Raw genomic sequence first — 288,358 nt, 5'->3', positions numbered from 1 at the left:
AATGGAAAACGGTACCACTACTTGCTTATGCACTCTCACCTCCGAACTTTCATTAAACCATTGCAATTTATATGGTTGAGGATGCTTTATAGTAGGCAAACTCAAATTCTCCACAATCTCATAACTCGCTACATTAGTACAACTCCCCCGTGAATAATGACACTACACACTTTTTTTTTCACAAAGCATCTAGTATGAAATAAATTTTCTCTTTGATTTTCCTCATCCTCTTTTTGTTGAACATTCAAAACTCTCTTATTCACCAACAATTCCCCAATAACCGCATTGTATCCCTCATCATCGGGATCCTCCAATGAAGGCATAACACCATAATCCTCCTCCTCACTTTCAGACTCAAACTCACAACAAGCATTCACAATCATAATTTTTTTATTAGAACACTGACTATCAATATGACCAACCCCTTGACATCTAAAGCATTTGATATCTCTAGAAAGATTAATAGGAGTTTCAGGTTTACCTTACACCCCTTGATTTGATGACTCTTTCTTGTTGTCAGTTTTTGGCTTGGACCATGGTTTGACATCCTCTTGTTTTGCAACGTTTGGAGGCCAAGAATTGGATGGAACTCCAGATGTAGGATTTCGTCCTATGCCTCTCCTCTTGAATTGTTGTTCCACTTTCATGGAAATTTGCACCATCTCTTCAAGATTCATGCAATGTCTAAGCTTCACCTGGTCTTGAATCTCCCTATTCAACCCACATGAGAAATGAGCCATGGTTGCTTCACGATCCTCCTTAATGTTAGCTCAAATCATAGTGAATTCCAATTCTTTGAAATAATCTTCAACACTCTTGGAGCCTTGTGTCAAATTCCGCAGCCGCCTAAACATATCACGATGGTAATAATTCGGCACAAATCTCTTCCGCAAAATTTGCCTCATCTCATCCCATGTCTCGATAGGACTCTCTTGATTCCTTCTCCTAGAAGTAACAAATTGATCCCACCAAATGAGAGCATAATCCACAAACTCAACAACCGCCAATTTTACTTTGTTCGCATCATTGTAATTGTGGCAATCAAACAAAGATTCTACTCTCATCTCCCACTCTAAATAAGCCTCCGGATCAGATTTCCCTATTAGAGTAGGTGCCCGTCGAGCCAAGTGTTGGCCGATGGTCCTTGAAAGAACTCTTGTATGACAATCTTTATTTTAATAATATTTGAAATTATTTAATTTGGCAAAACATTATCTGTTTACCTATGCAAGCTGCATAAATAAAGCCCTTGAATATACAAATAGTAGAAAGAATATGAGATGGCCATGGGATGACTATCATGAAACTCATATTTGGAATACTGTATATTCTAAACCGTTCCTAGTCGATTTAGCCGCCTCAAAGAAGGATAAAGGCCGCTCGAGATTGAAACTATTATTTGCGATGTGAGTACCATGTTTCATTGGTAGGGGACATGGTGATGTCCAAGCATGCAAATAGGTGCTCCTTGTAGAGTGCACTGAACAACCCTCCCTAAAGGATTTTACAAGTGGTTATCACTTATCGAGTGGAATAGTCCTAATTTTTGGTTGTACAACATTAGTCCTTATGACCCGGGACAACATGGAGACTTTATATGCTAGAGCTTCACTTTGACTTGTTTACCGACTCAACTGGGGTCATCAGGTGGCAATGTTGGGTGTTGTGTCGAAACATATAGGAGTCGATGCATTGTAGTCGGGGATTCACCGCTTACCTATGGGTTTGGATATCCTATGTGTTCTCATGCATATGTAGCTTGAAATCTCTGATCAGAGTAGGTGGTAATTAAGAAAGGGTTTCTTGAATTACACCTTCGATGCAACTACGGCATGACACATAGTTATCAATTTATTGACAACTCTCGATATACCAATGGTTGTTGAATCGGTCGGGATATATGAGTTGAAGGAAACGTACTGTACGCTAACCATAATTGATTGGTTCTTGCCAAAACTATCATTTGATACCTAGGGAGTCATATAAGCGATGATGTTAGACGTTTAACATGACTGGTTGGATACTATCAGACTTGAGTTTTCTGACGTTTTTATTATCAAGTGGTTGATTAATAAAAATGGAGCTATATAAAGTATGCTCATATAAGGGACTTGTTGATACCGAATCACATGGAGATGTGAACTCACTGCTATTTGTATCATTGAACCATTGAGGGTCACACAAGTACTAGTTTCTAGATCCCGTTGAGATTAAGATTAGTTCAATGTGTTGAACAACTTATATAGGAGTTTTTAAGTAAAATAAATTAGAATTATGACTTCTAATGGAGAATAAATGGGAAATTAACTTTTAATTTGTGAATGTGTTCCAAGATTAAAAGTTCACTTGAATAAATAATCAGTTTTTGAAAATGGTAATTTTCAAAACTATTATTTTGAACTTAATTAAATTAATTCAAGGGTTGAATTAATTTTTCACTAGTAGACTTTGTGAAGTTAAAATAATTAAATTAATTCAAGTGTTGGATTAATTAAACACTATTGAGTCTAGTAGAGCTCAAAATAAAGTAATGTTGTATAATTATTTTACTAGTGGGCTTGAATGTGTTCAAGTTGGATTTAATTAGTTGATTAAACTTAAATGGGTTTGAGTTAATAAATAATTAAATATAAAGTTCAAGGGCCATGTATATATATATATATATATATATATATATATATATATATATATATGTATATATATATATATATATATATATGTTTGAAGAGTTCTTTTATAGTGCCCAACACTATTGCCCACTTCATGCCCATCATGTACAATAGATGACAGACTCTTTTTTCATTGTAAAAGAATTTCGATTTTTAAACCCATCATGTATCAGCCTCCTATCAAATTGCCACGATCTACCCAACAAAATATGACAAGCTTGCATAGGCACCACATCACACAACACTTCATCTACGTACTTACCAATGGAAAACGGTACCACTACTTGCTTATGCACTCTCACCTCCGAACTTTCATTAAACCATTGCAATTTATATGGTTGAGGATGCTTTATAGTAGGCAAACTCAAATTCTCCACAATCTCATAACTCGCTACATTAGTACAACTCCCCCGTGAATAATGACACTACACACTTTTTTTTTCACAAAGCATCTAGTATGAAATAAATTTTCTCTTTGATTTTCCTCATCCTCTTTTTGTTGAACATTCAAAACTCTCTTATTCACCAACAATTCCCCAATAACCGCATTGTATCCCTCATCATCGGGATCCTCCAATGAAGGCATAACACCATAATCCTCCTCCTCACTTTCAGACTCAAACTCACAACAAGCATTCACAATCATAATTTTTTTATTAGAACACTGACTATCAATATGACCAACCCCTTGACATCTAAAGCATTTGATATCTCTAGAGCGATTAATAGGAGTTTCAGGTTTACCTTACACCCCTTGATTTGATGCCTCTTTCTTGTTGTCAGTTTTTGGCTTGGACCATGGTTTGACATCCTCTTGTTTTGCAACGTTTGGAGGCCAAGAATTGGATGGAACTCCAGATGTAGGATTTCGTCCTATGCCTCTCCTCTTGAATTGTTGTTCCACTTTCATGGAAATTTGCACCATTTCTTCAAGATCCATGCAATGTCTAAGCTTTACCTGGTCTTGAATCTCCCTATTCAACCCACATGAGAAACGAGCCATGGTTGCTTCACGATCCTCCTTAATGTTAGCTCAAATCATAGTGACTTCCAATTCTTTGAAATAATCTTCAACACTCTTGGAGCCTTGTGTCAAATTCCGCAGCCGCCTAAACATATCACGATGGTAATAATTCGGCACAAATCTCTTCCGCAAAATTTGCCTCATCTCATCCCATGTCTCGATAGGACTCTCTTGATTCCTTCTCCTAGAAGTAACAAATTGATCCCACCAAATGAGAGCATAATCCACAAACTCAACAACCGCCAATTTTATTTTGTTCGCATCATTGTAATTGTGGCAATCAAACAAAGATTCTACTCTCATCTCCCACTCTAAATAAGCCTCCGTATCAGATTTCCCTATTAGAGTAGGTGCCCGTCGAGCCAAGTGTTGGCCGATGGTCCTTGACAGAACTCTTGTATGACAATCTTTATTTTAATAATATTTGAAATTATTTAATTTGGCAAAACTTTATCTGTTTACCTATGCAAGCTGCATAGATAAAGCCCTTGAATATACAAATAGTAGAAAGAATATGAGATGGTCATGGGATGACTATCATGAAACTCATATTTGGAATATTGTATATTCTAAACCGTTCCTAGTCGATTTAGCCGCCTCAAAGAAGGATAAAGGCCGCTTGAGATTGAAACTATTATTTGCGATGTGAGTACCACGTTTCATTGGTAGGGGACATGGTGATGTCCAAGCATGCAAATAGGTGCTCCTTGTAGAGTGCACTGAACAACCCTCCCTAAAGGATTTTCCAAGTGGTTATCACTTATCGAGTGGAATAGTCCTAATTTTTGGTTGTACAACATTAGTCCTTATGACCCGGGACAACATGGAGACTTTATATGCTAGAGATTCACTTTGACTTGTTTACCGACTCAACTGGGGTCATCAGGTGGCAATGTTGGGTGTTGTATCGAAACATATAGGAGTCGATGCATTGTAGTCGGGGATTCACCGCTTACCTACGGGTTTGGATATCCTATGTGTTCTCATGCATATGTAGCTTGAAATCTCTGATCAGAGTAGGTGGTAATTAAGAAAGGGTTTCTTGAATTACACCTTCGATGCAACTACGGCATGACACATAGTTATCGATTCATTGACAACTCTCGATATACCAATGGTTGTTGAATCGGTCGGGATATATGAGTTGAAGGGAACGTACTGTACGCTAACCATAATTGATTGGTTCTTGCCAGAACTATCATTTGATACCTATGGAGTCATGTAAGCGATGATGTTAGATGTTTAACATGACTGGTTGGATACTATCAGACTTGAGTTTTCTGACGTTTTTATTATCAAGTGGTTGATTAATATAAATGGAGCTATATAGAGTATGCTCATATAAGGGACTTGTTGATACCGAATCACATGGAGATGTGAACCCACTGCTATTTGTATCATTGAACCATTGAGGGTCACACAAGTACTAGTTTCTAGATCCCGTTGAGATTAAGATTAGTTCAATGTGTTGAACAACTTATAAAGGAGTTTATAAGTAAAATAAATTAGAAGTATGACTTCTAATGGATAATAAATGGGAAAGTAACTTTTAATTTGTGAATGTGTTCCAAGATTAAAAGTTCACTTGAATAAATAATCAGTTTTTAAAAATGGTGATTTTCAAAACTATTATTTTGAACTTAATTAAATTAATTCAAGGGTTGAATTAATTTTTCACTAGTAGACTTTGTGAAGTTTAAATAATTAAATGAATTCAAGTGTTGGATTAATTAAACACTATTGAGTCTAGTAGAGCTCAAAATAAAGTAGTATTGTATAATTATTTTACTAGTGGGCTTGAATGTGTTCAAGTTGGATTTAATTAGTTGATTAAACTTAAATTGGTTTGAGTTTAATAAATAATTAAATATTAAGTTCAAGGGCCATGTACATATATAGTGTTATATATATATATATATATATATATATATATATATATATACATATATATATATATATATATATATATATATATATATATAACACTATTGCCCACATCATGTCCATCATGTACAATAGATGACTTGACCGGTACAATAGATGAGTTGACTTGTACATGGTGGGTATGAAGTGGGCATGTAGTGTTGGGCATCATAAAAGAACTCTATGTTTGAAATATATATATTTATATATTATATGTGAGAGGGAATGTGAAGGGTTAAAAAAATGGACACAATTTACCATGCATGCTTTTAATCTTTTCATGCATGACTAATTGTGTATCTTTGACCACAACATTATTATATTATATATTCCTCCATAATTTTTAAGAGACATGACCGTGCACTTCCATCCAAGAATTATCCAAATTTGTATTTTGATTTCTGGGAGAAAAGGCAAGAAATATCTCAATAAAAAAATGCTCTAAATATTCTTGTGCATATTTAGAGTGGATCTAGATTGTCTATTCGTGGACCTATTTCAAAGAGGAACTATTTTCAAACGAGGTTCATTCTTGAAGAGTTGAATCCATTTTGAGCAAGGTGTGCTCTTGGAAGCTTGTAGATTGTGTCTACCATTTCAAGAGCTAAGTTGTTCATAACTTAGTTGGAGCCATAAATCAATCTTTTGAGATTGATAGGTAAAATCTTCTAAAACACCCTATGGATGTTTGATGATTTTGAATGCTACACAACTGCTTGGTGTTTACTATAAAAGTTTGAAATTCCTCTCCATTTCCGAGCATGAGTTAACCGATCCCTAACATTCCCATGTAATGGAGGAATTTTCATCTTTCTGAACAACGTCAACAAATCTATTACCATTGGTGTATCAACCAGATCGGTTTACAATTCAGGACATCAATTTCAAACATGAAGAATTCCTCCGCACATTTTTGTAACAAACAGTCATTCGATAGAACAAAAATCAAAGAACTCCTAGAATCAAGATTTCTTACCGAAGGATTCCCACTCGTCTATCACCTCATATCTAATTCTGAGAACTTTCTGAAAATCATTCACGGTTTCCCTGTACTGATTAAAGAAACGAAACAAACAATACAAAACAAGATATGATACTGTAGTACCAACTGCCCAGTACAATCACATCCCTATCAAATAGACGTTCAAAATTTTGGACTAACCTTGCAGCAACTCGATTCCTCTTTTCAAACAAAGGATTTCAACTGCAGTAATCAAGAGCTCAACAAGCAGAGACGAATCATAAAAAATTCCCTAGATAAAAAGGTAGGGAAAGCACCAATATCTATCATTAAAATGCAAAAACAAAAACAAAATCAACAGTTACCTGCGGTATCATCGGGTGCAGCCTGAGTCTGATCTCTGATAAGAGCAAAGACTGAGGCCTGTTGCCTCGGATGTTGATTCAAGTTCTGATTACCTCCCATCAGATTCTGTTGTTGCGGTGGCTGAAAAGAGTGAACCACAGAAGTTTGTCGTTCCTGCTGAACTATCGGTATTAAAGAACTCCCAGTCCGAGATCCAACGACAATAAGCTGAGAACATCTCCTAGCATAGTGTATTGTCTGATGACATATATTGCAACTCCCATAAATTCCAAGACAATGTTCACTGAGGTGTCGACCTCCACAATTGCTGCAAGATATATCGGAAGATCCAGAACTCTGTCCTGAACCAAGCTGTTTCGATCCGCTGGAGCTAGAAGAACTGCTCCCAGGCTTCTTGATTTTTTTACCCATTGGTTGAATGTGTTCTCTAAAGTTACTCCCTCTATATCCAGTCGAATGTTAAAACGGAATCTGTCAAAGAAATTCGGATCTAAACAAACTCCACTAAATGACCGAACCTTGATTCTCTAAAGCTTTCTTCTTCAATATCCACTAACTTTTCGCAATACCTTGCAGTTGGTACACAACTAACCAAATTCGTCGGTCATCGTTGTATCCTAGAGAATCAAACAACTGATCAATTTCTTCTAACCAGCCTTCACAACCATTAGCATTCTCAATGCTCCTCAGAGTCGGCGGGTTAAACGACTAAAACCTCATAAGTAAAGCTTCCATCGGTATCATAGTGACATCCATTCATTCCATCGCAGAACAATTCTTTTCGATCGCGGTTCTCTACTGAATGTTTCCAGTTCAAAATTCATCGAGGAAACATATCTCATATTCAAGAGAATTATGGTACAAATATCTCAATTCAACAATCTCGTATTGCTAAACTCTGTTCAAAATTTTTTTTCCATATCAGGAATAATTAAATCCGCAATTCTAATATATCATGCTTTAATATTTAAATCACATAATCATGTTACTAAAATAATTCATGAAATAATAAAGCATGCTCGCATGAAATTAAAAATAATCATTTAAATAATTCAATCACATGGGAGAATTCAATTCATGCGGACTCGATCTACCCCACTCACTTCTAATTCAATCCAAGATCTTATCTCTCTGATACCACTTAATGTGAGGACCTTGATTCTAATCATCTAACTAAAATAAATCATTTAAAAATCACAAAGAGTCTGGAAAAAAGGTAAGAAATATTTTTTTTTAAAAACGCATGCACGGACCCCGTGCACCCTCCGTGCCCGGTTCGTGCATTAATCTGTAGCCAAGGGTTCGAAGGCCACAAAATACGCGGACCCTGTGCACACCTCCGTGCCTGGGTCCGTGCATCCAAAATGCACTAAAAGTCCAATTCTCTGTTTGGACATGGACTCCGTGCACTCTCCGTGCCTAGCTTTTCTTTGAGGAACTCGGGTGCTAATCTCGATTCTCATTGGGCAATTAATCATAACTAGGATCAAACAAGAAGTAAGCAATCAACAACACAAATTTTTTTATCTAGGTGGCTCGCTCAAGCGAGCACTAGGTATGCTCGAGCGAGCAGGGCTCGGGTCCAGCCCCTCCTAGCTCGCTCGAGCGAGCCCAAGTATCGCTCGAGAAAGCTGAGCTTTGTCCGAACTTCTGAAATTCCGCTTTTTCTGTCAAAGATGGATAAATTCTGATGTACTTCATCTACAATAACTTCAAAAGCATACAAATGATGTTAACATAAACCAATCTCATTCTGAACATGCATTTCAACATCTCTATTCGATCTCGTTCAACAAAAGTAGCTACAACAAGTTAAAAACTCAAAGTCACTAAAAGAACAAGTTGAGATCTTCCGTTTCAATACCAACTAAGTTCTATACATGTTTTTTACAGCAAAATCTACATCTAAAACCCGAAGCCACCACATGCTAAGACTCTCTCCCAAGCTAACCATATCGACTTTGACCAGCTCTTGCCACACCTGTTTCCATGCACACATACAAACAAAACAACAGCCGGATAACTCCGTTGAGAATATAATTCTCATTATAAAAGACACATACATGCAAGATCATATATATCAATTTCCAGATATGTAGTGACCCGTATCCAGAATTAGCGATTAATGAGTACATTAAACGTGTAATCATGTTTAGGTTAAGTAAAACATGATTAAGAAAACTCCAAAAGAGTTAACGGAGTCCAGAAATGGATTCAGGACACTCGAAAGTAGCCGGGAAGGTCCCGAAGGTCCGGAGGGTTCGGAAGCTCCGAACCAAGTCAGGAGGCTCCGAACTCCGTCTATAAATAGGGGGCCGAGATTTCATTTCAAAGTGCACATTTTCCTCTCTTCTCTCTGATTCCTAAGCCTTCTAACTCAGATGTAGGGAGTTCTAGGCATCCTATTGGGAATCCGGAAGTGGCATAGCGATCCAGGCGTCGAGGCGGAGCTGTGGCCTAGTTTTGAGGCAATCGTCATCAGCGGGCTGACAACGGACGCAGGTATAGCTATGGTCTCCTTAAATTATTTAGGAGTATGTAATAGCTTAGCTAAGGCTTTTAGAGCTTAATTATTGATGTATGGGTATTTGCATTGTAGAGTTGTTGATAAGCTTGGAACCTAGAGTGGGCTGCTAGGAACTGCCTGTAGTAAGGTACGCAAGTACAGACTGAGATTGCCAGCGGGTTTTGCATGCTTATATGTTGTATTTTGTATGTCATTTATTATGCAACATATACATATCATATTGTGTCTGTCCATCTTGTGAGATGAGCCACGTAGGGTCGCTCAGCCCTGTCTGGATGGTTGATGTCTAGGGCCTATTGACTGACGGGTCATGGGTGTCTAGCATCGGGGGACACGGTCCACGTCCTGTAGGAATGAGCAGTGTACGCAGGGTTTTCTCCCCGGGTTGTACCACTCATGTCCTAGGCGTCTTTACTGAGCAGTTATATACAGTTATCCCAAATATGGATACCCTATCATTTGCATGCATCATATTCGTATGTTTTACCCAGTGCTTTCGTATTGAGCTTAGAGCTCACGTCCAGTCTTTTCTGTGTATCTGGACACCCCATTCGACGGGGCAGGTGTAGGTGCAGGATTGAGCACCAGGAGCTTGGAGTAGCCAGTGACCAGTGAAGACAGCAGGATTAGCTGTAGGTTTTGCCTTTAGGCTATTTATTCGATTTGGTTGTATAAATCAAATTTATTTAACCGGTTGTATTCTGCCGGTCTGTTTTTATTTAAAGTCTTCCGCAGAGATTTATTTAATGCATGTTTAATTATGCTCTTAACTCTGATTAGGTAGCGGATCTGGGTAGGGTCGCTACATTTATTGGTATCAGAGCATATGCATGCAAGAGACTTAGGATATAGTAATAAGACTTTGGGTTATCCTTATAAGATGGATGAGACCTTGGAAGAGGTGATGATGCGGCAATTAGTTTGCCCAGAGATTATCATCATCGGCAGGATTTCTGAAGATTTGGCTTATGGGATTCCAGCAAGTGCGGACAAGAGTGATGGATCGTGTCCGAGTTTTCAAGACTTCTACTCATGTGGATCCTAGCTTTGGATCGATTACCGGATGCCAGAGGCAGTGGCAGAGCATTGGATGGGACGCACTTGATGCTTGCACCTGTACAGTCCATACCATGATGACACTACTCTGAAGATTCTCCAGTCATAGTTGGAGAGATTGTCAGATAGACCTTCACCAAAGAATGTCTCGAGTGCCTAAAGCATGATAGGTTTCGAGAGTGAGGTCTTTAACCTCATGCAGTACATGGTTTTGCCGGTATGCTGGTATCGATGCGTTCGATGGGCACACGGGAAACTTCATGTTCAAAAGCATGATATGAATACAAGAAGAATGCTGATGGTTGATCGTGAGCAGGAGGGGTCGACTGACATGCACTGACGCAGATCATAGCTGATTAGCTATCACGAGCCATTTCTCCGGAGTTCTTCGTAGGAGGACATGTAGAGAGACTTGGTCGAGAGTATGCTTGTATCGATGCGTGTGTCGATCAGAAGCTTCATGCTCAAGAAACGAAGACTAGTACGATGATTTAAATAATGTATTGATGTAGTTGTAAACAGTATTTCAGTTGTAAATGAATCATCATACTTTAGTTGTATCATTTCAAGTTCGATTGTACATTTCATTGTATTTTGAATATTGTATGTATTACATGAGATTGTAATAAAGAGAAATTATACATAACTTGAAATAAGTGATACATGTTTTATTTATCCAGCAATTCGTGGATGGTTGCATGATTTTGCTGAGGTTGGCTTGATTCTAGTTGATTAGTGTTCAACTGCTATAGCTCATGGGATTGGAGTGGGCCGACTATGACTGTATGACTTGCGGTTAGTCTAGGCTTTTTCCTAGGATTGACCTAGTTGGTCGATGGACTATGTTAGTGCCAGCAATGAGTGGACTCATCTAGAGGCATTAAGGGTATTGTTCGGTTTAGAACATTTGGGCTTTTTTTTAGGTTGTTTCTTGAAACAGTAGGCTATCTGACCTTTGCTAGGTTGAGGCTTGTGATGATGGGTTTTCATTAGGGATACCAGGTCCAGTATATGCCGAGAGTTGTTGACTATGACCATGACCAAACGTGATGGGGCGGGACCCTATGCCAGTGTTACTCTGGGAGCCCTTGTACTTGAGAGATTATCTGGGAGCCTTGGTGCTTCAGGATTGGCGGTGGGAAGGCTACTCAGTCTAGGGATTTGGTGACAGTCACGACAGGGTATGACCTTGGATTAGATATCAGGTTTGACATGGATGGTTCGATATCGTCTGGTGTGCCAGAGATATTGTTTATGTTCTGCTGTGGGAACCAGTCATGGAGGGATTTTCTTGACAAGTGTGTACTTTGAGCAGATAGGTTTTAACCTTTGAGTTACTGCTAGACGTGTGGATCTAGTAAGTGGACGGATTTTTACCAGCAATGACTAGGGGTTGTCACCAGAATTGTGGTTAGAATTTCCTTGTGATAGGAATTATCCAAGAACTTGGATAGGATGTTGTTCTAACACTTCAACTCGAGTAGGAGAATTACTTCATAATGATGGACTTCATCTGTGATGGTTTATACCGTATGCTAAGGATTGTATAAGAATTAATTGAGATGTGAGGGAAGCATGGCCTATGATTGTGAAACCTTGGTGGTTGTCCGGTGGGTTATTGAGGTAAGCTACTTTAGTCTTGAACTGTTGCACAATCTTAACGAGGGATATGATCAGGAGAGTGTCCGAATATTGTGGAAATCTTTGGGATTCTTTAGTTATTCTTCTTGGACTTGACGAGCCATGGTGTTCATTCTGAATGAACGAGGTAAGGACAGTGAGTCCAGTAGTTGCGCTAAGTACTATCTGATAATCAGAGGTTGAGCGTAAGATTTTCCATGGGATGGAAATGGGCTTAGTCTATCTTGATGTTTGCCTTGGGTGAACAAGACAACGATTAGTAGTGCTAAGATGGCACGGGATCTGTCCTAGTGATTACTAGTGGTTATTGGGTAACTCTGTCAGGGTTAGGATGATTATGTTCAGAATACGAAGCAGTGGTTAGTAGTGCTGAAAAGGCGCAGGACTTGTGCCAAGTAAACTACTTATGTATTGTGATCTGACACCATTTGGAAATGATTCTTTGTGGCAGCTGAGTCATAGTTATTGACCGAGCCATGTAAGTTGGATGATCAGTGGTGGTCTGATCTGATAAGTGCGAGCTTAAGTAGATCGACGAGTTCGATTGGTTGAGCCAATCAGGGTTGATCAGGATGTATCAATTAAGAAATACTTTGGGATAGTATTTTGTCGAGTAAATGCTTATAGGATGAGTACTGAATATCATCTCAGAGAAATCGGAGATTTGAGTTATTTGGTCTCAATGATCGTCAGAGATGAATCTTCTTGGATTGTTGTAATCGGAAACGATTGCAAGTGGACTTGTATGATCAAGTTAGGTGCTAATTTGACAGTGGAGACAAGCAAGGGAGTTGGTAGTTTCTAGTATAGTGCATTCTTGTTAAGAAGGGAGCTGATATTGATCCAATCAATTGCTTAGTGATAGCAATAGGTCAGGAAAGGATCATGTTATTGTTTCATGTGAGAGTTTTCCATTGAACAACAATAGTGAAGATTGTTGACCGGACATTTCGGTTTAGTGAGGGCATCTATGTATACCGTTGTGGTTGGATCCGACGAGTAGTTGGAAATGCTAATGGACATTAGCAAGGAAATATTAGTTGTCTGATCTGTGTGACATTAGCTAGGATCTGATCCTCGAGATCTAGCAGGATGTGTCACTAGTCTTCTAGCGTGAAGAATGATGCCTCTAAAATGACAGAAATAGTCAAGGATCGACTTAGTAGCCAACGAGGTTTGCCTTTGGGATAGAAGATTACGCAAGATAGCGATGAAGCAACTTTGTTCTTTCGAATCAGTGAGTCACATCTATGCGGATTGTTTTGTCAAGAATATTGCGCATTAGCAACAAATGACAATCAGAGACGCATTGTGTGGAAAGTTACTTCGAGCACAAGTATTTCCTAGGATTAACTAGGGAATCGACGAGTTAGATCGTTCAGTGCCGAGACTGATGTGTTAGGCAAGGGAGCGATTTGACTATTGAGAATCCGTTGAGATTTAGTTCCAGGATCAGTATGTTCAACCTTTGGAGGTTGGTATGAACTGATGGTATTATCAGAGACTCTGAGTTGAGTTATACCAGGTGCAATGACTGTCGAGTTTCGAGACGGAATAGGAAGCATTTCCATATGTCTGTGCACTGTGGAATGTCCCAGTCGAGCATATTGGTGGGAGCTTGCCTTAGTCTTGATGTGTGTACAGTGATTGCGAGTATGTATAACTATCAGGAGAACGTTTATCGATTGAATTCATGAGGTGAATAACCTATGATCGAGATGATGTAGATCATCAGAGGCGTGATGACTTCCATTGCAATGTATGTGTGATTTCGCAGGCCAATGGCTAGGAGATGACGTAGCGTCATGAATTGCAAGTGATGATAGTTATCATCAAGGCACAGTGTTGAGGTTATACTAAAAAACGTGGACAGCAGAATGTACTAGACATGATGGTTTAAGTTCCCAGTATTCCTTGGAAATCCGGTTGTGTTTCAGGGAAGTGGGGAGGGTAACCAGTCTAGGGAACATTGCGAGCAGTTACGTTGAAGTATAGACTTGAGTCAACTGGATTATCTTAAAGCGAGATTCATATTAGAATGTGTCAGCACAATGTTGGGGATTAGTGTTTTCCTAACTAGAGGTGTTGAGCACCGAGAACTTTTGGAACCATTAGATGGTTAGTTTTGATTAGTGATCGACGAATGCAGTAAAACCGGTCAGGTTATGACTTGGTCTTCGTCAGTATAAGATTTCCTTTGAGACGATGATCTTGATCAAGCGGGTATTGTATCCTTTGTGGTCAGGAAGATCGTGGTCCGAGTGAAAGAAGTGTCGGTGTTACGATACGCTAGCGCAAGGGAAGTTCGATTGTCGACCAGTAGCGCAGAAATTTTCAGCTGGGAAAATGTTAATGCAGTTCAGCATTAATGAAGCTTGCAGAGAATTCGACGGGAGTCTGAGTGCGTCGGAGGATATTTCGACCAGACACTCGAGCAAGGTTTTCTTGTACGTTCTCGAGGTTTTACCCTAGATTTCGAGGACGAAATCTTTTAAGGGGGGGAGAATGTAGTGACCCGTATCCAGAATTAGCGATTAATGAGTATATTAATCGTGTAATCATGTTTAGGTTAAGTAAAACATGATTAAAGAAACTCCAAAAGAGTTAATGGAGTCCAGAAATGGATTCAGGACACTCGAAAGTAGCCGGGAAGGTCCCGAAGGTCCGGAGGGTTCGGAAGCTCCGAACCAAGTCAGGAGGCTCCGAACTCCGTCTATAAATAGGGGGCCGAGATTTCATTTCAAAGTGCACCTTTTCCTCTCTTCTCTCTGATTCCTAAGCCTTCTAACTCAGATCTAGGGAGTTCTAGGCATCCTATTGGGAATCCGGAAGTGTCATAGCGATCCAGGCGTCGAGGCAGAGCTGTGGCCTAGTTTTGAGGCAATCGTCATCAGCGGGCTGACGACGGACGCAGGTATAGCTATGGTCTCCTTAAATTATTTAGGAGTATGTAATAGCTTAGCTAAGGCTTTTAGAGCTTAATTATTGATGCATGGGTATTTGCATTGTAGAGTTGTTGATAAGCTTGGAACCTAGAGTGGAACTGCTAGGAACTGCCTGTAGTAAGGTACGCAAGTACATACTGAGATTGCCAGCGGGTTTTGCATGCTTATATGTTGCATTTTGTATGTCATTTATTATACAGCATATGCATATCATATTGTGCCTGTCCATCTTGTGAGATGAGCCTTGTAGGGTCGCTCAGCCCTGTCTGGACGGTTGATGTCTAGGGCCTATTGACTGACGGGTCATGGGTGGCTAGCATCGGGGGACACGGTCCACGTCCTGTAGGAATGAGCAGTGTACGCAGGGTTTGCTCCCCGGGTTGTACCACTCATGTCCTAGGCGCCTTTACTGAGCAGTTATATACAGTTATCCCAGATATGGATACCTTATCATTTGCATGCATCATATTCGTATGTTTTACCCAGTGCTTTCGTATTGAGCTTAGAGCTCACGTCCAGTCTTTTCTGTGTATCTGGACACCCCATTCGACGGAGCAGGTGTAGGTGCAGGATTGAGCACCAGGAGCTTGGAGTAGCCAGTGACCAGTGAAGACAGCAGGATTAGCTGTAGGTTTTGCCTTTAGGCTATTTATTCGATTTGGTTGTATAAATCGAATTTATTTAACCGGTTGTATTCTGCCGGTCTGTTTTTATTTAAAGTCTTCCGCAGCGATTTATTTAATGAATGTTTAATTATGCTCTTAACTCTGATTAGGTAGCGGATCCGGGTAGGGTCGCTACAAGATATAAATAAATAACTTGCATAATTCGTAAACTAAATTCGTTTGTTGAGATTTAAAGCCGCTCCAGGCCTCAAGATTTGTGCACAATATTGGTTTTGAGATTTAAAGCCTCTCCAGGTGTGACGCCTAAAATCCAATTTACTAAATCACATGCATTAAATTTAACAAATATTATGATTATCATTTTAGGTTTTATTGATTTAAATTCTTTATGTGAATTATGTGTTAATAATATATTTGTATTATTTATTCAAATAATTTTTGTTGTACTAACTATATAATTAATGTTTTTAATTATTTAAGTTTATCTGTCAAAATGATTTTTATTGTGCAACTTAATTATTTTAATATTTTAAAGGTTTAATATTGCATACTGAAATGATTTTAATTAATTGTTTTGTTTATTCTTTTAAATTATTTTAACTGTTTAGCTTATTTGTTTAAATATTTTCAAGTGTCCAACTTATTTATTTTAAAAAATTTCTTAGTTTAGTAGTTAGTTATTTTAAACTATTTTAAATTATTTTAAATGTCTAGTTTATTTATTTAAATCTTTTTTTAATTGTTCAAATCATTTTAAAGACTTTTATTTTCGCTTGTGTATTTATTTAAATTGCTTTTAAACGTTAGTTTAGTTTGGTTAAATTATTTTAAATCGCTCTGCTTGATAGTTAAATATTTTACTCGTTGTCGTGACATCAAAATATTTAAAATGTTTAAATTCTTGGATTTTCAAGCTTGTGTTTTATTTAGTGCAATTTAATTTATGACCCTAGTTGTTAAATTGGAATAGCACTTTTTAAAAGTGTGTAACACTTTTTTCCCCTAACACTCACACACTCACATTTATATACATACATATATACCTACACACTCAAACCTTATCCATAACCCAAGATTTAACCCTAGCCCCTAAAATCTCACTCATTTCTCATGCAAGACACACACACACACACTTCACGACACATTTTTTCCTTTACTCCCCATCCTCACTATGAGACCCCGTTTCTAGTCGTCTAATCTCGAATAATTAATTACAATAGAACACTGAGAGCAGAGAACTTGAATAATTTTTTAATTTTTTTTTATAAAGCCTCGTGCCCGCGCGAGCCATCATCTCGCGCACAGTCCACTCAGACAGAAAGTGTAGGATTTCACACAAAGCTAATTCCAATCAAATTAAACCCAAGCACAAACACCAACCAACATTTAAAACATACAATATACTAAATTCTGCCCAAAATAAAACATATCAAGTTCGATGATAGGGTTCGATCGACTAATCAAAATAATATACAAGTTTAACAGACACAACCCTACGCCACAATGTCTCACTTCTATCATTTTCACCCCGAGCTAACCCAGGCGACTCGGTCCGGCTCCTGATCCTCCTATTGTCAAGTACACATACAAACAAAAACAACATCCGGATAACCCGGTTAGAAATATAATTTCCAAGTAAAAGAGACAGACATACCATAACAATTAAACATATCATATTGAAATGTAAAAATCATCAATAATTCAAAATGAGAGTGGATGTATGCATGACTTCAAAACTCGGGATTATCAAGTCAGATAATCGAAATATCAATCTATACTCGGTTGGGATCCCGGGGTCAAGTCATTACAAACAACCCACCTACACTCCCATTCGGGGTGGATGTCGCACAACTCAAACCCCTAGACTTCGGAGCAACTATAAGATGTATTCAAGCACTTGAAAAAACTCGAAATCCAAGGCCAATTCAATATAGCTCCCTAAATCGTCTAATTTCAAAACGAGTCGAATATTCGCCTCAATATGAATGCAAGTGCCAACAAAATAAATCAATCAAGTTCACACCAACAATTTAACATGTAGTATGTGATTTTTGGGACTCGAGAATCAATCGAAATCGAGTATTCAACCCCATTCGATTCAATGTCGTCTTTTACCTTTCCAAGTTCGTCCATGATTCAAATCTGTAAATGACAACGAACTCAATCAATATCAAATCAAATCAAAACAAGCCATTACAAGAAATTCAATACTATACCGTCTTCAACTCTCGAATCGGTTCAAACTCCCAAGTTCATTCCAAACCCGAATCTTTCAACCAAACTCTGAAAATATGAAGTACGAATTAGATATCAATCTACTAACTCAAATAAACCCGGAAACCAAACCGAATAATAAAATCGATAATCCAAAACTCGATTTCGACGGCATAACGGCTATAAACGATCAAACCAAAAATATCAAACTAATTATCATCATCAAGACAACTCAAACCCATCTTCCAATCCAACAAAACAACCAAATCCACCATAATCACAAAACCCATTTTTGAAAATTAAGCTCCAAAAATCATATAAAATCCAAACTTCGTCTTTTTTCCGAACCGACTTCGAATACACGGTCTATGCTAGCTCAAGAACAACATACTCAAAAATTATCAAATTCTGACAACCCAACAAAAATCAAAGTTCATAGATCGTAGCAAAATTTACGGCAAAACTACGCCCTCGTTGCGGTGATCGCTAATCTGCCTTCAGAATTAAATTCCAACGGTCGGATCGAGCTCGGATTGGAATCTCAAAGCTTGAAAAAGCTTGGTCTTGGCTTCAATGGAGGAGAGATCGCATGAGAGAGAGAGAGAATGAAGATGGAGAAAGTCAACCATACTAGATATTATATAAAATTCAAATTTAGCACTTTAGTCCCTAAATTCTCCAAAGTTTGCAAAATGACCCCTGGGAACTATCCCAACGGCCCTCAACTTCCGAAAACTCTGATTTACTCAATTAAAATAAAATCGGGGCATTACAATTCTCCTCCTCTAAGAATCAATTTCGTCCTCGAAATCTGACAGATCACACACTGAAACAAAGGAAGAATCATACTGAAGAAGGACTCACATCAATCAAATAACTCTTGAAATCGCTGCCTCATATCAGATTCGGTCTCCCAAGTCGCTTCTTCAACTCCGTGACAACTCCACTGAATTTTCACTAACGGAATCGACTTGTTTCTAAGCTGCTTCTCTTTCCTATCAAGAATCTGAATCGGTCTCTCGAAGTAACTCAGAGTCTCATCGAGTTCTGCCTGGTCTGGTTGAAGAACATGGGACGGATCCGGATGATATTTCCGCAACATTGAAACGTGAAAAACGTCATGAATGCCTGAAATAGACGGAGGAAGCGCCAATCTGTAGGCAAGATCGCCTATCTTTTCCGAAATCTCATACGGACCAATGAACCTTGGCGACAACTTTCCTCTCTTCCCGAATCTGACAGTGCCTCTGAACGGAGAAATCTTTAAAAACAATCGGTCTCCCTGATCAAAACACAGTGGTCTGCGTCTGATATTAGCGTACTTGGCCTGTCTGTCTTGGGCAGTCTTCATTCTGGTTCGAATCAACTTCCCCTGCTCTGCCATATCGCGAATCATATTTGGACCCAACTCAGGTGATTCTGAAATCTCATCCCAAAATAACGGAGATCTGCACTTCTTTCCGTACAAAGCTTCAAAAGGTGTCATTCCAATACTCGCTTGGAAGCTGTTATTGTACGAAAACTCCACTAGAGGCAAATAATTCTGCAAACCTGAGCCAAAATCAAGCACTACTACTCGAAGCATATCCTCCAAAGTCTGGATTGTACGTTCGGACTAACCGTCGGTCTGAGGGTGATACGTTGTGCTCAAGTGCAAACAAGTACCCAATGCCTCCTATAAACTGTGCCAAAAGTTAGAAGTGAATCTCGGATCTCTGTCTGATACTATCGACTTCGGCATGCCGTGCAATCTGAAAACCTCTCTGACATATAACTCGGCCATCTGATCATGACGGTATGTCATTCGGTATGGAATGAAACAAGAATATTTCGTCAGCCGGTTAATCACTACCCAAATTGCATCACAACCTCTGACTGAACGCGGTAGCTTCGTGATGAAATCCAAAGAGATGTGATCTCACATCCATTTCGGAACAGGCAAACTGTACAATAATCCACCTGGTTTCTTCCTCTTGGCTTTCACCTGTTGACAATTCAGACAATGAGACACAAACCTCGTGACGTCTCCCTTCAGCTGTTTCTACCAGAACTGAGTCTATAGGTCATTATACATCTTCCGGCCTCCGGATGAACACTAAACCGATTGCAATACGCCTCTCAAAGAATATGCTGTCTCAATTCAGAAACATCGGGCACCATAATACGGTTATTCATGAATAAAACATCATCCTTGACCTGAAAGTCTGATTGGTGACCTGATCTGACCCTCTCTATCAAACTTTGAATGTTCGGATCAGAACTCTGTGCCTCTCTGATCAACTGAAACAACTATGGCTCGGCCTGAATCGCAAAAACTCTTATGGATCTCCTATCGGTCTCAAACTCCAAACCAGAAGTACAACAGTCTTCAATCAACTGAGAGATCACACCAATCGTAGCGAGAGATAAGGAACAAAGTTTCCGACTAAGAGCGTCTGCAGCTGCATTCGACTTTTCGGGGTAATACTTGATCTCACAGTCGAAGTCCTTAAGCAAATCCATCCATCTTCTCTGTCTCATGTTAAGGTCGGACTGGGAAAACAAGTATTTCAGGCTCTTGTGGTCAAAAATATTTCAAAAGACTCACCATAACTTAATGTGAGACCTCGATTCTAAACATCTAATCTTGGGATTAAACAACACTAAGACAAACAATAACCAAAGGTTAAAGCAATTAATAGAATTTTTTTTTTTGAAAATAGTGCCTCGCTCGATCCGCATGATCTTGCGGATCGAGCGAGCAACTTTTGCCAAAACTACTGCCCGAAAAACCCAGCCCTCACTCAATCCGCAAGATCTTGCAGATCGAGCGAGCCACAAAAATTTGAAACAGAGGACTGCACATCTTGCCCTCGCTCGATCCGCAAGATCTTGCGAATCAAGCGGTGACAGAAACAGAGCAAAACAGCAGAAATTATGCTAGAACTTGAGTCCAAAACCAACAACATTTTATCATGCATTACAATCACAAGTTCCCCAACTAATACATGAAATTCTAGGGTTACACAACCGCTCAAAAGTATTGGATTTGTAACGACAAACTTTCAACACAGCTTGCATAAACAATATAATAACAAAACGAAGTTCGATATCTAAACATGTTCAAATACAACTAGGTAGACATGCCGACACGACTTCTAAACCGAGTCTCACTACTAGCTCTCCCTCTTCTTGCTAACCAGGCCTTCGCTGACTTGGTCCTGCCCCACCTGTTGCCAAGTACACATGCAAAACAAAGCAACAGCCGGATAAACCGGTGAGAATGACATTCCCAGTAAAAAAACAACATAACAAGTAACGAATATACAACATGCTATCAAAACAACATATTCAAGTCGAAGCTAATGATATGCATGTCTTTAAATCCAGGATATCAATTCTGATAAACAAGGGAGTGCTGCTCTGCTTTTGGGATCCCGAGGATGAGATCACGTAACGACTCACCGACTCTCCCAATCGAGGTGGTGCCACGTATCCCACTCCTCTAGACTTTGAGCAACCATAATGAGTATGCTAGCACTAGGCAAAATACTACAACCTAGGCCATTCAATCATAGTTCACAAACGTCTAACAAAAAGGGCGGTTCTGCCCACTGAAATCAAAGTAGGCTCAAGATGAATGCATAGCAGAAACATAAACATAAGCCACATAACAAAACTCAATCAATCAACAAAATACAAGTTCCACATGCTAGAACAAGTATCGATGCAATATGTGATTTAAAAAGGGAAACTCGAGAACCAACAGTCCGAGTATGCTATCCCGCTACGATGACTGCTTTTACCTTTCAAGGCAGTAGTTCCAATTCCGGACAAGTTACAACAAAAGATTGTATCAACAACTATACAACCTAAACAACAAACAACGGTTCAAGAAAATCTCTTTACCGTTCTTCGTCCAACTCTCGACGAACAATGCTACTAACACAGGGCTCGACAAACTCCAACGAATCTGTACGAATACAAGAGTTGATCAACAACCACGATCACTCACAAGCCAAGGCTTCAATCAATACAAAAACGATTCGAAAACCCAAAACTCAAACCGACGGCATAATGGCTATAAACTGAACAAACCGGAAATGCAGACAGCAGTTCAATACTGATATAACCTCATATCCATGCCCAAAACAACAATAACAAAGCAAACCCATCAATCTCAAAATCCACATTTTCGAAAATGGCTTCCAAAAATCATAACAAATCCGAACGTCGCTCTAATTCAAAACCGACAGATAATAAACGATCAGAACTCTGTCTAGAACAACATACTCGAATCTCGAACGATTTTAACAACATCCAAAAACTAGAATGTATCCGATCATGGAAGAACTTACAATATAACGGAGCTCTTACTGCAGTGATCGATAATCTGCCTTCAGAAATAAATTCCAACGGTCGGATCGAGCTCGGACTGAAATCTGGGAGCTTGGAAATGCTTGGAGGCGTCTTCAATGGTGGATCTCGGTTAGGGGGAGGAGAAGAAGACTTTCCCAATCCTTTCTAAGTGTAGATAATATATAAAAATCAATATTTGTGTTTTAGTCCCTGAAATTTCCAAAATTTGCAAAAAGGACCCTGATCAAAATCAAGTCGGCTCGTGAACTCTGCAATCTCCGATTAACTCAAATAAACTCATTTAAGATAAAAATGGGGCATTACAATTCTCCCCCATTAAGAAGAGATTTCATCCTCAAAATCAACGAGAACCACAACTCATAAGATAGAATAAAGAACTAAAGACAGTAAGAAGAACTCACGTCATCCGAATAACTCCGGAAATCGCTGTCTCATGTCAGATTATGTCTCCCAAGTCGCTTCCTCGACTCCGTGACGGCTGCACTGCACTTTCACCAACGAAATCAACTTGGTTCTGAGTTGCTTTTCTTTCCGATCAAGGATCTGAATCGGTCGTTCAAAATAGCTCAGAGTCTCGTCTAACTCGGCTTCATCAGGCTGAAGGATATTAGAAGGATCTGGATGATACTTTCGCAGCATAGAGACGTGAAAAACGTCGTGAATACCAGATAAAGATGGAGAAAGTGCAAGTCTGTAGGCAAGATCGCCTATCTTCTCGAGAATCTCGTACGGACCGATGAATCTCGGAGATAACTTTCCTCTCTTCCCAAATCTAACAGTGCCTCTGAAAGGTGAAATCTTCAGAAAGACTCGGTCTCCCTGATCAAAACTCAGAGGTCTACGCCTAACATTCGCATACTTCACCTGTCTATCCTGAGCTGACTTCATTCTAGACTGAATGACCTTAACTTGCTCTGCCATATCTCTAAGCAAATCCGGTCCCAAATCTGGTGACTCGGACAAGTCATCCCAAAACAACGGAGATCGGCATTTCTTACCGTACAAAGCCTCAAAAGGCGCCATACCGATACTCGCTTGGAAGCTATTGTTGTAAGAAAACTCGACAAGAGGCAAAGAATCCTGCCAACTAGTGCCAAAGTCTAGCACTACCGCTCGCAGCATATCCTCTAACGTCTGGATAGTCCGCTCTGACTGTCCATCCGTCTGAGGATGATAAGTTGTACTCAGATGCAATCGAGTACCAAGTGCCTCCTGAAGACTATGCCAGAAGTGCGAAGTGAATCTAGGATCTCTGTCTGAAACGATCGACTTCGGCACACCATGCAATCTCACAACATTGCTAACATACAACTCATCCATCTGATCATGACGATACGTCATCCTGTACGGAATAAAACAAGCAGACTTCGTCAATCGGTCGATCACTACCCAAATATCATCGCATCCTCGAACGGATCGTGGTAGCTTCGTGACGAAATCCATGGAAATGTGATCCCATTTCCATTCAGGAACAGATAGACTGTGCAACAGACCTCCGGGTTGCTTCCGCTCTGCTTTTACCTGCTGACAATTCAAACACCGAGATACAAACCTCGCTACATCGCTCTTCATTCTCTTCCACCAAAACTGAATCTTCAGATCGTTGTACATCTTACGACCTCCAAGATGAACGCTGAACCGACTGCAATGAGCCTCTCGGAGAATACGCTATCTCAACTCCGGAATATCAGGCACAACAATACGGTTATTCACCAACAAAACATCATCTCTAACCTAAAATTCAGACTGATGTCCCGATCTGACTTTCTCTACTGAAACCTGAATGCTCGGCTCAGACTTCTGTGCTTCTCTGATTGCAACAAACAACTCCGGCTCGACTTGAATAGCAAACACTCTGATACTATCTATTTCAATCTCTAAACCAGAAGTGCAACAATCACCGATCAACTGAGAAACACCGATAGTAGAAAGAGATAAAGAACATAGCTTTTGGCTCAAGGCATCTGCAACTGCATTTGACTTTCCCGGATAATACTTGATTTCACAGTCGAAATCCTTCAACAGATCTAACCATCTTCTTTGTCTCATATTCAGTTCTGCCTGTGAAAACAAGTACTTAAGGCTCTTATGGTCAGAAAAGATCTCGAAAGACTCACCATAAAGATAGTGACGCCAGATCTTCAGAGCAAAGACAATCGCAGCTAGTTCAAGATCATGAAACGGATAACGAGTCTCGTGCGGTTTCAGCTGCCTCGATGCATACGCTATCACATGCTTATGCTGCATAAGAAAACAACCCAAGCCTCGGTTAGAAGCATCACAATAGACTGTGAAACATCCAGTACCCTTTCGAATAGAAAGAATCGGAGCACTGGTCAGTCTCCTCTTCAGATCAACAAAACTAGCCTCACAATCTGCAGTCCAGACAAAAGGCGCATTCTTCTGAGTCTGCTGGGTAATAGGCTTGGCAATAGACGAGAAACCCTCGATGAAACGATGGTAATAACCAGCTAAACCCATGAAGCTTCGGATCTCCGGCACTGAAGTAGGTCTAGGCCAATTCATAACCGCTTCAATCTTGCTGGGATCGACAGAAATCCCATCTTCAGAAATAATGTGACCGAGAAGACAACTCGATCTAACCAGAATTCACACTTAGACAGCTTGGCAAACAACTGCTCAACTCGCAAAATCTGCAATACGGTCCTCAAGTGCTCTGCATGGTCAGTACGGTTCTTCGAGTAGATAAGAATATTATCAATAAAGATAATAACGAACTCATCTAAATAACGCTGAAAGATACGGTTCATCAAACCCATAAAAACCGCTGGAGTGTTAGTCAAACCGAACGGCATGACTATAAACTCAAAATGACCATACCTCGTCCTGAATGCGGTCTTAGGAACGTCTTCCTCTCGCACTCTCAACTGGTGATAACCTGACCTCAGATCAATCTTAGAGTAGACAGAAGAACCCTGCAGTTGATTAAAAAGGTCATCTATTCGGGGTAAAGGATACCTGTTCTTAACTGTAGCCTGATTCAATTGGCGGTAGTCGATACAGAGCCGCATAGAACCATCCTTCTTCCGAACAAAAAGCACAGGAGCACCCCAAGGCGATACACTAGGTCTGATGAACCCCTTGGACATCAAATCCTCAAGATGCTCCTTCAACTCTCTCAATTCAATAAGTGTCATACGATACGGAGCTTTTGAGATAGGTTGAGTACCTGGCACTAAGTCAATGCTGAATTCGATTTCTCGAATAGGTGGCAAACCTGGAACATCTTCTGGGAACACATCAGCAAATTCTCTAACCACCGGTAAATCTACCAAAGTTGGGCTAGATTTCAGTACGTCAATTGCATACACCAAAAATTCTTCTGCACCTTTCTGTAGCAAACGAGTCATAGATAACACTGAAATCAAAGGAATTCTAGATCGAGAACCCTTACCAAAGAATTTCCACTCGTCTGCCATTTCAGGTCTGAACCTAACAACTTTCAGAAAACAATCGACTGTTGCCCTGTACTTGGTTAAAGCATCTATACCGACAATACAATCAAAATCTGACAGTCCAAGTACAATACAGTCGAATTCTAACAAATTTCCTTCAAAACACAGTTCACAGTTCCTGACTAATCGAACAGAAACAATTCCTCCACCCAAAGGTGAAGTAACAGCTACTATTGTAGGCAACAACTCAGTAGGCAAAGCATGCAATAACACAAATTTCTCAGAGATAAAGGAATGGGAAGCACCTGTATCTATCAAGACATGAGCAGAATAACCGAAAATCGAACAGTTACCTGCTATAACATCATCAGGTGTTGCTTGAGCCTGATCCTCTGTCAGAGCAAAGACTCGTGCTTGATGTCTCGGAGGCTGATTTGCACTGGTATTACCTCCCTGTCTGTTCTGCTGCTGCTGAGGTTGGAAAGAGTGAACTGCAGAAGACTGCCTCTCAGGATGAGCTGCAGGTCTAGACGAACTCCCACTCTGAGCTCTATCTCTGTTACGCTGTGGGCACACTTTAGAGAAGTGTCCCGGTTGCTGACAGGTGATAAATTGCCAAAGACTCCCACACACTGATCCGGTGAGTGTCTTCATCCACACTTGCTGCAGTACAAGGATGATGATCCAGAGCTCTGTCCTGAACCAAATTGTCGGGAACCACTGGAACTAGACGAACTGTTCCCCTGCCTTTTGAACTGTTTACCTCTTGCCTTGTACTGATCCTTTCTGTTTCCCCCACTGTTTCCACCTTCATACCTTTGCTGCTGGTTCTGATGCTGCGGTGGCTGATTCTGATACTGAGATGGTTGGTTCTGATACTGCCTCTGCTGCTGAGGTGCCACCTGATTACCTCTTTGCCTCCACATGCCAGCTTCTGCTCCCTTTGCGTGATTCATGGCATCCGCAAAGTTGTTAGGCCTGTTGGTGTTTACCAACGTGAAGACGTCGGGGTTCAAACCATTGATGAACTGATCTGCCTTAGCTTCTTCATCTCCGGCAATTAGCGGCGCAAAACGCAACAGACTATCAAACTTAGCCACGTACTCTTCAATGTTCAGATTCCCTTGCCTCAGGTTGGCAAACTCTGCTCCCTTATCTTTGAGATACGAGATAGGAAAAAACCGCTTATAAAATTCAGATTTAAAAAGAGTCCAAGTAACTTCCGTACCTCTACTCTCAAATGCTTTCTTTGTCATGATCCACCAGCTCTTAGCACCACCACGCAGCTGATGAATTACTAACCTGATTCGGCGGTCATCGATGTAGTCAATGGAATCAAACAACTGATCCATATCACCCAACCAACTTTCGCAGTCAACTGGATTTTCTAAACCCATCAACAACGGCGGATTGAACGACTGAAACCTCTTCAGCAAGGTTTCCATAGGAGTCGCTGAAGCATCCAACTGATCAACTTCAGTGCTAGCTTGCTCAGTCGTAGGAATAACTGGCGGTGTGTTTCTGTTTATCACTTCGACGAGGACCCATCTGATAATCAAAGGTTAGGACACAAGATATCTCAATCGCTACTGTCAGTGCCCTTACAACCGCTTGGAATACCGGATACCAGTCGATAACAGAAACAGTTATATCTCAAGTAGATCATGCTTTATAAATTAAATCACATAACCATATAATTCAATAATTCTCAATAATAAAGCATGCTCGCATGGAATTAAGTACACAGTTAAAATAATTCAAACACATGCGAGGAGCCAATACACGCAGACTCGATCTACCCCGCTCACTCTAGTTCAACCAAGAATCTTAACTCTCTGATACCACTTAATGTGAGACCTCGATTCTAAACATCTAATCTTGGGATTAAACAACACTAAGACAAACAATAACCAAAGGTTAAAGCAATTAATAGAATTTTTTTTTTTTAAATAGTGCCTCGCTCGATCCGCATGATCTTGCGGATCGAGCGAGCAACTTTTTCCAAAACTACTGCCCGGAAAACCCAGCCCTCGCTCGATCCGCAGATCTTGCAGATCGAGCGAGCCACAAAAATTTGAAACAGAGGACTGCACAGCTTGCCCTCGCTCGATCCGCAAGATCTTGCGGATCGAGCGGTGACAGAAACAGAGCAAAACAGCAGAAATCATGCTAGAACTTGAGTCCAAAACCAACAACATTTTATCATGCATTACAATCACAAGTTCCCCAACTAATACATGAAATTCTAGGGTTACACAATCGCTCAAAAGTATTGGATTTGTAACGACAAACTTTCAACACAGCTCGCATAAACAATATAATAACATAACGAAGTTCGATATCTAAACATGTTCAAATACAACTAGGTAGACATGCCGACACGATTTCTAAACCGAGTCTCACTACTAACTCTCACTCTTGTTGCTAACCAGGCCTTCGCTGACTTGGTCCTGCCCCACCTGTTGCCAAGTACACATACAAAACAAAGCAACAGCCGGATAAACCGGTGAGAATGACATTCCTAGTAAAAAAAACAACATAACAAGTAACGAATATACAACATGCTATCAAAACAACATATTCAAGTCGAAGCTAATGATATGCATGTCTTTAAAACAAGGATATCAATTCTTATAAACAAGGGAGTGCTGCTATGCTTTTAGGATACCGAGGATGAGATCACGTAATGACTCACCGACTCTCCCAATCGAGGTGGTGCCACGTATCCCAATCCTCTAGACTTTGAGCAACCATAATGAGTATGCTAGCACTAGGCAAAATACTACAACCTAGGCCACTCAATCATAGTTCCCAAACGTCTAACAAAAAGGGCGGTTCTGCCAGCTGAAATCAAAGTAGGCTCAAGATGAATGCATAGCAAAAACATAAACATAAGCCACATAACAAAACTCAATCAATCAACAAAATACAAGTTCCACATGCTAGAACAAGTATCGATGCAATATGTGACTTAAAAAGGGAAACTCGAGAACCAACAGTCCGAGTATGCTATCCCGCTACGATGATTGCTTTTACCTTTCAAGGCAGTAGTTCCAATTCCGGACAAGTTACAACAAAAGATTGTATCAACAACTATACAACCTAAACAACAAACAACGGTTCAAGAAAATCTCTTTACCGTTCTTCGTCCAACTCTCGACGAACAATGCTACTAACACAGGGCTCGACAAACTCCAACGAATCTGTACGAATACAAGAGTTGATCAACAACCACGATCACTCACAAGCCAAGGCTTCAATCAATACAAAAACGATTCGAAAACCCAAAACTCAAACCGACGGCATAATGGCTATAAACTGAACAAACCGGAAACACAGACAGCAGTTCAATACTGATATAACCTCATATCCATGCCCAAAACAACAATAACAAAGCAAACCCATCAATCTCAAAATCCACATTTTCGAAAATGGCTTCCAAAAATCATAACAAATCCGAACGTCGCTCTAATTCAAAACCGACAGATAATAAACGATCAGAACTCTGTCTAGAACAACATACTCGAATCTCGAACGATTCTAACAACATCCAAAAACTAGAATGTATCCGATCGTAGAAGAACTTACAATATAACGGAGCTCTTACTGCAGTGATCGATAATCTGCCTTCAGAAATAAATTCCAACGGCCGGATCGAGCTCGGACTGAAATCTGGGAGCTTGGAAATGCTTGGAGGCGTCTTCAATGGTGGATCTTGGTTAGGGGGAGGAGAAGAAGACTTTCCCAATCCATTATAAGTGTAGATAATATATAAAAATCAATATTTGCGTTTTAGTCCTTGAAATTTCCAAAATTTGCAAAAAGGACCCTGATCAAAATCAAGTCGGCTCGTAAACTCTGCAATCTCTGATTAACTCAAATAAACTCATTTAATATAAAAATGGGGCATTACAATAAAGGTAATTGCGCCAGGTCTTCAAAGCAAAAACGATCGCAGCAAGCTCAAGATCATGGATCGGATAACGAGTCTTGTGCGGCTTCAGCTGCCTCGATGCATAAGCTATGACGTGCTTCCTCTGCATAAGAATGCATCCAAGACCATGGTGAGAAGCATCGCAGTAAATGGAAAAACCTCCCGTACCTGATGGAATAGATAAGATCGGTGCGCTGGTCAACCTCTTCTTCAGTTCAATAAAACTGGCCTCACACTCCTCGGACCAAACAAATGGTGCATTCTTCTGAGTCATCTGGGTAATTGGCATTGCAATGGAAGAGAAACCCTCGATAAATCGGCGATAATACCCCGCTAAACCCATAAAGCTTCAGGATTTCTGGCACTGATGTCGGTCTCGGCCAATTCATGACTGCTTCGATCTTACTGGGGTCCACAGAAATTTCATCTCCCAATACAATGTGTCCTAGAAAAACAACTCGGTCCAACCAGAACTCGCACTTTGATAGCTTAGCATACAACTGTTTGGCTCGCAAAATCTGCAATACAATTCTCAAATGCTCTGCATGATCTGAACGGTTCTTCGAATAGATTAGAATATCATCAATGAAGATAATGACAAACTCGTCTAAATACCGTTGAAAGATACGATTCATCAGATCCATAAAAACTGCTGGAGCATTGGTCAAACCAAACGGCATGACTATAAACTCGAAATGCCCATATCTAGTACTGAAGGCTGTCTTAGGCACATCCTCTTCGCGAACTCTCAGCTGATGATACCGTAATCTCAGATCTATATTCGAATACACTGAAGAACCCTGCAGTTGATCAAAAAGGTCATCAATTCTAGGTAGAGGATATCTGTTCTTGACCGTCGCTTGATTCAACTGGCGGTAGTCGATGCAGAGTCTCATAGAACCGTCTTTCTTTCTCACAAAAAGCACTGGAGCACCCCAAGGCGATACGCTAGGTCGGATGTATCACTTGGCAACCAAATCTTCTAACTGCTCCTTCAACTCTTTCAATTCTAACAGAGCCATTCGGTAAGGCGCTTTCGAAATAGGCTGAGTACCTGGTGTGTAGTGACCCGTATCCAGAATTAGCGATTAATGAGTATATTAATCGAGTAATCATGTTTAGATTAAGTAAAACATGATTAAGGAAATTCCAAAAGGGTTAACGGAGTCCAGAAATGGATTCAGGACACTCAAAATAGCCGGGAAGGTCCCAAGGATCCGGAGGGTTCGGAAGCTCCGAACCAAGTCAGGAGGCTCCGAACTGGATCGGAGGATCCGAACTCAGGATCGAAGGCTCCGAAGTGGATCGGAAGCTCCGTCGATGAGATCGGACGTTCCGATCGGGACCAGGGCACACGTCATCGCTTACGTCAGCAAGGTGACGTCATGGCTGACGTAATATTGGGGCGATTGGATACTCCGAAGATGGGATCGGAGGATCCGATCGTGTTCGGACTTTCCGAACCGGGTTCGGAGGCTCCGAACTCCGTCTATAAATAGGGGGCCGAGATTTCATTTCAAGTGCACCTTTCCCTCTCTTCTCTCTGATTCCTAAGCTTTCTAACTCAGATCTAGGGAGTTCTAGGCATCCTATTGGGAATCCGAAAGTGGCATAGCGATCCAGGCATCGAGGCGAAGATGTGCCTAAGTTTTGAGGCAAATGTCATCAGCGGGCTGACGACGGACGCAGGTATAGCTATGGTCTCCTTCAATTATTTAGGAGTATGCAATAGCTTAGTTAAGGCTTTTAGAGCTTAATTATTGATGCATGGGTATTTGCATTGTAGAGCTGATATAGGCTTGGAACCTAGAGTGGGACTGCTAGGAACTGCCTGTAGTAAGGTACGCAAGTACAGATTGAGATAGCCAGCGGGTTTTGCATGCTTATATGTTGCATTTGTGTGTCATATTATTATGCAGCATGTGCATATCATATTGTGCCTGTCCATCTTGTGAGATGAGCCATGTAGAGCCGCTCAGCCCTGTCTGGACGGTTGATGTCTAGCACTCAGTGACTGACGGGTCATGAGTGATTAGCATCGGGGAACACAGTCCACGTCCTGTAGGAATGAGCAGTGTACGCAGGGTTTGCTCCCCGGGTTGTACCACTCATGTCCTAGGTGCCATTACTGAGCAGTTATATACAGTTATCCCAGATATGGATACCCTATCATTTGCATGCATCATATTTGTATGTTTTACCCAGTGCTTTCGTATTGAGCTTAGAGCTCACGCGCAGTCTTTTCTATGTATTTGGACACCCCATTCGATGGGGCAGGTGTAGGTGCAGGATTGAGCACTCGGAGCTTGGAGTAGCCAGTGACCAGTGAAGACAGCAGGATTATCTGTAGGTTTTGCCTTTAGGCTATTTATTCGATTTGGTTGTATAAATCAAATTTATTTAACCGGTTGTATTCTGCCGGTCTATTTTTATTTAAGTCTTCCGCAGCGATTTATTTAATGCATGTTTAATTATGCTCTTAACTCTGATTAGCTAGCGGATCTGGGTAGGGTCGCTACATTTATTGGTATCAGAGCATATACATGCAAGAGAATTGGGATATAGTAATGGGACTTTGGGTTATCCTTATTGGATGGATGAGACCTTGGAAGAGGTGATGATGCGGCGATTAAGTTGCCCAGAGACTATCATCATCGACAGGATTTCTGAAGATTTGACTTATGGGATTCCAGCAAGTGCGGATAGGAGTGATGGATCGTGTCCGAGTTTTCAAGATTTCTACTCAGGTGGATCCTAGTTTTGGATCGAGTACCGGATGCCAGAGGCAGTGGCAGAACATTGGATGGGACGCACTTGATGCTTGCATCTGTATCGTCCATACCATGATAACACTACTCTGAAGGTTCTCCAGTCGTAGATGGAGAGATTGTCAGATAGACCTTCACCAGAGAATGCCTCGAGTGCCTAAAGCATGACAGGTTTCGATAGTGAGGTCTTTAACCTCATGCAGAACATGGTTTTGCCGGTATGCTGATATCGATACGTTCGGTAGGCACACGGGAAACTTAATGTTCAAAAGCATGATATGAATACAAGAAGAACGCTGATGGTAGATCGTGAGCAGAAGGGGTCGACTGACATGCACTGACGCAGAGCATAGCTGGTTAGCTATCACGAGCCATTTCTTTGGAGTTCTTCGTAGGAGGACATGTAGAGAGACTTGGTCGGGAGTATTCTTGTATCGATGCGTGTGTCGATTAGAAGCTTCATGATCAAGGAACAAGACTAGTACGATGATTTAAATACTGTATCGTTGTAGTTGTAAACAGTATTTCAGTTGTAAAGAATCATCATACTTTGGTTGTATAATTTCAAGTTCGATTGTAAATTTCATTGTATTTTGAATACTGTATGAATTACATGGGATTGTAATTGAGAAATTATACATAAATGGAAGTAATGATACATGTTTTATTTATCCAGCAATTCGTGAATGATTGCAAGTGATTTTGCTAAGGTTAGCATGGTTTTAGTTGATTAGTGTTCAACTGCTGTAGCTCATGGGATTTGAGTGAGCCAACTGTGACTGTTTTATTTGCGGTTAGTCTAGGCGTTTTCCTAGGATTGACCTAGTTAGTCAGTGGACTAAGTTAGTGCCAGCGATGAGTGGACTCATCTAGAGGCATTAAGGGTATTGTTCGGTTTAAAACATTTGGGCATTGTTAAAGGTTGTTTCCTTGTGAACAGTAGGCTGTCTGACCTTCGTTAGGTTGAGGCTTGTGATGATGGGTTTTCATCAGGATGCCAGGTCCAGTATATGCCAAGAGTTGTGGACTATGACCAGGACTAGACGTGATGGGGCGCGACCCTATGCTGGTGTTACTCTGGGAGTCTTTGTACTTCAGAGGTTATCTGGGAGCCTTTGTGCTTCAGGAGATGGTGGAGGGAAGGCAACTCAGTCTAGGGATTTGGTAGCAGTCACGAAGAGGTATGACCTTGGATTAGATATCAGGTTTGATATCGATGGTTTGATATCGTCTGGTGTGCCAGAGATATAGTTTGAGTATTCTGCTGTAGGAACCAGTCATGGAGGGATTTTCTTGACAAGTGTGTACTCTGAGCAGATAGGTTTTAACCTTTGGGATTACTGCTAGACGTGTGGATCTAGTAGGTGGATGGATTTCTACCAGCGATGGCTATGGGTTGTCATCAGAGTTGTGGTTAGAATTTCCTTGTGATAGGAATTATTCAAGAACTTGGATGGAATGTTATTTTTAAGACTTAGACTCGAATACGAGGACTACTCCTTGATGATTGGCTTCATCAGTATTGGATTATATCAGACGTTGAGGATTGTACATGACTATTTAAGATGTGAGGGAAGCATGGCCTATGACCGTGAAACCTTGGTGGTTGTCCAGGTGGGTTAACATGGTAAGCTACCTTAGTCTTGAATTGTTGCATAATCTTAACAAGGGATATGATCAGGAGAGTGTTCGAAGATTGTGGAAATCTTTGGGATTTTTTAGTTATTCTTCTTGGACTTGACGAGCCGTGATGTTCATTCTGAATGAACGAGGTAAGGACAGTGAGTCCAGTGGTTGCGCTAAGTACTGTCTGATATTTTCAGAGGATGAACGTAGGATTTTCCATGGGATGGAAATGGGCTTAGTTTATCTTGATGTTTGCCTGGGGTGAACAATACAATGATTAGTAGTGCTAAGGTGGCATGGGATCTGTGCTAGTGACTACTAGTGGTTATTGGGTAACTCTATTAGAGTTAGGATGATTAAGTTCAGAATACGAAGCAGCGGTTAGTAGTGCTGAAAAGGCGCAGGACTTGTGCCAAGTAAACTACTTATGTACCGTGATCTGACACCGTTTGGAAATGATTCTTTGTGGCAGCTGAGTCATGGTTATTGACCGAGCAATGTAGGTTGGATGATCAGTGGTGGTCTAATCTGATAAGTGCGAGCTTAAGTAGATCAACGAATTCGATTGGTTGAGCCAATCAGGGTTGATCAGGATGTAGCAATTAAGAAATACTTGAGATAGTATTTTGTCGAGTAATGCTTATGGGATGAGTATTGAATCTCAGAGAAATCGGAGATTTGAGTTATTTAGTCTCAATGATCGCCAGAGATGAATCTTCTGGGATTGCTGTAATCGGAAACGATTGCAAGTATACTTGTATGATCAAGTTAGGTGCTAAGTTGACAGTGGAGACAAACAAGGGAGTTGGTAGTTTCCAGTATAGTGCATTCTTGTTAAGAAGGAAGCTGATATTGATCCAATCAATTGCTTAGTGATAGAAATAGGTCAGGAAAGGATCATGTTGTTGTTTCATGTGAGAGTTTTCCATTGAACAACAATAGTTAAGATTGTTGACCGGACATTTCGGTTAAGTGAGGGCATCTATGTATACCGTTGTGGTTGGATCCGACGAGTAGTTAGAAATGCTAGTGGACATTAGCAAGGAAACATCAGTTGTCAGATCTGTGTGACATTAGCTAGGGTCTGATCCTCGAGATCTAGTAGGATGTGTCACTAATCTTCCAGCATGTGATGAACAATGTCTCTAAAATAACTGAGATAGTCAAGGATCGACTTAGTAGCCAACGAGGTTTGCCTTTGGGATCGAAGATTTTGCAAGATCGGGACGGATCGAAATTGTTCTTTTGAGTCAGTGAGTCACATCTATGCGGATTGTTTGTCAAGAATATTGCGCGTTAGCAATAATCGATATTCGGATGTGCGTCAGTTGGAAAGTTAATTCGAGCACAAGTATTTCCCAGGATTGACTAGGGAATCGACGAATTAGATTATTCAGTGCTGAGACTGATGCATTTGGCAAGGGAGCGATTTGAATATTGAGAATCTGTTGGGATTTAGTTCCAAGATCAGTATGTTCAACCTTGGGAGGTTGGTATGAACTGATGGTATTATCAGAGACTCTGAGTTGAGTTATACCAGGTGCAATGACTGTCGAGTTTCGAGATGGAATAGGAAGCGTTTCCATATGTCTGTGCACTGTGGAATGTCCCAGTCGAGCATATTGGTGAGAGCTTGCCTTAGTCTTGATGTGTGTACAGTGATTGCGAGTATGTATAACTATTAGGAGGACGTTTATCGATTAAATTCATGAGGTGAATAACCTATGGTTGAGATGATGCAGATCATCAGAGGTGTGATGACTTCTATTGCAATGTATGCGTGACTTCGCAGGTCAATGGCTGGGAGATGACATAGCGTCATAAATTTCAAGTGATGATAGTTATCATCAAGGCACAGTGTTGAGGTTATACTAAGAAACGTGGACAGCAGAATGTACTAGACATGATGGTTTAAGTTCCCAGTATTCCTTGGGAAGCCGGTTGTGCTTTAGGGAGAGTGGGGAGGATAACCAGTCTAGGGAACATTGTGAGCAGTTACGTTGAAGTATAGACTTGAACAACTAGATTCTCTTAGGGAGAAATTTGAGTTTTGTTGTGTCGGCACAGTGTTGGGAAAAGTATTTCCTAACTAGAGGTGTTGAGCACCGAGAACTTGTGGAACCATTAGATGGTTAATTTGATTAGTGATTCGACGATTGTCGTAATCCAGTCAAGTTATGACTTGGTACTCGTCAGTATAAGATTTCCTTTAAGGATAATCTTGATCAAGCGGGTATTGTATCCTTCGTGGTCAGGAAGATTGTGGTCCAAGGGAAAAAGGTATCAGTGTTACGATACGCTAGCGCAAGGGAAGTTCGATTGTCGACCAGTAGCGCAGTAATTTTCAGCTGGGAAAATGTTAATGCGGTTCAGCATTAATGGAGCTTGCAGAGAATTCGACGGGAGTCTGAGTGTGTCGAAGGATATTTCGACCAGACACTCGAACAAGAGTTTCTTGTACGTTCTCGAGGTATTACCTTAGATTTCGAGGACGAAATCTTTTAAGGGGGGGAGAATGTAGTGACCCGTATCCAGAATTAGCAATTAATGAGTATATTAATTGAGTAATCATGTTTAGATTAAGTAAAACATGATTAAGGAAATTCCAAAAGGGTTAACGGAGTCCAGAAATGGATTCAGGACACTCAAAATAGCCGGGAAGGTCCCAAGGATCCGGAGGGTTCGGAAGCTCCGAACCAAGTCAGGAGGCTCCGAACTGGATCGGAGGATTCGAACTCAGGATCGGAGGCTCCGAAGTGGATCGGAAGCTCCGTCGCTGAGATCGGACGTTCCGATCGGGACCAGGGCACACGTCATCGCTTACATCAGCAAGGTGACGTCATGGCTGACGTAATATTGGGGCGATCGGACGCTCCGAAGATGGGATCGGAGGATCCGATCGTGTTCGGACGTTCCGAACCGGGTTCGGAGGCTCCGAACTCCGTCTATAAATAGGGGGCCGAGATTTCATTTCAAGTGCACCTTTCCCTCTCTTCTCTTTGATTCCTAAGTCTTCTAACTCAGATCTAGGGAGTTCTAGGCATCCTATTGGGAATTCGAAAGTGGCATAGCGATCTAGGCTTCGAGGCAAAGATGTGCCTAAGTTTTGAGGCAAATGTCATCAGCGGGCTGACGACGGACGCAGGTATAGCTATGGTCTCCTTAAATTATTTAGGAGTATGCAATAGCTTAGTTAAGGCTTTTAGAGCTTAATTATTGATGCATGGGTATTTGCATTGTAGAGCTGATATAGGCTTGGAACCTAGAGTGGGACTGCTAGGAACTGTCTGTAGTAAGGTACGCAAGTACAGACTGAGATAGCCAGTGGGTTTTGCATGCTTATATGTTGCATTTGTGTGTCATATTATTATGCAGCATGTGCATATCATATTGTGTCTGTCCATCTTGTGAGATGAGCCATGTAAGGCCGCTCAGCCCTGTCTGGACGGTTGATGTCTAGCACTCAGTGACTGACGGGTCATGAGTGATTAGCATCGGGGGACACAGTCCACGTCCTGTAGGAATGAGCAGTGTATGCAGGGTTTGCTCCCCGGGTTGTACCACTCATGTCCTAGGCGCCATTACTGAGCAGTTATATACAGTTATCCCAGATATGGATACCCTATCATTTGCATGCATCATATTTGTATGTTTTACCCAGTGCTTTCGTATTGAGCTTAGAGCTCACGTCCAGTCTTTTCTATGTATTTGGACACCCCATTCGACGGGGCAGGTGTAGGTGCAGGATTGAGCACTCAGAGCTTGGAGTAGCCAGTGACCAGTGAAGACAGCAGGATTAGCTGTAGGTTTTGCCTTTAGGCTATTTATTCGATTTGGTTGTATAAATCGAATTTATTTAATCGGTTGTATTCTGCCGGCCTTTTTTTATTTATGTTTTCCGCAGCGATTTATTTAATGCATGTTTAATTATGCTCTTAACTCTGATTAGCTAGCAGATCTGGGTAGGGTCGCTACATGGTGCAAGTTCAATGTTAAATTTGATCTCTCGAATAGGCGGCAAACCAGGAATCTCGTCTGGAAATACATCAGGAAACTCGTTAACCACTGGTATCTCAGTAAACTCAGGGCTAGACCTCTGAACATCCACTGCATAAATCAGAAATCCCTCTGCTCCTCTCTGTAGAAAACAAGACATGGATAACATAGAAATCAAAGGAATTCTGGATCGAGAACCCTTAACGAAAAACTTCCATTCGTCTGCCATCTCAGGTCTGAATCGGACCACTTTCTGAAAGCAATCTATTGTCGACCTATACTTGGTCAGAGCATCAATCCCGAAAATACAGTAAAAATCAGATAGTCCAAGTACAATGCAGTTTATTTAAATCGAATTCCCCTCGGACTCTAACACACAATTTCGGACCAATCTCATCGAAATAGTTTCTCTACCCAATGGCAAAGTAATAGAAACAAAATCCGATAAAGGCTCAGCAAATAAATCATGCATCACGACAAATCTTTTAGAAATAAACAGTGAGAGGCACCCGTATCAATCAAAACATACGCAGGATAACCAAAAATCAAACAGATAACTGCTATCACATCATTCAGAGCTGCATTGGCCTGATCCTCTGTCAAAGCAAACACCCTCGCCTGCTGTCGAGGAGGTTGGTTCTGATTCTGATTACCTCCCTGACGAGACTGCTGTTGGGGCTGAAAAGAATGGACTGCAGAAGCTGATCTTTCGGGCTGAGCTGGCGGTCGAGAAGAACTGCCGCTCTGAGCTCTATCGGATCCCCGCTGAGGACAGACTATAGCAAAGTGACCCTGCTGTTGGCAGATATTACAACTACCAAACACGCCTCGACACTGATTGCTTGGGTGACGGCCCCCACACTTACTGCACGATGCTCCTGAAAACCCTGAATTCTGCCCAAAACTAAACTGTCTAGAGCCACTGGAACTCGATGAACTGCTCCCAGACTTCTTAAATTGCTTCCCTTTCGGTCGATACTGATCTCGTCTGTTTTTCCCTTTGTTACCTCCCTCAACCCTCTGAGACTGATTCGACTGCTGAGAAGGTTGGTACTAATACTGAGACTAATGCTGAGGCTGAAACTGAATAGGCTGATTCTGAAAAGATCTCTGTTGCTGCTGAGGAGCTATTTGATTTCCTCACTGCATCAATAGTCCAGCTTCGGCTCCCTTTGCCTGATCCATAATATCTGCGAAGTTATTGGGTCTCCCGATATTGACTAAGGTGAAAATCTCAGGATTCAAGCCGTTGATGAAATGATCGGCCTTGGCTTCTTTGTTATCTGCGATGTGAGGTGTGAACCTCAAGAGACTGTCAAATTTGCTCACATAATCCTCGATACTCAAGTTCCCTTGCTTCAAATTCGCAAATTCGGCACTCTTTTCCTTTCGGTACGACACAGGGAAGAATCTCTTATAGAACTTAGCTTGAATAAACTCCAAGTGACAGAGGTGCCTCGATTCTCATTTGCTCTCTTGGTTGTGGTCCACCAATTCTTAGCAACACCCTGTGGCTGGTGAATGACTAACCTGATTATGCGATTATCGGTATAGTCGAGGGAATCAAAGAGTTGATCATTGTCCTCTAGCCAACTTTCTCAATCAACGGAGTTCTTGGTACCTGTCAAGGTAGGCAGTCGGAACGATCAAAATCTCTTCAATAGAGTTTCCATAGGGGTCGCAGTAGCATAAATCTGATCTACTCCAGTACTACCCTGATCATTCGAAGGAGTTACTACTGGTGGCGGATTCTCATTAGAAGGAGGAACCAAGTGTGGTTGATTTCTTTTCACAGATCGTCGAGGTGCCATCTGATATCAAAGGGTTAAGACACAACATCTCAATCACAATCTCAATCTCATAACTTCGGTGTCCAAAACTCTTCTCCGAGTACTCATGAATCTCAAGGATATTCAAAAACAGATGATAGCACAAATATAATTATATATCACGCAATTCATGCTTTATAAATTAAATCACAAATCATGTAATTCAATTAATTCAAGAATCAATAAAGCATGCTCGCACGTATTTAAAATAATCATTTAAATAAATTAATCACATGCGAGAATTCAATTCATGTGGACTCGATCTACCCCGCCCACTCTAGTTCAATTCCAAGAATCTTATCGCTCTGATACCACTTAATGTGAGACCCCGTTCCTAATCGTCTAATCTCGAATAATTAATTACAATCGAAAACTGAGAGCAGAGAACTCGAATAATTTTTTTTAAATGAAAACTCGCACCCGCGCGAGCAATTGTCTCACGCGTGCGCAGGCAATGCGGCCAGAGGCCTCGAAAGAGGCTCGCGCGCGAGGTGATGTGCTCGTGCGCGCGCGGGTAAAACAAACCGAGCCCCTCCAGGCTCCTCGCGTGCGCGTGCGTGTGAGGCGCGCTCGCGCGCAGGCCACTCAGACAAAAAGTGCAGGATTTCACACAAAGCTAATTCCAATCAAATTAAACCCAAGCACAAACACCAACCAACATTTAAAGCATACAATATACTAAATTCTGTCCAAAATACAACATATCAAGTTCGACGATAGGGTTCGATCGACTAATCAAAATAATATACAAGTTCAACAGACACAACCCTACGACACGGTGTCTCACTTCTATCATTCTCACCCCGAGCTAACCCAGAGGACTCGGTCTGGCTCCTGATCCTCCTGTTGTCAAGTACACATACAAAAAAAAACAACAACCGGATAACCCGATTAGAAATATAATTTCCAAGTAAAAGAGACATGCATACAATAACAATTAAACATCTCATATTGAAATGTAAAAATCATCAATAATTCAAAATGAGAGTGTATGTATGCATGACTTCAAAACTCGGGATTATCAAGTCAGATAATCGAAATATAAATCGGTACTCGGTTGGGATCCCGGGGTCAAGTCATTACAAACAACCCACCTACACTCCCATTCGGGGTGGATGTCGCGCAACTCAAACCCCTAGACTTCAGACAAACTATAAGAAGTATTCTAGCACTTGAAAAAACTCGAAATCCAAGGTCACTTCAATATAGCTCCCTAAATCGTCTAATTTCAAAACGAATCGAATATTCGGCTCAATATGAATGCAAGTGCCAACAAAATAAATCAATCAAGTACACACCAAAAATTTAACATGCAGTATGTGATTTTTGGGACTCGAGAAGCAATCGAACTCGAGTATTCAACCCCATTCAATTCAATGTCGTTTTTTACCTTTCCAAGTTCATCGGTGATTCAAATCTTAAATGATAACGAACTCATTTAATATCGAATCAAATCAAAACAAACCATTACAATAAGTTCAATACTATACCGTCTTCAACTCTCAAATTGGTTCAAACTCCCAAGTTCGTTTCAAACCCGAATCTTTCAAACAAACTCTAAAAATATGAAATACGGATTCGATATCAATCTATAACTCAAATAAACCCGGAAACCAAACAGAATAATAAAACCAATAATCCAAAACTCGATTTCGACGGCATAACGTCTATAAACAGTCAAACCAAAAATCTCAAACCAATTATCATCATCAAGACAACTCAAACCCATCTTCCAATCCAACAAAACAACCAAATCCACCATAATCACAAAACCCATTTTCGAAAATAAAGCTTCAAAAATCATATAAAATCCAAACTTGGTTCTTTTTCCGAACCGACTTCGAATACACGGTCTATGCTAGCTCAAGAACAACATACTCAAAAATAATCAAATTCTGACAACCCAACAAAAATCAAAGTTCATAGATCGTAGCAAAACTTACGGCAAAACGACACCCTCGTTGCGGTGATCGCTAATCTGCCTTCAGAATTAAATTCCAACGGTCGGATCGAGCTAAGATTGGAATCTCAAAGCTTGAAAAAGCTTGGTCTCGGCTTCAAAGGAGGAGAGATTGCATGAGAGAGAGATAGAGAATGAAGATGGAGAAATTCAACCATACTAGATATTATATAAAATTCAAATTAAGCACTTTAGTCCCTCAATTCTCCAAATTTTTCAAAATGACCCCTGAGAACTATCACAACGGCCCTCAACTTCCGAAAACTCTGATTAACTCAATTAAACTCTTTTCCTTTCGGTACAACATAGGGAAGAATCGCTTATATACAAGTTTTGGTTCGAACACTTGGTGTTTGTTGTGTTGATTTGAATGGTGATTTAGAGCTACCATGGATGATATGTAGTTCACATGGTAGCACTTAGTTGTGTTGTATATAGCTAGCAAATTGGAGGTGAAGGGTCATCGATGATTGGGTCATGTTGTCTTTGGTTTTGGGGGCAGGGTAGGTGTTGTTGTATGAGCTGTGATAGGCTGAAGAGGGGACTGGTTTCAGTGGTTCAAGTGAGTATAAAATGTGGTCTTGGTCTGGTTTATCGGCTGGGATAAAGGGAGTCCAATGGTTAAGTTTTAGGAGGGAGAATGGGCTAGATTATGTGAGCAGAATTTTGTAAGGGTTGTGGCTGCCCGGAAACGAGTGTTAAAACAGAGTTAAAAATCAGAATTTGGATAAGGTCTCGAGTCAGGAATTAGGCCAAAATGTTAAGAGTATGTCGGTGAAAGCGAAAATTAATTCAGTTAAGTTTTGGTCGAGTTCTAGATTTTTAATTGATAAGGTGCAGAATTATGTTTTTTTTAGCCAAAGGGCTGCTGCCCGGAAATGGGAATTTTATAAAATGATCACTTACGAAATAAATTCCGAGGATGATTTCTTGGCTTAGTTCTAAATTTCATGGATTCGTGGTTTCAAGCGGAATCCTTTTTGATTAAGAATCAAGCAAGTTACATATTTTACGGGCGAATCGCTCCAATTTGCCTTAAGCGCTACATTATGGTTTAGTTTTTCCCATCCTTTGGTTTGTTTTCTAAATCACCATCCCGGTCATTCTTGTGTGAGTCATATGCATGATAATCGATCAACATTTACATGTACATTATATTTACATATGCATGTTAAGTCTCATATTTATGAATGAAAGAAATTATTTTACAAACGAAGTGAGATGATTGTGACTACAGTAAAATTCATGTGTTTGGATGGGCTGGGAGACGTCTTAGCTTTCCTTACCAAAATTCATGTGTCTGGACGGGCTAGGAGAAATCTTGGCTTCCTATACCAACCATAGGGCAAGAAGGGTTGGTTGTTATCCTGACTTTCTTGTGGCATAGTTTCAGTTCAAGTCATTTATATACATGTTCAGTACAGAATATTCAGTTTCATTGTCCATGTTTGACTTAGCCATGCATATGTTACATTCATATTCACGTCATTTATTTAGAAATCATTTATTTAAGTTAAGGGCACAAAACAAAAGTATTTTTAGTATATGCTACTTTAAATCTATGTATGCTTGTATTTACGTAGTACTCGTTATCCCCCCTCCCATATTCTCTCTGAGTCTTTTAGACTTACTACACTTATTGTTTTCAGGTGAGGAGTATTTCATTTAGATCGAGGGGCAAGACTATCAGGTGGATTGCGATGCGGGTACGACACATCCCTCCGACCTATGCTCGTCTTTCGCATAGTTACTAGAATTTATATGTTATGAAGCATTTATTTTGCTTAATTGTCAAATGTATATGTAATGTTTAGTTAGAATTGTTTTGGGCATGTGAACATTATATTTTTAAACACTTTTGGATAATTGTTATATCGAATCTCTTCCTTGATTTCTCGTTCTTTTCTCGATTTAGTTTACTTGTGTCGTCGATTGTTTATTTCTTTCATTTTATTTTGTTTGCTGTCTGAGATAGGTGGGTTTTCACTTAAACAAATAGGTCATGCCGAAATATTTATAAAAATTTTCTGAAAATTTCTCATTTTATTTAATTAATATTTAAAGTTAAGCCAGGGTCGTTTCAGTTGGTATCAGATCATGGTTTTGGTTTGGGTTGTGCCTATTGCCGATTGCAAGAAACTCGAGAAATCTCGCCTCAAAGTCTGTAAGTTTAAATTAATTTTATATGTTAGTCATACTTGGATTGATACTTTAAATGTTTTGATGTCATTGTTTTCTAAAACTATTTTCAAAACTAGATGTTTAATTTGTTTAAGTGTGTAGTTTAGTGTTTATTTTTATTTAAAACTTCTTTTATAAGTTAAATTGTATTATTTGACTGTTTATTTTTATAGCATGCGGTTTCAAGTTAAACAGAATTGGTGTACTAATATTCCTTCAAGTTTTGGACAGTACGTGGATGTTTTTTGTGTTATTAGGTGGTGTTAACAATATTTGGTGGATTGTAGGAATTTTTCGGAAATATTAAACTTGCTTATTAGGAGGTATTATTTGATCTGTCCTTGTTGTAATTTAATCTCTTAGGGATGAAATTTAGTCAGATAAAACTAAATAAATAGTTTGCTTAGAAATTGAATGATGTATGTTTTGTCAGTAATTTTATGAATCAAACTCGTGCGAAGACTTGGGATACGTACTGTAGTAACCCGTATCCAAAATTAAAGATTAATAAGTAACTAATCGTGTAATCATGTTAGATTAAGTAAAGCATGATTAAGAAAATTTCAAATGGGTTAACGGAGTCCAGAAATGGATCTAGGACACTCAAAAATGTTCGGGAAGGTTCCGAGGGTTCGGATGGCTCCGAACGGGTAAGGAGGATCTGAACTCGGATCGGAGGCTCCGAAGATAATGCATCATTGGTGACATCATTGATGGAACTTCGGGGGATCCAAAGTCAGGTTCGGAGGCTCCGAATAGGAACGGAGGCTCCGAAGTCAGGAACGGAGGATCCGAACCAGTTCGGAGGATACGAAGTCGAGTTCGGAGGCTCCGAACTTCGCCTATAAATAGAGGTCCAAAATTTCATTTTCAACTCGCACATCTCCTTTTTCTCTCTCAATTCCTTAGCCTTCTAACTCAGATCTAGGGAGATCTAGGCATCCTATGGAGAATCCGGAAGTGTCATAGCGATCCAGACGTCGTAGCGGAGCTGTGGCCTAGTTTTGAGGCAAGAGACAACAAAGGACTAACGACGGATGCAGGTATAGCTATGGTTTCCTAAAAATATTTAGAAGTATGCAATATTTTAGTTAAGGCTTTTAGAGCTTAATTAATGATGCATGGGTAATTGCATTGTAGAGTTGATGATAGGCTTGGAACCTATAGTGGGACTGCTAGGACTGCCTGTAATAAGGTACGTAAGTACTGACTGAGATAGCCAGCGGGTTTTGCATGCTTATATGTTGCAGTTGTGTGTCATATTATTATGCAGCATGTGCATATCATATTGTGCATGTCCATCTTTTGAGATGAGCCATGTAGGGCCGCTCAGCCCTATTTGGACGGTAGATGTCGAGCGCCCCGCCACAGATGGGTTATCCGGCACTGGCATCTGGAAGACACGGTCTACGTCCATTAGGAATGAGTAGTATACGCAGGGTTTGCTTCCCGGGTTGTACTACTCATGTCCTAGGCGCCATTACTGAGAAGTTGTATACAGTTATCCCAGATATGGAGACCCTGTCATTTGCATGCATCATATTTTTATGTTTTACCCGTGCTTTTGTATTGAGCTTAAAGCTCATGTCCAGTCTTTTCTGTGTATCTGAACACCCCATTCGACGGGGCAGGTGTAGGTACAGGATTGAGCACCAGGAGCTTGGAGTAGCAAGTGACCAGTGAATACAACAGGATTAGATGTAGGTTTTTGCCTTTTAGGCTCATTTATTCGATTGGGTTGTATAATCAAATTTGTTTAACCGATTGTATTCTGCCGGTCTGATTTTATTTAAGTCTTCCGCAACGATTTATTTAATGCATGCTTAATTATGCTTTTAACTCTGATTACGTAGTGGATCCGGGTAGGTTGCTACACGTACTTTGTTCTATATTATTTTGGATAGTTTGAGTTTTTTTTTTGTTATTTGGGCAAATATGATTTTTGGATAATAGGAAATTGGTTACTATGAGCCTTCCAATTATGTGAACTATTATTTCGATAACTATTTTCTTATTCTTCATTTGTGCTTGCATCTATTGCAAAAAATACTTTTAAGTATCCGAAATTTTTTTGCACCTCCTTTGTTCATTTATGGATTTGTATGACATCAGTCAACGTTGTATTCTGCTACTTTGACCTTGGTTAAACTTCTTAATAAAATATTGTTTATATTTCGCACGTTTTAAAATTTTCTTCAGTTCTAGAGCCACATGTTGATGTGAGTAAAATTCACTTTGTCTCCCTTCATGGTAATCTACTTATGTCGTGTGACTGACATCTGATTTTACCTTGAGACTGTTGGTTCCATTGATTATTGTATTGTGTGGACTTCTCTCGACTGAAGTCACACTGATTTCCTTGATTGTGCTTTGATTGTTTGAGCATGATTTCACTACCCATAGATGAATGATCATGAGATTTGTATCTTGTTGGCTCATATTCATTATTCATGGAGCCTCTATCATTATTCATTTATCCCTAGAATTGGACCATGCGTGAGTTGCTTTCACTAATCTAGATTTTTATTCTCAGCTTGTTTGTTTGTAATGCTTGCGTTATTTCATTTCATATTAAGCAAACATTAATTGTATGTTTGTTTCCTTTCATGCACTAGTAGAAAATCTGCATTTTACTTCACTATTTTTTACTTCGGCAATCACTATTATCGAAGTAATACATAGTTATTTACTGCGGTTATAAAACTAATGAAGTAAAATGAACTTTAGACTTCATCATTTAAATAAACGGGCTTTACTTAAATTTCTAAGTGACCTTTTACTTCGTCAAATTTAATTTGAGGAAGTAGAAAGCTGAAAATAAAATTTTTTATTTCTGTCTGGTGAAGTAATAGGTGTCTATTTTCTCTATTAACTTATGATATTTGTCTCTCACTTTCTCTCGATCTCCTCAGATTTCTAAAAATCTCAATTCTTTTTCTCGATGGTTCTGAGATCTAGAAGCCTCGAGCCTCAAGATCCCTTCCAAATTTGATGAGTTTGCCCATCTTTTCCCCTTCTTTTAAGCATCCCGATCTCTTGAAATTTTTCAGATCTAAAATTTTGTTTTGATTATTTCAACTCTGTCCCTGAAGGTACGTGAACCGCGTATGACATGACAAAGATCGGTGTTGGGGTGGCGTCAATGGGTGTGATGCGGCCAGAGTGCAAATCCATTTAGGGTTTCCTCATCCTCTCCCAAATACTAGTTTAGGGTTTCCGAAACGACCATGACAAGGCGACGTTTGTGTCCTCCTCTCGATGTGTTTTATGTGGTTCGTTTGTGGCCTCATCAATAGCAGATATAGATGTTTGGTCATTGATTAAATTGTAGTTGTAAGATTTAAAGTTCGTTTCTTTTTTAATATTATTTTCCAACATAAATATAATTATTAATTTTGACACTACATATACGGAATGGAAATTTTTCACAATTTCTTTTTCTCAAAAAAATCGAGCTAAGTTGTTTCAAATTTTAAAAAAAAAGTGTTGAGCACGTCTGTATGTTTTCTTAAAATTGTGAATTCTACGTCTTTGTTTTGAATTTTAGAGTTTCCCGAGTAATGTAATTCACACAAAATTATGGTCTTTTGAAACTTATGAAATGATTAGAATTGTCTTGAGTAATATATTTCTCTAGCTTCTAAGAATATTTAACTCTGTTAAATTTATTTGGATGTCAAATTTCCTACTTAAAAAACGTGTTTTTTGTCTTGTTCATCAGGGTCTTTTTCTAAAAGCTTCTAATCTTACCAATACTCTTGTCAACAAAAGATGGTGTTTTTTTTTCTTCCAGAGAAGCACTTATTGTACCATGCATTAATATATCCCCTTCTAATACCAAGTGATTTTTTGTACGAACTGCATAATATAATTTGATTGCGGCCTAACAAATGTTCATTTTTGTCTTCTTATTGACCGACATCATATTTTTTTTAGAAGTTTACTCAATCACCTCTACTCATGTTTTAAAATCATCTTAAATTACTAGAGTTTTAATTCAAGTTCATATCTCACTTACAACATAGAATTTCACATCAGTTTCTTATTAATTACTCGATGGTGTCAACTGAAATAGATTACTCGATGGTGTCAACTGAAATTAATCTATTTTTTGTTCTAATTTCCTGTTGAATAATATATTATAATCACGAAGTCCATGTAATGTACACCCTACATTGTTTGAGATTTTTTTATTGAGCCTACATAATCACTTTATTATTGATTTGAGGTTATTGAATCTCAACTCCATGATTAATTAGCGCAATTTGATCTCATAGATTTTGGTTGTTTGACATCTTGCCTTTTTTTTCCCAGATGGGTTTTACTCTAATTAATTTGTTTTTTATTTATTTGAAATGATTGAACGCATGACATTGGGAACCCTTGGATCAACTTGAACACTATAATATTTCAACTTATTTTTCTGTTATTTTATTTGAGTTTTACCCATTGTAGTTCTACCTTGTATGTGGAAGGGAATCTAGAGACAAAAATCTTCAATGAACCCATCAATGGTCTTGTTCGGCGAATACGAGAGACTGTTGTACGGAAAAATGATAAGTTGGCTTTCAATTCATATCCTTCATTGTGTTAATATTCCTTATTGTGATGGTTGTTTATAGTCAGTTGTTTTTTGATATGTGCTGTAGTAAATTGTGGGTGTCGCTGCCCGCTGGCTTTGCATAGACTGACAGAGGTTCTAAGATTTTTTGATAACGGTTGTAAATTTATTGGTTTTACTTAGACTCTAGTTCTGGTAAATCGTTGTTCTTGTTGTTATTGGATATATCTTGAATGTCTCACCCGTGGGTTTCTGATTCATATGTTTCTTGTACAGAGGCTGCAAGACTGTTTTGATAGGTGTGTGCACTTAGATATGTGTTGTAGTAAATTGTGGGTGTCATTGGATTTTCATAGATCTAAAAATCTTTGTTTGTGAATTTTCTGATTTCTTTAATGTTTGTCCGGTCAGTTGTAAGCGTTTTTGCTTGATTTTTCCTGTGTTGTGTCGTCTCTTCATGTTAGGTCTCTGCTGTTCACAATTTATTGGTCTCTTGATCGTTTTGCAAGGTGTTGCTTCTGCAAGGGATTGGAAAGCTTCGAGTGGGTACATTCACTTGTTATGTTTCATTTTTTATTCATATGTGCTGCCCAGATTCTTCTATGTGCTTTGCTGCACTCACTTGTGATGTGGTTGCTGTTGATTTTCTTTTATTTGTTACCATCATTGAATACCGAACATTGTACTGCTTCTTGGGGTTGCCTAAACGCTGTCGGTTTTTCGTTCAGATTTTTTGTTTTCCGTTGGTGAGTTTTTTGAGTTCTCCCTCTTTTTCACAGAGGCTATATAATATGTTCCATAAATTAAAGCAAAAAATGGAACAAAATCTGTATTTTTTGTAAATGCGGTACACAAGGATAAAAAATAGTATGTATTTATTATGTCTTAATAGACAATACCACATTAATAATAATATCTTCTGAAAGTGATACAATTACTAACAAAAAAAATTCCTTTCATAAAAATAAAATTTCATGATTATTTGTATAAATTGAATAAAGTTAATAACAATTTTCTTATAATTAAATGAGAAAATTTTGCAGCTCAAAATTTTGTGCATCATGTTATTTTCATGTATTTTTTTAAATAAATAAATTGGCTAATAATTTTTTTTAGCTCATACATATTGAAAAAGGTAAAATTGGGCATAAAATTTATTCGATAATATATTTAAATTTAAAATTTATTTTTTTTCCATCTCATAAAAAAGCCAGTAAATCACTGTTTCTTCCTTTAACTTTTATCCCAACACAACCTTTTCCTTTGCTATTTTTAGTTCCATAAGATGCTTACACAGTCGTCATTCTTTCCATGACACTTAACTTGAAATATCACGTGTTTATGTAGGTTGAACAACGAGCACGTGAAGAAAGTGAAAATTTGAGGCAGCAAGAGCGTGAGAAAATTGCAGAAAACCAGAAAATATACCTGGTTCGATGTTAATCTTGATATTATCTGTATGTATACTGAAAATTTATGTTATTCTTAAAAGTAGTAGCAATTTTATTTTCTCTGTTGCCTGTGTTATTTTAGAATCTAAGGGCACGTATTGCTGCGAAGGCAGAGGAAAAGAAATTAGAATTTTTGTTTCTTTGATCGAGTTGGCAGTTTATACCGACTTTGTTCAGTTTTGGAAATCATTCAACATGTCATTGCATTTTAAAATTTTCAAACCCCATATTTTTAGTTCTTGAACTTGCAACATTGATTTTCTTGATTTTACTATATACTTCATGGGAATCTACATCGTTTTGAATAATCTCAGCTTTGTGTAATTGTAGGTACATTTGGCATTGTCTAACTACATCAAAATTCCAACTGTGAGTAAAATTATTTTGCAAGAGTTGAATTTATGCGTACAAGTATGAAAAATTAGTGACAACCTGGTTTTTATTTCTCTTGCATAACAAATTTTATTTATGTTTCTAATATATGCAAGTTGGAGGCATTTACCTTTCAAATGTCATTTTTTAACATCAATTTTCTGTCGATCGGTCTTTTTTCAAATAGTGGCGAAAAAAGTTTCTAATCCTTTCAAAGAAAAAAAAAACAGAGTGGACACATGTGAATTGGAGTTATTTGTGGTTTTCCATCAGTTTCTCGGCTAATTTTGGTGTTTTATGGTTGTAACTATCTTGGGTTTGAGTTTTAGAGAAATTTACGCCACTTCCTAAGCTTTTCCGACTTGTTTTTGCCACTGCCTCGACGAGTTTTAGAGAAATTTACGCCATTTTCATAAAGATATTTTTTTAATTTTGAGACTGGAACAATGTTTTATGAATTATAGCTTGCTACCACTTTCAATTATTGTATGTGTGTGTTTTATTTTCTTCCCGGCGTTTCCACTTATTGACTTTGGTTTGGTACTGGTTTTAGTTAAATGATTTATAAATTGATCACATACATGATAACTTGTTAGAAGCTACCAGTCCAGCATGTCATAACTATCGTCTGCTTACTACACTTCCTGCAAATATGATAGATCCTATGTTGAAAGATGTATTAATGTATAGTTTTTTTTTCCCTAGTGTTTATAGAGTTAGAATTTGATTATTTTTTATAGATACACTTTTAGTTTTGCGGAAATACTTGTGGATACATGCATATTTTTGAGTTATTTTGGTGGATATACTTGTGAATTTATGGATTTTGTTGTTTTGAGATGAATAATTTATGAACCTTATTAGTATATTTTAAGTTTTAAAAATATATTTATATTGTGTAATTATTGTATCTAAATTTTAATATAGTGGAACGACAATTTCACTAATCGACGAAGCAAAATAAATTCTTTTACTTCGTCAATTAGTGAAATTGCCGAAGTATAAGACATTATTTTGCTTCGTCGATTAGTGAAATTGTCGAAGTAAAAGATTTTTTTCAAATTCGTCAATTACTATCATTGTCGAAGTATAAGCATATCTTTTACTTCGGAAATTTCATTAATCGACGAAGTACAAGTATATGTTTTACTTTGAAAATTAATGAAATTAACGAAGTAAACGATTTTCTTTTACTTCGTTAATTAATAAAATTTTTGAAGTAAAAGATATGTTTTTACTTCGGCATCGGCCCAATCTTGAACCGATTTTGGCTCCATGAACCAACCAAAGACTTCGGTAATTTCAGGGCTACGACTTTGGTTATAATGCGAAGTAAAACAGTACCTATTACTTCACGTGATACTAATTTGGTAATTATCTATCTACGACTTCAGTTAATAACTGAAGTGTTTTGCGACTTTTCTACTAGTGATGATCCATCATGATGTGGATTTGGTTGGATTATGGTTCCAATTGTCATTTTGACTTCTTGTGTAAAGAATTTGCTCGTAACCGCATATAAGTAAGTGTTTAGACTGTTGGAATTTAGTATTAGTGCTAGATAAAATCTTAAATTATTTTTGTGATCCTAGGAGTGACGACTATCAATTATATCTAGTTCTAGCAAGAAGACTGTCAGTTAGTGAGTTAGTGGAATGGGTTGTTTCATTCTAAACAGGATCGTTAAGAGTAAACAGACGACTTTGGTTAGCTAAATGATAATGTTAATGACCCGATTGGAAATTGGAGCATCTTTGAGAGTGAATATTCCCGTAGAGAATCGATAATTTGGTGGATCAGTCGCGAGGCAAGGAATTAGAGTTGTCCCTAGAGAATTTTGGGTACATTATATTAGTATTCTAAGATTTTATGAATGTCAACCGATAAGACTAATGAACCAAATATGGGTACAAAATGACGAATAGAATATTCAGGCAGTTTTCCAAATAAACTGTAGATTTATTTACTGGTGAAATGCTAAGGTACTTGAGTAACAATGAGAAAGAATTTTCAATCGAATTACAAACTCTTCAAGGTGCCTAATTGGGTACTAAGTTCTTGAAATATGAATTCAGGTTGTACCATATAATAATTTGGGAATTTTTGGATTTTCCAAACATGTTATCAAGTTGAACTAGAGATTTGAGATATGTCTTCAGGTGATATGTTAGAATTATTTGGTACTTAGAGACCGTCTAATCCAATAAGTGGACAATAACTCGTGGTATATTTTTACTTTAGGTGTAAATTATGGATTTTTTATTCGTTGTGTAAGGGATTGAACATAAGCCCAGGACCATTAAGTATAACACTACTAATAAGTGGCATAGACCTTTAGAATTTCAAAATGGATATTAAGTTGTTCTTGAAGATATCATTGTTCCGTAATATTACCGATTTGGGAATATAATGAAATTTACTCGTTTTGTTGGTTCTTATGCGGTTGTCGAGAAGATATGTAATTTGTTTTATATGTTGAGTTGACGCAGAGTTGTTAGGGACGCATGATGGGTTTCATGTGTCATTGTTGTGGAAGTACGAGTTAGAATCATCTTGTATCTTGAGGACAGTTGAGGTAGAATTGAATAGTTCCCTTAGCTATTCTATTTAGAAAAGTTTAGTGTTTTGTTGCTATGTATTTTAGGATCTTGTGAATTTCTTTAGAGCTCGAGCTTTATTTTATATGAGTTAAGTTTAGCTAGTGATTAGACATTAAGCATAGTTTCATTGTTAGGAAACTTTTAAGTTAGAATTAAGGTTGACATAAATTATTTATTGGTTTTACGGATATTTATTGATTTAAGTTGCGATCCAGGATTTAAGGTTATCAAACTAAGGCAGACATCATATATTTTAGGAGTTTAGGGGGCAAATTAATACTCTTACAGTCACATGCGAACAGTGATTAGAAATTTCTCTTGGGCTACCATCATTCGGGGATAAATAGGAATTTGCAATTTTATTTTGCAGTGGGAGTTAGTTAGCCCTTTCTTTGTAGGTGGTAATAAGCATCAGAGTGCACATCGAAAGCTGATTTGGGCCAACTCTTGCAGGTGCAAAGTTGGAAAACTTAGTGATCTGGTCTAAGGTACCCGGACATAGTTAGTGAGTCTTGAATTTTGAGAACGAAATTCCATTTAAGGGGGAAGGAATTATGACGCCTAAAATCCAATTTACTAAATCACATGCATTAAATTTAGTAAATATTATGATTATCATTTTAGGTTTTATTGATTTAAATTCTTTATGTGAATTATGTGTTAATAAAATATTTTTATTATTTTTTAAAATAATTTTTATTATACTAACTATTTAATTAATGTTTTTAATTGTTTAAGTTTATCTGTCAAAATGATTTTTATTGTGCAACTTAATTATTTTAATATTTTAAAGGTTTAATCTTGCATAATTAAATGATTTTAATTAATTGTTTAGTTTATTCTTTTAAATGATTTTAACTGTTTAGCTTATTTGTTTAAATATTTTCGAGTGTCCAACTTATTTATTTTAAATAGTCTTAGTTTAGCGGTTAGTTATTTTAAACTATTTTAAATTATTTTAAATGTCTAGCTTATTTATTTAAATATTTTTTTAATTGTCCAAATCATTTTTAAGACTTTTATTTTTGCTTGTGTATTTATTTAAATTGTTTTTAAACGTTAGTTTAGTTTGTTTAAATTATTTTAAATTGCTCTGCTTGATAGTTAAATATTTTACTCGTTGTCGTGACATCGAAATATTTAAAGTGTTTAAATTCTTCGATTTTCAAGCTTGTGTTTTATTTAGAGCAATTTCATTTATGACCCTAATTGCTAAATTGGAATAGCACTTTTTAAAAATGTGTTGCACTTTTTCCCCTAACACTCACACATTCACATTTATATACATACATCTATACCTTCACACTCAAACCTTATCCATAACCCAAAATTTAACCCTAGCCCCTAAAATCTCACTCATTTCTTATGCAAGACACACACACACTTCACGACACATTTTTTCCTTTACTCCCCATACCTCACCATCGACTTCACCTTCTACTTCATTAGTGCCGCCGGAGCTCCTCCATCTCCTTCCTCTCCGGCGAGCCTTCTTCCTAGGCGAGCTGTTCGACTGCTGCAGCTTCTCCCTTGAGCTCGGATTCCAGCTCGTTCCAGCTAGTTCATTTCGGCCCAGCTCACTCAAACTCTCAATTTTTTTGGTTTTTTGTAGCTTAGGCAAGGATATGGATTTCTTGCTACCCCTTTTGTAGATTAGCTCAACTTGTGTGTGTATTACATGTCATTTTTGAATTATATACATATATATATATGCCCTGTTTTTCCTTTCAAAAATTTTTAGAATCTTGCATAGCTTGGGTCGGTTTTTGCTGTTATGGCCTATAGAATGGGATGATGCATTTGATTGGTGTTGTCATGAAATCCTTCTGATGTTCAAAAATCTCATATTTCTGTTCTACGGCTTGGTGTTCGAATTCTTGGTTCAGAATTTACATGGCTTGGTTTGAATTTTTCTAGTTTTTCCCCTTGGCTTGTGGTGTTAGAAATTTTCAGAGTTTATATATATAGCATCTTGTTCGAACCATTTCCATATTTTTTCCTTCATGATATGTGATTGAGTTTTCAGATTTTTGTTGGCTTTTGGTTCGATTCAAATTTCCAGATTTTATATACAAGTTTTGGTTCGAACACTTGGTGTTTGTTGTGTTGATTTGGATGGTGATTTAGAGCTACCATGGATGATATGTAGTTCACATGGTAGCACTTAGGTGTGTTGGATATAGCTAGCAAATTGGAGGTGAAGGGCCATGGAAGATTGGGTCATGTTCGCTTCGATTTTGGGGGAAGGGTAGGTGTTGTTGTACGAGCTATGATAGGCTGAAGAGGGGACTGGTTTCAGTGGTTCAAGTGAGTCTAAAATGTGATCTTGGTCTGCTTTATAGGCTGGGATAAAGGGAGTCCAATGGTTAAGTCTTAGGAGGGAGAATGAGCTAGATTATGTGAGCAGAATTTTGTAAGGGTTGGGGCTGCCCGGAAACGAGTGTTAAAACAGAGTTAAAATCAGAATTTGGATAAGGTCTCGGGTCGGGAATTAGGCCAAGATGTTAAGAGTATGTCGGTGAAAGCGAAAATTAATTCGGTTAAATTTTGGTCGAGTTCGAGATTTTTAATTGATAAGGTGCAGAATTTGTTTTTTTTTAGCCAAAGGGCTGCTGCCCGGAAATGGGAATTTTATAAAATGATCAATTAGGAAATAAATCCCGAGAATGATTTCTTGGCATAGTTCTAAGTGTCATGGAGTCGTGGTTTCAAGCGGAATTTTTTTTGATTAAGAATCAAGCAAGTTATATATTTTAAGGGTGAACCGCTCCAATTTGCCTTAAACGCTGCATTATGGTTTAGTTTTTCCATCCTTTGGTTTGTTTCCTAAATCACCATCCCGGTCATTCTTGTATGAGTCATATGCATGATTATCGATCAATATTTACATGTACATCATATTTTCATATGCATGCTAAGTTTCATATTTATGAATGAAAGAAAGTATTTTACGAACGAAGTGAGATAACTGTGACTACAGTAAAATTCATGTGTTTGGACGGGCTGGGAGACGTCTTAGCTTCCCTTACCTAAATTCATATGTATGGACGGGCTAGGAGAAATCTTGGCTTTCCATACCAACCATAGGGCAAGACAGGTTGGGTGTTATCCTGACTTCCATGCGGCATAGTGCACTGCAGCCATGATCATGATCGAAACCCTCAGAGTCACAATCCAAAGATCTAAGTTCACATTTTCAATTCAAGTCGATTATATACATGTTCAGTTCAGTATATTCAGTTTCATTGTTCATGTTTGACTTAGTCATGCATATGTTACATTCATATTCACGTCATTTATTTAGAAATCATTTACTTAAGTTAAGGGCACAAAAAGAAAATATTTTTAGTATATGCTACTTTAAATTTACGTGTGCTTGTATTTACGTAGTACTCATTATCCCTCCCCCCCCCCCCTCCCATATTCTTGCTGAGTCTTTTAGACTCATTACACTTATTATTTTCAGGTGAGGAGTATTACATTTAGATCAAGGGGCAAGACTATCGGGTGGACTGCGATGCGGGCACGGCACATCCCTCCGACCTATGCTCATCTTCGGCATAGTTACTAGAATTTATATTTTATGAAGCATTTAATTTGCTTATTTGTCAAACGTATTTGTAATGTTTTGTTAGAATTGTTTTGGGCATGTGATCATTAGATTTTTAAACACTTTTGGATATTTGTTATGTCGAATCTCTTCCATGGGTTCTTGCTCTTTTCTCGGTTTAGTTTACTTGTGTCGTCGGTTGTTTATTTCTTTTATTTTAATTTTTTTACTGTCTGAGACAGGTGGGTTTTCACTTAAACAAATAGGTCATGCCGAAAGTTTTATAAAAATTTTCTGAAAAATTCGCATTTTATTTAATTATTATTTAAAGTTGAGTCAGGGTCGTTTCACTAGGCCTCAAGACACGTACCTGATCTTGGATAGAGGTTTAAAGCTGCTCAAGGCCTCAAGATTCACATCTGAACCTTGGATGGATCCATATTCGATAGTTCATCTCCGATACGACATCAATATAACTTCAGTTATAATTTAAAGATCCATTACCTTTGATGGATCAACAATTAAAATTCTAAAACAAGAACATACAAATAACAAGTATGTGGTTTCTTTGGGAATACTCAAGAACTTCCGTCTCGAGTATCAAATACCTTCTATCGATGTCATTTTATACTTGTCATTCTTGGTTCTTGATATGCTTCAATTTTGGACACTTGAGCTATTCGATCCCGGTTCAAAGAGGAATTCTCGAGTCTTCCAACATCAATACCAATCTTGATATTTCTTTCCCGATTAGAAATCTGGAATCTCGAGTTTGATCCAACTCTTATCAAATCTGAAATATAAGGTATACAACAACAAGAATATCAGCTTCCAAATCATATAATACACAGCTCACTCCACAAGCCGAAACTCAACTCTATCAAATTAAACAATCATATCCAATATATATTCAACATATCAGCAAAACATCATCACTAAACCGGAATATCAGAAGGTGTAAATCTTGAACACAAGCTTGAAAATTATATCAAATCAAAACGGCATTCGTTCTTCGATCTGATTTCAAGTATATAAACGCAACTAGTTCAAGAACATATATTCATAGTTCTAATCTGATTTCACCAACATATAACATCTCAAGACAGGCTGAATCATAAGAAATCTTAAATAAAAACGTAGTCCTTATTGCAAGGATCACAAGGCTATATTCGGAATTGAAATCGGATGGCCGGATCAAAAGATATCGGAGTTTGAAAATGAAATTTGGTTTTGGAAATTCTGTTCTCTTGAATTGGGCTGAAGCAATCTAATGAAAAAGATGGAATAAACGTTGAAACACAATTATACAACAAGTGTCGAAGGAAATTATGCCATATTTGCACTTTGGCCCCTCAACTATTCAATAAATGCGATTCAGTCCTCGGCCAATCATTTAATTCAATTTCAATCCTAAATAATTTAAAAATATCCTAAATAATTTAAGAATATTAGAATTTAAATCTAAAATCTAAATATTCCCAAATTAAATATTCTTGTATTAAAATTAACAAGGAAAATTGCACTCTAGCCCTTTAAATTTGGATTTTTGCAACTTAGTCTTTCATCGAGTTTCACCTTCTAATTCAATCCTCTATAACTCCTGAAACTCGGAATTTAAATCTTAAATCCCAAAAATATTCAATTAAAATATTTAATCTTTTAATTTAAGAATTCTCGGAATTTAAATCTCAAATTCGTAAATTCTCAAATTAAATATTTTCAACTCGGAAATTAAATCTCTAATTTCCACAAATTATCAAAGTAATATTTTCCCAAATTTCAAATTCCGTAAGTAATAACTTAATATTTTCGGGCCTTACAATTCCTCCCCTCTAAGGAATGATTTCGTCATCGAAATCGCATTCAATCTGAATGTCAAATCTGATAGACTGAATGATTATCTGAAGTAATTCTCATCTCAATCATATAACTCTTAATCTTTTATCTCACCTCGTACTTTCTTTTCAGTTTATCTCTTCCATTCGGTGTCTATTTTGTTGTACTTTGATTAGCTGAGAAGAATTCTCTCCGAGCTATTTCTCTACCCAATCAAGGATCTGTCGAATACTCGACTTAGCTCAGAATATTTTCATAATCTATCTCATCTGATTAAAGTACATAGGAAGAATCTAACGGATACTTCCTTAACTTAGACACATGGAACATATCTGATATATCTTGTCAAGCTGGAAAGTTATTGTTTTTCTAAATCAAATGATATTCTAGAAATAACTTCCTTGCTGACCACTAAGTTCCAGCTTTAAAAGTTATATCTATCATTCACTTGCTAACTCTATTTATTCTGGTCTGTTCTTATTCTGTACAGATCAATCTTCACATTAATTTTTTTTTATTTTTCTCAAATCACATCTGATCTGATAGCTGATACCTCAACAAATAATCCAAAATCAAGGGACTTTCTGATTCTCTGAGCATCCTATACTCCAAAATACTATTTTTATATCAATCACAAAGCTGTCACAAGAATCAAACAATCAAGTAGCAACACATCGAATCAACTAATATCGAATCAGGTACAAGAGTTCTGTGTATATCCTCGGAAATATACAGAGTCAATTCAGACAATCCATTGATCGGAAAATGGTATAATGCAATCATATATAACCAAACACTCAGAACATCAATCTATCAATGCCACAATCCATCAATAAATCCAAAGTCTCTATCTGAACAATAGATTTCAATTAATCCTATAATCTCATCATATCAGTAACTTCGTAACAATTATCTACTCATATATGCATCACATCTAATACAGCGCATTCTTGAAATCTGATTAGTCTGTTCCGATTATTCATCAATCTACGGATGACATACTGTATTCGCATATTGAAGAATACTCAAAGCGTTTTGATAATCTATATCACAATCCAATAGTAAACATAAAGTCTTAATCTGAAACAATAATTCTTGGCTTACTATGCATCTCCCAACAATTCTGACCCACATATCTGTGATCTGATCATAAATATTTGTCATCTTATTCCAGTAAATCAAATCAATCTGATCATATTATCACAGTTTTCATCACGCATTCTGTCTTATCTTGGTAGTTTAGTGACATAATCTTTCGAATTGTGATCTAATTCCAATTCTGGAGTTACTAAGCTGTCACCGAACCCATTTGGTGAATTCTTTTAAATGCACGTATTTTATCACATCTGTTTTTTTTTCTTTTCTAATAAAATCTTTTTAGATGGATATTGAACTTCTTGTGTTACGTCTCTTTCAGAATCTAATATCTCTTTTCTTAAACCTCTAACACAACCATACAAGCAGTCACAATAGAACCTTGATCTGAGGTTTCAATTCATATCTTAATCTGGCATTAACTGCTTTGATTTACTTTTTGTGTTTCTTAAGTCTTTTTAAGCAAATCTGGCTCACTTCCAATTAAAATCATTTTGATTTGTTATGCATTTGTTTGAAAATTCAAGCCATAAAAAAAAAAAGAAATTTGTAATCAATTGATTAAATGCATATCTCATTCTTTCGTTATGTTTCCCAAGTGATGATGAATCACCCAATCAACCCATAAATCCGGATAATACTCTAATTTCTCTATCAGTTACGAGCCAACAATTGTAAAATACGTTGAAATAATCATCAAATGATCAATAATTCTCTATAACAAAAGAAATGAGTCAAGATCGAGAAATCTCTCAATCAAGGTCATCCATAATCAAATCTTTTGGATAACAAACTCTGCTAAGTGAAAACAACTCACTTGCATCATATAACTCAAAGCGAGTGAATCAATTCTGGATCTATGAATAAAGAATGAGAGCCAATCAATATCGATTGAAGGGTGTATAACAATAACCCCAAAATTGATCTCAAACAATTATAGAATCATTTCTCCAGTCTGATGTAATAATTTCAGCATAATCAAAGAAAATACTCAATTGTAACTGATTTTCTCATCATTATCTGTTCCATAAACTCTCAATAACAATATTCACATCATACTCTTAGCAATTCTCTATCGAATTCCAGTTCAGAAATTAAACTAAAGTCAAAAATCCAACCTGAACTATATCTGCACATTCTAACCATTGGCATATCTAACAATTCTGGTTTAGTTCTTGAACATATCTAGTGCATAGAATATACCTATTTCAGAACTTTTCTGTAGTCAAACATAATATACATGGAACCAAAATAAAAAGAATCTAAGTTCTAGATCCCACACCATATCATCATATTCCTATGCACGTTCTACTCTTGTTGATCAAGCTTAATCTTTTTTAATAATCAATCTTCTGTTATTCTGTACTTGGTTAGTGCATTATCATCTATCATGCAACATAAACAGATATTTCAAGTACGAACAAAATCATGTTCAATTATATTTCATCAAAACTGTAGCTCAATTCTTTAAGTAAATTCACGGATTCTCTTTTCTGATACAGAGGTAAAGACATAACAAAGCGTTCAACTATCAATATATCTCTTGCACCAATAACATAAACAGGTTAAAACAAAATAAATCTATTACCTGCAATATAATTTTCAGGTGCAGCTTGAGTCTGATCCTCTGTAAGCTTCTAGGAATATTTCTTATTCTGATTTCCTCTGAATTTGTTTTGCTTAGAACATATTCTAGCACATCTGCCTGAAACTTCTCTACATTGGTTATTAGGATATCTCCCTCCATAATTAGTGTAATAATCACTAGTATACTCTGCATTTTGATCCAAACAAATCTGTCTCGGTACGCTCAAGCTAAAGAAACTATTCCCATATCTCTTGCCTCATATCTGCTCTGTAATAGGAATTGTAGCTGAAGTTGTGATTATCTCACATACTGTGGCATGTCTACAATTTCCTTCTACCTCATAAAACCAGCTTCAGCTCTCTTTGCCCTATCTATGGCTTTCAAAAAAAATTTCAGTCTCCAACAAAGGCATACATCTCCGAGTTCAAGCCCTTAATAAACAGCTCAACTTGAGCTTCTTTAGCATCCACAATTCAAAGAATCATATTAGGCTTGTAAATCTACTAATGTATTCCTCGATATTCAATTTTCTCTGATTCTAATTGGTACATTCTGCATTCTTGGTATATTCATCTTTCTTGATATATTATGCTTTCTCATCTTTTCTATCTTATGCGGAAAGGAACCGCTAATAAAACTCTATTCTAAACACTTGCCAAGAAATTTATATACTTATGCTCTCTAAGAATTTCTTCATAAACATCCACCAGTTGTCTGCTAGGTATTGAAGTTGATATACAAATAGTTTACTTCTACATTAATCTACATATTCTCAAGATTCGAATAACTTATCAAGCTCTTCAAGCCAACTTCTACAAACAATGGAATTTTCTGTACACTTCAAGGTGGGCGGATGATAATTCTAAATTCTCTCTAGTAATACCTTCACTAATGTGAGTGTAACATCCACTGATTCTATGGTATACTGTTCTATTCCATCAGAGATGCCTAATTCATCTGAGAAATACGATTTTGTTCAGTCTGGGGTGCTTACTTCACCCAAAGAACACTATTTTATTCAATCTGGTGTGCTTACGTCACCCGGGGAATCTTATAACAAAATCAATAAGAAACTTAGAAATTCATAAAACAATAAGACATGCATTTCTTTCAATAGTAGATCATACTCGCATACAATTCATCAAAGCAAGTAAAGCATTAGTCATGCAATAATATAAATGCATGCGACTCAATCTACCCCGCTAAACTTCTATCTCATTCCAAGAAACTTACGCTCTGATACCACCTGTTGTGAGGACCTCGGATGCTAATCTCGATTCTCATTGGACAATTAATCTTAACTATGATCAAACAAGAAGTAAGCAATCAACAACAAAATTATTTATTTATTTATTTTATCTAGGTGGCTCGCTCGAGAAAGCACTAGGTGCGCTCGAGCGAGCAGGGCTCGGGTCCAGCCCCTCCTGGCTCGCTCGAGCGAGCCCAAGTAGCGCTCAAGCGAGTTGAGCTCGGTCCGAACTTCCAAAATTCTGCATTTGCTGTCAAATGTGGATAAATTCTGATGTACTTCATCTACAATAACTTCAAAATCATACAAATGATGTTAACATAAACCAATCTCATTCTGAACATGCATTTCAACATCTCTATTAGATCTCGTTCAACAAAAGTAGCTACAACAAGTTAAAAACTCAAAGTTACTACACGAACAAGTTGAGATCTTCAATTTCAATACCAACTAAGTTCAATAAATGTTTTTGACAGCAAAATTTACATCTAAAACCCAAAGCCACCACATGCTAAGACTCTCTCCCAAGCTAACCATGTCGGCTCTGACTAGCTCTTGCCCCACCTGTTGCCATATACACATACAAACAAAAAAACAGTCGGATAACTCCGGTGAGAATATAATTCTTAGTATAAAAGACATATACATTCAAGATCACATATATCAATTTCTAGATATAAAGAAATAACTTTCATAATTTGTAAACTAACTTCGTTTGTTGAGATTTAAAGTCGCTCCAGGCCTCAAGATTTGTGTACAATCTTGGTTTTGAGATTTAAAGCCTCTCCAGGTCTCAATACTCGTACCTGATCTTGGATAGAGGTTTAAAGCCGCTCAAGGCCTCAAGATTCACATCTGAACCTTGGATGGATCCATATTCGATAGTTCATCTCCAATACGACATCAATATAACTTCAGTTATAATTTAAAGATCAACCACCTGTGATGGATCAACAATTCAAATTCAAAAACAAAAACATACAAATAACAAGAATGTGGTTTCTTCGGGAATACTAAAGAACCTTCGTCTCGAGTATCAAATCCCTTCTATCGATGTCATCTTATACCTGCCATTCTTGGTTCTTTTGATGCTCCAATTTTGGACACTTGAGCTATTCGATCCCGGTTTAAAGCGGAATTCTCGAGTCTTCCAACATCAATACCAATCATGATCTATCTTTCCCGGTTCGAAATCTGGAATCTCGAGTTCGATTCACCTCTTATCAAATCCAAAATATAAGGTTTACAACAACAAGAATATCAGCTTCCAACTCATATAATACGCAGCTCACTCCACAAGCCGAAAGTCTAGCAATTCAGAACCGACGGTGGAACGGTACAAAACCGGCAGCCGTAACTCAACTCTATCAAATCAAACAATCATATCCAATATATATATATATCTTCAACATATCAGCAAAACATCATCACTAAACCAGCATATCAGAAGGTGTAAATCTCGAACACAAGCTGGAAAATTATATCAAATCAAAACGGCGTTCGTTCTTCAATCCGGTTTCAAATATATAAACGCAACTAGTTCAAGAACATATATTCATAGTTCTAATATGACTTCCCCAACATATAAAAACTGAAGACAGGCTGAATCATAAGAAATCTTACATCAAATCGTAGTCCATCTTGCAAGGATCGCAACACTATATTCGGAATTAAAATCGAATGGCCGGATCAAAAGATATCGGAGTTTGAAAATGAAATTTGGCTTTTGAAATTCTGTTATCTCGAATTGGGCTGAAGCAATCTGATGAAGAAAATGGAATACACGTTGAAATAAAATTATACAACAAGTGTCCAAGGAAATTATGACATAATTGCACTTTGGCCCCTCAACTCTTCAATAAATAGGATTCAGTCCTCGACCAATCATTTAATTCAATTTCAATCCTAAATAATTTAAGAATATTAGAATTTAAATCTAAACTCTAAATATTCCCAAATTAAATATTCTTGGATTAAAAATAACAAGGAAAATTGCACTCTAGCCCCTGAAATTTGGATATTTGCAACTTAATCCTTCATCGAGTTTCACCTTACAATTCAATCCTCTATAACTCTTTAAACTCGGAATTTAAATCTTAAATCCCAAAAATATTCAATTCAAATATTTAATCTTTTAATTTAAGAATTCCCGAAATTTAAATCTCAAATCCGTAAATTCTCAAATTAAATATTTTCAACTCGGAAACTAAATCTCTAATTTCCACAAATTATCCAAGTAATATTTTCCCAAATTCGAAAATTAAATCTCAAATTACGTAAGTAATAACTTAATATTTTTGGGCCTTACATTTTCAAATACAAGATTTTGCAACCTCTGATCGAACCAATCCAAACCCATTCATGGACCAAGGCACGGGGTCTGTGCATGAACAAATATCGAACCATTGCAACATGAGAAAGTACACGGACCCCCACATGGACGTAGGCACGGGGTCCGTGCCTTGCAAAAACTCAGAAAAATAAAACTTCACGCTGCAAAACATGTAATCCAATTCAACCTCCAAATCCTCATTACTAACATGCATCAATACATAAATCCAGTATCGAACAATACATAAATTTCTAAGGTTGATCATAAACTCGGAAAGGTAGAACATGTTTCGATACAAACTAGTTCTGAAACGACCCTAACTCTATAATTAATAAATAAATATGCGGAAATTTTTTTTTTATATACTTACTAAATAAAATATGTACATATATGCCCATACATATATGCACAGAATAAAAAGATTTAAAAATAAATAAATAAATAAACAATTAAATACTTAAATAAAAAAAATGCATTCTTTAAAATAAAATAAATATTTGAGTCAAACATTTAATTAAAAAAAATACTGCATAAATAAAATGATTAAAATTTGCATGCACTGACAATATTCAATAAAATATTCAAAACTCACAACCGTTGAAAAATAATATAAAATGTGTAACATGCTGACATAATCAAAAACATGCATGTGACTCAGACATCTATCACGGTCACGGGGTCACTGCATGTCCGCTCATACATCCTCGCCTCCGGTGGGTACAACCTCATCCTCAACGTACTCACCTGCACCATACCAGTGTAGTGAGCCTAGAGGCCCAACATGCTAACATAACAAGGGTTTAAAATAATTTAAAACAATTAAATACTAATACATACATATACATGAATGAGCATGCTTGAAAATTTCATAACATAACATAACTTAACTTAAATAACATAATACATAAACATTGTTGAGCAATTTATTTTCTAACATCGCATGGTTGTATCCGTAGTGTAACCTTAAATCATACATTAAATACTGATCAGCGTGGGAACCAACGTACGTGGCGGTGACGAATCACCTCTTTACATATGGGGACGAATCCCCCTTAAATTATCACACTACTTCAACTTCCAACATAAAATATTTTCTTTTGTTCAACCTTAAACATTAAATCATGCATAAAAATTATTTCATGAATGCATGTACTTAAATAAAATGTGTGTCCTTCATATATATTTAATTTAATTTCATACTAACATATAGATATAAAAATAACTTCAATGCATAAAAATAATTAAATATATAATCAGGACACATGCAATTTTCTCATAGATTGTACTGGACTGCTGGCCCTAACACTCAAGCCCATTTACTTAAATCTGGCCCATTAACATACTTAAGCCCAATAAAAATTATTCTAAGCCCAATTAAATAATTAAAGCCCATTTAAAACATTCTAAGCCCAATAACAACTTAAACTGGCCCAATGGGCCCAAAAGCCCAAAGACTGGTCCAATAACTTTCATGGGCTCAAAAGACCATAAAATTAATGGACTAACTTAATTAAAATTAATTAATTGGCCCAAAAACAAATTAATTCCTAAAATATTTTAAAATTAAAAAGACTCGAGCCCGGCCCACCAAACCCGGACCCGAACCAACTTAAAAACCTACTGACCCGACCCACAACCCACAACCCGACCCGAACCCTTCGGAAAAAAACCCAACCCGAACCCAACTTCCCCCTCCCTAAACTGTACTGCCAAAGCGGGCAGCAACCAGAAAACCCGGCGGCCGCCCCGCTCCGGCCACCCACCGGACGGAGGGCCACCCCTAGGACCTAGCTCACATCCAGGCCTTTCTAACAAGCCAAGAACCAGCCCAAACCGTCGACTATGGAGTGAGAACGAAGCTCTGCCACCCAGCCCTTCTGCACTAGCGCGCAGACGCGAGCAGCTGCGGAAAATCCGTTCGTTCTCGAAGCTCCGACCACGAAAGACCATGAAACCTCTTGCAAAAACTTAGAAAACTTCAAGGGGGTTCTAACCCAACCAACCTTACCCTAAGCCGTGGTCTGAGGAAGGAGAACGAAGCTCCCTTCCCCGAAACCCTAACCTGTGCGATCTGCTGCACCAACAATGGAGCAGCTCGACGCCTGCCCTGTTCCAGCCTTAACCATCCAACCAAACCCAGCCTTAGATTTGATATTCTGGATGAATACGATTTCAAGGACGAAATCATTTCTTAGAAGGGAGGAATTGTAAAGCCCGAAAATATTAAATTATTAATTATGGAATTTGAGAATTAAATTTCATATTAAGGGCTAATATTGATGTGAAAAGTTATGGAAATGATAGATTTAATTTTCGAGCCGAAAATATTTAATTTGAGAATTTACGGATTTTGAGAATTAAATTCCGAGAATTCTTAAATTAAAAGAATAAATATTCGATTTGAATATTTATGGAATTTGAGATTAAATTCTATATTTCGGAAATTAAAGAAGATGTATTTTGAAGATGAAACCCGACCAGGGGTTGATTTGAAAATATCGAAGATTCGAGGCTAAAGTGCAAAAAGCCGGGATTATTGATTTAATCTGAATTTATTTAATTTTAATCCGAGTATATTTAATTTGGGAATATTTAGGGTTTCGATTTTAATTTTAATATTCTTAAATTATTTTGGATTGAAATTGAATTAAAACGAAGGCCGAGGACTGAATTGCAATTACTAAAGACTTGAGGGACTAAATTGCAAATAAGCTATACATATCTGATTTTTAATCAGATTATCAGCATGTTAACGTGTATGCTTCAGATTTTATTCAGAATTTAGAGTGCAGAAGCCGAAGCCTTTTTCTTTCCTTTGCTTTTCGATTTTCAAACGTCGATAACTTTTGTTCCGCTCGTCCGATTTCGATTCCGAAAGATGTTATGGAATCCTTGAGACGAGGGCTTCGATTTGATGTAAGTATTTTGTTATCTCGGCATGTTTTGAAGAACTAAATTTGGCAGAGATCAGATTATAACTTGATGTTTGTGTTATTGAATTCGTATGCCGTTATATATCGAAGCTGGATTGAAAATGAACTAAGGAATGAACTTGTTGTGATGTCCAGCTTACATTTGATATATTTAGCTGCTGATATGATGAATTGAATGATGAATTCAGCTGATATAAGTGCTACGAATGACTGAATTGATTAGAAATGAATTCGATACCGCGTCGGTTCCCGATTTTCAATCGCTATGCCGCCGGTTGATGTTTTGACTTCGTTTTGATAGCCTATAACTGAGTTGAGATAGTGGTTTAGATGTTATGAATGTTATAGCATTTTTATTTCTCGATTTCAGTTGAGTTTCGAAGGCTAACGATTCAAGACTCCGAGTTATATCGAATAAGAAGAAGTTGAAGTTTGAAATGATGTTGATTGAATCTATATTGATGATTTTGATTCAATTCTGAAATGATTGAATAGAATGAGGTTTGATATACATGTTTTGATGATATGTTTCAGAGTTTAATAGGAGACTATTGACTCAAGAACCTCAACTTGAAACCGAAGAAGAAGTGATCAAGATGGAAGCGAATGTGAGTGAAGATGATTGATGTTTGAATGATCAGATTCTTGTAGGCATTGTTGTTGTATTTCCTATTCAGATGTGGAACATCGTCAACTCAAGAATGAAAGGTATAATGACGACATCGCGAGTCAGGGACTGTGAAACTCAAGAACGACTATTCTTGAGTTATCCCGAACAAACCACATACTTGTTTAAGTATTTGTTCTTGAGGTAGAACTTATGTTATTGTCGATCCATCACAGGTAGTGGATCTGTATTTCTTTTGATATGATTGTATATTGAATTGATTCTATGCCAAGGTTGCGGTTAACCTTATTTTCTAGCTCGGAATGACTACGATAGATGGATATCCATGTCAAGATCGGATACGAATCTTGATGGCAACGAAGTGATAAGAATTAATTCTTGAGTTAGCGCGCTATATAAATTGAGTCTTGATTTGAAGTTGAGTCGATATATGCATTATTTTTACTCTATTCTTGAGTTGATATGTTTAGAGTTGATATGAATTTATTTAACGCATTTATATGATTTCTCACCGAAGTTTATCCGGCTGTTGCTTTGTTTTGTATGTGTGCATTGCAACAGGAGGGACAGGAGCTTTGTTGAGACGACATTGATAGCTCGGGAGAGAGATGTAGCAAGTGTGGACTCGGTTTTAAGTTGAAGAATGGTAGTTAGATAACATTGAAGTTAACATGAAACTTGTGATTTAGAAGCTCACTTTTGAGACTTAGTATAGCTTATCGTTTCATGTCTTTACACTATTCGATTGATGTATTGAATGCATGATACTTGAAACTTTATACATGTTGATATGCATGTTTTAGAATTTATAAACCATGATATGAGTTGATCGTGAAGGCATTTGGACTGATGTGCACGGTTTGACAGCAAAATAGTTTTGTTGTTATTTTCTGGAAATGGCTCCCGCTCGATCGGGTAAATGTTACCGATCGAGCGAGGCCCTTAAATTGAAGGCAGATAATCGAGCATTTTGGGCTCGCTCGATCGGTCAAAACCTACCGATCGAGCGAGACCAATTTTTGTGCAGACCCGAGAAGTTTGTTTTCTTGCTCGCTCGATCGGCTGATTTTGCCCGATCGAGCGAGGCTCTGAGATTTTTTTTAAAAAAAAAAATTTTCTGCTCTTGGTTTATTACTTTTAATTGTTTGATTAATTGTTTAATTAATCATTAGCTGCCCTAAAATGAGATTAGCAACCCGAGGTCCCCACAACTGCTGGATTAGTATTTGAAACAGATGTAAAGCCTATCCGTGTTTGTTCTATTCGAGCTGAGCCTGAGTTATTGATGAGAATCAAAGAAGCGTAGAAATAAGATTTGGGTATTCAAAAATCGATTGAGATGGTCAGATCAAGGCATCAATCCAAATATAAGGTCAGTGCTGATGATGTTTTATATGTGAATAACAGACTTGTTGTTCGAGATGTTTTTGGTTTGAGACAAAAGATATTGAAAGAAGCTCATTGTAGTAGATTCTGTATTCATCCTGGTGGCATAAAAATGTACAATGATTTGAAAATTCAGTATTGGTGGAAACAGATGAAGTCTGATGTCACCAACTTTGTATCTCGATTTTTGAATTACCAACAGGTGAAGGCTGAAAGAAAGAAACCAGATGGTTTATTACAGAGCTTATCTGTTCCATAATGGAAGTGGGATCACATTACCATGGATTTCGTTACGAAGTTACCGCGTTCATCCAGAGGTTGCGATTCCATTTGGGTGATTATTGACAGATTGACGAACTCAGCGTGCTTTATTCCATAAAAAATGACATATAGACATGATCAGATGGAAGATATCTACGTTAGAGATGTGGTAAGATTGCACGGTGTGCCTAAATATATCATTTCTGATAGAGACCCTAGATTTACATATCACTTTTGGCACAACCTGCAACAAGATCTAGGTACTTGATTGCATCTGAGTACTGCACATCATCCTCAGACTGACGGACAATCAAAACGAACTATTCAAACACTTGAGGATATTTTTAGAGATGCAGTGCTAGACTTTGGCACTAATTGGCAAGATTCGTTACCACTTGTTGAATTTTCATATAACAACAGCTATCAAATGAGCATTGAGATGGATCCTTTCGAAGCTCTGTATGGAAATAAGTGTAGATCACCTTTATACTGGGATGATATCTCGGAAGCACCTGATATTGGGCTTGATATGATTTGAGAGATGACAGAGAAGGTGTGGCTTATCTAGAAAATAATGAAAATGGCTCAAGATCAACAAGCTAAATATGTGAATATCAGACGTAGACCGTTGTGTTTTGATCTGGGAGACAGAGTATTTTTGAATATTTCTCTTTTCAGAGGTACAGTCAGATTTGGCAAGCGAGGGAAGTTGTCTCCACAATTCATAGGACCTTATGAGATTTTCGAGAAGATAGGCGACCTTGCCTATAGACTTGCATTACCTCCATCTTTATCTGGAATACATGATGTATTTCATGTATCTATACTGTGGAAGTATCAGCCTGATATTTCTCATATTCTTCAACCTGATGAAGCTGAACTTGATGAGACTCTGAGCTATTTTGAGAAGCCGGTTCAGATACTTGATCGGAAGGAAAAACAACTCCGTAACGAGACTATTCCTCTAGTGAAGATTCAATGGAGTCGGCATGGCATTGATGAAGCTACTTGGGAGACTGAATCAGACATGAGACAGAGATTTCCAGAGATATTTCACTGATGTAAGTCTTATTTAGTATTTTTATTATTTCATTATCTTATGTGTTTACAGATTGCATGAGATTTCGAGGACGAAATCAGTTCTTAGAAGGGGAGAATTGTAAAGTCCCGAAAATATTAAATTTTAATCCGAGAATATTTAATTTAAGAATTTTGAAGTTTAGATTTAAATTCTAATATTCTTACATTAATTATTGAAATTTAATTAAATTGATTGTCCGAGGACTAAATTGCAATTAGTGAAGATTTCAGGGGCTAAATTGCAAATACTTGAAATTGACTTGGACACTTGCCACCTTTATGTGATTTACGTGTATATACATGTTGAATCATCATATATCTTCAGAATTTCAGACCAAGAACCGTGCATATCAGCTTTCAAGCCAAATTTCATCTTTAAACTTTGATATCTCAAGATCCGGCCAACCGATTTTTAATTCGTGCATAGTTCTACGATCCTTGCAAGAAGATCTTTGAAGTAACATAAGTTTTATTGTGTTTCATCTAAATTATAAGTTATGAATGTTGGGAGAAATCAGAATCGAGCAAGAATATGTGTTCTTGAGCTTTTATGTATTGTTGTATCGAAATCGGATCGGAGATTTGATGTCGTTTAAAATTGTTATGATTTTCTAGCTTTAATTAGAACCCTTGTAACTCTGATATGCTGAGATTTTGATGTATTTTTTCTGGTATGAGGGTTATATGAAGTTGATATACTTGTTAGATTGATGGTTATGTGTTTCGATTGTCGATTTTCAGTCGTTACACCGTCGATCCTAGAATTGATTACATTTCTAGTCTTGTTGGAGTTGGATATTATTGAAATTTTGCTGATGTGTACAGATGGTGTATTCTTAATTTTCAGTGTTTTATCAAAGCTTGACGAGCTCGACATTGCAGCCTTCGAACCGAAGAAGAAGTGGAGCAAGGTTTGAAGTTATTTCTTTGAAGATTGAATGAGGATGTTGAGAACATTTTTGATATGTGTTCTTGATGATGTATTTTCAGATTTGAAGCATTCAAGAATCGATAAATAAGAAGGTATAAGATGACACCGATAGAAATGAATTTTGATACTCGAGATAGAGGATTCTTGAGTTGTCCCGTGAAATCACATACTTGTTTACTTATACGTTTTTGTTTTAGAATTTGAATTGTTGATCCATCACAGGTAGTGGATCTTTAAATTATAACAGAAGTTATATTGATGTCGTATCGAATAAGAACTATTGAAAATAGATCCATCCAGAATCAGATATGATTCTTGAGGTCTAGAGCGGCTTTAAATCTCAACCCAAGATTAGATACGAGTCTTGAGGCCGGGAGCGGCTTAAAATCTCAATACCAAGATTTTATTCAAATCTTGAGGCTTGGAGAAGATTTAAATCTCAATGAACGAAATTTGTTTACGAATTATGCAATTTATTCTTTATATCTTGAAGTTGATATGTGTTCATATTGCATGTATATGTCTTTTATACTGAGAATCTTATTCTCATCGAATGTTTTCGGCTGTTGTCTTGTTTTGTATGTGTGTATGGCGACAGATGGGGCAGGAGCTGAACAAAGTGAACATGGGTAGCTCATGAGAGAGGATTAAACGTGGACTCGGGTTGTTGTAGCTGAAATGATGTACTTTAGTCCTGCCAAGCATGTTAGAAAACACATGAGCTGTTTTAGTTGAACAACGCGTTGGACACCTTGTTTAGTTTAGGGCTTTTGTTGACTTTTAAGCTTCTAGTTTGATGTAATGAATGCTTGTAAACATGATTCGAACTTGTTATATATGTGCATGCAAGTTTTAGAGTTGAAATAACATGATTTAACATGAAATTGCAGATCCAACACACCAGCTGCAGAAAACAGAGCAGTTTTTGCACAGGGTAGCGTCCGATCTGCGTTTTATTACCAACCGAGCGCTGGATATTTGAGCGAAGGCAGTATAGCCTTGGTTTTGCTCGCGCTCGAGCGGTTGATTTAGAACGCTCGAGTGCACCCCTTATAAACAAAAATAAAAGTTTCTTGATTTATTTGGCTCTGATCCTTTGTTCATTATTCATGTTTACATATTAATGGCCCCAAGAATGAGATTAGAAACCCAAAGCCCCACAACATTTCTCGTTATCCCTATATTTTTTCTGTATCATTGAAGACTCCACTAATTAACCAAAGTAGAAATTTTAATTCATGCATACTTGCTAGCCGTCGAAGCAATTGCCAAGATTGAATGTGTAAAGAGGCCACAGGATTTCCGTATATGCCATTAAAGCGCCAATGTCCCGACCCATTATTGACAACACAGTCAGAATGCCCCATTGAATATGGTTTAATATGTAATTCAAAGGGTTCCTTCCAAATAATGATAAGGCCCCCGCTACGTCGAGTACATTCAAACACAAAAAGACCCTATACATGAAATTTACTCTTCCAACAACTACATTGAAATGCCACCATTTTTGTCTCACGTATAAAAAAAAATAAAGATGATTTCTTTTTTCAATTAGATGACGCAATTCATGGATTCATGTTGGTTTCTAAGTCCCCGTGTATTCCAGATGATGCAACTCATAATGATTGGTGGGGCTGCTGCGCAACCTCCGCCAAATTAAACTCCTCTTTGGTGCTTGTGTCCACTTGAACCCGTGGTCTTTTATGGCCTGATGAGGTCCTATCTGATCTGTAATGGGATGTTTGCCTTGTTCTGTAGAACCAACATCTGCTATATTTTCCAAAGATATATTCTGATTTGCACGAGCCACCCTCTTCCAATTTTTATTTTGAGTAGTATTGATTTTACTCATTTGTAAATCCATACTGATAGATTCAATCCTATGTAGCTCCACTTTAAAATTAGTAGCAATTCACCCAAGGGGATCTAACTACTTCTGAGACTTCATTTCTAGAATTAATTTATCATTAGATTCACTCTTGTGCCTCGACGAGGCAGCCTTCTCCATTTCCCGACGAGTTACCCAAAGGCTGTAAAACATGAAGTCCTTCTCGTTCTTGCGATGGCTCACTTGGTGAAAGTTCACTACTGTGTGAACTATTGGTTTTGGTGACATTGAATTTTCATTTCCCTGATACATATGAATCTCTTAGTCAATTACCATATTTAGCTTTAGCATCCTCTACCCTCTATGATTCACAATCTCTTCGAAAATGTCCCAATTTCCCTCAACAAAAGAAAAAAATTGGGTAGCCTTTCGTACAGTAGAACAATACATATTTATTAAAACGTATGCTCTGATTTAACCCATACCCCTTGTTTTAGTGGCTTAGAGATATCCAACATTACACGAACTCTATCATACCTTCCTTTACAATTTTTGTAGTGACCCGTATCCTGAATTAATGATTAAGTAAAAATTAATTAAGTAATCAGGTTTAAGAAAAGTAAAAAATGATTAAGGGATTTTTTATTGGGTTTAAGGAGTTGTGAAATGAAATCGGTATGATCAAAATTGGTCCGGTAAGAGCTTGATCATTGAGCAGATCGAAAGCTCCAAACAGGGTTTCGAAGATCCGAACAGATCGGAGCTATTGTTCCAGTTCTGAATCTTTGAGGAGTTCGGAAGCTCCGAAATATGATCGGAAGCTCCGATCGTCAACAATGTCAGTTGTTTGAAATATTACGTAAGCAATGACGTCTAAAGGATCGAAAGCTTCGAATATGATCGGAAGTTCCGATCTGACTGTCGGAATTCAGCTTCTAGAAGAAAAAAAGTGGTTGGTTAAGGGATTTCGGAAGCAAGGGATCAGACGTTCCTATCAGAAGATCAGTTGAGTTTGGAGGTTCCAAACTCAGAACGAAGGCTCCGATCATGTTCAAGGCCAGCTGTCCAAAATATTATGTAAGTTGTGACGTCAGGGATTGGATGCTACAAAGGGAGATCGGAGGCTCCGAACAGCTGTCGGTAGACATCCTCTAAAAGCTAGACACATGGTTGGCTGAGGGAGTTTGGATACTCTGATCATGATCGGAGGCTCCGAACGTGTGATCGGATGCTCCGATCTCCGTCTATATAAGGAGGTGCCGAGCTCATTTGTGAAGTGCACCAATTCCTCTCCTCTTCTCTTCTAGTTAGTCTTTTAGCTTTTAGGGACATCTGATCGAAACGTTAGATCCCTTGCTTTTGAACTCCCTCCGCCAACCATGTGTCTCCTTCTAGGTGATGGTTGCCGATAGTACGATCGGAGATTCCTATCCACTTCGGAGCTTTCGATCTCACTGACATCATTGCTTACATAATATTCTGGACAACTGAAATTGGGAATTTTGGAGATTTCGATCCTTTTTTGGAGCTTCCTAACCCAAAACTATGGCTCCGATCACTACAGATCTTCCGAACTCTGTTCGGAGATTTCAATCCTTCCGAAGCTCAAAGCACTATCTGACCATTTTTAATCGTTCTAGATCCATTTCTCAACTACTTAAACCCATTTGAGGATCTCTTAATCATGTTGTAGCCAATTAAACATAATTAAACACTTTATTAACTTAATTTGGTGACGGGTTACTACATTCTCCCGCGCTTAAGAGATTACATCCTTGATAACAGAAAAAAATAATATTGAAACAACTAGTATCACAATAACGTGTTTTTTTAAAATACCACTTAATTTCTGAAATATAATACAATCAAAATAATTTCGGATTCTCAGAACGTATACGGCTCTCCAACTCGCATGTTTCTTCCTCAGTGACTCGACGCTGCCATTGAACCATGACTAGAGGAATGCGCTTATTCCGAAGCACCTTGTCTTTCCTGTCAAGAATTCTGAGCGATCTCTCCATGTATGACAAATTAGGCTCCAGATTAACCTACATTGGTTGCAGAATTTGTGACTTATTTGCAACGTACTGACAAAGTAGAGACACGTGGAACACATTATGAATGCTGGAAAGATACGGCGGTAATGCCAGATGATAAGCAACATCTCCAACCTTTTCCAAGATCTTGAATGGACCAATGAACCTGGGCGCTCACTTACCCTTCAAACCAATTCTCATCACCTTCCAAAAAGTCGATACTCCTAAGAAAACATACTCTTCTGTTTCAAAATGCAGTGTTCTGGGCTTGGTATTGGCGTAACTGGCCTGCCTATCCTACGCTGTCCTGATACTCTTCTTGATCAACTCTACTTTGTCCACAATATGTTGGATCAATTCCGGTCATTCGACCTGTCTTTCTCTTACCTCATCCCAATACAAGGGGTGTACAACAACAACGACCATAAACAGCCTCGAATGATGCCATGCCAGTGCTATGATGATAACTATTGTTGTAGGAAAACTCTATCAAAAGAAAATGATCATTTCATAATAATCCAAAGTCCATTACAGAAGTTCTCAACATATCTTACAATTTTCGAATAGTCCTCTCAGACTGATCGTCTGTCTCTGGGTGATAAGCAGTACTATAACTCAGTGTAGTACCCAAAGCTCGTTGAAAGCTACCCAAAAACCGTGAGGTAAATCTCGGATCCCTATCACTGACTATGTGCTCAAAGGAACTCCATGTAATCGCACTATCTCCTGGATGTATAACCTCGTCATGCGATCAAAATTTAACTCGTGGTTATACAGAAGAAAATGCACAGAATTAGACAACATGTCCACCACAACCCAAATAGCATCACACTATCTCATTGGCAAATGGTTGACAAAATCCATCGTCACATGCTCCCACATCGATTCTGTGAGACCCTGATTCTAATCATCTAATCAAGAATTAATCATATCGATAAACATCCAAAGATCCAAGAGTTAAAGGAAAAAAAATATTTGTGAATAGTGCTCCGATCGATCGGTAAGATCTTACCGATCTATCGGGCAAGTTTTCAGAAAAACAAAAACTTGGCTAAAACTCACTCGCTCGATCGGTAACAGTTTTGAACTAAAAATACAACAGAAAACTTTTCCAAACTCAATCTAATTCATGCATAAACCAATACATAATTCATCCAAACATCATACATAGATCCAAACATGATAGTTCTAAAGTTATCCGTCCATTCCAAACGATTAGAACATGCTTTCAATCTAAGTTTACAATCCAAAATACAAATCGAGTTTGAATTATAATTCGACTTCTAAAACACCAAGGCCTCACTTCTATCCATTCGACCACCTACCCATGCGATATCTGACTTGATCCTGCCCCACCTGTTGCCAAGCACACATACAAACAAAGACAACAGTCGGATAAATCCGATAAGAATTGATATTCCCAGTAAAAGAGACTGACAAGTAATATCACGTAACAATTCAAAACATGATATAAATATAAAATTCCCTACCATATATCCAATACAGATATATATCAAATAATCCATTCAAGTGCGGAATTAAAATGATATGCATGACTTTAAATTCTCTGGATTATCAAACTCAGATAATCAATGCAATTCTTCTCTTCTTTTCTTCTATTTTGGGATCCCGAGGTTAAAATATGCAACAATCACACCGAACTCCCCTTTCGAGGTGGACGAGGTATATTTTAATCCTATAGACTCTAGAGCATTATAGTGAGTTAATCGACACTTGTAGTAATTCTCCTACCAAGGCCACTTAGCTATAATCTCCAGATTGTTTAATTCAAAATGAATAATTAATCATCTCAATATGAATGCATATGTAATCTCATGCATTCAAATATAAATTCAATCATAACTTCAATTAGGCATTTAAACATGCAAGTATGTGATTTTCTTCCAGGACACTCGAACCAATCCGGTTTCGAGTTAATCATCCTATTCCATTCCAAAGTCATCTTTTACCTTCCTCGGTTCGAAGTAGCTTCCAATCTCGATCAAGCTACAATATCAAGAATTCCAATCAAAATCCAATCGAATATCATTCGAACAAAACTATCTTCGAATAAAGAACCATACTATATCGTCTTCAATCCTCCAAAAATCTAAAGTCCAAAATCCTCTGAGCTTATCGGCCTTCAATCTATCTGTAAAGAAGTAGTCAAAGCTCGAGATTAACATACAACTCAATCGAAGACTCGGCTCAAACAATTCAAACCGATTGAAAATACAAAACTCAAACTGGCGGCATAACGGCTGTATTCTGATCAAACCGGAAACATAAACATCAATATATCGAACTAAACAACTCCAAACAACTATAATTCATCAATTTCCATCCAATTCCATCAAATCCCAAAACACCATTTTCGAAATATATTTCCAAAAATCATAACAAATTCAAACGACGCTCTTTTTCAATTCCGTCTGAGTATAAACGATCTATCTTATTTTAAGAACAACATATCCGAATTTCATTCGATTCTAACAACATCCAAAAATTGAATTATAACTGATCGAAGAAATACATACGATAAAACGAAGCCCTCGTCGTCGGGATCGTTAATCTACCTTCAAATTAAATTTCTACCGGACGGATCGAGCTCGAGATGAAATCTAGAAGCTCAAACTCACGTTTGGAGCTTCTTCAATGGAGGGAGGCGAGTGAGGGGAGAGGGATGAGAGGAAAATGAAGACCAAGTCAAAGCTATCAATATATAAAATCTCATTTTTGCACTTTGGTCCCTAAATTTTCCAAAAATTGCAAAATAGTCCCTGATAAATATCAAAAAGGTCCTCGAATTCTGAAAACTCTGATTATCTCAAATAAGTTTATTTAAGATAATTTCGGGGCGTTACAACTCTCCCCCTCCAAGAATTGATTTCGTCCTCGAAATCGAATACAGTTTAATCTCATAGGTAAGGGATAAAAACCCAAAACTGCAAGAGAATCCATCTCTTAGAAAAATTCCAGAAAATGTTGTTTCCAATCGAACTCTAATTCCTAAATCTCTTCTTCAAATTCGTTGCAACTTCACTGTACTAACACAAACTGAATCGGTTTGTCTCATAACTGCTTCTAATTCAGGTCGAAACTCCGAATCAGTTGTCTCAAGCAATTCATCATCTCAACAAAACCGGTCTCATCAGCTAAAGAGCAAGAAAATTTTTTTGATCTGGTAATCCAGCAACAAGGATTTGGCGATCATCCGCATCAAAAGACGGAAAAACACCTCGGGAAAACCAAAAAAGACGAAATAAAACAAGTCCATAGGCAAGATCGCCTATCATCTCCAAACTCTCGTGAGATTAAAACAATCTCAAAAAAAAAAAGATTCCCCTCTCTTCTCATATCTGACAATTCCTCTGAAAATAAAAATCTTCAGAAATATTCGATCTTTTCGATCAAAATATAAAGTCTGCATCGAAAATTCGTATTATTCGACTTTCTAGTTCAAGTCATCTTCCTTCTCGATAGACAATATTTATCTGTCCTAATAATCTCGAATCAAATCTGGTCTCAACTCAGGTGACTTAGATAATTCATCTTCTCAATTCAATGATATTTTCGATTCTACTAATACAACTCGTCGAAAGATTCCATCAAGATAATCATTTGATAGTTGTTGTTGTACAAAAACTTCATAGGATTAAGCGACACTCGTCAGCTAGTGCAAGGATCAAGCACCATACTCCAGATCTTCTCTTCCCGGAGACCGGGAGTTTCACATCTTCCCCTATTTCGAACCATGGACCTTCAGGACAAGTACCATGAATTATCAAGTCTGGTAATAATTTAGCTTAAGAGATGGCATGGACCGCTCACCCTCATCTAGCCCAAATTAAGCTATTCAAATATTGGGTCAGCCCAGCACTACATCTCAGCAAAGCCTTTAGATCCAATTCATCTACTCTGTCTGTGAGACCCCGTTTCTAATCTTCTATTCTCGAATAATTACACAAAATCGAATACGAATAATACTGTAGACGAGTTTCTCTTCAAACGGTATGACTATACTCCAAAGAAGTCATACCTCGATCCAAGTCCAGTCTTCAATATTACTTTCCATCAAACTCTCAGCTGATGATGTCTGATCTCAAGTCATTGCTGAATCTAACCTCATGACTCAGAGGTAATCCAGAAATCTCATTTGGATGATAACAGCAACTCTCTAACCACTGGTTTATCAACCAAATCAGGCTAGTTTCTAGGACATCAGTTGAACAAGAGAATTCCTCCGCAAAATTCTGAAATCAGAAGGTCATTCGGCAGATTAACTAAGAAGGAATCCTGGAATCGAGAATCCTTACCGGAGGATTTCCGTTCGTCTATTGACTCGGATCGGAATCTGTCGACTTCCTGAAACAAATCCACCGTAGTCTTGTACTGGATAAAGAAACTAACAACCAATCAAATCAAAATCTGATAACTGAAGTACGGTACTGCTCAGTTATAATCAAATCAAAATCTCAATCAAATCAGAATCTGAAGTACAATACTGTTCGGTTCCAACTTATCCCATCAATTCAAAGAATTGCGACTACGGATAATCAAAATTCAACAAACCGAGATGCATTAATAAATATCAATAAGAAGAAAGATGAGGTGTGTAACCGATCATATCAGAATAAGAATAGAAACCATACTCTACTGATTCCTGCAGTCGTCATCGGTGAAAACTAAGTCTGATCCTCGATAAGAGTGCAACTAGAATCTGTTGCCTCAAAGATTGATTCGTCATAAGGTTGAGTTCTCCAAGATTCTGTTATTGCGGCCGAAAGGAGCAACTGAAATGGCTTGCATCTCTGTCAGAGCTGACTATAAAAGGAATTCCTCTTCGAAGATCTCTCGATAATATTATGATGACGAACTCTGGCATAGTGTCCGGGCTGATGACAGAACTGACAGCGTCTTCCCATGACAAGGCACTGCTCAATGATTTCCCAAACTGCTTCCGCTTCGATTAAAGATGATTTCTAAGTCCCTCTAATTCTGATCAAACGGTGAAAAGGAATCTGTCAAAGAGATTCGGATGGAGGCGGATTCCAAAAAGTGATCGAACCTTGATTCCCTACATCTCTCTTCTCCAATTCTACCAACTTTTATCAATTCTCTAAGTTGGTACCACACTAACCGAATTCTCCGGTCATCTATGTAGTTCAGAGAATCACCCAACTTATCGATCTCTTCTATTCAACTTCTACATCAGATAACATTCTCGGTACTCTTCAAAATTGGTAATATAAACGACTAAAACCTCCTCGGTAGTACTCCCATCGGTGTAAGTGTGACATCTATCAGTGCAATAGTGGTACGATCTAGATCAGTCGAAGGAGTTATTGTTGGTTGTCGTCTGCTAAAGTTCTTCAGGAGAAAATTCTGATAAATCAGTAAGAAATGGACACAAAATCTCCATCTCAAAATTCGGTGTTCCACATCTCTTTTCGATAAGTTCGTTCAACTACAAATCACTGAATTTCGGTTCTCAATCAAATTCTAATTCTCATCGCAAACAATCTCTGATCTGCTAGCTCAAGCAGATGGTGGAACTCGGATCCGAAATTAAAATACAGTTCATATTTCAAGTAATTCATGCTTTAAATTTTAAATCACATAATCATGAAATTTCAAGTAATTTACAAATAATAAAGCATGCTTTCGATCAAATCAAGTAATCGTGATTCGAAAATTAAATCACAACTCATGTAATTCAATTAATTCAAGAATCAATAAATCATGCTCGCAAATATTTAAATAATCATTTAAATAAATCAATCACATGCAAGAATTCAATTCATGCGGACTCGATCTACCCCGCTCACTCTAGTTCAGTTCCAAGAATCTTAACGCTCTGATACCACTTAATGTGAGAACCCGTTTCTAATCTTCTATTCTCGAATAATTACACAAAATCGAACACGAAGAGCCGCGTAAAATCAAATCAATTTTTTTTTTTTTTAAGAGAGCCTCGCGCCCGCACGAGGTCATCACCTCGCGCGCGCGCAGGCTATGCGAGCAGAGGCTCACGGAAATGCTCGCGCGTGCGCGGGCAAAAACTCCCGAGCCTCACCAGGCTCCTCGCGCGCGCGTGAGGTGATGCCTCGCCCGCGCGCAGGCAAAATGGACAGAAAGGGAGGGAGAGCCTGGAAAAATCAACAAAGGAAATTCTAGATATTCCAAGACTCAAATACAATACAAATCCATATTTAGAACATACATCGGGTTCTAAGCTCTGCCCAACAATTACAACCAAAAGTCGAGTTCTAAAATAGAGTTCAAAAGACTCAGCAAAACTAATACAAGTTCAACAAACTCGACCCTACGACGCGGAGTTTCACTTCTATCAATCTCACCGCAAGCTAACCAAGACGACTCGGTCCAGCTCTTGATCCTCCTGTTGCCAAGTACACATACAAACAAAGACAATAGCCGGATAAACCGGTTAGAAATATAATTTCTAGGTAAAAGGGACAGGCATGCAATATCAGATACACACCTCAGATTGAATTGTAATAATCAATAACAAATCAAAATGAGAATGAATGAATGCATGACTTCAAAACTCGGGATTATCTAATCGGATAATCGAATATCAATCGGTACTCGGTTGGGATCCCGGGGCCAAGTCTTCACAACAACTCACCGACACACCCATTTGGGGTGGATGTCGTTCAACTCAACCCCTAGACTTCAGAGCAACTATAAGAAGTATTCTGGCACTTGGAAAAACTCGAAATCCAAAGCCACTTCAATATAGCTCCCTAAAACGTCTATCTTCAAAACGAATCGAATAATCGGCTCAATATGAATGCAAGTGTAAACAATTAATCAATCAAGTTCACACAAGCAATTAACATGAAGTATGTGATTTTCAGGGCTCGAGAGTCAATCGAACTCGAGTATTCAACCCCATTCGAATCAATGTCATCTTTTACCTTTCAAGTCCGTCGAGGATTCAAATCTGAAAATAACAACGAACTCAAAGAAATAATCAATCGAATCACAACAAATCGAAACAAAGAAATTCAATTAATATACCGTCTCCAACTCTCGATTCGATTCAACTTCCAAGTTCGATCCAAACCCGAAACTCCAATCCAAATATGAAAATGAAGAATATACGGATTTAGTGTCAATCCAACTACTCAAACAAACCCGGAATTGAACCAAACAAACAACCGATAACCCAAAACTCGATTTCGACGGCATAACGGCTATAACGGTCAAACCAAAAATCAACAACATCATCAACCATTCAAAACAACTCATATCATCTTCCAATCCATCAAAACACAACAAAATCCAACAAAATCCAAAGACCCATTTTCGAATTTAAGCCTAAAAATTCATATAAAATCCAAACTTTGTTTTTTTTCCAAACCGACTTCGAATACACGATCTATGCTAGCTCAAGCACAACATACCCGAAAATTATCAAATTCTGACAACCCAACAAAATTCAAAGTTCGTGGATCGTAGCAAAACTTACGTCAAATCGACGCCCTCGTTGCGGTGATCGTGAACCTCAACTCGAATCTGAAATCTAACGGTCGGATCGAGCGAATCGGACGGAAGAAAAGCTTGGAACCATTTCCATGGCTTTCTCTCGGCTCTAGGCGAGATGGAGGGGATGAGGAATGAGGGGAGAGAGAGGTGACAACAATAATAATAATAATCCCATTCTTTGACTAAGTCCAACCCTAAAATATTGCAATTTGGCCCCTGAAACTCCAAATAAATCAATTCAATCCCGGCTCAATTAATTTCCACTAATTCCAAAATAAATAATAATTCAACTCTGTTAATCTCGAAATAATTAATTTCGGGGCCTTACAATTCTCCCCCTCTAAGAATCGATTTCGTCCTCGAAATCAAAGTAGTTCCATCTCATAAAAAACAAGATAGAGTTCGAAGACTGCTAAAATAACTCTTCTCCCAAAACAACTCTGAAATCGCGGTTCTAATCAAACTCCGCTTTCTGCACCGTTTCTTTAAATTCGTATCGGCTTAACTGCACAAACTCATCTGAAACGGTTCCACTAAGAAGCTGCAACTATAATCGGTCAACTCTGAATCGGTTGTCTCAAACAAAACTGGCGACACATCAATTTTCGTCTCAACAACAAGAAAAATATGTGAATCGACAACAAAAGACGTGAAGCCCGTCGAGAATACCCAAATAATACGGAAGATTAAAGTAGTGGAAAACAAGGAGAACTGAAGGAGTAAAAGTCAGTAGGCGAGATCGCCTAAATCCTTTAGAATCTCAAAGGAGCTCGAGAGTTCATCGAGACAGTTCTCTCTCTTATTATTACTGTCACAACCTCTAAAAGAAGGAATCTTCTTAATTACTCGGCCTCCCTGAACATAAGTACAGAGATCTGTGTCGGAATCCGATTAATTCGTTTATTCTTCTTCTCAAGTAATCTTTATCTTAGACAGGAAATCTACATTCGTCTATCAAAACTCAAATCAAATCTGATCCCAAGTCAGGAAACTCAGAAAATCATCCCAATTCGATTGAGATTCTCATTGCTTCTCGTACAACTCATTTACAACAATTGATACAGATAAACTCGTCTGATGGCAGTTGTACAGAAACTTCGCAAAAGATGGAAAATCCATCCAGCTAGTGCCAAAATCAAGCACTACAGCTCAGCATATCCTCTTAAAGTCTATATCGCTTTTTCTTGGTTGTCCGTCATTCTGAGGACAATAAACTGAATTCAATTATAATCCAAAAACAAAAATTTCTCAAAGACTGAGTTCAAGATGAGAGTTAACTCAAAATCTCATTCCAAAAGGACAGACTTGACAAGTCAACTATCTGAAAATCCTCCTGACAACAATTCCAAACATATTGTCGTGTCTGAAATCCATTATGTACGGAAACAAAAGCCGACTATAGTCATATCTCGATTATAATCAGATAGCATCTCCAAATCAAACAGTTCTATACCTCCATGACCACATGTCGAATGCTCCCAATTCCATTCTACACGGATAAAACGGCGACAGAGTAAAACAATCTGAAACTCTTTCTGACCAACTTGTCAACATTGGGTCGAGTCTGGAGTTCATTCCATACGAAAAACAGTAGCAGATTCTGTAATCGGTCTAATAGTTCAGCTGACTACTAATTTCCCGACTGAACAATAGCTTCGGAAAGGTAATCGTCGAAAAATAATCTTCCTTACAATCTGACAATAGCTGTACCATAGACAGTCGGTTCTTTAATCCTCTGAACATCTTTCGGTCGTCTGAGAGAATAATGCATAAGTGAAAAGTGCAAATATCAAGGTACTCTGTCTCAATAAAAATCTCTGACATGACAAAACAATTACTCAAAACTGAGGTATTGTCACTGTCCTGAAACTCAGCTTGTGTCCAGTACTGACTCTTCTTTAATAAATTCTTCAATTCAAATCTGTTTTCTGCGCTATCTCCATCTTCTAAATCAATTCTGGTTCAGTTCGGATAAAAGAATTCTGATAGACTTCCTATTTGTTCCAGACTCTAAATCAGGAGTGCAACATTCATCGGTCGGTGAAGTCAAGGATAGTAGATAAAATAAGAACAGATCCATCGGCTCAAGAGAATAACGGTAGTAGATAAAATAATAATAGATCATTCTGTTCAAACTTCAGTCGCTGCACTGTTCTACTTCAGATCATACTGTAATTCACCATCAGATTCTTCATCATATCCAATCTGTACCTCAATCTCAAAATCAGTTTGGTTGCGAAACTCATACTCTGACTTCTCAGTTCAACAAAAAGACTTCGAAAATTTCACTGGAGATAAAGATGCCCGATCTAACAGCAATAAGATCACTGTCAATTCAATATCACGAAAAGGATGTTGATCCTCGAACTGCTCCATCCGCTACCATAACTGAGCTATTACAGATTTCTTCTGAATAAGAATACCTCCAGAATCTATATAAGAAAATTCAATGCACTAATGATCATCAGTACAGAGGAAATAAGAATTACTGGAGCTCGGGTCGATCTCTTATTCATGCCAAACAAACTGATCTCATAAGATTTGGTTCAGATACAAGTGCATTCTCTAGAGTTAGATGAGAAATCGGCTCCACGACGATATGAATCTCTCGAAAATCTGCTATAGAACTCAAAATCTTCAACTCTCAGGTACATATGTCGGTTTGGCTTCAATCAAAACAGTTTCGGTCTTGCAATGGTCACAAAAATTCCAGCTCTAGAATTAAATGATCGAGGAAAGGACATCTCGATACAATCAAAATTCAGACTTCAATAGTAAAGCATGCCTCGTCTCGGCACAAAATTCTGTAAGACCATTCTCCAATACTCTGTATGATCATCACTATTCTTCTAACAGAACCGAAAAGATTGATAAGAATTTCTAATTCCATCTAAATATCTTTGATATATTCAGTTCAAAAGATCTACAATACTGTAGACGAGTTTCTCTTCAAATGGTACGACTATACTCCAAAGAAGTCATACCTCGATCCAAGTCCAGTCTTCAATATTACTTTCCATCAAACTCTCAGCTGATGATGTCTGATCTCAAGTCATTGCTGAATCTAACCTCATGACTCAGAGGTAATCCAGAAATCTCATCTGGATGATAACAGCAACTCTTTAACCACTGGTTTATCAACCAAATTAGGCTAGTTTCTAGGACATCAGTTGAACGAGAGAATTCCTCCGCAAAATTCTAAAATCAGAAGGTCATTCGGCAGATTAACTAACAAGGAATCCTGGAATCGAGAATCCTTACCGGAGGATTTCCGTTCGTCTGTTGACTCGGATCGGAATCTGTCGACTTCCTGAAACAAATCCACCGTAGTCTTGTACTGGATAAAGCAACTAACAACCAATCAAATCAAAATCTGATAACTGAAGTACGGTACTGCTCAGTTATAATCAAATCAAAATCTCAATCAAATCAGAATCTGAAGTACAAAACTGTTCGGTTCCAACTTATCCCATCAATTCAAAGAATTGCGACTACGGATAATCAAAATTCAACAAACCGAGATGCATTAATAAATATCAATAAGAAGAAAGATAAGGTGTGTAACCGATCATATCAGAATAAGAAGAGAAACCATACTCTACAGATTCCTGCAGTCGTCATCGGTGAAAACTAAGTCTGATCCTCGATAAGAGTGCAACTAGAATCTGTTGCCTCAAAGATTGATTCGTCATAAGGTTGAGTTCTCCAAGATTCTGTTATTGCGGCCGAAAGGAGCAACTGAAACGGCTTGCATCTCTGTCAGAGCTGACTACAAAAGGAATTCCTCTTCGAAGATCTCTCGATAATATTATGACGACGAACTCTGGCATAGTGTCCGGGCTGATGACAGAACTGACAGCGTCTTCCCATGACAAGGCACTGCTCAATGATTTCCCAAACTGCTTCCGCTTCGATTAAAGATGATTTCTAAGTCCCTCTAATTTTGATCAAACGGTGAAAAGGAATCTGTCGAAGAGATTCGGATGGAGGCGGATTCCAAAAAGTGATCGAACCTTGATTCCCTAAATCTCTCTTCTCCAATTCTACCAACTTTTATCAATTCTCTAAGTTGGTACCACACTAACCGAAATCTCCGGTCATCTGTGTAGTTCAGAGAATCACCCAACTTATCAATCTCTTCTATTCAACTTCTACATCAGATAACATTCTCGGTACTCTTCAAAATTGGTAATATAAACGAGTAAAACCTCCTCGGTAGTACTCCCATCGGTGTAAGTGTGACATCTATCAGTGCAATAGTGGTACGATCTAGATCAGTCGAAGGAGTTATTGTTTGGTTGTCGTCTGCTAAAGTTCATCAGGAGAAAATTCCGATAATCAGTAAGAAATGGACACAAAATCTCCATCTCAAAATTCGGTGTTCCACATCTCTTTTCGATAAGTTCGTTCAACTACAAATCACTGAATTTTGGTTCTCAATCAAATTCTAATTCTCATCGCAAACAATCTCTGATCTGCTAGATCAAGCAGATGGTGGAACTCGGATCCGAAATTAAAATACAGTTCATATTTCAAGTAATTCATGCTTTAAATTTTAAATCACATAATCATGCAATTTCAAGTAATTTACAAATAATAAAGCATGCTTTTGATCAAATCAAGTAATCGTGATTTGAAAATTAAATCACGACTCATGTAATTCAATTAATTCAAGAATCAATAAATCATGCTCGCAAGTATTTAAATAATCATTTAAATAAATCAATCACATGCGAGAATTCAATTCATGCGGACTCGATCTACCCCGCTCACTCTAGTTCAATTCCAATAATCTTATCGCTCTGATACTACTTAATGTGAGACCCCGTTTCTAATCTTCTATTCTCGAATAATTACACAAAATCGAAAACAAAGAGCCGCGTAAAATCGAATCAAATTTTTTATTTATTATTATTATTTTTTAAAGAGAGCCTCGCGCCCGCGCGAGGTCATCACCTCGCGCCCGCGCGAGGTCATCACCTCGCGCCCGCGCAGGCTACGTGAGCAGAGGCTCGCGAAAATGCTCGCGCGCGCGCGGGCAAAAACTTTGGAGCCTCACCAGGCTCCTCGCGCACACGCGAGGCTATGCCTCGCCCGCGCGCAGGCAAAATGGACAGAAAGGGAGGGAGATCCTGGGAAAAATCAACAAAGGAAATTCTAGATATTCCAAGACTCAAATACAATACAAATCCATATTTAGAACATGCAATGGATTCTAAGCTCTTCCCAACAATTACAACCAAAAGTCGAGTTCTAAAATAGAGTTCAAAAGACTCAGCAAAACTAATACAAGTTCAACAAACTCGACCCTACGACGTGGAGTTTTACTTCTATCAATCTCACCCCAAACTAACCAAGACGACTCGGTCCAGCTCCTGATCCTCCTGTTGCCAAGTACACATACAAATAAAGACAACACCCGGATAAACCGGTTAGAAATATAATTTCTAAGTAAAAGGGATAGGCATGCAATATCAGATAAACACCTCAGATTGAATTGTAATAATCAAATAACAAATCAAAATGAGAATGAATGAATGCATGACTTCAAAACTCGGGATTATCTAATCGGATAATCGAATATCAATCGATACTCGGTTGGGATCCCGGGGCCAAGTCTTCACAACAACTCACCGACATACTCATTCGGGGTGGATGTCGTTCAACTCAACCACTAGACTTCAGAGCAACTATAAGAAGTATTCTGGCACTTGAAAAAACTCGAAATCCAAAGCCACTTCAATATAGCTCCTTAAAATGTCTATCTTCAAAACGAATCGAATAATCGGCTCAATATGAATGCAAGTGTAAACAATTAATCAATCAAGTTCACACAAGCAATTAACATGAAGTATGTGATTTTCGGGGCTCGAGAGTCAATCGAACTCGAGTATTCAACCCCATTCGAATCAATGTCATCTTTTACCTTTCAAGTCCGTCGAGGATTCAAATCTGAAAATAACAACGAACTCAAATAAATAATCAATCGAATCACAACAAATCGAAACAAAGAAATTCAATTAATATACCGTCTCCAACTCTCGATTCGATTCAACTTCCAAGTTCGATCCAAACCCGAAACTCCAATCCAAATCTAAAAATGAAGAATATACGGATTCGGTGTCAATCCAACTACTCAAACAAACCCGGAATTGAACCAAACAAACAACCGATAACCCAAAACTCGATTTCGACGGCATAACGGCTATAACGGTCAAATCAAAAATCAACAACATCATCAACCATTCAAAACAACTCATATCATCTTCCAATCCATCAAAACACAACAAAATCCAACAAAATCCAAAGACCCATTTTCGAATTTAAGCCTAAAAATTCATATAAAATCCAAACTTCGTTTTTTTTTCAAACCGACTTCGAATACACGATCTATGCTAGCTCAAGCACAACATACCCAAAAATTATCAAATTCTGACAACCTAACAAAATTCAAAGTTCGTGGATCGTAGCAAAACTTACGTCAAATCGACGCCCTCGTTGCGGTGATCGTGAACCTCAACTCGAATCTGAAATCTAACGGTCGGATCGAGCGAATCGGACGGAAGAAAAGCTTGGAACCATTTCCATGGATTTCTCTCGGCTCTAGGCGAGATGGAGGGGATGAGGAATGAGGGGAGAGAGAGGTGACAACAATAATAATAATAATCCCATTCTTTGACTAAGTCCAACCCTACAATATTGCAATTTGGCCCCTAAAACTCCAAATAAATCAATTCAATCCCGACTCAATTAATTTCCACTAATTCCAAAATAAATAATAATTCAACTCTGTTAATCTCGAAATAATTAATTTCGGGGCCTTACACTGTCTGTCCGTCGTTCTGAGGATATCAAACTGTACTCAAATGTACTCGAATAACAAAAGTCTCTTCAAAGACTATACCATAAGAAAGGGTGTAACACAGATATCTATCTGAAATGACTAAAATTCTGCAATCATACAATCTGACAAAAGTTATGCTAGAATATCTAACATCTGATCATGACTGAGAATCATTCTGTACAATAGCAGATTCATCAATCTGTCATTCATAACAGATCGTACTTCAAACTCATACTGATCAGTAGTTTCATGACAAAATAATCAAAACATTATCTTTAACTCATTCTGAACCAGAATAAACTGTACAACAAACCATCGTTTAGTTCTCTCTCTGCTATCAACTGCATACAGTTCAGAACATCGGGAAACAAACTTCGAACATCGTTCCTCATCTGTTTCTACCATAATTGACTCTTAAAACATCGTATATCTTTCGATCATCTGAAAGAATACTGAAAACACTATAATGTGCCAATATCAAGATATGTTGTCTCTAAATCAGAGACATCTGACACAACAATATGCTCAACCTCAAATAGAGCATCAAAACCGACCTGAATCTCAGGCTGGTTCAGTTCTAACTTTTCTTTATCGAACTCTGAAAAGTCGAATCAAATCTCCGAACGATCTTGATATTCTCAATAAATTGTGATCCGACTCGAAAAAAAATGCTGATAGAACTCCTATCTGCATCGAATTCTAAATCGAAAGTGTCTTATTCATCAATCAAGAAGAATGTCGATAGTAGATAAAATAAAAACAGATATTTCGGCTCAGAGCATCAGATGCTGCAACAATCTCTTCAGATGGGATCAGATTCCTAATCAAAAATTTCTCAGTATCTCTAATCATCTTCTCTTTCTCTTATTCAATCTGTACTGCAAAATCAATACTATGGCTTCCAAGATCAGGAAAGATTACGGAAATCTCCTCATAAGAAATAGAAAAATGATCCTCTATTCAATAAGATCTCTGCGAGTTCAAAGTCCAGATTTAGACATTGAGTCTCAAGCGTCTTCAGCTGTCTCGATGTTCAAGCAATAAGTGATCCTTCTGAACAAGAATATGCCTCAAATCTCAATAAGAATATGTGTAATGGACTGAAGATCATCAGTATAGAAAGAATAAAGAATGCTGAATTCTGATCAATTTCTTCTTCAAATCAATAAGATTAAGTTCAGCCAGAAGAACATATCTGCTGAGTAATCGGCTTTACAAACGATAAGAATTCCTCAAAGAATCTGTGATATAACTCAAAAATCTTCAAATACCTGGTAAGAACGCCGATCTAGATCAATACAAATCGGTTCTAGCTTTGAGGTGATCCACTAAAATTCCATCTTCAGATATAAAAGATCGAGGAAAGGCAACTCGATCATATCAGAAGTCGATAGAATAGCATAACTGCTCGGCATGCAGTCTGTAAACAACGCTCGAAGAGTCTGAAAGATCAGTACGACTCTTCGAATGGATAAGAATTTCATTATAAGAAGAATCACGAATTCATCTAAATATCTCTGGAATATTCGGCCCCTACATTCATAACACTGAAGGAAAGTTTCCAAATCAAACAGCAAGACAAAATTCATAGAGACAATACCTCGTTCTGAGTCCGGTCTGAAGAAGATGATATTCTAATCTCAATTCCAAACTGAAGTCAATCTGAATTCTGACGAATCAGAAATCAAATCTGGAAGCTCATTCTACTATAACATCATCTGAAAAATCTATAACCACTGGTGTATCAACCAGATCGGGTTAAATTCAGTACACCGAATGAAAACATCTAGAATTCTTCCGCAAATTCCTGTAATAAACGGTCATTCTACAGAACAATAATCAACAGAATCTTCGAATCAAGAATTATTACTGGAGGATTTCCACTGGTTTAACGATTCAGTTCCGAATCTGGAAACTTTTTAAAATATTCCTTAGTTGCACTGTACTTCGTTAAAGTAGCTCAACGGATAATAAACTCGATATCTGATAACCCCAAGTATCAAACTGTCCATTCTAATCTTAATCCCATTGAATCAAGAGTTGCTACTAAGGTAACCCAGAAGCTCAAAAATTAGGGAATGCATCAACTAGATTCCTCAAAAGAATTTAAGGGACCTCACCCAAATCAATCAGTCATATAAGCAGAAACCGAAATTCGAACGATTACTTGTACTATCATCTCCAGGTGCAGTCTGAATCTACTGATCCTCAAAAAGAGAAAAGACTAAAGTCTGTTGCATCGGAGGTTGATTCATATTCTAATTAAACAAACTCCAATAAATAGTTGTATCTTGATTCTCTAATTATTTCTTCTTCGAGAACCACCAACTTCTCGCAAAGCCTTGAAATTGAATACAACTAATCGAGTTCTAAGGTAATACCTGTAGTCCAAATAGTAAATTATCTGATCGATTTCTAATAACCAGCTTTCACATCCCGCGGTATTCTCTGACTCTCCCTAGTCGGCGGTTAAAACGACTGAGATCTCATCAATAATGCTTTCATCTATTATGGATAGATATTGTAGTGACCCGTATCCAGAATTAACGATTAATGAATAATTAATCGTGTAATAATGTTTAGATTAAGTGAAACATGATTAAGGAAATTTCAAATGGGTTAACGGAGTCCAGAAATGCATTCAAGACACTCGAAAATGGTCGGGAAGGTTCTGAGGGTTCGGATGGTTCGGAGGCTCCGAACCGGGTTAGGAGGATCCGAACTGGATCGGAGGATCCGAACCAAATATTGGAGGATCCGAACGGGTTCGGAGGATCCAAACTCGGATCGGAGGCTCCGAAGATAATGCGTCATGGGTGACATCATTGATGGGACTTCAGAGGATCCGAAGTCAGGATCGGAGGCTCCGAACAGGAACGGAGACTCCGAAGTCAGGAACGGGGGATCCGAACCAGTTCGAAGGATCCGAAGTGGAGTTCGGACGGCCCGAACTTCGCCTATAAATAGAGGTCCGAAATTTCATTTTCAACTCGCACCTCTCCTTTTCCTCTCTCAATTCCTAGGCCTTCTAACTCAGATCTAGGGAGTTCTAGGCATCGTATTGGGAATCCGGAAGTGGCATAGCGATCCCGACGTTGAGGCGAAGATGTGCATATGTTTTGAGGCAATTATCATCAGCGGGCTGACGACGGACGCAAGTATAGCTATGGTCTCCTTAAATTATTTAGGAGTATGCAATAGCTTAATTAAGTCTTTTAGAGCTTAAATAATGATGCATGGGTATTTGCATTGTAGAGTTGATGATAGGTTTGGAACCTAGAGTGGGACTGCTAGGAACTGCCTGTAGAAAGGTACGCAAGTACAGACTGAGATAGCCAGCGGGTTTTACATGCTTATATATTGCATTTGTGTGTCATATTATTATGCAGCATGTGCATATCATATTGTGCCTGTCCATCTTGTGAGATGAGCCATGTAGGGCCGCTCAGCCCCGTCTGGACGGTTGATGTCTAGGGCCCAGTGACTGACGGGTCATGGGTGATTAGCATCTGGGGACACAGTCCACGTCCTATAGGAATGAGCAGTGTCGACAGGGTTTGCTCCCCGGGTTGTACCACTCATGTCCTAGGCGCCATTACTGAGCAGTTGTATATAGTTATCCCAGATATGGATACCCTATCATTTGCATGCATCATATTTGTATGTTTTACCCAGTGCTTTCGTATTGAGCTTAGAGCTCACGTCCAGTATTTTCTGTGTATCTGGACACCTCATTCGACGGGGCAGGTGTAGGTGCAGGGTGGAGCATCAGGAGCTTGGAGTAGCCAGTGACCAGTGAAGACAACAGGATTAGTTGTAGGTTTTGCCTTTAGGTTATTTATTCGATTTGGTTGTATAAATCGAATTTATTTAACCGGTTGTATTCTTCCGGTCTGTTTTTACTTAAATCTTCCGCGGCGATTTATTTAATGCATGTTTAATTATGCTCTTAACTCAGATTAGGTAGCGGATCCGGGTAGGGTCGCTACATTTATTGGTATCAGAGCATATGCATGCAAGAGACTTGGGATATAGTAATAATACTATGGGTTATCCTTATAGGATGGATGAGACCTTGGAATAGGTGATGATGCGGCGATTAAGTTGCCCGAAGACTATTATCATCGGCAGGATTTCTGAAGATTTGGCTTATGGGATACCAGCAAGTGCGGACAGGAGTGATGGATCGTGTCCGAGTTTTCAAGATTTCTACTCATGTGGATCCTAGTTTTGGATCGAGTACCGGATGCCAGAGGATTGGTGGGGACTTACTTGATGCTTGCATCTGTACAGTCATTACCATGATGACACTACTCTGAAGATTCTCCACTAGTAGTTGGAGAGATTTTCAGATAGACCTTCACCAGAGAATGCCTCGAGTGCCTAAAGCATGAAAGGTTTCGAGCGTGAGGTCTTTAACCTCATGCAGAACATGGTTTTGCCGGTATGCTGGTATCGATGCTTTTGGTAGGCATACGGGAAACTTCATGTTCTAAAGCATGATTTGGTTACAGGAAGAACGCTGATGGTAGATCGTGAGCAGAAGAGGTCGACTGACATGAACTGACGCAGAGCATAGCTGGTTAGCTATCATCCATTTCTCTGGAGTTCTTCGTAGGAGGACATGTAGAGAGACTTGGTCGGGAGTATGCTTGTATCGATGCGTGTGTCGATTAAAAGCTTCATGCTCAAGAAACGAAGACTAGTACGATGATTTAAATACTGTATTGATATAGTTGTAAACAGTATTTCAGTTGTAATGAATCATCATACTTTGGTTGTATCATTTCAAGTTCGATTGTATATTTCATTATATTTTGAATACTGTATGTATTACATGAGATTGCAATAAAAAGAATTGTACATAACTTGAAATAAGTGATACATGTTTTATTTATCCAGCAATTCGTGGATTATTGCATGATTGTGTGGAGGTTTGGATTGGGTTTAGTTGATTAGTGTTCAACTGCTGTAGCTCATGGGATTTGAGTGGGCCGACTGTGACTGTTTGACTTGCGGTTAGTTTAGGCGTTTTCCTAGGTTTGACCTAGTTAGTCAGTGGACTATGTTAGTGCCAGCGATGAGTGGACTTATCTAGAGGCATTAGGCATATTGTTCGGTTTAAAACATTTGGGCTTTGTTCTAGGTTGTTTTCTTGGAACAGTTGGCTGTCTGACCTTCGTTAGGTTGAGACTTGAGATGATGGGTTTTCATCAGGGATACCAGGTCCAGTATATGCCGAGAGTTGTGGACTATGACCATGACTAGACGTGATGGGGCGCGACCCTACGCCAGTGTTACTCTGGGAGTCCTTGTACTTCAGAGGTTATCTGGGAGCCTTGGTGCTTCAGGATTGGCGGTGGGAAGGCTACTCAGTCTAGGGATTTGGTAATAGTCACGACGAGATATGACCTTGGATTAGATATCAGGTTTGATATCGATGGTTTGATATCATCTGGTGTGCCAGAGATATATTTTGAGTGTTCTGCTATGGGAACCAGTCATGGAGGGATTTCCTTGACAAGTGTATACTCTGAGCAGATAGGTTTTAACCTTTGGGTTACTGCTAGACGTGCGGATCTAGTAGGTGGATGGATTCTACCAGCGATGGCTATTTGTTGTCATCAGGTTTATGGTTAGAATTTTCCTATAATAGGAGTTATCCAAGAACTTGGATAGGATGTTGTTCTAAGACTTCGACTCGAATGTGAGGACTACTCCATGATGAATGACTTCATCTGCGAGGGATTATATCAGATGTTGAGGATTGTACATGACTATTTAAGATGGGGGGAAGCATGGCCTATGACCGTGAAACCTTGGTGGTTGTCCAGGTGGGTTATTGAGGTAAGCTACCTTAGTCTTGAACTGTTGCACAATCTTAACAAGGGATATGATCAGGAAAGTGTTCGAAGATTGTGGAAATCTTTGGGATTCTATAGTTATTCTTCTTAGACTTGACGAGCCGTGGTGTCCATTCTGAATGAACGAGGTAAGGATAGTGAGTCCAGTGGTTGCGCTAAGCACTGTCTGATATTTTCAGAGATTGAGCGTAGGATTTTCCATGGGATGAAAATGGGCTTAGTTTATCTTGATGTTTACCTTGGGTGAACAAGACAACGATTAGTAATGCTAAGGTGGCACGGGATCTGTGCTAGTGACTACTAGTGGTTATTGGGTAACTCTGTCAGAATTAGAATGATTAAGTTCAGAATACGAAACAACGGTTAGTAGTGCTGAAAAGGCGTAGAACTTGTGCCAAGTAAACTACCTATGTACCGTGATCTGACACCGTTTGGAAAGGGTTCTTTGTGGCAGCTGAGTCATGGTTATTGACCGAGCCATGTAGGTTGGATGATCAGTGGTGGATTGATATGATAAGTGCGAGCTTAAGTAGATCGACGAATTCGATTGGTTGAGCCAATCAGGGTTGATCAGGATGTAGCAATTAAGAAATACTTGGGATAGTATTTTGTCGAGTAATGCCTATGGGATGAGTACTGAATACCATCTCAGAGAAATCGGAGATTTGAGTTATTTAGTCTCAATGATCGCCAGAGAAGAATCTTCTGGGATTGCTGTAATCGGGAACGATTTCAAGTGGACTTGTATGATCATGTTAGGTGCTAACTTGACAGTGGAGACAAGCAAGGGAGTTGGTAGTTTCCAGTATAGTGCATTCTTGTTAAGAAGGAAGCTGATATTGGTCCAATCAATTGCTTAGTGATAGCAATAGGTCAGGAAAGGATCATGTTGTTGTTTCATGTGAGAGTTTTCCATTGAACAACAATAGTGAATATTGTTGACCGGACATTTTGGTTTAGTGAGGGCATCTATGTGTACCGTTGTGGTTGGATCCGACGAGTAGTTGAAAATGCTAATGGACATTAGCAAGGAAACATCAGTTGTCTGATCTGTGTGACATTAGCTAGGATCTGATCCTCGAGGTCTAGCAGGATGTGTCACTAGTCTTCTAGCGTGTGATGAACGATGTCTCTGAAATGACAGAGATAGTCAAAGATCGACTTAGTAGCCAACGAGGTTTGCCTTTGGGGTCGAAGATTTCGCAAGATCGTGACAGATCGAGTTTGTTCTTTCGAGTCAGTGAGTCACATCTATGCAGGCTGTTTGTCAAGAATATTGCATTGTAGCAATAAACGAAAATCAGAGACGCATTGTGTGGCAAGTTACTTCGAGCACAAGTGTTTTCTAGGATCGACTAGGGAATCGACGAATTAGTTAGTTCAGTGCTGAGACTGATGCGTTCAGCAAGGGAGCGGTTTGACTATTGAGAATCCATTGGAATTTAGTTTCCAGGATCTTTATGATTCGACCTTGTGAGGTTGGGACGAGCTATGATGATATCATCAGAAATTCCATGATGAGAAATACTAAGTGAAATTACTGTCGAGTTTCGAGACGAAATAGGAAGCGTTTCCATATTTCTGTGCACTGTGGAATGTCCCAGTCGAGCATATTGGTGGAAGATTGCCTTAGTCTTAATGTGTGAACAGTGGTTGCGAGTATGTATGACTATCAGGAGGACGTCCAACAATTGGGATTCATGGGTGAATAACCTATGGGTGAGGTGATGTAGATCATTAGAGGTGTAATAACTTCTATTGCAATGTATGCGTGACTTCGCAGGCCAATGGCTAGGAGATGACTTAGTGTCATTAGTGATCGATGATAGTTTTCATCAAGGCATAGTGTTGAGTTATACTGAGAAACGTGAACGGTGATTTGCACTGGACATGGTATTGAATTCCCCGTATTGCTTGGGAAGCTCTTTGCTTTGGTAAGGCATGGGAAGGATGACCAGTCTGGAAATCGTGTTAAGCAGTTATGTTGTAGTATGAACTTGTGTCAACTAGATTCTCTTGGGGAGAAATTTGAGTTTTGTTGTGTCGGCACAGTGTTGGGAAAAGTGTTTCCTAACTAGAGGTGTTGAGCACCGAGAACTTTTGGAACCATTAGATAGTTAATTTTGATTAGTGATTCGACGATTGTCGTAAGTCAATCAGGTTATGACTTGGTCTTCGTCAGTATAAGATTTCCTTTGAGACGATAATCTCGATCAAGTGGGTGTTGGTATCTTTCGTGACCAGAGAGATCGGGGTCAGTTTGGAAGACGTATCAATGTTGTGATATGCGAGTGCTAGAGGAGTTTGATTGTCGACCAGTAGCGCAGAAATTTTCAGCTGGGAAAATGTTAATGCGGTTCAGCATTAATGAGGCTTGCAGAGAATTCGACGGGAGTCTGAGTGTGTCGGAGGATATTTCGACCAGACACTCGAGCAAGGGTTTCTTGTACGTTCTCGAGGTTTTACCCTAGATTTCAAGGACGAAATCTTATAAGGGGGGGGGGGGGGGGGAAATGTAGTGACCCGTATCCAGAATTAACGATTAATGAATAATTAATCATGTAATCATGTTTATATTAAGTGAAACATGATTAAGGAAATTCCAAATGGGTTAACGGAGTCCAAAAATGGATTCAGGACACTCGAAAATGGTCGGGAAGGTTCCGAGGGTTCGGATGGTTCAGAGGCTCCGAACCGGGTTAGGAGGATCCGAACTGGATCGGAGGATCCGAACCAAAGATCGGAGGCTCCAAATGCGTCATGGGTGACATCATTGATGGGACTTCGGAGGATCCGAAGTCAGGATCGGAGGCTTCGAACAGGAACGGAGGCTCCGAAGTCAGGAACGGGGGATCCGAACCAGTTCGGAGGATCTGAAGTCGAGTTCGGACGGCCCGAACTTCGCCTATAAATAGAGGTCCGAAATTTCATTTTCAACTCGCACCTCTACTTTTCCTCTCTCAATTCCTAGGCCTTCTAACTCAGATCTAGGGAGTTCTAGGCATACTATTGGGATTCCGAAAGTGGCATAGCGATCCCGACGTCGAGGCGAAGATGTGCCTAAGTTTTGAGGCAATTGTCATCAGCGGGCTAACGACGGACGCAGGTATAGCTATTGTCTCCTTAAATTATTTAGAAGTATGCAATAGCTTAATTAAGGCTTTTAGAGCTTAAATAATGATGCATGGGTATTTGCATTGTAGAGTTGATGATAGGCTTGGAACCTAGAGTGGGACTGCTAGGAACTGCCTGTAGAAAGGTACGCAAGTACAGACTGAGATAGCCAGCGGGTTTTGCATGCTTATATGTTGCATTTGTGTGTCATATTATTATGCAGCATGTGCATATCATATTGTGCCTATCCATCTTGTGAGATGAGCCATGTAGGGCCGCTCAGCCCCGTCTGGACGGTTGATGTCTAGGGCCCTGTGACTGAAGGGTCATGGGTGATTAGCATCTGGGGACACAGTCCACGTCCTATAGGAATGAGCAGTGTCGACAGAGTTTGCTCCCAGGGTTGTATCACTCATGTCCTAAGCGCCATTACTGAGCAGTTGTATACAGTTATCCCAGATATGGATACCCTATCATTTGCATGTATCATATTTGTATGTTTTACCCAGTGCTTTCGTATTGAGCTTAGAGCTCACGTCCAGTATTTTATGTGTATCTGGACACCCCATTCGACGGGGCAGGTGTAGGTGCAGGGTGAAGCATCAGGAGCTTGGAGTAGCCAGTGACCAGTGAAGACAGCAGGATTAGCTGTAGGTTTTGCCTTTAGGTTATTTATTCGATTTGGTTGTATAAATCGAATTTATTTAACCGGTTGTATTCTGCCGGCTGTTTTTACTTAAGTCTTCCGCGGTGATTTATTTAATGCATGTTTAATTATGCTCTTAACTCTGATTAGGTAGCGGATCCGGGTAGGGTCGCTACAGATATCCATCTGATCAGTCGCAGTATCACTTTATCCAGTTCGGATTCTATGCAGTTCGATTCCTGTTCAATATACATCAAGAACGTATATCTCATCCTCAGGAGAGTTAGGACACAATTACCTCGATATTCCATCATTCGGTGTCCAAAACCTCTTTCTCGAATAATTCAACCATCTCGAGAAAATTCGAATTAGATACAGGAATCCATGCAATTGATATCTCAAGTAAATCATGCATTAGAATTTTAAATCACATAATCATGTAATTCAAATAATTTTCCAATAATAAAGCATTCTCTCATGGTATTTAATAAATCAATTAAATAAGTCAATCACATGCGAGAATTCAATTAATGCTGACTCGATCTACCCCGCTCGCTTCTAAATTCGGTTCAAGATCTTATCTCTCTGATACCATTTAATATGAGACCTCGTTCTAATCATCTAATCAAGAATTAATCCTATCAATAAACATCCAAAGATCCAAGAGATAAAGCAAAAAAAAAATATTTTTTTTGTGAATAGTGTTCCGATCGATTGGTAAGATCTTACCGATCGATCGAGCAAGTTTTCAGAAAAACAAAAACTTGGCAAAAACTCACTCGCTCGATCGGTAACATCTTACCGATCGATCGATGACAGTTCTGAACTAAAAAAACAGCATAAAACTTGTCCAAACTCAATCCAATTCATGCATAAACCAATACATAATTCATCCAAACATCATACATAGATCCAAACAAGATAGTTCTAAAGTTATCAGTCCATTCCAAACTATTAGAACATGCTTTCAATCTAAGTTTGCAATCCAAAATACAAATCGAGTTCAAATTACAATTCGACTTCTAAAACACCAAGGCCTCACTTCTATCCATTCGACCACCTAGCCATGTGATCTCTGACTTGGTCTTGCCCACCTGTTGCCAAGCACACATACAAACAAAGACAACAACCGGATAAATCCGGTGAGAATTGATATTCCCAGTAAAAGATACTAACAAGTAATATCACGTAACAATTCAAAACATGATATAAATATCAAATTCCCTACCATATATCCAATACATATATATCAAATAATCCATTCAAGTGCGGAATTAAAATGATATGCATGACTTTAAAATCTCTGGATTATCAAACTCAGATAATCAATGCAATTCTTCTCTTCTTTTCTTCTATTTTGAGATCCCGAGGTAAAAATATCCAACAATCACACCGAACTCCCCTTTCGAGGTGGATGAGGTATATTTTAATCCTCTAGACTCCAGAGCATTATAGTGAGTTAATCAACACTTGTAGTAATTCGCTTACCAAGGCCACTCAGCTATAATCTTCAAATCGTCTAATTTAAAACGAATAATCAATCGTCTCAATATGAATGCATATGTAATCTCATTCATTCAAATATAAATTCAATCATAACTTCAACTAAGCATTTAAACATGCAAGTATGTAATTTTTTTCAAGGACACTCGAACCAATCCGGATTCGAGTTAATCGTCATATTCCATTCCAAAGTCATCTTTTACCTTTCTCGGTTCGAAGTAGCTTCCAATCTCGATCAAGATAAAATATCATGAATTCCAATCAAAATGCAATCGAATATCATTCCAACAAAACTATTTTCGAATAAAGAACCATACTATACCGTCTTCAATCCTCCAAAAATCTAAACTCCAAAATCCTATGATCTTATCGGCCTTCAATCTATCTGTAAAGAAGTAGTCAAAGCTCGAGATTAACATACAACTCAATCGAAGACTCGGCTCAAACAATTCAAACCGATTGAAAATCCAAAACTCAAACTGGCGGCATAACGGTTGTATTTTGATCAAACCGAAAACACAAACAGCAATATATCGAACTAAGCAACTACAAACAACTATAATTCATCAATTTCCATCTAGTTCCATCAAATCCCAAAACACCATTTTCGAAATATATTTCCAAAATCATAAAAATTCAAACGACGCTCTTTTTCAATTCCGTCTGAGTATAAACGATCTATCTTAGCTCAAGAACAACATATCCGAATTTTATTTGATTCTAACAACATCCAAAAATTGAAGTATAACTGATCGAAGAAATACTTACGATAAAACGAAGCCCTCGTCGTCGAGATCGTTAATCTACCTTCAAATTAAATTTCTACCAGACGGATCGAGCTCGAGATGAAATCTAGAATCTCAAACTCACGTTTGGAGCTTCTTCAATGGAGGGAGGTGTGTGAGGGTAGAGGGATGAGAGGAAAATGAAGACCAAGTCAAAGCTATCAATATATAAAATCTCATTTTTGCATTTTGGTCCCTGAATTTTCCAAAAATTGCAAAATAGTCCCTGATAAATATCAAAAGGGTCCTCAAATTTTGAAAACTCTGTTTATCTGAAATAAGTTCATTTAAGATAATTTCGGGGAGTTACACATTCCTTAATAAATAAACTCTTCATCAGACCACCTGGTCGTCGATGCTCTGCCTTGACCTGCTGACAAACAAGAAGACGAGAGACAAACTGATACACACTATGATTCATAACTTTCCACCAGAATTTGGTACGTAGATCCTTATACATATTGGCACCGCTTGGGTGCACGGTGAATCTAATACGATGTGCCTGAGACAGAACTTATTCTCGTATGGTTGAGTCGTCAGGTAACACGACTCTAACGGACAAACACAACAATTATTCTGTCTGAAAGTGAAAACCAGACATGTTATCTCGCTGAGAAAGTCTTGCTAATTTCTGAGTGTTATCTTGGCACTTCCCGAGTGCACGGTCAATCTTACTTGGTTCATGAACTGATACTCCTTTTCGAGAGATAACATGACCAAGAAACACCACTCGGTCAATCTAAAACTTTAACTTTCTAAACTTGGCATATAACTGCTTCTCATGGAGAATCTACCATACGAGTCTCAAGTTTTATGCATGTTCATCAACACTGCGCGAGTAGACCCAAATGTCGTCAATTAAGACCACGGCAAACTTGTGTGGGGACCTCGGGTTCTAATACACTATTGTAGGCACTTAATAATTAAAAATAAACAATTATCAACAATAAGAAACGCAAACTAATCCCAATTTTTTTAACTTGGGCGGCGCACCCATGCCCTCCTCCCTTGGCAACCCTCGAGTGGTTTGGGCGCACCCGCGCCTTCCAGGGCGCAGCTGTGCTGCCTGCACCACCATGATGTCCCAAAAAATTTTATCTTGACGTCCTGTGCATTTTATGATGTATTTACAACATTCTAAACATTTCAAAACAATTCTGTAATGATGTAAATACATGATTAAAGGAAGAACATATAGTTCAAAACATAAAAACTTCATACATGTTTTCAAAAGTGTAAAACAATAAGTTCAAGTCAAGTTTTCAAATCTCGAACTAAGCTAACACTTTCTAAACGTGCATTTGACAACAACTCATACATCTTTAGCTCTTGACCCAAAACCCCAGGTCCACGACTCTCAATCTCGAGCTATCCAAATATCTTCTGACTCGCTCTTGCCCAACTTGATGCAATCCACACATACAAACAAAGCAACAGTCGGATAACTCCGGTGAGAATAAATCTCAGTATGAACGACATGCATACTAACATTTAGGCATATCAATAATTCTCATGCTTTGAATAACCTTAACTTCTACTAGCAACAACATTGTGTCAATACATTCAAATCTTTAAAGTACTTAAATATCTCAAGGTTACTCATTCAATTCCATAGAAATCTTAACAAACTCTTAAGTTTAATAGTAAATCATGTCATAGTAATCTCAACTGACAAGAGCAAATCATGCCTATCACGCCATAGATAAGCAAAAAGGCAATCACATTAATCATATAAGCATACTTATATCATAAATAACATATCATAACTGGCTAGCATTTATATATACATAATACAACACCATAGAAATCTCTAGGATACCACATAAATGAAATGCAGGATGAAAGAAAAGGGGTTCAAATATCTCATAATTGAATCTAAAATCATCTCTTTGGGATCTCGGGAAAAAGAGGCCAACAAATCTCCCACCTACTCTCCCGCTCGGGATGGCGTTGAGCTCTTATTCTTTAACTTTGGACACTATACTGGGGACTCTGGCAATAGGACTCAATCTGTGTCCTAGCCGCTCATATTTGAGGACCTTAATTCTAATCATCTAATCAAAATAAACCATTCAATAATCGACATAGAGTCCGAATAAAAATTTATAGAATTTTTTATTTAAAGCATGCACGAACCCCTTGCACCGTGCCCGGGTTCGTGCATTAAGCTGTTGCCAAATGTTCGAGACTAAAAAAATATACGAACCCCGTCAACACCTCCGTGCATTGGTCCGTGCACAAAAATTCATAAAATCCCAACTCTCTGTTTACTGCACGGACCCCGTGCACCTTCCGTGCTCGGGGCCGTGCCCATTATTTCAAAATCTTCATGTTTCTGCCTCGAACATTTTTCACACGGACCCATGCACGGATTCATGTCCGGGGTCCGTGCATAAACAAAAATCAGAATACTAAAAAATACGAAGGTACACGGACCCCTACACGGACGTAGACACGGGGTCTGTGCCCTACAAATTTTTAGAAAAATAAAACACAGACATCAGAACATGCAATCCAAATCCAACCTCAAAATCCTCATCTTTAACATGCATAAATCCATAAAACTCGTTTACAATAGTACATGAAGTTATACAGTTGATCAACTATCCTCGAGATTATCTAAAATGGATAATCAAATTGACATTCGTTTCTTCGATTGGGATCCCGAGGCCAAAATATCACCAAAACTCACCGACTCTCCCGATCGAGGTGAATGTGGTATATCTCTCTTCCTCTAGACTTTGGAGCAACTTATAAGGAGTATTCAGACTTTGGGAGACGTCAACAACCCATGCACTTGCTTATTGTCCCCAAAAAGTCTAATTCGTTGTGTAATCATGTAATTCGTCTCAAGATGAATGCATATGAAAATCGAAACGCATTCAAATAATCAGCTAATGCATGAAATGAAACAAAACAAGTAATCATGCATGTATGTGAAATAGGGACTCGAGAATCAATCTAAACTCGAGTATTCGTTCCTCTTTGTTTCGATATCTATGTGAAATAGGGACTCGAGAATCAATCTGAACTCGAGTAATCATTCCTCTTTGTTTCGATATCAAATTTTACCTTTTCTTCGATTCGATGTCGCTTCAATCTGGACAAGCAATTCTCGATCAATTCTTCGACGATTCGGATTCCACGAACTCTGAACTCAACAATATTCAACCAAATCTGTACGGAGATACAAAAGTGCTCAATATCAATCAATCCAAATCAAATCAAGCCCAAAAACTAAATAAAACTCCTAAATTCTGAAATCTCAAATTGACGGCATAACGGCTATAGAACGGCTATCCGAAAAACCACAGACATCAATATATCGATCCAATTCAACTTATAACACTAATAATCCATCAAAACAATTCAAAATCCAACAACAACTTAAACCCCATTTTCGAATAAACTTCAAAAATTCATAACAAATCCGAACGTTGTTCTTTTTCCGATCCGACTTCGAATATACGATCTATGCTAGCTAAAGAACAACATATCCATACGAAATCAAAATCTGAAAACACCTCAAAATCGAAACATGCTGGATTGTAATAAAACTTACCGTAGAACGGAGATCTCGCAGCAGTGATCGCAAATATACCTTCGGATTTAATTTCTATCGGATGTATCGTGCAAAACCGGGTGAAGAAAGGCTTAAAGGTTTTTCAATGGTGGATCATTGTGAAGGAGGAGAAGATAAGGTGATAATATGATGACTCACGCCTAAACACTCACTTAAATAGCAAATCTGGAAGCTCATTCTACTATAACATCATCTGAAAAATCTATAACCACTGGTGTATCAACCAGATCGGGTTAAATTCAGTACACCGAATGAAAACATCTAGAATTCTTCCGCAAATTCCTGTAATAAACGGTCATTCTACAGAACAATAATCAACAGAATCTTCGAATCAAGAATTATTACCGGAGGATTTCCACTTGTTTAACGATTCAGTTCCGAATCTGGAAACTTTTTAAAATATTCCTTAGTTGCACTGTACTTCGTTAAAGTAGCTCAACGGATAATAAACTCGATATCTGATAACCCCAAGTATCAAACTGTCCATTCTAATCTTAATCCCATTGAATCAAGAGTTGCTACTAAGGTAACCCAGAAGCTCAAAAATTAGGGAATGCATCAACTAGATTCCTCAAAAGAATTTAAGGGACCTCACCCAAATCAATCAGTCATATAAGCAGAAACCGAAATTCGAACGATTACTTGTACTATCATCTCCAGGTGCAGTCTGAATCTACTGATCCTCAAAAAGAGAAAAGACTAAAGTCTGTTGCATCGGAGGTTGATTCATATTCTAATTAAACAAACTCCAATAAATAGTTGTATCTTGATTCTCTAATTATTTCTTCTTCGAGAACCACCAACTTCTCGCAAAGCCTTGAAATTGAATACAACTAATCGAGTTCTAAGGTAATACCTGTAGTCCAAATAGTAAATTATCTGATCGATTTATAATAACCAGCTTTCACATCCCGCGGTATTCTCTGACTCTTCCTAGTCGGCGGTTAAAACGACTGAGATCTCATCAATAATGCTTTCATCTATTATGGATAGATATTGTAGTGACCCGTATCCAGAATTAACGATTAATGAATAATTAATCGTGTAATAATGTTTAGATTAAGTGAAACATGATTAAGGAAATTTCAAATGGGTTAACGGAGTCCAGAAATGCATTCAAGACACTCGAAAATGGTCGGGAAGGTTCTGAGGGTTCGGATGGTTCGGAGGCTCCGAACCGGGTTAGGAGGATCCGAACTGGATCGGAGGATCCGAACCAAATATTGGAGGATCCAAACGGGTTCGGAGGATCCAAACTCGGATCGGAGGCTCCGAAGATAATGCGTCATGGGTGACATCAATGATGGGACTTCAGAGGATCCGAAGTCAGGATCGGAGGCTCCGAACAGGAACGGAGACTCCGAAGTCAGGAACGGGGGATCCGAACCAGTTCGGAGGATCCGAAGTGGAGTTCGGACGGCCCGAACTTCGCCTATAAATAGAGGTCCGAAATTTCATTTTCAACTCGCACCTCTCCTTTTCCTCTCTCAATTCCTAGGCCTTCTAACTCAGATCTAGGGAGTTCTAGGCATCGTATTGGGAATCCGGAAGTGGCATAGCGATCCCGACGTTGAGGCGAAGATGTGCATATGTTTTGAGGCAATTATCATCAGCGGGCTGACGACGGACGCAAGTATAGCTATGGTCTCCTTAAATTATTTAGGAATATGCAATAGCTTAATTAAGACTTTTAGAGCTTAAATAATGATGCATGGGTATTTGCATTGTAGAGTTGATGATAGGTTTGGAACCTAGAGTGGGACTGCTAGGAACTGTCTGTAGAAAGGTACGCAAGTACAGACTGAGATAGCCAGCGGGTTTTACATGCTTATATATTGCATTTGTGTGTCATATTATTATGCAGCATGTGCATATCATATTGTGCCTGTCCATCTTGTGAGATGAGCCATGTAGGGCCGCTCAGCCCCGTCTGGACGGTTGATGTCTAGGGCCCAGTGACTGACGGGTCATGGGTGATTAGCATCTGGGGACACAGTCCACGTCCTATAGGAATGAGCAGTGTCGACAGGGTTTGCTCCCCGGGTTGTACCACTCATGTCCTAGGCGCCATTACTGAGCAGTTGTATATAGTTATCCCAGATATGGATACCCTATCATTTGCATGCATCATATTTGTATGTTTTACCCAGTGCTTTCGTATTGATCTTAGAGCTCACGTCCAGTATTTTCTGTGTATCTGGACACCTCATTCGACGGGGCAGGTGTAGGTGCAGGGTGAAGCATCAGGAGCTTGGAGTAGCCAGTGACCAGTGAAGACAACAGGATTAGTTGTAGGTTTTGCCTTTAGGTTATTTATTCGATTTGGTTGTATAAATCGAATTTATTTAACCGGTTGTATTCTTCCGGTCTGTTTTTACTTAAATCTTCCGCGGCGATTTATTTAATGCATGTTTAATTATGCTCTTAACTCTGATTAGGTAGCGGATCCGGGTAGGGTCGCTACATTTATTGGTATCAGAGCATATGCATGCAAGAGACTTGGGATATATTAATAATACTATGGGTTATCCTTATAGGATGGATGAGACCTTGGAATAGGTGATGATGCGGCGATTAAGTTGCCCGAAGACTATTATCATCGGCAGGATTTCTGAAGATTTGGCTTATGGGATACCAGCAAGTGCGGACAGGAGTGATGGATCGTGTCCGAGTTTTCAAGATTTCTACTCATGTGGATCCTAGTTTTGGATCGAGTACCGGATGCCAGATGATTGGTGGGGACTTACTTGATGCTTGCATCTGTACAGTCATTACCATGATGACACTACTCTGAAGATTCTCCACTAGTAGTTGGAGAGATTTTCAGATAGACCTTCACCAGAGAATGCCTCGAGTGCCTAAAGCATGAAAGGTTTCGAGCGTGAGGTCTTTAACCTCATGCAGAACATGGTTTTGCCGGTATGCTGGTATCGATGCTTTTGGTAGGCATACGGGAAACTTCATGTTCTAAAGCATGATTTGGTTACAGGAAGAACGCTGATGGTAGATCGTGAGCAGAAGAGGTCGACTGACATGAACTGACGCAGAGCATAGCTGGTTAGCTATCATCCATTTCTCTGGAGTTCTTCGTAGGAGGACATGTAGAGAGACTTGGTCGGGAGTATGCTTGTATCGATGCGTGTGTTGATTAAAAGCTTCATGCTCAAGAAACGAAGACTAGTACGATGATTTAAATACTGTATTGATATAGTTGTAAACAGTATTTCAGTTGTAATGAATCATCATACTTTGGTTGTATCATTTCAAGTTCGATTGTACATTTCATTGTATTTTGAATACTGTATGTATTACATGAGATTGTAATAAAAAGAATTGTACATAACTTGAAATAAGTGATACATGTTTTATTTATCCAGCAATTCGTGGATTATTGCATGATTGTGTGGAGGTTTGGATTGGGTTTAGTTGATTAGTGTTCAACTGCTGTAGCTCATGGGATTTGAGTGGGCCGACTGTGACTGTTTGACTTGCGGTTAGTTTAGGCGTTTTCCTAGGTTTGACCTAGTTAGTCAGTGGACTATGTTAGTGCCAGCGATGAGTGGACTTATCTAGAGGCATTAGGCATATTGTTCGGTTTAAAACATTTGGGCTTTGTTCTAGGTTGTTTTCTTGGAACAGTTGGCTGTCTGACCTTCGTTAGGTTGAGACTTGAGATGATGGGTTTTCATCAGGGATACCAGGTCCAGTATATGCCGAGAGTTGTGGACTATGACCATGACTAGACGTGATGGGGCGCGACCCTACGCCAGTGTTACTCTGGGAGTCCTTGTACTTCAGAGGTTATCTGGGAGCCTTGGTGCTTCAGGATTGGCGGTGGGAAGGCTACTCAGTCTAGGGATTTGGTAGTAGTCACGACGAGATATGACCTTGGATTAGATATCAGGTTTGATATCGATGGTTTGATATCATCTGGTGTGCCAGAGATATATTTTGAGTGTTCTGCTATGGGAACCAGTCATGGAGGGATTTCCTTGACAAGTGTATACTCTGAGCAGATAGGTTTTAACCTTTGGGTTACTGCTAGACGTGCGGATCTAGTAGGTGGATGGATTCTACCAGCGATGGCTATTTGTTGTCATCAGGTTTATGGTTAGAATTTTCCTATAATAGGAGTTATCCAAGAACTTGGATAGGATGTTGTTCTAAGACTTCGACTCGAATGTGAGGACTACTCCATGATGAATGACTTCATCTGCGAGGGATTATATCAGATGTTGAGGATTGTACATGACTATTTAAGATGGGGGGAAGCATGGCCTATGACCGTGAAACCTTGGTGGTTGTCCAGGTGGGTTATTGAGGTAAGCTACCTTAGTCTTGAACTGTTGCACAATCTTAACAAGGGATATGATCAGGAAAGTGTTCGAAGATTGTGGAAATCTTTGGGATTCTATAGTTATTCTTCTTAGACTTGACGAGCCGTGGTGTCCATTCTGAATGAACGAGGTAAGGATAGTGAGTCCAGTGGTTGCGCTAAGCACTGTCTGATATTTTCAGAGATTGAGCGTAGGATTTTCCATGGGATGAAAATGGGCTTAGTTTATCTTGATGTTTACCTTGGGTGAACAAGACAACGATTAGTAATGCTAAGGTGGCACGGGATCTGTGCTAGTGACTACTAGTGGTTATTGGGTAACTCTGTCAGAATTAGAATGATTAAGTTTAGAATACGAAACAACGGTTAGTAGTGCTGAAAAGGCGTAGAACTTGTGCCAAGTAAACTACCTATGTACCGTGATCTGACACCGTTTGGAAAGGGTTCTTTGTGGCAGCTGAGTCATGGTTATTGACCGAGCCATGTAGGTTGGATGATCAGTGGTGGATTGATATGATAAGTGCGAGCTTAAGTAGATCGACGAATTCGATTGGTTGAGCCAATCAGGGTTGATCAGGATGTAGCAATTAAGAAATACTTGGGATAGTATTTTGTCGAGTAATGCCTATGGGATGAGTACTGAATACCATCTCAGAGAAATCGGAGATTTGAGTTATTTAGTCTCAATGATCGCCAGAGAAGAATCTTCTGGGATTGCTGTAATCGGGAACGATTGCAAGTGGACTTGTATGATCATGTTAGGTGCTAACTTGACAGTGGAGACAAGCAAGGGAGTTGGTAGTTTCCAGTATAGTGCATTCTTGTTAAGAAGGAAGCTGATATTGGTCCAATCAATTACTTAGTGATAGCAATAGGTCAGGAAAGGATCATGTTGTTGTTTCATGTGAGAGTTTTCCATTGAACAACAATAGTGAATATTGTTGACCGGACATTTTGGTTTAGTGAGGGCATCTATGTGTACCGTTGTGGTTGGATCCGACGAGTAGTTGAAAATGCTAATGGACATTAGCAAGGAAACATCAGTTGTCTGATCTGTGTGACATTAGCTAGGATCTGATCCTCGAGGTCTAGCAGGATGTGTCACTAGTCTTCTAGCGTGTGATGAACGATGTCTCTGAAATGACAGAGATAGTCAAAGATCGACTTAGTAGCCAACGAGGTTTGCCTTTGGGGTCGAAGATTTCGCAAGATCGTGACAGATCGAGTTTGTTCTTTCGAGTCAGTGAGTCACATCTATGCAGGCTGTTTGTCAAGAATATTGCATTGTAGCAATAAACGAAAATCAGAGACGCATTGTGTGGCAAGTTACTTCGAGCACATTGTTTTCTAGGATCGACTAGGGAATCGACGAATTAGTTAGTTCAGTGCTGAGACTGATGCGTTCAGCAAGGGAGCGGTTTGACTATTGAGAATCCGGTGGAATTTAGTTTCCAGGATCTTTATGATTCGACCTTGTGAGGTTGGGACGAGCTATGATGGTATCATCAGAAATTCCATGATGAGAAATACTAAGTGAAATTACTGTCGAGTTTCGAGACGAAATAGGAAGCGTTTCCATATTTCTGTGCACTGTGGAATGTCCCAGTCGAGCATATTGGTGGGAGATTGCCTTAGTCTTAATGTGTGAACAGTGGTTGCGAGTATGTATGACTATCAGGAGGACGTCCAACAATTGGGATTCATGGGTGAATAACCTATGGGTGAGGTGATGTAGATCATTAGAGGTGTAATAACTTCTATTGCAATGTATGCGTGACTTCGCAGGCCAATGACTAGGAGATGACTTAGTGTCATTAGTGATCGATGATAGTTTTCATCAAGGCATAGTGTTGAGTTATACTGAGAAACGTGAACGGTGATTTGCACTGGACATGGTATTGAATTCCCCGTATTGCTTGGGAAGCTCTTTGCTTTGGTAAGGCATGGGAAGGATGACCAGTCTGGAAATCGTGTTAAGCAGTTATGTTGTAGTATGAACTTGTGTCAACTAGATTCTCTTGGGGAGAAATTTGAGTTTTGTTGTGTCGGCACAGTGTTGGGAAAAGTGTTTCCTAACTAGAGGTGTTGAGCACCGAGAACTTTTGGAACCATTAGATAGTTAATTTTGATTAGTGATTCGACGATTGTCGTAAGTCAATCAGGTTATGACTTGGTCTTCGTCAGTATAAGATTTCCTTTGAGACGATAATCTCGATCAAGTGGGTGTTGGTATCTTTCGTGACCAGAGAGATCGGGGTCAGTTTGGAAGACGTATCAATGTTGTGATATGCGAGTGCTAGAGGAGTTTGATTGTCGACCAGTAGCGCAGAAATTTTCAGCTGGGAAAATGTTAATGCGGTTCAGCATTAATGAGGCTTGCAGAGAATTCGACGGGAGTCTGAGTGTGTCGGAGGATATTTTGACCAGACACTCGAGCAAGGGTTTCTTGTACGTTCTCGAGGTTTTACCCTAGATTTCAAGGACGAAATCTTATAAGAGGGGGGGGGGGGGAAATGTAGTGACCCGTATCCAGAATTAACGATTAATGAATAATTAATCATGTAATCATGTTTATATTAAGTGAAACATGATTAAGGAAATTCCAAATGGGTTAACGGAGTCCAAAAATGGATTCAGGACACTCGAAAATGGTCGGGAAGGTTCCGAGGGTTCGGATGGTTCAGAGGCTCCGAACCGGGTTAGGAGGATCCGAACTGGATCGGAGGATCCGAACTGGATCGGAGGATCCGAACCAAAGATCGGAGGCTCCAAATGCGTCATGGGTGACATCATTGATGGGACTTCGGAGGATCCGAAGTCAGGATCGGAGGCTTCGAACAGGAACGGAGGCTCCGAAGTCAGGAACGGGGGATCCGAACCAGTTTGGAGGATCTGAAGTCGAGTTCGGACGGCCCGAACTTCGCCTATAAATAGAGGTCCGAAATTTCATTTTCAACTCGCACCTCTACTTTTCCTCTCTCAATTCCTAGGCCTTCTAACTCAGATCTAGGGAGTTCTAGGCATCCTATTGGGATTCCGGAAGTGGCATAGCGATCCCGATGTCGAGGCGAAGATGTGCCTAAGTTTTGAGGCAATTGTCATCAGCGGGCTAACGACGGACGCAGGTATAGCTATTGTCTCCTTAAATTATTTAGAAGTATGCAATAGCTTAATTAAGGCTTTTAGAGCTTAAATAATGATGCATGGGTATTTGCATTGTAGAGTTGATGATAGGCTTGGAACCTAGAGTGGGACTGCTAGGAACTGCCTGTAGAAAGGTACGCAAGTACAGACTGAGATAGCCAGCGGGTTTTGCATGCTTATATGTTGCATTTGTGTGTCATATTATTATGCAGCATGTGCATATCATATTGTGCCTATCCATCTTGTGAGATGAGCCATGTAGGGCCGCTCAGCCCCGTCTGGACGGTTGATGTCTAGGGCCCTGTGACTGAAGGGTCATGGGTGATTAGCATCTGGGGACACAGTCCACGTCCTATAGGAATGAGCAGTGTCGACAGAGTTTGCTCCCAGGGTTGTATCACTCATGTCCTAAGCGCCATTACTGAGCAGTTGTATACAGTTATCCCAGATATGGATACCCTATCATTTGCATGTATCATATTTGTATGTTTTACCCAGTGCTTTCGTATTGAGCTTAGAGCTCACGTCCAGTATTTTATGTGTATCTGGACACCCCATTCGACGGGGCAGGTGTAGGTGCAGGGTGAAGCATCAGGAGCTTGGAGTAGCCAGTGACCAGTGAAGACAGCAGGATTAGCTGTAGGTTTTGCCTTTAGGTTATTTATTCGATTTGGTTGTATAAATCGAATTTATTTAACCGGTTGTATTCTGCCGGCTGTTTTTACTTAAGTCTTCCGCGGTGATTTATTTAATGCATGTTTAATTATGCTCTTAACTCTGATTAGGTAGCGGATCCGGGTAGGGTCGCTACAGATATCCATCTGATCAGTCGCAGTATCACTTTATCCAGTTCGGATTCTATGCAGTTCGATTCCTGTTCAATATACATCAAGAACGTATATCTCATCCTCAGGAGAGTTAGGACACAATTACCTCGATATTCCATCATTCGGTGTCCAAAACCTCTTTCTCGAATAATTCAACCATCTCGAGAAAATTCGAATTAGATATAGGAATCCATGCAATTGATATCTCAAGTAAATCATGCTTTAGAATTTTAAATCACATAATCATGTAATTCAAATAATTTTCCAATAATAAAGCATTCTCTCATGGTATTTAATAAATCAATTAAATAAGTCAATCACATGCGAGAATTCAATTAATGCTGACTCGATCTACCCCGCTCGCTTCTAAATTCAGTTCAAGATCTTATCTCTCTGATACCATTTAATATGAGACCTCGTTCTAATCATCTAATCAAGAATTAATCCTATCAATAAACATCCAAAGATCCAAGAGATAAAGCAAAAAAAAAATATTTTTTTTGTGAATAGTGTTCCGATCGATTGGTAAGATCTTACCGATCGATCGAGCAAGTTTTCAGAAAAACAAAAACTTGGCAAAAACTCACTCGCTCGATCGGTAACATCTTACCGATCGATCGATGACAGTTCTGAACTAAAAAAACAGCATAAAACTTGTCCAAACTCAATCCAATTCATGCATAAACCAATACATAATTCATCCAAACATCATACATAGATCCAAACAAGATAGTTCTAAAGTTATCAGTCCATTCCAAACTATTAGAACATGCTTTCAATCTAAGTTTGCAATCCAAAATACAAATCGAGTTCAAATTACAATTCGACTTCTAAAACACCAAGGCCTCACTTCTATCCATTCGACCACCTAGCCATGTGATCTCTGACTTGGTCTTGCCCACCTGTTGCCAAGCACACATACAAACAAAGACAACAACCGGATAAATCCGGTGAGAATTGATATTCCCAGTAAAAGATACTAACAAGTAATATCACGTAACAATTCAAAACATGATATAAATATCAAATTCCCTACCATATATCCAATACATATATATCAAATAATCCATTCAAGTGCGGAATTAAAATGATATGCATGACTTTAAAATCTCTGGATTATCAAACTCAGATAATCAATGCAATTCTTCTCTTCTTTTCTTCTATTTTGAGATCCCGAGGTAAAAATATCCAACAATCACACCGAACTCCCCTTTCGAGGTGGATGAGGTATATTTTAATCCTCTAGACTCCAGAGCATTATAGTGAGTTAATCAACACTTGTAGTAATTCGCTTACCAAGGCCACTCAGCTATAATCTTCAAATCGTCTAATTTAAAATGAATAATCAATCGTCTCAATATGAATGCATATGTAATCTCATGGATTCAAATATAAATTCAATCATAACTTCAACTAAGCATTTAAACATGCAAGTATGTAATTTTTTTCAAGGACACTCGAACCAATCCGGATTCGAGTTAATCGTCATATTCCATTCCAAAGTCATCTTTTACCTTTCTCGGTTCGAAGTAGCTTCCAATCTCGATCAAGATAAAATATCATGAATTCCAATCAAAATGCAATCGAATATCATTCCAACAAAACTATTTTCGAATAAAGAACCATACTATACCGTCTTCAATCCTCCAAAAATCTAAACTCCAAAATCCTATGATCTTATCGGCCTTCAATCTATCTGTAAAGAAGTAGTCAAAGCTCGAGATTAACATACACCTCAATCGAAGACTCGGCTCAAACAATTCAAACCGATTGAAAATCCAAAACTCAAACTGGCGGCATAACGGTTGTATTTTGATCAAACCGAAAACACAAACAGCAATATATCGAACTAAGCAACTACAAACAACTATAATTCATCAATTTCCATCTATTTCCATCAAATCCCAAAACACCATTTTCGAAATATATTTCCAAAATCATAACAAATTCAAACGACGCTCTTTTTCAATTCCGTCTGAGTATAAACGATCTATCTTAGCTCAAGAACAACATATCCGAATTTTATTTGATTCTAACAACATCCAAAAATTGAAGTATAACTGATCGAAGAAATACTTACGATAAAACGAAGCCCTCGTCGTCGAGATCGTTAATCTACCTTCAAATTAAATTTCTACCAGACGGATCGAGCTCGAGATGAAATCTAGAATCTCAAACTCACGTTTGGAGCTTCTTCAATGGAGGGAGGTGTGTGAGGGTAGAGGGATGAGAGGAAAATGAAGACCAAGTCAAAGCTATCAATATATAAAATCTCATTTTTGCATTTTGGTCCCTGAATTTTCCAAAAATTGCAAAATAGTCCCTGATAAATATCAAAAGGGTCCTCAAATTTTGAAAACTCTGTTTATCTGAAATAAGTTCATTTAAGATAATTTCGGGGAGTTACACATTCCTTAATAAATAAACTCTTCATCAGACCACCTGGTCGTCGATGCTCTGCCTTGACCTGCTGACAAACAAGAAGACGAGAGACAAACTGATAAACACTATGATTCATAACTTTCCACCAGAATTTGGTACGTAGATCCTTATACATATTGGCACCGCTTGGGTGCACGGTGAATCTAATACGATGTGCCTGAGACAGAACTTATTCTCGTATGGTTGAGTCGTCAGGTAACACGACTCTAACGGACAAACACAACAATTATTCTGTCTGAAAGTGAAAACCAGACATGTTATCTCGCTGAGAAAGTCTTGCTAATTTCTGAGTGTTATCTTGGCACTTCCCGAGTGCACGGTCAATCTTACTTGGTTCATGAACTGATACTCCTTTTCGAGAGATAACATGACCAAGAAACACCACTCGGTCAATCTAAAACTCTAACTTTCTAAACTTGGCATATAACTGCTTCTCATGGAGAATCTACCATACGAGTCTCAAGTTTTACGCATGTTCATCAACACTGCGCGAGTAGACCCAAATGTCGTCAATTAAGACCACGGCAAACTTGTGTGGGGACCTCGGGTTCTAATACACTATTGTAGGCACTTAATAATTAAAAATAAACAATTATCAACAATAAGAAACGCAAACTAATCCCAATTTTTTTAACTTGGGCGGCGCACCCATGCCCTCCTCCCTTGGCAACCCTCGAGTGGTTTGGGCGCACCCGCGCCTTCCAGGGCGCAGCTGTGCTGCCTGCACCACCATGATGTCCCAAAAAATTTTATCTTGACGTCCTGTGCATTTTATGATGTATTTACAACATTCTAAACATTTCAAAACAATTCTGTAATGATGTAAATACATGATTAAAGGTAGAACATATAGTTCAAAACATAAAAACTTCATACATGTTTTCAAAAGTGTAAAACAATAAGTTCAAGTCAAGTTTTCAAATCTCGAACTAAGCTAACACTTTCTAAACGTGCATTTGACAACAACTCATACATCTTTAGCTCTTGACCCAAAACCCCAGGTCCACGACTCTCAATCTCGAGCTATCCAAATATCTTCTGACTCGCTCCTGCCCAACTTGATGCAATCCACACATACAAACAAAGCAACAGTCGGATAACTCCGGTGAGAATAAATCTCAGTATGAACGACATGCATACTAACATTTAGGCATATCAATAATTCTCATGCTTTGAATAACCTTAACTTCTACTAGCAACAACATTGTGTCAATACATTCAAATCTTTAAAGTACTTAAATATCTCAAGGTTACTCATTCAATTCCATAGAAATCTTAACAAACTCTTAAGTTTAATAGTAAATCATGTCATAGTAATCTCAACTGACAAGAGCAAATCATGCCTATCACGCCATAGATAAGCAAAAAGGCAATCACATTAATCATATAAGCATACTTATATCATAAATAACATATCATAACTGGCTAGCATTTATATATACATAATACAACACCATAGAAATCTCTAGGATACCACATAAATGAAATGCAGGATGAAAGAAAAGGGGTTCAAATATCTCATAATTGAATCTAAAATCATCTCTTTGGGATCTCGGGAAAAAGAGGCCAACAAATCTCCCACCTACTCTCCCGCTCGGGATGGCGTTGAGCTCTTATTCTTTAACTTTGGACACTATACTGGGGACTCTGGCAATAGGACTCAATCTGTGTCCTAGCCGCTCATATTTGAGGACCTTAATTCTAATCATCTAATCAAAATAAACCATTCAATAATCGACATAGAGTCCGAATAAAAATTTATAGAATTTTTTATTTAAAGCATGCACGGACCCCTTGCACCGTGCCCGGGTTCGTGCATTAAGCTGTTGCCAAATGTTCGAGACTAAAAAAATATACGAACCCCGTCAACACCTCCGTGCATTGGTCCGTGCACAAAAATTCATAAAATCCCAACTCTCTGTTTACTGCACGGACCCCGTGCACCTTCCGTGCTCGGGGCCGTGCCCATTATTTCAAAATCTTCATGTTTCTGCCTCGAACATTTTTCACACGGACCCATGCACGGATTCATGTCCGGGGTCCGTGCATAAACAAAAATCAGAATACTAAAAAATACGAAGGTACACGGACCCCTACACGGACGTAGACACGGGGTCTGTGCCCTACAAATTTTTAGAAAAATAAAACACAGACATCAGAACATCCAATCCAAATCCAACCTCAAAATCCTCATCTTTAACATGCATAAATCCATAAAACTCGTTTACAATAGTACATGAAGTTATACAGTTGATCAACTATCCTCGAGATTATCTAAAATGGATAATCAAATTGACATTCGTTTCTTCGATTGGGATCCCGAGGCCAAAATATCACCAAAACTCACCGACTCTCCCGATCGAGGTGAATGTGGTATATCTCTCTTCCTCTAGACTTTGGAGCAACTTATAAGGAGTATTCAGACTTTGGGAGACGTCAACAACCCATGCACTTGCTTATTGTCCCCAAAAAGTCTAATTCGTTGTGTAATCATGTAATTCGTCTCAAGATGAATGCATATGAAAATCGAAACGCATTCAAATAATCAGCTAATGCATGAAATGAAACAAAACAAGTAATCATGCATGTATGTGAAATAGGGACTCGAGAATCAATCTAAACTCGAGTATTCGTTCCTCTTTGTTTCGATATCTATGTGAAATAGGGACTCGAGAATCAATCTGAACTCGAGTAATCATTCCTCTTTGTTTCGATATCAAATTTTACCTTTTCTTCGATTCGATGTCGCTTCAATCTGGACAAGCAATTCTCGATCAATTCTTCGACGATTCGGATTCCACGAACTCTGAACTCAACAATATTCAACCAAATCTGTACGGAGATACAAAAGTGCTCAATATCAATCAATCCAAATCAAATCAAGCCCAAAAACTAAATAAAACTCCTAAATTCTGAAATCTCAAATTGACGGCATAACGGCTATAGAACGGCTATCCGAAAAACCACAGACATCAATATATCGATCCAATTCAACTTATAACACTAATAATCCATCAAAACAATTCAAAATCCAACAACAACTTAAACCCCATTTTCGAATAAACTTCAAAAATTCATAACAAATCCGAACGTTGTTCTTTTTCCGATCCGACTTCGAATATACGATCTATGCTAGCTAAAGAACAACATATCCATACGAAATCAAAATCTGAAAACACCTCTAAATCGAAACATGCTGGATTGTAATAAAACTTACCGTAGAACGGAGATCTCGCAGCAGTGATCGCAAATATACCTTCGGATTTAATTTCTATCGGATGTATCGTGCAAAACCGGGTGAAGAAAGGCTTAAAGGTTTTTCAATGGTGGATCATTGTGAAGGAGGAGAAGATAAGGTGATAATATGATGACTCACGCCTAAACACTCACTTAAATAGCAAATACTAAGTCAAATAGGGAAATTTGAACTTTGGTCCTTGAATTTTCCCAAATTTTCAATTCAGACCCTGATCGAATAACAATTCAGCCCTCAAAATTCATAATCTCTGAATATCCATATTAATCTCCTATAATCTTGATTAGGATAAATTTTGGGGTGTTACATATCTCCCCCTCTAACAACTGATTTCGTCCTCGAAATCGAATATGGATAAATCACATAAGAAAGAGATAGAATCAAAGACTGCAATAAGAATTCACCTCCTAGAAATAATTATGGAATCGATGCTTCATATCGGAATCCGTTCTCCAAGTCACTCCTTCAATTCCGTATTGAATCCACTGCACTCACAAACTGAAACGGTCTGTTTCGGAGTTACTTCTATTTTTGGTCAAGAATAGGAATCGGTCGTTTCAAGGCAACTTGGCGTCTCATCAAATTTGGTTTCATCGGCTAATGAACATAAGAAAAATTTGGGTTGTTATTTGAGCAACAAAGAGACAACAAAACATCGGGAATACTAAAAGAGAGACGGAACAAGAGAAAATCTATAGGCAAGACTGTCTATCTTTCCAACAACAAGAATCGATCAATCTCGGAGACGACTTCTCTCTTTTCTCATTTCTGTCAAAGACTCTGAAAGTAGAATTCTTCTGAATTACTCGGTCTCCCTGATCAAAATACAGAGGTATGCGTCTGAAATTTGTATACTACGTCTGTCTTTCAAGATTCGTCTTCATTCTCGTCAAAATAATCTTAATTTGCTCAGTCATAATTCGAAACATATCTAGTCCCAACTCAGGTTACTTAGAAAAATAATCCCAATTAAAAATAGATTTTCATCTCCTCGTACAACTCTTCGAAAGGTGCCATCAAGATACTCGTCTGATAGCTGTCATTGTACGAATTCTCCACCAGAATTATAATTCTGCCAACTAGTGCTAAAGTCAAGAACTACAGCTCATGGCATATCCTCTAATGTCTGAATCTCCCGCTATGGTTGTCCGTAGATATGAGGATTAAATCTGTACTCAGATGCAATCAAATATCAACAAACCTCTTAAAAACTGTATCAAAAAAGAATTGAATCGAGGATTTTGGTCTGAAACAATAGACTTCGACAGACCAAAAATCTGACAATCTTTTCATCAATAGGTCAATCATACTCAGATATCATCTCAATCTCAGACTGATCTTGGTAGCTTCGTGATGAAATCCATCGATATTTTGATCTCAATTCCACTCTGAACCAGATAAATTGTTCCATAGACAATCGATTCGCTCTCTCTCTGCTTTCAACTGCTGACAGTTCAAAAATATCGGAAGACATACTTCGAAACATTGCTCATCATCTGCTCCCACTAGATCTGACTCTTCAAATCATCGATTATCTTTCGGCCATCGGAATGAATACTGTATCGTACGCAATGTGCCTCTCGCAAAATACGCTGTCTCAACTCTGCAATATAGGGAACAACAATACAATTATTCACAAATAAAGCATCGTCACTGACCTGAAAATCAAACTGATATCCCAATCTAACTTTTCCTATCGAATTTTGAATAATCGGATCAGATTTCTGTGCTTATTTGATCTTCAAAACTCAACTCCGGTTCGGCTTGAAAAGCAAAATTCTGATAGACCTCCTATCTGCTTCAAACTCTAAATCATAAATTCAATAATCATCTATTAAAAGAGAAATACCGATAGTAGATAAAATAAAGGACAAATCTTTCGGCTCAGAGCATCAGCTGCTGCATTCAATTTCCCGGAATAGAACTAGATCCCACAGTCAAAGTCTTCCAACAGATCAAACCATCTCCTCTATTTCATATCCATTTCGGACTTCACAAACTATCACTTCAACTTCTAAAATTAGAAAATATTTTGGTCTAACAGAATCCGTATAGGTGTTTTAGCTTAAGAATATTAAGTTGGGAATCCAATGCTCTCTAATTGTTTTGAATAAACTAGTTATTAGTCCACAAGTCAATCAAAATCCGTATAGGTGTTTTAGCGTAATATTATCAAGTAGGGACTCTTATGGACTCTAATTGATTAGATTAAGACAATATGGTGTCTGCATCACTCTTTTACAATGTATAGATCATTGCAAATGCCAATATATGTTGTAATAAGCTTGTAAATGATGCACGAGTCTAACAGAATCCGTATAGGTGTTTTAGATTAAGAATATTAAGTTGGAAATCCAATGCACTCTAATTGGTTTGAATAAGATAGTTATTGGTCCACAAGTCAATCAAAATCCGTATATGTGTTTTAGCGTAATATTATAAAGTAGGGACTCCAATGGACTCTAATTGATTAGATTAAAACAATATGGTGTCTTCATCACTCTTTTAAAATGTATAGATCATTGCAAATGCCAATATATGTTGTAATAAGCTTGTAAATGATGCACGAGTCTAACAGAATCCGTATAGATGTTTTAGCTTAAGAATATTAAGTTGGGAATCCAATGCACTCTACTTGGTTTGAATAAGCTAGTTATTGGTCCACAAGTCAATCAAAATCCGTATCGGAGTTTTAGCGTAATATTATCAAGTAGGGACTCCAATGGACTCTAATTGATTAGATTAAGACAATATGGTGTCTTTATCACTCTTTTACAATTTATAGATTATTGCAAATGCCAATATATGTTGTAATAAGCTTGTAAATGATGCACGAGTCTAACAGAATCTGTATAGATGTTATAGTTTAAAAATATTAAGTTGAGAATCCAATGCACTCTAATTGGTTTGAATAAGCTAGTTATTGGTCTACAAGTCAATCAAAATCCGTATTGGTGTTTTAGCATAATATTATCAAGTAGGAACTCCAATGGACTCTAATTGATTAGATTAAGACAATATGGTGTCTTCATCACTCTTTTACAATGTATAGATCATTGAAAATGCCAATATATGTTGTAATAAGCTTGTAATTGATGCACAAGTCAAACAGAATCCGTATAAGTGTTTTAACTTAAGAATATTAAGTTGGGAATCCAATGCACTCTAATTGGTTTGAATAAGTAGTTATTGGTCCACAAGTCAATCAAAATCCGTATAGGCGTTTTAGCGTAATATTATTAAGTAGGGACTTCAATGGACTCTAATTGATTAGATTAAGAAAATATGGTGTCTTCATCACTCTTTTACAATGTATAGATCATTGCAAATGCCAATATATGTTGTAATAAGCTTGTAAATGATGCACGAGTCTAATAGAATCCGTATAGATGTTTTAGCTTAAGAATATTAAGTTGAGAATCCAATGCACTCTAATTGGTTTGAATAAGCTATTTATTGGTCCACAAGTCAATCAAAATCCGAATCGGAGTTTTAGCGTAATATTATCAAGTAGGGACTCCAATGGACTCTAATTGATTAGATTAAGACAATATGGTGTCTTTATCACTCTTTTACCATGTATAGATCATTGCAAATGCCAATATATGTTGTAATAAGCTTGTAAATGATGCACGAGTCTAACAGAATCTGTATAGATGTTTTAGTTTAAAAATATTAAGTTGAGAATCCAATGCACTCTAATTGATTTGAATAAGCTAGTTATTGGTCTACAAGTCAATTAAAATCCGTATTGGTGTTTTAGCATAATATTATCAAGTAGGGACTCCAATGGACTCTAATTGATTAGATTAAGACAATATATTGTCTTCATCACTCTTTTACAATGTACAGATCATTGCAAATGCCAATATATGTTGTAATAAGCTTGTAAATGATGCACAATTCTAACAGAATCCGTATAGATGTTTTAGTTTAAGAATATTAAGTTGGGAATCCAATGCACTCTAATTCGTTTGAATAAGCTATTTATTGGTCCACAAGTCAATCAAAATCCGTATAGGTGTTTTAGCATAATATTATCAAGTAGGGACTCCAATAGACTCTAATTGATTAGATTAAGACAATATGATGTCTTCATCACTCTTTTACAATTATAGATCATTGCAAATGCCAATATATGTTGTAATATGCTTGTAAATGATGCACGAGTCTAACAGAATCCGTATAGGAGTTTTAGCTTAAGAATATTAAATTGGGAATCCAATGCACTCTAATTGGTTTGAATAAGCTAGTTATTGGTCCACAAGTGAATCAAAATCCGTATAGGTGTTTTGGCGTAATATTATCAAGTAGGGACTCCAATGGACTCTAATTGATTAGATTAAGACAATATGGTGTCTTCATCACTTTTTTACAATGTATAGATCATTGCAAATGCCAATATATGTTGTAATAAGCTTGTAAATGATGCACGAGTCTAACAGAATCCGTATAGGTGTTTTAGCTTAAGAATATTAAGTTGGGAATCCAATGCACTCTAATTGTTTTGAATAAGCTAGTTATTGGTCCACAAGTCAGTCAAAATCTGTATAGGTGTTTTAGCATAATATTATCAAGTAGGGACTCAAATGGACTCTAATTGATTGGATTAAGACAATATGGTGTCTGCATCACTCTTTTAAAATATATAGATCATTGCAAATTCCAATATATGTTGTAATAAGCTTGTAAATGATGCACGAGTCTAACAGAATCCGTAAAGGTGTTTTATCTTAAGAATATTAAGTTGGGAATCCAATGCACTCTAATTGGTTTGAATAAGCTAGTTATTGGTCCACAAGTGAATCAAAATTCGTATAGGTGTTTTAGCGTAATATTATCAAGTAGGGACTCCAATGGACTCTAATTGATTAGATTAAGACAATATCGTGTCTTCATCACTCTTTTACAATGTATAGATAATTGCAAATGCTAATATATATTGTAATAAGCTTGTAAATGATGCACGAGTCTAACAGAATTAGTATAGGTGTTTTAGCATAAAATATTAAGTTGAGAATCCAATGCACTCTAATTGGTTTGAATAAGCTAGTTATTGGCGCACAAGTCAATCAAAATTAGTATAGGTGTTTTAGCGTAATATTATAAAGTAGGGACTCCAATGGACTCTAATTGATTAGATTAAGACAATATGGTGTCTTCATCACTCTTTTACAATGTATAGATCATTGCAAATGCCAATATATGTTGTAACAAGCTAGTAATTGATGCAAGAGTCTAACAGAATCCGTATAGGTGTTTTAGATTAAGAATATTAAGTTGGGAATCCAATGCACTCAAATTGGTTTGAATAAGCTAGTTATTGGTCCACAAGTCAATCAAAATCCGTATAAGTGTTTTAGCGTAATATTATTAAGTAAGGACTTCAATGGACTCTAATTGATTAGATTAAGACAATATGGTGTCTTCATCAATCTTTTACAATGTATAGATCATTGCAAATGCCAATATATGTTGTAATAAGCTTGTAAATGATGCACGAGTCTAACAGAATCTGTATAGATGTTTTAGCTTAAGAATATTAAGTTGGGAATCCAATGCACTCTAATTGGTTTGAATAAGCTATTTATTGGTCCACAAGTCAATCAAAATCCGTATCGGAGTTTTAGCGTAATATTATCAAGTAGGGACTCTAATGGACTCTAATTGAATAGATTAAGACAATATGGTGTCTTTATCACTCTTTTACAATGTACAGATTATTGCAAATGCCAATATATGTTGTAATAAGCTTGTAAATGATGCACGAGTCTAACAGAATCTGTATAGATATTTTAGTTTAAAAATATTAAGTTGAGAATCCAATGCACTCTAATTGGTTTGAATAAGCTAGTTATTGGTCCACAAGTCAATCAAAATCCGTATCGGAGTTTTTGCGTAATATTATCAAGTAGGGACTCTAATGGACTCTAATTGATTAGATTAAGACAATATGGTGTCTTTATCACTCTTTTACAATGTACAGATTATTGCAAATGCCAATATATGTTGTAATAAGCTTGTAAATGATGCACGAGTCTAACAGAATCTGTATAGAGATTTTAGTTTAAAAATATTAAGTTGAGAATCCAATGCACTCTAATTGGTTTGAATAAGCTAGTTATTGGTCCACAAGTCAATCAAAATCCGTATCGGAGTTTTAGCGTAATATTATCAAGTAGGGACTCTAATGGACTCTAATTGATTAGATTAAGACAATATGGTGTCTTTATCACTCTTTTACAATGTACAGATTATTGCAAATGCCATATATGTTGTAATAAGCTTGTAAATGATGCACGAGTCTAACAGAATCTGTATAGATGTTTTAGCTTAAGAATATTAAGTTGGGAATCCAATGCACTCTAATTGGTTTGAATAAGCTAGTTATTGGTCCACAAGTCAATCAAAATCCGTATTGGTGTTTTAGCATAATATTATCAAGTAGGGACTCCAATGAACTCTAATTGATTAGATTAAGACAATATGGTGTCTTCATCACTCTTTTACAATGTATAGATCATTGCAAATGCCAATATATGTTGTAATAAGCTTGTAATTGATGCACGAGTCAAACAGAATCCGTATAAGTCTTTTAACTTAAGAATATTAAATTGGGAATCCTATGCACTCTAATTGGTTTGAATAAGCTAGTTATTGGTCCACAAGTCAATCAAAATCCGTATAGGTGTTTTAGCGTAATATTAATAAGTAGGGACTTCAATGGACTCTAATTGATTAGATTAAGACAATATGGTGTCTTCATCACTCTTTTACAATGTATAGATCATTGCAAATGCCAATATATGTTGTAATAAGAGCGTAAATGATGCACGAGTCTAACAGAATCCGTATAGATGTTTTAGATTATGAATATTAAGTTGGGAATCCAATGCACTCTAATTGGTTTGAATAAGCTATTTATTGGTCCACAAGTCAATCAAAATCCGTATCGGAGTTTTAGCGTAATATTATCAAGTAGGGACTCCAATGGACTCTAATTGATTAGATTAAGACAATATGGTGTCTTTATCACTCTTTTACCATGTATAGATCATTGCAAATGCCAATATATGTTGTAATAAGCTTGTAAATGATGCACGAGTCTAACAGAATCTGTATAGATGTTTTAGTTTAAAAATATTATGTTGAGAATCCAATGCACTCTAATTGATTTGAATAAGCTAGTTATTGGTCTACAAGTCAATTAAAATCCGTATTGGTGTTTTAGCATAATATTATCAAGTAGGGACTCCAATGGACTCTAATTGATTAGATTAAGACAATATGTTGTCTTCATCACTCTTTTACAATGTACAGATCATTGCAAATGCCAATATATGTTGTAATAAGCTTGTAAATGATGCACAATTCTAACAGAATCCGTATAGATGTTTTAGCTTAAGAATATTAAGTTGGGAATCCAATACACTCTAATTCGTTTGAATAAGCTATTTATTGGTCCACAAGTCAATCAAAATCCGTATAGGTGTTTTATCTTAATATTATCAAGTAGGGACTCCAATGGACTCTAATTGATTACATTAAGACAATATGGTGTATTCATCACTCTTTTACAATGTATAGATCATTGCAAATGCTAATATATGTTGTAATAAGCTTGTAAATGATGCACGAGTCTAACAGAATCCATATAGGTGTTTTAGCTTAAGAATATTAAGTTGGGAATCCAATGCACTCTAATTGGTTTGAATAAGCTAGTTATTGGTCCACAAGTCAATCAAAATCCGTAAAGGTGTTATAGCGTAATATAATCAAGTAGGGACTCCAATGGACTCTAATTGATTTGATTAAGACAATATGGTGTCTTCATCACTCTTTTACAATTATAGATCATTGCAAATGCCAATATATGTTGTAATATGCTTGTAAATGATGCACGAGTCTAACAGAATCCGTATAGGAGTTTTAGCTTAAGAATATTAAATTGGGAATCCAATGCACTCTAATTGGTTTGAATAAGCTAGTTATTGGTCCACAAGTGAATCAAAATCCGTATAGGTGTTTTGGCGTAATATTATCAAGTAGGGACTCCAATGGACTCTAATTGATTGGATTAAGACAATATGGTGTCTGCATCACTCTTTTAAAATATATAGATCATTGCAAATTCCAATATATGTTGTAATAAGCTTGTAAATGATGCACGAGTCTAACAGAATCCGTAAAGGTGTTTTATCTTAAGAATATTAAGTTGGGAATCCAATGCACTCTAATTGGTTTGAATAAGCTAGTTATTGGTCCACAAGTCAATCAAAATTTGTATAGGTGTTTAAGCGTAATATTATCAAGTAGGGACTCCAATAGACTCTAATTGATTAGATTAAGACAATATCGTGTCTTCATCACTCTTTTACAATGTATATATAATTGCAAATGCTAATATATATTGTAATAAGCTTGTAAATGATGCACGAGTCTAACAGAATTAGTATAGGTGTTTTAGCATAAAATATTAAGTTGAGAATCCAATGCACTCTAATTGGTTTGAATAAGCTAGTTATTGGCGCACAAGTCAATCAAAATTAGTATAGGTGTTTTAGCGTAATATTATAAAGTAGGGACTCCAATGGACTCTAATTGATTAGATTAAGACAATATGATGTCTTCATCACTCTTTTACAATGTATAGATCATTGCAAATGCCAATATATGTTGTAATAAGCTTGTAATTGATGCACAAGTCTAACAGAATCCTTATAGGTGTTTTAGCTTAAGAATATTAAGTTGGGAATCCAATGCACTCAAATTGGTTTGAATAAGCTAGTTATTGGTCCACAAGTCAATCAAAATCCGTATAAGTGTTTTAGCGTAATATTATTAAGTAAGGACTTCAATGGACTCTAATTGATTAGATTAAGACAATATGGTGTCTTCATCACTCTTTTACAATGTATAGATCATTGCAAATGCCAATATATATTGTAATAAGCTTGTAAATGATGCACGAGTCTAACAGAATCTGTATAGATGTTTTAGCTTAAGAATATTAAGTTGGGAATCCAATGCACTCTAATTGGTTTGAATAAGCTATTAATTGGTTCACAAGTCAATCAAAATCCGTATCGGAGTTTTAGCGTAATATTATCAAGTAGGGACTCCAATGGACTCTAATTGATTAGATTAAGACAATATGGTGTCTTTATCACTCTTTTACAATGTACAGATTATTGCAAATGCCAATATATGTTGTAATAAGCTTGTAAATGATGCACGAGTCTAACAGAATCTGTATAGAGGTTTTAGCTTAAAAATATTAAGTTGAGAATCCAATGCACTCTAATTGGTTTGAATAAGCTATTTATTGGTCCACAAGTCAATCAAAATCCGTATAGGTGTTTTTGCGTAATTTTATCAAGTAGGGACTCCAATGGACTCTAATTTATTAGATTAAAACAATATGGTGTCTTCATTACACTTTTACAATGTATAGATCATTGCAAAAGCCAATATATGTTGAATTAAGCTTATAAATGATGCACGAGTCTAACAGAATCCGTAAAGGTGTTTTAGCTTAAGAATATTAAGATGGGAATCCAATGCACTCTAATTGGTTTGAATAAGCTAGTTATTTGTGACACCCGAAGCCAAAAAGTCCTAGGGCGGTACATGGTCCGCAATATGGGTGGTTAATACCTGAAAGATGGAAACTCCACCAAAGAATGGCCGACGGGTGACATGAATGAACCGATCCCACACCGGAATGAGAGGTACAAAAGATTTGATATGTACAACTCATATCAAGAAGGTGCATCTTCTTTTCGGGAGCTCATCACATAAGAACTCCAAAGTTAAGCGTGCTTGACTTGGGGAAATTATAGGATGGGTGACCCCCTGGGAAGTTTTCCAGGGTGCGTGTGAGTGAGGACATAAGCACGCTGAAAAGACTCGTCTTGATACAGTGGGTCGTTACAAATGGTATCAGAGCCTGACCTCTCCCAGTACGTTGTGGTTCGAGGACGAACCAAGCGGAAGCTGGTGGGCATGTGACACCCGAAGCCAAAAAGTCCTAGGGCGGTACATGGTCCGCAATATGGGTGGTTAATACCTGAAAGATGGAAACTCCACCAAAGAATGGGCGACGGGTGACATGAATGAACCGATCCCACACCGGAATGAGAGGTACAAAAGATTTGATATGTACAACTCATATCAAGAAGGTGCATCTTCTTTTCGGGAGCTCATCACATAAGAACTCCAAAGTTAAGCGTGCTTGACTTGGGGAAATTATAGGATGGGTGACCCCCTGGGAAGTTTTCCAGGGTGCGTGTGAGTGAGGACATAAGCACGCTGAAAAGACTCGTCTTGATACAGTGGGTCGTTACATTATTGGTCCACATGTCAATCAAAATCCGTATAGGTGTTTTAGCATAATATTATCAAGTAGAGTCTCCAATGGACTCTAATTGATTAGATTAAGACAATATGGTGTCTTCATCACTCTTTTACAATGTATAGATCATTGCAAATTCCAATATATTATGTAATAAGCTTGTAAATGATGCACGAGTCTAACAAAATCCGTATAAGTGTTTTAGCTTAAGAAAATTAAGTTGGGAATCCAATGCACTCAAATTGGTTTGAATAAGCTAGTTATTGGTCCACAAGTCAATCAAAATCCGTATAGATGTTTTATCGTAATATTATCAAGTAGGGACTCCAATGGACTCTAATTTATTAGATTAAGACAATATGGTTTCTTCATCACTCTTTTACAAAGTATAGATCATTGCAAATTCCAATATATGTTGTAATAAGCTTGTAAATGATGCACGAGTCTAACAGAATCCGTATATGTGTTTTAGCTTAAGAATATTAAGTTGGGAATCCAATGCACTCTAATTGGTTTGAATAAGCTAGTTATTGGTCCACAAGTCAATCAAAATCCGTATAGGTGTTTTAGCGTAATATTATCAAGTAGAGACTCCAATGGACTCTAATTGATTAGATTAAGACAATATGGTGTCTTCATCACTCTTTTACAATGTATAGATCATTGCAAATGCCAATATATGTTGTAATAAGCTTGTAAATGATGCACGAGTCTAACAAAATCCGTAAAGGTGTTTTAGCTTAAGAAAATTAAGTTGGGAATCCAATGCACTCTAATTGGTTTGAATAAGCTAGTTATTGGTCCACAAGTCAATCAAAATCCGTATAGGTGTTTTAGCGTAATATTATCAAGTAGAGACTCCAATGGACTCTAATTGATTAGATTAAGACAATATGGTGTCTTCATCACTCTTTTACAATGTATAGATCATTGCAAATGCCAATATATGTTGTAATAAGCTTGTAAATGATGCACGAGTCTAACAAAATCCGTAAAGGTGTTTTAGCTTAAGAAAATTAAGTTGGGAATCCAATGCACTCTAATTGGTTTGAATAAGCTAGTTATTGGTCCACAAGTCAATCAAAATCCGTATAGGTGTTTTAGCATAATATTATCAAGTAGGGACTCCAGTGGACTCTAATTGATTAGATTAAGACAATATGGTGTCTTCATCACTTTTTTACAATGTATACATTGCAAATGCCAATATATGTTGTAATAAGCTTGTAAATAATGCACGAGTCTAACAAAATCCGTATAGGTGTTTTAGGTTAAGAATATTAAGTTGGGAATCCAATGAACTCTAATTGGTTTGAATAAACTAGTTATTGGTCCACAAGTCAATCAAAATTTGTATAGGTGTTTTAGCGTAATATTATCAAGTAGGGACTCCAATAGACTCTAATTGATTAGATTAAGACAATATGGTGTCCATCATTCTATTACAATGTATAGATAATTGCAAATGCCAATATATGTTGTAATAAGCTTGTAAATGATGCACGAGTCTAACAGAATCCGTATAGGTGTTTTAGCTTAAGAATATTAAGTTTGGAATCCAATGCACTCTAATTGGTTTGAATAAGATAGTTATTGGTCCACAAGTCAATCAAAATCCGTATAGGTGTTTTAGCATAATATTATCAAGTAGGGACTCCAATGGACTCTAATTGATTAGATTAAGACAATATGGTGTCTTCATCACTCTTTTACAATGTATAGAACATTGCAAATGCCAATATATGTTGTAGTAAGCTTGTAAATGATGCACGAGTCTAACAAAATTCGTATAGGTGTTTTAGCTTAAGAATATTAAGTTGGGAATTCAATGTACTCTAATTGGTTTGAATAAGCTAGTTATTGGTCCACAAGTCAATCAAAATCCGTATAGGTGTTTTTGCGTAATATTATCAAGTAGGGACTCCAATGGACTCTAATTGATTAGATTAAGACAATATGGTGTCTGCATCACTGTTTTACAATGTATAGATCATTGCAAATGCCAATATATGTTGTAATAAGCTTGTAAATGATGCACGAGTCTAACAGAATCCGTATAGGTGTTTTAGATTAAGAATATTAAGTTGAAAATCCAATGCACTCTAATTGGTTTGATTATCTAGTTATTGGTCCACAAGTCAATCAAAATTCGTATAGGTGTTTTAGCGTAATATTATCAAGTAGGGACTCCAATGGACTCTAATTGATTCGATTAAGACAATATGGTGTCTTCATCACTCTTTTACAATGTATAGAACATTGCAGATGCCAATATATGTTGTAGTAAGCTTGTAAATGATGCACGAGTCTAACAGAATCCGTATAGTTGTGTTAGCTTAAAAATATTAAGTTGGGAATCCAATGCACTCTAATTGGTTTGAATAAGCTATTTATTGGTGCACAGGTCATTCAAAATCCTATAGGTGTTTTAGCTTAATTTTATCAAGTAAGGACTCCAATGGACTCTAATTGATTAGATTAAGACAATATGGTGTCTTCATCACTCTTTTACAATGTATAGATCATTGCAAATGCCAATATATGCTGTAATAAGCTTGTAAATGATGCACGAGTTTAACAGAATCCGTAAAGGTGTTTTAGCTTAAGAATATTAAGTTGGGAATCCAATGCACTCTAATTGGTTTGAATAAGCTAGTTACTTGTCCACAAGTCAATCAAAATCCGTATAGGTGTTTTTGCGTAATATTATCAAGTAGGGACTCCAATGGACTCTAATTTATTAGATTAAAACAATATGGTGTCTTCATTACACTTTTACAATGTATAGATCATTGCAAAAGCCAATATATGTTGAATTAAGCTTATAAATGATGCACGAGTCTAACAAAATCCGTATAGGTGTTTTATCTTAAAATATTAAGTTGGGAATCCAATGCACTCTAATTGGTTTGATTATCTAGTTATTGGTCCACAAGTCAATCAAAATTCGTATAGGTGTTTTAGCGTAATATTATCAAGTAGGGACTCCAATGGACTCTAATTGATTAGATTAAGACAATATGGTGTCTTCATCACTCTTTTACAATGTATAGATCATTGCAAATGCCAATATATTTTGTAATAAGCTTGTAAATGATGCAGAGTCTAACAGAATCCGTATAAACTGTGTTAGCTTAAAAATATTAATTTGGGAATCCAATGCACTCTAATTGGTTTGAATAAGCTAGTTATTGGTGCACAAGTCAATCAAAATCCTATAGGTGTTTTAGCGTAATTTTATCAAGTAATGACTCCAATGGACTCTAATTGATTAGATTAAGACAATATGGTGTCTTCATCACTCTTTTACAATGTATAGATCATTGCAAATGCCAATATATGCTGTAATAAGCTTGTAAATGATGCACGAGTCTAACAGAATCCGTAAAGGTGTTTTAGCTTAAGAATATTAAGTTGGGAATCCAATGCACTCTAATTGGTCTGAATAAGCTTGTTATTGGTCCACAAGTCAATCAAAATCCGTATAGGTGTTTTATCGTAATATTATCAAGTAGGGACTCCAATGGACTCTAATTGATTAGATTAAGACAATATGGTTTCTTCATCACTCTTTTACAATGTATAGATCATTGAAAATGCCAATATATGTTGTAATAAGCTTGTAAATGATGCACAAGTCTAACAGAATTCGTATAGGTGTTTTAGCTTAAGAATATTAAGATGGGAATCCAATGCACTCTAATTGGTTTGAATAAGCTAGTTATTGGTCCACAAGTCAATCAAAATCCGTATAGGTGTTTTAGCGTAATATTATCAAGTAGAGTCTCCAATGGACTCTAATTGATTAGATTAAGACAATATGGTGTCTTCATCACTCTTTTACAATGTATAGATCATTGCAAATTCCAATATATTATGTAATAAGCTTGTAAATGATGCACGAGTCTAACAAAATCCGTATAAGTGTTTTAGCTTAAGAAAATTAAGTTGGGAATCCAATGCACTCTAATTGGTTTGAATAAGCTAGTTATTGGTCCACAAGTCAATCAAAATCCGTATAGATGTTTTATCGTAATATTATCAAGTAGGGACTCCAATGGACTCTAATTGATTAGATTAAGACAATATGGTGTCTTCATCACTCTTTTACAATGTATAGATCATTGCAAATGCCAATATATGTTGTAATAAGTTTGTAAATGATGCACGAGTCTAACAAAATCCGTAAAGGTGTTTTAGCTTAAGAAAATTAAGTTGGGAATCCAATGCACTCTAATTGGTTTGAATAAGTTAGTTATTGGTCCACAAGTCAATCAAAATCCGTATAGGTCTTTTAGCATAATATTATCAAGTAGGGACTCCAGTGGACTCTAATTGATTAGATTAAGACAATATGGTGTCTTCATCACTTTTTTACAATGTATACATTGCAAATGCCAATATATGTTGTAATAAGCTTGTAAATAATGCACGAGTCTAACAAAATCCGTATAGGTGTTTTAGGTTAAGAATATTAAGTTGGGAATCCAATGAACTCTAATTGGTTTGAATAAGCTAGTTATTGGTCCACAAGTCAATCAAAATTCGTATAGGTGTTTTAGCGTAATATTATCAAGTAGGGACTCCAATAGACTCTAATTGATTAGATTAAGACAATATGGTGTCCATCATTCTATTACAATGTATAGATCATTGCAAATGCCAATATATGTTGTAATAAGCTTGTAAATGATGCACGAGTCTAACAGAATCCGTATAGGTGTTTTAGCTTAAGAATATTAAGTTGGGAATCCAATTCACTCTAATTGGTTTGAATAAGATAGTTATTGGTCCACAAGTCAATCAAAATCCGTTAATTGATTAGATTAAGACAATATGGTGTCTTCATCACTCTTTTACAATGTATAGAACATTGCAAATGCCAATATATGTTGTAGTAAGCTTGTAAATAATGCACGAGTCTAACAAAATTCGTATAGGTGTTTTAGCTTAGGAATATTAAGTTGTGAATTCAATGTACTCTAATTGGTTTGAATAAGCTAGTTATTGGTCCACAAGTCAATCAAAATCCGTATAGGTGTTTTTGCGTAATATTATCAAGTAGGGACTCCAATGGACTCTAATTGATTAGATTAAGACAATATGGTGTCTGCATCACTCTTTTACAATGTATAGATCATTGCAAATGCCAATATATGTTGTAATAAGCTTGTAAATGATGCACGAGTCTAACAGAATCCGTATAGGTGTTTTAGGTTAAGAATATTAAGTTGGAAATTCAATGCACTCTAATTGGTCTGAATAAGCTAGTTATTGGCCCACAAGTCAATCAAAATCCGTATAGGTGTTATAGCGTAATATTATCAAGTAGGGACTCTAATGGACTATAATTGATTAGATTAAGACAATATGGTGCCTTCATCACTCTTTTACAATATATAGATCATTGAAAATGCCAATATATGTTGTAATAAGCATGTAAATGATGCACGAGTCTAACAGAATCCGCATAGGTGTTTTAGTTTAAGAATATTAAGTTGGGAATCCAATGTACTCTAATTGGTTTGAATAAGCTAGTTATTGGTCCACAAGTCAATCAAAATCCGTATAGGTGTTTTAGCGTAATATTATCAAGTAGGGACTCCAATAGACTCTAATTGATTAGATTAAGACAATATGGTGTCTTCATCACTCTTTTACAATGTATAGAACATTGAAAATGCCAATATATGTTGTAATAAGCTTGTAAATGATGCACGAGTCTAACAAAATCCGTATAGGCGTTTTAGGTTAAGAATATTAAGTTGGGAATCCAATGCACTCTAATTGGTTTGAATAAGCTAGTTATTGGTCCACAAGTCAATCAAAATCCGTATAGGTGTTTTAGCGTAATATTATCAAGTAGGGACTCCAATAGACTCTAATTGATTAGATTAACACAATATGGTGTCTTCATCACTCTTTTACAATGTATAGATCATTGCAAATGCCAATATATATTGTAATAAGCTTGTAAATGATGCACGAGTCTAACAGAATCCGTATAGGTGTTTTAGCTTAAGAATATTAAGTTGGGAATCCAATGCAGTCTAATTGATTTGAATAAGCTAGTTATTGGTCCACAAGTCATTAAAAATCCGTATAGGTGTTTTAGCGTAATATTATCAAGTAGGGACTCCAATGGACTCTAATTGATTAGATTAAGACAATATGGTGTCTTCATCACTCTTTTACAATTATAGATCATTGCAAATGCCAATATATGTTGTAATAAGCTTGTAAATGATGCACGAGTCTAACAGAATTCGTATAGGTGTTTAAGCTTAAGAATATTAAGATGGGAATCCAATGCACTCTAATTGGTTTGAATAAGCTATTTATTGGTCCAGAAGTCAATCAAAATCCGTATAGTTGTTTTAGCGTAATATTATCAAGTAGGGACTCCAATGGACTCTAATTGATTAGATTAAGACAATATGGTGTCTTCATCATTCTTTTACAATGTATAGATCATTGCAAATGCCAATATATGTTGTAATAAGCTTGTAAATGATGCACGAGTCTAACAGAATCCGTATAGGTGTTTTAGTTTAAGAATATTAAGTTGGGAATCCAATGCACTCTAATTGGTTTGAATAAGATAGTTATTGGTCCACAAGTCAATCAAAATCCGTATAGGTGTTTTAGCGTAATATTATCAAGTAGGGACTCCAATGGACTCTAATTGATTAGATTAAGACAATATGGTGTTTTCATCACTCTTTTACAATGTATATAACATTGCAAATGCCAATATATGTTGTAGTAAGCTTGTAAATGATGCACGAGTCTAACAAAATTCGTATAGGTGTTTTAGCTTAAGAATATTAAGTTGGGAATTCAATGTACTCTAATTGGTTTGAATAAGCTAGTTATTGGTCCACAAGTCAATCAAAATCCGTATAGGTGTTTTTGCGTAATATTATCAAGTAGGGACTCCAATGGACTCTAATTTATTAGATTAAAACAATATGGTGTCTTCATCACACTTTTACAATGTATAGATCATTGCAAAGGCCAATATATGTTGTATTAAGCTTATAAATGATGCACGAGTCTAACTGAATCCGTATAGGTGTTTTATCTTAAAATATTAAGTTGGGAATCCAATGCACTCTAATTGGTTTGATTATCTAGTTATTGGTCCACAAGTCAATCAAAATTCGTATAGGTGTTTTAGCGTAATATTATCAAGTAGGGACTCCAATGGACTCTAATTGATTAGATTAAGACAATATGGTGTCTTCATCACTCTTTTACAATGTATAGATCATTGCAAATGCCAATATATTTTGTAATAAGCTTGTAAATGATGCACGAGTCTAACAGAATCCATATAGTTGTGTTAGCTTAAAAATATTAAGTTGGGAATCCAATGCTCTCTAATTGGTTTGAATAAGCTAGTTATTGGTGCACAAGTCAATCAAAATCCTATAGGTGTTTTAGCGTAATTTTATCAAGTAAGGACTCCAATGGACTCTAATTGATTAGATTAAGACAATATGGTGTCTTCATCACTCTTTTACAATATATAGATCATTGCAAATGCCAATATATGCTGTAATAAGCTTGTAAATGATGCACGAGTCTAACTGAATCCGTAAAGGTGTTTTAGCTTAAGAATATTAAGTTGGGAATCCAATGCACTCTAATTGGTCTGAATAAGCTAGTTATTGGTCCACAAGTCAATCAAAATCCGTATAGGTGTTTTATCGTAATATTATCAAGTAGGGACTCCAATGGACTATAATTGATTAGATTAAGACAATATGGTTTCTTCATCACTCTTTTACAATGTATAGATCATTGCAAATGCCAATATATGTTGTAATAAGCTTGTAAATGATGCACGAGTCTAACAGAATTCGTATAGGTGTTTAAGCTTAAGAATATTAAGATGGGAATCCAATGCACTCTAATTGGTTTGAATAAGCTAGTTATTGGTCCACAAGTCAATCAAAATCCGTATAGGTGTTTTAGCGTAATATTATCAAGTAGAGACTCCAATGGACTCTAATTGATTAGATTAAGACAATATGGTGTCTTCATCACTCTTTTACAATGTATAGATCATTGCAAATGCCAATATATGTTGTAATAAGCTTGTAAATGATGCACGAGTCTAACAAAATCCGCATAAGTGTTTTAGCTTAAGAAAATTAAGTTGGGAATCCAATGCACTCTAATTGGTTTGAATAAGCTAGTTATTGGTCCACAAGTTAATCAAAATCCGTATAGGTGTTTTAGCATAATATTATCAGGTAGGGACTCCAATGGACTCTAATTGATTAGATTAAAACAATATGGTGTCTTCATAACTCTTTTACAATGTATAGATCATTGCAAATGCCAATATATGTTGTAATAAGCTTGTAAATGATGCACGAGTCTAACAGAATCCGTATAGGTGTTTTAGATTAAGAATATTAAGTTGGAAATCCAATGCACTCTAATTGGTTTGATTATCTAGTTATTGGTCCACAAGTCAATCAAAATTCGTATAGGTGCTTTAGCGTAATATTATCAAGTAGGGACTCCAATGGACTCTAATTGATTAGATTAAGACAATATGGTGTCTTCATCACTCTTTTACAATGTATAGAACATTGAAAATGCCAATATATGTTGTAGTAAGCTTGTAAATGATGCACGAGTCTAACAAAATCCGTATAGTTGTGTTAGCTTAAAAATATTAAGTTGGGAATCCAATGCACTCTAATTGGTTTGAATAAGCTAGTTATTGGTTGCACAAGTCAATCAAAATCCTATAGGTGTTTTAGCGTAATTTTATCAAGTAAGGACTCCAATGGACTCTAATTGATTAGATTAAGACAATATGGTGTCTTCATCACTCTTTTACAATGTATAGATCATTGCAAATGCCAATATATGCTGTAATAAGCTTGTAAATGATGCACGAGTCTAACAGAATCCGTAAAGGTGTTTTAGCTTAAGAATATTAAGTTGGGAATCCAATGCACTCTAATTGGTTTGAATAAGCTAGTTATTGGTCCACAAGTCAATCAAAATCCGTATAGGTGTTTTTGCGTAATATTATCAAGTAGGGACTCCAATGGACTCTAATTTATTAGATTAAAACAATATGGTGTCTTCATCACTCTTTTACAATGTATAGATCATTGAAAATGCCAATATATGTTGTAATAAGCTTGTAAATGATTCACAAGTCTAACAGAATTCGTATAGGTGTTTTAGCTTAAGAATATTAAGATGGGAATCCAATGCACTCTAATTGGTTTGAATAAGCTAGTTATTGGTCCACAAGTCAATCAAAATCCGTATAGGTGTTTTAGCGTAATATTATCAAGTAGAGACTCCAATGGACTCTAATTGATTAGATTAAGACAATATGGTGTCTTCATCACTCTTTTACAATGTATAGATCATTGCAAATTCCAATATATTATGTAATAAGCTTGTAAATGATGCACGAGTCTAACAAAATCCGTATAAGCGTTTTAGCTTAAGAAAATTAAGTTGGGAATCCAATGCACTCTAATTGGTTTGAATAAGCTAGTTATTGGTCCACAAGTCAATCAAAATCCGTATAGATGTTTTCTCGTAATATTATCAAGTAGGGACTCCAATGGACTCTAATTTATTATATTAAGACAATATGGTTTCTTCATCACTCTTTTACAATGTATAGATCATTGCAAATTCCAATATATGTTGTAATAAGCTTGTAAATGATGCACGAGTCTAACAGAATCCGTATATGTGTTTTAGCTTAAGAATATTAAGTTGGGAATCCAATGCACTCTAATTGGTTTGAATAAGCTAGTTATTGGTCCACAAGTCAATCAAAATCCGTATAGGTGTTTTAGCGTAATATTATCAAGTAGAGACTCCAATGGACTCTAATTGATTAGATTAAGACAATATGGTGTCTTCATCACTCTTTTACAATGTATAGATCATTGCAAATGCCAATATATGTTGTAATAAGCTTGTAAATGATGCACGAGTCTAACAAAATCCGTAAAGGTGTTTTAGCTTAAGAAAATTAAGTTGGGAATCCAATGCACTCTAATTGGTTTGAATAAGCTAGTTATTGGTCCACAAGTCAATCAAAATCCGTATAGGTGTTTTAGCATAATATTATCAAGTAGGGACTCCAGTGGACTCTAATTGATTAGATTAAGACAATATGATGTCTTCATCACTTTTTTACAATGTATACATTGCAAATGCCAATATATGTTGTAATAAGCTTGTAAATAATGCACGAGTCTAACAAAATCCGTATAGGTGTTTTAGGTTAAGAATATTAAGTTGGGAATCCAATGAACTCTAATTGGTTTGAATAAGCTAGTTATTGGTCCACAAGTCAATCAAAATTCGTATAGGTGTTTTAGCGTAATATTATCAAGTAGGGACTCCAATAGACTCTAATTGATTAGATTAAGACAATATGGTGTCCATCATTCTATTACAATGTATAGATCATTGCAAATGCCAATATATGTTGTAATAAGCTTGTAAATGATGCACGAGTCTAACAGAATCCGTATAGGTGTTTTAGATTAAGAATATTAAGTTGGAAATCCAATGCACTCTAATTGGTTTGATTATCTAGTTATTGGTCCACAAGTCAATGAAAATTCGTATAGGTGCTTTAGCGTAATATTATCAAGTAGGGACTCCAATGGACTCTAATTGATTAGATTAAGACAATATGGTGTCTTCATCACTCTTCTACAATGTATAGAACATTGCAAATGCCAATATATGTTGTAGTAAGCTTGTAAATGATGCACGAGTCTAACAGAATTCGTATAGGCGTTTTAGCTTAAGAATATTAAGATGGGAATCCAATGCACTCTAATTGGTTTGAATAAGCTAGTAATTGGTCCACAAGTCAATCAAAATCCGTATAGGTGTTTTAGCGTAATATTATCAAGTAGAGACTCCAATGGACTCTAATTGATTAGATTAAGACAATATGGTGTCTTCATCACTCTTTTACAATGTATAGATCATTGCAAATTCCAATATATGCTGTAATAAGCTTGTAAATGATGCACGAGTCTAACAGAATCCGTAAAGGTGTTTTAGCTTAAGAATATTAAGTTGGAAATCCAATGCACTCTAATTGGTCTGAATAAGCTAGTTATTGGGCCACAAGTCAATCAAAATCCGTATAGGTGTTTTATCGTAATATTATCAAGTAGGGACTCCAATGGACTCTAATTGATTAGATTAAGACAATATGGTTTCTTCATCACTCTTTTACAATGTATAGATCATTGCAAATGCCAATATATGTTGTAATAAGCTTGTAAATGATGCACGAGTCTAACAGAATTCGTATAGGTGTTTTAGCTTAAGAATATTAAGATGGGAATCCAATGCACTCTAATTGGTTTGAATAAGCTAGTTATTGGTCCACAAGTCAATCAAAATCCGTATAGGTGTTTTAGCGTAATATTATCAAGTAGAGACTCCAATGGACTCTAATTGATTAGATTAAGACAATATGGTGTCTTCATCACTCTTTTACAATGTATAGATCATTGCAAATGCCAATATATGTTGTAATAAGCTTGTAAATGATGCACGAGTCTAACAAAATCCGTATAAGTGTTTTAGCTTAAGAAAATTAAGTTGGGAATCCAATGCACTCTAATTGGTTTGAATAAGCTAGTTATTGGTCCACAAGTCAATCAAAATCCGTATAGGTGTTTTAGCATAATATTATCAAGTAGGGACTCCAATGGATCCTAATTGATTAGATTAAAACAATATGGTGTCTTCATAACTCTTTTACAATGTATAGATCATTTCAAATGCCAATATATGTTGTATTAAGTTTGTAAATGATGCACGAGTCTAACAGAATCCGTATAGGTGTTTTAGCTTAAATATATTAAGTTAGGAATCCAATGTACTCTAATTGGTTTGAATAAGCTAGTTATTGGTCCACAAGTCAATCAAAATCCGTATAGGTGTTTTAGCATAATATTATCAAGTAGGGACTCCAATGGACCCTAATTGATTAGATTAAAACAATATGGTGTCTTCATAACTCTTTTACAATGTATAGATCATTTCAAATGCCAATATATGTTGTATTAAGTTTGTAAATGATGCACGAGTCTAACAGAATCCGTATAGGTGTTTTAGCTTAAATATATTAAGTTGGGAATCCAATGTACTCTAATTGGTTTGAATAAGCTAGTTATTGGTCCACAAGTCAATCAAAATCCGTATAGGTGTTTTAGCGTAATATTATCAAGTAGGGACTCCAATGGACTCTAATTGATTAGATTAAGATTATATGGTGTCTTCATCACTCTTTTACAATGTATAGATCATTGCAAATGCCAATATATTTTGTAATAAGCTTGTAAATGATGCACGAGTCTAACTGTGACGCCCGGGGCTGAAGAGGCAGGGATTGATCGCCAGTGCCAAGAGGTTGCACGGACAATGAGCGGCTCCTGGTAGGCTTCTAGGCGGAAGGAGACATGAATGGACCGATCCCGTGCCGGAATGAGAGGGATTCTGAGACTGTGTAGGTATGGGAGTACATGGTTGAGGAGGGCTTAAAAGATTTCATATGTACTATTCATATCAAGAAGATGCATCTTCTTTTCGGAAGCTCATCACATAAGAACTCCAAAGTTAAGATTGCTTGACTTGGGGCAATTATAGGATGGGTGACCCCCTGGAAAGTTTCTCAGGGTGCGTGTGAGTGAGGATAAAAGCACACTGAATAGACCCGTCTTGATATAGTGGGTCGTTACAAATGGTATCAGAGCCGACCTCTCTTAGTATGGTATGGTTCGGGGACGAACCAAGCGGAAGCTGGTGGGCATGTGACGCCCGGGGCTGAAGAGGCAGGGAGTGATCGCCGGTGCCAAAAGGTTGCACGGACAATGAGCGGCTCCTGGTAGGCTTCTAGGCCGAGGAAGACATGAATGAACCGATCCCGTGCCGGAATGAGAGGGATTATGAGACTGTGTAGGTATGGGACTACATGGTTGAGGAGGGCTTAAAAGATTTTATATGTACTATTCATTTCAAGAAGGTGCATTTTCTTTTCGGAAGTTCATCACATAAGAACTCTAAAGTTAAGCGTGCTTAACTTGGGGCAATTATAGGATGGGTGACCCCCTGGGAAGTTTCTCAGGGTGCGTGTGAGTGAGGACAAAAGCACGCTGAAAAGACCCGTCTTGATATAGTTTTTCGTCACACTAACAGAATTCGTATAGGTGTTTTAGCTTAAAAATATTAATTTGGGAATCCAATTCACTCTAATTGGTTTGAATAAGCTAGTTATTGGTGCACAAGTCAATCAAAATCCTATAGGTGTTTTAGCATAATTTTATCAAGTAAGGACTCCAATAGACTCTAATTGATTAGATTAAGATAATATGGTGTCTTCATCACTCTTTTACAATGTACAGATCATTGCAAATACCAATATATGTTTTAATAAGCTTGTAAATGATGCACGAGTCTAACAGAATCCGTATAGGTGTTTTAGGTTAAGAATATTAAGTTGGAAATTCAATGCACTCTAATTGGTTTGAATAAGCTAGTTATTGGCCCACAAGTCAATCAAAATCCGTATAGGTGTTATAGCGTAATATTATCAAGTAGGGACTCTAATGGACTATAATTGATTAGATTAAGACAATATGGTGCCTTCATCACTCTTTTACAATATATAGATCATTGAAAATGCCAATATATGTTGTAATAAGCATGTAAATGATGCACGAGTCAAACAGAATCCGCATAGGTGTTTTAGTTTAAGAATATTAAGTTGGGAATCCAATGTACTCTAATTGGTTTGAATAAGCTAGTTATTAGTCCACAAGTCAATCAAAATCCGTATAGGTGTTTTAGCGTAATATTATCAAGTAGGGACTCCAATAGACTCTAATTGATTAGATTAAGACAATATGGTGTCTTCATCACTCTTTTACAATGTATAGAACATTGAAAATGCCAATATATGTTGTAATAAGCTTGTAAATGATGCACGAGTCTAACAAAATCCGTATAGGTGTTTTAGGTTAAGAATATTAAGTTGGGAATCCAATGCACTCTAATTGGTTTGAATAAGCTAGTTATTAGTCCACAAGTCAATCAAAATCCGTATAGGTGTTTTAGCGTAATATTATCAAGTAGAGACTCCAATGGACTCTAATTGATTAGATTAAGACAATATGGTGTCTTCATCACTCTTTTACAATGTATAGATCATTGCAAATGCCAATATATGTTGTAATAAGCTTGTAAATGATGCACGAGTCTAACAAAATCCGTAAAGGTGTTTTAGCTTAAGAAAATTAAGTTGGGAATCCAATGCACTCTAATTGGTTTGAATAAGCTAGTTATTGGTCCACAAGTCAATCAAAATCCGTATAGGTGTTTTAGCATAATATTATCAAGTAGGGACTCCAGTGGACTCTAATTGATTAGATTAAAACAATATGATGTCTTCATCACTTTTTTACAATGTATACATTGCAAATGCCAATATATGTTGTAATAAGCTTGTAAATAATGCACGAGTCTAACAAAATCCGTATAGGTGTTTTAGGTTAAGAATATTCGTGTTGGGAATCCAATGAACTCTAATTGGTTTGAATAAGCTAGTTATTGGTCCACAAGTCAATCAAAATTCGTATAGGTGTTTTAGCGTAATATTATAAAGTAGGGACTCCAATAGACTCTAATTGATTAGATTAAGACAATATGGTGTCCATCATTCTATTACAATGTATAGATCATTGCAAATGCCAATATATGTTGTAATAAGCTTGTAAATGATGCACGAGTCTAACAGAATCCGTATAGGTGTTTTAGCTTAAGAATATTAAGTTGGGAATCCAATGCACTCTAATTGGTTTGAATAAGATAGTTATTGGTCCACAAGTCAATCAAAATCCGTATAGGTGTTTTAGCATAATATTATCAAGTAGGGACTCCAATGGACTCTAATTGATTAGATTAAGACATATGGTGTTTTCATCACTCTTTTACAATGTATAGAACATTGCAAATGCCAATATATGTTGTAGTAAGCTTGTAAATGATGCACGAGTCTAACAAAATTCGTATAGGTGTTTTAGCTTAAGAATATTAAGTTGGGAATTCAATGTACTCTAATTGGTTTGAATAAGCTAGTTATTGGTCCACAAGTCAATCAAAATCCGTATAGGTGTTTTTGCGTAATATTATCAAGTAGGGACTCCAATGGACTCTAATTGATTAGATTAAGACAATATGGTGTCTGCATCACTCTTTTACAATGTATAGATCATTGCAAATGCCAATATATGTTGTAATAAGCTTGTAAATGATGCACGAGTCTAACAGAATCCGTATAGGTGTTTTAGATTAAGAATATTAAGTTGGAAATCCAATGCACTCTAATTGGTTTGATTATCTAGTTATTGGTCCACAAGTCAATCAAAATTCGTATAGGTGCTTTAGCGTAATATTATCAAGTAGGGACTCCAATGGACTCTAATTGATTAGATTAAGACAATATGGTGTCTTCATCACTCTTTTACAGTGTATAGAACATTGCAAATGCCAATATATGTTGTAGTAAGCTTGTAAATGATGCACGAGTCTAACAGAATTCGTATAGGTGTTTTAGCTTAAGAATATTAAGATGGGAATCCAATGCACTCTAATTGGTTTGAATAAGCTAGTAATTGGTCCACAAGTCAATCAAAATCCGTATAGGTGTTTTAGCGTAATATTATCAAGTAGAGACTCCAATGGACTCTAATTGATTAGATTAAGACAATATGGTGTCTTCATCACTCTTTTACAATGTATAGATCATTGCAAATTCCAATATATGCTGTAATAAGCTTGTAAATGATGCACGAGTCTAACAGAATCCGTAAAGGTGTTTTAGCTTAAGAATATTAAGTTGGAAATCCAATGCACTCTAATTGGTCTGAATAAGCTAGTTATTGGTCCACAAGTCAATCAAAATCCGTATAGGTGTTTTATCGTAATATTATCAAGTAGGGACTCCAATGGACTCTAATTGATTAGATTAAGACAATATGGTTTCTTCATCACTCTTTTACAATGTATAGATCATTGCAAATGCCAATATATGTTGTAATAAGCTTGTAAATGATGCACGAGTCTAACAGAATTCGTATAGGTGTTTTAGCTTAAGAATATTAAGATGGGAATCCAATGCACTCTAATTGGTTTGAATAAGCTAGTTATTGGTCCACAAGTCAATCAAAATCCGTATAGGTGTTTTAGCGTAATATTATCAAGTAGAGACTCCAATGGACTCTAATTGATTAGATTAAGACAATATGGTGTCTTCATCACTCTTTTACAATGTATAGATCATTGCAAATGCCAATATATGTTGTAATAAGCTTGTAAATGATGCACGAGTCTAACAAAATCCGTATAAGTGTTTTAGCTTAAGAATATTAAGATGGGAATCCAATGCACTCTAATTGGTTTGAATAAGCTAGTTATTGGTCCACAAGTCAATCAAAATCCGTATAGGTGTTTTAGCGTAATATTATCAAGTAGAGACTCCAATGGACTCTAATTGATTAGATTAGGACAATATGGTGTCTTCATCACTCTTTTACAATGTATAGATCATTGCAAATGCCAATATATGTTGTAATAAGCTTGTAAATGATGCACGAGTCTAACAAAATCCGTATAAGTGTTTTAGCTTAAGAAAATTAAGTTGGGAATCCAATGCACTCTAATTGGTTTGAATAAGCTAGTTATTGGTCCACAAGTCAATCAAAATCCGTATAGGTGTTTTAGCATAATATTATCAAGTAGGGACTCCAATGGACCCTAATTGATTAGATTAAAACAATATGGTGTCTTCATAACTCTTTTACAATGTATAGATCATTTCAAATGCCAATATATGTTGTATTAAGTTTGTAAATGATGCACGAGTCTAACAGAATCCGTATAGGTGTTTTAGCTTAAATATATTAAGTTGGGAATCCAATGTACTCTAATTGGTTTGAATAAGCTAGTTATTGGTCCACAAGTCAATCAAAATCCGTATAGGTGTTTTAGCGTAATATTATCAAGTAGGGACTCCAATGGACTCTAATTGATTAGATTAAGATTATATGGTGTCTTCATCACTCTTTTACAATGTATAGATCATTGCAAATGCCAATATATTTTGTAATAAGCTTGTAAATGATGCACGAGTCTAACTGTGACGCCCGGGGCTGAAGAGGCAGGGATTGATCGCCAGTGCCAAGAGGTTGCACGGACAATGAGCGGCTCCTGGTAGGCTTCTAGGCGGAAGGAGACATGAATGGACCGATCCCGTGCCGGAATGAGAGGGATTCTGAGACTGTGTAGGTATGGGAGTACATGGTTGAGGAGGGCTTAAAAGATTTCATATGTACTATTCATATCAAGAAGGTGCATCTTCTTTTCGGAAGCTCATCACATAAGAACTCCAAAGTTAAGAGTGCTTGACTTGGGGCAATTATAGGATGGGTGACCCCCTGGAAAGTTTCTCAGGGTGCGTGTGAGTGAGGATAAAAGCACACTGAATAGACCCGTCTTGATATAGTGGGTCGTTACAAATGGTATCAGAGCCGACCTCTCTTAGTATGGTATGGTTCGGGGACGAACCAAGCGGAAGCTGGTGGGCATGTGACGCCCGGGGCTGAAGAGGCAGGGAGTGATCGCCGGTGCCAAAAGGTTGCACGGACAATGAGCGGCTCCTGGTAGGCTTCTAGGCCGAGGAAGACATGAATGAACCGATCCCGTGCCGGAATGAGAGGGATTATGAGACTGTGTAGGTATGGGACTACATGGTTGAGGAGGGCTTAAAAGATTTTATATGTACTATTCATTTCAAGAAGGTGCATCTTCTTTTCGGAAGTTCATCACATAAGAACTGTAAAGTTAAGCGTGCTTAACTTGGGGCAATTATAGGATGGGTGACCCCCTGGGAAGTTTCTCAGGGTGCGTGTGAGTGAGGACAAAAGCACGCTGAAAAGACCCGTCTTGATATAGTTTTTCGTCACACTAACAGAATTCGTATAGGTGTTTTAGCTTAAAAATATTAATTTGGGAATCCAATTCACTCTAATTGGTTTGAATAAGCTAGTTATTGGTGCACAAGTCAATCAAAATCCTATAGGTGTTTTAGCATAATTTTATCAAGTAAGGACTCCAATAGACTCTAATTGATTAGATTAAGATAATATGGTGTCTTCATCACTCTTTTACAATGTACAGATCATTGCAAATACCAATATATGTTTTAATAAGCTTGTAAATGATGCACGAGTCTAACAGAATCCGTATAGGTGTTTTAGGTTAAGAATATTAAGTTGGAAATTCAATGCACTCTAATTGGTTTGAATAAGCTAGTTATTGGCCCACAAGTCAATCAAAATCCGTATAGGTGTTATAGCGTAATATTATCAAGTAGGGACTCTAATGGACTATAATTGATTAGATTAAGACAATATGGTGCCTTCATCACTCTTTTACAATATATAGATCATTGAAAATGCCAATATATGTTGTAATAAGCATGTAAATGATGCACGAGTCAAACAGAATCCGCATAGGTGTTTTAGTTTAAGAATATTAAGTTGGGAATCCAATGTACTCTAATTGGTTTGAATAAGCTAGTTATTAGTCCACAAGTCAATCAAAATCCGTATAGGTGTTTTAGCGTAATATTATCAAGTAGGGACTCCAATAGACTCTAATTGATTAGATTAAGACAATATGGTGTCTTCATCACTCTTTTACAATGTATAGAACATTGAAAATGCCAATATATGTTGTAATAAGCTTGTAAATGATGCACGAGTCTAACAAAATCCGTATAGGTGTTTTAGGTTAAGAATATTAAGTTGGGAATCCAATGCACTCTAATTGGTTTGAATAAGCTAGTTATTAGTCCACAAGTCAATCAAAATCCGTATAGGTGTTTTAGCGTAATATTATCAAGTAGAGACTCCAATGGACTCTAATTGATTAGATTAAGACAATATGGTGTCTTCATCACTCTTTTACAATGTATAGATCATTGCAAATGCCAATATATGTTGTAATAAGCTTGTAAATGATGCACGAGTCTAACAAAATCCGTAAAGGTGTTTTAGCTTAAGAAAATTAAGTTGGGAATCCAGTGCACTCTAATTGGTTTGAATAAGCTAGTTATTGGTCCACAAGTCAATCAAAATCCGTATAGGTGTTTTAGCATAATATTATCAAGTAGGGACTCCAGTGGACTCTAATTGATTAGATTAAAACAATATGATGTCTTCATCACTTTTTTACAATGTATACATTGCAAATGCCAATATATGTTGTAATAAGCTTGTAAATAATGCACGAGTCTAACAAAATCCGTATAGGTGTTTTAGGTTAAGAATATTAAGTTGGGAATCCAATGAACTCTAATTGGTTTGAATAAGCTAGTTATTGGTCCACAAGTCAATCAAAATTCGTATAGGTGTTTTAGCGTAATATTATCAAGTAGGGACTCCAATAGACTCTAATTGATTAGATTAAGACAATATGGTGTCCATCATTCTATTACAATGTATAGATCATTGCAAATGCCAATATATGTTGTAATAAGCTTGTAAATGATGCACGAGTCTAACAGAATCCGTATAGGTGTTTTAGCTTAAGAATATTAAGTTGGGAATCCAATGCACTCTAATTGGTTTGAATAAGATAGTTATTGGTCCACAAGAGAATCAAAATCCGTATAGGTGTTTTAGCATAATATTATCAAGTAGGGACTCCAATGGACTCTAATTGATTAGATTAAGACATATGGTGTCTTCATCACTCTTTTACAATGTATAGAACATTGCAAATGCCAATATATGTTGTAGTAAGCTTGTAAATGATGCACGAGTCTAACAAAATTCGTATAGGTGTTTTAGCTTAAGAATATTAAGTTGGGAATTCAATGTACTCTAATTGGTTTGAATAAGCTAGTTATTGGTCCACAAGTCAATCAAAATCCGTATAGGTGTTTTTGCGTAATATTATCAAGTAGGGACTCCAATGGACTCTAATTGATTAGATTAAGACAATATGGTGTCTGCATCACTCTTTTACAATGTATAGATCATTGCAAATGCCAATATATGTTGTAATAAGCTTGTAAATGATGCACGAGTCTAACAGAATCCGTATAGGTGTTTTAGATTAAGAATATTAAGTTGGAAATCCAATGCACTATAATTGGTTTGATTATCTAGTTATTGGTCCACAAGTCAATCAAAATTCGTATAGGTGCTTTAGCGTAATATTATCAAGTAGGGACTCCAATGGACTCTAATTGATTAGATTAAGACAATATGGTGTCTTCATCACTCTTTTACAATGTATAGAACATTGCAAATGCCAATATATGTTGTAGTAAGCTTGTAAATGATGCACGAGTCTAACAGAATTCGTATAGGTGTTTTAGCTTAAGAATATTAAGATGGTAATCCAATGCACTCTAATTGGTTTGAATAAGCTAGTAATTGGTCCACAAGTCAATCAAAATCCGTATAGGTGTTTTAGCGTAATATTATCAAGTAGAGACTCCAATGGACTCTAATTGATTAGATTAAGACAATATGGTGTCTTCATCACTCTTTTACAATGTATAGATCATTGCAAATTCCAATATATGCTGTAATAAGCTTGTAAATGATGCACGAGTCTAACAGAATCCGTAAAGGTGTTTTAGCTTAAGAATATTAAGTTGGAAATCCAATGCACTCTAATTGGTCTGAATAAGCTAGTTATTGGTCCACAAGTCAATCAAAATCCGTATAGGTGTTTTATCGTAATATTATCAAGTAGGGACTCCAATGGACTCTAATTGATTAGATTAAGACAATATGGTTTCTTCATCACTCTTTTACAATGTATAGATCATTGCAAATGCCAATATATGTTGTAATAAGCTTGTAAATGATGCACGAGTCTAACAGAATTCGTATAGGTGTTTTAGCTTAAGAATATTAAGATGGGAATCCAATGCACTCTAATTGGTTTGAATAAGCTAGTTATTGGTCCACAAGTCAATCAAAATCCGTATAGGTGTTTTAGCGTAATATTATCAAGTAGAGACTCCAATGGACTCTAATTGATTAGATTAAGACAATATGGTGTCTTCATCACTCTTTTACAATGTATAGATCATTGCAAATGCCAATATATGTTGTAATAAGCTTGTAAATGATGCACGAGTCTAACAAAATCCGTATAAGTGTTTTAGCTTAAGAATATTAAGATGGGAATCCAATGCACTCTAATTGGTTTGAATAAGCTAGTTATTGGTCCACAAGTCAATCAAAATCCGTATAGGTGTTTTAGCGTAATATTATCAAGTAGAGACTCCAATGGACTCTAATTGATTAGATTAGGACAATATGGTGTCTTCATCACTCTTTTACAATGTATAGATCATTGCAAATGCCAATATATGTTGTAATAAGCTTGTAAATGATGCACGAGTCTAACAAAATCCGTATAAGTGTTTTAGCTTAAGAAAATTAAGTTGGGAATCCAATGCACTCTAATTGGTTTGAATAAGCTAGTTATTGGTCCACAAGTCAATCAAAATCCGTATAGGTGTTTTAGCATAATATTATCAAGTAGGGACTCCAATGGACCCTAATTGATTAGATTAAAACAATATGGTGTCTTCATAACTCTTTTACAATGTATAGATCATTTCAAATGCCAATATATGTTGTATTAAGTTTGTAAATGATGCACGAGTCTAACAGAATCCGTATAGGTGTTTTAGCTTAAATATATTAAGTTGGGAATCCAATGTACTCTAATTGGTTTGAATAAGCTAGTTATTGGTCCACAAGTCAATCAAAATCCGTATAGGTGTATTAGCGTAATATTATCAAGTAGGGACTCCAATGGACTCTAATTGATTAGATTAAGATTATATGGTGTCTTTATCACTCTTTTACAATGTATAGATCATTGCAAATGCCAATATATTTTGTAATAAGCTTGTAAATGATGCACGAGTCTAACTGTGACGCCCGGGGCTGAAGAGGCAGGGATTGATCGCCAGTGCCAAGAGGTTGCACGGACAATGAGCGGCTCCTGGTAGGCTTCTAGGCGGAAGGAGACATGAATGGACCGATCCCGTGCCGGAATGAGAGGGATTCTGAGACTGTGTAGGTATGGGAGTACATGGTTGAGGAGGGCTTAAAAGATTTCATATGTACTATTCATATCAAGAAGGTGCATCTTCTTTTCGGAAGCTCATCACATAAGAACTCCAAAGTTAAGAGTGCTTGACTTGGGGCAATTATAGGATGGGTGACCCCCTGGAAAGTTTCTCAGGGTGCGTGTGAGTGAGGATAAAAGCACACTGAATAGACCCGTCTTGATATAGTGGGTCGTTACAAATGGTATCAGAGCCGACCTCTCTTAGTATGGTATGGTTCGGGGACGAACCAAGCGGAAGCTGGTGGGCATGTGACGCCCGGGGCTGAAGAGGCAGGGAGTGATCGCCGGTGCCAAAAGGTTGCACGGACAATGAGCGGCTCCTGGTAGGCTTCTAGGCCGAGGAAGACATGAATGAACCGATCCCGTGCCGGAATGAGAGGGATTATGAGACTGTGTAGGTATGGGACTACATGGTTGAGGAGGGCTTAAAAGATTTTATATGTACTATTCATATCAAGAAGGTGCATCTTCTTTTCGGAAGTTCATCACATAAGAACTGTAAAGTTAAGCGTGCTTAACTTGGGGCAATTATAGGATGGGTGACCCCCTGGGAAGTTTCTCAGGGTGCGTGTGAGTGAGGACAAAAGCACGCTGAAAAGACCCGTCTTGATATAGTTTTTCGTCACACTAACAGAATTCGTATAGGTGTTTTAGCTTAAAAATATTAATTTGGGAATCCAATTCACTCTAATTGGTTTGAATAAGCTAGTTATTGGTGCACAAGTCAATCAAAATCCTATAGGTGTTTTAGCATAATTTTATCAAGTAAGGACTCCAATAGACTCTAATTGATTAGATTAAGATAATATGGTGTCTTCATCACTCTTTTACAATGTACAGATCATTGCAAATACCAATATATGTTTTAATAAGCTTGTAAATGATGCACGAGTCTAACAGAATCCGTATAGGTGTTTTAGGTTAAGAATATTAAGTTGGAAATTCAATGCACTCTAATTGGTTTGAATAAGCTAGTTATTGGCCCACAAGTCAATCAAAATCCGTATGGGTGTTATAGCGTAATATTATCAAGTAGGGACTCTAATGGACTATAATTGATTAGATTAAGACAATATGGTGCCTTCATCACTCTTTTACAATGTATAGAACATTGAAAATGCCAATATATGTTGTAATAAGCTTCTAAATGATGCACGAGTCTAACAAAATCCGTATAGGTGTTTTAGGTTAAGAATATTAAGTTGGGAATCCAATGCACTCTAATTGGTTTTAATAAGCTAGTTATTGGTCCACAAGTCAATCAAAATCCGTATAGGTGTTTTAGCGTAATATTATCAAGTAGGGACTCCAATAGACTCTAATTGATTAGATTAAGACAATATGGTGTCTTCATCACTCTTTTACAATGTATAGATCATTGCAAATGCCAATATATATTGTAATAAGCTTGTAAATGATGCACGAGTCTAACAAAATCCGTATAGGTGTTTAAGCTTAAGAATATTAAGATGGGAATCCAATGCACTCTAATTGGTTTGAATAAGCTAGTTATTGGTCCACAAGTCAATCAAAATCCGTATAGGTGTTTTAGCATAATATTATCAAGTAGGGACTCCAATGGACTCTAATTGATTAGATTAAGACAATATGGTGTCTTCATCACTCTTTTACAATGTATAGAACATTGCAAATGCCAATATATGTTGTAATAAGCTTGTAAATGATGCACGAGTCTAACAAAATCCGTATAGGTGTTTTAGCTTAAGAATATTAAGTTGGAAATCCAATGCACTCTAATTGGTTTGAATAAGCTATTTATTGGTCCAGAAGTCAATCAAAATCCGTATAGTTGTTTTAGCGTAATATTATCAAGTAGGGACTCCAATGGACTCTAATTGATTAGATTAAGACAATATGGTGTCTTCATAATTTTTTTACAATGTATAGATCATTGCAAATGCCAATATATGTTGTAATAAGCTTGTAAATGATGCACGAGTCTAACAGAATCCGTATAGGTGTTTTAGTTTAAGAATATTAAGTTGGGAATCCAATGCACTCTAATTGGTTTGAATAAGATAGTTATTGGTCCACAAGTCAATCAAAATTCGTATAGGTGTTTTAGCGTAATATTATCAAGTAGGGACTCCAATGGACTCTAATTGATTAGATTAAGACAATATGGTGTCTTCATCACTCTTTTACAATGTATATAACATTGCAAATGCCAATATATGTTGTAGTAAGCTTGTAAATGATGCACGAGTCTAACAAAATTCGTATAGGTGTTTTAGCTTAAGAATATTAAGTTGGGAATTCAATGTACTCTAATTGGTTTGAATAAGCTAGTTATTGGTCCACAAGTCAATCAAAATCCGTATAGGTGTTTTTGCGTAATATTATCAAGTAGGGACTCCAATGGACTCTAATTTATTAGATTAAAACAATATGGTGTCTTCATCACACTTTTACAATGTATAGATCATTGCAAAGGCCAATATATGTTGTATTAAGCTTATAAATGATGCACGAGTCTAACTGAATCCGTATAGGTGTTTTATCTTAAAATATTAAGTTGGGAATCCAATGCACTCTAATTGGTTTGATTATCTAGTTATTGGTCCACAAGTCAATCAAAATTCGTATAGGTGTTTTAGCGTAATATTATCAAGTAGGGACTCCAATGGACTCTAATTGATTAGATTAAGACAATATGGTGCCTTCATCACTCTTTTACAATGTATAGATCATTGCAAATGCCAATATATTTTGTAATAAGCTTGTAAATGATGCACGAGTCTAACAGAATCGGTATAGTTGAGTTAGCTTAAAAATATTAAGTTGGGAATCCAATGCACTCTAATTGGTTTGAATAAGCTAGTTATTGCTGCACAAGTCAATCAAAATCCTATAGGTGTTTTAGCGTAATTTTATCAAGTAAGGACTCCAATGGACTCTAATTGATTAGATTAAGACAATATGGTGTCTTCATCACTCTTTTAAAATGTATAGATCATTGCAAATGCCAATATATGCTGTAATAAGCTTGTAAATGATGCACGAGTCTAACTGAATCCGTAAAGGTGTTTTAGCTTAAGAATATTAAGTTGGGAATCCAATGCACTCTAATTGGTCTGAATAAGCTAGTTATTGGTCCACAAGTCAATCAAAATCCGTATAGGTGTTTTATCGTAATATTATCAAGTAGGGACTCCAATGGACTATAATTGATTAGATTAAGACAATATGGTTTCTTCATCACTCTTTTACAATGTATAGATCATTGCAAATGCCAATATATGTTGTAATAAGCTTGTAAATGATGCACGAGTCTAACAGAATTCGTATAGGTGTTTAAGCTTAAGAATATTAAGATGGGAATCCAATGCACTCTAATTGGTTTGAATAAGCTAGTTATTGGTCCACAAGTCAATCAAAATCCATATAGGTGTTTTAGCGTAATATTATCAAGTAGAGACTCCAATGGACTCTAATTGATTAGATTAAGACAATATGGTGTCTTCATCACTCTTTTACAATGTATAGATCATTGCAAATGCCAATATATGTTGTAATAATCTTGTAAATGATGCACGAGTCTAACAAAATCCGTATAAGTGTTTTAGCTTAAGAAAATTAAGTTGGGAATCCAATGCACTCTAATTGGTTTGAATAAGCTAGTTATTGGTCCACAAGTCAATCAAAATCCGTATAGGTGTTTTAGCATAATATTATCAAGTAGGGACTCCAATGGACTCTAATTGATTAGATTAAAACAATATGGTGTCTTCATAACTCTTTTACAATGTATAGATCATTTCAAATGCCAATATATGTTGTATTAAGCTTGTAAATGATGCACGAGTCTAACAGAATCCGTATAGGTGTTTTAGCTTAAAAATATTAAGTTGGGAATCCAATGTACTCTAATTGGTTTGAATAAGCTAGTTATTGGTCCACAAGTCAATCAAAATCCGTATAGGTGTTTTAGCGTAATATTATCAAGTAGGGACTCCAATGGACTCTAATTGATTAGATTAAGATAATATGGTGTCTTCATCACTCTTTTACAATGTATAGATCATTGCAAATGCCAATATATTTTGTAATAAGCTTGTAAATGATGCACGAGTCTAACTGTGACGCCCGGGGCTGAAGAGGCAGGGATTGATCGCCGGTGCCAAGAGGTTGCATGGACAATGAGCGGCTCCTGGTAGGCTTCTAGGCGGAAGGAGACATGAATGAACCGATCCCGTGCCGAAATGAGAGGGATTCTGAGACTGTGTAGGTATGGGACTACATGGTTGAGGAGGGCTTAAAAGATTTCATATGTACTATTCATATCAAGAAGGTGCATCTTCTTTTCGGAAGCTCATCACATAAGAACTCCAAAGTTAAGCGTGCTTGACTTGGGGCAATTATAGGATGGGTGACCCCCTGGAAAGTTTCTCAGGGTGCGTGTGAGTGAGGATAAAAGCACACTGAATAGACCCGTCTTGATATAGTGGGTCGTTACAAATGGTATCAGAGCCGACCTCTCTTAGTATGGTATGGTTCGGGGACGAACCAAGCGGAAGCTGGTGGGCATGAGACGCCCGGGGCTGAAGAGGCAGGGAGTGATCGCCGGTGCCAAAAGGTTGCACGGACAATGAGCGGCTCCTGGTAGGCTTCTAGGCGGAGGAAGACATGAATGAACCGATCCCGTGCCGGAATGAGAGGGATTATGAGACTGTGTAGGTATGGGACTACATGGTTGAGGAGGGCTTAAAAGATTTCATATGTACTATTCATATCAAGAAGGTGCATCTTCTTTTCGGAAGTTCATTATGAAACGACCCTAACTCTATAATAAATAAATATGCGGAAAAAATTTTTTTTTTTTTTTTTATACTTACTAAATAAAATATGTACATATATGCCCATACATATATGCACCGGATAAAGATATTTAAAATGAATAATCAAATAAATACTTAAATAAAAATGCATTCTTAAAAATATAATAAATATCTGAGTCAAACATTAATTAAAATATACTGCATAAGTAAATAAAAGTTTGCATGCACTGAAAATATTAAATAAATATTCTAGACCCTCAATCACTGAAAATAATAAAAATGTATCATGCTGACAAGAACAATAACAGGCATAGCGACTCAGAATATTTCACGGTCACGGGGCCACTGCATGCATGCTCATACGTCCTCGCCTCCGGTGGGTACAATGTCATCCTCAACGTACTCACCTGCACCATACCAGTGTAGTGAGCCTAGAGGCCCAACATGCTAACATAACAAGGGTTTAAAATAATTTAAACCAATTTAATACTAATACATACGTATACATGAATGAGCATGCTTAAAAATTACATAACATAACTTACTTAAATAAACATAATACATAACATAATACATAACATTATTGAGCAATTTATTTTCTAACATAGCATGGTTGTATCCGTAGTGTAACCTTAAATCATACATTAAATGTGGAAACCTACGTACGTGGCCGGTGACGAATCACCTCTTAAATTGGCAGTAAACTGCCCTTCAATCATATGGGGACGAATCCCCCTTAAATTGTCACACTACTTCAACTTCCAACATAAAATATTTTTATTGCTCAACTTAAACATTAAATCATGCATAAAATATTATTTCATGAATGCATGTACTTGAATAAAATGCGTGTCCATCATATATATTTAATTTAATTTTTTACTAACATATAAATATTAAAATAACTTAAATGCATATAAATAATTAAATATATATTCAGGACACATGCAAATTTTCTCATGGATGGTCCTGGACTGCTGGCCCTACACACAAGCCCATTAACTTAAATCTGGCCCATTAACATACTTAAGCCCATTATTTCAAACTTTAAGCCCAAATAATTATTCTAAGCCCAATTAAATTAATAAAGCCCATTAAAATTACACTAAGCCCAATAACACTTAAACTGGCCCATTGGGCCCAAAAACCCAAAGACTGGCCCATTAACTTTTATGGGCCCAAAAGCCCATAAAATAAATGGACTAACTTAATTAAAATTTTAAAAGTCCAAATAAAATTATCTGGGAGTCCAAATAATTTTATTCAATTTATTTGACTCAAAAACACATAAATTTGTAAAATACTTTAAAAATAAAATACTCGAGCCCGGCCCACCAAACTCGGACCCGGACTCACTAACCCGACCCACTACCTAACCGACCCAACCCGGACCACTCAGACCCGACCCAGACCCCTAACCTAGCCCAACCCGATCCCCCCTCTCCCATAGCCTCTCGGCCGTGAGCAGCAGGCCCTCTTGGCCTGCTGCCGGCCGGCTCCGGCCGCCCCTGGCCGGAGCGCCGCCGCCCGGACGTAGCCCACGTCCGGGCGGACCTAGCCTGACCAGGCCCCAGCCCCATGCACGACCAAACCAAGTTCCCGAAGCCACCCCTTCCGAAACCCTAAACTGTGACCTCCTGGGGCCGATTTGATGTAGCTCGGTCATAGCTCCCTTTCCAGCCTGAACCGTCCGACTCCAACCGACCCGAAGGCTCCCTAGGACCCTCTTGACCCCACCCTCAGCCCTGAACCAGTCCATGACATCAAACAAAATCGTGAACCATGGATATGCACGCAAACCACAAAACTTCAACCGATTTTTCTGAAAAGTAATGAAAGAAATTCGATGTCTACACATTCCATATAATATACCACTGATATCGTACGAAAAATGGGAAAGAAACATGCCTTTCACCGATTTATGGAGTTTAGAAGCGTGTACGACGGACTTCGGGACGACGGGACGACGACGGGGTGTCTTGGCTGCTTGGAACCTTCGAAAAAACTATGGAGTCACCTTGGCTTGAGGAAGAAGATGAAGATGAAGATGGAGAATGGGGGTGGTGTCGGCTGATGCTTGGGAAGGAGGAAGGGGTCGGCTAGTAGGTTTAGGTTTTAGTTTAATTAGGAAATAGGGTAATTAATTATATAATTAAGGATATAACATATATATAAAATATAACTTAATTAAAATTCTAAAAGAAACCTTTAAAATCTGAAACATAAAATAAAATTTCGAAATATAATTTTAGGGGAATTTTAAAAATAGTAAAAAGTCAATATTTTGGCTAATTTTTGAATAAAAAGGACTCCTAAAATTATATAAAATTAAATACTTAAAATTTTGAGATAATAAAACTCAAAATAATATTTTAAGGATCTAATAAGGCTCATAAAATAATTTGGGTGGAAAGTTGTCATCTCGTTCGTCCACGGTCCCGTCTACGCGATCAAATAATAAAAATACTAAAAAATCATAAAAATCACTAATTATGGGTTAAATGCTTAAAAATAAATTAAATCATGCATAAATAATTCACATAATTATTTAACCCATAAATCATAAATTTAAATAATTAAATATCCTAATTATGCAGGCGGATTTATGTAATTAAAAATACCGGGTGTTACAATTCTCCCCCCCTTAAATTGAATTTCGTCCTCGAAATTAAAGTACTTACCCGAACATCTCCGGGTAGCGAGTTCTCATATCCTCCTCGGTCTCCCAAGTAGCTTCCTCCTCTGAGTGATTCAGCCACTGGACTCTGACCATCGGTATGACCCGCGTCCTAAGCCTCCGCTCCTCTCTAGCCAAAATCCGCACTGGTCTCTCCTCGTAAACAAGATCTGGCGGCAACTGTAAGGGCTCAAAATCCAACACATGCGACGGGTTGGAGACATATCTCCGAAGCATGGATACATGGAATACGTTGTGCACTGCCGCTAGCCCTGGAGGTAGAGCTAAACGATAGGCCAACGTGCCAACTCGCTCCAAGATCTCAAATGGCCCTATGTATCTCGGATTAAGCTTGCCTCTCCGCCCAAAACGCGCTACTCCCTTCATAGGTGACACCTTCAGGAATACGTGATCACCTACCGCGAACTCCAAATCGCGTCGTCTGGCATCCGCATAACTCTTCTGCCGACTCTGCGCAGTCCTCATCCTGTCTCGAATCTGCGTCACAATGTCAGCTGTCTGCTGCACAATCTCTGGACCCAACAAAATCCTCTCTCCAACCTCATCCCAATGTACCGGAGATCTGCATCTCCTCCCATAGAGTGCTGCATATGGAGCCATACCTATAGACGACTGAAAGCTGTTGTTATAGGTAAACTCCACTAATGGCAGTCTAGTCTCCCAAGATCCTCGAAAATCGATAACACAAGCTCTCAAAAGATCCTTTAGAATCTGGATCACTCTCTCGGACTGACCATCTGTCTGGGGATGAAAAGTTGTACTGAACAAAAGTCTAGTCCCCAAAGCTGTGTGCAGACTCTTCCAAAACGCTGAGGTGAACCTCGGATCTCTGTCTGACACGATAGACACTGGTATGCCATGCAGTCTAACAATCTCTCTGATGTAAAGCTCTGCATACTGTGTCAAGGTGTAAGTAGTCTTTACCGGCAAGAAATGAGCTGACTTGGTGAGTCTATCCACAATCACCCAAATCGCTGTACACCCTCTGGTACTCCTCGGTAAGCCAACCACAAAGTCCATCGTAATATTCTCCCATTTCCATTCCGGAATAGGGAGAGGTCTAAGAAGTCCTGCTGGACGCTGATGCTCTGCTTTGACTTGCTGACAAGTCAAGCACTCTGACACCACTCTCCCGATGTCACTCTTCATCCCGGGCCACCAATACAATATCTGTAAGTCTCGGTACATCTTCGTACTTCCGGGGTGAATGGAGTACGGAGATGCATGAGCCTCTGCTAGAATCTCGGCTCTCAACTGATCAACGTTCGGTACCCACATCCTCCCACGGTACTGAACGATGCCATCCTCCACTGTATACAAGAGATTACCTCTGGCCTCGTCTCTCTGTCTCCATCGCTGTAGCTCCTCATCAGTGGACTGTCCCTCTCTAATCCGATCTCGCAAAACTGGCTGCACCATCAATACTGACAAGCTCGGTGCATGACCGCTCGGATAGCACTCCAACCCAAACCTCTGAATCTCGGTCTGTAGTGGTAACTGCACAGTCAAACATGTTACCACTGATGACTTCCGACTCAAAGCATCGGCCACTACATTAGCTTTACCCGGATGGTAGCTAATGTCACAATCATAGTCCTTCACCAACTCCAACCATCTGCGCTGTCTCATGTTCAACTCCTTCTGTGTGAAGAAGTACTTGAGACTCTTGTGATCGGTGAAAATCTTGCACTTCTCGCCGTAAAGATAGTGCCTCCAGATTTTCAAAGCGAAGACCACTGCTGCCAACTCCAAGTCATGTGTCGGGTAGTTCTGCTCATGAATCTTCAACTGTCTCGACGCATACGCAATAACCTTACCACACTGCATAAGCACTGCGCCTAAACCAAGTTTAGACGCGTCGGTGTAAACCACTAACTCCTCGTGTGGTACTGTCATCGCTAACACTGGTGCTGTAGTGAGTGCTTCCTTCAGCTGATCGAAGCTCCTCTGACAGTCTGAACTCCATATAAACTTCGCATTCTTCTTGGTCAAGGAAGTCAAGGGTACTGCAATAGAGGAAAAACCCTTGATGAACTTCCTGTAGTATCCGGCCAAACCCAAGAAACTGCGAATCTCTGAAGCATTCTTCGGAATGCCCCAATTCTGCACTGCCTCTACCTTAGACTGATCGACTGCAACTCCATCTCTCGAAATAATGTGGCCAAGAAATGCCACCTGCTCAAGCCAAAACTCGCACTTGCTGAACTTGGCATACAACCGATGCTCCCTCAAAGTCTGCAATGCGGTCTGAAGGTGCTGTCTATGCTCCTCGATGCTCCTAGAATAGATCAAAATATCATCAATAAAGACTATGATGAACTGATCCAGATATGGCTGAAAGACTCGGTTCATGAGATCCATGAAAACCGCTGGAGCATTGGTCAACCCAAATGGCATCACTAAGAACTCGTAATGCCCATATCGTGTCCGGAAAGCAGTCTTGGACACATCTGCATCCCTAACACGCAACTGATGGTAACCAGATCGCAGATCGATCTTGGAGAACACTGAAGCTCCCTGCAACTGGTCAAACAAGTCCTCTATCCTCGGCAGTGGATACTTGTTCTTCACTGTGACTCTGTTAAGCTCTCGGTAATCGATGCACAGTCTCATACTGCCATCCTTCTTCTTCACAAACAACACCGGAGCTCCCCAAGGAGAAAAGCTAGGTCGAACAAAGCCTTTCTCTAACAACTCCTGTATCTGCTCCTTCAACTCTTTCATCTCGGTAGGAGCAAGCCTGTACGGTGCCTTAGAGATAGGCACGGTGTCTGGCACTAAGTCAATACTGAACTCCACCTCTCTCACTGGTGGAATTCCTGCCACATCCTCCGGAAAGACATCCGGAAAGTCACGAACCACCTCTAACTCTGATAATGATCTGCTAGATGGCTCTGAAGTCGTGACAATACTCGCTAGAAACCCCTGGCAACCCCGTCTCAACAACTTCCTCGCCTGAATATAGGATATCACCTGAGGAATATCACTGCTCTGAGATGCATGAAAAGTGAACGGGTCACCCCCTGTAGGTCTCACTGACACTGATCTCCGACGAAAATCAATCGAAGCTCCATTGACTGTCAACCAGTCCATACCCAAAATAAGATCAAAACCACTCAAAGGCAAGACTACTACATCTGCTCGAATGGAGTGTCCCTGCAGCTCTAACTCCAGTCCTCGAATAACCTTCGAGGTAGACATAATCTGCCCTGACGGCATAGTAACATCATACCCACTGTCACTACTCTCAGGTGTGATGCCTACCCGCCGGATAAACTCCAGGGAGATAAACGAATGCGTAGCTCCTGAATCTAGCAACGCAAACGTGGAGTTGCCTCCAACTAGAATTCTCCCTGCACGCAGAAAATTCCCAACAGTTTCATACCACTTCTAATTTTTTTCCCAAACGAGTCACTACAAGTTCTTAATTCTAATCACAAGTAAAACATGCTTCCTATTCTAACATGCAGTTAAATGACCCAAATAACAAGAATTTCAAATTAAATACTAAATCTTTAACCAAAGGAGAATTTATTAAAATACTAGGGATAGGATGTACCGGTGATCAAGGAGGTGTCTGGATCGACCTCCTCAGCCTGCATCACGAACACCCTACCAGCGGTGTTTCTTCTTCCTGGGGCAGTTAGCAATCTGATGCCCCGGCTCTCTGCAGTGGAAGCAAACTCCTGCTCCCAATAGGCAAGGTCCCGAATGCATCTTCTGGCACTTCGGGCAAATGGGATGAGCTATGGCATTAGGGGCCCCGCCCCTCTGCTGCTGCTGCGGCCTCTGCTGCTGTGGCCTCTGCTGCTGATTCGGGCCCTTAGCCGGCCCTGTATACTGCTTCTTCGCAGGTGGCTGCGAAGATGGTCGCTGATACCCTGTCTGCACAAACTGCCTCTTACCCTGCTGCTCTCTCTGGATCGCTCTCCGACCCTCCTCAGAACGCAAAGCCCTGCTGACTGCAGACTCATATGTAAACACGTCTGCCATGCGCACGTCATGCCTAATCTCAGCCTTCAGGCCCTCAACAAACTGTCGCAGCTTCTCCTGCGGACTATCAGCAATCATGGGCACAAAACTACAGCCCCTCTCAAACTGGCTTATGTACTCCACCACAGATCTGTCCCCCTGACGGAGACTCATGAACTCTCGGATCATGCGACTGCGCACATCCTCAGTGAAATATTTGGCGTAGAAGATACGCCTGAACTCAGCCCATGTCAGAGTAGGTAGATGGACTCCTCGTACTGCACCCTCCCACCATGAGGCTGCATCGCCTCGCATCATGTATGTAGCACAGCTCACCCTGTCGGCGTCTGTGATCCCCATATAGTCAAAAATGGACTCCAAAGATCGAATCCATCCCTCAGCCACCAACGGATCGGTGGTCCCCAGAAACTCCTTAGGCCCCTTCTTCTGGAACCTCTCGGCGACGTCCTCCTCGTGGGACAGTCTGGGCCGGGCTGCCTGCTGCTCCAGCAAGGCAGTAATACCCGCCATCATCGTGGCACTGGCCTGCTCCAGTGCTGTCATGGGGTGCTGCTGAGGTGGCGGTGGAGGTGGAGGTGGATGTGGAGGTCTCCCACGTCGATTCACCTGTCTGGGAGGCATTCTGCACCACCACATATTTATTTACGTAAATCGCCATGCATAACTAAGTGTTTTAAAATTAATGCTAACTTAAATTCTAGAAATTAAATCATGCTACAAACATTTAAAACTTACAGACCGGTAGCGTGGATTTCTGAGCTCGCATAGCAGTGAGGACCCCTCCGAGGACCGTGCTCTGATACCAACTGAAACGACCCTAACTCTATAATAAATAAATATGCGGAAATTTTTTTTTTTTTTTTTTATACTTACTAAATAAAATATGTACATATATGCCCATACATATATGCACCGGATAAAGATATTTAAAATGAATAATCAAATAAATACTTAAATAAAAATGCATTCTTAAAAATATAATAAATATCTGAGTCAAACATTAATTAAAATATACTGCATAAGTAAATAAAAGTTTGCATGCACTGAAAATATTAAATAAATATTCTAGACCCTCAATCACTGAAAATAATAAAAATGTATCATGCTGACAAGAACAATAACAGGCATAGCGACTCAGAATATTTCACGGTCACGGGGCCACTGCATGCATGCTCATACGTCCTCGCCTCCGGTGGGTACAATGTCATCCTCAACGTACTCACCTGCACCATACCAGTGTAGTGAGCCTAGAGGCCCAACATGCTAACATTACAAGGGTTTAAAATAATTTAAACCAATTTAATACTAATACATACGTATACATGAATGAGCATGCTTAAAAATTACATAACATAACTTACTTAAATAAACATAATACATAACATAATACATAACATTATTGAGCAATTTATTTTCTAACATAGCATGGTTGTATCCGTAGTGTAACCTTAAATCATACATTAAATACTGATCAGCGTGGAAACCTACGTACGTGGCCGGTGACGAATCACCTCTTAAATTGGCAGTAAACTGCCCTTCAATCATATGGGGACGAATCCCCCTTAAATTGTCACACTACTTCAACTTCCAACATAAAATATTTTTATTGCTCAACTTAAACATTAAATCATGCATAAAATATTATTTCATGAATGCATGTACTTGAATAAAATGCGTGTCCATCATATATATTTAATTTAATTTCTTACTAACATATAAATATTAAAATAACTTAAATGCATATAAATAATTAAATATATATTCAGGACACATGCAAATTTTCTCATGGATGGTCCTGGACTGCTGGCCCTACACACAAGCCCATTAACTTAAATCTGGCTCATTAACATACTTAAGCCCATTATTTCAAACTTTAAGCCCAAATAATTATTCTAAGCCCAATTAAATTAATAAAACCCATTAAAATTACACTAAGCCCAATAACACTTAAACTGGCCCATTGGGCCCAAAAACCCAAAGACTGGCCCATTAACTTTTATGGGCCCAAAAGCCCATAAAATAAATGGACTAACTTAATTAAAATTTTAAAAGTCCAAATAAAATTATTTGGGAGTCCAAATAATTTTATTCAATTTATTTGACTCAAAAACACATAAATTTGTAAAATACTTTAAAAATAAAATACTCGAGCCCGGCCCACCAAACTCGGACCCGGACTCACTAACCCGACCCACTACCTAACCGACCCAACCCGGACCACTCAGACCCGACCCAGACCCCTAACCTAGCCCAACCCGATCCCCCCTCTCCCATAGCCTCTCGGCCGTGAGCAGCAGGCCCTCTTGGCCTGCTGCCGGCCGGCTCCGGCCGCCCCTGGCCGGAGCGCCGCCGCCCGGACGTAGCCCACGTCCGGGCGGACCTAGCCTGACCAGGCCCCAGCCCCATGCACGACCAAACCAAGTTCCCGAAGCCACCCCTTCCGAAACCCTAAACTGTGACCTCCTGGGGCCGATTTGATGTAGCTCGGTCATAGCTCCCTTTCCAGCCTGAACCATCCGACTCCAACCGACCCGAAGGCTCCCTAGGACCCTCTTGACCCCACCCTCAGCCCTGAACCAGTCCATGACATCAAACAAAATCGTGAACCATGGATATGCACGCAAACCACAAAACTTCAACCGATTTTTCTGAAAAGTAATGAAAGAAATTCGATGTCTACACATTCCATATAATATACCACTGATATCGTACGAAAAATGGGAAAGAAACATGCCTTTCACCGATTTATGGAGTTTAGAAGCGTGTACGACGGACTTCGGGACGACGGGACGACGACGGGGTGTCTTGGCTGCTTGGAACCTTCGAAAAAACTATGGAGTCACCTTGGCTTGAGGAAGAAGATGAAGATGAAGATGGAGAATGGGGGTGGTGTCGGCTGATGCTTGGGAAGGAGGAAGGGGTCGGCTAGTAGGTTTAGGTTTTAGTTTAATTAGGAAATAGGGTAATTAATTATATAATTAAGGATATAACATATATATAAAATATAACTTAATTAAAATTCTAAAAGAAACCTTTAAAATCTGAAACATAAAATAAAATCTCGAAATATAATTTTAGGGGAATTTTAAAAATAGTAAAAAGTCAATATTTTGGCTAATTTTTGAATAAAAAGGACTCCTAAAATTATATAAAATTAAATACTTAAAATTTTGAGATAATAAAACTCAAAATAATATTTTAAGGCTCTAATAAGGCTCATAAAATAATTTGGGTGGAAAGTTGTCATCTCGTTCGTCCACGGTCCCGTCTACGCGATCAAATAATAAAAATACTAATAAATCATAAAAATCACTAATTATGGGTTAAATGCTTAAAAATAAATTAAATCATGCATAAATAATTCACATAATTATTTAACCCATAAATCATAAATTTAAATAATTAAATATCCTAATTATGCAGGCGGATTTATGTAATTAAAAATATCGGGTGTTACACATTACATAAGAACTCTAAAGTTAAGCGTGCTTAACTTGGGGCAATTATAGGATGGGTGACCCCCTGGGAAGTTTCTCAGGGTGCGTGTGAGTGAGGACAAAAGCACGCTGAAAAGACCCGTCTTGATATAGTTTGTCGTCACACTAACAGAATTCGTATAGGTGTTTTAGCTTAAAAATATTAATTTGGGAATCCAATTCACTCTAATTGGTTTGAATAAGCTAGTTATTGGTGCACAAGTCAATCAAAATCCTATAGGTGTTTTAGCGTAATTTTATCAAGTAAGGACTCCAATAGACTCTAATTGATTAGATTAAGATAATATGGTGTCTTCATCACTCTTTTACAATGTACAGATCATTGCAAATACCAATATATGTTGAAATAAGCTTGTAAATGATGCACGAGTCTAACAGAATCCGTATAGGTGTTTTAGGTTAAGAATATTAAGTTGGAAATCCAATGCACTCTAATTGGTTTGAATAAGCTAGTTATTGGCCCACAAGTCAATCAAAATCCGTATAGGTGTTATAGCGTAATATTATCAAGTAGGGACTCTAATGGACTATAATTGTTTAGATTAAGACAATATGGTGTCTTCATCACTCTTTTACAATATATAGATCATTGAAAATGCCAATATATGTTGTAATAAGCTTGTAAATGATGCACGAGTCTAACAGAATCCGCATAGGTGTTTTAGTTTAAGAATATTAAGTTGGGAATCCAATGTACTCTAATTGGTTTGAATAAGCTAGTTATTGGTCCACAAGTCAATCAAAATCCGTATAGGTGTTTTAGCGTAATATTATCAAGTAGGGACTCCAATAGACTCTAATTGATTAGATTAAGACAATATGGTGTCTTCATCACTCTTTTACAATGTATAGAACATTGCAAATGCCAATATATGTTTTAATAAGCTTGTAAATGATGCACGAGTCTAACAAAATCCGTGTAGGTGTTTTAGGTTAAGAATATTAAGTTGGGAATCCAATGCACTCTAATTGGTTTGAATAAGTTAGTTATTGGTCCACAAGTCAATCAAAATCCGTATAGGTGTTTTAGCGTAATATTATCAAGTAGGGACTCCAATAGACTCTAATTGATTAGATTAAGACAATATGGTGTCTTCATCACTCTTTTACAATGTATAGATCATTGCAAATGCCAATATATATTGTAATAAGCTTGTAAATGATGCACGAGTCTAACAGAATCCGTATAGGTGTTTTAGCTTAAGAATATTAAGTTGGGAATCCAATGCACTCTAATTGATTTGAATAAGCTAGTTATTGGTCCACAAGTCATTAAAAATCCTTATAGGTATTTTAGTGTAATATTATCAAGTAGGGACTCCAATGTACTCTAATTGATTAGATTAAGACAATATGGTGTTTTCATCACTCTTTTACAATGTATAGATCATTGCAAATGCCAATATATGTTGTAATAAGCTTGTAAATGATGCACGAATCTAACAGAATACGTATAGGTGTTTTAGCTTAAGATTATTAAGTTGAGAATCCAATGCACTCTAATTGGTTTGAATAAGATAGTTATTGGTCCACAAGTCAATCAAAATCCGTATAGGTGTTTTAGCATAATATTATCAAGTAGGGACTCCAATGGACTCTAATTGATTAGATTAAGACAATATGGTGTCTTCATAACTCTTTTACAATGTATAGAACATTGCAAATGCCAATATATGTTGTAATAAGCTTGTAAATGATGCACGAGTCTAACAAAATCCGTATAGGTGTTTTAGCTTAAGAATATTAAGTTGGAAATCCAATGCACTCTAATTGGTTTGAATAAGCTAGTTATTGGTCCACAAGTCAATCCAAATCCGTTTAGGTGTTTTAGCGTAATATTATCAATTAGGGACTCCAATGGACTCTAATTGATTAGATTAAGACAATATGGTTTCTTCATCACTCTTTTACAATGTATAGATCATTGCAAATGCCAATATATGTTGTAATAAGCTTTTAAATGATGAACGAGTCTAACAGAATCCGTATAGGTGTTTTAGCTTAAGAATATTAAGTTGGGAATCCAATGCACTCTAATTGGTTTGAATAAGCTAGTTATTGGTCCACAAGTCATTCAAAATCCGTATAGGTGTTTTAGCGTAATATTATCAAGTAGGGACTCCAATGGACTCTAATTGATTAGATTAAGACAATATGGTGTCTTCATCACTCTTTTACAATGTATAGATCATTGCAAATGCCAATATATGTTGTATAAAGCTTGTAAATGATGCACGAGTCTAACAAAATCCATATAGGTGTTTTAGCTTAAAAATATTAAGTTGGGAATCCAATGCACTCTAATTGGTTTGAATAAGGTATTTATTGGTCCAGAAGTCAATCAAAATCCGTATAGTTGTTTTAGCGTAATATTATCAAGTAGGGACTCCAATGGACTCTAATTGATTAGATTATGACAATATGGTGTCTTCATCACTCTTTTACAATATATAGATCATTGAAAATGCCAATATATGTTGTAATAAGCTTGTAAATGATGCACGAGTCTAACAGAATCCGTATAGGTGTTTTAGCTTAAAAATTTTAATTTGGGAATCCAATTCACTCTAATTGGTTTGAATAAGCTAGTTATTGGTGCATAAGTCAATCAAAATCCTATAGGTGTTTTAGCGTAATTTTATCAAGTAAGGACTCAAATGTACTCTAATTGATTGGATTAAGACAATATAGTGTCTTCATCACTCTTTTACAATGTACAGATCATTGCAAATACCAATATATGCTGTAATAAGCTTGTAAATGATGCACGAGTCTAACAGAATCCGTATAGGTGTTTTAACTTAAGAATATTAAGTTGGGAATCCAATTCACTCTAATTGGTTTGAATAAGCTAGTTATTGGCCCACAAGTCAATCAAAATCCGTATAGGTGTTTTAGTGTAATATTATCAAGTAGGGACTCCAATGGACTATAATTGATTAGATTCAGATAATATGGTGTCTTCATCACTCTTTTACAATGTATAGATCATTGAAAATTCCAATATATGTTGTAATAAGCTTGTAAATGATGCACGAGTCTAACAGAATCCGTATAGGTGTTTTAGTTTAAGAATATTAAGTTTGAAATCCAATGCACTCTAATTGGTTTGAATAAGCTAGTTATTGGTCCAGAAGTCAATCAAAATCCGTATAGGTGTTTTAGCGTAATATTATCAAGTAGGGACTCCAATGGACTCTAATTGATTAGATTAAGACAATATGGTGTCTTCATCACTCTTTTACAATGTATAGATCATTGCAAATGCCAATATATGTTGTAATAAGCTTGTAAATGATGCACGAGTCTAACAGAATCCGTATAGGTGTTTTAGCTTAAGAATATTAAGTTGGGAATCCAATGCACTCTAATTGGTCTGAATAAGCAAGTTATTGGTCCACAAGTCATTCAAAATCCGTATAGGTGTTTTAGCGTAATATTATCAAGTAGGGACTCCAATGGACTCTAATTGATTAGATTAAGACAATATGGTGTCTTCATCACTCTTTTACAATGTATAGATCATTGCAAATGCCAATATATGCTGTAATAAGCTTGTAAATGATGCACGAGTCTAACAGAATCCGTATAGGTGTTTTAGCTTAAGAATATTAAGTTGGAAATCCAATGCACTCTAATTGGTTTGAATAAGATAGTTATTGGTCCACAAGTCAATCAAAATCCGTATAGGTGTTTTAGCGTAATATTATCAAGTAGGGACTCCAATGGACTCTAATTGATTAGATTAAGACAATATCGTGTCTTCATCACTCTTTTACAATGTATAGATCATTGCAAATGTCAATATATGTTGTAATAAGCTTGTAAATGATGCACGAGTCTAACAGAATCCGTAAAGGTGTTTTAGCTTAAGAATATTAAGTTGGGAATCAAATGCACTCTAATTGGTTTGAATAAGCTAGTTATTGGTCCACAAGTCAATCAAAATTCGTATAGGTGTTTTAGCGTAATATTATTAAGTAGGGACTTCAATGGACTCTAATTGATTAGATTAAGACAATATGGTGTCTTCATCACTCTTTTACAATGTATAGATCATTGCAAATGCCAATATATTTTGTAATAAGCTTGTAAATGATGCACGATTCTAACAGAATCCGTATAGTTGTTTTAGCTTTAAAATATTAAGTTGGGAATCCAATGCACTCTAATTGTTTTGAATAAGCTAGTTATTGGTGCACAAGTCAATCAAAATCCTATAGGTGTTTTAGCGTAATTTTATCGAGTAAGGACTCCAATGGACTCTAATTGATTAGATTAAGACAATATGGTGTCATCACTCTTTTACAATGTATAGATCATTGCAAATGCCAATATATGTTGTAATAAGCTTGTAAATGATGCACGAGTCTAACAGAATCCGTAAAGGTGTTTTAGCTTAAGAATATTAAGTTGGGAATCCAATGCACTCTAATTGGTCTGAATAAGCTAGTTATTGGTCCACAAGTCAATCAAAATCCGTATAGGTGTTTTATCGTAATATTATCAAGTAGGGACTCCAATGGACTCTAATAGATTAGATTAAGACAATATGGTTTCTTCATCACTCTTTTACAATGTATAGATCATTGCAAATGCCAATATATGTTGTAATAAGCTTGTAAATGATGCACGAGTCTAACAGAATTCGTATAGGTGTTTTAGCTTAAGAATATTAAGTTGGGAATCCAATGCACTCTAATTGTTTTGAATAAGCTAGTTATTGGTGCACAAGTCAATCAAAATCCTATAGGTGTTTTAGCGTAATTTTATCAAGTAAGGACTCCAATAGACTCTAATTGATTAGATTAAGATAATATGGTGTCTTCATCACTCTTTTACAATGTACAGATCATTGCAAATACCAATATATGTTGAAATAAGCTTGTAAATGATGCACGAGTCTAACAGAATCCGTATAGGTGTTTTAGGTTAAGAATATTAAGTTGGAAATCCAATGCACTCTAATTGGTTTGAATAAGCTAGTTATTGGCCCACAAGTCAATCAAAATCCGTATAGGTGTTATAGCGTAATATTATCAAGTAGGGACTCTAATGGACTATAATTGTTTAGATTAAGACAATATGGTGTCTTCATCACTCTTTTACAATATATAGATCATTGAAAATGCCAATATATGTTGTAATAAGCTTGTAAATGATGCACGAGTCTAACAGAATCCGCATAGGTGTTTTAGTTTAAGAATATTAAGTTGGGAATCCAATGTACTCTAATTGGTTTGAATAAGCTAGTTATTGGTCCACAAGTCAATCAAAATCCGTATAGGTGTTTTAGCGTAATATTATCAAGTAGGGACTCCAATAGACTCTAATTGATTAGATTAAGACAATATGGTGTCTTCATCACTCTTTTACAATGTATAGAACATTGCAAATGCCAATATATGTTGTAATAAGCTTGTAAATGATGCACGAGTCTAACAAAATCCGTGTAGGTGTTTTAGGTTAAGAATATTAAGTTGGGAATCCAATGCACTCTAATTGGTTTGAATAAGTTAGTTATTGGTCCACAAGTCAATCAAAATCCGTATAGGTGTTTTAGCGTAATATTATCAAGTAGGGACTCCAATAGACTCTAATTGATTAGATTAAGACAATATGGTGTCTTCATCACTCTTTTACAATGTATAGATCATTGCAAATGCCAATATATTGTAATAAGCTTGTAAATGATGCACGAGTCTAACAGAATCCGTATAGGTGTTTTAGCTTAAGAATATTAAGTTGGGAATCCAATGCACTCTAATTGATTTGAATAAGCTAGTTATTGGTCCACAAGTCATTAAAAATCCTTATAGGTATTTTAGTGTAATATTATCAAGTAGGGACTCCAATGTACTCTAATTGATTAGATTAAGACAATATGGTGTTTTCATCACTCTTTTACAATGTATAGATCATTGCAAATGCCAATATATGTTGTAATAAGCTTGTAAATGATGCACGAATCTAACAGAATACGTATAGGTGTTTTAGCTTAAGATTATTAAGTTGAGAATCCAATGCACTCTAATTGGTTTGAATAAGATAGTTATTGGTCCACAAGTCAATCAAAATCCGTATAGGTGTTTTAGCATAATATTATCAAGTAGGGACTCCAATGGACTCTAATTGATTAGATTAAGACAATATGGTGTCTTCATCACTCTTTTACAATGTATAGAACATTGCAAATGCCAATATATGTTGTAATAAGCTTGTAAATGATGCACGAGTCTAACAAAATCCGTATAGGTGTTTTAGCTTAAGAATATTAAGTTGGAAATCCAATGCACTCTAATTGGTTTGAATAAGCTAGTTATTGGTCCACAAGTCAATCAAAATCCGTATAGGTGTTTTAGCGTAATATTATCAAATAGGGACTCCAATGGACTCTAATTGATTAGATTAAGACAATATGGTTTCTTCATCACTCTTTTACAATGTATAGATCATTGCAAATGCCAATATATGTTGTAATAAGCTTTTAAATGATGAACGAGTCTAACAGAATCCGTATAGGTGTTTTAGCTTAAGAATATTAAGTTGGGAATCCAATGCACTCTAATTGGTTTGAATAAGCTAGTTATTGGTCCACAAGTCATTCAAAATCCGTATAGGTGTTTTAGCGTAATATTATCAAGTAGGGACTCCAATGGACTCTAATTGATTAGATTAAGACAATATGGTGTCTTCATCACTCTTTTACAATGTATAGATCATTGCAAATGCCAATATATGTTGTATAAAGCTTGTAAATGATGCACGAGTCTAACAAAATCCATATAGGTGTTTTAGCTTAAAAATATTAAGTTGGGAATCCAATGCACTCTAATTGGTTTGAATAAGGTATTTATTGGTCCAGAAGTCAATCAAAATCCGTATAGTTGTTTTAGCGTAATATTATCAAGTAGGGACTCCAATGGACTCTAATTGATTAGATTATGACAATATGGTGTCTTCATCACTCTTTTACAATATATAGATCATTGAAAATGCCAATATATGTTGTAATAAGCTTGTAAATGATGCACGAGTCTAACAGAATCCGTATAGGTGTTTTAGCTTAAAAATTTTAATTTGGGAATCCAATTCACTCTAATTGGTTTGAATAAGCTAGTTATTGGTGCATAAGTCAATCAAAATCCTATAGGTGTTTTAGCGTAATTTTATCAAGTAAGGACTCAAATGTACTCTAATTGATTGGATTAAGACAATATAGTGTCTTCATCACTCTTTTACAATGTACAGATCATTGCAAATACCAATATATGCTGTAATAAGCTTGTAAATGATGCACGAGTCTAACAGAATCCGTATAGGTGTTTTAACTTAAGAATATTAAGTTGGGAATCCAATTCACTCTAATTGGTTTGAATAAGCTAGTTATTGGCCCACAAGTCAATCAAAATCCGTATAGGTGTTTTAGTGTAATATTATCAAGTAGGGACTCCAATGGACTATAATTGATTAGATTCAGATAATATGGTGTCTTCATCACTCTTTTACAATGTATAGATCATTGAAAATTCCAATATATGTTGTAATAAGCTTGTAAATGATGCACGAGTCTAACAGAATCCGTATAGGTGTTTTAGTTTAAGAATATTAAGTTTGAAATCCAATGCACTCTAATTGGTTTGAATAAGCTAGTTATTGGTCCAGAAGTCAATCAAAATCCGTATAGGTGTTTTAGCGTAATATTATCAAGTAGGGACTCCAATGGACTCTAATTGATTAGATTAAGACAATATGGTGTCTTCATCACTCTTTTACAATGTATAGATCATTGCAAATGCCAATATATGTTGTAATAAGCTTGTAAATGATGCACGAGTCTAACAGAATCCGTATAGGTGTTTTAGCTTAAGAATATTAAGTTGGGAATCCAATGCACTCTAATTGGTCTGAATAAGCAAGTTATTGGTCCACAAGTCATTCAAAATCCGTATAGGTGTTTTAGCGTAATATTATCAAGTAGGGACTCCAATGGACTCTAATTGATTAGATTAAGACAATATGGTGTCTTCATCACTCTTTTACAATGTATAGATCATTGCAAATGCCAATATATGCTGTAATAAGCTTGTAAATGATGCACGAGTCTAACAGAATCCGTATAGGTGTTTTAGCTTAAGAATATTAAGTTGGAAATCCAATGCACTCTAATTGGTTTGAATAAGATAGTTATTGGTCCACAAGTCAATCAAAATCCGTATAGGTGTTTTAGCGTAATATTATCAAGTAGGGACTCCAATGGACTCTAATTGATTAGATTAAGACAATATCGTGTCTTCATCACTCTTTTACAATGTATAGATCATTGCAAATGTCAATATATGTTGTAATAAGCTTGTAAATGATGCACGAGTCTAACAGAATCCGTATAGGTGTTTTAGCTTAAGAATATTAAGTTGGGAATCCAATGCACTCTAATTGGTCTGAATAAGCAAGTTATTGGTCCACAAGTCATTCAAAATCCGTATAGGTGTTTTAGCGTAATATTATCAAGTAGGGACTCCAATGGACTCTAATTGATTAGATTAAGATAATATGGTGTCTTCATCACTCTTTTACAATGTATAGATCATTGCAAATGCCAATATATGCTGTAATAAGCTTGTAAATGATGCACGAGTCTAACAGAATCCGTATAGGTGTTTTAGCTTAAGAATATTAAGTTGGAAATCCAATGCACTCTAATTGGTTTGAATAAGCTAGTTATTGGTCCAGAAGTCAATCAAAATCCGTATAGGTGTTTTAGCGTAATATTATCAAGTAGGGACTCCAATGGACTCTAATTGATTAGATTAAGACAATATGGTGTCTTCATCACTCTTTTACAATGTATAGATCATTGCAAATGCCAATATATGTTGTAATAAGCTTGTAAATGATGCACGAGTCTAACAGAATCCGTATAGGTGTTTTAGCTTAAGAATATTAAGTTGGGAATCCAATGCACTCTAATTGGTCTGAATAAGCAAGTTATTGGTCCACAAGTCATTCAAAATCCGTATAGGTGTTTTAGCGTAATATTATCAAGTAGGGACTCCAATGGACTCTAATTGATTAGATTAAGACAATATGGTGTCTTCATCACTCTTTTACAATGTATAGATCATTGCAAATGCCAATATATGCTGTAATAAGCTTGTAAATGATGCACGAGTCTAACAGAATCCGTATAGGTGTTTTAGCTTAAGAATATTAAGTTGGAAATCCAATGCACTCTAATTGGTTTGAATAAGATAGTTATTGGTCCACAAGTCAATCAAAATCCGTATAGGTGTTTTAGCGTAATATTATCAAGTAGGGACTCCAATGGACTCTAATTGATTAGATTAAGACAATATCGTGTCTTCATCACTCTTTTACAATGTATAGATCATTGCAAATGTCAATATATGTTGTAATAAGCTTGTAAATGATGCACGAGTCTAACAGAATCCGTATAGGTGTTTTAACTTAAGAATATTAAGTTGGGAATCCAATTCACTCTAATTGGTTTGAATAAGCTAGTTATTGGCCCACAAGTCAATCAAAATCCGTATAGGTGTTTTAGTGTAATATTATCAAGTAGGGACTCCAATGGACTATAATTGATTAGATTCAGATAATATGGTGTCTTCATCACTCTTTTACAATGTATAGATCATTGAAAATTCCAATATATGTTGTAATAAGCTTGTAAATGATGCACGAGTCTAACAGAATCCGTATAGGTGTTTTAGTTTAAGAATATTAAGTTTGAAATCCAATGCACTCTAATTGGTTTGAATAAGCTAGTTATTGGTCCAGAAGTCAATCAAAATCCGTATAGGTGTTTTAGCGTAATATTATCAAGTAGGGACTCCAATGGACTCTAATTGATTAGATTAAGACAATATGGTGTCTTCATCACTCTTTTACAATGTATAGATCATTGCAAATGCCAATATATGTTGTAATAAGCTTGTAAATGATGCACGAGTCTAACAGAATCCGTATAGGTGTTTTAGCTTAAGAATATTAAGTTGGGAATCCAATGCACTCTAATTGTTTTGAATAAGCTAGTTATTGGTGCACAAGTCAATCAAAATCCTATAGGTGTTTTAGCGTAATTTTATCGAGTAAGGACTCCAATGGACTCTAATTGATTAGATTAAGACAATATGGTGTCATCACTCTTTTACAATGTATAGATCATTGCAAATGCCAATATATGTTGTAATAAGCTTGTAAATGATGCACGAGTCTAACAGAATCCGTAAAGGTGTTTTAGCTTAAGAATATTAAGTTGGGAATCCAATGCACTCTAATTGGTCTGAATAAGCTAGTTATTGGTCCACAAGTCAATCAAAATCCGTATAGGTGTTTTATCGTAATATTATCAAGTAGGGACTCCAATGGACTCTAATAGATTAGATTAAGACAATATGGTTTCTTCATCACTCTTTTACAATGTATAGATCATTGCAAATGCCAATATATGTTGTAATAAGCTTGTAAATGATGCACGAGTCTAACAGAATTCGTATAGGTGTTTTAGCTTAAGAATATTAAGTTGGGAATCCAATGCACTCTAATTGGTTTGAATAAGCTAGTTATTGGTCCACAAGTCAATCAAAATCCGTATAGGTGTTTTAGCATAATATTATCAAGTAGGGACTCCAATGGACTCTAATTGATTAGATTAAAACAATATGTTGTCTTCATAACTCTTTTACAATGTATAGATCATTGAAAATGTCAATATATGTTGTATTAAGCTTGTAAATGATGCACGAGTCTAACAGAATCCGTATAGGTGTTTTAGCTTAAAAAAATTAAGTTGGGAATCCAATGTACTCTAATTGGTTTGAATAAGCTAGTTATTGGTCCACAAGTCAATCAAAATCCGTATAGGTGTTTTAGCGTAATATTATCAAGTAGGGACTCCAATGGACTCTAATTGATTAGATTAAGATATTAAGGTGTCTTCATCACTCTTTTACAATGTATAGATCATTGCAAATGCCAATATATTTTGTAATAAGCTTGTAAATGATGCACGAGTCTAACTGTGACGCCCGGGGCTGAAGAGGCAGGGATTAATCGCCGGTGCCAAGAGGTTGCACGGACAATGAGCGGCTCCTGGTAGGCTTCTAGGTGGAAGAAGACATGAATGAACCGATCCCGTGCCGGAATGAGAGGGATTCTGAGACTGTGTAGGTATGGGACTACATGGTTGAGGAGGGCTTAAAAGATTTCATATGTACTATTCATATCAAGAAGGTGCATCTTTTTTTCGGAAGCTCATCACATAAGAACTCCAAAGTTAAGCGTGCTTGACTTGGGGCAATTATAGGATGGATGACCCCCTGGAAAGTTTCTCAGGGTGTGTGTGAGTGAGGACAAAAGCACACTGAAAAGACCCGTCTTGATATAGTGGGTCATTACAAATGGTATCAGAGCCGACCTCTCTTAGTACGGTATGGTTCGGGGACGAACCAAGCGGAAGCTGGTGGGCATGTGACGCCCGGGGCTGAAGAGGCAGGGAGTAATCGCCGGTGCCAAAAGGTTGCACGGACAATGAGCGGCTCCTGGTAGGCTTCTAGGCGGAGGAAGACATGAATGAACCGATCCCATGCCGGAATGAGAGGGATTCTGAGACTTTGTAGGTATGGGACTACATGGTTGAGGAATGCTTAAAAGATTTCATATGTACTATTCATATCAAGAAGGTGCATCTTCTTTTCGGAAATTCATCACATAAGAACTCTAAAGTTAATCGTGCTAAACTTGGGGCAATTATAGGATGGGTGACCCCCTGCGAAGTTTCTCAGGGTGCGTGTGAGTGATGACAAAAGCACGCTGAAAAGACCCGTCTTGATATAGTGGGTCGTCACACTAACAGAATTCGTATAGGTGTTTTAGCTTAAAAATATTAATTTGTGAATCCAATTCACTCTAATTGGTTTGAATAAGCTAGTTATTGGTGCACAAGTCAATCAAAATCCTATAGGTGTTTTAGCGTAATTTTATCAAGTATGGACTCCAATAGACTCTAATTGATTAGATTAAGATAATATGGTGTCTTCATCACTCTTTTACAATGTACAGATCATTGAAAATACCAATATATGTTGTAATAAGCTTGTAAATGATGCACGAGTCTAACAGAATCCGTATAGGTGTTTTAGCTTAAGAATCTTAAGTTGGGAATTCAATGCACTATAATTGGTTTGAATAAGCTAGTTATTGGTCCACAATTCAATCAAAATCCGTATAGGTGTTTTAGCGTAATATTATCAAGTAGGGACTCCAATGGACTCTAATTGATTAGATTAAGACAATATAGTGTCTTCATCACTCTTTTACAATGTATAGATCATTGCAAATGCCAATATATGTTGTAATAAGCTTGTAAATGATGCACGAGTCTAACAGAATCTGTACAACTTTTACCTTTCAAATGTGATGTTTAGGATGTCTTTTAGCTTGTCCAAATCTGTACAAGTTAACCACCAAATCTGTCTCAAAATCTGCTCAAGTTTCAACCCAAACATCAAAGCAAAACGCTACCAACCTTGTGCGTTCTTGTATCGGTTTCGGAGTCAAGATCAATGAGTTGAAATGCCCTGTTTACACACTGAAATCACAGCATAACAAGCAAGGAATCATCAGCTAATAATTCAGCCACTTCTTAGTCCAAGAACAATAGCAAATCACTTCAAATCATGAGTTCGACGGCATATCGGTATAACTCGCGATTCCGAACACATCTATAACATTTCTAACATGCATATCAGCTGTTGAAGCTTCGAAACCAATATATCAGCAGGTATATAGATCAAATCATAGCTGGGAAATCATAAAAATATGATACAACAATCAATCCTCAACCCAACTTCAATATTACAAAAGATAGAAGCTCATCAACAACAATTCAAACACAAGTCTGGTGTCTGTCATTTTCGAATTACCAAACCCTGATTAACAAAGAGAAAACTTACATCAAATCGAAGGTTTCGTTGCGAGGATTCCAGAACATCTTTCGGAATCGAAATAGGATACCCGTAACTCAAGATATGTGAATTGGAAGATGAAGATTGAACTTGGAAATTCTTTTGCTCTCACTCGGTTCCTTCCTTTACCTTTCTGATAGAAATCTGATGGAATACACGTGAATAAGTTTAAAAATCACAAGTGTCCAAGCTATTTGCATTTTAGCCCCTCAACTATTCAAAAATTACAATTTGGTCTTCAACTTCTCATTTCATTCAATTTTAATCCTAAATAATTTAATAATATTAGAATTTAAATCAAAACTCCAAATATTCCCAAATTAAATATTCTCGGATTAAAATTAAATAATTTCGGGCGTTACAATTCTCCCCCACTAAGACACGATTTCGTCCTCGAAATCTCAAGTAGTATCCACAGATAATATAACAGATATCAGATAACAGAAAACTAAAGAAGACTCACATCATTGAAACATCTCTGGAAAACGTTGCATCATATCTGACTCAGTCTCCCAAGTCGCTTCTTCAATACCATGACGACTCCATTAGACTTTCACAAGTGGAATAGTCTTCGTTCGTAGTTGCTTCTCTTTTCGATCAAGAATCTGAATTGGCTTTTCAAAATAACTCAAAGTCTCGTCAAGTTCAGCCTCATCAGATTGAAGCACATGAGATTCATCAGCCAGATATTTTCGAAGCATCAATACATGAAAGACATCATGTATTCCAGATAAAGATGGAGAAAGAGCTAATTGATAGGCGAGATTGCCTATTTTCTCCAAAATTTCATAAGGACCGATATATCGTGGAGACAATTTCCCTCTCTTGCCAAATCTGACAGTGCCTCTGAATGGAGAAATCTTCAGAAACACTATATCCCCCTGTTCAAACGACAAAGGTCGACGTCGAACATTGGCATACTTTGCTTGTCTGTCCTGAGCTGTCTTCATTCTTTTCTGAATAAGCTTCACCTGTTCATTCATATCACGTATCATATCAGTTCCAGTGTCAGGTACTTCAGAGATATCATCCCAGTACAGAGGAGATCGACATTTTCTTTCATATAAAGCTTCAAAAGGAGCCATTCCAATACTCGATTCACAAAGAGATAGTGATTCTTGCCAACTAGTGCCAAAATCAAGCACTACAGCTCTCAACATGTCCTCCAATGTCTGAATAGTACGCTCAGACTGTCCGTCAGTCTGTGGATGATAAGCTGTACTCAAGTGTAACTGAGTACCCAAAGCACTCTATAAGCTGTGCCAAAAATGTGATGTAAATCGAGGATCACGATCTGATACGATGGATTTCGGCACCCCGTGCAATCTAACAACTTCTCGAACATAAATCTCTGCCATCTGGTCGTGTCTATATATCATGCGATAAGGAATGAAACACGCTGATTTCATCAATCTGTCAATAATCACCCAGATAGCATCACAGCCTCTAGAAGATCGAGGTAATCTTGTCACGAAATCCATAGAAATATGATCTCATTTCCATTCAGGCACGGATAAACTCTGTAATAAACTAGGCGGTTTCTTCCTTTTAGCCTTCACCTGCTGGCAATTAAGACATTGAGACACAAAATCGGTGATATCTGACTTCATCTGTTTCCACCAATAATGAGTCTTCAGATCATTGTACATCTTCCTACCACCAAGATGAATACTGTAACGACTACAATGCGCCTCTTTCAGTAGTTTTTGACGTACATCAGAAATATCAGGCACTACTAGGCGATTGTGAAAGTAAAGAAGATCATCTCGAACCCGGTATTTAGATACATGCCCTGATCGAACTTTCTCAATCGAGTTCTGCACATTCTGATCATTTTTCTGAGCATCTCTAATTCGAAACAACAATGCTGGTTCAACTTGAATTTGATAAAGTCGCAGAGGCTGATAATTCGTATCACATACTAATCCAGATAGACAACAGTTTTCAATCAAATTCGATACACCAATCGTCGATAAGGATAAGGAACATACCTTTCGACTCAATGCATCAGCTGCTACATTCGATTTCCCCGGATAGTACTTAATTTCACAATCAAAATTTTTCAGCAAATCAAGCCATCGTCGCTGTCTCATATTCAATTCTGACTATGAAAACAGATATTTTAGACTCTTGTGATCAGAATAAATCTCAAACTGTTCCCCGTACAGATAATGTCGCCAAATCTTCAAAGCAAATACAATAACGGCCAATTCAAGATCATGAATCGGATATCTGGTCTCGTGAGGCTTCAACTATCTTGAGGCATAAGCAATCACATGCTCTCGCTGCATCAAAACACACCCCAAACCTCGATGAGATGCATCACAATAAACAGTGAAACCACCAGTACTTGAAGGAATCGTCAAGACTGGTGCACTGGTCAGTCGTTTCTTCAACTCAAAAAAACTGGATTCACAAGCTTCAGACCAGATGAAAGGAGCATTCTTCTGAGTCAACTGAGTAATCGGCTTCGCAATACTGGAAAAATCTTTGATGAATCGACGATAATACCCAGCCAAACCCATGAAACTACGTATCTCAGGAACAGATGTTGGTCTCGACCAACTGATCACTGCCTCGACTTTACTTGGATCAACAGCTATACCATTTCCGGATATAATATGTTCAAGAAAAACAACCTGTTTCAACCAAAACTCACATTTCGACAGTTTAGCATACAGTTTCTCGGCTCTTAAAGTCTTCAATACTGTTCTCAGATGTTCAGAATGATCAATTAAATTCTTCGAATATATCAGAATATCATCAATAAAAATAATCACGAAGTCATCGAGATATTTCTGAAATACATGGTTCATCAAAGCCATGAATACAACTGGAGCATTTGTCAAACCAAACGGCATAACTATAAACTCATAATGGTCATACCTGGTTCTAAACGCAGTCTTAGGAATATCAAAATCCCTAACTCTCAGCTGATGGTATCCAGATGTCATATCAATCTTGGAATACACTGAAAAACCTTGCAACTGGTCAAATAAATCATCAATACGAGGCAAAGGATATTTGTTCTTTACCGTTGCCTTGTTCAGTTGCCGGTAGTCGATGCACAATCTCATTGAACCGTCTTTCTTTCTAACAAACAGTACTGGAGCTCCCCAAGGAGAAACACTTGGTCGAATGTATCCATTGGCCAATAAATCTTCTAACTGTTCTTTCAACTCTTTCAGTTCAACTGGTGCCATTCGATAAGGTGCTTTCGAAATCGGTGCAGTTCCTGGCATCAGTTCGATGTTGAAATCAATCTCACGATACGGAGGTAATCCTGGAATCTCATCAGGAAAAACGTCCGCAAATTCACTAACCACTGGCAAATCAGCCAGGTTCGGGCTAGCTTCCAAAATGTCAACTGCATATACAAGAAATCCCTCCGCTCCTTTCTGCAAAAGTCGGGTCATAGCTAATACAGAAATAAGAGGAATCTTAGCACGTGAACCCTTACCATAGAATTTCCATTCTTCAGCCATCTCAGGTCTGAATCTCACTATCTTTTGGAAACAATCTACGGTAGCTCTGTACTTATTCAGCATATCAATCCCAATAATACAGTCAAAATCAGACATACCAAGTACAAAACAATCTATCTCAATCTCATTACCATCATACTATAGTACATAATTCTTAACTGTTTGAATCGATATAAGACCCCTCCCCAAAGGAGAAGAAACAGATACTACAACAGGTAATATTTCAACAGGCAAAGAATGCCATGACACAAATTGGGCAGAGATAAACGTATGGGATGCACCTGTATCTATCAATACATATGCAGGATAACCATAAAGAGAACAGTTACCTGCAATCACGTCATCTGGTGCTCCCTGTCCCTGTTCCTCTGTCAATGCAAAGACATGAGCCTGCTGTCTCTGGGGCTGACTACCTGTCTGACTTCCTCCTGGTCGAGTCTGTTGCTGTGGATGTGCGGGTTGGAAGGAATGAACAGAAGAGGCTTGCCTTCCAGGTTGAGCCACTGATCGTGATGACTCTCCACATCTTGACTGTCCAGAACCTCTCTGAGGACACACCCTCGCAAAATGACCAGTCTGCTGGCATATATGGCACCTCCCAGATACACCTCGGCACTGATCGGTTGGATGACCTCCACTACAACTGTTACAAAACACTCCTGACTTCTGTTTCGTGCCACTGGAACTCGAAGAACTGCTCCCAGACTTCTTAAACTGTTTTCCTCGAGCTTGCAAATATCCTTTCTTACCACTGCTGCTTCCACCACTTTCAAATCGAGAAGACTGTTGCGGAGTTGGAGCTGAAGTTTGTGACTGTCTCGGAGGCTGAGCAACATACGAAGCTCCTCGCTGCTGTATCAAGCCAGCTTTCGCTCCTTTGGCACTGTTCAAGGCATCAGCAAAATTATTTGGTCGCCTTGTGTTTACCAATGTAAAAACATCAGGATTCAGTCCATTAATGAACTGATCAGCCATAGCCTCGTCACTATCTGCAACATGTGGAGCGAAACGTAGCAATGTCGTGAATTTTGCAACATAGTCTTCAATATTTAAGTTTCCCTGCCTCAGATTAGCAAATTCGGCACCCTTGTTTTTACGATAAGACACTGAAAAGAAGCGTTGGTAAAACTCAGTTTTGAAGACATTCCAGGTCAGAACAGTTCCTCTACGCTCAAGAGATTTCTTTGTTGTGAACCACTAGCTTTTTGCAACTTCATGCAACTGATGACCAATAAGTCTGACTCTCCGCTCATCACCGTAATCAAGTGAATCAAATAACATCTTCATATCATCAAGCCATCCTTCACATTCAACTGCATTCTCGGTACCTTTCAGGGTTGGCGGCTTGTAGGATTGAAATCTTTTCAGTAGTGTTTCCATTGGAGTCGCAGTCATATCGGTCATGTCTCTTGAAGTGCTTCCCTGTTCATTACTCGGGACTGTAGCTTGAGGCACAATCGGTGTTACCACTGTCTGTTCTGGCAAATGTATAGGAACTGTCTGTTCTGGCATCGGAGTAGGAGCCCGTGGTCTAAGAGGAGGTCGTCCTGGTCTTCGAGACATATCTAATTATCAAAATAGTTAGGACACCATAATCCTCAAATCAATCTCAGTCCTCCTCTGATCATCTTGCCTCTGATCAAGACTCGGTTCTGATTCAATCTTAAATAAATAATCACAGTCTTCAGATAAAACATGCTTCCAATCAATTCAGATAATCAGGTAGCATGTCATAAATTATCAGAATACATGCCTCTAATCATTTTCGATATTCCAGTAAGCATGCATCTTTAATCATCGTAATCATACTTTCAAATAAAATAAATACAACATCTTGTAATAAAGACTTAAAAGTAAATCATGCTAGCATTTACAACATGTAATTCAATCATGTAATTAAATCATAGCATGAATCCATAAATCAGTAAGGCAGAAGACTCGATCTACCCCACTCACAGTCTATCTAAGTTCAAAATTTTCTTGCTCTGATACCACCTGTTGTGATGACCCGAGTTCTAATCTCTTAATAATCAAATCACCAAAAAGAATAGACAATAATCAATGTTAAAACAAAATAAAAAAAAATTTATTTTTTTTTTTAAAACAGGAAGCACCTCGCTCGATCGGTAAAAATCTACCGATCGAGCGAGCACAATGCTCAAACTCTCGGGTGCAGCGAGTGGTGGCCTCGCTCGATCTGCAACAAATGACCGATCGAGCGAGCCACTTCCTTCAAGTGTTCTGTTCCTGATTTAACAGCCTCGCTCGATCGGTAAGAATTGCCCGATCGAGCGAGCACAAGTTCAGAAGCAGAACAGAAACTGCATTTTGCTGTCCAAACAAGTTCCTTCATGCATTTTCATCCAATATCAACTCATACAAAGCCTATTCAACTATCATAAGCCAACATGCATTCTCACATGATAAAGTTGATAGAATTGAATCATCACAAGGCCTTATAAACATAATCAAAAAGCCCACAAAGCATGCTCTTAGCAATGTTATATATTCAAGATCAAGCTACATTATATTGTCTCAAGGATTTAAATACATCTCAAATCCTGTATACATCAACAAGACAACAACTAGATCAACTACAAGTCTTGGAACAAGTAGCTATAACATGCTCATGGTTTTTGGACTCAACTCTAACATTGACAACACAAGAACTCATCTAAACTCGGATCATCACGCTATCTTCTCTTCCCTTGTTCTTCACATTCGCTTTTGCCCGGTTCCACTCCCTCCTATTGCAATGACACATACAACAAAACAATAGCCGGATAACTCTGGTGAGAAATAGATTTCCCAGTAAAAGCAACTAAACATGCATACAAACATATATCAAGATCATGATATAAAAAAAACATAACTTCAATGCATGTTTTAAAACAAGGTTCATCTCTTCATTCGTCGGTTGGGATCCCGAGAAGTAGATATCATAACTAATCCACCGACTCTCCCGATCGAGGTGGGGCTACTTATCTCACTTCTCTAGACTTTGAAGCCATTATATATGTAAATCAGACGCTAGGCTAAACAACCACCCAGGCCATACATATACAATCCCTCAAATCGTCTATTCAAACGTTTCCGTTCATTTCGAAATCAAAGAACAAGTCTTACAAGATGAATGCAATATATATCATTCAAATCACATTCATTAACATCAAGACTTATTCAACAACTCAAAGAAAAGCACATAAGAGCAATTAAGCAAACAAGTATGTAATTTAGGGGAACTCGATACAAACCATCTCGAGTTGTAATCCCAATCAAATAGTAGTCCACTTTTACCTTTCAAATGTGATGTTTAGGATGTCTTTTAGCTTGTCCAAATCTGTACAAGTTAACCACCAAACCTGTCTCAAAATCTGCTCAAGTTTCAACCCAAACTTCAAAGCAAAATTCTACCAACCTTGTGCGTTCTTGTATCGGTTTCGGAGTCAAGATCAATGAGTTGAAATGCCCTGTTTACACACTGGAATCACAGCATAACAAGCAAGGAATCATCAGCTAATAATTCAGCCACTTCTTAGTCCAAGAACAATAGCAAATCACTTCAAATCATGAGTTCGACGGCATATCGGTATAACATGGCGATTCCGAACACATCTATAACATTTCTAACATGCATATCAGCTGTTGAAGCTTCGAAACCAATATATCAGCAGGTATATAGATCAAATCATAGCTGGGAAATCATAAGAACATGATACAACAATCAATCCTCAACCCAACTTCAATATTACAAAAGATAGAAGCTCATCAACAACAATTCAAACACAAGTCTGGTGTCTGTCATTTTCGAATTACCAAACCCTGATTAACAAAGAGAAAACTTACATCAAATCGAAGGTATCATTGCGAGGATTCCAGAACATCTTTCGGAATCGAAATCGGATACCCGTAACTCAAGATATGTGAATTGGAAGATGAAGATTGAACTTGGAAATTATTTTGCTCTCACTCGGTTCCTTCCTTTACCTTTCTGATAGAAATCTGATGGAATACACGTGAATAAGTTTAAAAATCACAAGTATCCAAGCTATTTACATTTTAGCCCCTCAACTATTCAAAAATTTCAATTTGGTCCTCAAATTCTCATTTCATTCAATTTCAATCCTAAATAATTTAAGAATATTAGAATTTAAATCAAAACTCAAAATATTCCCAAATTAAATATTCTCGGATTAAAATTAAATAATTTCGGGCGTTACAGTATAGATCATTGCAAATGCCAATATATTTTGTAATAAGCTTGTAAATGATGCACGAGTCTAACAGAATCCGTATAGGTGTTTTAGCTTAAAAATATTAATTTGGGAATCCAATTCACTCTAATTGGTTTGAATAAGCTAGTTATTGGTGCACAAGTCAATCAAAATCCTATAGGTGTTTTAGCATAATTTTATCAAGTAAGGACTCCTATGGACTCTAATTGATTAGATTAAGACAATATGGTGTCTTCATCACTCTTTTACAATGTACAGATCATTGCAAATACCAATATATGTTGTAATAAGCTTGTAAATGATGCACGAGTTTAACAGAATCCGTATAGGTGTTTTAGCTTAAGAATATTAAGTTGGGAATCCAATGCACTCTAATTGGTTTGAATAAGCTAGTTATTGGCCCACAAGTCAATCAAAATCCGTATAGGTGTTTTAGCGTAATATTATCAAGTAGGGACTCCAATGGACTATAATTGATTAGATTAAGACAATATGGTGTCTTCATCACTCTTTTACAATGTATAGATCATTGAAAATGCCAATATATGTTGTAATAAGCTTGTAAATGATGCACGAGTCTAACAGAATCCGTATAGGTGTTTTAGTTTAAGAATATTAAGTTGGGAATCCAATTTACTCTAATTGGTTTGAATAAGCTAGTTATTGGTCCACAAGTCAATCAAAATCCGTATAGGTGTTTTAGAGTAATATTATCAAGTAAGGACTCCAATAGACTCTAATTGATTAGATTAAGACAATATGGTGTCTTCATCACTCTTTTACAATGTATAGATCATTGCAAATGCCAATATATGTTGTAATAAGCTTGTAAATGATGCACGAGTCTAACAGAATCCGTATAGGTTTTTAGCTTAAGAATATTAAGTTGGAAATCCAATGCACTCTAATTGGTTTGAATAAGCTAGTTATTGGTCCACAAGTCATTAAAAATCCGTATAGGTGTTTTAGCGTAATATTATCAAGTAGGGACTCCAATGGACTCTAATTGATTAGATTAAGACAATATGATGTCCTCATCACTCTTTTACAATGTATAGATCATTGCAAATGCCAATATATGTTGTAATAAGCTTGTAAATGATGCACGAGTCTAACAGAATTCGTATAGGTGTTTTAGCTTAAGAATATTAAGTTGGGAATCCAATGCACTCTAATTGGTTTGAATAAGATAGTTATTGGTCCACAAGTCAATCAAAATCCGTATAGGTGTTTTAGCGTAATATTATCAAGTAGGGACTCCAATGGACTCTAATTGATTATATTAAGACAATATGGTGTCTATATCACTCTTTTACAATGTATAGAACATTGCAAATGCCAATATATGTTGTAATAAGCTTGTAAATGATGCACGAGTCTAACAGAATCCGTATAGGTGTTTTAGCTTAAGAATATTAAGTTGGGAATCCAATGCACTCTAATTGGTTTGAATAAGCTAGTTATTGGTCCACAAGTCAATCAAAATCCGTATAGGTGTTTTAGCATAATATTATCAAGTAGGGACTCCAATGGACTCTAATTGATTAGATTAAGACAATATGGTTTCTTCATCACTCTTTTTTCAATGTATAGATCATTGCAAATGCCAATATATGTTGTAATAAGCTTGTAAATGATGAACGAGTCTAACAGAATCCGTATAGGTGTTTTAGCTTAAGAATATTAAGTTGGAAATCCAATGCACTCTAATTGGTTTGAATAAGCTAGTTATTGGTCCACAAGTCATTCAAAATTCGTAGAGGTGTTTTAGCATAATATTATCATGTAGGGACTCCAATGGTCTCTAATTGATTAGATTAAGACAATATGGTGTCTTCATCACTCTTTTATAATGTATACATCATTGCAAATGCCAATATATGTTGTACTAAGCTTGTAAATGATGCACGAGTCTAACAGAATCCGTATAGGTGTTTTAGCTTAAAAATATTAATTTGGGAATCCAATTCACTCTAATTGGTTTGAATAAGCTAGTTATTAGTGCACAAGTCAATCAAAATCCTATAGGTGTTTTAGCGTAATTTTATCAAGGACTCCAATGGACTCTAATTGATTGGATTAAGACAATACAATATGGTGTCTTCATCACTCTTTTACAATGTACAGATCATTGCAAATACCAATATATGTTGTAATAAGCTTGTAAATGATGCACGAGTCTAACAAAATCCGTATAGTTGTTTTAGCTTAAGAATATTAAGTTGGGAATCCAATGCACTCTAATTGGTTTGAATAAGCTAGTTATTAGTCCACAAGTCAATCAAAATCTGTATAGGTGTTTTAGCGTAATATAATCAAGTAGGGACTCCAATGGACTCTAATTGATTAGATTAAAACAATATGGTGTCTTCATCACTCTTTTACAATGTATAGATCATTGCAAATGCCAATATATGTTGTAATAAGCTTGTAAATGATGCACGAGTCTAACGGAATCCGCATAGGTGTTTTAGCTTAAAAATATTAAGTTGGGAATCCAATGCACTCTAATTGGTTTGAATAAGCTAGTTATTGGTCCACAAGTCATTCAAAATCCGTATAGGTGTTTTAGCGTAATATTATCAAGTAGGGACTCCAATGGACTCTAATTGATTAGATTAATGCAATATGTTGTCTTCATCACTCTTTTACAATGTATAGATCATTGCAAATGCCAATATATGTTGTAATGAGCTTGTAAATGATGCACGAGTCTAATATAATCCGTATAGGTGTTTTAGCTTAAGAATATTAAGTTGGAAATCCAATGCACTCTAATTGGTTTGAATAAGATAGTTATTGGTCCACAAGTCAATCAAAATCCGTATAGGTGTTTTAGCGTAATATTATCAAGTAGGGACTCCAATGGACTCTAATTGATTAGATTAAGACAATATGGTGTCTTCATCACTCTTTTACAATGTATAGAACATTTCAAATGACAATATATGTTGTAATAAGCTTGTAAATGATGCACGAGTCTAACAAAATCCTTATAGGTGTTTTAGCTTAAGAATATTAAGTTGGGAATCCAATGCACTCTAATTTGTATGAATAAGCTAGTTATTGGTCCACACGTCAATCAAAATCCGTATAGGTGTTTTAGCATAATATTATCAAGTAGGGACTCCAATGGACTCTAATTGATTAGATTAAGACAATATGGTGTCTTCATCACTCTTTTACAATGTATAGATCATTGCAAATGCCAATATATGTTGTAATAAGCTTGTAAATGATGCACGAGTCTAACAGAATCTATATAGGTGTTTTAGCTTAAGAATATTAAGTTGGGAATCCAATGCACTCTAATTGGTTTGAATAAGCTAGTTATTGGTTCACAAGACAATCAAAATCCGTATTGGTGTTTTACGTAATATTATCAAGTAGGGACTCCAATGGACTCTAATTGATTAGATTAAAAAAATATGATGTCTTCATCACTCTTTTACAATGTATAGAACATTGCAAATGTCAATATATGTTGTAATAAGCTTGTAAATGATGCACGAGTCTAACAAAATCCGTATAGTTGTTTTAGCTTAAGAATATTAATTTGGGAATCCAATGCACTCTAAATGGTTTGAATATTCTAGTTATTGGTCCACAAGTCAATCAAAATCTGTATAGGTGTTTTAGCATAATATTATCAAGTAGGGACTCCAATGGACTCTAATTGATTAGATTAAAACAATATGGTGTCTTCATCACTCTTTTACAATGTATAGATCATTGCAAATGCCAATACATGTTGTATTAAGCTTGTAAATGATGCACGAGTCTAACAGAATCCGAATAGGTGTTTTAGCTTAAAAATATTAAGTTGAAAATCCAATGCACTCTAATTGCTTTGAATAAGCTAGTTATTGGTCCAAAAGTCAATCAAAATCCATATAGGTGTTTTAGCGTAATATTATCAAGTAGGGACTCCAATCGACTCTAATTGATTAGATTAAGACAATATGGTGTCTTCATCACTCTTTTACAATGTATAGAACATTTCAAATGCCAATATATGTTGTAATAAGCTTGTAAATGATGCACGAGTCTAACAAAATCCTTATAGGTGTTTTAGCTTAAGAATATTAAGTTGGGAATCCAATGCACTCTAATTGGTTTGAATAAGCTAGTTATTGGTCCACAAGTCATTAAAAATCCGTTTAGGTGTTTTAGCGTAATATTATCAAGTAGGGACTCCAATGGACTCTAATTGATTAGATTAAGACAATATGATGTCCTCATCACTCTTTTACAATGTATAGATTATTGCAAATGCCAATATATGTTGTAATAAGCTTGTAAATGATGCACGAGTCTAACAGAATTCGTATAGGTGTTTTAGCTTAAGAATATTAAGTTGGGAATCCAATGCACTCTAATTGGTTTGAATAAGATAGTTATTGGTCCACAAGTCAATCAAAATCCGTATAGGTGTTTTAGCGTAATATTATCAAGTAGGGACTCCAATGGACTCTAATTGATTATATTAAGACAATATGGTGTCTATATCACTCTTTTACAATGTATAGAACATTGCAAATGCCAATATATGTTGTAATAAGCTTGTAAATGATGCACGAGTCTAACAGAATCCGTATAGGTGTTTTAGCTTAAGAATATTAAGTTGGGAATCCAATGCACTCTAATTGGTTTGAATAAGCTAGTTATTGGTCCACAAGTCAATCAAAATCCGTATAGGTGTTTTAGCATAATATTATCAAGTAGGGACTCCAATGGACTCTAATTGATTAGATTAAGACAATATGGTTTCTTCATCACTCTTTTTTCAATGTATAGATCATTGCAAATGCCAATATATGTTGTAATAAGCTTGTAAATGATGAACGAGTCTAACAGAATCCGTATAGGTGTTTTAGCTTAAGAATATTAAGTTGGAAATCCAATGCACTCTAATTGGTTTGAATAAGCTAGTTATTGGTCCACAAGTCATTCAAAATTCGTAGAGGTGTTTTAGCATAATATTATCATGTAGGGACTCCAATGGTCTCTAATTGATTAGATTAAGACAATATGGTGTCTTCATCACTCTTTTATAATGTATAGATCATTGCAAATGCCAATATATGTTGTATTAAGCTTGTAAATGATGCACGAGTCTAACAGAATCCGTATAGGTGTTTTAGCTTAAAAATATTAATTTGGGAATCCAATTCACTCTAATTGGTTTGAATAAGCTAGTTATTAGTGCACAAGTCAATCAAAATCCTATAGGTGTTTTAGCGTAATTTTATCAAGGACTCCAATGGACTCTAATTGATTGGATTAAGACAATACAATATGGTGTCTTCATCACTCTTTTACAATGTACAGATCATTGCAAATACCAATATATGTTGTAATAAGCTTGTAAATGATGCACGAGTCTAACAAAATCCGTATAGTTGTTTTAGCTTAAGAATATTAAGTTGGGAATCCAATGCACTCTAATTGGTTTGAATAAGCTAGTTATTAGTCCACAAGTCAATCAAAATCTGTATAGGTGTTTTAGCGTAATATAATCAAGTAGGGACTCCAATGGACTCTAATTGATTAGATTAAAACAATATGGTGTCTTCATCACTCTTTTACAATGTATAGATCATTGCAAATGCCAATATATGTTGTAATAAGCTTGTAAATGATGCACGAGTCTAACGGAATCCGCATAGGTGTTTTAGCTTAAAAATATTAAGTTGGGAATCCAATGCACTCTAATTGGTTTGAATAAGCTAGTTATTGGTCCACAAGTCATTCAAAATCCGTATAGGTGTTTTAGCGTAATATTATCAAGTAGGGACTCCAATGGACTCTAATTGATTAGATTAATGCAATATGTTGTCTTCATCACTCTTTTACAATGTATAGATCATTGCAAATGCCAATATATGTTGTAATGAGCTTGTAAATGATGCACGAGTCTAATATAATCCGTATAGGTGTTTTAGCTTAAGAATATTAAGTTGGAAATCCAATGCACTCTAATTGGTTTGAATAAGATAGTTATTGGTCCACAAGTCAATCAAAATCCGTATAGGTGTTTTAGCGTAATATTATCAAGTAGGGACTCCAATGGACTCTAATTGATTAGATTAAGACAATATGGTGTCTTCATCACTCTTTTACAATGTATAGAACATTTCAAATGCCAATATATGTTGTAATAAGCTTGTAAATGATGCACGAGTCTAACAAAATCCTTATAGGTGTTTTAGCTTAAGAATATTAAGTTGGGAATCCAATGCACTCTAATTTGTATGAATAAGCTAGTTATTGGTCCACACGTCAATCAAAATCCGTATAGGTGTTTTAGCATAATATTATCAAGTAGGGACTCCAATGGACTCTAATTGATTAGATTAAGACAATATGGTGTCTTCATCACTCTTTTACAATGTATAGATCATTGCAAATGCCAATATATGTTGTAATAAGCTTGTAAATGATGCACGAGTCTAACAGAATCTATATAGGTGTTTTAGCTTAAGAATATTAAGTTGGGAATCCAATGCACTCTAATTGGTTTGAATAAGCTAGTTATTGGTTCACAAGACAATCAAAATCCGTATTGGTGTTTTACGTAATATTATCAAGTAGGGACTCCAATGGACTCTAATTGATTAGATTAAAAAAATATGATGTCTTCATCACTCTTTTACAATGTATAGAACATTGCAAATGTCAATATATGTTGTAATAAGCTTGTAAATGATGCACGAGTCTAACAAAATCCGTATAGTTGTTTTAGCTTAAGAATATTAATTTGGGAATCCAATGCACTCTAAATGGTTTGAATATTCTAGTTATTGGTCCACAAGTCAATCAAAATCTGTATAGGTGTTTTAGCATAATATTATCAAGTAGGGACTCCAATGGACTCTAATTGATTAGATTAAAACAATATGGTGTCTTCATCACTCTTTTACAATGTATAGATCATTGCAAATGCCAATACATGTTGTATTAAGCTTGTAAATGATGCACGAGTCTAACAGAATCCGAATAGGTGTTTTAGCTTAAAAATATTAAGTTGAAAATCCAATGCACTCTAATTGCTTTGAATAAGCTAGTTATTGGTCCAAAAGTCAATCAAAATCCATATAGGTGTTTTAGCGTAATATTATCAAGTAGGGACTCCAATCGACTCTAATTGATTAGATTAAGACAATATGGTGTCTTCATCACTCTTTTACAATGTATAGAACATTTCAAATGCCAATATATGTTGTAATAAGCTTGTAAATGATGCACGAGTCTAACAAAATCCTTATAGGTGTTTTAGCTTAAGAATATTAAGTTGGGAATCCAATGCACTCTAATTGGTTTGAATAAGCTAGTTATTGGTCCACACGTCAATCAAAATCCGTATAGGTGTTTTAGCATAATATTATCAAGTAGGGACTCCAATGGACTCTAATTGATTAGATTAAGACAATATGGTGTCTTCATCACTCTTTTACAATGTATAGATCATTACAAATGCCAATATATTTTGTAATAAGCTTGTAAATGATGCACGAGTCTAACAGAATCTGTATAGGTGTTTTAGCTTAAGAATATAAAGTTGGAAATCCAATGCACTCTAATTGGTCTGAATAAGCTAGTTATTGGTCCACAAGTCAATCAAAATCCGTATAGGTGTTTTATTGTAATATTATCAAGTAGGGACTCCAATGGACTCTAATTGATTAGATTAAGACAATATGGTGTCTTCATCACTCTTTTACAATGTATAGATCATTGCAAATGCCAATATATTTTATAATAAGCTTGTAAATGATGCACGAGTCTAACAGAATCTGTATAGGTGTTTTAGCTTAAGAATATTAAGTTGGGAATCCAATGCACTCTAATTGGTTTGAATAAGCTAGTTATTGACCCACAAGTCAATCAAAATCCGTATAGGTGTTTTAGCGTAATATTATCAAGTAGGGACTCCAATGGACTATAATTGATTAGATTAAGACAATATGGTGTCTTCATCACTCTTTTACAATGTATAGATCATTGAAAATACCAATATATGTTGTAATAAGCTTGTAAATGATGCACGAGTCTAACAGAATCCGTATAGGTGTTTAAGTTTAAGAATATTAAGTTGGGAATCCAATGCACTCTAATTGGTTTTAATAAGCTAGTTATTGGTCCACAAGTCAATCAAAATCTGTATAGGTGTTTTAGCGTAATATTATTAAGTAGGGACTCCAATGGACTCTAATTGATTAGATTAAAACAATATGGTGTCTTCATCACTCTTTTACAATGTATAGATCATTGCAAATGCCAATATATGTTGTATTAAGCTTGTAAATAATGCACGAGTCTAACAGAATCCGAATAGGTGTTTTAGCTTAAAAATATTAAGTTGGAAATCCAATGCACTCTAATTGCTTTGAATAAGCTAGTTATTGGTCCAAAAGTCAATCAAAATCCGTATAGGTGTTTTAGCGTAATATTATCAAGTAGGGACTCCAATGGACTCTAATTGATTAGATTAAGACAATATGGTGTCTTCATCACTCTTTTACAATGTATAGATCATTGCAAATGCCAATATATTTTGTAATAAGCTTGTAAATGATGCACGAGTCTAACAGAATCCGTATAGGTGTTTTAGCTTAAAAATATTAAGTTGGAATCCAATGCACTCTAATTGGTTTGAATAAGCTAGTTATTGGTGCACAAGTCAATCAAAATCCTATAGCTGTTTTAGCGTAATTTTATCAAGTAAGGACTCCAATGGACTCTAATTGATTAGATTAAGATAATATGGTGTCTTCATCACTCTTTTACAATGTATATGTGACGACCCGAGTTCTAATCTCTTAATAATCAAATCATCAAAAAGAATAGACAATAATCAATGTCTAAACAAAATAAATTTTTTTTTTTTTTTAAAACAGGAAGCACCTCGCTCGATCGGTAAAAATCTACCAATCGAGCGAGCACAATGCTCAAACTCTCAGGTGCAGCGAGTGGTGGCCTCGCTCGATCTGCAACAAATGACCAATCGAGCGAGCCACTTTCTTCAAGTGTTCTGTTCCTAATTTAACAGCCTCGCTCGATCGGTAAGAATTGCCCGATCGAGCGAGCACAGGTTCAGAAGCACAACAGAAACTTCATTTTGCTGTCCAAACAAGTTCCTTCATGCATTTTCATCCAATATCAACTCATACAAAGCCTATTCAACTATCATAAGCCAACATGCATTCTCACATGATAAAGTTGATAGAATTGAATCATCACAAGGCCTTATAAACATAATCAAAAAGCCCACAAAGCATGCAAGAAGCAATGTTATATATTCAAGATCAAGCTACATTATATTGTCTCAAGGATTTACATACATCTCAAATCCTATATACATCAACAAGACAACAACTAGATCAACTACAAGTCTTGGAACAAGTAGCTATAACATGCTCATGGTTTTTGGACTCAACTCTAACATTGACAGCACAAGAACTCATCTAAACTCGGATCATCACGCTATCTTCTCTTCCCTTGTTCTTCACATTCGCTTTTTCCCGGTTCCACTCCCTCCTATTGCAATGACACATACAACAAAACAATAGCCGGATAACTCCGGTGAGAAATAGATTTTCCAATAAAAGCAACTAAACATGCATACAAACATATATCAAGATCATGATATAAAAAAACATAACTTCAATGCATGTTTTAAAACAAGGTTCATCTCTTCATTCGTCGGTTGGGATCCCGAGAAGTAGATATCATAACTAATCCACCGACTCTCCCGATCGAGGTGGGGCTACTTATCTCACTTCTCTAGACTTTGAAGCCATTATATATGTAAATCAGATGCTAGGCTAAACAACCACCCAGGCCATACATATACAATCCCTCAAATCGTCTATTCAAATGTTTCCGTTCATTTCGAAATCAAAGAACAAGTCTTACAAGATGAATGCAATATATATCATTCAAATCACATTCATTAACATCAAGACTTATTCAACAACTCAAAGGAAAGCACATAAGAGCAATTAAGCAAACAAGTATGTGATTTAGGGGAACTCGATACAAACCATCTCGAGTTGTAATCCCAATCAAATAGTAGTCCACTTTTACCTTTCAAATGTGATGTTTAGGATGTCTTTTAGCTTGTCCAAATCTGTACAAGTTAACCACCAAATCTGTCTCAAAATCTGCTCAAGTTTCAACCCAAACATCAAAGCAAAACGCTACCAACCTTGTGCGTTCTTGTATCGGTTTCGGAGTCAAGATCAATGAGTTGAAATGCCCTGTTTACACACTGAAATCACAGCATAACAAGCAAGGAATCATCAGCTAATAATTCAGCCACTTCTTAGTCCAAGAACAATAGCAAATCACTTCAAATCATGAGTTCGACGGCATATCGGTATAACTCGCGATTCCGAACACATCTATAACATTTCTAACATGCATATCAGCTGTTGAAGCTTCGAAACCAATATATCAGCAGGTATATAGATCAAATCATAGCTGGGAAATCATAAAAATATGATACAACAATCAATCCTCAACCCAACTTCAATATTACAAAAGATAGAAGCTCATCAACAACAATTCAAACACAAGTCTGGTGTCTGTCATTTTCGAATTACCAAACCCTGATTAACAAAGAGAAAACTACATCAAATCGAAGGTTTCGTTGCGAGGATTCCAGAACATCTTTCGGAATCGAAATAGGATACCCGTAACTCAAGATATGTGAATTGGAAGATGAAGATTGAACTTGGAAATTCTTTTGCTCTCACTCGGTTCCTTCCTTTACCTTTCTGATAGAAATCTGATGGAATACACGTGAATAAGTTTAAAAATCACAAGTGTCCAAGCTATTTGCATTTTAGCCCCTCAACTATTCAAAAATTACAATTTGGTCTTCAACTTCTCATTTCATTCAATTTTAATCCTAAATAATTTAATAATATTAGAATTTAAATCAAAACTCCAAATATTCCCAAATTAAATATTCTCGGATTAAAATTAAATAATTTCGGGCGTTACAATTCTCCCCCACTAAGACACGATTTCGTCCTCGAAATCTCAAGTAGTATCCACAGATAATATAACAGATATCAGATAACAGAAAACTAAAGAAGACTCACATCATTGAAACATCTCTGGAAAACGTTGCATCATATCTGACTCAGTCTCCCAAGTCGCTTCTTCAATACCATGACGACTCCATTAGACTTTCACAAGTGGAATAGTCTTCGTTCGTAGTTGCTTCTCTTTTCGATCAAGAATCTGAATTGGCTTTTCAAAATAACTCAAAGTCTCGTCAAGTTCAGCCTCATCAGATTGAAGCACATGAGATTCATCAGCCAGATATTTTCGAAGCATCAATACATGAAAGACATCATGTATTCCAGATAAAGATGGAGAAAGAGCTAATTGATAGGCGAGATTGCCTATTTTCTCCAAAATTTCATAAGGACCGATATATCGTGGAGACAATTTCCCTCTCTTGCCAAATCTGACAGTGCCTCTGAATGGAGAAATCTTCAGAAACACTATATCCCCCTGTTCAAACGACAAAGGTCGACGTCGAACATTGGCATACTTTGCTTGTCTGTCCTGAGCTGTCTTCATTCTTTTCTGAATAAGCTTCACCTGTTCATTCATATCACGTATCATATCAGTTCCAGTGTCAGGTACTTCAGAGATATCATCCCAGTACAGAGGAGATCGACATTTTCTTTCATATAAAGCTTCAAAAGGAGCCATTCCAATACTCGATTCACAAAGAGATAGTGATTCTTGCCAACTAGTGCCAAAATCAAGCACTACAGCTCTCAACATGTCCTCCAATGTCTGAATAGTACGCTCAGACTGTCCGTCAGTCTGTGGATGATAAGCTGTACTCAAGTGTAACTGAGTACCCAAAGCACTCTATAAGCTGTGCCAAAAATGTGATGTAAATCGAGGATCACGATCTGATACGATGGATTTCGGCACCCCGTGCAATCTAACAACTTCTCGAACATAAATCTCTGCCATCTGGTCGTGTCTATATATCATGCGATAAGGAATGAAACACGCTGATTTCATCAATCTGTCAATAATCACCCAGATAGCATCACAGCCTCTAGAAGATCGAGGTAATCTTGTCACGAAATCCATAGAAATATGATCTCATTTCCATTCAGGCACGGATAAACTCTGTAATAAACTAGGCGGTTTCTTCCTTTTAGCCTTCACCTGCTGGCAATTAAGACATTGAGACACAAAATCGGTGATATCTGACTTCATCTGTTTCCACCAATAATGAGTCTTCAGATCATTGTACATCTTCCTACCACCAAGATGAATACTGTAACGACTACAATGCGCCTCTTTCAGTAGTTTTTGACGTACATCAGAAATATCAGGCACTACTAGGCGATTGTGAACGTAAAGAAGATCATCTCGAACCCGGTATTTAGATACATGCCCTGATCGAACTTTCTCAATCGAGTTCTGCACATTCTGATCATTTTTCTGAGCATCTCTAATTCGAAACAACAATGCTGGTTCAACTTGAATTTGATAAAGTCGCAGAGGCTGATAATTCGTATCACATACTAATCCAGATAGACAACAGTTTTCAATCAAATTCGATACACCAATCGTCGATAAGGATAAGGAACATACCTTTCGACTCAATGCATCAGCTGCTACATTCGATTTCCCCGGATAGTACTTAATTTCACAATCAAAATTTTTCAGCAAATCAAGCCATCGTCGCTGTCTCATATTCAATTCTGACTATGAAAACAGATATTTTAGACTCTTGTGATCAGAATAAATCTCAAACTGTTCCCCGTACAGATAATGTCGCCAAATCTTCAAAGCAAATACAATAACGGCCAATTCAAGATCATGAATCGGATATCTGGTCTCGTGAGGCTTCAACTGTCTTGAGGCATAAGCAATCACATGCTCTCGCTGCATCAAAACACACCCCAAACCTCGATGAGATGCATCACAATAAACAGTGAAACCACCAGTACTTGAAGGAATCGTCAAGACTGGTGCACTGGTCAGTCGTTTCTTCAACTCAAAAAAACTGGATTCACAAGCTTCAGACCAGATGAAAGGAGCATTCTTCTGAGTCAACTGAGTAATCGGCTTCGCAATACTGGAAAAATCTTTGATGAATCGACGATAATACCCAGCCAAACCCATGAAACTACGTATCTCAGGAACAGATGTTGGTCTCGACCAACTGATCACTGCCTCGACTTTACTTGGATCAACAGCTATACCATTTCCGGATATAATATGTTCAAGAAAAACAACCTGTTTCAACCAAAACTCACATTTCGACAGTTTAGCATACAGTTTCTCGGCTCTTAAAGTCTTCAATACTGTTCTCAGATGTTCAGAATGATCAATTAAATTCTTCGAATATATCAGAATATCATCAATAAAAATAATCACGAAGTCATCGAGATATTTCTGAAATACATGGTTCATCAAAGCCATGAATACAACTGGAGCATTTGTCAAACCAAACGGCATAACTATAAACTCATAATGGTCATACCTGGTTCTAAACGCAGTCTTAGGAATATCAAAATCCCTAACTCTCAGCTGATGGTATCCAGATGTCATATCAATCTTGGAATACACTGAAAAACCTTGCAACTGGTCAAATAAATCATCAATACGAGGCAAAGGATATTTGTTCTTTACCGTTGCCTTGTTCAGTTGCCGGTAGTCGATGCACAATCTCATTGAACCGTCTTTCTTTCTAACAAACAGTACTGGAGCTCCCCAAGGAGAAACACTTGGTCGAATGTATCCATTGGCCAATAAATCTTCTAACTGTTCTTTCAACTCTTTCAGTTCAACTGGTGCCATTCGATAAGGTGCTTTCGAAATCGGTGCAGTTCCTGGCATCAGTTCGATGTTGAAATCAATCTCACGATACGGAAGTAATCCTGGAATCTCATCAGGAAAAACGTCCGCAAATTCACTAACCACTGGCAAATCAGCCAGGTTCGGGCTAGCTTCCAAAATGTCAACTGCATATACAAGAAATCCCTCCGCTCCTTTCTGCAAAAGTCGGGTCATAGCTAATACAGAAATAAGAGGAATCTTAGCACGTGAACCCTTACCATAGAATTTCCATTCTTCAGCCATCTCAGGTCTGAATCTCACTATCTTTTGGAAACAATCTACGGTAGCTCTGTACTTATTCAGCATATCAATCCCAATAATACAGTCAAAATCAGACATACCAAGTACAAAACAATCTATCTCAATCTCATTACCATCATACTATAGTACATAATTCTTAACTGTTTGAATCGATATAAGACCCCTCCCCAAAGGAGAAGAAACAGATACTACAACAGGTAATATTTCAACAGGCAAAGAATGCCATGACACAAATTGGGCAGAGATAAACGTATGGGATGCACCTGTATCTATCAATACATATGCAGGATAACCATAAAGAGAACAGTTACCTGCAATCACGTCATCTGGTGCTCCCTGTCCCTGTTCCTCTGTCAATGCAAAGACATGAGCCTGCTGTCTCTGGGGCTGACTACCTGTCTGACTTCCTCCTGGTCGAGTCTGTTGCTGTGGATGTGCGGGTTGGAAGGAATGAACAGAAGAGGCTTGCCTTCCAGGTTGAGCCACTGATCGTGATGACTCTCCACATCTTGACTGTCCAGAACCTCTCTGAGGACACACCCTCGCAAAATGACCAGTCTGCTGGCATATATGGCACCTCCCAGATACACCTCGGCACTGATCGGTTGGATGACCTCCACTACAACTGTTACAAAACACTCCTGACTTCTGTTTCGTGCCACTGGAACTCGAAGAACTGCTCCCAGACTTCTTAAACTGTTTTCCTCGAGCTTGCAAATATCCTTTCTTACCACTGCTGCTTCCACCACTTTCAAATCGAGAAGACTGTTGCGGAGTTGGAGCTGAAGTTTGTGACTGTCTCGGAGGCTGAGCAACATACGAAGCTCCTCGCTGCTGTATCAAGCCAGCTTTCGCTCCTTTGGCACTGTTCAAGGCATCAGCAAAATTATTTGGTCGCCTTGTGTTTACCAATGTAAAAACATCAGGATTCAGTCCATTAATGAACTGATCAGCCATAGCCTCGTCACTATCTGCAACATGTGGAGCGAAACGTAGCAATGTCGTGAATTTTGCAACATAGTCTTCAATATTTAAGTTTCCCTGCCTCAGATTAGCAAATTCGGCACCCTTGTTTTTACGATAAGACACTGAAAAGAAGCGTTGGTAAAACTCAGTTTTGAAGACATTCCAGGTCAGAACAGTTCCTCTACGCTCAAGAGATTTCTTTGTTGTGAACCACTAGCTTTTTGCAACTTCATGCAACTGATGACCAATAAGTCTGACTCTCCGCTCATCACCGTAATCAAGTGAATCAAATAACATCTTCATATCATCAAGCCATCCTTCACATTCAACTGCATTCTCGGTACCTTTCAGGGTTGGCGGCTTGTAGGATTGAAATCTTTTCAGTAGTGTTTCCATTGGAGTCGCAGTCATATCGGTCATGTCTCTTGAAGTGCTTCCCTGTTCATTACTCGGGACTGTAGCTTGAGGCACAATCGGTGTTACCACTGTCTGTTCTGGCAAATGTATAGGAACTGTCTGTTCTGGCATCGGAGTAGGAGCCCGTGGTCTAAGAGGAGGTCGTCCTGGTCTTCGAGACATATCTAATTATCAAAATAGTTAGGACACCATAATCCTCAAATCAATCTCAGTCCTCCTCTGATCATCTTGCCTCTGATCAAGACTCGGTTCTGATTCAATCTTAAATAAATAATCACAGTCTTCAGATAAAACATGCTTCCAATCAATTCAGATAATCAGGTAGCATGTCATAAATTATCAGAATACATGCCTCTAATCATTTTCGATATTCCAGTAAGCATGCATCTTTAATCATCGTAATCATACTTTCAAATAAAATAAATACAACATCTTGTAATAAAGACTTAAAAGTAAATCATGCTAGCATTTACAACATGTAATTCAATCATGTAATTAAATCATAGCATGAATCCATAAATCAGTAAGGCAGAAGACTCGATCTACCCCACTCACAGTCTATCTAAGTTCAAAATTTTCTTGCTCTGATACCACCTGTTGTGATGACCCGAGTTCTAATCTCTTAATAATCAAATCACCAAAAAGAATAGACAATAATCAATGTTTAAACAAAATAAAAAAAAATTTATTTTTTTTTTAAAACAGGAAGCACCTCGCTCGATCGGTAAAAATCTACCGATCGAGCGAGCACAATGCTCAAACTCTCGGGTGCAGCGAGTGGTGGCCTCGCTCGATCTGCAACAAATGACCGATCGAGCGAGCCACTTCCTTCAAGTGTTCTGTTCCTGATTTAACAGCCTCGCTCGATCGGTAAGAATTGCCCGATCGAGCGAGCACAAGTTCAGAAGCAGAACAGAAACTGCATTTTGCTGTCCAAACAAGTTCCTTCATGCATTTTCATCCAATATCAACTCATACAAAGCCTATTCAACTATCATAAGCCAACATGCATTCTCACATGATAAAGTTGATAGAATTGAATCATCACAAGGCCTTATAAACATAATCAAAAAGCCCACAAAGCATGCTCTTAGCAATGTTATATATTCAAGATCAAGCTACATTATATTGTCTCAAGGATTTACATACATCTCAAATCCTATATACATCAACAAGACAACAACTAGATCAACTACAAGTCTTGGAACAAGTAGCTATAACATGCTCATGGTTTTTGGACTCAACTCTAACATTGACAACACAAGAACTCATCTAAACTCGGATCATCACGCTATCTTCTCTTCCCTTGTTCTTCACATTCGCTTTTGCCCGGTTCCACTCCCTCCTATTGCAATGACACATACAACAAAACAATAGCCGGATAACTCTGGTGAGAAATAGATTTCCCAGTAAAAGCAACTAAACATGCATACAAACATATATCAAGATCATGATATAAAAAAAACATAACTTCAATGCATGTTTTAAAACAAGGTTCATCTCTTCATTCGTCGGTTGGGATCCCGAGAAGTAGATATCATAACTAATCCACCGACTCTCCCGATCGAGGTGGGGCTACTTATCTCACTTCTCTAGACTTTGAAGCCATTATATATGTAAATCAGACGCTAGGCTAAACAACCACCCAGGCCATACATATACAATCCCTCAAATCGTCTATTCAAACGTTTCCGTTCATTTCGAAATCAAAGAACAAGTCTTACAAGATGAATGCAATATATATCATTCAAATCACATTCATTAACATCAAGACTTATTCAACAACTCAAAGAAAAGCACATAAGAGCAATTAAGCAAACAAGTATGTGATTTAGGGGAACTCGATACAAACCATCTCGAGTTGTAATCCCAATCAAATAGTAGTCCACTTTTACCTTTCAAATGTGATGTTTAGGATGTCTTTTAGCTTGTCCAAATCTGTACAAGTTAACCACCAAACCTGTCTCAAAATCTGCTCAAGTTTCAACCCAAACTTCAAAGCAAAATTCTACCAACCTTGTGCGTTCTTGTATCGGTTTCGGAGTCAAGATCAATGAGTTGAAATGCCCTGTTTACACACTGGAATCACAGCATAACAAGCAAGGAATCATCAGCTAATAATTCAGCCACTTCTTAGTCCAAGAACAATAGCAAATCACTTCAAATCATGAGTTCGACGGCATATCGGTATAACATGGCGATTCCGAACACATCTATAACATTTCTAACATGCATATCAGCTGTTGAAGCTTCGAAACCAATATATCAGCAGGTATATAGATCAAATCATAGCTGGGAAATCATAAGAACATGATACAACAATCAATCCTCAACCCAACTTCAATATTACAAAAGATAGAAGCTCATCAACAACAATTCAAACACAAGTCTGGTGTCTGTCATTTTCGAATTACCAAACCCTGATTAACAAAGAGAAAACTTACATCAAATCGAAGGTATCATTGCGAGGATTCCAGAACATCTTTCGGAATCGAAATCGGATACCCGTAACTCAAGATATGTGAATTGGAAGATGAAGATTGAACTTGGAAATTATTTTGCTCTCACTCGGTTCCTTCCTTTACCTTTCTGATAGAAATCTGATGGAATACACGTGAATAAGTTTAAAAATCACAAGTATCCAAGCTATTTACATTTTAGCCCCTCAACTATTCAAAAATTTCAATTTGGTCCTCAAATTCTCATTTCATTCAATTTCAATCCTAAATAATTTAAGAATATTAGAATTTAAATCAAAACTCAAAATATTCCCAAATTAAATATTCTCGGATTAAAATTAAATAATTTCGGGCGTTACAGTATAGATCATTGCAAATGCCAATATATTTTGTAATAAGCTTGTAAATGATGCACGAGTCTAACAGAATCCGTATAGGTGTTTTAGCTTAAAAATATTAATTTGGGAATCCAATTCACTCTAATTGGTTTGAATAAGCTAGTTATTGGTGCACAAGTCAATCAAAATCCTATAGGTGTTTTAGCATAATTTTATCAAGTAAGGACTCCTATGGACTCTAATTGATTAGATTAAGACAATATGGTGTCTTCATCACTCTTTTACAATGTACAGATCATTGCAAATACCAATATATGTTGTAATAAGCTTGTAAATGATGCACGAGTTTAACAGAATCCGTATAGGTGTTTTAGCTTAAGAATATTAAGTTGGGAATCCAATGCACTCTAATTGGTTTGAATAAGCTAGTTATTGGCCCACAAGTCAATCAAAATCCTTATAGGTGTTTTAGCGTAATATTATCAAGTAGGGACTCCAATGGACTATAATTGATTAGATTAAGACAATATGGTGTCTTCATCACTCTTTTACAATGTATAGATCATTGAAAATGCCAATATATGTTGTAATAAGCTTGTAAATGATGCACGAGTCTAACAGAATCCGTATAGGTGTTTTAGTTTAAGAATATTAAGTTGGGAATCCAATTTACTCTAATTGGTTTGAATAAGCTAGTTATTGGTCCACAAGTCAATCAAAATCCGTATAGGTGTTTTAGAGTAATATTATCAAGTAAGGACTCCAATAGACTCTAATTGATTAGATTAAGACAATATGGTGTCTTCATCACTCTTTTACAATGTATAGATCATTGCAAATGCCAATATATGTTGTAATAAGCTTGTAAATGATGCACGAGTCTAACAGAATCCGTATAGGTTTTTAGCTTAAGAATATTAAGTTGGAAATCCAATGCACTCTAATTGGTTTGAATAAGCTAGTTATTGGTCCACAAGTCATTAAAAATCCGTATAGGTGTTTTAGCGTAATATTATCAAGTAGGGACTCCAATGGACTCTAATTGATTAGATTAAGACAATATGATGTCCTCATCACTCTTTTACAATGTATAGATCATTGCAAATGCCAATATATGTTGTAATAAGCTTGTAAATGATGCACGAGTCTAACAGAATTCGTATAGGTGTTTTAGCTTAAGAATATTAAGTTGGGAATCCAATGCACTCTAATTGGTTTGAATAAGATAGTTATTGGTCCACAAGTCAATCAAAATCCGTATAGGTGTTTTAGCGTAATATTATCAAGTAGGGACTCCAATGGACTCTAATTGATTATATTAAGACAATATGGTGTCTATATCACTCTTTTACAATGTATAGAACATTGCAAATGCCAATATATGTTGTAATAAGCTTGTAAATGATGCACGAGTCTAACAGAATCCGTATAGGTGTTTTAGCTTAAGAATATTAAGTTGGGAATCCAATGCACTCTAATTGGTTTGAATAAGCTAGTTATTGGTCCACAAGTCAATCAAAATCCGTATAGGTGTTTTAGCATAATATTATCAAGTAGGGACTCCAATGGACTCTAATTGATTAGATTAAGACAATATGGTTTCTTCATCACTCTTTTTTCAATGTATAGATCATTGCAAATGCCAATATATGTTGTAATAAGCTTGTAAATGATGAACGAGTCTAACAGAATCCGTATAGGTGTTTTAGCTTAAGAATATTAAGTTGGAAATCCAATGCACTCTAATTGGTTTGAATAAGCTAGTTATTGGTCCACAAGTCATTCAAAATTCGTAGAGGTGTTTTAGCATAATATTATCATGTAGGGACTCCAATGGTCTCTAATTGATTAGATTAAGACAATATGGTGTCTTCATCACTCTTTTATAATGTATAGATCATTGCAAATGCCAATATATGTTGTACTAAGCTTGTAAATGATGCACGAGTCTAACAGAATCCGTATAGGTGTTTTAGCTTAAAAATATTAATTTGGGAATCCAATTCACTCTAATTGGTTTGAATAAGCTAGTTATTAGTGCACAAGTCAATCAAAATCCTATAGGTGTTTTAGCGTAATTTTATCAAGGACTCCAATGGACTCTAATTGATTGGATTAAGACAATACAATATGGTGTCTTCATCACTCTTTTACAATGTACAGATCATTGCAAATACCAATATATGTTGTAATAAGCTTGTAAATGATGCACGAGTCTAACAAAATCCGTATAGTTGTTTTAGCTTAAGAATATTAAGTTGGGAATCCAATGCACTCTAATTGGTTTGAATAAGCTAGTTATTAGTCCACAAGTCAATCAAAATCTGTATAGGTGTTTTAGCGTAATATAATCAAGTAGGGACTCCAATGGACTCTAATTGATTAGATTAAAACAATATGGTGTCTTCATCACTCTTTTACAATGTATAGATCATTGCAAATGCCAATATATGTTGTAATAAGCTTGTAAATGATGCACGAGTCTAACGGAATCCGCATAGGTGTTTTAGCTTAAAAATATTAAGTTGGGAATCCAATGCACTCTAATTGGTTTGAATAAGCTAGTTATTGGTCCACAAGTCATTCAAAATCCGTATAGGTGTTTTAGCGTAATATTATCAAGTAGGGACTCCAATGGACTCTAATTGATTAGATTAATGCAATATGTTGTCTTCATCACTCTTTTACAATGTATAGATCATTGCAAATGCCAATATGTTGTAATGAGCTTGTAAATGATGCACGAGTCTAATATAATCCGTATAGGTGTTTTAGCTTAAGAATATTAAGTTGGAAATCCAATGCACTCTAATTGGTTTGAATAAGATAGTTATTGGTCCACAAGTCAATCAAAATCCGTATAGGTGTTTTAGCGTAATATTATCAAGTAGGGACTCCAATGGACTCTAATTGATTAGATTAAGACAATATGGTGTCTTCATCACTCTTTTACAATGTATAGAACATTTCAAATGCCAATATATGTTGTAATAAGCTTGTAAATGATGCACGAGTCTAACAAAATCCTTATAGGTGTTTTAGCTTAAGAATATTAAGTTGGGAATCCAATGCACTCTAATTTGTATGAATAAGCTAGTTATTGGTCCACACGTCAATCAAAATCCGTATAGGTGTTTTAGCATAATATTATCAAGTAGGGACTCCAATGGACTCTAATTGATTAGATTAAGACAATATGGTGTCTTCATCACTCTTTTACAATGTATAGATCATTGCAAATGCCAATATATGTTGTAATAAGCTTGTAAATGATGCACGAGTCTAACAGAATCGATATAGGTGTTTTAGCTTAAGAATATTATGTTGGGAATCCAGTGCACTCTAATTGGTTTGAATAAGCTAGTTATTGGTCCACAAGACAATCAAAATCCGTATAGGTGTTTTACGTAATATTATCAAGTAGGGACTCCAATGGACTCTAATTGATTAGATTAAAAAAATATGATGTCTTCATCACTCTTTTACAATGTATAGAACATTGCAAATGTCAATATATGTTGTAATAATCTTGTAAATGATGCACGAGTCTAACAAAATCCGTATAGTTGTTTTAGTTTAAGAATATTAAGTTGGGAATCCAATGCACTCTAATTGGTTTGAATATTCTAGTTATTGGTCCACAAGTCAATCAAAATCTGTATAGGTGTTTTAGCATAATATTATCAAGTAGGGACTCCAATGGACTCTAATTGATTAGATTAAAACAATATGGTGTCTTCATCACTCTTTTACAATGTATAGATCATTGCAAATGCCAATACATGTTGTATTAAGCTTGTAAATGATGCACGAGTCTAACAGAATCCGAATAGGTGTTTTAGCTTAAAAATATTAAGTTGAAAATCCAATGCACTCTAATTGCTTTGAATAAGCTAGTTATTGGTCCAAAAGTCAATCAAAATCCATATAGGTGTTTTAGCGTAATATTATCAAGTAGGGACTCCAATCGACTCTAATTGATTAGATTAAGACAATATGGTGTCTTCATCACTCTTTTACAATGTATAGAACATTTCAAATGCCAATATATGTTGTAATAAGCTTGTAAATGATGCACGAGTCTAACAAAATCCTTATAGGTGTTTTAGCTTAAGAATATTAAGTTGGGAATCCAATGCACTCTAATTGGTTTGAATAAGCTAGTTATTGGTCCACAAGTCATTAAAAATCCGTTTAGGTGTTTTAGCGTAATATTATCAAGTAGGGACTCCAATGGACTCTAATTGATTAGATTAAGACAATATGATGTCCTCATCACTCTTTTACAATGTATAGATCATTGCAAATGCCAATATATGTTGTAATAAGCTTGTAAATGATGCACGAGTCTAACAGAATTCGTATAGGTGTTTTAGCTTAAGAATATTAAGTTGGGAATCCAATGCACTCTAATTGGTTTGAATAAGATAGTTATTGGTCCACAAGTCAATCAAAATCCGTATAGGTGTTTTAGCGTAATATTATCAAGTAGGGACTCCAATGGACTCTAATTGATTATATTAAGACAATATGGTGTCTATATCACTCTTTTACAATGTATAGAACATTGCAAATGCCAATATATGTTGTAATAAGCTTGTAAATGATGCACGAGTCTAACAGAATCCGTATAGGTGTTTTAGCTTAAGAATATTAAGTTGGGAATCCAATGCACTCTAATTGGTTTGAATAAGCTAGTTATTGGTCCACAAGTCAATCAAAATCCGTATAGGTGTTTTAGCATAATATTATCAAGTAGGGACTCCAATGGACTCTAATTGATTAGATTAAGACAATATGGTTTCTTCATCACTCTTTTACAATGTATAGATCATTGCAAATGCCAATATATGTTGTAATAAGATGGTAAATGAACGAGTCTAACAGAATCCGTATAGGTGTTTTAGCTTAAGAATATTAAGTTGGAAATCCAATGCACTCTAATTGGTTTGAATAAGCTAGTTATTGGTCCAAAAGTCATTCAATATTCGTAGAGGTGTTTTAGCATAATATTATCATGTAGGGACTCCAATGGTCTCTAATTGATTAGATTAAGACAATATGGTGTCTTCATCACTCTTTTATAATGTATAGATCATTGCAAATGCCAATATATGTTGTATTAAGCTTGTAAATGATGCACGAGTCTAACAGAATCCGTATAGGTGTTTTAGCTTAAAAATATTAATTTGGGAATCCAATTCACTCTAATTGGTTTGAATAAGCTAGTTATTAGTGCACAAGTCAATCAAAATCCTATAGTTGTTTTAGCGTAATTTTATCAAGGACTCCAATGGACTCTAATTTATTGGATTAAGACAATACAATATGGTGTCTTCATCACTCTTTTACAATGTACAGATCATTGCAAATACCAATATATGTTGTAATAAGCTTGTAAATGATGCACGAGTCTAACAGAATCCGTATAGGTGTTTTAGCTTAAGAATATTAAGTTGGGAATCCTATGCACTCTAATTGGTTTGAATAAGGTAGTTATTGGCACACAAGTCAATCAAAATCCGTATAGGTGTTTTAGCGTAATATTATCAAGTAGGGACTCCAATGGACTCTAATTGATTAGATTAAGACAATATGGTGTCTTCATCACTCTTTTACAATGTATAGATCATTGCAAATGCCAATATATTTTGTAATAAGCTTGTAAATGATGCACGAGTCTAACAGAATCCGCATAGGTGTTTTAGCTTAAAAATATTAAGTTGGGAATCCAATGCACTCTAATTGGTTTGAATAAGCTAGTTATTGGTCCACAAGTCATTCAAAATCCGTATAGGTGTTTTAGCGTAATATTATCAAGTAGGGACTCCAATGGACTCTAATTGATTAGATTAATGCAATATGTTGTCTTCATCACTCTTTTACAATGTATAGATCATTGCAAATGCCAATATATGTTGTAATAAGCTTGTAAATGATGCACGAGTCTAATATAATCCGTATAGGTGTTTTAGCTTAAGAATATTAAGTTGGAAATCCAATGCACTCTAATTGGTTTGAATAAGCTAGTTATTGGTCCACAAGTCATTAAAAATCCGTATAGGTGTTTTAGCGTAATATTATCAAGTAGGGACTCCAATGGACTCTAATTGATTAAATTAAGACAATATGGAGTCTTCATCACTCTTTTACAATGTATAGAACATTTCAAATGCCAATATATGTTGTAATAAGCTTGTAAATGATGCACGAGTCTAACAAAATCCTTATAGGTGTTTTAGCTTAAGAATATTAAGTTGGGAATCCAATGCACTCTAATTGGTTTGAATAAGCTAGTTATTGGTCCACACGTCAATCAAAATCCGTATAGGTGTTTTAGCATAATATTATCAAGTAGGGACTCCAATGGACTCTAATTGATTAGATTAAGTCAATATGATGTCTTCATCACTCTTTTACAATGTATAGATCATTGCAAATGCCAATATATGTTGTAATAAGCTTGTAAATGATGCACGAGTCTAACAGAATCGATATAGGTGTTTTAGCTTAAGAATATTATGTTGGGAATCCAGTGCACTCTAATTGGTTTGAATAAGCTAGTTATTGGTCCACAAGACAATCAAAATCCGTATAGGTGTTTTACGTAATATTATCAAGTAGGGACTCCAATGGACTCTAATTGATTAGATTAAAAAAATATGATGTCTTCATCACTCTTTTACAATGTATAGAACATTGCAAATGTCAATATATGTTGTAATAAGCTTGTAAATGATGCACGAGTCTAACAAAATCCGTATAGTTGTTTTAGCTTAAGAATATTAATTTGGGAATCCAATGCACTCTAAATGGTTTGAATATTCTAGTTATTGGTCCACAAGTCAATCAAAATCTGTATAGGTGTTTTAGCATAATATTATCAAGTAGGGACTCCAATGGACTCTAATTGATTAGATTAAAACAATATGGTGTCTTCATCACTCTTTTACAATGTATAGATCATTGCAAATGCCAATACATGTTGTATTAAGCTTGTAAATGATGCACGAGTCTAACAGAATCCGAATAGGTGTTTTAGCTTAAAAATATTAAGTTGAAAATCCAATGCACTCTAATTGCTTTGAATAAGCTAGTTATTGGTCCAAAAGTCAATCAAAATCCATATAGGTGTTTTAGCGTAATATTATCAAGTAGGGACTCCAATCGACTCTAATTGATTAGATTAAGACAATATGGTGTCTTCATCACTCTTTTACAATGTATAGAACATTTCAAATGCCAATATATGTTGTAATAAGCTTGTAAATGATGCACGAGTCTAACAAAATCCTTATAGGTGTTTTAGCTTAAGAATATTAAGTTGGGAATCCAATGCACTCTAATTGGTTTGAATAAGCTAGTTATTGGTCCACAAGTCATTAAAAATCCGTATAGGTGTTTTAGCGTAATATTATCAAGTAGGGACTCCAATGGACTCTAATTGATTAAATTAAGACAATATGGAGTCTTCATCACTCTTTTACAATGTATAGATCATTGCAAATGCCAATATATGTTGTAATAAGCTTGTAAATGATGCACGAGTCTAACAGAATTCGTATAGGTGTTTTAGCTTAAGAATATTAAGTTGGGAATCCAATGCACTCTAATTGGTTTGAATAAGATAGTTATTGGTCCACAAGTCAATCAAAATCCGTATAGGTGTTTTAGCGTAATATTATCAAGTAGGGACTCCAATGGACTCTAATTGATTATATTAAGACAATATGGTGTCTATATCACTCTTTTACAATGTATAGAACATTGCAAATGCCAATATATGTTGTAATAAGCTTGTAAATGATGCACGAGTCTAACAGAATCCGTATAGGTGTTTTAGCTTAAGAATATTAAGTTGGGAATCCAATGCACTCTAATTGGTTTGAATAAGCTAGTTATTGGTCCACAAGTCAATCAAAATCCGTATAGGTGTTTTAGCATAATATTATCAAGTAGGGACTCCAATGGACTCTAATTGATTAGATTAAGACAATATGGTTTCTTCATCACTCTTTTTTCAATGTATAGATCATTGCAAATGCCAATATATGTTGTAATAAGCTTGTAAATGATGAACGAGTCTAACAGAATCCGTATAGGTGTTTTAGCTTAAGAATATTAAGTTGGAAATCCAATGCACTCTAATTGGTTTGAATAAGCTAGTTATTGGTCCACAAGTCATTCAAAATTCGTAGAGGTGTTTTAGCATAATATTATCATGTAGGGACTCCAATGGTCTCTAATTGATTAGATTAAGACAATATGGTGTCTTCATCACTCTTTTATAATGTATAGATCATTGCAAATGCCAATATATGTTGTATTAAGCTTGTAAATGATGCACGAGTCTAACAGAATCCGTATAGGTGTTTTAGCTTAAAAATATTAATTTGGGAATCCAATTCACTCTAATTGGTTTGAATAAGCTAGTTATTAGTGCACAAGTCAATCAAAATCCTATAGGTGTTTTAGCGTAATTTTATCAAGGACTCCAATGGACTCTAATTGATTGGATTAAGACAATACAATATGGTGTCTTCATCACTCTTTTACAATGTACAGATCATTGCAAATACCAATATATGTTGTAATAAGCTTGTAAATGATGCACGAGTCTAACAAAATCCGTATAGTTGTTTTAGCTTAAGAATATTAAGTTGGGAATCCAATGCACTCTAATTGGTTTGAATAAGCTAGTTATTAGTCCACAAGTCAATCAAAATCTGTATAGGTGTTTTAGCGTAATATAATCAAGTAGGGACTCCAATGGACTCTAATTGATTAGATTAAAACAATATGGTGTCTTCATCACTCTTTTACAATGTATAGATCATTGCAAATGCCAATATATGTTGTAATAAGCTTGTAAATGATGCACGAGTCTAACGGAATCCGCATAGGTGTTTTAGCTTAAAAATATTAAGTTGGGAATCCAATGCACTCTAATTGGTTTGAATAAGCTAGTTATTGGTCCACAAGTCATTCAAAATCCGTATAGGTGTTTTAGCGTAATATTATCAAGTAGGGACTCCAATGGACTCTAATTGATTAGATTAATGCAATATGTTGTCTTCATCACTCTTTTACAATGTATAGATCATTGCAAATGCCAATATATGTTGTAATGAGCTTGTAAATGATGCACGAGTCTAATATAATCCGTATAGGTGTTTTAGCTTAAGAATATTAAGTTGGAAATCCAATGCACTCTAATTGGTTTGAATAAGATAGTTATTGGTCCACAAGTCGATCAAAATCCGTATAGGTGTTTTAGCGTAATATTATCAAGTAGGGACTCCAATGGACTCTAATTGATTAGATTAAGACAATATGGTGTCTTCATCACTCTTTTACAATGTATAGAACATTTCAAATGCCAATATATGTTGTAATAAGCTTGTAAATGATGCACGAGTCTAACAAAATCCTTATAGGTGTTTTAGCTTAAGAATATTAAGTTGGGAATCCAATGCACTCTAATTTGTATGAATAAGCTAGTTATTGGTCCACACGTCAATCAAAATCCGTATAGGTGTTTTAGCATAATATTATCAAGTAGGGACTCCAATGGACTCTAATTGATTAGATTAAGACAATATGGTGTCTTCATCACTCTTTTACAATGTATAGATCATTGCAAATGCCAATATATGTTGTAATAAGCTTGTAAATGATGCACGAGTCTAACAGAATCTATATAGGTGTTTTAGCTTAAGAATATTAAGTTGGGAATCCAATGCACTCTAATTGGTTTGAATAAGCTAGTTATTGGTTCACAAGACAATCAAAATCCGTATTGGTGTTTTACGTAATATTATCAAGTAGGGACTCCAATGGACTCTAATTGATTAGATTAAAAAAATATGATGTCTTCATCACTCTTTTACAATGTATAGAACATTGCAAATGTCAATATATGTTGTAATAAGCTTGTAAATGATGCACGAGTCTAACAAAATCCGTATAGTTGTTTTAGCTTAAGAATATTAATTTGGGAATCCAATGCACTCTAAATGGTTTGAATATTCTAGTTATTGGTCCACAAGTCAATCAAAATCTGTATAGGTGTTTTAGCATAATATTATCAAGTAGGGACTCCAATGGACTCTAATTGATTAGATTAAAACAATATGGTGTCTTCATCACTCTTTTACAATGTATAGATCATTGCAAATGCCAATACATGTTGTATTAAGCTTGTAAATGATGCACGAGTCTAACAGAATCCGAATAGGTGTTTTAGCTTAAAAATATTAAGTTGAAAATCCAATGCACTCTAATTGCTTTGAATAAGCTAGTTATTGGTCCAAAAGTCAATCAAAATCCATATAGGTGTTTTAGCGTAATATTATCAAGTAGGGACTCCAATCGACTCTAATTGATTAGATTAAGACAATATGGTGTCTTCATCACTCTTTTACAATGTATAGAACATTTCAAATGCCAATATATGTTGTAATAAGCTTGTAAATGATGCACGAGTCTAACAAAATCCTTATAGGTGTTTTAGCTTAAGAATATTAAGTTGGGAATCCAATGCACTCTAATTGGTTTGAATAAGCTAGTTATTGGTCCACACGTCAATCAAAATCCGTATAGGTGTTTTAGCATAATATTATCAAGTAGGGACTCCAATGGACTCTAATTGATTAGATTAAGACAATATGGTGTCTTCATCACTCTTTTACAATGTATAGATCATTACAAATGCCAATATATTTTGTAATAAGCTTGTAAATGATGCACGAGTCTAACAGAATCTGTATAGGTGTTTTAGCTTAAGAATATAAAGTTGGAAATCCAATGCACTCTAATTGGTCTGAATAAGCTAGTTATTGGTCCACAAGTCAATCAAAATCCGTATAGGTGTTTTATTGTAATATTATCAAGTAGGGACTCCAATGGACTCTAATTGATTAGATTAAGACAATATGGTGTCTTCATCACTCTTTTACAATGTATAGATCATTGCAAATGCCAATATATTTTATAATAAGCTTGTAAATGATGCACGAGTCTAACAGAATCTGTATAGGTGTTTTAGCTTAAGAATATTAAGTTGGGAATCCAATGCACTCTAATTGGTTTGAATAAGCTAGTTATTGACCCACAAGTCAATCAAAATCCGTATAGGTGTTTTAGCGTAATATTATCAAGTAGGGACTCCAATGGACTATAATTGATTAGATTAAGACAATATGGTGTCTTCATCACTCTTTTACAATGTATAGATCATTGAAAATACCAATATATGTTGTAATAAGCTTGTAAATGATGCACGAGTCTAACAGAATCCGTATAGGTGTTTAAGTTTAAGAATATTAAGTTGGGAATCCAATGCACTCTAATTGGTTTTAATAAGCTAGTTATTGGTCCACAAGTCAATCAAAATCTGTATAGGTGTTTTAGCGTAATATTATTAAGTAGGGACTCCAATGGACTCTAATTGATTAGATTAAAACAATATGGTGTCTTCATCACTCTTTTACAATGTATAGATCATTGCAAATGCCAATATATGTTGTATTAAGCTTGTAAATAATGCACGAGTCTAACAGAATCCGAATAGGTGTTTTAGCTTAAAAATATTAAGTTGGAAATCCAATGCACTCTAATTGCTTTGAATAAGCTAGTTATTGGTCCAAAAGTCAATCAAAATCCGTATAGGTGTTTTAGCGTAATATTATCAAGTAGGGACTCCAATGGACTCTAATTGATTAGATTAAGACAATATGGTGTCTTCATCACTCTTTTACAATGTATAGATCATTGCAAATGCCAATATATTTTGTAATAAGCTTGTAAATGATGCACGAGTCTAACAGAATCCGTATAGGTGTTTTAGCTTAAAAATATTAAGTTGGAATCCAATGCACTCTAATTGGTTTGAATAAGCTAGTTATTGGTGCACAAGTCAATCAAAATCCTATAGCTGTTTTAGCGTAATTTTATCAAGTAAGGACTCCAATGGACTCTAATTGATTAGATTAAGATAATATGGTGTCTTCATCACTCTTTTACAATGTATATGTGACGACCCGAGTTCTAATCTCTTAATAATCAAATCATCAAAAAGAATAGACAATAATCAATGTCTAAACAAAATAAATTTTTTTTTTTTTTAAAACAGGAAGCACCTCGCTCGATCGGTAAAAATCTACCAATCGAGCGAGCACAATGCTCAAACTCTCAGGTGCAGCGAGTGGTGGCCTCGCTCGATCTGCAACAAATGACCAATCGAGCGAGCCACTTTCTTCAAGTGTTCTGTTCCTAATTTAACAGCCTCGCTCGATCGGTAAGAATTGCCCGATCGAGCGAGCACAGGTTCAGAAGCACAACAGAAACTTCATTTTGCTGTCCAAACAAGTTCCTTCATGCATTTTCATCCAATATCAACTCATACAAAGCCTATTCAACTATCATAAGCCAACATGCATTCTCACATGATAAAGTTGATAGAATTGAATCATCACAAGGCCTTATAAACATAATCAAAAAGCCCACAAAGCATGCAAGAAGCAATGTTATATATTCAAGATCAAGCTACATTATATTGTCTCAAGGATTTACATACATCTCAAATCCTATATACATCAACAAGACAACAACTAGATCAACTACAAGTCTTGGAACAAGTAGCTATAACATGCTCATGGTTTTTGGACTCAACTCTAACATTGACAGCACAAGAACTCATCTAAACTCGGATCATCACGCTATCTTCTCTTCCCTTGTTCTTCACATTCGCTTTTTCCCGGTTCCACTCCCTCCTATTGCAATGACACATACAACAAAACAATAGCCGGATAACTCCGGTGAGAAATAGATTTTCCAATAAAAGCAACTAAACATGCATACAAACATATATCAAGATCATGATATAAAAAAACATAACTTCAATGCATGTTTTAAAACAAGGTTCATCTCTTCATTCGTCGGTTGGGATCCCGAGAAGTAGATATCATAACTAATCCACCGACTCTCCCGATCGAGGTGGGGCTACTTATCTCACTTCTCTAGACTTTGAAGCCATTATATATGTAAATCAGATGCTAGGCTAAACAACCACCCAGGCCATACATATACAATCCCTCAAATCGTCTATTCAAATGTTTCCGTTCATTTCGAAATCAAAGAACAAGTCTTACAAGATGAATGCAATATATATCATTCAAATCACATTCATTAACATCAAGACTTATTCAACAACTCAAAGGAAAGCACATAAGAGCAATTAAGCAAACAAGTATGTGATTTAGGGGAACTCGATACAAACCATCTCGAGTTGTAATCCCAATCAAATAGTAGTCCACTTTTACCTTTCAAATGTGATGTTTAGGATGTCTTTTAGCTTGTCCAAATCTGTACAAGTTAACCACCAAATCTGTCTCAAAATCTGCTCAAGTTTCAACCCAAACATCAAAGCAAAACGCTACCAACCTTGTGCGTTCTTGTATCGGTTTCGGAGTCAAGATCAATGAGTTGAAATGCCCTGTTTACACACTGAAATCACAGCATAACAAGCAAGGAATCATCAGCTAATAATTCAGCCACTTCTTAGTCCAAGAACAATAGCAAATCACTTCAAATCATGAGTTCGACGGCATATCGGTATAACTCGCGATTCCGAACACATCTATAACATTTCTAACATGCATATCAGCTGTTGAAGCTTCGAAACCAATATATCAGCAGGTATATAGATCAAATCATAGCTGGGAAATCATAAAAATATGATACAACAATCAATCCTCAACCCAACTTCAATATTACAAAAGATAGAAGCTCATCAACAACAATTCAAACACAAGTCTGGTGTCTGTCATTTTCGAATTACCAAACCCTGATTAACAAAGAGAAAACTACATCAAATCGAAGGTTTCGTTGCGAGGATTCCAGAACATCTTTCGGAATCGAAATAGGATACCCGTAACTCAAGATATGTGAATTGGAAGATGAAGATTGAACTTGGAAATTCTTTTGCTCTCACTCGGTTCCTTCCTTTACCTTTCTGATAGAAATCTGATGGAATACACGTGAATAAGTTTAAAAATCACAAGTGTCCAAGCTATTTGCATTTTAGCCCCTCAACTATTCAAAAATTACAATTTGGTCTTCAACTTCTCATTTCATTCATAATTTAATCCTAAATAATTTAATAATATTAGAATTTAAATCAAAACTCCAAATATTCCCAAATTAAATATTCTCGGATTAAAATTAAATAATTTCGGGCGTTACAATTCTCCCCCACTAAGACACGATTTCGTCCTCGAAATCTCAAGTAGTATCCACAGATAATATAACAGATATCAGATAACAGAAAACTAAAGAAGACTCACATCATTGAAACATCTCTGGAAAACGTTGCATCATATCTGACTCAGTCTCCCAAGTCGCTTCTTCAATACCATGACGACTCCATTAGACTTTCACAAGTGGAATAGTCTTCGTTCGTAGTTGCTTCTCTTTTCGATCAAGAATCTGAATTGGCTTTTCAAAATAACTCAAAGTCTCGTCAAGTTCAGCCTCATCAGATTGAAGCACATGAGATTCATCAGCCAGATATTTTCGAAGCATCAATACATGAAAGACATCATGTATTCCAGATAAAGATGGAGAAAGAGCTAATTGATAGGCGAGATTGCCTATTTTCTCCAAAATTTCATAAGGACCGATATATCGTGGAGACAATTTCCCTCTCTTGCCAAATCTGACAGTGCCTCTGAATGGAGAAATCTTCAGAAACACTATATCCCCCTGTTCAAACGACAAAGGTCGACGTCGAACATTGGCATACTTTGCTTGTCTGTCCTGAGCTGTCTTCATTCTTTTCTGAATAAGCTTCACCTGTTCATTCATATCACGTATCATATCAGTTCCAGTGTCAGGTACTTCAGAGATATCATCCCAGTACAGAGGAGATCGACATTTTCTTTCATATAAAGCTTCAAAAGGAGCCATTCCAATACTCGATTCACAAAGAGATAGTGATTCTTGCCAACTAGTGCCAAAATCAAGCACTACAGCTCTCAACATGTCCTCCAATGTCTGAATAGTACGCTCAGACTGTCCGTCAGTCTGTGGATGATAAGCTGTACTCAAGTGTAACTGAGTACCCAAAGCACTCTATAAGCTGTGCCAAAAATGTGATGTAAATCGAGGATCACGATCTGATACGATGGATTTCGGCACCCCGTGCAATCTAACAACTTCTCGAACATAAATCTCTGCCATCTGGTCGTGTCTATATATCATGCGATAAGGAATGAAACACGCTGATTTCATCAATCTGTCAATAATCACCCAGATAGCATCACAGCCTCTAGAAGATCGAGGTAATCTTGTCACGAAATCCATAGAAATATGATCTCATTTCCATTCAGGCACGGATAAACTCTGTAATAAACTAGGCGGTTTCTTCCTTTTAGCCTTCACCTGCTGGCAATTAAGACATTGAGACACAAAATCGGTGATATCTGACTTCATCTGTTTCCACCAATAATGAGTCTTCAGATCATTGTACATCTTCCTACCACCAAGATGAATACTGTAACGACTACAATGCGCCTCTTTCAGTAGTTTTTGACGTACATCAGAAATATCAGGCACTACTAGGCGATTGTGAACGTAAAGAAGATCATCTCGAACCCGGTATTTAGATACATGCCCTGATCGAACTTTCTCAATCGAGTTCTGCACATTCTGATCATTTTTCTGAGCATCTCTAATTCGAAACAACAATGCTGGTTCAACTTGAATTTGATAAAGTCGCAGAGGCTGATAATTCGTATCACATACTAATCCAGATAGACAACAGTTTTCAATCAAATTCGATACACCAATCGTCGATAAGGATAAGGAACATACCTTTCGACTCAATGCATCAGCTGCTACATTCGATTTCCCCGGATAGTACTTAATTTCACAATCAAAATTTTTCAGCAAATCAAGCCATCGTCGCTGTCTCATATTCAATTCTGACTATGAAAACAGATATTTTAGACTCTTGTGATCAGAATAAATCTCAAACTGTTCCCCGTACAGATAATGTCGCCAAATCTTCAAAGCAAATACAATAACGGCCAATTCAAGATCATGAATCGGATATCTGGTCTCGTGAGGCTTCAACTGTCTTGAGGCATAAGCAATCACATGCTCTCGCTGCATCAAAACACACCCCAAACCTCGATGAGATGCATCACAATAAACAGTGAAACCACCAGTACTTGAAGGAATCGTCAAGACTGGTGCACTGGTCAGTCGTTTCTTCAACTCAAAAAAACTGGATTCACAAGCTTCAGACCAGATGAAAGGAGCATTCTTCTGAGTCAACTGAGTAATCGGCTTCGCAATACTGGAAAAATCTTTGATGAATCGACGATAATACCCAGCCAAACCCATGAAACTACGTATCTCAGGAACAGATGTTGGTCTCGACCAACTGATTCACTGCCTCGACTTTACTTGGATCAACAGCTATACCATTTCCGGATATAATATGTTCAAGAAAAACAACCTGTTTCAACCAAAACTCACATTTCGACAGTTTAGCATACAGTTTCTCGGCTCTTAAAGTCTTCAATACTGTTCTCAGATGTTCAGAATGATCAATTAAATTCTTCGAATATATCAGAATATCATCAATAAAAATAATCACGAAGTCATCGAGATATTTCTGAAATACATGGTTCATCAAAGCCATGAATACAACTGGAGCATTTGTCAAACCAAACGGCATAACTATAAACTCATAATGGTCATACCTGGTTCTAAACGCAGTCTTAGGAATATCAAAATCCCTAACTCTCAGCTGATGGTATCCAGATGTCATATCAATCTTGGAATACACTGAAAAACCTTGCAACTGGTCAAATAAATCATCAATACGAGGCAAAGGATATTTGTTCTTTACCGTTGCCTTGTTCAGTTGCCGGTAGTCGATGCACAATCTCATTGAACCGTCTTTCTTTCTAACAAACAGTACTGGAGCTCCCCAAGGAGAAACACTTGGTCGAATGTATCCCTTGGCCAATAAATCTTCTAACTGTTCTTTCAACTCTTTCAGTTCAACTGGTGCCATTCGATAAGGTGCTTTCGAAATCGGTGCAGTTCCTGGCATCAGTTCGATGTTGAAATCAATCTCACGATACGGAGGTAATCCTGGAATCTCATCAGGAAAAACGTCCGCAAATTCACTAACCACTGGCAAATCAGCCAGGTTCGGGCTAGCTTCCAAAATGTCAACTGCATATACAAGAAATCCCTCCGCTCCTTTCTGCAAAAGTCGGGTCATAGCTAATACAGAAATAAGAGGAATCTTAGCACGTGAACCCTTACCATAGAATTTCCATTCTTCAGCCATCTCAGGTCTGAATCTCACTATCTTTTGGAAACAATCTACGGTAGCTCTGTACTTATTCAGCATATCAATCCCAATAATACAGTCAAAATCAGACATACCAAGTACAAAACAATCTATCTCAATCTCATTACCATCATACTATAGTACATAATTCTTAACTGTTTGAATCGATATAAGACCCCTCCCCAAAGGAGAAGAAACAGATACTACAACAGGTAATATTTCAACAGGCAAAGAATGCCATGACACAAATTGGGCAGAGATAAACGTATGGGATGCACCTGTATCTATCAATACATATGCAGGATAACCATAAAGAGAACAGTTACCTGCAATCACGTCATCTGGTGCTCCCTGTCCCTGTTCCTCTGTCAATGCAAAGACATGAGCCTGCTGTCTCTGGGGCTGACTACCTGTCTGACTTCCTCCTGGTCGAGTCTGTTGCTGTGGATGTGCGGGTTGGAAGGAATGAACAGAAGAGGCTTGCCTTCCAGGTTGAGCCACTGATCGTGATGACTCTCCACATCTTGACTGTCCAGAACCTCTCTGAGGACACACCCTCGCAAAATGACCAGTCTGCTGGCATATATGGCACCTCCCAGATACACCTCGGCACTGATCGGTTGGATGACCTCCACTACAACTATTACAAAACACTCCTGACTTCTGTTTCGTGCCACTGGAACTCGAAGAACTGCTCCCAGACTTCTTAAACTGTTTTCCTCGAGCTTGCAAATATCCTTTCTTACCACTGCTGCTTCCACCACTTTCAAATCGAGAAGACTGTTGCGGAGTTGGAGCTGAAGTTTGTGACTGTCTCGGAGGCTGAGCAACATACGAAGCTCCTCGCTGCTGTATCAAGCCAGCTTTCGCTCCTTTGGCACTGTTCAAGGCATCAGCAAAATTATTTGGTCGCCTTGTGTTTACCAATGTAAAAACATCAGGATTCAGTCCATTAATGAACTGATCAGCCATAGCCTCGTCACTATCTGCAACATGTGGAGCGAAACGTAGCAATGTCGTGAATTTTGCAACATAGTCTTCAATATTTAAGTTTCCCTGCCTCAGATTAGCAAATTCGGCACCCTTGTTTTTACGATAAGACACTGAAAAGAAGCGTTGGTAAAACTCAGTTTTGAAGACATTCCAGGTCAGAACAGTTCCTCTACGCTCAAGAGATTTCTTTGTTGTGAACCACTAGCTTTTTGCAACTTCATGCAACTGATGACCAATAAGTCTGACTCTCCGCTCATCACCGTAATCAAGTGAATCAAATAACATCTTCATATCATCAAGCCATCCTTCACATTCAACTGCATTCTCGGTACCTTTCAGGGTTGGCGGCTTGTAGGATTGAAATCTTTTCAGTAGTGTTTCCATTGGAGTCGCAGTCATATCGGTCATGTCTCTTGAAGTGCTTCCCTGTTCATTACTCGGGACTGTAGCTTGAGGCACAATCGGTGTTACCACTGTCTGTTCTGGCAAATGTATAGGAACTGTCTGTTCTGGCATCGGAGTAGGAGCCCGTGGTCTAAGAGGAGGTCGTCCTGGTCTTCGAGACATATCTAATTATCAAAATAGTTAGGACACCATAATCCTCAAATCAATCTCAGTCCTCCTCTGATCATCTTGCCTCTGATCAAGACTCGGTTCTGATTCAATCTTAAATAAATAATCACAGTCTTCAGATAAAACATGCTTCCAATCAATTCAGATAATCAGGTAGCATGTCATAAATTATCAGAATACATGCCTCTAATCATTTTCGATATTCCAGTAAGCATGCATCTTTAATCATCGTAATCATACTTTCAAATAAAATAAATACAACATCTTGTAATAAAGACTTAAAAGTAAATCATGCTAGCATTTACAACATGTAATTCAATCATGTAATTAAATCATAGCATGAATCCATAAATCAGTAAGGCAGAAGACTCGATCTACCCCACTCACAGTCTATCTAAGTTCAAAATTTTCTTGCTCTGATACCACCTGTTGTGATGACCCGAGTTCTAATCTCTTAATAATCAAATCACCAAAAAGAATAGACAATAATCAATGTTTAAACAAAATAAAAAAAAATTTATTTTTTTTTTTAAAACAGGAAGCACCTCGCTCGATCGGTAAAAATCTACCGATCGAGCGAGCACAATGCTCAAACTCTCGGGTGCAGCGAGTGGTGGCCTCGCTCGATCTGCAACAAATGACCGATCGAGCGAGCCACTTCCTTCAAGTGTTCTGTTCCTGATTTAACAGCCTCGCTCGATCGGTAAGAATTGCCCGATCGAGCGAGCACAAGTTCAGAAGCAGAACAGAAACTGCATTTTGCTGTCCAAACAAGTTCCTTCATGCATTTTCATCCAATATCAACTCATACAAAGCCTATTCAACTATCATAAGCCAACATGCATTCTCACATGATAAAGTTGATAGAATTGAATCATCACAAGGCCTTATAAACATAATCAAAAAGCCCACAAAGCATGCTCTTAGCAATGTTATATATTCAAGATCAAGCTACATTATATTGTCTCAAGGATTTACATACATCTCAAATCCTATATACATCAACAAGACAACAACTAGATCAACTACAAGTCTTGGAACAAGTAGCTATAACATGCTCATGGTTTTTGGACTCAACTCTAACATTGACAACACAAGAACTCATCTAAACTCGGATCATCACGCTATCTTCTCTTCCCTTGTTCTTCACATTCGCTTTTGCCCGGTTCCACTCCCTCCTATTGCAATGACACATACAACAAAACAATAGCCGGATAACTCTGGTGAGAAATAGATTTCCCAGTAAAAGCAACTAAACATGCATACAAACATATATCAAGATCATGATATAAAAAAAACATAACTTCAATGCATGTTTTAAAACAAGGTTCATCTCTTCATTCGTCGGTTGGGATCCCGAGAAGTAGATATCATAACTAATCCACCGACTCTCCCGATCGAGGTGGGGCTACTTATCTCACTTCTCTAGACTTTGAAGCCATTATATATGTAAATCAGACGCTAGGCTAAACAACCACCCAGGCCATACATATACAATCCCTCAAATCGTCTATTCAAACGTTTCCGTTCATTTCGAAATCAAAGAACAAGTCTTACAAGATGAATGCAATATATATCATTCAAATCACATTCATTAACATCAAGACTTATTCAACAACTCAAAGAAAAGCACATAAGAGCAATTAAGCAAACAAGTATGTGATTTAGGGGAACTCGATACAAACCATCTCGAGTTGTAATCCCAATCAAATAGTAGTCCACTTTTACCTTTCAAATGTGATGTTTAGGATGTCTTTTAGCTTGTCCAAATCTGTACAAGTTAACCACCAAACCTGTCTCAAAATCTGCTCAAGTTTCAACCCAAACTTCAAAGCAAAATTCTACCAACCTTGTGCGTTCTTGTATCGGTTTCGGAGTCAAGATCAATGAGTTGAAATGCCCTGTTTACACACTGGAATCACAGCATAACAAGCAAGGAATCATCAGCTAATAATTCAGCCACTTCTTAGTCCAAGAACAATAGCAAATCACTTCAAATCATGAGTTCGACGGCATATCGGTATAACATGGCGATTCCGAACACATCTATAACATTTCTAACATGCATATCAGCTGTTGAAGCTTCGAAACCAATATATCAGCAGGTATATAGATCAAATCATAGCTGGGAAATCATAAGAACATGATACAACAATCAATCCTCAACCCAACTTCAATATTACAAAAGATAGAAGCTCATCAACAACAATTCAAACACAAGTCTGGTGTCTGTCATTTTCGAATTACCAAACCCTGATTAACAAAGAGAAAACTTACATCAAATCGAAGGTATCATTGCGAGGATTCCAGAACATCTTTCGGAATCGAAATCGGATACCCGTAACTCAAGATATGTGAATTGGAAGATGAAGATTGAACTTGGAAATTATTTTGCTCTCACTCGGTTCCTTCCTTTACCTTTCTGATAGAAATCTGATGGAATACACGTGAATAAGTTTAAAAATCACAAGTATCCAAGCTATTTACATTTTAGCCCCTCAACTATTCAAAAATTTCAATTTGGTCCTCAAATTCTCATTTCATTCAATTTCAATCCTAAATAATTTAAGAATATTAGAATTTAAATCAAAACTCAAAATATTCCCAAATTAAATATTCTCGGATTAAAATTAAATAATTTCGGGCGTTACAGTATAGATCATTGCAAATGCCAATATATTTTGTAATAAGCTTGTAAATGATGCACGAGTCTAACAGAATCCGTATAGGTGTTTTAGCTTAAAAATATTAATTTGGGAATCCAATTCACTCTAATTGGTTTGAATAAGCTAGTTATTGGTGCACAAGTCAATCAAAATCCTATAGGTGTTTTAGCATAATTTTATCAAGTAAGGACTCCTATGGACTCTAATTGATTAGATTAAGACAATATGGTGTCTTCATCACTCTTTTACAATGTACAGATCATTGCAAATACCAATATATGTTGTAATAAGCTTGTAAATGATGCACGAGTTTAACAGAATCCGTATAGGTGTTTTAGCTTAAGAATATTAAGTTGGGAATCCAATGCACTCTAATTGGTTTGAATAAGCTAGTTATTGGCCCACAAGTCAATCAAAATCCTTATAGGTGTTTTAGCGTAATATTATCAAGTAGGGACTCCAATGGACTATAATTGATTAGATTAAGACAATATGGTGTCTTCATCACTCTTTTACAATGTATAGATCATTGAAAATGCCAATATATGTTGTAATAAGCTTGTAAATGATGCACGAGTCTAACAGAATCCGTATAGGTGTTTTAGTTTAAGAATATTAAGTTGGGAATCCAATTTACTCTAATTGGTTTGAATAAGCTAGTTATTGGTCCACAAGTCAATCAAAATCCGTATAGGTGTTTTAGAGTAATATTATCAAGTAAGGACTCCAATAGACTCTAATTGATTAGATTAAGACAATATGGTGTCTTCATCACTCTTTTACAATGTATAGATCATTGCAAATGCCAATATATGTTGTAATAAGCTTGTAAATGATGCACGAGTCTAACAGAATCCGTATAGGTTTTTAGCTTAAGAATATTAAGTTGGAAATCCAATGCACTCTAATTGGTTTGAATAAGCTAGTTATTGGTCCACAAGTCATTAAAAATCCGTATAGGTGTTTTAGCGTAATATTATCAAGTAGGGACTCCAATGGACTCTAATTGATTAGATTAAGACAATATGATGTCCTCATCACTCTTTTACAATGTATAGATCATTGCAAATGCCAATATATGTTGTAATAAGCTTGTAAATGATGCACGAGTCTAACAGAATTCGTATAGGTGTTTTAGCTTAAGAATATTAAGTTGGGAATCCAATGCACTCTAATTGGTTTGAATAAGATAGTTATTGGTCCACAAGTCAATCAAAATCCGTATAGGTGTTTTAGCGTAATATTATCAAGTAGGGACTCCAATGGACTCTAATTGATTATATTAAGACAATATGGTGTCTATATCACTCTTTTACAATGTATAGAACATTGCAAATGCCAATATATGTTGTAATAAGCTTGTAAATGATGCACGAGTCTAACAGAATCCGTATAGGTGTTTTAGCTTAAGAATATTAAGTTGGGAATCCAATGCACTCTAATTGGTTTGAATAAGCTAGTTATTGGTCCACAAGTCAATCAAAATCCGTATAGGTGTTTTAGCATAATATTATCAAGTAGGGACTCCAATGGACTCTAATTGATTAGATTAAGACAATATGGTTTCTTCATCACTCTTTTTTCAATGTATAGATCATTGCAAATGCCAATATATGTTGTAATAAGCTTGTAAATGATGAACGAGTCTAACAGAATCCGTATAGGTGTTTTAGCTTAAGAATATTAAGTTGGAAATCCAATGCACTCTAATTGGTTTGAATAAGCTAGTTATTGGTCCACAAGTCATTCAAAATTCGTAGAGGTGTTTTAGCATAATATTATCATGTAGGGACTCCAATGGTCTCTAATTGATTAGATTAAGACAATATGGTGTCTTCATCACTCTTTTATAATGTATAGATCATTGCAAATGCCAATATATGTTGTATTAAGCTTGTAAATGATGCACGAGTCTAACAGAATCCGTATAGGTGTTTTAGCTTAAAAATATTAATTTGGGAATCCAATTCACTCTAATTGGTTTGAATAAGCTAGTTATTAGTGCACAAGTCAATCAAAATCCTATAGGTGTTTTAGCGTAATTTTATCAAGGACTCCAATGGACTCTAATTGATTGGATTAAGACAATACAATATGGTGTCTTCATCACTCTTTTACAATGTACAGATCATTGCAAATACCAATATATGTTGTAATAAGCTTGTAAATGATGCACGAGTCTAACAAAATCCGTATAGTTGTTTTAGCTTAAGAATATTAAGTTGGGAATCCAATGCACTCTAATTGGTTTGAATAAGCTAGTTATTAGTCCACAAGTCAATCAAAATCTGTATAGGTGTTTTAGCGTAATATAATCAAGTAGGGACTCCAATGGACTCTAATTGATTAGATTAAAACAATATGGTGTCTTCATCACTCTTTTACAATGTATAGATCATTGCAAATGCCAATATATGTTGTAATAAGCTTGTAAATGATGCACGAGTCTAACGGAATCCGCATAGGTGTTTTAGCTTAAAAATATTAAGTTGGGAATCCAATGCACTCTAATTGGTTTGAATAAGCTAGTTATTGGTCCACAAGTCATTCAAAATCCGTATAGGTGTTTTAGCGTAATATTATCAAGTAGGGACTCCAATGGACTCTAATTGATTAGATTAATGCAATATGTTGTCTTCATCACTCTTTTACAATGTATAGATCATTGCAAATGCCAATATATGTTGTAATGAGCTTGTAAATGATGCACGAGTCTAATATAATCCGTATAGGTGTTTTAGCTTAAGAATATTAAGTTGGAAATCCAATGCACTCTAATGTGTTTGAATAAGATAGTTATTGGTCCACAAGTCAATCAAAATCCGTATAGGTGTTTTAGCGTAATATTATCAAGTAAGGACTCCAATGGACTCTAATTGATTAGATTAAGACAATATGGTGTCTTCATCACTCTTTTACAATGTATAGAACATTTCAAATGCCAATATATGTTGTAATAAGCTTGTAAATGATGCACGAGTCTAACAAAATCCTTATAGGTGTTTTAGCTTAAGAATATTAAGTTGGGAATCCAATGCACTCTAATTGGTATGAATAAGCTAGTTATTGGTCCACACGTCAATCAAAATCCGTATAGGTGTTTTAGCATAATATTATCAAGTAGGGACTCCAATGGACTCTAATTGATTAGATTAAGACAATATGGTGTCTTCATCACTCTTTTACAATGTATAGATCATTGCAAATGCCAATATATGTTGTAATAAGCTTGTAAATGATGCACGAGTCTAACAGAATCTTTATAGGTGTTTTAGCTTAAGAATATTAAGTTGGAAATCCAATACACTCTAATTGGTTTGAATAAGCTAGTTATTGGTCCACAAGACAATCAAAATCCGTATTGGTGTTTTACGTAATATTATCAAGTAGGGACTCCAATGGACTCTAATTGATTAGATTAAAAAAATATGATGTCTTCATCACTCTTTTACAATGTATAGAACATTGCAAATGTCAATATATGTTGTAATAAGCTTGTAAATGATGCACGAGTCTAACAAAATCCGTATAGTTGTTTTAGCTTAAGAATATTAAGTTGGGAATCCAATGCACTCTAAATGGTTTGAATAAGCTAGTTATTGGTCCACAAGTCAATCAAAATCTGTATAGGTGTTTTAGCATAATATTATCAAGTAGGGACTCCAATGGACTCTAATTGATTAGATTAAAACAATATGGTGTCTTCATCACTCTTTTACAATGTATAGATCATTGCAAATGCCAATACATGTTGTATTAAGCTTGTAAATGATGCACGAGTCTAACAGAATCCGAATAGGTGTTTTAGCTTAAAAATATTAAGTTGAAAATCCAATGCACTCTAATTGCTTTGAATAAGCTAGTTATTGGTCCAAAAGTCAATCAAAATCCATATAGGTGTTTTAGCGTAATATTATCAAGTAGGGACTCCAATGGACTCTAATTGATTAGATTAAGACAATATGGTGTCTTCATCACTCTTTTACAATGTATAGAACATTTCAAATGCCAATATATGTTGTAATAAGCTTGTAAATGATGCACGAGTCTAACAAAATCCTTATAGGTGTTTTAGCTTAAGAATATTAAGTTGGGAATCCAATGCACTCTAATTGGTTTGAATAAGCTAGTTATTGGTCCACACGTCAATCAAAATCCGTATAGGTGTTTTAGCATAATATTATCAAGTAGGGACTCCAATGGACTCTAATTGATTAGATTAAGACAATATGGTGTCTTCATCACTCTTTTACAATGTATAGATCATTACAAATGCCAATATTTTGTAATAAGCTTGTAAATGATGCACGAGTCTAACAGAATCTGTATAGGTGTTTTAGCTTAAGAATATAAAGTTGGAAATCCAATGCACTCTAATTGGTCTGAATAAGCTAGTTATTGGCCCACAAGTCAATCAAAATCCGTATAGGTGTTTTAGCGTAATATTATCAAGTAGGGACTCCAATGGACTATAATTGATTAGATTAAGACAATATGGTGTCTTCATCACTCTTTTACAATGTATAGATCATTGAAAATACCAATATATGTTGTAATAAGCTTGTAAATGATGCACGAGTCTAACAGAATCCGTATAGGTGTTTAAGTTTAAGAATATTAAGTTGGGAATCCAATGCACTCTAATTGGTTTGAATAAGCTAGTTATTGGTCCACAAGTCAATCAAAATCCGTATAGGTTTTTTAGCGTAATATTATCAAGTAGGGACTCCAATGGACTTTAATTGATTAGATTAAGACAATATAGTGTCTTTATCACTTTTTTACAATGTATAGATCATTGCAAATGCCAATATATGTTGTAATAGCTTGTAAATGATGCAGTCAAACAGAATCCGTATATGTGTTTTACCTTAAAAATATTAAGTTGGGAATCCAATGCACTCTAATTGGTTTGAATAAGCTAGTTATTGGTCCACAAGTCATTCAAAATCCGTATAGGTGTTTTAGCGTAATATTATCAAGTAGGGACTCCAATGGACTCTAATTGATTAGATTAATACAATATGTTGTCTTCATCACTCTTTTACAATATATAGATCATTGCAAATGCCAATATATGTTGTAATAAGCTTGTAAATGATGCACGAGTCTAATAGAATCCATATAGCTGTTTTAGCTTAAGAATATTATGTTGGGAATCCAATGCACTCTAATTGGTTTGAATAAGCTAGTTATTGGTCCACAAGTCATTCAAAATCCGTATAGGTGTTTTAGCGTAATATTATCAAGTAGGGACTCCAATGGACTCTAATTGATTAGATTAATGCAATATGTTGTCTTCATCACTCTTTTACAATGTATAGATCATTGCAAATGCCAATATATGTTGTAATGAGCTTGTAAATGATGCACGAGTCTAATATAATCCGTATAGGTGTTTTAGCTTAAGAATATTAAGTTGGAAATCCAATGCACTCTAATGTGTTTGAATAAGATAGTTATTGGTCCACAAGTCAATCAAAATCCGTATAGGTGTTTTAGCGTAATATTATCAAGTAAGGACTCCAATGGACTCTAATTGATTAGATTAAGACAATATGGTGTCTTCATCACTCTTTTACAATGTATAGAACATTTCAAATGCCAATATATGTTGTAATAAGCTTGTAAATGATGCACGAGTCTAACAAAATCCTTATAGGTGTTTTAGCTTAAGAATATTAAGTTGGGAATCCAATGCACTCTAATTGGTATGAATAAGCTAGTTATTGGTCCACACGTCAATCAAAATCCGTATAGGTGTTTTAGCATAATATTATCAAGTAGGGACTCCAATGGACTCTAATTGATTAGATTAAGACAATATGGTGTCTTCATCACTCTTTTACAATGTATAGATCATTGCAAATGCCAATATATGTTGTAATAAGCTTGTAAATGATGCACGAGTCTAACAGAATCTTTATAGGTGTTTTAGCTTAAGAATATTAAGTTGGGAATCCAATGCACTCTAATTGGTTTGAATAAGCTAGTTATTGGTTCACAAGACAATCAAAATCCGTATTGGTGTTTTACGTAATATTATCAAGTAGGGACTCCAATGGACTCTAATTGATTAGATTAAAAAAATATGATGTCTTCATCACTCTTTTACAATGTATAGAACATTGCAAATGTCAATATATGTTGTAATAAGCTTGTAAATGATGCACGAGTCTAACAAAATCCGTATAGTTGTTTTAGCTTAAGAATATTAAGTTGGGAATCCAATGCACTCTAAATGGTTTGAATAAGCTAGTTATTGGTCCACAAGTCAATCAAAATCTGTATAGGTGTTTTAGCATAATATTATCAAGTAGGGACTCCAATGGACTCTAATTGATTAGATTAAAACAATATGGTGTCTTCATCACTCTTTTACAATGTATAGATCATTGCAAATGCCAATACATGTTGTATTAAGCTTGTAAATGATGCACGAGTCTAACAGAATCCGAATAGGTGTTTTAGCTTAAAAATATTAAGTTGAAAATCCAATGCACTCTAATTGCTTTGAATAAGCTAGTTATTGGTCCAAAAGTCAATCAAAATCCATATAGGTGTTTTAGCGTAATATTATCAAGTAGGGACTCCAATGGACTCTAATTGATTAGATTAAGACAATATGGTGTCTTCATCACTCTTTTACAATGTATAAGAACATTTCAAATGCCAATATATGTTGTAATAAGCTTGTAAATGATGCACGAGTCTAACAAAATCCTTATAGGTGTTTTAGCTTAAGAATATTAAGTTGGGAATCCAATGCACTCTAATTGGTTTGAATAAGCTAGTTATTGGTCCACACGTCAATCAAAATCCGTATAGGTGTTTTAGCATAATATTATCAAGTAGGGACTCCAATGGACTCTAATTGATTAGATTAAGACAATATGGTGTCTTCATCACTCTTTTACAATGTATAGATCATTACAAATGCCAATATATTTTGTAATAAGCTTGTAAATGATGCACGAGTCTAACAGAATCTGTATAGGTGTTTTAGCTTAAGAATATAAAGTTGGAAATCCAATGCACTCTAATTGGTCTGAATAAGCTAGTTATTGGCCCACAAGTCAATCAAAATCCGTATAGGTGTTTTAGCGTAATATTATCAAGTAGGGACTCCAATGGACTATAATTGATTAGATTAAGACAATATGGTGTCTTCATCACTCTTTTACAATGTATAGATCATTGAAAATACCAATATATGTTGTAATAAGCTTGTAAATGATGCACGAGTCTAACAGAATCCGTATAGGTGTTTAAGTTTAAGAATATTAAGTTGGGAATCCAATGCACTCTAATTGGTTTGAATAAGCTAGTTATTGGTCCACAAGTCAATCAAAATCCGTATAGGTTTTTTAGCGTAATATTATCAAGTAGGGACTCCAATGGACTCTAATTGATTAGATTAAGACAATATAGTGTCTTTATCACTTTTTTACAATGTATAGATCATTGCAAATGCCAATATATGTTGTAATAGCTTGTAAATGATGCAGTCAAACAGAATCCGTATATGTGTTTTACCTTAAAAATATTAAGTTGGGAATCCAATGCACTCTAATTGGTTTGAATAAGCTAGTTATTGGTCCACAAGTCATTCAAAATCCGTATAGGTGTTTTAGCGTAATATTATCAAGTAGGGACTCCAATGGACTCTAATTGATTAGATTAATACAATATGTTGTCTTCATCACTCTTTTACAATATATAGATCATTGCAAATGCCAATATATGTTGTAATAAGCTTGTAAATGATGCACGAGTCTAATAGAATCCATATAGCTGTTTTAGCTTAAGAATATTATGTTGGGAATCCAATGCACTCTAATTGGTTTGAATAAGATAGTTATTGGTCCACAAGTCAATCAAAATCCGTATAGGTGTTTTAGCGTAATAATATCAAGCAGGGACTCCAATGGACTCTAATTGATTAGATTAAGACAATATGGTGTCTTCATCACTCTTTTACAATGTATAGATCATTGCAAATGCCAATATATGTTGTAATAAGCTTGTAAATGATGCACGAGTCTAACAGAATCCGTATAGGTGTTTTAGCTTAAGAATCTTAAGTTGGGAATTCAATGCACTATAATTGGTTTGAATAAGCTAGTTATTGGTCCACAATTCAATCAAAATCCGTATAGGTGTTTTAGCGTAATATTATCAAGTAGGGACTCCAATGGACTCTAATTGATTAGATTAAGACAATATAGTGTCTTCATCACTCTTTTACAATGTATAGATCATTGCAAATGCCAATATATGTTGTAATAAGCTTGTAAATGATGCACGAGTCTAACATAATCTGTATAGGTGTTTTAGCTTAAGAATATTAAGTTGGGAATCCAATGCACTCTAATTGGTTTGAATAAGCTAGTTATTGGTCCACAAGTCATTCAAAATCCGTATAGGTGTTTTAGCGTAATATTATCAAGTAAGGACTCCAATGGACTCTAATTGATTAGATTAAGACAATATGGTGTCATCATCACTCTTTTACAATGTATAGATCATTGCAAATGCCAATATATGTTGTAATAAGCTTGTAAATGATGCACGAGTCTAACATAATCCTTATAGGTGTTTTAGCTTAAGAATATTAAGTTGGGAATCCAATGCACTCTAATTGGTTTGAATAAGATAGTTATTGGTCCACAAGTCAATCAAAATCCGTATAGGTGTTTTAGCGTAATATTATCAAGTAGGGACTCCAATGGACTCTAATTGATTAGATTAAGACAATATAGTGTCTTCATCACTCTTTTACAATGTATAGAACATTGCAAATGTCAATATATGTTGTAATAAGCTTGTAAATTATGCACGAGTCTATGAAAATCCGTATAGTTATTTTAGCTTAAGAATATTAAGTTGGGAATCCAATGCACTCTAATTGGTTTTAATAAGCTAGTTATTGGTCCACAAGTCAATCAAAATCTGTATAGGTGTTTTAGCGTAATATTATTAAGTAGGGACTCCAATGGACTCTAATTGATTAGATTAAAACAATATGGTGTCTTTATCACTCTTTTACAATGTATAGATCATTGCAAATGCCAATATATGTTGTATTAAGCTTGTAAATAATGCACGAGTCTAACAGAATCCGAATAGGTGTTTTAGCTTAAAAATATTAAGTTGGAAATCCAATGCACTCTAATTGCTTTGAATAAGCTAGTTATTGGTCCAAAAGTCAATCAAAATCCGTATAGGTGTTTTAGCGTAATATTATCAAGTAGGGACTCCAATGGACTCTAATTGATTAGATTAAGACAATATGGTGTCTTCATCACTCTTTTACAATGTATAGATCATTGCAAATGCCAATATATTTTGTAATAAGCTTGTAAATGATGCACGAGTCTAACAGAATCCGTATAGGTGTTTTAGCTTAAAAATATTAAGTTGGAATCCAATGCACTCTAATTGGTTTGAATAAGCTAGTTATTGGTGCACAAGTCAATCAAAATCCTATAGGTGTTTTAGCGTAATTTTATCAAGTAAAGATTTCAATGGACTCTAATTGATTAGATTAAGATAATATGGTGTCTTCATCACTCTTTTACAATGTATAGATCATTGCAAATGCCAATATATGTTGTAATAAGCTTGTAAATGATGCACGAGTCTAACAGAATCCGTATAGGTGTTTTAGCTTAAGAATATTAAGTTGGGAATCCAATGCACTCTAATTGGTCTGAATAAGCTAGTTATTTGTCCACAAGTCAATCAAAATCCGTATATGTGTTTTATCGTAATATTATCAAGTAGGGACTCCAATGGACTCTAATTGATTAGATTAAGACAATATGGTTTCTTCATCACTCTTTTACAATTTATAGATCATTGCAAATGCCAATATATGTTGTAATAAGCTTGTAAATGATGCACGAGTCTAACAAAATTCGTATAGGTGTTTAGCTTAAGAATATTAAGTTGGGAATCCAATGCACTCTAATTGGTTTGAATAAGCTAGTTATTGGTCCACAAGTCAATCAAAATCCGTATAGGTGTTTTAGCGTAATATTATCAAGTAGGGACTCCAATGGACTCTAATTGATTAGATTAAAACAATATGGTGTCTTCATCACTCTTTTACAATATATAGATCATTGCAAATGCCAATATATGTTGTATTAAGCTTGTAAATGATGCACGAGTCTAACAGAATCCGAATAGGTGCTTTAGCTTAAAAATATTAAGTTGGAAATCCAATGCACTCTAATTGCTTTGAATAAGCTAGTTATTGGTCCACAAGTCATTCAAAATCCGTATAGGTGTTTTAGCGTAATATTATCAAGTAGGGACTCCAATGGACTCTAATTGATTAGATTAAGACAATATGGTGTCTTCATCACTCTTTTACAATGTATAGATCATTGCAAATGCCAATATATGCTGTAATAAGCTTGTAAATAATGCACGAGTCTAACAGAATCCGTATAGGTATTTTAGCTTAAGAATATTAAGTTGGAAATCCAATGCACTCTAATTGGTTTGAATAAGATAGTTATTGGTCCACAAGTCAATCAAAATCCTTATAGGTGTTTTAGCGTAATATTATCAAGTAGGGACTCCAATGGACTCTAATTGATTAGATTAAGACAATATGGTGTCTTCATCACTCTTTTACAATGTATAGAACATTGCAAATGCCAATATATGTTGTAATAAGCTTGTAAATGATGCACGAGTCTAACAAAATCCGTATAGGTGTTTTAGCTTAAAAATATTAAGTTGGGAATCCAATTCACTCTAATTGGTTTGAATAAGCTAGTTATTGGTCCACAAGTCAATCAAAATCCGTATAGGTGTTTTAGCGTAATATTATCATGTAGGGACTCCAATGGACTCTAATTGATTAGATTAAAACAATATGGTGTCTTCATCACTCTTTTACAATGTATAGATCATTGCAAATGCCAATATATGTTGTATTAAGCTTGTAAATGATGCACGAGTCTAACAGAATCCGTATAGGTGTTTTAGCTTAAAAATATTAAGTTGGGAATCCAATGCACTCTAATTGGTTTGAATAAGCTAGTTATTGGTCCACAAGTCAATCAAAATCCGTATAGGTGTTTTAGCGTAATATTATCAAGTAGGGACTCCAATGAACTCTAATTGATTAGATTAAGACAATATGGTGTCTTCATCACTCTTTTACAATGTATATGTGACGACCCGATTTCTAATCTCTTAATAATCAAATCATCAAAAAGAATAGACAATAATCAATGTCTAAACAAAATAAATTTTTTTTTTTTTTTTAAAACAGGAAGCACCTCGCTCGATCGGTAAAAATCTACCGATCGAGCAAGCACAATGCTCAAACTCTCAGGTGCAGCGAGTGGTGGCCTCGCTCGATCTGCAACAAATGACCGATCGAGCGAGCCACTTTCTTCAAGTGTTCTGTTCCTAATTTAACAGCCTCGCTCGATCGGTAAGAATTGCCCGATCGAGCGAGCACAGGTTCAGAAGCAGAACAGAAACTTCATTTTGCTGTCCAAACAAGTTCCTTCATGCATTTTCATCCAATATCAACTCATACAAAGCCTATTCAACTATCATAAGCCAACATGCATTCTCACATGATAAAGTTGATAGAATTGAATCATCACAAGGCCTTATAAACATAATCAAAAAGCCCACAAAGCATGCAAGAAGCAATGTTATATATTCAAGATCAAGCTACATTATATTGTCTCAAGGATTTACATACATCTCAAATCCTATATACATCAACAAGACAACAACTAGATCAACTACAAGTCTTGGAACAAGTAGCTATAACATGCTCATGGTTTTTGGACTCAACTCTAACATTGACAGCACAAGAACTCATCTAAACTCGGATCATCACGCTATCTTCTCTTCCCTTGTTCTTCACATTCGCTTTTCCCCGGTTCCACTCCCTCCTATTGCAATGACACATACAACAAAACAATAGCCGGATAACTCCGGTGAGAAATAGATTTTCCAATAAAAGCAACTAAACATGCATACAAACATATATCAAGATCATGATATAAAAAAACATAACTTCAATGCATGTTTTAAAACAAGGTTCATCTCTTCATTCGTCGGTTGGGATCCCGAGAAGTAGATATCATAACTAATCCACCGACTCTCCCGATCGAGGTGGGGCTACTTATCTCACTTCTCTAGACTTTGAAGCCATTATATATGTAAATCAGATGCTAGGCTAAACAACCACCCAGGCCATACATATACAATCCCTCAAATCGTCTATTCAAATGTTTCCGTTCATTTCAAAATCAAAGAACAAGTCTTACAAGATGAATGCAATATATATCATTCAAATCACATTCATTAACATCAAGACTTATTCAACAACTCAAAGGAAAGCACATAAGAGCAATTAAGCAAACAAGTATGTGATTTAGGGGAACTCGATACAAACCATCTCGAGTTGTAATCTCAATCAAATAGTAGTCCACTTTTACCTTTCAAATGTGATGTTTAGGATTTCTTTTAGCTTGTCCAAATCTGTACAAGTTAACCACCAAATCTGTCTCAAAATCTGCTCAAGTTTCAACCCAAACGTCAAAGCAAAACGCTACCATTCTTGTGCGTTCTTGTATCGGTTTCGGAGTCAAGATCAATGAGTTGAAATTCCCTGTTTACACACTGAAATCACAGCATAACAAGCAAGGAATCATCAGCTAATAATTCAGCCACTTCTTAGTCCAAGAACAATAGCAAATCACTTCAAATCATGAGTTCGACGGCATATCGGTATAACTCGCGATTCCGAACACATCTATAACATTTCTAACATGCATATCAGCTGTTGAAGCTTCGAAACCAATATATCAGCAGGTATATAGATCAAATCATAGCTGGGAAATCATAAGAATATGATACAACAATCAATCCTCAACCCAACTTCAATATTACAAAAGATAGAAGCTCATCAACAACAATTCAAACACAAGTCTGGTGTCTGTCATTTTCGAATTACCAAACCCTGATTAACAAAGAGAAAACTTACATCAAATCGAAGGTTTCGTTGCGAGGATTCCAGAACATCTTTCGGAATCGAAATAGGATACCCGTAACTCAAGATATGTGAATTGGAAGATGAAGATTGAACTTGGAAATTCTTTTGCTCTCACTCGGTTCCTTCCTTTACCTTTCTGATAGAAATCTGATGGAATACACGTGAATAAGTTTAAAAATCACAAGTGTCCAAGCTATTTGCATTTTAGCCCCTCAACTATTCAAAAATTGCAATTTGGTCCTCAACTTCTCATTTCATTCAATTTTAATCCTAAATAATTTAATAATATTAGAATTTAAATCAAAACTCCAAATATTCCCAAATTAAATATTTTCGGATTAAAATTAAATAATTTCGGGCGTTACAATTCTCCCCCACTAAGACACGATTTCGTCCTCGAAATCTCAAGTAGTATCCACAGATAATATAACAGATATCAGATAACAGAAAACTAAAGAAGACTCACATCATTGAAACATCTCTGGAAAACGTTGCATCATATCTGACTCAGTCTCCCAAGTCGCTTCTTCAATACCATGACGACTCCATTAGACTTTCACAAGTGGAATAGTCTTCGTTCGTAGTTGCTTCTCTTTTCGATCAAGAATCTGAATTGGCTTTTCAAAATAACTCAAAGTCTCGTCGAGTTCAGCCTCATCAGATTGAAGCACATGAGATTCATCAGCCAGATATTTTCGAAGCATCAATACATGAAAGACATCATGTATTCCAGATAAAGATGGAGAAAGAGCTAATCGATAGGCGAGATTGCCTATTTTCTCCAAAATTTCATAAGGACCGATATATCGTGGAGACAATTTCCCTCGCTTGCCAAATCTGACAGTGCCTCTGAATGGAGAAATCTTCAGAAACACTATATCCCCCTGTTCAAACGACAAAGGTCGACGTCGAACATTGGCATACTTTGCTTGTCTGTCCTGAGCTGTCTTCATTCTTTTCTGAATAAGCTTCACCTGTTCATTCATATCACGTATCATATCAGGGCCAGTGTCAGGTACTTCAGAGATATCATCCCAGTACAGAGGAGATCGACATTTTCTTTCATATAAAGCTTCAAAAGGAGCCATTCCAATACTCGATTCACAAAGAGATAGTGATTCTTGCCAACTAGTGCCAAAATCAAGCACTACAGCTCTCAACATGTCCTCCAATGTCTGAATAGTACGCTCAGACTGTCCGTCAGTCTGTGGATGATAAGCTGTACTCAAGTGTAACTGAGTACCCAAAGCACTCTGTAAGCTGTGCCAAAAATGTGATGTAAATCGAGGATCACGATCTGATACGATGGATTTCGGCACCCCGTGCAATCTAACAACTTCTCGAACATAAATCTCTGCCATCTGGTCGTGTCTATATAATGCGATAAGGAATGAAACACGCTGATTTCATCAATCTGTCAATAATCACCCAGATAGCATCACAGCCTCTAGAAGATCGAGGTAATCTTGTCACGAAATCCATAGAAATATGATCTCATTTCCATTCAGGCACGGATAAACTCTGTAATAAACTAGGCGGTTTCTTCCTTTTAGCCTTCACCTGCTGGCAATTAAGACATCGAGACACAAAATCGGTGATATCTGACTTCATCTGTTTCCACCAATAATGAGTCTTCAGATCATTGTACATCTTCCTACCACCAAGATGAATACTGTAACGACTACAATGCGCCTCTTTCAGTAGTTTTTGACGTACATCAGAAATATCAGGCACTACTAGGCGATTGTGAACGTAAAGAAGATCATCTCGAACCCGGTATTTAGATACATGCCCTGATCGAACTTTCTCAATCGAGTTCTGCACATTCTGATCATTTTTCTGAGCATCTCTAATTCGAAACAACAATGCTGGTTCAACTTGAATTTGATAAAGTCGCAGAGGCTGATAATTCGTATCACATACTAATCCAGATAGACAACAGTTTTCAATCAAATTCGATACACCAATCGTCGATAAGGATAAGGAACATACCTTTCGACTCAATGCATCAGCTGCTACATTCGATTTCCCCGGATAGTACTTAATTTCACAATCAAAATTTTTCAGCAAATCAAGCCATCGTCGCTGTCTCATATTCAATTCTGACTATGAAAACAGATATTTTAGACTCTTGTGATCAGAATAAATCTCAAACTGTTCCCCGTACAGATAATGTCGCCAAATCTTCAAAGCAAATACAATAACGGCCAATTCAAGATCATGAATCGGATATCTGGTCTCGTGAGGCTTCAACTGTCTTGAGGCATAAGCAATCACATGCTCTCGCTGCATCAAAACACACCCCAAACCTCGATGAGATGCATCACAATAAACAGTGAAACCACCAGTACTTGAAGGAATCGTCAAGACTGGTGCACTGGTCAGTCGTTTCTTCAACTCAAAAAAACTGGATTCACAAGCTTCAGACCAGATGAAAGGAGCATTCTTCTGAGTCAACTGAGTAATCGGCTTCGCAATACTGGAAAAATCTTTGATGAATCGACGATAATACCCAGCCAAACCCATGAAACTACGTATCTCAGGAACAGATGTTGGTCTCGACCAACTGATCACTGCCTCGACTTTACTTGGATCAACAGCTATACCATTTCCGGATATAATATGTTCAAGAAAAACAACCTGTTTCAACCAAAACTCACATTTCGACAGTTTAGCATACAGTTTCTCGGCTCTTAAAGTCTTCAATACTGTTCTCAGATGTTCAGAATGATCAATTAAATTCTTCGAATATATCAGAATATCATCAATAAAAATAATCACGAAGTCATCGAGATATTTCTGAAATACATGGTTCATCAAAGCCATGAATACAACTGGAGCATTTGTCAAACCAAACGGCATAACTATAAACTCATAATGGTCATACCTGGTTCTAAACGCAGTCTTAGGAATATCAAAATCCCTAACTCTCAGCTGATGGTATCCAGATGTCATATCAATCTTGGAATACACTGAAAAACCTTGCAACTGGTCAAATAAATCATCAATACGAGGCAAAGGATATTTGTTCTTTACCGTTGCCTTGTTCAGTTGCCGGTAGTCGATGCACAATCTCATTGAACCGTCTTTCTTTCTAACAAACAGTACTGGAGCTCCCCAAGGAGAAACACTTGGTCGAATGTATCCCTTGGCCAATAAATCTTCTAACTGTTCTTTCAACTCTTTCAGTTCAACTGGTGCCATTCGATAAGGTGCTTTCGAAATCGGTGCAGTTCCTGGCATCAGTTCGATGTTGAAATCAATCTCACGATACGGAGGTAATCCTGGAATCTCATCAGGAAAAACGTCCGCAAATTCACTAACCACTGGCAAATCAGCCAGGTTCGGGCTAGCTTCCAAAATGTCAACTGCATATACAAGAAATCCCTCCGCTCCTTTCTGCAAAAGTCGGGTCATAGCTAATACAGAAATAAGAGGAATCTTAGCACGTGAACCCTTACCATAGAATTTCCATTCTTCAGCCATCTCAGGTCTGAATCTCACTATCTTTTGGAAACAATCTACGGTAGCTCTGTACTTATTCAGCATATCAATCCCAATAATACAGTCAAAATCAGACATACCAAGTACAAAACAATCTATCTCAATCTCATTACCATCATACTATAGTACATAATTCTTAACTGTTTGAATCGATATAAGACCCCTCCCCAAAGGAGAAGAAACAGATACTACAACAGGTAATATTTCAACAGGCAAAGAATGCCATGACACAAATTGGGCAGAGATAAACGTATGGGATGCACCTGTATCTATCAATACATATGCAGGATAACCATAAAGAGAACAGTTACCTGCAATCACGTCATCTGGTGCTCCCTGTCCCTGTTCCTCTGTCAATGCAAAGACATGAGCCTGCTGTCTCTGGGGCTGACTACCTGTCTGACTTCCTCCTGGTCGAGTCTGTTGCTGTGGATGTGCGGGTTGGAAGGAATGAACAGAAGAGGCTTGCCTTCCAGGTTGAGCCACTGATCGTGATGACTCTCCACATCTTGACTGTCCAGAACCTCTCTGAGGACACACCCTCGCAAAATGACCAGTCTGCTGGCATATATGGCACCTCCCAGATACACCTCGGCACTGATCGGTTGGATGACCTCCACTACAACTATTACAAAACACTCCTGACTTCTGTTTCGTGCCACTGGAACTCGAAGAACTGCTCCCAGACTTCTTAAACTGTTTTCCTCGAGCTTGCAAATATCCTTTCTTACCACTGCTGCTTCCACCACTTTCAAATCGAGAAGACTGTTGCGGAGTTGGAGCTGAAGTTTGTGACTGTCTCGGAGGCTGAGCAACATACGAAGCTCCTCGCTGCTGTATCAAGCCAGCTTTCGCTCCTTTGGCACTGTTCAAGGCATCAGCAAAATTATTTGGTCGCCTTGTGTTTACCAATGTAAAAACATCAGGATTCAGTCCATTAATAAACTGATCAGCCATAGCCTCGTCACTATCTGCAACATGTGGAGCGAAACGTAGCAATGTCGTGAATTTTGCAACATAGTCTTCAATATTTAAGTTTCCCTGCCTCAGATTAGCAAATTCGGCACCCTTGTTTTTACGATAAGACACTGAAAAGAAGCGTTGGTAAAACTCAGTTTTGAAGACATTCCAGGTCAGAACAGTTCCTCTACGCTCAAGAGATTTCTTTGTTGTGAACCACTAGCTTTTTGCAACTTCATGCAACTGATGACCAATAAGTCTGACTCTCCGCTCATCACCGTAATCAAGTGAATCAAATAACATCTTCATATCATCAAGCCATCCTTCACATTCAACTGCATTCTCGGTACCTTTCAGGGTTGGCGGCTTGTAGGATTGAAATCTTTTCAGTAGTGTTTCCATTGGAGTCGCAGTCATATCGGTCATGTCTCTTGAAGTGCTTCCCTGTTCATTACTCGGGACTGTAGCTTGAGGCACAATCGGTGTTACCACTGTCTGTTCTGGCAAATGTATAGGAACTGTCTGTTCTGGCATCGGAGTAGGAGCCCGTGGTCTAAGAGGAGGTCGTCCTGGTCTTCGAGACATATCTAATTATCAAAATAGTTAGGACACCATAATCCTCAAATCAATCTCAGTCCTCCTCTGATCATCTTGCCTCTGATCAAGACTCGGTTCTGATTCAATCTTAAATAAATAATCACAGTCTTCAGATAAAACATGCTTCCAATCAATTCAGATAATCAGGTAGCATGTCATAAATTATCAGAATACATGCCTCTAATCATTTTCGATATTCCAGTAAGCATGCATCTTTAATCATCGTAATCATACTTTCAAATAAAATAAATACAACATCTTGTAATAAAGACTTAAAAGTAAATCATGCTGGCATTTACAACATGTAATTCAATCATGTAATTAAATCATAGCATGAATCCATAAATCAGTAAGGCAGAAGACTCGATCTACCCCACTCACAGTCTATCTAAGTTCAAAATTTTCTTGCTCTGATACCACCTGTTGTGATGACCCGAGTTCTAATCTCTTAATAATCAAATCACCAAAAAGAATAGACAATAATCAATGTTTAAACAAAATAAAAAAAAATTTATTTTTTTTTTAAAACAGGAAGCACCTCGCTCGATCGGTAAAAATCTACCGATCGAGCGAGCACAATGCTCAAACTCTCGGGTGCAGCGAGTGGTGGCCTCGCTCGATCTGCAACAAATGACCGATCGAGCGAGCCACTTCCTTCAAGTGTTATGTTCCTGATTTAACAGCCTCGCTCGATCGGTAAGAATTGCCCGATCGAGCGAGCACAAGTTCAGAAGCAGAACAGAAACTGCATTTTGCTGTCCAAACAAGTTCCTTCATGCATTTTCATCCAATATCAACTCATACAAAGCCTATTCAACTATCATAAGCCAACATGCATTCTCACATGATAAAGTTGATAGAATTGAATCATCACAAGGCCTTATAAACATAATCAAAAAGCCCACAAAGCATGCTCTTAGCAATGTTATATATTCAAGATCAAGCTACATTATATTGTCTCAAGGATTTACATACATCTCAAATCCTATATACATCAACAAGACAACAACTAGATCAACTACAAGTCTTGGAACAAGTAGCTATAACATGCTCATGGTTTTTGGACTCAACTCTAACATTGACAACACAAGAACTCATCTAAACTCGGATCATCACGCTATCTTCTCTTCCCTTGTTCTTCACATTCGCTTTTGCCCGGTTCCACTCCCTCCTATTGCAATGACACATACAACAAAACAATAGCCGGATAACTCTGGTGAGAAATAGATTTCCCAGTAAAAGCAACTAAACATGCATACAAACATATATCAAGATCATGATATAAAAAAAACATAACTTCAATGCATGTTTTAAAACAAGGTTCATCTCTTCATTCGTCGGTTGGGATCCCGAGAAGTAGATATCATAACTAATCCACCGACTCTCCCGATCGAGGTGGGGCTACTTATCTCACTTCTCTAGACTTTGAAGCCATTATATATGTAAATCAGACGCTAGGCTAAACAACCACCCAGGCCATACATATACAATCCCTCAAATCGTCTATTCAAACGTTTCCGTTCATTTCGAAATCAAAGAACAAGTCTTACAAGATGAATGCAATATATATCATTCAAATCACATTCATTAACATCAAGACTTATTCAACAACTCAAAGAAAAGCACATAAGAGCAATTAAGCAAACAAGTATGTGATTTAGGGGAACTCGATACAAACCATCTCGAGTTGTAATCCCAATCAAATAGTAGTCCACTTTTACCTTTCAAATGTGATGTTTAGGATGTCTTTTAGCTTGTCCAAATCTGTACAAGTTAACCACCAAACCTGTCTCAAAATCTGCTCAAGTTTCAACCCAAACTTCAAAGCAAAATTCTACCAACCTTGTGCGTTCTTGTATCGGTTTCGGAGTCAAGATCAATGAGTTGAAATGCCCTGTTTACACACTGGAATCACAGCATAACAAGCAAGGAATCATCAGCTAATAATTCAGCCACTTCTTAGTCCAAGAACAATAGCAAATCACTTCAAATCATGAGTTCGACGGCATATCGGTATAACATGGCGATTCCGAACACATCTATAACATTTCTAACATGCATATCAGCTGTTGAAGCTTCGAAACCAATATATCAGCAGGTATATAGATCAAATCATAGCTGGGAAATCATAAGAACATGATACAACAATCAATCCTCAACCCAACTTCAATATTACAAAAGATAGAAGCTCATCAACAACAATTCAAACACAAGTCTGGTGTCTGTCATTTTCGAATTACCAAACCCTGATTAACAAAGAGAAAACTTACATCAAATCGAAGGTATCATTGCGAGGATTCCAGAACATCTTTCGAAATCGAAATCGGATACCCGTAACTCAAGATATGTGAATTGGAAGATGAAGATTGAACTTGGAAATTATTTTGCTCTCACTCGGTTCCTTCCTTTACCTTTCTGATAGAAATCTGATGGAATACACGTGAATAAGTTTAAAAATCACAAGTATCCAAGCTATTTACATTTTAGCCCCTCAACTATTCAAAAATTTCAATTTGGTCCTCAAATTCTCATTTCATTCAATTTCAATCCTAAATAATTTAAGAATATTAGAATTTAAATCAAAACTCAAAATATTCCCAAATTAAATATTCTCGGATTAAAATTAAATAATTTCGGGCGTTACAGTATAGATCATTGCAAATGCCAATATATTTTGTAATAAGCTTGTAAATGATGCACGAGTCTAACAGAATCCGTATAGGTGTTTTAGCTTAAAAATATTAATTTGGGAATCCAATTCACTCTAATTGGTTTGAATAAGCTAGTTATTGGTGCACAAGTCAATCAAAATCCTATAGGTTTTAGCATAATTTTATCAAGTAAGGACTCCTATGGACTCTAATTGATTAGATTAAGACAATATGGTGTCTTCATCACTCTTTTACAATGTACAGATCATTGCAAATACCAATATATGTTGTAATAAGCTTGTAAATGATGCACGAGTTTAACAGAATCCGTATAGGTGTTTTAGCTTAAGAATATTAAGTTGGGAATCCAATGCACTCTAATTGGTTTGAATAAGCTAGTTATTGGCCCACAAGTCAATCAAAATCCGTATAGGTGTTTTAGCGTAATATTATCAAGTAGGGACTCCAATGGACTATAATTGATTAGATTAAGACAATATGGTGTCTTCATCACTCTTTTACAATGTATAGATTATTGAAAATGCCAATATATGTTGTAATAAGCTTGTAAATGATGCACGAGTCTAACAGAATCCGTATAGGTGTTTTAGTTTAAGAATATTAAGTTGGGAATCCAATTTACTCTAATTGGTTTGAATAAGCTAGTTATTGGTCCACAAGTCAATCAAAATCCGTATAGGTGTTTTAGAGTAATATTATCAAGTAAGGACTCCAATAGACTCTAATTGATTAGATTAAGACAATATGGTGTCTTCATCACTCTTTTACAATGTATAGATCATTGCAAATGCCAATATATGTTGTAATAAGCTTGTAAATGATGCACGAGTCTAACAGAATCCGTATAGGTTTTTAGCTTAAGAATATTAAGTTGGAAATCCAATGCACTCTAATTGGTTTGAATAAGCTAGTTATTGGTCCACAAGTCATTAAAAATCCGTATAGGTGTTTTAGCGTAATATTATCAAGTAGGGACTCCAATGGACTCTAATTGATTAGATTAAGACAATATGATGTCCTCATCACTCTTTTACAATGTATAGATCATTGCAAATGCCAATATATGTTGTAATAAGCTTGTAAATGATGCACGAGTCTAACAGAATTCGTATAGGTGTTTTAGCTTAAGAATATTAAGTTGGGAATCCAATGCACTCTAATTGGTTTGAATAAGATAGTTATTGGTCCACAAGTCAATCAAAATCCGTATAGGTGTTTTAGCGTAATATTATCAAGTAGGGACTCCAATGGACTCTAATTGATTATATTAAGACAATATGGTGTCTATATCACTCTTTTACAATGTATAGAACATTGAAAATGCCAATATATGTTGTAATAAGCTTGTAAATGATGCACGAGTCTAACAGAATCCGTATAGGTGTTTTAGCTTAAGAATATTAAGTTGGGAATCCAATGCACTCTAATTGGTTTGAATAAGCTAGTTATTGGTCCACAAGTCAATCAAAATCCGTATAGGTGTTTTAGCATAATATTATCAAGTAGGGACTCCAATGGACTCTAATTGATTAGATTAATACAATATGGTTTCTTCATCACTCTTTTTTCAATGTATAGATCATTGCAAATGCCAATATATGTTGTAATAAGCTTGTAAATGATGAACGAGTCTAACAGAATCCGTATAGGTGTTTTAGCTTAAGAATATTAAGTTGGAAATCCAATGCACTCTAATTGGTTTGAATAAGCTAGTTATTGGTCCACAAGTCATTCAAAATTCGTAGAGGTGTTTTAGCATAATATTATCATGTAGGGACTCCAATGGTCTCTAATTGATTAGATTAAGACAATATGGTGTCTTCATCACTCTTTTATAATGTATAGATCATTGCAAATGCCAATATATGTTGTATTAAGCTTGTAAATGATGCACGAGTCTAACAGAATCCGTATAGGTGTTTTAGCTTAAAAATATTAATTTGGGAATCCAATTCACTCTAATTGGTTTGAATAAGCTAGTTATTAGTGCACAAGTCAATCAAAATCCTATAGGTGTTTTAGCGTAATTTTATCAAGGACTCCAATGGACTCTAATTGATTGGATTAAGACAATACAATATGGTGTCTTCATCACTCTTTTACAATGTACAGATCATTGCAAATACCAATATATGTTGTAATAAGCTTGTAAATGATGCACGAGTCTAACAAAATCCGTATAGTTGTTTTAGCTTAAGAATATTAAGTTGGGAATCCAATGCACTCTAATTGGTTTGAATAAGCTAGTTATTAGTCCACAAGTCAATCAAAATCTGTATAGGTGTTTTAGCGTAATATAATCAAGTAGGGACTCCAATGGACTCTAATTGATTAGATTAAAACAATATGGTGTCTTCATCACTCTTTTACAATGTATAGATCATTGCAAATGCCAATATATGTTGTAATAAGCTTGTAAATGATGCACGAGTCTAACGGAATCCGCATAGGTGTTTTAGCTTAAAAATATTAAGTTGGGAATCCAATGCACTCTAATTGGTTTGAATAAGCTAGTTATTGGTCCACAAGTCATTCAAAATCCGTATAGGTGTTTTAGCGTTATATTATCAAGTAGGGACTCCAATGGACTCTAATTGATTAGATTAATGCAATATGTTGTCTTCATCACTCTTTTACAATGTATAGATCATTGCAAATGCCAATATATGTTGTAATGAGCTTGTAAATGATGCACGAGTCTAATATAATCCGTATAGGTGTTTTAGCTTAAGAATATTAAGTTGGAAATCCAATGCACTCTAATTGGTTTGAATAAGATAGTTATTGGTCCACAAGTCAATCAAAATCCGTATAGGTGTTTTAGCGTAATATTATCAAGTAGGGACTCCAATGGACTCTAATTGATTAGATTAAGACAATATGGTATCTTCATCACTCTTTTACAATGTATAGAACATTTCAAATGCCAATATATGTTGTAATAAGCTTGTAAATGATGCACGAGTCTAACAAAATCCTTATAGGTGTTTTAGCTTAAGAATATTAAGTTGGGAATCCAATGCACTCTAATTGGTATGAATAAGCTAGTTATTGGTCCACACGTCAATCAAAATCCGTATAGGTGTTTTAGCATAATATTATCAAGTAGGGACTCCAATGGACTCTAATTGATTAGATTAAGACAATATGGTGTCTTCATCACTCTTTTACAATGTATAGATCATTGCAAATGCCAATATATGTTGTAATAAGCTTGTAAATGATGCACGAGTCTAACAGAATCTATATAGGTGTTTTAGCTTAAGAATATTAAGTTGGGAATCCAATGCACTCTAATTGGTTTGAATAAGCTAGTTATTGGTTCACAAGACAATCAAAATCCGTATTGGTGTTTTACGTAATATTATCAAGTAGGGACTCCAATGGACTCTAATTGATTAGATTAAAAAAATATGATGTCTTCATCACTCTTTTACAATGTATAGAACATTGCAAATGTCAATATATGTTGTAATAAGCTTGTAAATGATGCACGAGTCTAACAAAATCCGTATAGTTGTTTTAGCTTAAGAATATTAATTTGGGAATCCAATGCACTCTAAATGGTTTGAATATGCTAGTTATTGGTCCACAAGTCAATCAAAATCTTTATAGGTGTTTTAGCATAATATTATCAAGTAGGGACTCCAATGGACTCTAATTGATTAGATTAAAACAATATGGTGTCTTCATCACTCTTTTACAATGTATAGATCATTGCAAATGCCAATACATGTTGTATTAAGCTTGTAAATGATGCACGAGTCTAACAGAATCCGAATAGGTGTTTTAGCTTAAAAATATTAAGTTGAAAATCCAATGCACTCTAATTGCTTTGAATAAGCTAGTTATTGGTCCAAAAGTCAATCAAAATCCATATAGGTGTTTTAGCGTAATATTATCAAGTAGGGACTCCAATGGACTCTAATTGATTAGATTAAGACAATATGGTGTCTTCATCACTCTTTTACAATGTATAGAACATTTCAAATGCCAATATATGTTGTAATAAGCTTGTAAATGATGCACGAGTCTAACAAAATCCTTATAGGTGTTTTAGCTTAAGAATATTAAGTTGGGAATCCAATGCACTCTAATTGGTTTGAATAAGCTAGTTATTGGTCCACACGTCAATCAAAATCCGTATAGGTGTTTTAGCATAATATTATCAAGTAGGGACTCCAATGGACTCTAATTGATTAGATTAAGACAATATGGTGTCTTCATCACTCTTTTACAATGTATAGATCATTACAAATGCCAATATATTTTGTAATAAGCTTGTAAATGATGCACGAGTCTAACAGAATCTGTATAGGTGTTTTAGCTTAAGAATATAAAGTTGGAAATCCAATGCACTCTAATTGGTCTGAATAAGCTAGTTATTGGTCCACAAGTCAATCAAAATCCGTATAGGTGTTTTATTGTAATATTATCAAGTAGGGACTCCAATGGACTCTAATTGATTAGATTAAGACAATATGGTGTCTTCATCACTCTTTTACAATGTATAGATCATTGCAAATGCCAATATATTTTGTAATAAGCTTGTAAATGATGCACGAGTCTAACAGAATCTGTATAGGTGTTTTAGCTTAAGAATATTAAGTTGGGAATCCAATGCACTCTAATTGGTTTGAATAAGCTAGTTATTGGCCCACAAGTCAATCAAAATCCGTATAGGTGTTTTAGCGTAATATTATCAAGTAGGGACTCCAATGGACTATAATTGATTAGATTAAGACAATATGGATTCTTCATCACTCTTTTACAATGTATAGATCATTGAAAATACCAATATATGTTGTAATAAGCTTGTAAATGATGCACGAGTCTAACAGAATCCGTATAGGTGTTTAAGTTTAAGAATATTAAGTTGGGAATCCAATGCACTCTAATTGGTTTGAATAAGCTAGTTATTGGTCCACAAGTCAATCAAAATCCGTATAGGTTTTTTAGCGTAATATTATCAAGTAGGGACTCCAATGGACTCTAATTGATTAGATTAAGACAATATAGTGTCTTTATCACTTTTTTACAATGTATAGATCATTGCAAATGCCAATATATGTTGTAATAGCTTGTAAATGATGCAGTCAAACAGAATCCGTATATGTGTTTTACCTTAAAAATATTAAGTTGGGAATCCAATGCACTCTAATTGGTTTGAATAAGCTAGTTATTGGTCCACAAGTCATTCAAAATCCGTATAGGTGTTTTAGCGTAATATTATCAAGTAGGGACTCCAATGGACTCTAATTGATTAGATTAATACAATATGTTGTCTTCATCACTCTTTTACAATATATAGATCATTGCAAATGCCAATATATGTTGTAATAAGCTTGTAAATGATGCACGAGTCTAATAGAATCCATATAGCTGTTTTAGCTTAAGAATATTATGTTGGGAATCCAATGCACTCTAATTGGTTTGAATAAGATAGTTATTGGTCCACAAGTCAATCAAAATCCGTATAGGTGTTTTAGCGTAATAATATCAAGCAGGGACTCCAATGGACTCTAATTGATTAGATTAAGACAATATGGTGTCTTCATCACTCTTTTACAATGTATAGATCATTGCAAATGCCAATATATGTTGTAATAAGCTTGTAAATGATGCACGAGTCTAACAGAATCCGTATAGGTGTTTTAGCTTAAGAATCTTAAGTTGGGAATTCAATGCACTATAATTGGTTTGAATAAGCTAGTTATTGGTCCACAATTCAATCAAAATCCGTATAGGTGTTTTAGCGTAATATTATCAAGTAGGGACTCCAATGGACTCTAATTGATTAGATTAAGACAATATAGTGTCTTCATCACTCTTTTACAATGTATAGATCATTGCAAATGCCAATATATGTTGTAATAAGCTTGTAAATGATGCACGAGTCTAACAGAATCTGTATAGGTGTTTTAGCTTAAGAATATTAAGTTGGGAATCCAATGCACTCTAATTGGATTGAATAAGCTAGTTATTGGTCCACAAGTCATTCAAAATCCGTATAGGTGTTTTAGCGTAATATTATCAAGTAAGGACTCCAATGGACTCTAATTGATTAGATTAAGACAATATGGTGTCATCATCACTCTTTTACAATGTATAGATCATTGCAAATGCCAATATATGTTGTAATAAGCTTGTAAATGATGCACGAGTCTAACATAATCCTTATAGGTGTTTTAGCTTAAGAATATTAAGTTGGGAATCCAATGCACTCTAATTGGTTTGAATAAGATAGTTATTGGTCCACAAGTCAATCAAAATCCGTATAGGTGTTTTAGCGTAATATTATCAAGTAGGGACTCCAATGGACTCTAATTGATTAGATTAAGACAATATAGTGTCTTCATCACTCTTTTACAATGTATAGAACATTGCAAATGTCAATATATGTTGTAATAAGCTTGTAAATTATGCACGAGTCTATGAAAATCCGTATAGTTATTTTAGCTTAAGAATATTAAGTTGGGAATCCAATGCACTCTAATTGGTTTTAATAAGCTAGTTATTGGTCCACAAGTCAATCAAAATCTGTATAGGTGTTTTAGCGTAATATTATTAAGTAGGGACTCCAATGGACTCTAATTGATTAGATTAAAACAATATGGTGTCTTCATCACTCTTTTACAATGTATAGATCATTGCAAATGCCAATATATGTTGTATTAAGCTTGTAAATAATGCACGAGTCTAACAGAATCCGAATAGGTGTTTTAGCTTAAAAATATTAAGTTGGAAATCCAATGCACTCTAATTGCTTTGAATAAGCTAGTTATTGGTCCAAAAGTCAATCAAAATCCGTATAGGTGTTTTAGCGTATTATTATCAAGTAGGGACTCCAATGGACTCTAATTGATTAGATTAAGACAATATGGTGTCTTCATCACTCTTTTACAATGTATAGATCATTGCAAATGCCAATATATTTTGTAATAAGCTTGTAAATGATGCACGAGTCTAACAGAATCCGTATAGGTGTTTTAGCTTAAAAATATTAAGTTGGAATCCAATGCACTCTAATTGGTTTGAATAAGCTAGTTATTGGTGCACAAGTCAATCAAAATCCTATAGGTGTTTTAGCGTAATTTTATCAAGTAAGGACTCCAATGGACTCTAATTGATTAGATTAAGATAATATGGTGTCTTCATCACTCTTTTACAATGTATAGATCATTGCAAATGCCAATATATGTTGTAATAAGCTTGTAAATGATGCACGAGTCTAACAGAATCCGTAAAGGTGTTTTAGCTTAAGAATATTAAGTTGGGAATCCAATGCACTCTAATTGGTCTGAATAAGCTAGTTATTTGTCCACAAGTCAATCAAAATCCGTATATGTGTTTTATCGTAATATTATCAAGTAGGGACTCCAATGGACTCTAATTGATTAGATTAAAACAATATGGTGTCTTCATCACTCTTTTACAATATATAGATCATTGCAAATGCCAATATATGTTGTATTAAGCTTGTAAATGATGCACGAGTCTAACAGAATCCGAATAGGTGTTTTAGCTTAAAAATATTAAGTTGGAAATCCAATGCACTCTAATTGCTTTGAATAAGCTAGTTATTGGTCCACAAGTCATTCAAAATCCGTATAGGTGTTTTAGCGTAATATTATCAAGTAGGGACTCCAATGGACTCTAATTGATTAGATTAAGACAATATGGTGTCTTCATCACTCTTTTACAATGTATAGATCATTGCAAATGCCAATATATGCTGTAATAAGCTTGTAAATAATGCACGAGTCTAACAGAATCCGTATAGGTATTTTAGCTTAAGAATATTAAGTTGGAAATCCAATGCACTCTAATTGGTTTGAATAAGATAGTTATTGGTCCACAAGTCAATCAAAATCCGTATAGGTGTTTTAGCGTAATATTATCAAGTAGGGACTCCAATGGACTCTAATTGATTAGATTAAGACAATATGGTGTCTTCATCACTCTTTTACAATGTATAGAACATTGCAAATGCCAATATATGTTGTAATAAGCTTGTAAATGATGCACGAGTCTAACAAAATCCGTATAGGTGTTTTAGCTTAAAAATATTAAGTTGGGAATCCAATTCACTCTAATTGGTTTGAATAAGCTAGTTATTGGTCCACAAGTCAATCAAAATCCGTATAGGTGTTTTAGCGTAATATTATCATGTAGGGACTCTCCAATGGACTCTAATTGATTAGATTAAAACAATATGGTGTCTTCATCACTCTTTTACAATGTATAGATCATTGCAAATGCCAATATATGTTGTATTAAGCTTGTAAATGATGCACGAGTCTAACAGAATCCGTATAGGTGTTTTAGCTTAAAAATATTAAGTTGGGAATCCAATGCACTCTAATTGGTTTGAATAAGCTAGTTATTGGTCCACAAGTCAATCAAAATCCGTATAGGTGTTTTAGCGTAATATTATCAAGTAGGGACTCCAATGAACTCTAATTGATTAGATTAAGACAATATGGTGTCTTCATCACTCTTTTACAATGTATATGTGACGACCCGAGTTCTAATCTCTTAATAATCAAATCATCAAAAAGAATAGACAATAATCAATGTCTAAACAAAATAAATTTTTTTTTTTTTTTAAAACAGGAAGCACCTCGCTCGATCGGTAAAAATCTACCGATCGAGCAAGCACAATGCTCAAACTCTCAGGTGCAACGAGTGGTGGCCTCGCTCGATCTGCAACAAATGACCGATCGAGCGAGCCACTTTCTTCAAGTGTTCTGTTCCTAATTTAACAGCCTCGCTCGATCGGTAAGAATTGCCCGATCGAGCGAGCACAGGTTCAGAAGCAGAACAAAAACTTCATTTTGCTGTCCAAACAAGTTCCTTCATGCATTTTCATCCAATATCAACTCATACAAAGCCTATTCAACTATCATAAGCCAACATGCATTCTCACATGATAAAGTTGATAGAATTGAATCATCACAAGGCCTTATAAACATAATCAAAAAGCCCACAAAGCATGCAAGAAGCAATGTTATATATTCAAGATCAAGCTACATTATATTGTCTCAAGGATTTACATACATCTCAAATCCTATATACATCAACAAGACAACAACTAGATCAACTACAAGTCTTGGAACAAGTAGCTATAACATGCTCATGGTTTTTGGACTCAACTCTAACATTGACAGCACAAGAACTCATCTAAACTCGGATCATCACGCTATCTTCTCTTCCCTTGTTCTTCACATTCGCTTTTGCCCGGTTCCACTCCCTCCTATTGCAATGACACATACAACAAAACAATAGCCGGATAACTCCGGTGAGAAATAGATTTTCCAATAAAAGCAACTAAACATGCATACAAACATATATCAAGATCATGATATAAAAAAACATAACTTCAATGCATGTTTTAAAACAAGGTTCATCTCTTCATTCGTCGGTTGGGATCCCGAGAAGTAGATATCATAACTAATCCACCGACTCTCCCGATCGAGGTGGGGCTACTTATCTCACTTCTCTAGACTTTGAAGCCATTATATATGTAAATCAGATGCTAGGCTAAACAACCACCCAGGCCATACATATACAATCCCTCAAATCGTCTATTCAAATGTTTCCGTTCATTTCAAAATCAAAGAACAAGTCTTACAAGATGAATGCAATATATATCATTCAAATCACATTCATTAACATCAAGACTTATTCAACAACTCAAAGGAAAGCACATAAGAGCAATTAAGCAAACAAGTATGTGATTTAGGGGAACTCGATACAAACCATCTCGAGTTGTAATCTCAATCAAATAGTAGTCCACTTTTACCTTTCAAATGTGATGTTTAGGATTTCTTTTAGCTTGTCCAAATCTGTACAAGTTAACCACCAAATCTGTCTCAAAATCTGCTCAAGTTTCAACCCAAACGTCAAAGCAAAACGCTACCAACCTTGTGCGTTCTTGTATCGGTTTCGGAGTCAAGATCAATGAGTTGAAATTCCCTGTTTACACACTGAAATCACAGCATAACAAGCAAGGAATCATCAGCTAATAATTCAGCCACTTCTTAGTCCAAGAACAATAGCAAATCACTTCAAATCATGAGTTCGACGGCATATCGGTATAACTCGCGATTCCGAACACATCTATAACATTTCTAACATGCATATCAGCTGTTGAAGCTTCGAAACCAATATATCAGCAGGTATATAGATCAAATCATAGCTGGGAAATCATAAGAATATGATACAACAATCAATCCTCAACCCAACTTCAATATTACAAAAGATAGAAGCTCATCAACAACAATTCAAACACAAGTCTGGTGTCTGTCATTTTCGAATTACCAAACCCTGATTAACAAAGAGAAAACTTACATCAAATCGAAGGTTTCGTTGCGAGGATTCCAGAACATCTTTCGGAATCGAAATAGGATACCCGTAACTCAAGATATGTGAATTGGAAGATGAAGATTGAACTTGGAAATTCTTTTTCTCTCACTCGGTTCCTTCCTTTACCTTTCTGATAGAAATCTGATGGAATACACGTGAATAAGTTTAAAAATCACAAGTGTCCAAGCTATTTGCATTTTAGCCCCTCAACTATTCAAAAATTGCAATTTGGTCCTCAACTTCTCATTTCATTCAATTTTAATCCTAAATAATTTAATAATATTAGAATTTAAATCAAAACTCCAAATATTCCCAAATTAAATATTTTCGGATTAAAATTAAATAATTTCGGGCGTTACAATTCTCCCCCACTAAGACACGATTTCGTCCTCGAAATCTCAAGTAGTATCCACAGATAATATAACAGATATCAGATAACAGAAAACTAAAGAAGACTCACATCATTGAAACATCTCTGGAAAACGTTGCATCATATCTGACTCAGTCTCCCAAGTCGCTTCTTCAATACCATGACGACTCCATTAGACTTTCACAAGTGGAATAGTCTTCGTTCGTAGTTGCTTCTCTTTTCGATCAAGAATCTGAATTGGCTTTTCAAAATAACTCAAAGTCTCGTCGAGTTCAGCCTCATCAGATTGAAGCACATGAGATTCATCAGCCAGATATTTTCGAAGCATCAATACATGAAAGACATCATGTATTCCAGATAAAGATGGAGAAAGAGCTAATCGATAGGCGAGATTGCCTATTTTCTCCAAAATTTCATAAGGACCGATATATCGTGGAGACAATTTCCCTCGCTTGCCAAATCTGACAGTGCCTCTGAATGGAGAAATCTTCAGAAACACTATATCCCCCTGTTCAAACGACAAAGGTCGACGTCGAACATTGGCATACTTTGCTTGTCTGTCCTGAGCTGTCTTCATTCTTTTCTGAATAAGCTTCACCTGTTCATTCATATCACGTATCATATCAGGGCCAGTGTCAGGTACTTCAGAGATATCATCCCAGTACAGAGGAGATCGACATTTTCTTTCATATAAAGCTTCAAAAGGAGCCATTCCAATACTCGATTCACAAAGAGATAGTGATTCTTGCCAACTAGTGCCAAAATCAAGCACTATAGCTCTCAACATGTCCTCCAATGTCTGAATAGTACGCTCAGACTGTCCGTCAGTCTGTGGATGATAAGCTGTACTCAAGTGTAACTGAGTACCCAAAGCACTCTGTAAGCTGTGCCAAAAATGTGATGTAAATCGAGGATCACGATCTGATACGATGGATTTCGGCACCCCGTGCAATCTAACAACTTCTCGAACATAAATCTCTGCCATCTGGTCGTGTCTATATATAATGCGATAAGGAATGAAACACGCTGATTTCATCAATCTGTCAATAATCACCCAGATAGCATCACAGCCTCTAGAAGATCGAGGTAATCTTGTCACGAAATCCATAGAAATATGATCTCATTTCCATTCAGGCACGGATAAACTCTGTAATAAACTAGGCGGTTTCTTCCTTTTAGCCTTCACCTGCTGGCAATTAAGACATCGAGACACAAAATCGGTGATATCTGACTTCATCTGTTTCCACCAATAATGAGTCTTCAGATCATTGTACATCTTCCTACCACCAAGATGAATACTGTAACGACTACAATGCGCCTCTTTCAGTAGTTTTTGACGTACATCAGAAATATCAGGCACTACTAGGCGATTGTGAACGTAAAGAAGATCATCTCGAACCCGGTATTTAGATACATGCCCTGATCGAACTTTCTCAATCGAGTTCTGCACATTCTGATCATTTTTCTGAGCATCTCTAATTCGAAACAACAATGCTGGTTCAACTTGAATTTGATAAAGTCGCAGAGGCTGATAATTCGTATCACATACTAATCCAGATAGACAACAGTTTTCAATCAAATTCGATACACCAATCGTCGATAAGGATAAGGAACATACCTTTCGACTCAATGCATCAGCTGCTACATTCGATTTCCCCGGATAGTACTTAATTTCACAATCAAAATTTTTCAGCAAATCAAGCCATCGTCGCTGTCTCATATTCAATTCTGACTATGAAAACAGATATTTTAGACTCTTGTGATCAGAATAAATCTCAAACTGTTCCCCGTACAGATAATGTCGCCAAATCTTCAAAGCAAATACAATAACGGCCAATTCAAGATCATGAATCGGATATCTGGTCTCGTGAGGCTTCAACTGTCTTGAGGCATAAGCAATCACATGCTCTCGCTGCATCAAAACACACCCCAAACCTCGATGAGATGCATCACAATAAACAGTGAAACCACCAGTACTTGAAGGAATCGTCAAGACTGGTGCACTGGTCAGTCGTTTCTTCAACTCAAAAAAACTGGATTCACAAGCTTCAGACCAGATGAAAGGAGCATTCTTCTGAGTCAACTGAGTAATCGGCTTCGCAATACTGGAAAAATCTTTGATGAATCGACGATAATACCCAGCCAAACCCATGAAACTACGTATCTCAGGAACAGATGTTGGTCTCGACCAACTGATCACTGCCTCGACTTTACTTGGATCAACAGCTATACCATTTCCGGATATAATATGTTCAAGAAAAACAACCTGTTTCAACCAAAACTCACATTTCGACAGTTTAGCATACAGTTTCTCGGCTCTTAAAGTCTTCAATACTGTTCTCAGATGTTCAGAATGATCAATTAAATTCTTCGAATATATCAGAATATCATCAATAAAAATAATCACGAAGTCATCGAGATATTTCTGAAATACATGGTTCATCAAAGCCATGAATACAACTGGAGCATTTGTCAAACCAAACGGCATAACTATAAACTCATAATGGTCATACCTGGTTCTAAACGCAGTCTTAGGAATATCAAAATCCCTAACTCTCAGCTGATGGTATCCAGATGTCATATCAATCTTGGAATACACTGAAAAACCTTGCAACTGGTCAAATAAATCATCAATACGAGGCAAAGGATATTTGTTCTTTACCGTTGCCTTGTTCAGTTGCCGGTAGTCGATGCACAATCTCATTGAACCGTCTTTCTTTCTAACAAACAGTACTGGAGCTCCCCAAGGAGAAACACTTGGTCGAATGTATCCCTTGGCCAATAAATCTTCTAACTGTTCTTTCAACTCTTTCAGTTCAACTGGTGCCATTCGATAAGGTGCTTTCGAAATCGGTGCAGTTCCTGGCATCAGTTCGATGTTGAAATCAATCTCACGATACGGAGGTAATCCTGGAATCTCATCAGGAAAAACGTCCGCAAATTCACTAACCACTGGCAAATCAGCCAGGTTCGGGCTAGCTTCCAAAATGTCAACTGCATATACAAGAAATCCCTCCGCTCCTTTCTGCAAAAGTCGGGTCATAGCTAATACAGAAATAAGAGGAATCTTAGCACGTGAACCCTTACCATAGAATTTCCATTCTTCAGCCATCTCAGGTCTGAATCTCACTATCTTTTGGAAACAATCTACGGTAGCTCTGTACTTATTCAGCATATCAATCCCAATAATACAGTCAAAATCAGACATACCAAGTACAAAACAATCTATCTCAATCTCATTACCATCATACTATAGTACATAATTCTTAACTGTTTGAATCGATATAAGACCCCTCCCCAAAGGAGAAGAAACAGATACTACAACAGGTAATATTTCAACAGGCAAAGAATGCCATGACACAAATTGGGCAGAGATAAACGTATGGGATGCACCTGTATCTATCAATACATATGCAGGATAACCATAAAGAGAACAGTTACCTGCAATCACGTCATCTGGTGCTCCCTGTCCCTGTTCCTCTGTCAATGCAAAGACATGAGCCTGCTGTCTCTGGGGCTGACTACCTGTCTGACTTCCTCCTGGTCGAGTCTGTTGCTGTGGATGTGCGGGTTGGAAGGAATGAACAGAAGAGGCTTGCCTTCCAGGTTGAGCCACTGATTGTGATGACTCTCCACATCTTGACTGTCCAGAACCTCTCTGAGGACACACCCTCGCAAAATGACCAGTCTGCTGGCATATATGGCACCTCCCAGATACACCTCGGCACTGATCGGTTGGATGACCTCCACTACAACTGTTACAAAACACTCCTGACTTCTGTTTCGTGCCACTGGAACTCGAAGAACTGCTCCCAGACTTCTTAAACTGTTTTCCTCGAGCTTGCAAATATCCTTTCTTACCACTGCTGCTTCCACCACTTTCAAATCGAGAAGACTGTTGCGGAGTTGGAGCTGAAGTTTGTGACTGTCTCGGAGGCTGAGCAACATACGAAGCTCCTCGCTGCTGTATCAAGCCAGCTTTCGCTCCTTTGGCACTGTTCAAGGCATCAGCAAAATTATTTGGTCGCCTTGTGTTTACCAATGTAAAAACATCAGGATTCAGTCCATTAATGAACTGATCAGCCATAGCCTCGTCACTATCTGCAACATGTGGAGCGAAACGTAGCAATGTCGTGAATTTTGCAACATAGTCTTCAATATTTAAGTTTCCCTGCCTCAGATTAGCAAATTCGGCACCCTTGTTTTTACGATAAGACACTGAAAAGAAGCGTTGGTAAAACTCAGTTTTGAAGACATTCCAGGTCAGAACAGTTCCTCTACGCTCAAGAGATTTCTTTGTTGTGAACCACTAGCTTTTTGCAACTTCATGCAACTGATGACCAATAAGTCTGACTCTCCGCTCATCACCGTAATCAAGTGAATCAAATAACATCTTCATATCATCAAGCCATCCTTCACATTCAACTGCATTCTCGGTACCTTTCAGGGTTGGCGGCTTGTAGGATTGAAATCTTTTCAGTAGTGTTTCCATTGGAGTCGCAGTCATATCGGTCATGTCTCTTGAAGTGCTTCCCTGTTCATTACTCGGGACTGTATCTTGAGGCACAATCGGTGTTACCACTGTCTGTTCTGGCAAATGTATAGGAACTGTCTGTTCTGGCATCGGAGTAGGAGCCCGTGGTCTAAGAGGAGGTCGTCCTGGTCTTCGAGACATATCTAATTATCAAAATAGTTAGGACACCATAATCCTCAAATCAATCTCAGTCCTCCTCTGATCATCTTGCCTCTGATCAAGACTCGGTTCTGATTCAATCTTAAATAAATAATCACAGTCTTCAGATAAAACATGCTTCCAATCAATTCAGATAATCAGGTAGCATGTCATAAATTATCAGAATACATGCCTCTAATCATTTTCGATATTCCAGTAAGCATGCATCTTTAATCATCGTAATCATACTTTCAAATAAAATAAATACAACATCTTGTAATAAAGACTTAAAAGTAAATCATGCTAGCATTTACAACATGTAATTCAATCATGTAATTAAATCATAGCATGAATCCATAAATCAGTAAGGCAGAAGACTCGATCTACCCCACTCACAGTCTATCTAAGTTCAAAATTTTCTTGCTCTGATACCACCTGTTGTGATGACCCGAGTTCTAATCTCTTAATAATCAAATCACCAAAAAGAATAGACAATAATCAATGTTTAAACAAAATAAAAAAAAATTTATTTTTTTTTTTAAAACAGGAAGCACCTCGCTCGATCGGTAAAAATCTACCGATCGAGCGAGCACAATGCTCAAACTCTCGGGTGCAGCGAGTGGTGGCCTCGCTCGATCTGCAACAAATGACCGATCGAGCGAGCCACTTCCTTCAAGTGTTCTGTTCCTGATTTAACAGCCTCGCTCGATCGGTAAGAATTGCCCGATCGAGCGAGCACAAGTTCAGAAGCAGAACAGAAACTGCATTTTGCTGTCCAAACAAGTTCCTTCATGCATTTTCATCCAATATCAACTCATACAAAGCCTATTCAACTATCATAAGCCAACATGCATTCTCACATGATAAAGTTGATAGAATTGAATCATCACAAGGCCTTATAAACATAATCAAAAATCCCACAAAGCATGCTCTTAGCAATGTTATATATTCAAGATCAAGCTACATTATATTGTCTCAAGGATTTACATACATCTCAAATCCTATATACATCAACAAGACAACAACTAGATCAACTACAAGTCTTGGAACAAGTAGCTATAACATGCTCATGGTTTTTGGACTCAACTCTAACATTGACAACACAAGAACTCATCTAAACTCGGATCATCACGCTATCTTCTCTTCCCTTGTTCTTCACATTCGCTTTTGCCCGGTTCCACTCCCTCCTATTGCAATGACACATACAACAAAACAATAGCCGGATAACTCTGGTGAGAAATAGATTTCCCAGTAAAAGCAACTAAACATGCATACAAACATATATCAAGATCATGATATAAAAAAAACATAACTTCAATGCATGTTTTAAAACAAGGTTCATCTCTTCATTCGTCGGTTGGGATCCCGAGAAGTAGATATCATAACTAATCCACCGACTCTCCCGATCGAGGTGGGGCTACTTATCTCACTTCTCTAGACTTTGAAGCCATTATATATGTAAATCAGACGCTAGGCTAAACAACCACCCAGGCCATACATATACAATCCCTCAAATCGTCTATTCAAACGTTTCCGTTCATTTCGAAATCAAAGAACAAGTCTTACAAGATGAATGCAATATATATCATTCAAATCACATTCATTAACATCAAGACTTATTCAACAACTCAAAGAAAAGCACATAAGAGCAATTAAGCAAACAAGTATGTGATTTAGGGGAACTCGATACAAACCATCTCGAGTTGTAATCCCAATCAAATAGTAGTCCACTTTTACCTTTCAAATGTGATGTTTAGGATGTCTTTTAGCTTGTCCAAATCTGTACAAGTTAACCACCAAACCTGTCTCAAAATCTGCTCAAGTTTCAACCCAAACTTCAAAGCAAAATTCTACCAACCTTGTGCGTTCTTGTATCGGTTTCGGAGTCAAGATCAATGAGTTGAAATGCCCTGTTTACACACTGGAATCACAGCATAACAAGCAAGGAATCATCAGCTAATAATTCAGCCACTTCTTAGTCCAAGAACAATAGCAAATCACTTCAAATCATGAGTTCGACGGCATATCGGTATAACATGGCGATTCCGAACACATCTATAACATTTCTAACATGCATATCAGCTGTTGAAGCTTCGAAACCAATATATCAGCAGGTATATAGATCAAATCATAGCTGGGAAATCATAAGAACATGATACAACAATCAATCCTCAACCCAACTTCAATATTACAAAAGATAGAAGCTCATCAACAACAATTCAAACACAAGTCTGGTGTCTGTCATTTTCGAATTACCAAACCCTGATTAACAAAGAGAAAACTTACATCAAATCGAAGGTATCATTGCGAGGATTCCAGAACATCTTTCGGAATCGAAATCGGATACCCGTAACTCAAGATATGTGAATTGGAAGATGAAGATTGAACTTGGAAATTATTTTGCTCTCACTCGGTTCCTTCCTTTACCTTTCTGATAGAAATCTGATGGAATACACGTGAATAAGTTTAAAAATCACAAGTATCCAAGCTATTTACATTTTAGCCCCTCAACTATTCAAAAATTTCAATTTGGTCCTCAAATTCTCATTTCATTCAATTTCAATCCTAAATAATTTAAGAATATTAGAATTTAAATCAAAACTCAAAATATTCCCAAATTAAATATTCTCGGATTAAAATTAAATAATTTCGGGCGTTACAGTATAGATCATTGCAAATGCCAATATATTTTGTAATAAGCTTGTAAATGATGCACGAGTCTAACAGAATCCGTATAGGTGTTTTAGCTTAAAAATATTAATTTGGGAATCCAATTCACTCTAATTGGTTTAAATAAGCTAGTTATTGGTGCACAAGTCAATCAAAATCCTATAGGTGTTTTAGCATAATTTTATCAAGTAAGGACTCCTATGGACTCTAATTGATTAGATTAAGACAATATGGTGTCTTCATCACTCTTTTACAATGTACAGATCATTGCAAATACCAATATATGTTGTAATAAGCTTGTAAATGATGCACGAGTTTAACAGAATCCGTATAGGTGTTTTAGCTTAAGAATATTAAGTTGGGAATCCAATGCACTCTAATTGGTTTGAATAAGCTAGTTATTGGCCCACAAGTCAATCAAAATCCGTATAGGTGTTTTAGCGTAATATTATCAATTAGGGACTCCAATGGACTATAATTGATTAGATTAAGACAATATGGTGTCTTCATCACTCTTTTACAATGTATAGATCATTGAAAATGCCAATATATGTTGTAATAAGCTTGTAAATGATGCACGAGTCTAACAGAATCCGTATAGGTGTTTTAGTTTAAGAATATTAAGTTGGGAATCCAATTTACTCTAATTGGTTTGAATAAGCTAGTTATTGGTCCACAAGTCAATCAAAATCCGTATAGGTGTTTTAGAGTAATATTATCAAGTAAGGACTCCAATAGACTCTAATTGATTAGATTAAGACAATATGGTGTCTTCATCACTCTTTTACAATGTATAGATCATTGCAAATGCCAATATATGTTGTAATAAGCTTGTAAATGATGCACGAGTCTAACAGAATACGTATAGGTGTTTTAGCTTAAGAATATTAAGTTGGAAATCCAATGCACTCTAATTGGTTTGAATAAGCTAGTTATTGGTCCACAAGTCATTAAAAATCCGTTTAGGTTTTTTAGCGTAATATTATCAAGTAGGGACTCCAATGGACTCTAATTGATTAGATTAAGACAATATGATGTCCTCATCACTCTTTTACAATGTATAGATCATTGCAAATGCCAATATATGTTGTAATAAGCTTGTAAATGATGCACGAGTCTAACAGAATTCGTATTGGTGTTTTAGCTTAAGAATATTAAGTTGGGAATCCAATGCACTCTAATTGGTTTGAATAAGATAGTTATTGGTCCACAAGTCAATCAAAATCCGTATAGGTGTTTTAGCGTAATATTATCAAGTAGGGACTCCAATGGACTCTAATTGATTATATTAAGACAATATGGTGTCTATATCACTCTTTTACAATGTATAGAACATTGCAAATGCCAATATATGTTGTAATAAGCTTGTAAATGATGAACGAGTCTAACAGAATCCGTATAGGTGTTTTAGCTTAAGAATATTAAGTTGGAAATCCAATGCACTCTAATTGGTTTGAATAAGCTAGTTATTGGTCCACAAGTCATTCAAAATTCGTAGAGGTGTTTTAGCATAATATTATCATGTAGGGACTCCAATGGTCTCTAATTGATTAGATTAAGACAATATGGTGTCTTCATCACTCTTTTATAATGTATAGATCATTGCAAATGCCAATATATGTTGTATTAAGCTTGTAAATGATGCACGAGTCTAACAGAATCCGTATAGGTGTTTTAGCTTAAAAATATTAAGTTGGAATCCAATGCACTCTAATTGGTTTGAATAAGCTAGTTATTAGTCCACAAGTCATCAAAATTCGTATAGGTGTTTTAGCATAATATAATCATGTAGGGACTCCAATGGTCTCTAATTGATTAGATTAAGACAATATGGTTTCTTCATCACTCTTTTACAATGTATAGATCATTGCAAATGCCAATATATGTTGTATTAAGCTTGTAAATGATGCACGAGTCTAACAGAATCCGTATAGGTGTTTTAGCTTAAAAATATTAATTTGGGAATCCAATTCACTCTAATTGGTTTGAATAAGCTAGTTATTAGTGCACAAGTCAATCAAAATCCTATAGGTGTTTTAGCGTAATTTTATCAAAGGACTCCAATGGACTCTAATTGATTGGATTAAGACAATACAATATGGTGTCTTCATCACTCTTTTACAATGTACAGATCATTGCAAATACCAATATATGTTGTAATAAGCTTGTAAATGATGCACGAGTCTAACAAAATCCGTATAGTTGTTTTAGCTTAAGAATATTAAGTTGGGAATCCAATGCACTCTAATTGGTTTGAATAAGCTAGTTATTAGTCCACAAGTCAATCAAAATCTGTATAGGTGTTTTAGCGTAATATAATCAAGTAGGGACTCCAATGGACTCTAATTGATTAGATTAAACAATATGGTGTCTTCATCACTCTTTTACAATGTATAGATCATTGCAAATGCCAATATATGTTGTAATAAGCTTGTAAATGATGCACGAGTCTAACGGAATCCGCATAGGTGTTTTAGCTTAAAAATATTAAGTTGGGAATCCAATGCACTCTAATTGGTTTGAATAAGCTAGTTATTGGTCCACAAGTCATTCAAAATCCGTATAGGTGTTTTAGCGTAATATTATCAAGTAGGGACTCCAATGGACTCTAATTGATTAGATTAATGCAATATGTTGTCTTCATCACTCTTTTACAATGTATAGATCATTGCAAATGCCAATATATGTTGTAATGAGCTTGTAAATGATGCACGAGTCTAATATAATCCGTATAGGTGTTTTAGCTTAAGAATATTAAGATGGAAATCCAATACACTCTAATTGGTTTGAATAAGCTAGTTATTGGTCCACAAGACAATCAAAATCCGTATTGGTGTTTTACGTAATATTATCAAGTAGGGACTCCAATGGACTCTAATTGATTATATTAAGACAATATGGTGTCTATATCACTCTTTTACAATGTATAGAACATTGCAAATGTCAATATATGTTGTAATAAGCTTGTAAATGATGCACGAGTCTAACAAAATCCGTATAGTTGTTTTAGCTTAAGAATATTAAGTTGGGAATCCAATGCACTCTAAATGGTTTGAATAAGCTAGTTATTGGTCCACAAGTCAATCAAAATCTGTATAGGTGTTTTAGCATAATATTATCAAGTAGGGACTCCAATGGACTCTAAGTGATTAGATTAAGACAATATGGTGTCTTTATCACTTTTTTATAATGTATAGATCATTGCAAATGCCAATATATGTTGTAATAAGCTTGTAAATGATGCAGTCTAACAGAATCCGTATATGTGTTTTACCTTAAAAATATTAAGTTGGGAATCCAATGCACTCTAATTGCTTTGAATAAGCTAGTTATTGGTCCAAAAGTCAATCAAAATCCATATAGGTGTTTTAGCGTAATATTATCAAGTAGGGACTCTAATGGACTCTAATTGATTAGATTAAGACAATATGGTGTCTTCATCACTCTTTTACAATGTATAGATAATTGCAAATGCCAATATATTTTTTAATAAGATTGTAAATGATGCACGAGTCTAACAGAATCCGAATAGGTGTTTTAGCTTAAAAATATTAAGTTGGAAATCCAATGCACTCTAATTGGTTTGAATAAGCTAGTTATTGGTGCATAAGTCAATCAAAATCCTATAGGTGTTTTAGCGTAATTTTATCAAGTAAAGATTTCAATGGACTCTAATTGATTAGATTAAGATAATATGGTGTCTTCATCACTCTTTTACAATGTATATATCATTGCAAATGCCAATATATGTTGTAATAAGCTTGTAAATGATGCACGAGTCTAAAAAAATTCGTATAGGTGTTTTAGCTTAAGAATATTAAGTTGAGAATCCAATGCACTCTAATTGGTTTGAATAAGATAGTTATTGGTCCACAAGTCAATCAAAATCCGTATAGGTGTTTTAGCGTAATATTATCAAGTAGGGACTCCAATGGACTATAATTGATTAGATTAAGACAATATGGTGTCTTCATCACTCTTTTACAATGTATAGATCATTGCAAATGCCAATATATGTTGTAATAAGCTTGTAAATGATGCACGAGTCTAACAGAATCCGTATAGGTGTTTTAGCTTAAGAATATTAAGTTGGGAATCCAATGCACTCTAATTGGTTTGAATAAGCTAGTTATTGGTCCACAAGTCAATCAAAATCCGTATAGGTGTTTTAGCGTAATATTATCAAGTAGGGACTCCAATGGACTCTAATTGATTAGATTAAGACAATATGGTTTCTTCATCACTCTTTTACAATGTATAGATCATTGCAAATGCCAATATATGTTGTAATAAGCTTGTAAATGATGCACGAGTCTAACAAAATCCGTATAGGTGTTTTAGCTTAAGAATATTAAGTTGGGAATCCAATGCACTCTAATTGGTTTGAATAAGCTAGTTATTGGTCCACAAGTCAATCAAAATCCGTATAGGTGTTTTAGCGTAATATTATCAAGTAGGGACTCCAATGGACTATTGATTAGATTAAGACAATATGGTGTCTTCATCACTCTTTTACAATGTATAGATCATTGCAAATGCCAATATATGTTGTAATAAGCTTGTAAATGATGCAGTCTAACAGAATCCGTATATGTGTTTTACCTTAAAAATATTAAGTTGGGAATCCAATGCACTCTAATTGGTTTGAATAAGCTAGTTATTGGTCCACAAGTCAATCAAAATCCGTATAGGTGTTTTAGCGTAATATTATCAAGTAGGGACTCCAATGGACTCTAATTGATTAGATTAAGACAATATGGTGTCTTCATCACTCTTTTACAATGTATAGATCATTGCAAATGCCAATATATGTTGTAATAAGCTTGTAAATGATGCACGAGTCTAACAGAATCCGTATAGGTGTTTTAGCTTAAGAATATTAAGTTGGGAATCCAATGCACTCTAATTGGTTTGAATAAGCTAGTTATTGGTCCACAAGTCAATCAAAATCCGTATAGGTGTTTTAGCGTAATATTATCAAGTAGGGACTCCAATGGACTCTAATTGATTAGATTAAGACAATATGGTGTCTTCATCACTCTTTTACAATGTATAGATAATTGCAAATGCCAATATATTTTTTAATAAGATTGTAAATGATGCACGAGTCTAACAGAATCCGAATAGGTGTTTTAGCTTAAAAATATTAAGTTTGAAATCCAATGCACTCTAATTGCTTTGAATAAGCTAGTTATTGGTCCAAAAGTCAATCAAAATCCGTATAGGTGTTTTAGCGTAATATTATCAAGAAGGGACTCCAATGGACTCTATTTGATTAGATTAAAACAATATGGTGTCTTCATCACTCTTTTACAATATATAGATCATTGCAAATGCCAATATATGTTGTATTAAGCTTGTAAATGATGCACGAGTCTAACAGAATCCGTATAGGTGTTTTAGCTTAAAAATATTAATTTGGGAATTCAATGCACTATAATTGGTTTGAATAAGCTAGTTATTGGTCCACAAGTCAATCAAAATCCGTATAGGTGTTTTAGCGTAATATTATCAAGTAGGGACTCCAATGGACTATAATTGATTAGATTAAGACAATATGGTGTCTTCATCACTCTTTTACAATGTATAGATCATTGCAAATGCCAATATATGTTGTAATAAGCTTGTAAATGATGCACGAGTTTAACAGAATCCGTATAGGTGTTTTAGCTTAAGAATATTAAGTTGGGAATCCAATGCACTCTAATTGGTTTGAATAAGCTAGTTATTGGTCACAAGTCAATCAAAATCCGTATAGGTGTTTTAGCGTTATTATCAAGCAGGGACTCCAATGGACTCTAATTGATTAGATTAAGACAATATGGTGTCTTCATCACTCTTTTACAATGTATAGATCATTGCAAATGCCAATATATGTTGTAATAAGCTTGTAAATGATGCACGAGTCTAACAGAATCCGTATAGGTGTTTTAGCTTAAAAATATTAATTTGGGAATTCAATGCACTATAATTGGTTTGAATAAGCTAGTTATTGGTCCACAAGGCAATCAAAATCCGTATAGGTGTTCTAGCGTAATATTATCAAGTAGGGACTCCAATGGACTCTAGTTGATTAGATTAAAAAAATATAGTGTCTTCATCACTCTTTTACAATGTATAGATCATTGCAAATGCCAATATATGTTGTAATAAGCTTGTAAATGATGCACGAGTCTAACAGAATCTGTATAGGTGTTTTAGCTTAAGAATATTAAGTTGGGAATCCAATGCACTCTAATTGGTTTGAATAAGCTAGTTATTGGTCCACAAGTCATTCAAAATCGTATAGGTGTTTTAGCGTAATATTATCAAGTAGGGACTCCAATGGACTCTAATTGATTAGATTAAGACAATATGGTGTCTTCATCACTCTTTTACAATGTATAGATCATTGCAAATGCCAATATATGTTGTAATAAGCTTGTAAATGATGCACGAGTCTAACAGAATCCGTATAGGTGTTTTAGCTTAAAATATTAAGTTGGGAATCCAATGCACTCTAATTGGTTTGAATAAGCTAGTTATTGGTCCACAAGTCATTAAAAATCCGTATAGGTGTTTTAGCGTAATATTATCAAGTAGGGACTCCAATGGACTCTAATTGATTAGATTAAGACAATATGGTGTCTATATCACTCTTTTACAATGTATAGAACATTGCAAATGCCAATATATGTTGTAATAAGCTTGTAAATGATGCACGAGTCTAACAGAATCCGTATAGGTGTTTTAGCTTAAGAATATTAAGTTGGGAATCCTATGCACTCTAATTGGTTTGAATAAGGTAGTTATTGGCACACAAGTCAATCAAAATCCGTATAGGTGTTTTAGCGTAATATTATCAAGTAGGGACTCCAATGGACTCTAATTGATTAGATTAAGACAATATGGTGTCTTCATCACTCTTTTACAATGTATAGATCATTGCAAATGCCAATATATTTTGTAATAAGCTTGTAAATGATGCACGAGTCTAACAGAATCTGTATAGGTGTTTTAGCTTAAGAATATTAAGTTGGGAATCCAATGCACTCTAATTGGTTTGAATAAGCTAGTTATTGGCCCACAAGTCAATCAAAATCCGTATAGGTGTTTTAGCGTAATATTATCAAGTAGGGACTCCAATGGACTATAATTGATTAGATTAAGACAATATGGTGTCTTCATCACTCTTTTACAATGTATAGATCATTGAAAATGCCAATATATGTTGTAATAAGCTTGTAAATGATGCACGAGTCTAACAGAATCCGTATAGGTGTTTTAGTTTAAGAATATTAAGTTGGGAATCCAATGCACTCTAATTGGTTTGAATAAGCTAGTTATTGGTCCACAAGTCAATCAAAATCCGTATAGGTGTTTTAGCGTAATATTATCAAGTAGGGACTCCAATGGACTATAATTGATTAGATTAAGACAATATGATGTCCTCATCACTCTTTTACAATGTATAGATCATTGCAAATGCCAATATATGTTGTAATAAGCTTGTAAATGATGCACGAGTCTAACAGAATCCGTATAGGTGTTTTAGCTTAAGAATATTAAGTTGGGAATCCAATGCACTCTAATTGGTTTGAATAAGCTAGTTATTGGTCCACAAGTCAATCAAAATCCGTATAGGTGTTTTAGCGTAATATTATCAAGTAGGGACTCCAATGGACTATAATTGATTAGATTAAGACAATATGGTGTCTTCATCACTCTTTTACAATGTATAGATCATTGCAAATGCCAATATATGTTGTAATAAGCTTGTAAATGATGCACGAGTTTAACAGAATCCGTATAGGTGTTTTAGCTTAAGAATATTAAGTTGGGAATCCAATGCACTCTAATTGGTTTGAATAAGCTAGTTATTGGTCCACAAGTCAATCAAAATCCGTATAGGTGTTTTAGCGTAATATATCAAGTAGGGACTCCAATGGACTCTAATTGATTAGATTAAGACAATATGGTGTCTTCATCACTCTTTTACAATGTATAGATCATTGCAAATGCCAATATATGTTGTAATAAGCTTGTAAATGATGCACGAGTCTAACAGAATCCGTATAGGTGTTTTAGCTTAAGAATATTAAGTTGGGAATCCAATGCACTCTAATTGGTTTGAATAAGCTAGTTATTGGTCCACAAGTCAATCAAAATCCGTATAGGTGTTTTAGCGTAATATTATCAAGTAGGGACTCCAATGGACTCTAATTGATTAGATTAAGACAATATGTGTCTTCATCACTCTTTTACAATGTATAGATCATTGCAAATGCCAATATATGTTGTAATAAGCTTGTAAATGATGCACGAGTCTAACAGAATCCGTATAGGTGTTTTAGCTTAAGAATATTAAGTTGGGAATCCAATGCACTCTAATTGGTTTGAATAAGCTAGTTATTGGTCCACAAGTCAATCAAAATCCGTATAGGTGTTTTAGCGTAATATTATCAAATAGGGACTCCAATGGACTCTAATTGATTAGATTAAGACAATATGGTTTCTTCATCACTCTTTTACAATGTATAGATCATTGCAAATGCCAATATATGTTGTAATAAGCTTGTAAATGATGCACGAGTCTAACACAATCCTTATAGGTGTTTTAGCTTAAGAATATTAAGTTGGGAATCCAATGCACTCTAATTGGTTTGAATAAGCTAGTTATTGGTCCACAAGTCAATCAAAATCCGTATAGGTGTTTTAGCGTAATATTATCAAGTAGGGACTCCAATGGACTCTAATTGATTAGATTAAGACAATATGGTGTCTTCATCACTCTTTTACAATGTATAGATCATTGCAAATGCCAATATATGTTGTAATAAGCTTGTAAATGATGCACGAGTCTAACAAATATCCAGTGTTGTTTTAGTTTAAGAATATTAAGTTGGGAATCCAATGCACTCTAATTGGTTTGAATAAGATAGTTATTGGTCCACAAGTCAATCAAAATCCGTATAGGTGTTTTAGCGTAATATTATCAAGTAGGGACTCCAATGGACTCTAATTGATTAGATTAAGACAATATGGTGTCTATATCACTCTTTTACAATGTATAGAACATTGCAAATGCCAATATATGTTGTAATAAGCTTGTAAATGATGCACGAGTCTAACAGAATCCGTATAGGTGTTTTAGCTTAAGAATATTAAGTTGGGAATCCAATGCACTCTAATTGGTTTGAATAAGCTAGTTATTGGTCCACAAGTCAATCAAAATCCGTATAGGTGTTTTAGCGTAATATTATCAAGTAGGGACTCTAATGGACTCTAATTGATTAGATTAAGACAATATGGTGTCTTCATCACTCTTTTACAATGTATAGATAATTGCAAATGCCAATATATTTTTTAATAAGATTGTAAATGATGCACGAGTCTAACAGAATCCGAATAGGTGTTTTAGCTTAAAAATATTAAGTTTGAAATCCAATGCACTCTAATTGCTTTGAATAAGCTAGTTATTGGTCCAAAAGTCAATCAAAATCCGTATAGGTGTTTTAGCGTAATATTATCAAGAAGGGACTCCAATGGACTCTATTTGATTAGATTAAAACAATATGGTGTCTTCATCACTCTTTTACAATGTATAGATCATTGCAAATGCCAATATATGTTGTAATAAGCTTGTAAATGATGCACGAGTCTAACAGAATCCGTATAGGTGTTTTAGCTTAAGAATATTAAGTTGGGAATCCAATGCACTCTAATTGGTTTGAATAAGCTAGTTATTGGTCCACAAGTCAATCAAAATCCGTATAGGTGTTTTAGCGTAATATTATCAAGTAGGGACTCCAATGGACTCTAATTGATTAGATTAAGACAATATGGTGTCTTCATCACTCTTTTACAATGTATAGATCATTGCAAATGCCAATATATGTTGTAATAAGCTTGTAAATGATGCACGAGTCTAACAGAATCGCTATAGGTGTTTTAGCTTAAGAATATTAAGTTGGGAATCCAATGCACTCTAATTGGTTTGAATAAGCTAGTTATTGGTCCACAAGTCAATCAAAATCCGTATAGGTGTTTTAGCGTAATATTATCAAGTAGGGACTCCAATGGACTCTAATTGATTAGATTAAGACAATATGGTGTCTTCATCACTCTTTTACAATGTATAGATCATTGCAAATGCCAATATATTTTTTAATAAGATTGTAAATGATGCACGAGTCTAACAGAATCCGAATAGGTGTTTTAGCTTAAAAATATTAAGTTGGAAATCCAATGCACTCTAATTGCTTTGAATAAGCTAGTTATTGGTCCAAAAGTCAATCAAAATCCGTATAGGTGTTTTAGCGTAATATTATCAAGAAGGGACTCCAATGGACTCTAATTGATTAGATTAAGACAATATGGTGTCTTCATCACTCTTTTACAATGTATAGATCATTGCAAATGCCAATATATGTTGTAATAAGCTTGTAAATGATGCACGAGTCTAACAGAATCCGTATAGGTAGTTTAGCTTAAGAATATTAAGTTGGAAATCCAATGCACTCTAATTGGTTTGAATAAGCTAGTTATTGGTCCACAAGTCAATCAAAATCCGTATAGGTGTTTTAGCGTAATATTATCAAGCAGGGACTCCAATGGACTCTAATTGATTAGATTAAGACAATATGGTGTCTTCATCACTCTTTTACAATGTATAGATCATTGCAAATGCCAATATATGTTGTAATAAGCTTGTAAATGATGCAGTCTAACAGAATCCGTATATGTGTTTTACCTTAAAAATATTAAGTTGGGAATCCAATGCACTCTAATTGGTTTGAATAAGCTAGTTATTGGTCCACAAGTCAATCAAAATCCGTATAGGTGTTTTAGCGTAATATTATCAAGCAGGGACTCCAATGGACTCTAATTGATTAGATTAAGACAATATGGTGTCTTCATCACTCTTTTACAATGTATAGATCATTGCAAATGCCAATATATGTTGTAATAAGCTTGTAAATGATGCACGAGTCTAACAGAATCCGTATAGGTGTTTTAGCTTAAAAATATTAATTTGGGAATTCAATGCACTATAATTGGTTTGAATAAGCTAGTTATTGGTCCACAAGTCAATCAAAATCCGTATAGGTGTTTTAGCGTAATATTATCAAGTAGGGACTCCAATGGACTCTAATTGATTAGATTAAGACAATATGGTGTCTTCATCACTCTTTTACAATGTATATGTGACGACCCGATTTCTAATCTCTTAATAATCAAATCATCAAAAAGAATAGACAATAATCAATGTCTAAACAAAATAAATTTTTTTTTTTTTTTTAAAACAGGAAGCACCTCGCTCGATCGGTTAAAAATCTACCGATCGAGCAAGCACAATGCTCAAACTCTCAGGTGCAGCGAGTGGTGGCCTCGCTCGATCTGCAACAAATGACCGATCGAGCGAGCCACTTTCTTCAAGTGTTCTGTTCCTAATTTAACAGCCTCGCTCGATCGGTAAGAATTGCCCGATCGAGCGAGCACAGGTTCAGAAGCAGAACAGAAACTTCATTTTGCTGTCCAAACAAGTTCCTTCATGCATTTTCATCCAATATCAACTCATACAAAGCCTATTCAACTATCATAAGCCAACATGCATTCTCACATGATAAAGTTGATAGAATTGAATCATCACAAGGCCTTATAAACATAATCAAAAAGCCCACAAAGCATGCAAGAAGCAATGTTATATATTCAAGATCAAGCTACATTATATTGTCTCAAGGATTTACATACATCTCAAATCCTATATACATCAACAAGACAACAACTAGATCAACTACAAGTCTTGGAACAAGTAGCTATAACATGCTCATGGTTTTTGGACTCAACTCTAACATTGACAGCACAAGAACTCATCTAAACTCGGATCATCACGCTATCTTCTCTTCCCTTGTTCTTCACATTCGCTTTTCCCCGGTTCCACTCCCTCCTATTGCAATGACACATACAACAAAACAATAGCCGGATAACTCCGGTGAGAAATAGATTTTCCAATAAAAGCAACTAAACATGCATACAAACATATATCAAGATCATGATATAAAAAAACATAACTTCAATGCATGTTTTAAAACAAGGTTCATCTCTTCATTCGTCGGTTGGGATCCCGAGAAGTAGATATCATAAACTAATCCACCGACTCTCCCGATCGAGGTGGGGCTACTTATCTCACTTCTCTAGACTTTGAAGCCATTATATATGTAAATCAGATGCTAGGCTAAACAACCACCCAGGCCATACATATACAATCCCTCAAATCGTCTATTCAAATGTTTCCGTTCATTTCAAAATCAAAGAACAAGTCTTACAAGATGAATGCAATATATATCATTCAAATCACATTCATTAACATCAAGACTTATTCAACAACTCAAAGGAAAGCACATAAGAGCAATTAAGCAAACAAGTATGTGATTTAGGGGAACTCGATACAAACCATCTCGAGTTGTAATCTCAATCAAATAGTAGTCCCACTTTTACCTTTCAAATGTGATGTTTAGGATTCTTTTAGCTTGTCCAAATCTGTACAAGTTAACCACCAAATCTGTCTCAAAATCTGCTCAAGTTTCAACCCAAACGTCAAAGCAAAACGCTACCATTCTTGTGCGTTTCTTGTATCGGTTTCGGAGTCAAGATCAATGAGTTGAAATTCCTGTTTACACACTGAAATCACAGCATAACAAGCAAGGAATCATCAGCTAATAATTCAGCCACTTCTTAGTCCCCAAGAACAATAGCAAATCACTTCAAATCATGAGTTCGACGGCATATCGGTATAACTCGCGATTCCGAACACATCTATAACATTTCTAACATGCATATCAGCTGTTGAAGCTTCGAAACCAATATATCAGCAGGTATATAGATCAAATCATAGCTGGGAAATCATAAGAATATGATACAACAATCAATCCTCAACCCAACTTCAATATTACAAAAGATAGAAGCTCATCAACAACAATTCAAACACAAGTCTGGTGTCTGTCATTTTCGAATTACCAAACCCTGATTAACAAAGAGAAAACTTACATCAAATCGAAGGTTTCGTTGCGAGGATTCCAGAACATCTTTCGGAATCGAAATAGGATACCCGTAACTCAAGATATGTGAATTGGAAGATGAAGATTGAACTTGGAAATTCTTTTGCTCTCACTCGGTTCCTTCCTTTACCTTTCTGATAGAAATCTGATGGAATACACGTGAATAAGTTTAAAAATCACAAGTGTCCAAGCTATTTGCATTTTAGCCCCTCAACTATTCAAAAATTGCAATTTGGTCGCAACTTCTCATTTCATTCAATTTTAATCCTAAATAATTTAATAATATTAGAATTTAAATCAAAACTCCAAATATTCCCAAATTAAATATTTTCGGATTAAAATTAAATAATTTCGGGCGTTACAATTCTCCCCCACTAAGACACGATTTCGTCCTCGAAATCTCAAGTAGTATCCACAGATAATATAACAGATATCAGATAACAGAAAACTAAAGAAGACTCACATCATTGAAACATCTCTGGAAAACGTTGCATCATATCTGACTCAGTCTCCCAAGTCGCTTCTTCAATACCATGACGACTCCATTAGACTTTCACAAGTGGAATAGTCTTCGTTCGTAGTTGCTTCTCTTTTCGATCAAGAATCTGAATTGGCTTTTCAAAATAACTCAAAGTCTCGTCGAGTTCAGCCTCATCAGATTGAAGCACATGAGATTCATCAGCCAGATATTTTCGAAGCATCAATACATGAAAGACATCATGTATTCCAGATAAAGATGGAGAAAGAGCTAATCGATAGGCGAGATTGCCTATTTTCTCCAAAATTTCAATAAGGACCGATATATCGTGGAGACAATTTCCCTCGCTTGCCAAAATCTGACAGTGCCTCTGAATGGAGAAATCTTCAGAAACACTATATCCCCCTGTTCAAACGACAAAGGTCGACGTCGAACATTGGCATACTTTGCTTGTCTGTCCTGAGCTGTCTTCATTCTTTTCTGAATAAGCTTCACCTGTTCATTCATATCACGTATCATATCAGGGCCAGTGTCAGGTACTTCAGAGATATCATCCCAGTACAGAGGAGATCGACATTTTCTTTCATATAAAGCTTCAAAAGGAGCCATTCCAATACTCGATTCACAAAGAGATAGTGATTCTTGCCAACTAGTGCCAAAATCAAGCACTACAGCTCTCAACATGTCCTCCAATGTCTGAATAGTACGCTCAGACTGTCCGTCAGTCTGTGGATGATAAGCTGTACTCAAGTTGTAACTGGAGTACCCAAAGCACTCTGTAAGCTGTGCCAAAAATGTGATGTAAATCGAGGATCACGATCTGATACGGATGGATTTCGGCACCCCGTGCATCTAACAACTTCTCGAACAATAAATCTCTGCCATCTGGTCGTGTCTATATAATGCGATAAGGAAATGAAACACGCTGATTTCATCAATCTGTCAATAATCCCCCAGATAGCATCACAGCCTCTAGAAGATCGAGGTAATCTTGTCACGAAATCCATAGAAATATGATCTCATTTCCATTCAGGCACGGATAAACTCTGTAATAAACTAGGCGGTTTCTTCCTTTTAGCCTTCACCTGCTGGCAATTAAGACATCGAGACACAAAATCGGTGATATCTGACTTCATCTGTTTCCACCAATAATGAGTCTGCAGATCATTGTACATCTTCCTACCACCAAGATGAATACTGTAACGACTACAATGCGCCTCTTTCAGTAGTTTTTGACGTACATCAGAAATATCAGGCACTACTAGGCGATTGGTGAACGTAAAGAAGATCATCTCGAACCCGGTATTTAGATACATGCCCTGATCGAACTTTCTCAATCGAGTTCTGCACATTCTGATCATTTTTCTGAGCATCTCTAATTCGAAACAAACAATGCTGGTTCAACTTGAATTTGATAAAGTCGCAGAGGCTGATAATTCGTATCACATACTAATCCAGAAAGACAACAGTTTTCCAATCAAATTCGATACACCAATCGTCGATAAGGATAAGGAACATACCTTTCGACTCAATGCATCAGCTGCTACATTCGATTTCCCCGGATAGTACTTAATTTCACAATCAAAATTTTTCAGCAAATCAAGCCATCGTCGCTGTCTCATATTCAATTCTGACTATGAAAACAGATATTTTAGACTCTTGTGATCAGAATAAATCTCAAACTGTTCCCCGTACAGATAATGTCGCCAAATCTTCAAAGCAAATACAATAACGGCCAATTCAAGATCATGAATCGGATATCTGGTACTCGTGAGGCTTCAACTGTCTTGAGGCATAAGCAATCACATGCTCTCGCTGCAATCAAAACACACCCCAAACCTCGATGAGATGCATCACAATAAACAGTGAAACCACCAGTACTTGAAGGAATCGTCAAGACTGGTGCACTGGTCAGTCGTTTCTTCAACTCAAAAAAACTGGATTCACAAGCTTCAGACCAGATGAAAGGAGCATTCTTCTGAGTCAACTGAGTAATCGCTTCGCAATACTGGAAAAATCTTTGATGAATCGACGATAATACCCAGCCAAACCCATGAAACTACGTATCTCAGGAACAGATGTTGGTCTCGACCAACTGATCACTGCCTCGACTTTACTTGGATCAACAGCTATACCATTTCCGGATATAATATGTTCAAGAAAAACAACCTGTTTCAACCAAAACTCACATTTCGACAGTTTAGCATACAGTTTCTCGGCTCTTAAAGTCTTCAATACTGTTCTCAGATGTTCAGAATGATCAATTAAATTCTTCGAATATATCAGAATATCATCAATAAAAATAATCACGAAGTCATCGAGATATTTCTGAAATACATGGTTCATCAAAGCCATGAATACAACTGGAGCATTTGTCAAACCAAACGGCATAACTATAAACTCATAATGGTCATACCTGGTTCTAAACGCAGTCTTAGGAATATCAAAATCCCTAACTCTCAGCTGATGGTAACCAGATGTCATATCAATCTTGGAATACACTGAAAAACCTTGCAACTGGTCAAATAAATCATCAATACGAGGCAAAGGATATTTGTTCTTTACCGTTGCCTTGTTCAGTTGCCGGTAGTCGATGCACAATCTCATTGAACCGTCTTTCTTTCTAACAAACAGTACTGGAGCTCCCCAAGGAGAAACACTTGGTCGAATGTATCCTTGGCCAATAAATCTTCTAACTGTTCTTTCAACTCTTTCAGTTCAACTGGTGCCATTCGATAAGGTGCTTTCGAAATCGGTGCAGTTCCTGGCATCAGTTCGATGTTGAAATCAATCTCACGATACGGAGGTAATCCTGGAATCTCATCAGGAAAAACGTCCGCAAATTCACTAACCACTGGCAAATCAGCCAGGTTCGGGCTAGCTTCCAAAATGTCAACTGCATATACAAGAAATCCCTCCGCTCCTTTCTGCAAAAGTCGGGTCATAGCTAATACAGAAATAAGAGGAATCTTAGCACGTGAACCCTTACCATAGAATTTCCATTCTTCAGCCATCTCAGGTCTGAATCTCACTATCTTTTGGAAACAATCTACGGTAGCTCTGTACTTATTCAGCATATCAATCCCAATAATACAGTCAAAATCAGACATACCAAGTACAAAACAATCTATCTCAATCTCATTACCATCATACTATAGTACATAATTCTTAACTGTTTGAATCGATATAAGACCCCTCCCCAAAGGAGAAGAAAACAGATACTACAACAGGTAATATTTCAACAGGCAAAGAATGCCATGACACAAATTGGGCAGAGATAAACGTATGGGATGCACCTGTATCTTTCAATACATATGCAGGATAACCATAAAGAGAACAGTTACCTGCAATCACGTCATCTGGTGGCTCCCTGTCCCTGTTCCTCTGTCAATGCAAAGACATGAGCCTGCTGTCTCTGGGGCTGACTACCTGTCTGACTTCCTCCTGGTCGAGGTCTGTTGCTGTGGATGTGCGGGTTTGAAGGAATGAACAGAAGAGGCTTGCCTTCCAGGTTGAGCCACTGATCGTGATGACTCTCCACATCTTGACTGTCCGGAACCTCTCTGAGGACACACCCCTCGCAAAATGACCAGTCTGCTGGCATATATGGCACCTCCCAGATACACCTCGGCACTGATCGGTTGGATGACCTCCACTACAACTGTTACAAAACACTCCTGACTTCTGTTTCGTGCCACTGGAACTCGAAGAACTGCTCCCCAGACTTCTTAAACTGTTTTCCTCGAGCTTGCAAATATCCTTTCTTACCACTGCTTGCTTCCACCACTTTCAAATCGAGAAGACTGTTGCGGAGTTGGAGCTGAAGTTTGTGACTGTCTCGAGGCTGAGCAACATACGAAGCTCCTCGCTGCTGTATCAAGCCAGCTTTCGCTTCCTTTGGCACTGTTCAAGGCATCAGCAAAATTATTTGGTCGCCTTGTGTTTACCAATGTAAAAACATCAGGATTCAGTCCATAAATGAACTGATCTGCCATAGCCTCGTCACTATCTGCAACATGTGGAGCGAAACGTAGCAATGTCGTGAATTTTGCAACATAGTCTTCAATATTTAAGTTTCCCTGCCTCAGATTAGCAAATTCGGCACCCTTGTTTTTACGATAAGACACTGAAAAGAAGCGTTGGTAAAACTCAGTTTTGAAGACATTCCAGGTCAGAACAGTTCCTCTACGCTCAAGAGATTTCTTTGTTGTGAACCACTAGCTTTTTGCAACTTCATGCAACTGATGACCAATAAGTCTGACTTCTCCGCTCATCAACCGTAATCAAGTGAATCAAATAACATCTTCATATCATCAAGCCATCCTTCACATTCAACTGCATTCTCGGTACCTTTCAGGGTTGGCGGCTTGTAGGATTGAAATCTTTTCAGTAGTGTTTCCATTGGAGTCGCAGTCATATCGGTCATGTCTCTTGAAAGTGCTTCCCTGTTCATTACTCGGGACTGTAGCTTGAGGCACAATCGGTGTTACCACTGTCTGTTCTGGCAAATGTATAGGAACTGTCTGTTCTGGCATCGGAGTAGGAGCCCGTGGTCTAAGAGGAGGTCGTCCTGGTCTTCGAGACATATCTAATTATCAAAATAGTTAGGACACCATAATCCTCAAATCAATCTCAGTCCTCCTCTGATCATCTTGCCTCTGATCAAGACTCGGTTCTGATTCAATCTTAAATAAATAATCACAGTCTTCAGATAAAACATGCTTCCAATCAATTCAGATAATCAGGTAGCATGTCATAAATTATCAGAAAACATGCCTCTAATCATTTTCGATATTCCAGTAAGCATGCATCTTTAATCATCGTAATCATACTTTCAAATAAAATAAATACAACATCTTGTAATAAAGACTTAAAAGTAAATCATGCTAGCATTTACAACATGTAATTCAATCATGTAATTAAATCATAGCATGAATCCATAAATCAGTAAGGCAGAAGACTCGATCTACCCCACTCCACAGTCTATCTAAGTTCAAAATTTTCTTGCTCTGATACCACCTGTTGTGATGACCCGAGTTCTAATCTCTTAATAATCAAATCACCAAAAAGAATAGACAATAATCAATGTTTAAACAAAATAAAAAAAAATTTTTTTTTTTTTAAAACAGGAAGCACCTCGCTCGATCGGTAAAAATCTACCGGATCGAGCGAGCACAATGCTCAAACTCTCGGGTGCAGCGAGTGGGTGGCCTCGCTCGATCTGCAACAAATGACCGATCGAGGCGGAGCCACTTCCTTCAAGTGTTCTGTTTCCTGATTTAACAGCCTCGCTCGATCGGTAAGAATTGCCCGTATCGAGCGAGCACAAGTTCAGAAGCAGAACAGAAACTGCATTTTGCTGTCCAAACAAGTTCCTTCATGCATTTTCATCCAATATCAACTCATACAAAGCCTATTCAAACTATCATAAAGCCAACATGCATTCTCACATGATAAAGTTGATAGAATTGAATCATCACAAGGCCTTATAAACATAATCAAAAAGCCCACAAAGCATGCTCTTAGCAATGTTATATATTCAAGATCAAGCTACATTATATTGTCTCAAGGATTTACATACATCTCAAATCCTATATACATCAACAAGACAACAACTAGATCAACTACAAGTCTTGGAACAAGTAGCTATAACATGCTCATGGTTTTTGGACTCAACTCTAACATTGACAACACAAGAACTCATCTAAACTCGGATCATCACGCTATCTTCTCTTCCCTTGTTATTCACATTCGCTTTTGCCCGGTTCCACTCCCTCCTATTGCAATGACACATACAACAAAACAATACCGGATAACTCTGGTGAGAAATAGATTTCCCAGTAAAAGCAACTAAACATGCATACAAACATATATCAAGATCATGATATAAAAAAAACATAACTTCAAAGGTGCATGTTTTAAAACAAGGTTCATCTCTTCATTCGTCGGTTGGGAATCCCGAGAAGTAGATATCATAACTAATCCACCGACTCTCCCGATCGAGGTGGGGCTACTTATCTCACTTCTCTAGACTTTGAAGCCATTATATATGTAAATCAACGCTAGGCTAAACAACCACCCAGGCCATACATATACAATCCCTCAAATCGTCTATTCAAACGTTTCCGTTCATTTCGAAATCAAAGAACAAGTCTTACAAGATGTATGCAATATATATCATTCAAATCACATTCATTAACATCAAGACTTATTCAACAACTCAAAGAAAAGCACATAAGAGCATTAAGCAAACAAGTATGTGATTTAGGGGAACTCGATACAAACCATCTCGAGTTGTAATCCCAATCAAATAGTAGTCCACTTTTACCTTTCAAATGTGATGTTTAGGATGTCTTTTAGCTTGTCCAAATCTGTACAAGTTAACCACCAAACCTGTCTCAAAATCTGCTCAAGTTTCAACCCAAACTTCAAAGCAAAATTCTACCAACCTTGTGCGTTCTTGTATCGGTTTCGGAGTCAAGATCAATGAGTTTGAAATGCCCTGTTTACACACTGGAATCACAGCATAACAAGCAAGGAATCATCAGCTAATAATTCAGCCACTTCATAGTCCAAGAACAATAGCAAATCACTTCAAATCATGAGTTCGACGGCATATCGTTATACATGGCGATTGCCGAACACATCTATAACATTTCTAACATGCATATCAGCTGTTGAAGCTTCGAAACCAATATATCAGCAGGTATATAGATCAAATCATAGCTGGGAAATCATAAGAACATGATACAACAATCAATCCTCAACCCAACTTCAATATTACAAAAGATTGAAGCTCATCAACAACAATTCTAACACAAGTCTCGGTGTCTGTCATTTTCGAATTACCAAACCCTGATTAACAAAGAGAAAACTTACATCAAATCGAAGGTATCATTGCGAGGATTCCAGAACATCTTTCGGAATCGAAATCGGATACCCGTAACTCAAGATCTGTGAATTGGAAGATGAAGATTGAACTTGGAAATTATTTTGCTCTCACTCGGTTCCTTCCTTTACCTGTCTGATAGAAATCTGATGGAATACACGTGAATAAGTTTAAAAATCACAAGTATCCAAGCCTATTTACATTTTTAGCCCCTCAACTATTCAAAAATTTCAATTTGGTCCTCAAATTATCATTTCATTCAATTTCAATCCTAAATAATTTAAGAATATTAGAATTTAAATCAAAACTCAAAATATTCCCAAATTAAATATTCTCGGATTAAAATTAAATAATTTCGGGCGTTACAGTATAGATCATTGCAAATGCCAATATATTTTGTAATAAGCTTGTAAATGATGCACGAGTCTAACAGAATCCGTATAGGTGTTTTAGCTTAAAAATATTAATTTGGGAATCCAATTCACTCTAATTGGTTTGAATAAGCTAGTTATTGGTGCACAAGTCAATCAAAATCCTATAGGTGTTTTAGCATAATTTTATCAAGTAAGGACTCCTATGGACTCTAATTGATTAGATTAAGACAATATGGTGTCTTCATCACTCTTTTACAATGTACAGATCATTGCAAATACCAATATATGTTGTAATAAGCTTGTAAATGATGCACGAGTTTAACAGAATCCGTATAGGTGTTTTAGCTTAAGAATATTAAGTTGGGAATCCAATGCACTCTAATTGGTTTGAATAAGCTAGTTATTGACCCACAATTAAATCAAAATCCGTATAGGTGTTTTAGCGTAATATTATCAAGTAGGGACTCAAATGGACTATAATTGATTAGATTAAGACAATATGGTGTCTTCATCACTCTTTTACAATGTATAGATCATTGAAAATGCCAATATAATGTTGTAATAAGCTTGTAATGATGCACGAGTCTAACAGAATCCGTATAGGTGTTTTAGTTTAAGAATATTAAGTTGGGAATCCAATTTACTCTAATTGTTTGAATAAGCTATTTATTGGTCCACAAGTCAATCAAAATCCGTATAGGTGTTTTAGAGTAATATTATCAAGTAAGGACTCCAATAGACTCTAATTGATTAGATTAAGACAATATGGTGTCTTCATCACTCTTTTACAATGTATAGATCATTGCAAATGCCAATATATGTTGTAATAAGCTTGTAAATGATGCACGAGTCTAACAGAATCCGTATAGGTTTTTAGCTTAAGAATATTAAGT

The sequence above is a fragment of the Henckelia pumila genome, chromosome 4 (genome assembly GCF_033568475.1).
Source record: "Henckelia pumila isolate YLH828 chromosome 4, ASM3356847v2, whole genome shotgun sequence".
Taxonomy (NCBI): domain Eukaryota; kingdom Viridiplantae; phylum Streptophyta; class Magnoliopsida; order Lamiales; family Gesneriaceae; genus Henckelia; species Henckelia pumila.
This window is presented reverse-complemented; position numbering follows the sequence as displayed.